This window comes from Fundulus heteroclitus, chromosome 12, assembly GCF_011125445.2.
Source record: "Fundulus heteroclitus isolate FHET01 chromosome 12, MU-UCD_Fhet_4.1, whole genome shotgun sequence".
In the NCBI taxonomy this organism is placed as follows: domain Eukaryota; kingdom Metazoa; phylum Chordata; class Actinopteri; order Cyprinodontiformes; family Fundulidae; genus Fundulus; species Fundulus heteroclitus.
In genome coordinates, this window is record NC_046372.1 from 6,198,584 (window position 1) to 6,427,475 (window position 228,892).

At 40.6% G+C, this 228,892-nt stretch overlaps 8 protein-coding genes across 16 annotated transcripts; 7 read left to right on the plus strand and 1 right to left on the minus strand.

Annotated features, from left to right (window-relative positions):
• Nucleotides 1-49,590: 49,590 nt before the first annotated feature.
• Nucleotides 49,591-54,540, plus strand: LOC118564779. 3 transcript variants are annotated; one of them, XR_004932036.1, is made up of 7 exons: nt 49,591-49,900; nt 51,141-51,350; nt 51,728-51,829; nt 51,950-52,123; nt 52,220-52,388; nt 53,420-53,671; nt 53,711-54,540. XR_004932036.1 is itself a non-coding variant. In XM_036143838.1 (7 exons), exons 1-7 carry the CDS (start codon nt 49,861-49,863, stop codon nt 53,547-53,549), a joined length of 759 nt encoding a protein of 252 aa, XP_035999731.1. In that variant the 5' UTR covers nt 49,591-49,860; the 3' UTR covers nt 53,550-54,540. The 3 variants fall into 3 exon arrangements, 2 of the variants coding, with proteins under 2 accessions (XP_035999731.1, XP_035999730.1); XM_036143838.1 differs by having other exon boundaries at nt 51,950-52,002; nt 52,069-52,123; nt 53,420-54,540; XM_036143837.1 differs by having other exon boundaries at nt 53,420-54,540.
• A 7,845-nt stretch (nt 54,541-62,385) lies between these two features.
• Nucleotides 62,386-81,484, plus strand: LOC105921341 (mothers against decapentaplegic homolog 4). 2 transcript variants are annotated; one of them, XM_036143839.1, is made up of 10 exons: nt 62,386-62,666; nt 65,572-65,838; nt 65,931-66,105; nt 71,385-71,639; nt 72,421-72,528; nt 72,640-72,690; nt 73,556-73,739; nt 77,212-77,380; nt 77,469-77,607; nt 80,581-81,484. In XM_036143839.1, exons 2-10 carry the CDS (start codon nt 65,599-65,601, stop codon nt 80,790-80,792), a joined length of 1,533 nt encoding a protein of 510 aa, XP_035999732.1. In that variant the 5' UTR covers nt 62,386-62,666; nt 65,572-65,598; the 3' UTR covers nt 80,793-81,484. The 2 variants fall into 2 exon arrangements, with proteins under 2 accessions (XP_035999732.1, XP_035999733.1); XM_036143840.1 differs by lacking the exon at nt 62,386-62,666 and adding an exon at nt 64,533-64,712.
• A 6,887-nt stretch (nt 81,485-88,371) lies between these two features.
• LOC105921447 (RNA-binding protein MEX3B) lies at nt 88,372-100,505 on the minus strand. The gene is made up of 5 exons (XM_036143841.1): nt 99,430-100,505; nt 96,544-96,782; nt 96,393-96,438; nt 92,575-93,323; nt 88,372-92,481 (listed from the first exon to the last, which is right to left on the minus strand). Exons 1-5 carry the CDS (start codon nt 100,031-100,033, stop codon nt 92,074-92,076), a joined length of 2,046 nt encoding a protein of 681 aa, XP_035999734.1. The 5' UTR covers nt 100,034-100,505; the 3' UTR covers nt 88,372-92,073.
• A 2,122-nt stretch (nt 100,506-102,627) lies between these two features.
• On the plus strand, nt 102,628-109,205 carry tmed7 (transmembrane p24 trafficking protein 7). Its single transcript, XM_012857179.3, has 4 exons — nt 102,628-102,758; nt 103,068-103,263; nt 105,990-106,235; nt 107,832-109,205. The coding sequence occupies exons 2-4, from the start codon at nt 103,105-103,107 to the stop codon at nt 108,066-108,068; spliced, it is 642 nt and encodes a 213-aa protein (XP_012712633.2). The 5' UTR covers nt 102,628-102,758; nt 103,068-103,104; the 3' UTR covers nt 108,069-109,205.
• Nucleotides 109,206-111,843: 2,638 nt separating this feature from the next.
• On the plus strand, nt 111,844-127,445 carry fem1c (fem-1 homolog c). Of its 2 annotated transcripts, XM_012857159.3 has the most exons (6): nt 111,844-113,225; nt 120,499-120,668; nt 120,762-120,950; nt 121,545-122,056; nt 122,200-122,376; nt 125,344-127,445. In XM_012857159.3, exons 1-6 carry the CDS (start codon nt 112,682-112,684, stop codon nt 125,606-125,608), a joined length of 1,857 nt encoding a protein of 618 aa, XP_012712613.2. In that variant the 5' UTR covers nt 111,844-112,681; the 3' UTR covers nt 125,609-127,445. The 2 variants fall into 2 exon arrangements, with proteins under 2 accessions (XP_012712613.2, XP_035999736.1); XM_036143843.1 differs by having other exon boundaries at nt 120,499-120,950.
• A 16,364-nt stretch (nt 127,446-143,809) lies between these two features.
• LOC105921424 (coiled-coil domain-containing protein 112) lies at nt 143,810-165,870 on the plus strand. 2 transcript variants are annotated; one of them, XM_036143845.1, is made up of 15 exons: nt 143,810-144,037; nt 144,955-145,013; nt 159,646-159,767; nt 160,344-160,465; nt 161,421-161,510; nt 161,753-161,828; nt 162,120-162,246; nt 162,352-162,468; nt 162,589-162,726; nt 163,994-164,115; nt 164,253-164,379; nt 164,514-164,681; nt 164,871-164,969; nt 165,034-165,152; nt 165,234-165,870. In XM_036143845.1, exons 2-15 carry the CDS (start codon nt 144,993-144,995, stop codon nt 165,262-165,264), a joined length of 1,479 nt encoding a protein of 492 aa, XP_035999738.1. In that variant the 5' UTR covers nt 143,810-144,037; nt 144,955-144,992; the 3' UTR covers nt 165,265-165,870. The 2 variants fall into 2 exon arrangements, with proteins under 2 accessions (XP_035999738.1, XP_035999737.1); XM_036143844.1 differs by lacking the exons at nt 143,810-144,037; nt 144,955-145,013 and adding an exon at nt 159,096-159,225.
• Nucleotides 165,871-166,245: 375 nt separating this feature from the next.
• pggt1b (protein geranylgeranyltransferase type I, beta subunit) lies at nt 166,246-189,001 on the plus strand. Its single transcript, XM_012857132.3, has 9 exons — nt 166,246-166,412; nt 166,764-166,882; nt 170,134-170,198; nt 171,126-171,277; nt 173,974-174,106; nt 175,908-175,953; nt 179,820-180,004; nt 181,486-181,594; nt 184,965-189,001. The coding sequence occupies exons 1-9, from the start codon at nt 166,285-166,287 to the stop codon at nt 185,144-185,146; spliced, it is 1,119 nt and encodes a 372-aa protein (XP_012712586.2). The 5' UTR covers nt 166,246-166,284; the 3' UTR covers nt 185,147-189,001.
• A 5,632-nt stretch (nt 189,002-194,633) lies between these two features.
• On the plus strand, nt 194,634-228,472 carry trim36 (tripartite motif containing 36). 4 transcript variants are annotated; one of them, XM_036143846.1, is made up of 14 exons: nt 194,634-194,962; nt 203,758-203,992; nt 208,651-208,716; nt 211,602-211,948; nt 213,279-213,425; nt 214,542-214,637; nt 215,373-215,510; nt 215,733-215,848; nt 217,669-217,790; nt 220,669-220,786; nt 220,873-221,069; nt 223,502-223,685; nt 223,818-223,931; nt 225,673-228,472. In XM_036143846.1, exons 1-14 carry the CDS (start codon nt 194,900-194,902, stop codon nt 226,040-226,042), a joined length of 2,313 nt encoding a protein of 770 aa, XP_035999739.1. In that variant the 5' UTR covers nt 194,634-194,899; the 3' UTR covers nt 226,043-228,472. The 4 variants fall into 4 exon arrangements, with proteins under 4 accessions (XP_035999739.1, XP_021168936.1, XP_012712567.1 ...); XM_021313261.2 differs by lacking the exon at nt 208,651-208,716 and adding an exon at nt 210,552-210,632; XM_021313265.2 differs by lacking the exons at nt 194,634-194,962; nt 208,651-208,716 and adding exons at nt 201,432-201,595; nt 210,552-210,632.
• Nucleotides 228,473-228,892: the final 420 nt, after the last annotated feature.

Sequence of the window (228,892 nt, forward strand, 5' to 3'; positions counted from 1 at the left end):
CCTTTCTCGTCTCTCTCTCTCTTGTCTGACGGCCATTGGACGGTAATAATTATCCTACTAGTTAATTTTGGGTACGAATTAACCTTTGTACAACAAAAGCAAATAACCATAAAATTAAGTTCAATAGCAAATAGATGAACTATTGACCACATGTTGTAGGCAGAAAGACAAGGTGATAAAATCCTGCAAAGTTAACTGACAATACACTGCCCATATTTTTAAATTACTTTGTAATCAAGATTGTCCATCAAGTGTTTGCCTTGACCTTATGTTTTTAAGATAAGATAAGATAAGATAAGATAAGATAAGATAAGATAAGATAAGATAAGATAGTCTTTATTGATCTCACAATGGAGAAATTCACTCGTCACATCGGCTCATACAAGAAGGTGCAGAGTAGGGAAGGTGCATTCAGTTATATACAGTGAATCTTCATATATACAATGGATCAGAAAGAATACCAAAAAATACAAAAAAGGAAATGGGCATATGATGTCTCATTTACATTCTTAGTGGTCTATATATATATATATATATATATAAACATATCTATATACTTAAATATATACATATATCTATGCGCCTACTTACCTACGCACCTACGCGTATGTACGTGCATATACATTGTATACATTTGTACATACATACATACATACATACATACATACATACATACATACATACATACATACATACATGCTGGCCTTAGTCTGCTGATCTCAGAGTCCGAGGAATTAAGTTCCAGAGTCTTTGGAGCCACAGAAGAGAAAGCTCTGTCTCTTTTACTTTTCAATTTTGTTTGTGGGACAATCAGTCGATCTTGATCACTGGACCTCAGAACCCTAACAGGGCTAATAATCTTGAAATAAACCAGGAGCCAATAAAGTTAATAAGCAGTGGAGTCACATGACAATCTTTTTTTTAGCTTGCCTCATCTTGTTAAAAAGACTTTATCAAAGTGTTTAATAAATTCTATAGGCAAGGGAGTAACCGGACCTAATATTTTCTGCTCCATGACACCCATGTTGATGCTTAATATTGCACCTATAAGGTGTTATATTCAGATAAATGGCGCTACCCAAACAGAATGATTTTGATTGGCTCTATGCTTTAGGAGGAGTGAATGCTGCTTGTCAAGACTTGATGCAATCTGCTGGGTTTCCTTTGATGGGAAACCTTTTGACTAATCTGTCTGGATGATTTGATTAAATTTGACTTTGTAAAGTGCCTTGAGACGACGATGTGTTGCGAATTGTCACTATATAAATAAAATTGAACTGAACTTAATTGATCAGAAGGTTGGAGGCAGAACTGCACCAAGTCGTTTGCCAAACTCCCCCAACAAAAACTTAAGAAGAACATTGCATTTTTAGGATTATTTGTAATTTTCCTTTTTATTTTCACTTTGTGATTAACTTTCTACTGTATACTGACAACCATACAAGGGTAATTGGTATAACAGGGTAATGCACTCATTTTCATGTCCAGTTTTGTTGTCTTACATCTGTTGCCATAATCAATTCTTGGAGCTATGCTTGGATGTTCATTTACATTCCAATAATTTACATTCCAATAATAACATGTAAAACGTTGTTCATAATATGTATCTGAAGTTTGACTTTTTGCACCAATACTTATAGGCAACCTGACATCATATTTTATGCTCCATGAAACCGTTATTGATGCTCAATATTGCACCTATAAGGACCTTTAATATTTATATTGAACTAAATGGTTCGCTTTCAGTGGGCATGCATGTGGGTGAAACAGTCAATACCATTTTTTTTATTATTAACACCATGCTATACAATTATAGTAAAGGGAGGGGGGGGGGGTATAATGTATATCCTGTATATAATGACTTAAATACCGGATAAACAAGTCGTTTTATATCAGGTTATTTCTACTTTTGCTTGAGTAAAAGGTTTGAGTTGATACTTCTACTTGTACAGAAGTAGTTTTTAAACTCTAGTATCTTTACTTATACTTGAGTAATAGCTGTGAACACTTTTGACACCTCTGACTACTGCCATCATTTTGCATTTCTGTTGTCCACAGCTGGGAGAAAAACGTCCAATAATATCTGATCCTACGACTGTTTTGTTTTAACGTCTGGTGCGATTTTCATTTCTCTCACTTTCACTAGTAATACAAAGCAGATGAATTTTCTGGGGTCTGGAACACAATGGACCCATAAGATCTATCTTGTATAAACAAATGTGAAAGACGGATTTGCAGTTTTCCAAATGTATCTTATCTGAGCCACAAACACACATATACGCTGATCGCTGCTGCATTCAAAATTATTTTTAATGTGGGAGATCTGACAAATCCTACCGGCTTCATAAATACGTGTCGGACGAACAACAGACGTGATAAAGCGACTGCGATGGGGGCTGGCTGGAACTGGATCCTGCAGGCCCAGAGTTTTCTCTGCTCCACTTATCCCATCTAAGCACCCCTCGCTTCACAGGGAAAGCACCCCCCACCCCCCCCATGAGCCCCATGCTGACCTCTGATTGGCTTAAAGAGCTCAACCCCTGACCCTGTAACCTCTGACACCTGCGACCGCTGATCCAGTCCATATGAGAGACTCCTGACTGTGACCAACCGTCAGCTTTTTCCCAGTCATGCATGACCTTGCAGGTGCTGTTGAGTGGGTTGCGTTGATGCGTGTGTGTGTGTGTGTCGGGGGGCTTTAATGTGAAATGTACATTTGTTTGTGTGTTGTGGTCACATTTTATCATGGACAAAACTTTAAACTTTACAGGGTCCTTGTCGCATACTATGACTTTACACATTTCTGCACCGGTAGCTCTCTATGGTTGCATGCAAAGCTTTTCCTTTGAATGCTCCCTGTTGGCTTATTATATTTCATTTATTGTAGTTGTGCCTCTTGTTTGTGCTCTATTTGTTAGTAAGCAGAGCGCTTTTGTGTACATGTACAGCCACATTACCACGTAACCTAAAGTACGGCATTGTGCATGCGTGCAAGAAGCAAACAAGGAGGGCCGATGAAACCCACAGACATGTATACACATTATAATGAGGTTATAGTGAATAAATGCAATCATAATTATATGTTAATTTTTACTTGTGAAAAGTAATGCCAGTAGAGCTGGTTTGTACTGTGAATCGATTGGTACGAATCCACGCAGCATCTGAATCAGGTATCGTCTACGAATCTGTGCACTATGCCGCTTCCAATATGTTGACGTGCGATTCACCGCTTGACGTGGCATCTACGTATATATATATGTCTGTGATGGAGCCGAGCAAATCAATAACACCTAACGGAGAAGTGAAAAAAAGAGGCAAAGCAACCCTAAGCCAGTAGATCAGGTTGGTGTTCAACGATACCGAGCTGTCACTTTACTGAGAGGCATTACCGGACGGTCTACTGGCTTTTACGGTAGCTGTGTCAAGTGTCACCACCTTGTTTTCTTATAGTTCTCCAGTACCGCTGGCAGATGGCACAGCAATATTGTTTTTGCTTGGTGTATATTGTTTTATTTGAGGATGAATATATCATATACCTTTACCTGATTAGGCCCCCTTAACCTCTGTTTGAGCTTAGCTGTTGGACTGGGAGAACGTACTAACTCCACGCAGATAGACCCAAGGCCGGGATTTGAACCCAGGGCCTTCTTGCTGCAAGGCAACAGCGCTACCCACTGCAAACCCAATGCAGCCCTCGAATATCATACAGTCCCTTTTATTTGGCAGATCTCTGATGTGTTTCGTTTGATAATTATTTTTGAAAACTTTGAGAACTAACAGTTGCAATGTTGTGACATCCCGCTGGTGAATCAACTTTTCTGTAACTCATTTTGAACAAGGGTCACTCCCAAAGGAATTATAAAACAGTGTAACTGCCCTATACCAATGTGCGTGCAGAAATGTGATTTCATAGCTTCACTTTGGAAAGAACTTTAACTTTCAGACCTTCAGCAACTTCAACATGGAGCACATGAAAGGCCGGCAGATGGCTGTCACTTATTATGTCTGCAAATATTTGACAATGTATGACATGGACCACTTACTGCAATCTTGAATTAATTTGATTGTTTTCTTGCCATAAGCAGTCTCTACTAGGTGGATTCAAAAGGTCCACAGACCCCTGGCGGGTTTTTGGGAAGTAAAAAAAAAAAAATGAGCCCAAGATGAATTGTTGCAGACCGTTTTGCACCTTTAATGTTAAATGTGCTAGCAGTATTGAACTGTAAAATGAACTGTAAAGTTCCAGGATTCAGTCTACTTAGGTAGAGACCCGCCATCATTTATGGACAATCTTGGCCATTCTTGATATTTGCTCTTTTGCGTCCTTCAGCCAATCATTACGTTTTCAGGGTGGTTGCAAAGGGTCAAAATAATCTGACAGTGGAAAGGTATCAGTCAGGAGGAGGAGGCATTAAACACGTATGTTCTGTCATGTCACAGCGAGCACAGTCGTCAGAAAATATGGAAACACAGTGACGTTGCTCAAACTTAATGTTTTTGGTTAAAAAGAACTGCAATTGGTCAGGAAGGCCGCCATTAGCCAAACAATAACAAAAAAGTAGCTGTGGGAATTTCAGGTGAGTGACGGTTGTGTTCTTAATGTGCCTACAGCATTCTCCGTATCCCTGGATCAGTAGGATTCAAAGACATAAGCCTCCTCGGGTCCAAATAAAATACCTTCAAACTTGAAGAACAACAAGTTACGGTGTGAATGATGAACCTAAACATGAACATTTGGCCATATTTCTAAAGTGACAGTGAAACATGGTGGAGGAAGCCTCGTGCTTTGGGGTTACTTCAGATGGAACAAGTTTTTATTAAGGCGGCTGAAGTCATAAAAACAGTTTCGGCCTGTAACAGCAGAGTGCGTTACAGAAATGTCGTCCAGGAGATTTAGTCAAACATGGTGTATGATCCACGCAGAGTAGCGTATATGTTTATAGATCCACAAAGTCAAACTTTTCCGTGTTTTTTTTTTTTTTTTTAAACTTGCTGAACAACCTCAGCCGTACTTTCTGCGCTTTGCTCCAGTGATCGGCGAGGCAGGCCACATGAGCTCACTGACCTCCTGATTTCCTTAACAAATGTCGATCCCTTTATTCACTTTACCCCCCTCCCCAAATCCCCCACCCACCCTCTCTCTCTCTCTCTGTCCTAGTCATTTGTTTAGAGTGGCCAGCCACACAATTAGCCTCTGCCAGGGATGGGGGTACAAGAACCTGCCATACGAGCCTCATTTGGTTTGCAAATGCCCAATTTCTTTCTGATTTTAGAGGCTAAAACAAATGGCGGTGCTTTGTTTATAGAGGGAGAGGGGGAGACGGGGGGGGGGAGGGAGGGGGGAGAAGAGGCTATTTTAGCTGTGACCTGGTCATCTCGTCTGTAGAGGAGAGAAGAGGCTCTTCCAGATAATGACTGAACAAGCAGCTTTGTGTGGGACGGCAAATAGAGTGATCCCACTCTCGTTCTACTTAACACAAGAAGAGCTTTTCGGCTGCTCTCTGTGTGTGTGATCCTATATGCAAACGTGCAGTTTGTTGGGTTGTGTGCTATTTGAATGTGTGTGTGTGCAGTTTGGTTAGTTTGTTTTGTATCCAATTGTGTGTGGTTGTGCTCATTGTGTGTCAGGAGACGGTGTTAAAGAGTGCGTTCATGGTCAGGAGGTGGTCTGTGTGTCAACAGCCGATGATTTGCGTGAGGGTTTTTTTTTTTTTTTTTTTTGGCAAACTTGTCCCGCGGAGCTCTTTTGTTGTTTTTTTCACATGTTCTGTTTTTAATGGACAGCCGAGGACGTTGTTTGAATACTACCGACCCTGCCCGGGGTGTCACTTTCTCAGTATTTTACCTGAAAGAGAAAGGAATCTCTCTTTTTTTTTTTAGATAAGCAATTTGAAATCTGGAAGGACCAAGATGTTTTTTTTGAGAAAATAGAAGTCGGAGGGCCAGACAAGAGGGAGCTCCACTACCACTTCAATATTTGTCCAGACCAACTGAAAGATGAAAACCACACAAGTGACAAAGTCTGTCATCTATTAACTTAACAACTTAAACTAGGGGCAAAGAAGACTTGTGAGGCAAACAGTTAGAGGTTTACTCACTTTGTTTGCTCTCTTTATTCAACTTTACTGGATTCCTTTACAGGAATAAGTAGATAAAGCACACAAATTATTTGTTTTGTCCTTTTTCGGTGTACTCAAGATTGCTCAGATATCTGTGAAACACGCCGTATTTGCCTTTTGATTCAAGGAGTGTATGCGCAAACATGGCACGTGATGTAGCAACTTGTTAGAAAAAAAGCACGAGTCTATTTTACGCATGATTGATCAGAAAACTCAAAACCACAAGCTGGTTTTCAATTAATAGTTTGATTTTATTTAAACTGCTGTTCTTCTGATAGAAGACACCTGTTTAATGTCAAAAATGAACTTTTTGCATGTTGTCATGTTACAGTGCGGAACTCCGATGTGTTTTAATGGGATTGTGCGTGATAAACCGACACAAAGAGCACAATATGGCGATAAAACAGAAATAATTCATGCCTCTTTCAGCACATTTTAGTTTGGTCAACATGTCTCTTCTGTATTGGAAGTAATGTTTTGGAGTTACCCATTCCATTCATCCTGCCATGCCTTTGCAGTGGCATGCGTTAAAGAGGATTTCTGGCGTACTTACAGCAGTGCTGATCTTCAAAGGCCAGATTTGTGGCGTGCACAACCAGTAGTTGCAATGTTGAAATATTATCCCACTAGAATATAACACATCAAACTTCTGTTCAACACATTCTAAATCTAAGAGATTTAAAGGTGCGTTGTTATTGCATTGCATGTACTATTCCAATTGTTGTTCAACTGTTACTTTGTTGAGAGTCTCTGCAGCCATTGAGGCATTGTTAGCGAGAGTCTAGAGAACACCGGGACTGTTTTAGAAGACGGACCACAAAAGACCAGCAACAAGAGCGTCTCAGACCCATCACAGACTACACACAAGCGTAAAAAAATTAAATGTCTAGCTAACAAGACCAGAGTAAATATCAGTTTTTAAGCAATGTAGGTAGGTCCGTTCTGCCCTGCTCTGACTCCTTATTGCATCGCTTTTCGCCAGCTCCATGCCAACAGCAGCTCTTGCTTTCTCGTACAAAATTAATTCAAACCCGCATAATTCTCCAACTATTCCAATTGCTCTGACGACAGGCAGGTATGAAGCTTCATAGTGGGGTTTGAAGCCAGGATGAGGCAGCCGTCTGTGAGACTGACGACAGAAGTGGAAGGGAAATTACGGCTCCCTCAAACAAATGGTTCTTTGAGGTGAAGTCGCTACTAACAGTGAAAAAGGACGAAAAGTTGCTTTTTTGAAATTGAATAAATCGGTGGAGCAGGGGTCTGAAAAGTCGCTGGTGACAGTGCTGCTGTGACAGAGAGCGTAAGCATTGTCAGAAAATGAAAGGTGGGATTGTTTCTGTCTTTTCACTCTCGCAACTGCAATATGTGGGAGTTTCAGTCTGGGAGATACCCGAGTGATCCCGGCTGCATGAATTTGCTTTTGTTATCAATAGGGACCCGAACCTAAAAGAGTAGTTATGTTTTTCCCAAAATGAACTATTGACTCAATATAAAATAATTCACATTCAAAATAAACTATTATTTCTATATAATAACAAAATTATATTTAAAACTTTCTTACCTCATAAGGACAGGCAAGTTTATTTTTAAAGCACTTTTCAGTAACAAGACGATCCAAAGTGCAGAAGACATCATGCTTCTAAAAAGAAAAAATGACCAGTGAATTCATAACAGCTAGCATTTTTTTCTCTTCTCCCATGCACGTGCATGACACTGGTGTAATTTCAACTTGTCGCCAGTGGGGGCAGACATCAGCAAAAAAATACTGGAACTTGTGCAATGCACCTTTAATGTCTGGATGATAACACTTTGAAAAACTAAACAAACGAGTAAAATGTAATTCGCAACAGTCATAGATGAAAGCATTGTTAGATAATGGTCTTATTTCTTCTGTAAATAAAACATTATATACATATTTTTTTAGAGAAATAAGTTCAATTCAATTCAATTTTATTTATATAGCGCCAAATCATGAACATGTCATCTCAAGGCACTTTACAAAGTCAAGTTCAATCATATTATACAGATTGGGTCAGATTATACAGATTGGTCAAAAATGTCCTATTTAAGGAAACCAGTTGATTGCATCAAAGTCCCGACAAGCAGCAGTCACTCCTGGGGAACCGTAGAGCCACAGGGAGAGTCATCTGCATTGTACATGGCTTTGCTGCAATCCCTCATACTGAGCAAGCATGAAGCGACAGTGGGAAGAAAAACCACCCATTAACGGGAAGGAAAAACCTCCGGCAGAACCGGGCTCAGTATGAACGGTCATCTGCCTCGACCGACTGGGGTTACAGAAGACAGAACAGAGACACAACAAGACAGACAAACAAGCACAGAAGCACACATTGATCTAGTAATCTGTTCTACATTAGATGGTAGTAGCGGGTGAGCCGTCTTCTCTGGATGATGTCACAGTTAACAGAACGCCAGACCAGGTGTACCTACTATGAAGAAAAAGAGAGAGAGTAAAAAGTTAAAAACTGAAATGACGACAGTCATTTTAATGTAATACAATGCAAAGTTCATGCATTTGATTTGTCGATTGTGACTTTCAGGACTTTTGCTTTCCAGTTGCTGAGAATCCTCCGTAGCTCAATGGTGTCCTGGATTGAAGCGATGCGAAACAGGTTTTTGGCAACATGAACCTGCTGTATGGTGTTCACCCCCAGTGTGCTGAGATCCTGTATAATTTACAACTGTGCGTTAAACAGCCCAGCACCAGGCAGCCTATCGTGTAAACAGATAGGGACTTTTACAGGCCTCTTGCCGGCTGTTTAAACAGACTAAAGGAAAAGGGGAGAAGGAGGGGAAATTAAAAACCTAAATGGAAAACATGTGAGACAGAGTGTGCAGATGTGAGTTTTTCTGCGTGTGTGTGTGGGTTCATTGGGGAGGTGAGGGGGGGGGGGGGGGGGGGGGGGGCAGGTCCTATACACACATAGAACCTGCAAACACGTGAAACGACATACAGTTTCAGATGATCATGCGTGCACGCAGACACACAGTGAAACAAAATTGCAGCAGAAACCTCCAGCTTGATTCAGCCCAGCTGTGAGAAGAGTCGAATCTCAGGCAGAGAGAAGAGGGGAGCTGCGTTGCTGCCTGGGCAGATCAAACCCAGATGGGTTTCAGTCTGTCAGACAGACCTGTTTCTCCTGTTTTATCTGGCTTTAGTACCCAATATGTTGCTGAGACTTCTAAACGGGTCTTTAATCCTCCGCTCGGGCCCTTGTTTTTATGGTTTTAATTTATTAGTGAAATTAGATAGGAACAACAGGGGAGACACAAACGTTACAACAAAAGCAATGAGCCGGTTCAAACCCAGCGTGCGATGTGTACCTTGGCTTCAGGCCACCAGGACGTCCGTCTGCGTCTCCGATCACAAGGACAACAAAGTTAGCAGAAGTAGATAGAGTCAGGGGGAAACTAAAGAGTCAACAACCGCGTGGATGCTTCTTTGAAATGTTTCTGGGGTTTCTTTGACCTGACGTGTGTAGAGCCAGTCAGAGCAGTGTTCTACATCAGGCTTTGCAAAAAAAAAAAAAAAAAATGTAGTCAAGCTCAACATGCTCAGAAGTTCAAAGAGTTACGTAGCGGTCATAAAGAAAAATATGCATTATGGTTTTTGTATAACAATGGATAAAACGTAAATATTCTCTTTAGTACAGATTGTTGAAGTAAATCATGCCGCCTCACAAGAACTACCACAAACCACATCTGTTAGTCCTTGACAAATCACTTTAAAAAAAACTGCAGAAGACACATGAAGGCTTATTAACACACAAAGCTTGTAATTATGCAGGTCATGACAACCAACTAACGCTGAACAGAATGTTCCCAATTTTTAATGATGATTTAATAATGTTCACATGTTGAGCATGTATCCCTGTTTACCTAAATCTACAGGGTTGTCCTGCCAAAAAGTGCGTCTTAAGGGTGCCACGGTGTATTACGCACCACACGTTACTAACAAACCTTGCCAAATATGCGTTTTTCTGTCTGAACAATTGACAGTACAGTGTGTATCCACAGTAGGCAGAAGATATGGTTTTAAGTCAGTTAGGATTACCAAAATTACTTACATTTGCTATATGCCAGAATAATGAGAGAGAAGTTTGTGTGAATCAACCTCAGAGCAAAAACAAAAGACTTTTTAAAGATGCTGGTTGAAGCTGGTTAATGAGTGCCATGGGAAACAAGTCATGAACAGCCCAAACCTGAGAAACACAGAGAAAGGAGCATTTACACTGAAAAGGTCCAATTACAGATTGTATATGTGCTCAGTGACAAAGCCTTCAACTCTTGGAAACATGCCCTGTGGTCTGATGAAACTAATGTTAAAGTGTTTGATCATAATTGCTAAATTTAAAGAAAAGATAGGAAAGCTTGCAAGCACGAGCGCACCATCGCCAGCAGTGACGTACAGAGATGGTAGCGTAATGTTGTGTTGATGTTTTGCTTCAGAAGGGACTAGGGCACTTACAAAATAGATGGCATCATCGGGAGGGAACATCATGTAGAAATATTGAAGCAACATCTGAAGACACCGGCCGAAAAGTTAAAGGCTTGACACGAATGGGTGTTTGAAATGCACGATTACCATAAGAGTACAGAGAGATTAGTAACAAAGTCACTTAAGGACAAAAAAGTCAGTCATTTGGAGGGGCCATCTCAAAGTCCTGACCTGAGTCCCACAGAAAATGCTTTGTTAAAGTAAGGCCACCTATAAACACCAGGACTGTCAGGATGAATGGACCAAAATTACTGAAATAATAATAATAATTGAACTTTATTGATCTCACAATGGAGAAATTCACTTCTGCATCTTAACCCATCCCCTTGGGGAGCAGTTGGCTGCCACTGTGCAGCGCCTGGGGAGCAATCGGGGGTTAAGGGTCTTGCTCAGGGACCCAGAATGGCAGCTTGTGGGAGTTGAACTCAGAACCTCTGGGGCCGAAGCTCTGTGCTCTAACCACTAGGCCACCACTTCCTTAGAAAACTATTCATGTGAGCTTCTCGTGTATATCTGTACATGAGGGGCTTGTGTAAGGACAGCAAAAAGTTTGACCCAAGTCATACAGTTTAAAAGACAAATCTGTCACATATTTAGGAAACATATGTAAACAAAGAAATTCTCTCACATTATTCTGGCATTTAGCATAATGCCTCATCACAACGGTCCTAAAACCGAAAATCAATTGTCCGGTTTTATATCAGAACATGAGGAAACAATGTTATATGTTTTCTTCCTAAACAGCGAATGTAAATATCAACCCTTTTAAATGCAAAATAATACATAGCTTTATCTTTGAATGTTTAATTCTCTGGTTATTGAGTCTCACAAGTGAAATCTGCACATTAGTTATTGTTTTAAAGGGGACGCGTCATACAAAGTCCACTTTTTATCCCTTAATACATTCTGTTGTGTACTTGAAGTTTCTAGGAGTGCATAACATTTGAATTTAGTCTCCCCAGGCACAATGTAGACATCTTTATGTTCTGTTTGGGTCATATTTTTGAAGTCGTTCAGTTTTATCTGTTCTCTATTACATTACATCACAATATTTGTTGCAGCACTGCTAAACATGGTCATGGTCTTCCAATTTACCAATTTCACAAATCTGCCATTTTTCATTTTTCATCTCGATTTTGTAGTCCAAGCTAAAGGATGCCGAAGCTACAAGTGGATAAGTCGGACCCACACAATGGGGTACCGCGCACGTGACGTCACCGTCTCAAGAGCAACGCCCCTTTTGCCGCTTAGGTAGGGCATACAGGAGAGAACGCATACAGGAGAGAACGCACGGATAACGGATATGACCGACTTTACAGCCGTTAAACTTTCCCAAGACGATGTCCCAGGCGCACGGTTTACTGGCCGCACTGTCGAAGAACACACCAACCTTCAGCTCAAACGATGGCTTGAGGTTCGAGGGCTTAAAAAGACTGGAAAACTGGCCGAGTTGATGAACGGTAAGCTTTGTTTTTTTTTTCCTGCGCGGCGATCATGGCAGCGTCGGCCGTTTTTTTTTTTTAGTTGTTTGCAATCACCGTCCAGGAATGGTTATATGTTTAATGTTTGTCTCATTTGAAATGTTTTTGAGTAAGCCTGGTAGCAGGCTATCATGTTAGCGCCTGCTACCATGATAGCCAATATGCAGGCGCTACTTTATTAACATGTCGGCCACCAAAATACTCTTACCTTGACTTGATGTCGCTGGAATTGGGTCAGGATGTTCTTCGGTTGGGCCCTTTCCTCCGACAAAATGCTTGCTACATCCATCCATCCATCCATTTTCCAAACCGCTTTATCCCTCATGGGGTCGCGGGGGTTGCTGGTGCCTATCTCCAGCGTTCACTGGGCGAGAGGCGGGGTACATCCTGGACAGGTCGCCAGTCTGTCGCATGCTTGCTACATATGTACTTGAATTTGGTAACTTTTTCCGGGTTGAACTATTGTGTAGGCCGACCGCCCCGGTCCAAGCGCACACATTTCTCCTTGGCAGTCTTGAAGAAAACATCCTTCATATGCGGCCGATCAGCGTACCTCGAGTCGCTGTTGCACGTTCCATAGCAACAATGTTTAAAAACCATGGTCTTAGATTTGGAAAAAGCAGTCGTTTTACCGAGTAAAAGCAAGGGTAACGCACGTCTCTTTTACAGCAAAACAACAGCGGCTTTCCGGAGTTTGCCCCACTGCGTACCACGTGATGTGACGTCATCGTGACGTTGTGTTTCTAAAAATAGCTCGCGCGCGGTACCCCATTCATTACACCATCCTACTACAAAAATGGCTGATCGGAGTGGAGTGCTCTGGGACCTGGAGGGGGCGGGGTGTGAAGTGCCTCATTTGCATTTAAGGAGACGGCACCAAAACAAGTTACTCTCAGACGCTCCTCAGAACAGGGGCAAAAGAGGGACTGTGTGGCAACAACAACGAGTAATTCAGACCAAAGCATTGTAGCTCCACTTTATATAGACTACAACCAAATGATTTAAAAGTGTGAAGGAAGGCATTAAAATGCATGATATGTCCCCTTTAAATGCTCATATTAAAAGCCTCCACCTGATGCTCTCCTGTGTATAAGAGTAGAGAACACTCTGTCTTCATATCTTGAAGTGCTCCGTGGCTACTTTGAATGGTTTTGCACATCTATGTTCACCTAATGATATTCCATATGATTTTACAGCATCTACAAATGTTCAAAGTCTGAAGGAGATAGTCAAACTTTACACCAGTGGGGTGTTTTTCGATCAGTCTTTTTGATCCGCGTGTTTTGATCTATCTATTCCTTTTGAACTCCTCTGCTTCAGTTTTTTTTTTTTTTTACTCCTCACTTTAACAAGGATAAAACAGAGAGCAGAATTGTAGACGCCACAAAATCTTCTTTTATGTTGAGCGCATGCATGAGAGATGAAGGCGATCCACTTCTGCAGTCTCTGACTTTGCAGACAATTTCACCAGTTTAAATGCATTCTCTTTGTTGCTGAGTGCCTGCACTGGCCTGTTCATGCACTTGTGCGTATGTTTTATTCATAACCTCCGTGGCTGTTGTCCGCAGAATTTGTTTATTTTGCTTGCTGGGCTACACTTGAGGGTGTGTGTGGCAGGAAGGAGGTGACAGGAGAGCATTCATTGTCGTCGCATGTGGGTTTTAGTTTATGGGGAGAAGCGCTAACAGCCAATAATCGCTCCATGTGAGCTTTTCATGGGATCTTTGTTTAAAAAAAAAAAGGGAACAAAGATCCATCTCTGGATGCACCAATACCCAGTTTGGTTAACAGCCATGCAAACAGGCTTGGGGAAAGCACCCCCCCACGAGTGATAATCAAAGGCTTGTTATGGTCGCGGGAATGCAAATAGCAATGTGTGTATATGTGTGTCGAAGCGTTGAATATGTGTGTGTTGAAGGAAGGTGTGTCGAGACCAATGTTTCTGTGGAATAGTTTATTGTTAAAAATGTTCCTGTTTCAATCATTTGCACACTGTTTGAATGATAATGATCTCTATGTGTGACTAAATGCAAATGTGTGTGTTTGTGTGTGTGTGTGTGTGTGTCCGATCGCCATGTGCACGCTCTCCTTGACTGTTGAGCTAATCCGAGAGGCAGGCTTAGACACTGAAACTCCTACGACCCTTTAAGCAAGCGCTAATACTGTTAAACCACAACTGAGCTCTTACACACACTGAGAGAGCAGATAAAGATAGAAGACATGTTTGAGCTCTCTAACACACACACACACACACACACACACACAAACAAACAAACAAACAAACACACACACACACACACACACATAAAACGCAAACCTTAAATCAACCGCCTGCATATTCAACAAACTGTGCCACTGAGTTGTGGCAGGAGCAATGTCGGACATGTTTGGCCCATGTCTAAGACGTCAGGGCGGGTCAGGTGGAGCACAAAATAAGGAATTAAACTTCATCACTGCAGGTCTTCTTATGTGTCCTTGAGCAAGACAGGAAATCCCTGCAAGTTACACAAGAGCAGACACAGGCCAGTTGATGAAACCAGTACACTGAGGTTTTAGAACGTTTCAAAACTGCTAAAATCTTCCGTTACACCCTTCCTACGGTTTAAACTCCTTTGAATGAGAACCCACAGATAGTTACTCGGGTTTTGTATGGAGCACAGAGTAGGTGTTGCTGCGCAGTGCCATTCAAGGGACCTTTTACATGTCGCTCTGGGTCACCAGAGTGACTGACTGGTAGAAGTACCAGGCACAAAATGCTCACAGTCATGGTGTGGAAACCAAACAAGCACCACCCATTGTTCAGGTTTTCTGCAGCAAAATGTCAAGTTAGTTAGTCAGGGGTGCTGATGTGAAGTTCTACAGTGGTGCTGTCCTGCAAGTTGAAGATACATCCCTGGTCCAGCACACCTCTGCAGAGATTAACGACATAACGAGAAGTGAATAAGGCCATTTGATTCAGGAGTAATGGAAAAGAGATGCATCTAAGAGTTGCCAGATAGTAGCTCTCCAGGACTTGACGTAGGCACCCCTGCAGTAAGTTAACGATGTAGCTATTAAACAATGCAGTTAAGTTCAGTTTATTATTCAAATTGGATAAAACGCTTACTATCTACGGAAACCCAGCAGATGGCATCGCGTCACTGCTTTGCAGCATTCACTCCTCCTGGATAGCCACAGTGGACAGTTGCTTGCATTGTGTTGTTGAATTTGACGCACTCTCTCAAACTAAGCATGCATCGAGCGACAGTGGAGAGGAACAGTCCCCTTTAAAGCCTGGTTCACACATCCACGTGGTCCGCGCGGCCATTTTACATCATTTTGGCTTTCGTGCCCCTCTGGGCGGCCAAAGGTTTCCGCAATGCACACCTGGGAAAATTTCTAAGTACACGGACTGTGAAAAACATGGTAGATGAGCAAGCACTTCTTCTGACGGAGATTAGTAAATCTAAACATCTTTATGATTGGGCCCAAAAAGATCAGTGTTACCAACAAGTTATTAATAATTAACGGACAGAAATCGCCGTCACTCTTGGAAGACAGTAGGAGGCTTAAATGTTGGAAACAACGGTATTTTCTACATCTACGTGTAGTGGGGGGAAGTACAATTGGCATAGCAGCACAACGCTGCCCTAGAGTCTAGGAGAAAAGTGCTACTTTAAATGAAGAGCCGCATGGAGCGTAAATGCTGCAGACATTGTGTCCGCACGTTTCAGAGTACATGTTTCAAGCTTAAAGCCACCTTCACAGGAATAAACTTCCATTAGAACAAGGCTCAGAGTGAATGGTCATTTGACACAACTGACTGGGGGTTTGAGAAGCACTGATCCAGGAGTATTTTCTATGTTAGAGAAAATGTAAAAGGTAATGACAGTAGTAGCCGCTTTAGTGGTTTCATCTAGAAGAGAAACGCAGCTAAGCAGATGCACTCTGGACTAGTCTAGAGGATAAAATAGAGCATATAAAGTTAGTTGCAGCGAAAACTCAGCCAATAGCTATGCCTAGGATAGAGATGGCATTTGAAATACAGGGCCACGTATATTATCTATAGAAGGAAGGAAATTGTTGGTAGCAGTAGTCCAGCCAATGCCCTCTTTCATGATGGTTACAAAACATTTTTTCTTTCCTGTTCAAATCCCACTCTTCATGGACTTTCTCCCTGTGTGTGTGTACATGCATAGTTGTTTGTCTTTTGTGACACTGTGTTACCCTGAGATAGATCAAAATACTCATCCAGGAGATTGTGCCTTGGAGCAGTACATCTTGTTTGTTAGAGGGGCAAATAAATATTGTAGAGCACAGCCTCTGATCCTGTTGCTGATTAAAAAAAAAAAAAACAGGCCAATGTTAGAGAATTGCATTTCAACACTTCAGATTGCTGATTTTGAACGACAGAGATATAAAGTAGCATTCTGAAGCCTTGAAAATTCTGCTTATTGGAAGTATTATTTATCTATTTAATACAATCATGGTCCACCATCACCCTTCCATGTAAAAGAGTCAGTATTCACATTCACACTACTCATTCAAACCCTGAGCCAGACATGGTGGCATTTTAAAATATCTTATTAATACATTTTGAGACATTCCATCTTTTAATAATCATACAACCCAAGGCAGCTGTGTGTTCCTCACCTAGGAGAGTGTGTCTTTCCCATCAGTTTCCCTCAATATGACCTGCCATAAGGCAACAGTGCACCACTTCACCATCCTTCATATTTAATGTCCTAATTGTTGGAATCCATTTTACACTTTTAAGAACTGCTTTGCACATCTTTATTTCACGCTGTAAGAGATTATGAGATTACAGAGACTGAACTGCACAGTTGGTTGCTGATATATTAAATAATTATTTTTGTTCTTTGACAATGTATTTTTGTGATGATTTGTGTATTGATGAACCCAGAGTTCAGCCAGACGCGATAGTAATTCCTTTGTGGTGTTTATTGAAGGAGATGGTGAGGGAATTGGACAGGCGAACAGACAGGTTCCAGGCCGATAACGTAATAGACGTCAAAAACTGGGCAGAGTCAAAAAACAAGAGCAGATCAGACATGGCCAAAATACTGGAGACTCTTACAGATGAGAAGAATGCGATGATAGAGAAGTCCCGGCATCAAACAGAAAACTAAGAGGGGTTTAAATAGGCGGGCAGACACAGTAGCAGGGAGGGACTAATTAACCAAGACCAGGTGGAAATAATTAAGGGAGCAAATAGGACAAGTCTAAGAATAAAAATAAACCTAAGCAGAACAAACTAAAGACAGAAGAACAGGCTAAGACTAAAAGTGATAACAACAACACGGTAAAACAAAAACATTACACCAACAAAACGAGGATCCAGACAGGACAGAAATCAAAACAGACAGAGAATCAAAAACAGGAGAGAGGAGAAAAACAAAAACATAAACCAGAACTATAATTGGAATATTACAATTTTGGGAAAAACTGCTTAGTTTTAAACTAAGAGCAACATATATGCTCGTGCCTCTTATGTTGCTCACATAAAACTAAGAACAACATGTGTTAACTTCTTTTAACTTGTGGTGGGAACCTATGACAATGTGTTGTGGGAAAGACTGATTCTGTATTCCTTATTTTGCTTATATTTGCGCTATTATCTGAGTTTGCAATATTATTTTGCTTCACACACTGCTGAGATGCTGGGAACGGTTTTTGTTTTGGAAACGGGACGAACAGCTCAGATGGGAGGGAGAAGTGGCCACTCTCGCTCCCATCTGATACTTTGTTTATTGGTACAAATAGGAGGGGACCGCCCTCAGTCATTGAAGTCAGCCGTGGGTTGTATGGACGCCAGGCAGCGTGGATTGTGCTCTAACCGGACTGACCGACTTCCCAGTCCTAACCATGGTAAGAGATGGAACAACACGCCTGTTTGAAAGCTTGTCGGCTTTAAGTGCTTGCTACTTTTCGTGTGCGAAGTGCTTGCTGTTTTGTGTTGCTGTGTTCTGTGGGGAATAATAAATGTGGGCCGTATATTCTAACAGAAACAGTGTTTGAGTCCTTATTTGTGATTGCCGATCTCTCCTGATCCTGAAATAAACATTTGATAAAACAGTTGCCATGGAAATTACAGATGAACGGACTCTGAAGGCAAAGTGTCTGACATACTCAGGCTGGACAGAATGACTGTTATGTGTCAGCAAGGACGTCTGCATTACAGCATGATCTTCTCCACCAATGTGATGAACAGAACACCGATGTAATACTGTTACACGCTCCTGAATGGGTGGACACAATGTTTCCTACTTAACGTCTGTGTGGGAGAACAAACGGGGTTCTCAGATACCGGTTGCGTTGTGTTGTTATGAGAACCCAGTACTGAATCTGTAAACATTCTTCTGTCTTTTAGATTATGGTAAAATATAGTTACGTTTTTAAGAGTCTTTTAATTACTGCAGAAGTCTACAATACAAACACCACACTATCAGATAAAAGAACCAGGGCAGGCCGAGAACAGGTTGATAAAGTTGAACAACACCAATGCTGCTTTATGTTTACAATTGCTTGCACTTCACCCATTCAGGCGGAAAGTCCCGTGATGCATTCTGGGTAGCGAAGGAAATAATTGCATCCTGTTCCATATTATGGCGACTTGGCTTGGGTTTAGCCCAACTCTCGTACACCTGTGGCTGTAGACAGGCGTAGAAAGTGGATGGATGGATGTCTAAATGAGCATAAAGACTGACTGATCATCTATTATCGCACTATTAACTAATTGGTTGTCATAATTGTGTCACTCCATAAAGATCAGAACAGCATGATGGTAAAATGGCAAAAACTGTTTCTAAAGTTATCCAAAACAAGATAAGAAAATAAACATTATAGATGGGATAATTAGTAATTTGATATTCAACATGAAACATTTTTAGCACTTTCTTTTGATTTAATACAGTTTTGGTTTATGTTTGTGTAAATACTGTAAAACGATGGCATTTTAGTCAAAGTTTTACTCCAAATTTTCATAGGATAAGAATGCAATGATGGTCCACATAATTTCTGTTGTCACATATAAACCACTAAATGTCTTCCCACAGAAAATCCCACAAAAAAATAACATCTTCTGCTCTACGAAAATGCCAATTTGAAGTGGCATGTCTTTACTTTAATATCCATTAATCCCCTTCAGTGGACTCATGCTAAGTTAAGACCAGAATCCTCTCATCCACAACATAATCTCTGGCCAGTGAGATTCAGATAATTAAAATGAATCCCTTTGTGCTACTCCAGCATGGGCTTTATTTCCCACCGATGCTGAAAAAAAAAAAAGCTCAAAATTGAGATGGTGAATAGTTGCAAGGCGTGCCGGAAAAAAGAGGCGGATGATAACGATGAGCGGATAAAGCTGTGGGAATTGAGGGATGGTGGCTGTAAGCCAGAGTGATGGGAGACTATGAAGATTTACTGTAACTGAGTTACTGTATTCAGCAGTGATGTTAAAGAGGCTTATGATGCCAGTATTTCTGTCAGACACACACACACACACACACACACACACACACACACACACATACATACATGAGAAACACTGTCTGTCATCATCTGACTTTACTCATTTTAGATGATCAAACCTTTGTGTGAGTCTCTCTCATTGCCCTAGACACATGAAATTAAGTCCAGGGGCCAGTTCTGAGTTCAGTCTGATTCGCACTGATCCTATTAAGGCTAAGCCAGGAGGTAACACACATACAAATGCACACATGTGTACACACATGCACGCACATACACACACACACACACGCCCTTCTTGACTTAAACATCTAAGTAGTTCACATTTTTCACAAACAGGCTTTTGCTTGTTTAAAGCTAGGCCACTAAGCCAGAACGGTCTGTATGCGTATTTCACAGTAAAATGAACTTTGACCAAAAATGCCACAGCTAAAAAAGCAGGCCAGAAAATCAATCAAACTCATGTAACATATAGTTCCCTCTCTTTAAAACAAAATGTCACAGTCTCTTTATCAATTTGTTTTGCTTTTTGCTGTAAATCTTGACTCTGAGACGTCCTTGCAGGAGTTAGTACATGGAGCGGAGTATTGTGGCTAATGCCCCCAAATTACGACCAGTGCTTTTCTCATTAATTCATGTATTTCTGCAGAAAGGTTTACTTGTATTTAGTGTGGCTGCAGTGGGGAAAAAAAAGCCCTTCCAGATGATTCAGAAACAAAAATGCATAAATCATAAAAGGTCTTTTTTCCCGGTGGATTTATATGTGTTCTGTATGGCCGTTGTGGTGATATGTTACATAAAAGAAGAATTGGTCATTTATGACTTTGGAATGTGTGTCAATCAATTAAATGATAAAAAGGGAAATATCACTATTTCATAACTGTTTAAGTTGTGCAGACAATCATTATCCTCGCCGTTGCTTGTTTCAACCTTAACATCCATGTTAGCATCTATCATTTGCAGCGGGATAACTCCCACTGTCTGAGTTGTACTCCTCAGGGATACATTTCCTCAGACTGGATGAAAATCCCATTGGAATCTTTAAAAATATTTTTTTTCCAACATAGTGTTTAAAACTAAAAAAAAAATCTGCTTGAAATATTCTGTGTCAGCCTCCAATTATCCGCTGTATTTTATATGTGTAGGTAAAATAAACCTCTATTCTAGACATAATGCAGCATTTTCATGTTGATTTTGTTTGAAAATCCAAGACATTGTTATATCATTATTTTTTATATAAAGCCAACTGGACCTACATTGCACTCTCTTATCGGAGAAAAAAACGTGTTCCTGAAGTTTAACCATTATAGTTCCTTTTTAATTAAATACCCCTTAATTAAGATTATTTTAATATTTCAATGGTGAATGCTTCCTGTGTCAAAATTTTTAATGTGAAGCAGCTTTTATCCTGTGGAATTATTACACCCAGTAACATCCCTTCATTGTGCAAACTGTAGCAATGCTTTAGTTTAATTTTTTTTACTAAAACAATGCTTTACTTAAAAGGAAACATTTTTCCAGAAGTGACATCAGTTGTCAAAGTGGAAAAACTCTGATTGGCTGATCTCACATACCCCTCAAAATATTGGTTAGAGATAACATGACATATTTGGTGATTGGCTGAATCCCCACATATGTCCGTTTTCACATAACAAAGCTTTCTGAGCTTCGGTTTTAAACCTCAGAGCCGAGCTTAGCACCCAACCAAGCAACGGACCCAACAGCATCGTCCACACCTGATCAGTCTTCAGAGCTATGGCTGTCATGATTTAGGTTTTTGTTTGGACAATCTGGACTGATTTCATCAACTTTATGCACCACTCGTCTCAGCCACCAGCCACCTGTCACCATCCAATCAGCTCAGTCACCTCCCTGCAATGATAATTGTTTAACATTGTATGCCAAGCTCAGTTGTTTTTTGTCAGTTTATTTATTTTATTTATAAGTAAAGCTCTTTTTTCCCCAATTCCCTCATATCAGAGATAGCTTTGGACATCAAAGTCTTTAAAATCTGGGTTCTAGTCAGTCCAATAACAGTTTGCCACAGTTACAATAATGCGATCTATTACCTTTTCCTCTCAGTTTAAATGTGTTGTTTCAAGCTTATAGCATATCGTCATTGGTGACAGCAGCAGTTAAGCAACAGAGGTTATTAAGATTGTCATATCTTCAATTATACATCCAAAAAAATGTCTGAAAGGATCCAGCAAACAGCTGGCCATGAAAGCTAACGCTTACTGACACAAAGTTGTTTTTTGAAAGATGTGTATAATTGGTTAGCATCATCAAACCTGATTGATGTTGGAGAAAGGCTGGCTGGAATTTTGTTTACTTCATTGAATGTACTTTCACATTTTCTCATGCAATTTTGATTTTTTTGCGAAAAACCTGAAGCCATTCTGTAAGGATTAACAGCGTGTGGGTCGCCGCAGTTGTTGTGGCAGCACCAGCATTTTCTGTCAATAAAGCACTACAAAATGACCACATTTGAAATAGCATTGCCAAAAAAATGCTGTGTTTTAGAATTAGCATGCCGTGGCACTGTTTGGAAAAACATACAGAGTTATATGAGCAGGGGTGACACATAAACAGATGGGAACTGAGCCTAACTGGGCTAAAAAATAAAAAAAATAAAAAGCTGAGGGGAAACACATAAAAATATTAGATCCAAAAAAAGGAAAAGAAACAAGATGTGGCTGGGGAAAAAAAAAAAAGAAGACATTTTTTACTGAAAGCGCATGTTTAAAGAAGCGTCCTTCATTCCTTACTGTGTGCTTGACCTTTTATGAACTTCCCTGACTGCTTTACAGCTTCACAGATCGATGCTTAATCTAGTAGAGGAGATTAGCATTAAGGCAATTTGTAATGGCTATCCCTGTGTCAGCGGGGGATCCCAGGTGTAAATACAGACTGCAGCTAATGCCAGTGTTGGCTTTAGCCCAACTATGACCAGAGTTGAAAGCCAGTCTTAAAGCCAGAGTAGCTCTAAGGTCAAGACACGGAGGGCGATCGTGCGGCTCGGAGAAGGTCGCGTTACAAAACCAGCGAGAGCAGATGTGAGACGACTGAAACCAGCTGGGCCGCGAACATCACATGAAGGTTAGAGGTCAAGTGCCTTTTTAATATGTTTTTGTGAAATGTATGTTTAAGCTCGGTTTCTGACTGATGACACACTAATGTGATTTGGCTCTCACAGGACAGGATATTGAGACGTCAAGCCTTTCAGACTTAAAAGCAGGAGTCGCATCTTTTTTGAATTAGCGCTCTTTAATGTGGATGATTTGGAGATGGAAGCGGATGAGAGGAACGAAGGGGAGAGCACCGAAAGAAGAGGAGACTTTGTGGGTTTAAATGAGGGGGAAAAAATGGGCCACATTTTCTTTAGCTACGTAATGGACGACACATTTGTGGCTGATAACATTTTGGGGAGGTGACATTGGATTTTTAATGAGTTTACCTGTAGTGTTTTTTTTTTTTTTTGTGGGAGTAGTTTTGCAAGCCAAATATGGGAAACTTGTCTTTCTGAGCTTTAAAGGGGAAGTCTGGTCAACAAGGAAAAATCAGTGGCTCATTACTTATAACTACAACAAATATGTTTGTGGTTATTTAATGAATTTAGCGTTCAATCAATAAGAAAATAAAAGCATAAATTGCAATAACTGATGATAACTGCTGGAAGTAGGTTAGGCGGTGCGGATCACCATTTTGAGCAGAGATTGGTTCTAACGATGAGTTTTATACTCATCGTATAACATTGCAGAACCCAACCCATAAACTGTACTTTAATGCTTATTTGTTGTCTTTTTATGTCCCTAAAATGTAAAATTAGTATTTATTCAAATTTAAATGCTTAATACCATGTCTATCTTTGTTTAAGGGGTTAAAAAAAATATTTTGGCATGAAAACGGATATTTATTTACAAGGTGGGCATTGGGACTTGCTCTACAGCCGATAACGCACAGTGACGTCACAAACTGGGAGGAGGCAGTACTGTTCTTGACCAAGATGGTGGCCCCCATAAAACGACCTTCAAATGAAAATTACTCTTAATTAAAAAAGCTTATCATTTATTGAACAGTATATAATAATTTTATATTTAAAGTACTTTCAGCAGTTTGAATTCTGATTTTGACCGGACTTCTCCTTTTAAGCGTTTCTGTCAGGTTTTGGTTTGTGACTTGTGATCCAGAGTGCAGGCAAGAGTCTTGCAGGCAAGGTGATGTAATGAAAGAATAGAAATAACCAGGCTTACAGGCAGATAGCAGAAACCAGGAACACGACACAATGGAGACCAGACCGGGGAGGAGCATAACAGAAGACGTGACAACTGAGTACGGCTAAGCTGCTGAATATATAGAGGAGTAGACAGAAGGGAAGAAAGGTGAAGCAATTAAGTGCAGGTGAAACATGTAGAGGTAATTAGGCAGAGAGAGAGAGAGAGAGCAATGAAATGGCAGAGATGGGAGGGGAACAGAACCTAAAAGAAATGCATGAAGAATGACCAGAAAAGGAGGAATAATCTACCAACTAAAATGAGAACAGGCAGGTAGGAAAACAGGAATAAAACAGAACCACGAATTAACCACTAGGATAAATAATGAACAGAAAACTTAACTAATGACAGAAACAGTATTCTAAAGATAGTAACCAATACTTAAAGTGCAAAACACAAACAGACTGCAGGATCCCCAGGGAGCTAAAACAAGTAATCAACCCCCTGGGAATCCTGACAGTACCACTTTTGTTGTCTTTGTCATTTACATTTTTTTTAATCGTCTTTCCAAAGATTTTCTAACACAATGACTTACATTCCTTTGCATTTGCCATAGAAAGAATAACCAGAATTAAAACCGCAAGCGGTGATGAGCGGCCCTCGCAGCAAAGCGCCGCTCCGGCCTTGGCCACCGCTGGGATTTGCGCACCGCCGGCCGCCCGCCACCGCAGATGCTGTCACGCATTTTGCCCGCCCGTCCACTGGGCGATTTACACGAACGTGTTCGGCAGCGCTCCCCCACGACTCACAAAAAATCTGGTGCAGATTCACCACAACGGACCGGTATAGCGCCCGCTTCACAGCAGACGCCGCACCAATCCGCCTGTCGATCTCCCGCTCCATCTTCCCCTCATTCGTGAACAAGACCCCAAGATACTTGAACTTCTCCACTAGAAGCTGGCCCTTGGGACTTTCCTTTTTTAAAAAGCTTATAGTTAGAGTGGCTCATGTTACCCTGAGCTACCTCTATAGTTATGCTGCTATAGGTTTAGGCTACTGCAGGACATCAGGGTCTATTGTTCTTCAATTTTGAATGACTGTTGTAATTTCAGCTTTTAACTTTTTGATTTTTCTTTTTTCTTCATAGTAGGCACACCTGGTCTGGCGTTCTGTTAGCTGTGGCTTCATCCAGGGAAGACAGATCACCCGCTACTACCATCTAATGTAGAACTTCTGTGCTTTTTTGTCTGTCTTGTTGTGTCTCTGCTCTGTCTTCTGTAACCCCCAGTCTGTCGAGGCAGATGACCGTTCATACTGAGCCCGGTTCTGCTGGAGGTTTTTCCTTCCCGTTAATGGGGAGTTTTTTTTCCTGCTGTCGCTTCATGCTTGCTCAGTAGGTAGGATTGCTGCAAAGCCATGGACAATGCAGACGACTCTCCCTGTGGCTCTACGCTTCTTCAAGAGAGAATGCCACTTGTCAAGACTTTGATGCAATGAACTGGTTCCCTTATATAGGAATTTTTTGACCAATGTGTATAATCTGACCCAATCTGTATAATCTGATTGATTTTGACGTTGTAAAGTGCCTTGAGATGACATATTTCATGAATTGTCGCTATATAAATAACATTGAATTGCATCATCTCTTCAGACCAAATAAACTATCACATTTTTTGAGACAGTTATCTCATTTTAAAGATATAATCATCTAACAGTATTACTCTTAGCAAGTTAAAGCTCCATAATAATTTTAGACCAGGTTTTAGTTCCACTCTTTTATTATGCACATCTAGGCTACCTATAAATATAAAGTATGGCATGCCAAAAAACATTTTCAACAAAAGGCAATTTTAGTAATGGCCTTGCGATTTTATATCTAAGCATTAAAAATGATAATATTTCACCAATTTTCACAGCAAGATGGAAATAACGACTATCCAACATTTTAAGATTTTGTAAAAACTTTTTTCCTTTTTTACCTACCTTTTGAAATTAATACTTGTTTCTACTTCTCCAAAATTAAACTTCAAGAAAACTATTGTGCTGTCCTGGGGCCATATGCAGCTAGACAGCTAGGACAAAAGTTCCCCACAAAAGCTTCCTTTTCTTGCATTCTCTGAATAACCTTTGTTCCCAAATCTGGCTTTAAACATTCTTTTTGTAAAAAGACGAATATTTTTCCAAGGCAGAAGCGTGTAGAACAAATTCAACTTCAACATTAGCAGTTTCCCTAGCTTCATCGCTGAAAAGCAGCTTTTAACCGGAGCAAAATACATCAAAGATCTTTTTTTAAGGTGAGAGCACTCACTATCTCACGTAATTCACATAGAGATCTAACAAAGTTGTGATGTCTCACTCTGATTAAATATGAACCCAAAACGTTTCTAACTGTTTTTACCATGGATTCCCTCTGACTAATAATTAATCTATATCTTATTTATGTAATGTATTCACGACATGAATTCCTTGCTGTCTTAACAAAAGGCAGAACAACTATAACGTTACTTTCTATAATTATTACAGGTTCTGCTGAGATGTCAAATTCTGGAGAGTGCTTAGACACCCTGACACACAAATATGTATTAACTTCATTTCATGTGCACTCGTGAACTTGTTTTAGTTGATTTAGTTTTCTTGATGTACTGTAGAGCGTGATGAGGTCTGTTGTGGTATTGTGTGCACTGGATTGAGGGGACAGTTGGTGTTGTCTGTCAAACCCAATCTTCTTAAGCTGCAAATTCAGTAAAGTTACAAGTTTTCTTGCAACCTCTCATATGGAACTAGTCTAAAAAATAAATAAACTGATAATTAGAAGATCAGTTTGTACATCCACACCAACTCTAGAACCAAAGCCGTATTCAGCTGGATCTTATCCTGACAAAATGTCCCAATTCAGCCAAATAAACTCCAAAAGCTTAGAGCAGATCATTCAGCAGCTAAGTTCCTCCGCATGCTGTCTTGATGCTCTACCCACAGTTTTCCTTAAGAAAGTTTTGCCTGTCATAGCGTCTGATTTGACTCAGATAATAAACACGTCCCTTCTGTGAGGTGTTTCCCCCCAGTCCCTAAAAACAGCAATTATCAAACCACTGTTAAAAAAGAACAATTTAGACAAACTACTACTCCAGAACTACAGGCCCATCTCAAACCTCCCCTTTATCAGTAAGATTATTGAAAAAGCTGTATTTCAACAATTAAACACCTTCTTAACAACGACCAGCCGCTTTGACATTTTCCAGTCTGGCTTCCGTGCTCACCACAGTACAGAGACCGCCCTTATCAAGGTGTTTAATGACATCCATATAAATACAGACTGCGGAAAAACCACCATGCTGGTTCTGTTGGACCTCAGTGCAGCATTTGATGCTGTTGATCACTCCACTGTGTTAGAGCGCCTGGAGAACTGGGTCGGCCTCTGTGGTACAGCTCTCCACTGGTTTAAATCCTACTTAAAGGACAGGGACTTTTTTGTATCAGTAGGTAACTTTACATCGAAGATTACAAAAATCACATGTCGGGTTCCCCAAGGGTCCATCCTGGGTCCCCTCCTATTCAATATCTACATGCTCCTCTAGCTCAGATCATAAGAAACAACAACATCAGCTACCATAACTATGCAGACGACACACAGCTCTACATCACCATGTCACCAGGTGACTATGAACCAGTTCAAGCACTGAGTAAATGCCTAGAAGAAATCAATACATAGATGTGCCAAAATTTTCTTCAGTTGAATAAAAACAAAACAGAAGTAATAATTTTTGGACCAATAGAGGAGAGATCAAAGGTTAGCACACAGCTCCAGCTGCTTCAGCTATGAACCACCGATCAGGCCCGAAATCTTGGAGTAGTAATGGTCTCAGACCTGAACCTCCAAAAGCATCTAAAGACAGTTACAAAGTCAGCTTTCTATCACCTGAAAAACATTTCCAGGATTAAAGGACTAATGTCTCAGCAGGATCTGGAAAAACTAATCCATGCGTTTATATTTGCAACGGTGCAACGGTGTTTTCACAGGCCTGCCTAAAAAGTGGATCAGACAGCTGCAGCTGATCCAGAACGCTCCTGCCCGCGTCCTCACTAAGACTAAGTACAGCACATCACCCCAGTTCTAAAGTCCTTCCATGGCTCCCTGTATATCAGAGAATAGACTATAAAAACTTCTGTTCGTCTATAAATCCCTGAATGGCTTAGCACCTAAATACATCAGACTTGTTATCAGTGTATTAACCATCCAGACCATTAAGGTCTTCTGGCTCTAGCCTACTCTACATACCTAGAACCAGAACTAAACAAGGAGAAGCAGCATTTAGTTCCTATGCTCCACTGATCTGGAACAAACTACCAGAAAATTGTAAAGGTGCGGAAAGCCTGAGTTCCTTTAAATCAAGATTAAAAACACATTTGTTTTGGATTGCCTTCAACTGTTCTAGTTAACTGAATCACCACTTTTTTGTTCTTTTTTCTATCTACATTTTATCCCTACTTGCTTTTATTCTGTTTTATTTTGCTATATTTTAATCGTGTAAAGCACTTTGCATTGTCTTTGTACTGAATTGTGCTATATAAATAAATTTGCCTTGCCTTGCCTTACTGAACAAGACAACTTGGTTTGTGGTTTATTTGTGGTCTCTTGCTGCCACCTGGTGGACAGGTTTGAGCAAATAATGCTGTCAAAAGATTAAAAATATATGGTTTGATGTGACTTCCCCACGCCACCACGCCGCCCTGCTCCATGGAATCCACTTGGGGCTGGAATCCACAACACACCAATATGTCTTCTGTCTCTTGACACAGTTTCATGTTGATTAGCTCAGAGGGGTAACATAGCGACCGCTTACAACAAAACATGACACTTCCTGTTGTCGGGGGGCGTGGCCTAAGCAATGTCATCATTTGACCATTGGATATTAAAGACGTCCTAGTGGTGATCAACTACTGAAAGTTTGGTGGCTCTGTGAGTTTTTGTGTATGAAATATAACAGTTTTGTGTTTCATGGCGAGTAGGTGAACTTTGACCCCTGCTAACACCCCTTCAACATGCTCAAAAACTCACCGTTTTGATAACTTTTAATTGGCCATGCCTTATGATCAGACTGACCGAGTTTCAAGCCGCTCGCTCGAAATCCCTAGGAGGAGTTTGATCAAATACCAATGCTGTAAACGTCAAAAATCGGGTCAAAATCAGACCTTCAATCTAAAATGGCCGACTTCCTGTGATATTTGCACTATGACATTAATTGTAAATTCTGAGCGTCTTGGTGAGCTCTACCACTGTACCAAATCTCATGTCTCTACGATGAAGTAAGTGAATAGAAGAGGGTCCTTTGAAAATTGCTAGGTGGCGCCGTTGAGGCATTTTTCTTTTGATTTTTGTGACGACCTTAAAATACAAAATTTTTAATTCGTCACCATGCATCTGCAAAGTTTGGTGAGTTTTTGAGTATGATAAAGCCCCCAAAAAGCCCCCTCTTTAGGGGGGCAGAATAAAAATAATAATAATAATAATAATAATAATAATAATAAGAAACAACACAGAAACAATAGGCATTGACGTTTTCTAAAAAACAAACTTCTTTTACACTCTCCTCTACATGCAAATAGGGCTTCTGGTAATAAAATTTAAACTTATCCAAACACTTGTCACAAGATATTTAAATCTTCTAATCATTTCCATGTGTGTCTATAAAAAAAATATGAAGCTGTGGAAGGAAAACGAGGATGTTGCAGCCTCTACATCTCCACCAACAACGCTTAGACATACTACAGATGGTGCAAAGTGCTGGACATTTAACAAAAAAATACAAGAAAAGAGAGAACATAATACTACAATCTCTTAACTGGCTATCACTTTATTTTAGAATTCATTATACTGATGCCTTTTTAGGCCCTGGTAAACATAATGTGCTCTGGGCCAAAAGCTCTCCTAGTCATACGACAGTGTATCCTATGGCGTATGACATTCTGGGGAATAATCTCTCCGATAATAACAGAAGGGCAAATTCACTTGTAAAAACACATTTGTAAGCAGACGGGTTTTTTTTCCTTCTCTCCTCAGAGATTTATTATTTTGAGGTATATATATATATATATATATATATATATATATATATATATATTTATTTTTTTATTTTTTTTTCGTTCAAGATGTCCTTGTGTAGTAGTTTAACATTATTATAATTTTTGCACACCTAATTTTGTGATAATCATGGGGGAGTGATAGACTAGAGGTTAGAGCAGGGCACTCCTGGAAAGACTTTGAATCCCCATTTCGAATCCCTCAGGGTGCCCCTGAGCAAGACCCCGAGCGCCAGAATGCTCCTCGGGCGCCGCACGGCGACAGCCCACTGATCCCTTAAAGGGATGAAGTTGAATGTCGAGGACAGATTTCATTGGAATATATGTTTCAAAAGCGAAAAATATAGATAGTAGTAGTTTATATTATAAAATTTTGTCTTTCATTATTTACTATTAGTATTGTCTAAAATAATGCTGTTTTTTACATTTTTCTTCTAAATCGTTTATTTTGAGAAGCGCTGCAGTTTCTATTTTGAAAGGTGCTAAATAAATGTTCATTATTAACAGCAGCAGTAAAAGTAGTATCAGTAGTTGTTGAAGCAGTAGTAACAGTAGCAGTAGTATTGTTTTGTGTAGAGGGGCATATGTTCACAACCACAGTAATTATTGCCCTTTTTGACAGTGGACCCTGATCCTGAATTCCCCCCCCCCCCCCTCCCCCCTTCATCCTTTTTGAATCACAAAATAAATTGACCAAACACTGAGGATGCTTGCTACAGCACCAATGAAGTAGCTCTCAGTTTTAAAAAAGCTGGTGGCCCGTGGTTTAGAGTGTGCTCCTTAACAACATTATAGCTCCATATCAGAGAAGGACTTAAGAAAAGTTAAAATGTTCACTATCGCTTATCTGGCAAATTTTAAACTCACGTGTATCCACGGCAATATTTTGTGAGGCCATGAGTCTGAATTAAAATTCTGAATAAACTCCAATATTTGAGAGACTCTACTTAGGAAACAAATAAAGACATCTCCAGTCTGAGTGATTTTTAAAGGTGTCCTAAGTCTGCTCTGACTCCATTTGATGTTACGGGCCTCCCTGCTATATCCATGGTCCATTGTATATCACCTTAATTGCTGTGACATTCAGCAATAACATTCATGTCTTCCTCGGGATACAGTCTAACCTTTTCAGCTCCATCATCAGGTGAAAATGACAATTTGTTCAGCACTAAATAAAATGCGAAACTAATGACATTCCCATGAGTTGGCAAATGTTAATGTGCTGTCACACTAACGACTGAGGGGGGGGGGGGGGGGGGGACTTTAGGATAAAGGTCACCTGCTCGTCGAACATCCTAATAGTGTATTTTAACATGTGACGCTGGCACAGCATCACATGTTTACACAACACAACCTACTCATATTAGTTGGATTCATGTAACGTACAATTATTTGTGTTTTTCTTCACATTTGCTCTTCAGTCATTTGACTCTGACTCAAGTCATTCCCAAAAAAACAAACAAAAAAAACGTATTGTCTTTGAAGCTGAAAACATCTGTCCCATCCTCTCTATGCCTGGAAACAGTGACAGCCATCTTGTCTCGCTGTGAAAAAGCATCCTTCTGTATTCAGTCTCAACAAAGCTACAGTACTCCTCAGGTTTTTGGTGCACACTTTTTAAATGTCGAACCACTGGTGCATCTTGAACGTGATGTTGTCATGGTTAATGGCTATTGCAAAAGATGTGCTGAGTAACCTGCACAAATCAGAGCCTTGCTCCGGATCAACCTCATCAAACACATTCTTTCCCCCCTTCATCTCTTCAGATTCCTCCAGTAATGGCAACTATTTTTCCAGGCAGGTTGTTTTTACCCTGCGTTGCAGTAAGATATTGTGAAACGGTTTCTGTTGTCCCACTGCGTGTGTTTCTAACCTCTGTGAATTTTGTTGGCACGCCGTCTTTCTCTCAGTCATAGTACTGGATTATGATTAGGAATGTATTCTCTGCTACGTGTTTATCCTGTCTGTAGTAAAAACACAGTATTTGATTTCTTTAAGAGCTTCACCAACGGGACGTCTTGGTGCGAGAACAACTAAACTTTTTTTATTGGTGTCAGAGTCTGGAAATGCCCATTTCAGCACCACACTAAGTGGAATCTATGAACCTGTAGCTTTCGTGGTGCTTCACTGTATTAAATGCCGTTGCCTCTTCTGCTGCATTTACAGCACCTTGCTTGTTTTCCTGTGTCCATGTGAGCAATAAGACCGCCGACACCTTTGCTAGACACAGAAACATGCACTGTGTGCCAGCATCACACAAGTTGCATGCCAAGCTGCACCCGTTTGTCCCAAGTGGGACGACAAGAGGGACATTTCTTTTGCTGAACACTGTTCTGTATGTGGGCGGAGAATAACCATTCACAAGGCAGCAGCCTGGGGATGGCGTCACACGCGTGAAAGGATTTTGTACTCCCCGCATCGTACCACTCAGTTTAAAGCACATGTCCACTGGTCCCATGAAAACAAGATGAAAACCGGAGAATTTCATCAATCTAATAATCCCGCCTGATGCCTCAGACACAATGTAAAAAAGTGGACATGTCCGGGCAAAAAAAAAAAGAGTTTGGTCACCCTTGTTAATGCTTATTGAAAACTGCTGCTTGCAGTTTCTAATAGTGAGGAAATAAAAGAGATTTCAAGTCCCGTCATGCCTTTGAAGTATATGTGTTGCTTTTGATGTGCTCCCGTTCTGTGCTCCTGGTGCGTTCACATTGGGATCAAGTGTGTCGAATTCACCGTTTTGCTGCATCAACATGCAGTACATCACCTTCTCGTTTCTACGGGTTTTATTGTTCATATTTAAGGATCAACTGAAATAAAATCTCAATGCTCTCTTCTGGGTCAAACAATCGTTAGCCATATTAATCAGAGATTACTTTCAAGCATCCAGCATGCTGTGTTGAGGCAAGTGTCTGGGCATGAGTTTAAGTAATATTATCAGGTAATTGCTAAAAACAATTACAATTTAATAGCATATAAGAGACGTGAGGGTGTCCAAAGAACCTGCTGCAGGCTGGCCTATCTAGTGAGGAAATAGCTTGGTGCTGTCAAATAAACCCTTTTCCCTCTATGCTTTCCTCCAGCACCGAAAGAAAAGGTAGGTGCACTGCACAATAGTTCAGACTTCAGAAGTGATTATCATCCATGTCACCATACCATACATCATGGCTTGTGAATCATCTGTGTCAGGAACCTGGGCAGGCAGGGATCCCAAAATTCAAGCCAGACACGGTGTTGCATTTCAGAAGATTTATTAAAGTAAACCTGGAGACAGAGCTCCTGTGCAGAGGCAAGCAGGAACCTGGTGATGTTGAGGGCTGGCTGGTCACAGCAGAGGTGACAGCAGGATGGCTGAGGCTTGGTCTAAGTCTGGAGAACAGGCTTGGGTCATGCATGGGTGATCAGAAAGGAGATAGGCAGACAGATCCAAGGGGCCAGGGAGGGCCAGTAGCTGTAGAAACAATCCAGACTGAGGTCCAGAAATCAGAAGCTTAGTAGATGTCCGATAAGGGCAAAGCAAGGCAGAGAAATGCAAAAAACATGAACAATGTCTGTGACCTGCTAATCAGGCATGAAATCCTGGACATCTACAAACAAATAGGGTAATAGCGATGCACCGTAACCTGACCATGGCTAAAAAGAAGTCAAACAACACTTTGCTACAAAAGCCTGTACTGCTAAGGGAAACTCTCATTAGATAATCACAGAGGATGCAGAGCTACTTCAACAAACATAAGTAAATTGCAAGTGTTGATTATTGGGAAACACTGGCATTTATAAGTCTTAAAATATGAAAGAAATTGCCATTATTTTCTTAATTCCCTCATTCAGACTACAGCTGGTAGATGTAATCAAGAGCTTGATCGTGGAAGGGGCTTGTGCTTTACTCTTTTGTATCCTACCATCAGAAAGATGGGTGTTTGAGAGACAAAGACCTTTCAGTCTTTATACTTGCTGGGAAAATGTTCACTTCTTGTTTAATTTCAGGGCTTTTCCTGGTGCTGTCTATCTGCAGCAGGCTTAAGAAGGGCAGGAAACAGGTGTGTGAGATGAGCTTGACTGCAGCAGCATGGAGAGGCAGCCTTCAAAGGTGCGGTGACCGATAGAGCAGAGCAGGAGCAAGGAGGCGGAAGGCAGACAGGCCACAATCATAACAATCCAAGCCATTTTATGGCTCAAACACATGACTCAACACAACAGGAATAGCTGTAAACAGAATACACATAACTCTGTGTGAACTTAAGTGACCGGGATGTTTTTTTTTGTTTTGTTTTTATGTACGTTTTATCAAATCCTGCAATGGAAATCCCTGCATCATAACTGCATTGATTGAAAAGGCCATTTAATTTGATGCTGATGTGCGTTCAGATTGCAGCTTACCATCTGCACTTACATGCAGCATAACCAGAGAGATAAAAACTTGCTCAAATTTAAGGGTTGAAATACTTAAATAGTCCTTCTAAATGCATCAATTAAATTTTTCATGTACTGTAAAACTCCATGAAGCATGAGGTTACCAGACCAAATTTGTAAAGCTGTGACACCAGATAGTGACTGGCTGAAGCTGTCAGCTCAGGCTTGCTATAACGCGAGTCATTGAGTGTGACCAAACTTCGCTGGATACACCAATTTGGCCGATCAGATGCGTTAAGGACTGCGGGAATCTATTTCAGGACCACGAAATTCAGAAACAGCGTTGTACACATTCACAATTCTCAAAAACAAGCTCAAAGTTCACGTCAGTGAAAACTGCATTTATTCATGTTGATGGTTAAAGACTAACAGGGTCTGAGCTAAGTTCATGTTTCCAGAATAAAGTATATTACATTTATTTGGTCAAAGTAAATTCACACTGTATTCCTTTTTTATTGTTCTTTTTCTGAAATTATGACAGACACAAGCCAGTGAGGCCATTAACACCGTTTTCTCTCTGAAATCACGCTGCAAACACTGCTCTACTTTAATGAGCTGTTGAGTTTTCTTCAGTATCATGTCAAGATCCCATGGTCTTGGTGATTATTTTTGTTTGAGTTTGGTATTCTGGGTTTTGTCCTAATTATTTCTGCATTTTCATTATAATCAGCGCTGCTTACTTAGTACGTGTTCTTTGAGGTATTCTGTTTCTGATCCACTGGGGTTATGTTTTGATTTTCATCCATGTTTTCATTTTGATAATGAAATTATTGCTTGCCTTGTTCAGTTCTGTTCTATGTTCATTGTTAAGTATGGTGTGGCCTTATCTGTTTTTTACGCTTTTAGATTATTTCTGCGTCACTCTGCCAGCTGCCCCTCATCTCCCCTGATTGCTTTGCCTTCTCTCTGCCTCAGCAGCACCTCGTTCCCGGGAAGAGTAATGCGGATCCGGAACATTTCCTAATAAGAGGGGAGGTTGTTAATGGATCCTAGATGCATCCAGTGTCGATTGCCACACAGCACATTTTTGGGATGAATGACCTGGAATGTAGTCAGCATGAAGCCGACTTTAGCCTTACTCCCCACTCCAGCGGCCATTTGTTTTTTTTTATTGTACTAACCTGGTTTCCATATCATAGCCATGCCTCCCCAGTGGTTAAGCTCACTGATTGTATTGTTTCTTGCTGGATTCTACTGTTTTCGTCCTGGTTCCTGTGTCCTACATTTCCCCTGTATGGTTTTCTCCCCAGTTATTAAACCCTTCACTTCTACACTTCATCAAGTGTCTGCGATGTCCTTTTGTGCAAAAGGGGATTTCTCATCAATAACCTCCAAACATGAGTCGTCATCTGGCAAAACCTTCAATCAGAAAAAAACTAAATCCCTTTGTTCTTAATTTGGCTCTACTATTGTCTACAAAGGTGAGAGAGAGAGATAAAAAAATAAAGTTTCTTCTAGACATTTTTATTCCAGCTGTACATGTAAATATCTGGATGGGGTCTCTGCTTTTTATCACATCTGGACTTCATCTCTGCAGAGTCAGACATAACTCAACAGGAGCTTACAGGAGCAAATTTCCTTATTTTAGATAGAAATAATAAAAAGATTGTTTTGTGAAGAACTAAAGGTATCTTTTTAGATGGATTATGGTTAAACATCACACACCATCTCCCTGTGTTGTTCTCGAATCTCTTGTTTACATCGCTGGGCCGGCCGCACGAACGCACGGGAACAGCTGCCACTCAGGGCTTAACCACTCCCTGCCCATAAAATGCCACCGCCAGGCACAAAATGACGGAGAGCGCACTTATTGCTGCTGTAAACTTAAAGGGAGAATTTACATTTTACAACATGCATATTCTGGGTCTTTACAAAGGGTGGATTTATTAAACAGTCTGATGTCATACGGTCCTTTTAAGTTTGGAAAAATATATTCATATATATAGTTTTTGGATAACCTTTGATAGCAGTGTGTCCTTATAAAACTGCAACCAAATTGTCTTGGTTAAGCCATTACAGCACAATTGCTGATGGTTTTATTTCTTCTTTTTTTGCCTATTAAGTGTTTATAATTTAGTTTCCATGGTCATAGAAGAAGAAAAGCATCAGATGCTAGTTTTTGAGTGGCAACAAATATGGTAATTTTTCTCTGAAGTTGGATGCAAAAAGCAGTTTAGTGTTTTGTTGGAGAACTATGAGGATCTCTTCCCTGAATTCAGTTTTTATCCAGAGTAACACTTCATTTGTTAACAGGCAGCTGGACATAATCCATCAGCCCATCCTCTTCACTGTGAGTGAAATGGGAAGAGGAATTTGGGGTGCTCATCCAGTCTTTTTAGTCAAAATTCCAGTTGTTTTAAAGTGCATTTATTGCTTTGACTCTACACATTTAGCCAATTAGTTAGTTTACTGTTCCCATTTTTGGACTTATAAAGATTAAAGCTTTAGTTGGTAATCCTGTTCATAAACACTTTTATGTTATACTGGGTAAAGTTGCCCTTCCATCCTGAAAGTAGGCAATACATTATGCAATCTCTGTGACAGCTGCAGGTCTGTAAAATGAGGTGCCCAGATTTCTCTGATGAAAATAGGGGATGTCTCAGATGCTGGTTGGTTGGGATGAGGTGCGGCGACGCCAAAGAGTCTCTGTCCAGGGGTTGGTTTGTTTTGCCTGATCTGCAACAGCGGGTAAATACCTCTTGTTGCGCTAAACTTTTTTACTCCATAATGATACACTGAAATCGGGGACATTTCTGGGGACAGCTTTTGCCAGGGACAGGTCATCGAAAACAGGGACTGTCCCAGGAAATCAGGGACTTTCTCTAGAAATCAGGGACTTTCCCTGGAAATTGGGGACGTGTGGTCACCTAATTTATAAAGTCTAACCAATTTTTGTCAGAGTTTTGGTCCTGCTCTCACTCCCGTCTCTCTCTCAAGTTACGGGGGTATCACCTTATTTATTGGTTGTCCCACATGCCAATCATTCTGACGCGCTCACGTAATGCCAGTGTGCATGTATGCTCCATGTTAGTCTATCTATAGATAGATAGATAGATAGATAGATAGATAGATAGATAGATAGATAGATAGATAGATAGATAGATAGATAGATAGATAGATAGATAGATAGATAGATAGATAGATAGAGATATACATCTATCTATCTCTCTCTCTCTCTATATATATATATATATATATATGTATGTATATGTGTGTCTATGTATATCTATCTATCTATAGATAGATAGATAGATAGATATACATAGACACACATATATATATAGATAGATAGATATAGATATATATAGATAGATATAGATATACATCTATCTCTCTCTCTATATATATATATATGTATGTATATGTGTGTCTATGTATATCTATCTATCTATAGATAGATAGATAGATAGATAGATAGATATACATAGACACACACATATGTGTGTGTGTGTGTGTGTGTGTGTGTGTGTGTGTGTGTGTGTGTGTGTGTGTGTGTGTGTGTGTGTGTGTGTGTGTGTGTGTGTGTGTGTGTGTGTGTGTGTTTGCAAACCGACGTATGATAATCCAGGTGTACAGCCAGTGAGCAAACATAAGCAAACTGACAAAAGAAGGACAAGAAAATTATTCATGCGATCTCATTTCTGGTGCTGCTTTTATGTATGAGTATAAATGTGTGTGTGAAATAAAATGAATGAGGAAAAAAACGCTCAAGTGGTTAATTAAAAGCAGGTTTTACATGTTGGGAAAACAAAGCAGAGCAGTAGCTCGGAGGATGGCATTAAACTTTGCTGATACACCAAAGAAACCCATAAAATCCATGGGAGTACCGTCCCAAGTCTCTGGGCTAGCTAAGCAATATGTGCTAACGGATGTTTTTTTTTTGTTTTCAAACTTTCATTGACTTATATGAGTGCAGACCCAACAGACAAGACTGGAAAGAAAGCTTCAAGACTTGTTTCACTGCAAAAACGGAACTAAAAATAACTAAAATGTTCTTAAAATTAGTGTATTTATCCTTGATTTGAGCAGGTAAATAAGATGCTTTGCCAATGGAATAAGATTTTTGCACTCCGTTGTCTTATTTCAAGTGCATTATATCTAATTATCTTATTTTAGAGGGAAAGATACTCATCCTATTGGCAGATAATTTGATTTACCTGCCAAATCAAGGACATTTTCAGTTCTGTTTTTGCAGTGTTTAAGCTAAAAGATGGAAAAAGAGGGTCAAGATTAATGATTATGCATGTGACAACAGCAGTCATTAGTGTAAACTATGCATTAGTGAAATAAAAATGTATGAGAATATGTTTTGCTACTGTACATAACTTATCATTTTGAACCTGAATTTTTAAAACACAAAAATTATAACCTGTCATATAGATTTCAAGGGTATGGTTTCTATCAAAAGTATTCAAACAATCCATAATTTTGCAATTCTTTTCCAAACAAAAATCCAAAAACACTGGCATTTATTTCTATTCTTTCACTGCAGTTATAGCTGCTAGTCATTGGGGGCATGTCCCCACCAACTGTGGACATCTAGAAGGGTTTGCCTATTTGTCTTTAAAAATAAGTCAAGCTCAGTCAACATTGATTGAGAGTGATAGCTTAATTTTCAAGCTTTGCAATTGACTTTGACTCCATCCCCACAGAGGAAAAGCCGCCCCACAGCATAATTCAGCCACCACCATGTTTGGTAGTGTGATGATATGTTAAGGGTAATGTTCATTTTCAACTTGATTTAAATGCATTTAAATACCACAGTATTCAGATTTCAATTGGTAAAATATTTTTAAAACTGTGAATCACACAGTTTGTGTTGTTCTACCTATATAAAATCCTTAGAAATTACATTAAAGCTTGTGATGGTAATATTAAATCAAGAAAGTCTAAAAAGTATGAAGACTTTTGCATGACACTGATTGTTCTTTTGTTTCTTTCTATTTCTGGTTAATCGTAATAAAGATGGGTTTCACATGGTGAAGGAGTCCATGTGTATCCAACAAAGAAGCTGCAAATGAGGAAGATTCAAACTGAGATCCAATCACTGGCATAAAACTAACAATATTAATTTTTAAAGCATATTCACATGTGTGTGTGTGTGTTATTGCCAGTCTGTCTATGTGTGTGTGTTTCCTGATTGTGGGTGGGCCCATTAGCCTACAACCTTTCATAGCTTACGGGTCAGTGGTTTGGGAAAAAAAAAAAAAAAAAAAAAAAAAGGTTCCAAATCACATCCATGTACAGACACACTAACCACAACGCACACCACCACACAACCTTAACAAACCACATACACAAAAACACACACATGAATAGAAAAACAGACCCTGAAAGTGTGACACACATCATAATAAACGTTATTCCCATAAACCAAACACCCCAAGGTGGTGAGAGTCTGCGATCATGTGAGTGTTTGTGTGCGTTGCACGAGTCTTTCCTTATTGAAGTTTTATGAGGAAACACGAAGCCTGTGCCTAATTCAGACCATATGACAACACCGGCGTTTGATCTCCGCGAGCTCTCTGAGACTCAGACGGACTCACGGTGTGTGTGGTCACACATTCACTTCCCACATGACGGGTTAACGGTCACCGATGCACAGGAGAGGGCGGAAAACAAGGGGCCAGTGTAAAGTGAAGACGCATGTTCGAGCTAAGTACTACCAGTCCAGTTACAGTTAGCCTGCAGCTTTGTTGGTCACATAAAAAACACAGATGGACTCAAATTAAAGCTCTATTTTGGTTTTTTGGCATATTTTAACTCATACCAAAATGACCAAACTGTATTTCTTCCCTCATTTTGACCAGATTAAAGGGGACATATGCAAAATTCCTTTTTTAATACATTTCTAGGGTGGCAGAAAATTTGGAATGTAGTTCTATTTGGGTCATATTTCCTAATCTGTTCAGTTTTCTCTATTTCCTATTCCGTTTTTTTTGTTTTGTTTGTTTGCTTTTAGGTTTTTTTAACAATTAAGTTGCAGTATTTGCGGCAGAGTTGCTAAACAAAGTCATGGACTAACCAATTTGCAAATCCGTAATTTTTATTTCTCGGAGCAATGTTCTAATCCGACCTTAAGGATGCTGAAGCTACAAGTGGATAAATCAAAATGATTGGGGAGTTTATTAATCCACACTATTCATTATACCATCACCCAGCATACTACAAAAATGGCCGAATGAGGTGGAGTGGAAGGCTCTGCAACATGGTAGGGGGCAGGGTGTGAAGGGCCTTATGTGCATTTAAAGAGACAGCACGAAAACGAGTTGCTCAGACACACCTGCCAACAGGGGTAAAAGAGGGACTGTGAGGCAACAATAATGAGTAATTCAGATCATAGCATTGCAGTTCCACTTTATATGGACCACAATTGAATGATTTAGATGTGAAAAAGACAGCATTAAAAAGCATGATGTGTCCCCTTTAAAGTGGAGAATTTAAGTACAAACCTATATGACAGAGTATCTTTATACAGTGTATGTTATGTTTCATAGCATGCCCTATAAATATGTAAAATGCCTTCACTTAATTTCATGCTTTTTTAACATAGCCTAGTCTCACAGTGGTATTTTTTTTGTCATCTAATCTTTATTTTAAATATCTTAGAGCTGTGGGGGGAAACTAAATTTTTACTAGATTACCTGTGTCACACTTTTTAGCACCGCTAATGATGTCTATATCAAATGTAAATGATAGCTTTTTTTATTTATACTTTACCTTTTTAAACTGATCTGAGATTAAAGGAACTTCTAACTAGTAATCCACAACTATTTTATGTTTCCCCCTCTAAATGACTTCAGTGTTTTTGATTGACTTGCACAGGTTAGAGGTCACATTAATAGTGGAATAAGTTAGGAAATAATTTTCGAGTGTCTTTTTATCACAAAAACTTGGCAGTGTACCAGGGTCTGCCGACTTTTAGAATGTACATCAACCTTTTTCTCATTTGTTTAAATCTATCCTCAGTTAATTGAATCTCCTTGTCTTCTTCTAGTTTTCCTCTCTCCTACAAGCTGCTTGGCTTGCTCCTTGTTGTTACCATTTCCTATCTGTCTCCTGAGACATTGCTCAGTCCTGGTCTCTCTTTCACCCCTTCTTGGTTCTTATGGCGCTTCTCTTGTGCTGATAGCCATTTCTCGAGGGGAATCTCCTGAAGGAGCAGCACAAAGCTGCACACCTCCCACGGCTCAGTCTGTTTCCTATCACAGGCGTCCAGTATTTACTGTACAATGAATGGACACACTAAAAAGCCGTGCAAACACGCAGTCGTTTAAATGCAACACACACTTTAATGCACATTTGTAAAGGACAAAAAAAAAAAAAAAAAAAAAAACAAGCTCAGCTCCCAATTTGCATTTATTTGAAAGTGATTCTCTTCAGGGCTGTAATGATGCTGCCATGTCCCCATGGGACAAATAAGCATAGTAATACAGACATTCACCGTATTCAGGCTTAACACAGACAAGCCAATTCATATACACAAACCAATACAAGTAGTCCCTGCTGAGTCCCTCTTTCTAGCCCCCATCCCACCTTACTAATAAGAAGGCAGAAATTAACTCTAGGGTAGGAAAAAATGCAACTGAGTTCCCCGTAAAGCACGTCTCCCTCTTCTCAACAGAAACACAAGGGGGTGCCAACTCCTCATTGACAGCAAATGGGTAACAGCAATAGAAAATTGTTCAGGGCACAACTGATGGATATTTAGTTATCTCTGGTGCTCATCCACGCCTCTTTCTGTTAGTGCCCTGGGCAACTGCCCATACATTCTTGTACACACAATTGGTTACCTTTTATGTTGCTGTTATAGCGCAATTATTGTATGGTATGACATGGCATGGTATGGTATGGCATTGTATGTATGATATGTTGTGGTACAGCATGGTATGGCATGACATCATATGACATGATATGATATATGATATTTCATTTATCATGGATTAAAAAAGATCCAATCAATCTGGCCCCATGTAAAAAAAAGGTTATTGCACCCTTGTTAGATCTTGACACCAATTTCTTTGGTTCAATAGCGCAGGCCTGGTTATTGTCAGACTATGAAATTTGTTACGCAATAACAAAACTAAATGCAACCAAAAATAACCATTAATTATCATGGATGATGTTTGTGAGAATGTGCTATTTTTTATTTTTTAGTTGTTTTTATCAGTTATTTGTTATTTATTTCTTATATTGTGTGTAAATTGAGGGACAGAGATTTATTTATTATTTATTTATTATTGTTTTTTTAAACATATGCACGGATCGATGGCACTTTTTAAATTTTGTTGTTCTTGTGACAATGACAATAAAGTTTTCATTCATTCAACTTACAGTAAATAATACGTGTTTTAAAATGCGAAGCAGGGTAAAGGTTCTCAAAAGACAACGCATTCTGCCTCAAAACAACCTAAGAAACTAAATAGTTGACATCTCTCAGTGTGGAAAGGGCATTTTGCCCAATTTTCAAAGCAAATGTTTAATGCGTTAAACAAATTTTGTCACACTGTCATGATTCAGGCTTTTGTCCGTTTTGCTTTGAAGCAATCAGCTCACTCTCCATCCAGCCACCACCCTACTCCAGATCAGCTTCACCTGTTGCCACTAATTAGTCAACTCACCTGTCTTCTTATACCTGCGTCAGCCAACTCATCCCTGCCAGAACGTTTCTTCCCTTTATTTCTCTTCTCGCCCACTTTGATGTGTCCTGCCTCTGCCAGATCCTGTGTGCTCAGCCAGCTGGACTCTTCAGATAAAGGTTTCCTGTGTCTTCATGCTGCGGTTCTGCCTGTTTCCCCGTGATTTCCAGCCGCTTGCTTTGCCCGTTCTGGCGGTTCCCCCGATCCACATCGCCTGCTTGGATCTGTCACTGCCTGCATCATCTGGTCCTCTGCTCATCTCTTAGCCATAACTCATCTGTTCAAGTCTGGTGCCGCTTGTCTGCCTCTGCTGTCACTATTCATCCCTAACAATAAACCTTTTTAAAGATGCATAACTCTGTGTCCGGCGAAATATCGGGTTCACTAGCGCCATCCATAACACACACAGCTGTATATTTCGATTCAGCTTTATCATACTAAGGGAACCCCAGGTTCCTGTATTTACTTTATGTCATCTGCTATTTGTCATTATTATTTAAATTCCATTCATTAGTTTTAGCAGCAGTTCAGGTGCACTGCAAAAACACAACTAAAAATAAGTCAAATCTTTTTGAAATTGGTGCATTTATCCTTGATTTTAGCAGGTAAATAAGATAATTTGCCAACGGAATGAGATTTTTACACTTAAAATAGGAACAACTCATCTCTATCATCTTATTTCAAATGCAGTATATCTAATTATCTTATTTTAGGGGTAAAAACTACTCACTCCATTGGCAGATCATCTTATTTACCTGCTACAATCAATGATAAATGTACTAATTTTAAGAAAATTTGACTTATTTTTAGTTCTGTTTTTGCAGTGAGCGCCATCCATAACACACACAGCTGTATATTTCGATTCAGGTTTATCATACTAAGGGAATCCCAGGCTGTGTCTGCTGGCTCCTGTATTTAATGTATGTCATCTGCTATTTTATTATTTAAATTCCATTCATTATTTTTAGCACCAGTTCAGGTGCACTGCAAAAACACAACTAAAAATAAGTCAAATCTTCTTGAAATTGGCGCATTTATCCTTGATTTTAGCAGGTAAATAAGATAATTTGCCAATGGAATGAGATGTTTAGACTTAAAATAGTAACAACTCATCTCTATCATCTTATTTCAAATGCAGTATATCTAATTATCTTATTTTAGGGGTGAAAATACTCACTCCATTGGCAGATCATCTTATTTACCTGCTACAATCAATGATAAATGTACTAATTTTAAGAAAATTTGACTTATTTTTAGTTCTGTTTTTGCAGTGAGCGCCATCCATAACACACACAGCTGTATATTTCGATTCAGGTTTATCATACTAAGGGAATCCCAGGCTGCGTCTGCTGGCTCCTGTATTTAATGTATGTCATCTGCTATTTTATTATTTAAATTCCATTCATTATTTTTAGCACCAGTTCAGGTGCACTGCAAAAACACAACTAAAAATAAGTCAAATCTTTTTGAAATTGGTGCATTCATCCTTGATTTTAGCAGGTAAATAAGATAATTTGCCAATGGAATGAGATGTTTACACTTAAAATAGGAACAACTCATCTCTATCATCTTATTTGAAATGCAGTATATCTAATTATCATATTTTAGGGGTGAAAATACTCACTCCATTGGCAGATCATCTTATTTACCTGCTACAATCAAGGATAAATGCACTAATTTCAAGAAGATTTGACTTATTTTTAGTTCTGTTTTTGCAGTGTGCTCCCCTATTCAGGGGTCACCATGGAAAGTCAGTACAACTTGCACACAGACTTGGCAAAGTTTTTACACCAGATGCCTTTCCTTCCGAAAACCGGGATTTGAACTCGAATCCCCCCTGTATATCAGTACACCACGAAGGGACTTTTAGCGCCAGTTCATCATGCAAGTGTCTAAACTATTGTAAACACGTAGATCCATCGCATTTCCTACCAGAGTTGTAAATATTGTGGGCATGGTCGAGTTTGAATGTGCGCCGTTTGTGTATGTAGCCATGGGCTGACGAGGGGAGGCATGTGGTGGTCATTTAGAAGGATTAGAGCTGTCAGAGACATCAAGCGGGACTAATCATTCTGTTAGCACACTACGCTGCAGGGATCCAGAGTGTGTGTGCGTCCGGGTTGCTGCGTTGTGTATGTCTGTGTGTTTGCACAGAGAGGGCTTGTCGAGGAAAAGACTGAGGGCGAGTAAAGCTGGAAAAGAGAGATTCTGGAGGAATGGATGGCAGATGGAAATGAAGCGAGCCAGAAAGAGTGCAGAACTAAGAGCTGCTGTTATTATCTGGAGAGAATATGTTCTCTGTGTGAAAGATGGATAGGGATGGAGGTGTAGAAGAAATAAAATCCATAGAGGTAAAAAAAGAAAAAAAACGAATAAAGAAAGGAGGAAAGATAAAGAGGAGGATTTAAGGAAGGAAAAGTTGAAAGGACGTGAAGGATGAGAGAGACGGAGCGAAAAGAGGTGACCTACCTCATGCCTTCATGGGTAACTGCGTTTGTATCCCAACATCCCAACATGCACCGCTCTGCCACTCGGGGCGAAATTGGCCTGCAGCGCCCAATCAGCCGTGGCCTTTTACCACTTTGCCGCGGGGCAGAGTGTGCTCGAGTGAGTAAGTGCGCGTGTTTCGTGTTTGCACTTGTGCGAGTTCAAGCGTGATCGCAAAACACACATCTGTTTGTACGTGCGTCCGCGAACATATACCCCCCTCAGCGCGCTTGCCTCTCTGATTTATCTCCAAACCGACAGCTCACTCATCTCCGCTCCCGCGCCGTCCTGTTTTCCATCTCTTCCCCTTGTCTGTCTCGCTCGTGTTCACCAGCAATCCATCCATCTTCTAAACACCTTCCACCTCTCAGGCCAGCCTCGCCTGCCTCCCATTTTTATCTCTCCATTTACATCAATTCATCCCTCCATCTGCATCCACTTCCCGCGGGGAGGACAATTTCCTGAATACCAGCAGGGTGGAAAGATATCAGATTTAATCCATCATCCATTTATGTGATGTGTTCAGGATTCAGAGGAAGGAGTGGGGGGAGTGTAAAGGTGGCGAGGGAATGAGGAGAAGCAGAAAGCGTGGGCACCGTTTCAGGATGAATAGGTGGGCGGATTGAAAACACGATTCAAGTCGCCAGAGTAGACCACCGCTGTTTTATATTTTTAGAAACCGCCGCACATTCATTTATCAGCGTTTCTCATCAAGCACTGCAGCAGAATTCAAAGCAGGTGCACACCCTGCAAGTGTGCAAGCGCATGCACCGTGTTAACCTGTGAAGCATTAGAAGGAGGATGTCTGGATGGTCAGCGAACTGTCATTTAAAAGATACCTGTTGCAAAACCGCCGTCTACTCCCTCTAACCAGCCTTAAAAAACGTGCAGCGCTTTGTCAGCCGGTTACAATAGTTTGGACATTCACACACGGGTCACGTTTGAATTATGTTCCACGTTACGCTGCATTGCCAAAAAAGTAGTCACACCCGTGACGTTTTTCATATTTTCACTATAACACTGTGTTTAATTTGGTTTGTAAAGCTGTATTTTAGCTTGCGTGATAAAGAGAAACTCTTTGAAGGAAACTTTAATTCACGTCAAGCTGTTTTGCAAATACTTCTTTGCAAAACAGCTCAAGCTCAGCCTGGTTGGGTGCAAAGCGTCTCTGAACATCGATTTTCATGTCTCGTTTCTCAGCTAAATTTGCGTCCAGGCCATTCTAGCATGCAAATTGAATCTAAACTGTACCACTGCTGCTCGTCCTGATGGCGGGTGAAACCTTTGCCCCGGTCTCAAGTCCTCCGCAGCCTCTAACAAGTTTTCTTCCAGCATTCCTGTCATCTGCCATCAACTCGGCACAGTTTCCCGTCCCTGCTTTAAAGAAAAACTTCCCACTTCCTGAAGTTGCCACCACCACTTTTAGTTGTGGGCATGACATGTTGGCTGTATTTCAGACCACACATAGGGCGTTTCAATTCGGCAAAAAAAAAAAAGCTTAAACTTACCAAAAGACCGTCTTATTTTTGAGAATTATTTTTATTCATCACCAACTACAGTGCTCTCTGTTAATCCGAAATGTTAATGAATCTGAAACAGGAATGTTTAAAAAAAAAAGTAAAAGTATTGGGCAACTACTATGGTGCAGAATATTACACAAAACAAATTCCCATTTCACTTTTTTCATTTGTTTAAACAAAAAAATTTAAACAACCTGAAATGTTGCAATAAACATTTCTGACATAGCCAAAAAAAAAAAAAACTCTTCAGTTTTCAGTAACAGTGATAAGCTTTCCATTCATGGAGTCTGTCAGCTTCTTGATCTGTTGACAACCAACAGCGACCGAAGCCTCCCAGACATCGCGTTCAGAGAGGAGTACTGTTAAATCTTCCATTTAAGAACTGACCACAACTTCTCAGCAGGGTTCAGGTCAGGTGAGGAGGAAGAGGGCCGTGTCATAAGGTTTTCATCCTTAACGCCTTTACTGCCTTGCTACGCAGAGCAGTGCTCGGATCCATGTGATGGAGCGTTGCCCGGCATAAACACCCTTGTCCTTTTGAAAGATGCAGACTGCTTCCTGCACTGCTGCTTGAAGAAAGTGTCTTCTAAAAACGGACAGTTTTTGAGCCCATCTTCCACCTGTAAAGGTCCAACCAGCTCATCTTTAATAATACCACAGATGCCAAGGATGTCAGAGATGTGGCATACATAAACAAATGGACAGTCACCTCCGAGCAGCATGTACATGTGAATAAACCCTGGGGCCGATGCGATGATTTCTATGAGAGTCCAGCACTGAGGCTGTACTATTCCTCTGGCTTGTTTAGATTGGCTTGTTTAGATCGACCCTTTGGAGTTCCCCAAAAGATCGATCTTGGGTCTCCTCCAATTCAGTATCTACATGGGCACCGCTATCTCAGATCATAAAAAACAACAACATCAGCTACCATAACTATGCAGACGACACACAGCTCTACATTACCATGTTACCAGGTGACTATGAACCAGTTCAAGCACTGAGTAAATGCCAAGAAGAAATCAATGCATGGATGTGCCAAAACTTTCTTCAATTGAATAAAAACAAAACTGAAGTAATAATCTTTGGACAAATAAAGGAGAGATCAAAAGTTAGCACACAGCTTCAGCTGCTTCAGCTAATAACCGCTGATCAGGCCCAAGATCTGGGAATAGTGATGGACTCAGACCTGAACCTCCAAAAGCATCTAAAGACAGTTACAAGGTCGGCTTTCTATCACCTGAAGAACATTTCCAGGGTTAAAGGACTAATGTCTCAGCAGGATCCGGAAAAATGAATCCATGCGTTTATTCTTAATCGAATTGATTACTGCAACGGTGTTTTCACAGGTCTGCCTAAAAAGTGGATCAGACAGCTGCAGCTGATCCAGAACGCTGCTGCCCGCGTTCTCACTAAGACTAAGAAAGTAGAGCACATAACCCCAGTTCTAAAGTCCTTACACTGGCTCCCTGTATCTCAGAGAATAGACTTTAAAATACTTCTGTTAGTCTATAAATCCCTGAATGGCTTAGCACCTAAATACATCACAGACTTGTTATCAGTGTATCAACCCTCCAGACCACTAAGGTCTTCTGGTTCAAGCATACACTGGAGAACCAGAACCAAACACGGAGAAGCAGCATTTAGTTCCTATGCTCCACTTATCTGGAACAAACTTTTAGAAAACTGTAAAAATGCTGAAAGCCTGAGTTCTTTTAAAGATTAAAACCTATTTGTTTAGGATTGCCTTTGACTGTTCTAGTTAAACTGTTTTACTGAAACATCATTAGTTTAAGTTTGTAGTCTGTTTTATTTTGTTTCAATTTTCCTACATTTTATTCCAGCTGTTGCTTTTACCTGCTTTTATTCTGTTTTTATTTTTCCTATGTTTTAATCACACTGTAAAAAAAAAGTGTAATATAACAGAATTTTACTGTTTATTTTACAGATTTTGTCTGTATTTTTAAAATACCATTTAATTTATAAAAAAAACCTGTGATTTTACATGTCAAATGTAAACTAACATGAAATCACTGTAACTGTGAAAACACACAATATTCCTGTTCTTTTACAATAAAACCCTATTAGAAATCCATATATTTATTGTTAAAATACGTTCACAAATATATCGTAATTTCACAAATATTTCGCTGTTATTTAAGGGAATAAACTGTAGAATTCAACTTTAAAACTTTAAAAAAAGTTAAAAATCATTTAAAGTTACTGAGAAATTAAAAGTAAAATAACTATTTAATTAGTAATTTTACTATAATTTCTTTGTTAATTGACTAATGTTTTCATTAAAAATAACTACAATTAGTGCAATTTCCTAGATGGTAACATGTATTAATATTATTTTAACATTTAGTTTCAAAGGTCTTCTAAACAGGAAAGTTAAGGAGGCCAATACCAGGATAAAACCACATAAACTAGGCCTACATGCTTTTCATCTGATGTAATTTATAGGAATAAAAAGTAATAGAAAGTATGAAACATTGCAGGGCCACACTGTAGGCTAATGTTTATTTATATATAAATCCAAACAATGTAAATCGCAAGGTCTTGAATTATGTTACAGCAAGTCTGAACAAAACACGTTTAATCAGGAGACATGCTACGTTTCCCTGCACACACACGTACACCAAAAAAAACAAAAAAAAACAACGTCTCACGGCACCTGAATGGAACAACGTGATGACAACAACGCGACAACTCATTTGTGAAAAGCGTGGGTCCCGTTTGGGTTGGTCAACAGGATCTGTTTGAGAAGAAGAAGAAGAAGAAGAAGAAGAAGAAGAAGAAGAAGAAGAAGAAGAAGAAGAAGAAGAAGAAGACATCCCAGAATCTTTGCTAACACTAAACCGGTGTCAACCCAACAACGTTGCGCGGCAGTTCCCGTTGGTCGTCTTCGAGTGAACAGCAGCTAATGCCCGATGTCAAGGCTGGAGGAAGGACGGAGGTAGAAGGCAAGTATCAAACTGAAGCTGAGTAGCATTAGATTTATTTACCATCATGCTTCTTAATTACTCAGTCGGCACAAAATCCGCTAGCATGTGGACATGTTAGCTTAACTATGACGACATTAGCATGACCGTTGGCGTCTTCACGTTGTGTAATTATATATTGTCGGCTGCCGATTAAACTGAACGTTACAACCTTGAAATGATTATAGCGGCTGCAAAGCGCGCTCCCGAGACAGGGGGAACAGATTTTCACGGGGGAACAGAATTGCGCACACCTGTTCGCGCGACTTAACTAATACATGCAGCCTTTCTTGCTATGTCCCGCGCACTCTCCCGCTCTCATTCTCTTACACGAAGTTTCATTTTTTTTAACATATGTTAAGATGCTTAATTTTGTTTCATCAACGTTGTCACGACCAGCCACTAACGATAGCTTACCACTTAACAGTGAGCCATTACGTTTGCTTTTGTGATCTAACTGACACAGGCGGAGAGAAAGACGAACATTTGTTTAGAGCTGCAACAATGAACAATAATCGATTATTAACCCTCTTGCCTCTTCTACATTTTCACTAGTTTTTTGGCCACAACTTTCACTGTATCACTTGAAATGAATGTATGCTATTTGGCTAGGATAGGAAGCTTAATTTCATGTAACTTTCAAAATTTGGTTTTGAAATTTTTCTAACATCAATAATACACTGGGTAAAAAAAAATCATACTCGACCTAATACGCTTTTTATAAATTATACTGAGATTTGGTAATGGTTTATTTCAACCAGTTACTTTCTTTCTTACTTGTCTTTCAACACTAGTCACTGGTCAACATTAAATTCAAAACAATATGGAAAAATATGTACATGATAAGTTAACAATCATCTTTATTGGGGGTAGATTGGCTAACACAGTTTAGGTCAACTATTTTACAACCAATAGCTTGGTTGTATTTCGATTTTTGGCAAATTTCATGGTTCATTTTTTTTTTTCCACCATGTGTACTTTATTGTTACACCTCATGACGTGTCCTATATGCCAGCATTTGCATTGTATGAAGTGAAACAAGCAAGGCAGAGCATGAAATGTTGGAAGCCTGAGCAGAAACTAGATTATTATCCTTTGCCTGTGTACAAGCTTTGTGGGGCAAGGGTAATTTCACTTAAACATAGCATTGTTGACTCTGAGTAAGTTAAAAGTTAAAATATGACACTAATCCTTGAAAAACTGTATTTTTCATCCCTTCTAGTCCTCCTAGGCATGGATACAGAGAGCCCACTTCTGTCTTTCATCAAATCAAGTCTTCCTAAAATGAGAGACCATGAGCCTTTGTTGCAGCGTCTGCAAGATTTAGGAGTTGAGGACCTGGAAGACCTGAGCTACCTGCAGGAGAGTGACCCCCTTTCTGTCCTGAGACCAATTGAAGTCAGAAAGCTTCTGTCACTGCTCAAAAAGACAAGTATGTATTTCAATTTGTACAATAAACTTTGACATTAGAAAATTGTGCATAGTCAAAGTATATTTGTTAGGTACACCTGTTCAAATGAATGCAGTCCAATACAGAAGTTCTACTATTAATTATACTTCAAAGAATCTTCTCCACATTTTTGTTGATGTTTTCAAAAAAAGGTGATAACTAGACTGTACCTTGTTCATCATTGATTTCATAGTGGGTGTTAGTGGTGGTGTACCGTACTGTATGATATTGAGAAGGGAACAGTTTGACATGTGTCAATTGGCTACTGACTATATAATTATGGTGGGTATTAATATACCCCGATTGAGCTATGTGATGTCTGTATGGCTAAATATTACTACTATCTGTCCTTTATTAAGGCCAACAAGATGTCTTGGGCAGTCCTCCGAGCAACCAACAGTTCAGCAGAGCCAGTACCAGTACAAGTCCAGTAACACAGTCTGACGAGATGCACCTTTCTGGTGAGTATATGCATTTGTTGCACAGAATCACTTTTATGAAGAAATTACATTTCTGAGCCTGATGCTGATAAGGAAAAGGGCTCCATGAAAACCCACCTATTATTTCTGTATTCTCATCAGGTGGTTACAGCTTAGAAACTACAAGTTCATCGCAGTCAACACGTAGTTCAAGTGTGGGTATCACACCTCGTCGAAAGTCTGATAACAGCTGGCATTTTAAATTTCAAATTCCTTGGCAGAAAATTCCATCTGAGATCATCAGAAAGCTGGAAACGGGAAACCGGCCAACAAAAAGTGAGAGACTTGAAATCATAGTTGTTGGAAGTTGCGGTCTTTTGTCTCTGTTTATCACAAAATATTCCCCTTTTCTCTTGTCTTTGTACACAACAGGAAACTCGACTTTGGCAGCGGAGAATTTCATGCTGTCTGTGGACCAGACCATTGTGAATGGCCACATCAGAATCTTCAGTGATGCTCTTATGCTGATGTTTGGTTCGTACTACTGTATGAACATATCTTACCCAGCAGCCCAGGCATCAACTTTGGAGTTCTTACAGAGGTAAGACAGCACTAGTCAATTTAATACATCAAAATAAGATAATATATATATTATCTCCCAGTGCTAGTCGCCCCCCTTTTTGTTTTTCTTCAAAATTGCACATTGCCTATTTAAAATGTCCCTGTGTCCACATACTTTGACTTGAAATCAAGTGCCTGACCTCTTCTGAAAAGCTGAGGCCCTGTAGAATGGTACCAATAGATTGATTGTGTGATAAACTGCCAGTGTGGAACAAAGGGTAGAGTATTAGTTTTCTTTGGGGGCTGTTTTGTACACCTGTGGAAATGACCACATTCTGCCCCCTTGGTCACTTATATCGTCTTGGAAACACAGCTGAGACCCACTACCAGGTCTAGGATAAAGTATGACTTCTAGGGAGTCATTTTTGTGTGGGCATACACATGCAATTTTCTCAGTGTTCTTTTGGAGACTCCAAAAAGGACCTTTGGTTGCCAAAGATAAAACATTCAGTACTAACCTGAAAAACCTGAGGAGGTTTGTGGAGGTTTAGCTGTATTACCTTCAGCGTACATTCACAGCAGGGAAGCCTGACAGCCTGCTGCGCATGAACACTCATGCTAGGAGTCACTCAAACCAGACGGGAACCAACACTGCCACTGAGGAGGCCCCACTAGGAGGTGGAGTTGGGTCGCGGAGAAAAGCAGCATGGAGCTGCTGAGATGGACCTGAAGGGACATTATTGAAGATGGCGCTGGCTCCTGCCCGGTCTAGGAGACTTGTCTTGCAGTCAGCAGGCAGATCTCCGGTCAGGCTTTTCTGCTGTGCATGTAGGCTGAAAGTAAAGCACTTGCACTTCCACAAGTCTCCAAGCATTTCCTGAATTTATCCAAATATCACATAACAAAATAATATCAAAAACTTAATTTGAATGTTCTGATTTTATTGTAAGAGGAAAAACAACCTTGTTTTCTTTTTTTCTGATTGAGTTATGAAATGGAAAAATGAAAGACCGACCCATGAAAACAATTAGAGTACAGTCCACACTGACTTTTTTTTTTCCCATTTGACAGGTGCCTCTTCAAGATAAATCCAGACAAGGGATCAAAAGTGGAGCGGAACGCCACCAAAAGAAAACTTGCAGTCAGTCCAAAGGTTCTCATACTGATCACCAGAATTGCAGACTGCGAGTGGAGGGAATAAGAAGTGCTCACAAGTTATGTATAATTTGTCCAAGTTACAGACTGTTATGGATTAATATCCAGTGAGGTTTCACATAAGCTGTTATGTAGCTTTGCTTTCAATGATGTGGATTACTTGGCCAAGTTATGGATGCCTTTTGGATGTATGATTACTTGACCCAGGTTATGGAAATGTTACTGTAAATTGGTAACAACTTTTTCTTTTCTTTTTTTTTTTTTTTTTTACCTTTTTTTTTTTTTAGAACCAGTCATTTTAATTTAATTGTTTTTATTTTTTGAATATTGCTGTAATAATGGTTACAGTTAAATAAAAATACAGAGAATGGGAAATTATGGCTATTGTTGTTCAGCTTAGTCTCATTCAAGCACAACAGTTCATTTAAGCCCCTTTTCCCACTAGCCAAAAACCGGTTTAAACCATTTAAAATTTAAATAATTCTGGTGTTATTAGGTGATTATAATTTTAGTTGAAAGTCTGTTAAATATTCAGGAAATCAATGTAAAAGAAAACAAAAAATTAAATTTACACCTAAGTTTTGAAAGATTAATAAAAATATTGTTGTATACTGTTACTTTACATCTAATATAAAGTAATATACAGCTTTTTTACATAAAACAATGCCATTAAAGCCAACTAATAGCACATTTCTGTAAATGTAAGCATTATTATTCATATTATAATGTTAGTTTACCATCTTTATGGGTAATTTCATTGTTTTAAAACATAATGTTTAAGTAAATGTTAAAAACAAATATAACTAAATATGCATTTGATGTGATCTAAAAATAATGGTAAATTATTGCAATTGTAAACCCAAGATCACGTTTTTCAACATTTTTTTAACATGTTTTGAAAGATGAATCACATTATTTTGTGTCCATATACTGTTATATTACATCAAATATAAATTATTATACAACCTTTTTCCATTAAAAAAACAGCTAGGAACAGAACATTTCTGTGAATTTAAGCAGTATTATTCGTAAGACAACATTTATTTAGGTAATTTAATTGTTTTTAAAATGTGACTGTTTCTAATTAAACATTAAAAATAGGATGAAAATACGACAAAAACTTGTTAAATTACAACTACAAACTGTATTTTAATTATGGAAAATAACCGTATTTTTATGAGAAAGTAATTATCTGTTATTTCACAGTATTTTTCTGGCACCCCAGCTGCCAGAATATTACAGTTTTTTTAAGGGTTTTTTTTTTACAGTGCATGTAAAGCACTTTGTGTTGTCCTTGTACTGAAATGTGCTTTACAAATAAACTTGCCTTGCCTTAAAATGTGTTCAAGTATGGTTTCTGCCTCGAGAGTCATTTACCACTTCAGAACTCAACAGTAAAAGAAGAGCGCTTCTCCAGGGTAAAGAACTGGGAGGACCGCAACAGGAGGCGGTTAATTCTTCACAAGTCCATACCAGTCCCCACCTCCACCTTGCTGGTGTCTGACTCGAGGCGGAGCTCTGTCCCATTACTGATCCAGCTCCGGTCCCATTCATCTGGTCCCACAAGAGTCACTCTCACTTCATCAGCCGTAAAACAGAGGTGGGGAATGCAACTTCATACATAAACCCTGGTTTTACTTCATCCTGTTCACTTAACTGTGGTCTATGCTGTGCAGCTGGACATGCAAATGGTTGGAGTTAACCTCTGGAGCGGCTTTTAACTTTCTGAACCTGTATTCTTCACCTCTGCCGTAAAACATTAGAGAAACCTGCCTTCCGATATTTCTAGGTCCGGTCTAGATGCTTCAGCTCATGTGTCTTGTTTGGTGATGGTTGGGTTTCAGCTACCTGGGACACGTCTTGTAGATACTCCAGGTAGGTTGCAGTTACGGAACATGACAGAACTGGAAGATAATGGGTTCCTGGTAGCTTTACAATTGATTCTTGTCTAATATTTGGCATTTCTTTCGACCCCATCCACGATCATGGCCCAGTATCTTAGCAATTTCAAGAGTGCTGCATCCCTCTAAGACTTTTGGTAATTACTTTTCAGTGTAGGTTCAATCACTTTTTTGGCAGACCCCCCCCCCCCCCACACACACACACACACACACACACACACACACAAACACGAAAAAAAGAAGCTGCCTTATAATAATGCACACCTTGACGTAGTGTGTTGACCTCTTTAGGCCACAACATCCTTCAGTACACAGATACACATCAAGTTTATCCAGCTTGGAATTAGAAAATATGCCTAAAAATCATATGGTCAAAGTATTTGGATAATAATTGTGCACACAGTGTATACACAACACTGATTGTGGTGAAGTGGAAACAGTACTACTTAGGGTATGGCTTCTTTTCAACAATATCTAGAGTCTACAGGAGGGACCGGATATAACTCTGACACTTTTTGCTTCAGTCGGTCTAACACGCTGATTACTAGAGCTACCCACATGTGATTATAACAAGAAATACCAATGTAAAACCCCGCAAGAATGTCACAGACCACATATGTTGATGTTAAATACTGGGGTTGTAGTAACACACCCTGGGGATGGTTGCAACAATCAGACAAAAGAAGCCTATACCATTCGCCAGAATTAGGTATTTTGCAAGAAAAGAATAAACCAGAATTACGTCCATCTGTCTTTTCTGTCAGTGTGTGAATGAGTCTACTGGCAAAGTAATTCAGAACTGATAGGACACATTAAGAACCTTTTAGTATAATCCACATCCATCTATCAAAAAGAAGAAATAAAGAAAACACTGCCAGCACTGCCAACGTACCCATGTTTGTGTGGCTGTGTCATGTTTTCAATCATAATGTTGAAAGATAAATGTTGATATGCCTTGGTGTGACCAAGGGACACGTGCATGGGGCACATTTAACCCACATTTTGTTTTATCTAACTAACCTTCCCCTCTTTGAGAGCTCACAATGTTTTATTTGATTATTTTTTTTGTTTCACCAGCAGGCACACCTCGGTGACTTTGTATCCCTCTTTCCAGTCAGGAGGTATACTTAGGAGATGGTCATAACACTCTTTAAATAAAATAGACGTTTATCAATACTGCCAGTCCTAGCTCGGTTAGTGAAGTGTACCAGCATTATGCTTCACAATTAGCAGGGGGAACAACATCATATTTTGGCCATTAAACTATAATTTGATTCAGTCTAAATGACATAATTTTATCAGCTGTCTTGTTAATGTCAAACAAAATATAACATTGGTCAAAAAGATTACCTTCCGACCTCAAAATCCGTGTTCTTCTCTAGATTATTTGCATGCATCCATTTCCAGCCTTGACATCCACCATGTGAGAACAAGGACAAAACAGGTGAATGCTGAAATAACAACAGGGGCCTCTCTCATCACTGATTAATGGAATAGCAGGAGTACAAAGTCTCACCATGTTGAAACCATACCAAGTCTCCCCTGCAACTAACAGCAGTGGTCAACACCCGAGCCGCAGATAACTGCTGCTCCTCCAGAGTAACAGTGGGTCCCCGTGTTGCTTCTCTGACTAATGACCGACCTGTCAGTTCATTCGGTGGGCCATGTCTTGGAAAATTTACGGTTGGGTTTATATTGTATCCATTTTCAGATAATAGGGTAAATGGTGCCGCGTGACATCCTCAAACCTTAGGAATCTATGATATCTTAATCTTGGGCATGGCAGAATGTAGTTGCATCAGGTCACAAGATATCAAGTTAAAAAAATATGTCTTAATTTGAAGAAAATAAAATCATTGAGATTTCTTTAATAAGAATACGTCAAAAAAAAGTAAACCATTGTTCTAACAAATTTACATTAAATACATAAACAATATTTCTAAACTGCTGCTCAGCTCTTCTAAGTCTAAGACCATGGGTCTCAGTCTGAAAAAGGGGAACTGCTTGTGCTGGTCTCCGTAGTAAGTCATTGCCTCAGGCTGGCGAGTTCAAATGTCTTGAAGGAAAAGCTCTCGATTTAACATCCCCCTTCTGATTTTCACCCATTAACACGGGATGTAGAACATGAAGAAAAAAAAGGGGATCCTGAATTGAGCTGAAGAGCCTCATCATTCGGGGGAACTCGTAGAGAGGATTCAGGCGTCTGATCAGGATGCCCCCCTGGGCAGCCATGTTTGGAGGATTTCTGAACACATCCCAATAGGAGGAACCACAGAGTGAGATCTCCCTGCTTTCTCTCCGGTCTGAGAACTTCTTGGCTGCCCCAGTTTCAACTGGAGTGTAACTTGGGAGAGGTAGGGCTGTGTTTCCCTCCTGGACGTGTTACATCCATGACTGGATAAGTAGAAAACAATCAGTGGTTAAATACTAGTTCTCTAAAATAACTGTCTGGTTTAAATAGGCCATATTTTTGTTTTAAGGATAGATATGACCATGCTCACTGTAGATGTCTTAATTTCTAAATAAATTGTTTAGCGATCTATTTAGCAGGACAAGAAAAGCAAAAATACTTTTTCACATGACTGTAACTTGACGTGTGCGTCAACAGTCAGAAGAGCTAATCGTATGTAAGGTTGCACCGTTCACGTGTATGAATAGAAAAGTGTTAAGTTCACTGACTCAATGATTCTACGCCACGCTGTTTTTTTAAAGAATGTCATTAATAAAAATGAATGTTGTACTTTGGGACAAAATTTGTGAAATTGTTTGAAAGATTTTCTGCAGAAAAGAAGCAGATCCTTCTGTTTAATTCTCTTGCTGTTTGAGCTCTTTATTTTTCAGAGTAGGTAAAATTGGTTTAAAGGGAACTAGTTTTAAAATACACCTTTTTTTGTTTGAGAACATAGGTATCCTAACACATTGGTAATGCAAAAACATTGAATGAATCCAACCCTGTTACTTCACCTGGGGCCGCATAGTTCTGCTAGTATCTTTCGGTGAGTTCTTCTCTTCCTTCAAACAGAAAATACTTTGCTGATGTCAGATTTTACACCCATCTCTCTGTATTTTGTATCATATACTGAAGTGAGAGTCAGCCGGTTCAATGCAAGCCCTTTGAGCCTAGTTGCTGCTGCTCTCTGGTGGTCAGTATGGAAAACTCTCTATTAATCTCCTTTCGCCTCATATTTTACATTTCATTAAACTGTAAATTCTTTGTATTTAAATCGTTGAAATTTGACATACTGAAATATTTTTTCTCTTTAAGATTTTCAGGTCAAGTTCTGCCTGAAACATTTTGCCAACATCTAATGGTCCAAAGCCAAAGTGAAACGAAACAAAGAGCGAAGCTTCGGAAAGGACTTCAATAGGGTTAATGAGGACAGGGGAAAGGTATGCAGTAACAATAGAATAGAATAGAATAGAATAGAATAGAATAGAATAGAATAGAATAGAAACATCCTTTATTGCCCCTCATTCTGGTGTACCTGCAGCAAGGGCAAACTGAAGTATGCAGAAACCCACAAAATGTATATTAAAAAAGTATATATATATATATATATATATATATATATATATATATATATATATATATATATATATATATATATATATATATATATATATATATATATATATATAAAACCATACATTAAAATAAGACACTGTACCGTGAGGGCATATTTACACCATAAGAACAAATACTGTACGGTTCTTAAAAATAGAACCTTCAGATTACATACAATGTGCAGCTATGTAGGGGGATTTAAAACAGTTTACAAAATGTGGATATGATTTCATGCATAAAAAACCCAAATACTATGTGAAAGAAAGATCAAAACCTTTAAAATCATTAAAAAAAAACTGCAGATATCATAGTCACCCACTGAGTCTGTCGGGAGCAGTGATGGTTTTAAAGTCTAACAGCTGTTGGGAGGAAGGATCTGCGATAACGCTCCTTTGCACACCTAGGATGCCGCCGTCTGTCACTGAACGAGCTTTTACTTTTATTTCATTTATTCATCTATATAGTCCTTTGCAACAGTCAGCCGCGGAGCTAGAGTGCTTTAAATACAAAATTATTCAAAAACAGAAAAAAAAAAACAAATAAGATAAAATATTAAAAGAATAAATAAATGTTATCAATCTGGAATAAAACAGAGTGTTGGTGCCTTTACTGAGACCGCTCAGTCACCCCAAAATTTATATTTAGTTCTTGGAACCTTCAAAGAGAACTGGCACACTGCAAAAATGGATCTAAAAATAGGTAAAATGTTTAAAGTTAGTGTTTTTATCCTTGATTTGAGCAGGTAAACAAGATTATCTGCCAATGGAATGAGTATTTTGACCCCTAATATAAGATAATTAGACATCCTGCACTTGAAATAAGATGATGGAGATGAATTGTTCCTATTTTAAGTGCACTAATCTTATTCCATTGGCAAATCATCTTATTTACCTGCTCAAATCAAGGACAAATACACTAATTTTAGGAACATTTTACTTATTTTTAGTTCCGTTTTTGCAGTGCATAATGACCTCAGGGATCTACCACACAGAAACTCAATAAATCAGAAATATAGACCATCCATCCATCCATTTTCTAACACGTCTATCCCTCATGGGGTCACGAGGGGTGCTGGTGTCTATCTCCAGCTGTCCATGGGCGAGAGGCGGGGTACATCCTGGACAGGTCGCCAGTCTAACGCAGGGCAGGGGCTCAGACCATTAAGAGCAAACGATTAAAATATATTCTAAAAGGAACGGGCAGCTTGTGAAGAGAGGACATAATGGGGGTGATGTGCTCACCACTTGTGCTGTCAGTTCAAAGAGACATGCAGCCACATTTTGGAGCTCTCCAGCTCTGCAACAGCTTTGTGCATGGGGTGGGAGACACAGAGATGTTTCTTTTTGCCGGAGTCCTGTCTCCAACCACCTGCACTGGGTCAAAGGGTGGTCCTGGAACGTCGCAGGCCTTCCTAATGAGCTTATCCATCCACTTCCTCTCAGCTGTAGATAAGCTGCTGCTCCAACAAACCACCCCGTAGGAAAATTGCACTCCATAAAACCTCCGTCTCCACAGCAGGTAGAGTCTGCTGATTCAAGTAATCTGTCTTTGGTCTCTTTTTTATATTCCTCACTGATGGGTAATTATTATAAAAAGAAGCAAGAATAGTGAGCTGAAAGAGGGGAAAGATGGGAAATAGAAACAAAGACAAAAATTACGGACAATTAAAGTCAAATTAAGGGGGCACGGCATCAATATGAGCTGCTGGAGCTGATAATAAATCATCACTCTGCGCCTTGTCAGTGGGTAATCGGCACATCTGTAATTGGTACAAATTGGCAACCAGTGGGGCATTTAAAGTTCAGTACGAGTGTGTGTGTGTGTGTGTGTGTGTGTGTGTGTGTGTGTGTGTGTGTGTGTGTGTGTGTGTGTGTGCGTGCTTCTAGTGTTCTCATTAATGTGGAGAGGATAAATTAAAGGATAAACACATGCCTCCTTTTCTTCCAAAGCAAACATTGCAGCATCTGATTTGAACTCTGTAATTAGCGCCTCATTATCCACTGAGGGGAAATAATCTGTGAAATTAGCATCCGTGCCGGAGCAGCTTTAATGAAACTGTCATGTTCCGCCACGTCGAAACCTGCGGGAGGAATTCGCGTGAAACATTTTCTCACTGGATGCGCAATTTTGGAATTTTAAACTTGATCTGAAACCTTGAAAATCTCCCCTTTTTTTACTCTGGCACCGCCAAATAAACTGAGGCCTACAAAAATGTCCTCCGAAGTCACGTAATTGACAAACAGAGTCCACCTGTGTGTGATTTAAGCATAGTATAAATACAGCAAGGAACACGGCAGAGAGGACAGGAATGGCGTTGTAGAGAAGTTCAAACCACGGTTAGGTTGTAAAACAATACCCCGACCTCTGGATGCTTCACAGAGCTCTGCTGAGTCCAGAACACGACACAACTCCAAATATACCAATTAAACTGTCTGCTGAATTAAGAGAACATTAATAATCTGTGAAATGCTGCAGAGATCAAAAGCTCGGGTGGGATAATCTGTCAACAGTGCATTTATTCATGCTCCCCACAAACCTGGCCTTTGTGGAAGAAAGGCGAGAAAGGGCTATAAGAAGTCCTCTTTACAGTCACGAGCTAATTAATAGGAGACACATGGAAGAAAGTGCACTGGTCAGATAAAACCAAGATCATTTGCGTGTTTTATTTTTTATCTCGCCTCTTTTCATATCCGCCCCTTAATGTCTGCAGCCAATTAACTATACGATGTCATATGACAATAATTACTTTTTTATTGAACTTACTGAACTGAAGGAAACCGAGATGAACCTGTCCCCAGAGGAAAGTATTCAGTGAGGAAAAAGAAAATGAATGCAACAATAGACACAGTTCCTTTGATACAATATGAACTGTTCTAAAACAGATAAAACAGAATCTGTAGCCTACACGCGCCTGTTTGGGAAGCCTTCTCCCATCTTGATATTTTGTTTGTTTTTGTTTTGTTTGATGTTTTTTTTTAGGGGGGGGGGGGGGTAATATTAGCCAGATTAATAAGCTTGATTAATTTTATTTCATTCTATTAATCAGGTGCATTGACCAACACAATGGTTGAGTCAGTAGGCTGAAGAAAGCATCAAATTACTGTATGCTATTTTATTTTTATTTTTTTACATATCAAACAAGCTGTAACATGAATGCATTAAAAAGATACAAAGTCTTGTATTATTTGTATATAGTATTGGTGTTAATTTAGGCACTTTAGTATAGTTTACATAATAATTAAATAACAAAAATACAAGGGAATAAAGGCTTTACAACAAATAAAAGTCAAATAATTATTTCTGAGCTGAAAGAGTCGGCTCTTACTGGGCAAGTCAACCAAAAGATCCGGATCCCAGAACGGGAACCCATCGCTCTCCTGAACTGCTTCACAAACCTGTGGCTCGTTTCACGCATGCGCAACGCGCCCTCTAAGGCAACGATACGAGAATTGAAGTGGGAGTTAACAACAAATCTGAGATTTGATCGTCTCTCTCTCTTTCTCTCTGAGTGTTTCGCGGGATGCTGAGATAAAACTTGGTGGAAATGGAGTCCCCCCTCCTGTTTTTGTAAGGTGTCCGAGGAATTTAGGGGGATAATCCAGGGGTGTGCGCAGGATTGGCGTAGTTTCACCGCTGGGGTGGCAACTTGGGACAGAGGCAGTTTTCACCTGCTAGCCACCGCACCAGCGAGATCCAGGTACCAGAATCTGTTTATTTGTTGTCCATTAATCAAAAGGCTTTGCCGTCAACGTGGATGATAGTTGCAGTAAAGTATTTAGGCGCTGGCTGTCGTAACAAGTAGTTAGTTTGCGAAGAAAGGGCCACACGAGCTGGACTGATTCATAAAACAACATGTCTGCTAACCCTTAGCTAGTCAGCTACCAACAATCAGATGTGCTAGCTGATGTTTTCGTAGCAGGTAGTTGCGTTGGTAAGTTGTAGTTTTGATGCGGAGCTTCTTCCTGTTAGTGCCTTTCAAAATAAAACGACATTAAAGTTAGAATGGGCTAATAATGATTATTATTATAATAATACAATGGACATTAGTAGTTCATTTTTATTCTAATTGTTTACATTGATACTTTTATCTACTTAATATTACTCTAACCGAATGACATTCTAACAAATACATCATTTTATCTTACATTTTGAAACATATTCATCTGCTTATGACTTTTATCTTTTAAATAAGCTGTACAAAATGTCACACAAAGCTTAAAAGTAATGCAAACCTTGTAAAATTAAAATTTATATTGATTTGGTGTTTTCGCTTTTGCCTTGTAAACAGACATTATGCAAATGTAACATAACCCTGCCTCATAGTGCACCTTCCACTTTAATAACAAAAAAAGATAACATGCTGATCAAGTTTGTGTAAGCTTATTTTAGTAAGGAGGTTTCACATATGCAAACCTAAAACATTTCACTTTTAATACAATATTTTGTTAGATAAAAAGTATTTTGATAGCTTGGATACAGATTGTAACTAATTTTTGATTTAAGAATTTAAAAAAAATTAAATAAATCAAGCATCCCCTATTGGACTTCCCCGTGGGTGTCCTTTAGTCCCCTAGCACCCGGGCAGAAAGCCGAATTACCCATATCAATAAGTGCCACTGCAGTCAGCCTTACAAAGAAGCTTAAATGTGATCTATTATGCAAATTTCACTTTTTGCATGTTTTTGTTCTTCCATTTGGGTCTCTATTGCTTCTAGAAATAGTCCAAGCAAGAAATAAACTGCCTTCTTTTTGTTCTGCCCTCACCTGGCGACCCCAGCTAACCCACTTCATCCTATTCAACATGAACATGATTTGTCATTTAGCACAGGCTAACACTAACAATAGGCTAATAATAGCCCTGCATCCATTTAGAAACGTACCATTAAGAAACATCTTGCTGCATCCTTGCTGGCTGCGTAAGGCTCCACTTCTCTGGACGGATTCATGCAGCGGGGCTTTGCCTACTGCAGCTGGAACGGGGCTGGTCATCAAGCTAATAACAGCTAGCGTTAGCTTTTGTTGTCTCCTTTAAGCTACATTTCTATTTAATAACAAAAAAACACCAACAACTGCATCCAAAAATGTCTTTTGGGGAATCTTCAGCCAAAGCGTATCAGTGGTCGGCATAGGTGCTGTCCAAATAGTGCAGTGAGTAGAGAAGGAGTTAGGAAAAGGAACCTGTATGCTTCCTCTCATAGCTCCTTTAGCATAGGAGCCACACGACGTCCCTTACAGGCGCTAAGGAGCTATAAGGAATTTCACAACCCTTGACATGATGTATAAGCGCAGCCCACCTCACGGAAAGCTGTAGGCCCAGAATTAATTTGAATCATCCATGTGCATTTCCATTGTGTAATCAGCACAGCAGTCTGAAGCTCCTTTTCTACCCACGATAAAGTTCTTACTGTGGTCTTCACAAAAAGTCAAGGAATTAGAATAATTTGAATATTTTGGATGCAGCCCAATTCATTTAGCTAACACTTTAAATTTAAAGGCAGAATGAAGCGGCACAAAAAAACACAAAAATCAACATGCATTTAAAAAAAATACGTAAAAAAAACACAGCACAGCGGACCTCTGAGTTTCCACTTTTATTTTGAAGGGGATATGTTCCTGCTTCCGGTCCGGAGTTTGCCGTCTGCGGTGACTTTTTGCTCCTCCCCCCTCAAACAAACGCCAGCCAGACTGGCGCCGCTAGGCAGCAGCGGACGAGCACGACAGCCTAAACTTTTGGTTTAGCGAGGTAAAAAAAAAAAAAAAAAAAAAAGGCCATTATTATGGGTTTTAAACAAGCGCCATTGCCTGCAGATTTCCCCCGCTGTCCTCGTTTTATCAAACAACGAGCCAGCGTTGCTCTAAATGTGAATGCAGTTGTTAGAGGAAAGCGCTGCACGCTTTGCTTGGACTCCGCACAAGTCTGTTATTAGTTTGTTTCATCGTTATTATATTCTGCTGTGTTCGACTATTGTGTCCATTTGATAGCACTGGCGTTGAATCTGACCTAAGACATGCTGAAATCAAGTGTTTTAAATTGAAACCTGGTTTGCTCCACAGCCTGCAAAGGCATTTTCCCCAAAATGGAAAAGCATACTTTAGGTGTGTTCCGCTTTATGAATTCGGATTTTATAAACATATAATTGGATCTAAAAAAAAGGAAAAAAAATCAGCCTGATAACATGGTAGGATAGGATGATGCAAATAAGACTTTATGTCTCCTTAGGGTGGGCAATTCAGTGTGTCAGCACAACATTCCTAAACATAACACATTAAACTTGGAAAAATAATTGCAAGAACGAAAAAAAAAAATTAAGCAATAATGTGTTTAGTGGTGCCATTAATGGAAAATGTATCCTTGATTATACAGTATATAGTACATTGTGCCTGTTTTGTTTGGACTGTATATTTACATATGGACAAACACGACTAAGTAAAAGAATACAACAACAAAAGCTGACTGAGTACAACCATGTCCTACAGATATGGGGACCTACAGCGTAAACTAAATCCATCTGAAATGACTATATTTGGTTTGAAAATCTCCTCTTCTTATAGATATTGTCTGATCTGTCAACGCAGATTTGTTTATTTTTTTTCCCCCTCAGGAAGCGCGGCAGAAACACCGGCTGAAAATGTCCATCGCCAACACGCCCACCAGCAACGATGCCTGCCTGAGCATCGTGCACAGCCTGATGTGCCACCGGCAGGGTGGCGAGAGCGAGACGTTCGCCAAGCGCGCCATCGAGAGCCTGGTGAAGAAGCTGAAGGAGAAGAAGGACGAGCTGGACTCCCTCATCACGGCCATCACCACCAACGGGGCCCACCCCAGCAAGTGCGTGACCATTCAGAGGACTCTGGACGGGCGGCTGCAGGTTAGCGGACGTTTTTTAAGGTGAAGCTGTCGGCTATGAAGCTCATCCGAACTCCTCCGACAGGCGTGTTTGTTCTGCTCTCCTGGTTCCAGGTCGCCGGGCGTAAAGGGTTCCCTCATGTGATCTACGCCCGCCTGTGGCGGTGGCCGGACCTGCACAAGAATGAGCTGAAGCACGTGAAGTACTGCCAGTTTGCCTTTGACCTGAAGTGCGACAGCGTGTGCGTCAATCCCTACCACTACGAACGAGTGGTGTCCCCCGGCATAGGTGAGCGCCTCTGCCTCAAAGCCAAAAGTCGGGGAGTGGAGAGCGTGAAAAGGGAACACCTGCCCTACAACGGTGTGGGTCTGCTCACACGGTCAATGCGTATGTAGGGCTGGCAGGGTTCCCACAGGTCCTTGAAATCCTTGAAAGTTTGTGAATCTGAAAAAATAAATTCAAGGCCCTTGAAAGTTCTTGAAAACAGCCAAAAAAAAAACACCTTGTCCGTGAAAGTCCTTGAATTTTTTTGTGGGGTTGAAAGTTCACACGGATGACGACTCATGTGTCATTATTTTACTACCACACGATCTTTTAAAATTATGTTGATTCCACAGACTTTTAATTTGCAAAAGTACGTTCGCTCTTCTTCGTCAGTTGGTAGGCTACGGTTTAGGCCTACGAGCGTCCAATAGGTTACATTCACGCAGTGTTGCCAACTCAGCGACTTTGTCACTATATTTAGCGACTTTTCAGAGTCAAAGTCAAAAACTAGCTTAATCAAAGATGAAAGCCAAAAAGCCAAAAAAACACCTGAAACAAATTGATATAATTCTGAACATCTCAATGCTGCACTTTTTTCCATAAAATTCCATGAAACGGTAGGCTAATGTACATCTTATATGTAATGTAGTATGGCATAGCCATGTACTGTGGATATAAATGTAGGCTATGAATATGATCGATATCAATGTAGGCCAGAGGTCACGGATTAGCGGACCGCGGTCCGGATCCGGACCCAGCTGCTACCTAATCCAGACCCAACCTAATTTAAAACATTTATATATTACTGCATGTTGTCCGACGACAGTGTCTAACTCAGGGGTTAAAGTTCTCCGTCGCTGCGACGGATTTCCGTCATTTGGAAATTGATCTTAAAAAGTCCCGTCTAGACTTTTTATTCAAGGTTTTGCACTGAAGCTGCTCTTAACCAATCAAACCTGGCAGAGCCGGGACATTAGCCAATCAGAATGAGAGCAGGGCGGGTCTTTCCAAAGCGGACATGGCCAGTCTGTGGTTTATCGGTGTTCATCATTTTAACCTTTGGGAGAGAATTTTAAACTGGCCACAGATGGTATGAATGAAAGTAGCTGTGGTCAAAGGTTTTCTTTGGATTTATGCAAACCAGCAGGTCAGAAAGTTCAGCAGCTGACAACAACTTCCCTCGGTAAGCGTCAATCTGCTCCGGCAGTTAATTAATGAATTATTTCCACCTGTGGCCATGTCGTCTGTCAGCGTTTATTCTCTCGCTGATAAACGCGGCGACCAACCAGGGATCTCCTCGTGATTCGCTGTTATGTTTTATTTAAACTAGGGCTGGGCAAGTTAACGCGTTAATTTCGCGTTAACTCATTAGACTATTAACGGCGATATTTTCTTTAACGCGCGTTAACGCATGTTGGTCACATGCTTTTATTTTGTGAAGGTCTGTTGCTGCGGTGTAGGGGTTTGAATCAGAACAGTAGGTGGCGATAATGCGCCAATAACCTCGCTGTCAGCCCAGCCTCAGATTGAAAGGTGCTGGCCGGAAAAAAACACAGCTGACATGCGGAAGGCAGTGTTTCCCGCAGGTACCGCGAGCGAGCTTAGGCGAGGCGAGGCGGTGAGTTGGCGGCCGGAACAAGTTTTGTGCGGAGCGGAGCGGGGGGGTCTGCATCGACGCCGTCGGTGAAGTCGCTTCTCGTTTCAAAGTATCCATGTATTTTTGCCTGTTTTCCCCCTGCCATTCACTATATGCGCGCGAGAAAGCAACAACAAAAAACCGCGTGTCAACGTCAAATAAACGCAAGCATATCGAGTTAGCAAGCATTTCAGTTTAAAGTTCTTCCAGCATGGAATATGACAGAAACAAGTTAGTTGTAACCACTGCCAAGTTAAACTTTGGTATTGAACATAAAATGGTAATGCTGCTCCCTGCTGTTACCTCAGAAATTGCCTGTTTTTGGTAGATTTTTTCCCCATAAAGAGAATTCCCTGTCAGTGGCAATAAGCTTTAATTTATTATTATTGCTATTTTTTGTTTTACATGTTTAAGTTGAGCTTTACACTAAATATGTGTTACTGATAAGTGCTACAAATGTTACAACACTTTTGTTCATATGGCAGCAGAACATTAAAATAAAAGTGCTCTTTACACATAACTTTGTATTTGTAAATACAATGCGATTAATCGCGATTAATCGCGATTAATCAGTGCGATTAATCGCGATTAAATATTTTAATCGTTGCCCAGCCCTAATTTAAACACAAAGAAGAGTAACGCACTAGCTCAGGCTAATTTAGCATGACCCTTGAAGAACAAGAGTCGGACTGTGAAACAATGTGCCTCATTTGACTGGGTCCGATTCGGAAAAAGCTGCGCTGTTCTGAAGCAAAGAAGGCAGAGCTGTATCTGCTGTCAGTCAGTGTGCAGCAGTGATCACCTGATGAGTAGCTGCGCTCCAGGACACTAAATAAAATGACAAGGATTTTGATGCTTACAGATTGTTAAGAAAACTACATCAAAAAGATAAAACAAATAAACTGCAGCTACAACATGGACTGGAGAACGGGTTCTACCTGGGTGAGGCCAGAGAAAGGAAATTCTCAGAGAGTTTTTTTTTATGAAGTTAAAGTGGAGCACGGACACAGGGTTCATCCTGGACAGGTCTCCAGTCACTGGGCTAAAATATAACCATTTTATTAAACTTCAAAAAAGTTAAATCATGCCTTTTTATAAACTGTAATTATTAATTGGTGAACAATAACGGGCAAAGCAATCTGTGTCAAATTAAAATGTATGATGTCATGATAGTGTTGGTGATGTGTCCTGCATTTCCAAGGTTGTGTTTGGCCTTGTATGATCATAAAATTGGTTTATATTGAATGTGACAGGGAGCACCTTGATATGTGCTTGAGGTTGGCTTTGTTGCCAATCAAACTAAGGTTTAAAACCCTTGCAGGGCAGCCTAAAGCTCACTTGTCTCATTAAGCCATAAAAAAGAAATTAAAAAAAGTTCAGTTGTTTTATAAAAGATGTGAAAGTCAGGAAATTGTCTATATACCAAACTGTGAAAGATTGTGGTTCTCTATTTCAAAAAGCACTTTGGATTTTAAAATAGAAAAACGTTCTATTTTTATGTTATTTTTTGTGGATGCATAAACATTTTATTTCAGTGTTAAATACTGTTTGAAGTAACGGATTGTAATTACAAATGTGTCCGGACCTTTACTGGTTGTTGATTTTCTTTATTCGGACCCTGCTGATTTTTAATTCGTGACCCCTGATGTAGGCTATAAATCAAGTCCACTTTCTTGCATTACTTCTGACCCAACAACTTCTATGCCGTTTAGTCTTTTATTGAATTTGCATTGTATTAAAATATGATAACCTATTCAGCGGTCACAGTAGGTAAATGCCGCCACGTGTGGTCCTTGAATCTGAGGAAATTGGTCCTGGAACGTCCTTGAAAGGTCCTTGAATTTGATGTTCACCAAGGTGTGGGAACCCTGGGCTGGGCAACGATTAAAATATTTAATCGCGATTAATCGCAAAATTTGCCTGATTAATCATGATTAATCGCATTGTATTTACAAACTCCAAGAATGAATTCAAAAGTAGCGTAAAGAGCACTTTTATTTTAATGTTCTGCTGCCATATGAACAAAAGTGTTGTAACATTTGTAGCACTTATCAGTAACACATATTTAGTGTAAAGCTCAACTTAAACATGTAAAACAAAAAATAGCAATAGTAATAAATTAAAGCTTATTGCCACTGACAGGGAATTCTCTTTATGGGGGAAAAAAAAAATCTACCAAAAACAGGCAATTTCTGAGGTAACAGCAGGAAGCAGCATTACCATTTTATGTTCAATACCAAAGTTTAACTTGGCAGTGGTTACAACTAACTTGTTTCTGTCATATTCCATGCTGGAAGAACTTTAAACTGAAATGCTTGCTAACTCGATAAAATAAAAAAATAAAAGCATGTGAGCAACATGCGTCAATGCGCGTTAAAGTAAATATCGCCGTTAATAGTCTAATGAATTAACGCGAAATTAACGTGTTAACTTGCCCAGCCCTATGCGTATGCCTTTCTGAAGAAAAGGTCTTGTGGTCCGATGAGACAACGATCGAACGATGTGGCCACAATGACCAGACTCAAGTTTAGGTGAGGCCTCTGGGCCCAAGACGTCTGAAGCAACCTTCAAGCATGGTGGTGGCAGCGTCATGCTGAGGGTTCTGTTTTTAGGGTGCTTCACCTCAGCTCTACAAAGCAGGGTGCTCCGACTGGACGGTTCTGCCAGAAAAATCCCACCGGTTAAATGAGCCTGACCCATTCAGAGGTTTCAGATAGTCATTCCAAGATTCAGGGAGATCTGATATTAGGTGGGCGTATGGATATATATGGGCCTAATGCAAGGTTTAGAGAAGATTTTCCATAAATTCAAACTAGTGGCACCCAGGTCTGGTTTTTAGAAGTCAATAAAAAGTTGTTTGACTCGTTATTCTACCCTGCAAAAGGAACGGTTCAAGTAAATAAAATATATAAAATAAAAAAAAAAGCTCCAAATTAATGACATTAATGCTAGCAAACTGTAAACTTCTGATTCAGGTTAAACTTGTTCTTCCTGTGTCCTGCTGATCCTGGACGTTTCGTAACATTTGCTGTAGTCTGAGGGCCAAACAGACATTTCCTATCAGGTAATTCAATTCAATTTTATTTATATAGCGCCAATTCATGAAACGTGTCATCTCGAGGCACTTTACAAAGTCAAAATCAAAAGTCAAAATTATATTATACAGATTGGGTCAGATTATACAGACTGGTCAAAAATTTCCTATATAAGGGAACCAGTTGATTGCTTCAAAGTCCCGACAAGCAGCATTCACTCCTGGGGAACCGTAGAGCCACAGGGAGAGTCGTCTGCATTGTCCATGGCTTTGCAGCAATCCCTCATACTGAGCAAGCATGAAGCGACAGTGGAAAGAAAAACTCCCCATTAACAGGAAGAAAAACCTCCAGCAGAAACAGGCTCAGTATGAACGGTCATCTGCCTCGACCGACTGGGGTTACAGAAGACAGAACAGAGACACAACAAGAGAAACAAAAAGCACAGAAGCACACATTGATCCAGTAATCTGTTCTACATTAGATGGTAGTAGCGGGTGATCTGTCTTCTCTGGATGATGTCACAGTTAACAGAACGCCAGACCAGGTGTACCTACTATGAAACATGACAACAGTCATTTCAGCAACAGGTAACCCATGTTCCCGTCTCTTATTCGCCCCCCCTCCCTCCGTAGACCTTTCGGGACTAACCCTGACCGGCTCTGGACCCAGCTCCTCGCTGATCGTAAAAGATGAGTACGATTTTGACGGGCCTCCGAACCTCCCCACCGTCGACGGCGGACACTCCCTCCAGACCATCCAGCACCCGCCGTCCGGCAGCCGCGCCCCGCAGACGGACCCCTATCCCACCCCGAGCCTCCTCCCGCCCGCCGAGGCGTCCACGTCTGCCTCAACGCAGTCCTTCCCGGCGATCCCCGCAGGATCAGGCAGTAAGTCTAGGGGTGTCAAACTCATTTTGGTTTAGGGGCCGCATACAGCTTTATCTGATCTCAGGAGGGCCACACAAGTAAACTCATTGCAAGATTAAATAGAACTAGTAAATGTGGACTTGTTGTTGATTTTTATATTAAGTTAATTTCACTTTTACACAATATATTATGAATACCCTCAGCGTTTTTAAGAAAAGTATGTGCAATTTCAACAATACTTTTACTCAGTTAAACCTTTTCTTGTGCATTATGCATAAGAACTGATCACAGTGATTATACAATGTTGAAAAACATTTATTCACGTTTTTTGGAACTTAAAAACACTGTCCTGCATGACAAAATACATCAAACAGATAAAAATTAGGAAATGATTTGAATTTTTCCACACCTGAAGCTTAATCTGCTAATTAAAACACAGTGCCCCTCGTGGACAATATAGGAACTGCATATTTTCAATTAAACGAAGAACATGTTTTTTTCAATAATTGTTTTATCATTCTCTTCTTTTTATCTTGTCCACTTGTGAAAGTCAAATCTGATGAGCTCTTTGTGGCATCTTATTGTCACATTGCCAGACAGGACACTGGAAAAAAACTATATATATTATTTTATTATTTTATTTTTTTATAATGATAATGCATTTAGCCACAGGGCTGGACTAAATTGTTCGGCGGGCCGGATCCGGCCCGCGGGCCGTATGTTTGACACCCCTGGTCTAGAGGCTACATGCTGGGTCTGGTTATAAATCTAGCTTCTTAATTGTCACGTCTTCCCCCCACAGGTGCCTCCTCCAGCTGGTCCAGGAACAGCGGTTTCCCCCCCAGCATACCTCACCACACCAACGGTCATCTGCAGCACCACCCTCCCATGCCACATCCAACACACTACTGTGAGTTTAAGCGGGGAGCTGTGCCCTGATTGGACGACGGGCGCGCTGATACACCCTTTACTGTGTAGAAGAGGGCCTGACTGGACTGTTGTTTTTGGGTTTTCCTTCCAGGGCCGGTACACAACGAGCTCGCCTTTCAGCCGCCTATATCCAATCATCCAGGTACTAATAAAAGCCCAGCGGGTCCCGTGTTGGGACAAATCTAGTAAAAACATGTAGGGCTGAACAATTAATCGCATTTTCAATATAATCGCGATTTAAAAAAAACGCGATTTCCAAATCGCAGAGTCTGCAATTTTTGGCTATGTAACAATTAGGGAATTAGACACGTCCATTAGGTGTCGGTAAAATGTTTAAAGTGGGTTTACCTCCACATGGAAGGGAAGACAGTTGCAGCAGTGAGATAATGTAATTTTATTACTTGTTTTAGAGTTTATATAATCATACATAGCATTAAGTACATGTCAATCAGTTTAATACATAGACTTGCTTGTTGGTTGCACTTTATGTTCAACAAGGATTGATGTCCAAATCAATTAAAAGCTGTTCTCTTGAATAATATTCTGATTAATAGAAACATTAAAAGTTCTTGTTTTAAATAGTCCTTGTTTACAAACATCTTTATTTAGAGGCCATTTTTGTTGCTTGTGGTTAATGCAGAGAAAAGTCAAAATTGCAATTTTGGTTGAAATATATCGTAGGAAGAACGCAATAATTTCTGCTCTGAGTTTAGATGCTGTGGGTGTTTTAGCAACTAATCTGCACAGCGAGGAAACAAAATGATTTGTTGTTTGTATATGTTTAAAAAGACATGATAAATTAAACTGGGGGGAAAAATCGCATTAAATCGCAATATTAAGAAAAAAAATCGCAATTAGATTATTTTCCAAAATCGTTTAGCCCTAAAAACATGTCCTGTCGTGTTTTTAAGTCTTTTGTCGGCCTACTTTGTTTTAGTTTGATACATTAATATTGGAGCAAAGATCATTTAAAGTCATCAAACATGCTCTGTCCGCTCTCCCCCCAGCTCCCGACTACTGGTGTTCCATTGCTTATTTCGAGATGGACGTTCAAGTCGGGGAGACGTTCAAGGTGCCGTCCTCTTGCCCCGTCGTGACGGTGGACGGCTACGTCGACCCCTCGGGTGGGGACCGGTTCTGCCTGGGCCAGCTCAGCAACGTCCACCGCACCGAGGCCATCGAGAGGGCGAGGTGCGTCACGCCGTCAGGGACGATCCGAGCGCTCGTCGGATCTCAGTCTTTTCCAGGAAGTTTAAGTGGCGTCCCTCCATCCCGGTTTTCTTCCCTCCTTTCTTTCTCGCTTCTGGATAATTCAGGAACATTAGAACGAAAACCAGCAGACTTAAAAAACTGCTTCTCCTCCAAAGCTGTGAGGGCTGTCGCCCCCTGCTGACAATCACAGCCCAGTTCATAGTCGGCTACACGTCCGATGACAATTCTTTACAGTCTGGCGCACGCTAATGTAGCGTTGCTATGCTGTGATATGCTGACACGACTGCACAGTGATCTATATATAGTGTCTAAAGCAGGGGTGTCAAACTCATTTTGGCTTAGGGGCCGCATACAGCTTAATCTGATCTCAAGAGGGCCACACGAGTAAACTCATTGCAAGATTAAATAGAACTAATAAATGTGGACTTGTTGTTGATTTTTGTATTGAGTTAATTTCACTTTTACACAATATATTATGAATAACCTCAGCGTTTTTAAGAAAAGTATGTGCAATTTCAACAATACTTTTACTCAGTTAAACATTTACTTGTGCATTATGCATAATAACTGATCACAGTGATTATACAATGTTGAAAAACATTTATTCACATTTTTTGGAACTTAAAAACACTGTCCTGCATGACAAAATACATCAAACAGATAAAAATTAAGAAATGATTTGAATTTTTCCACACCTGAAGCTTAATCTGCTAATTAAAACACAGCGTCCCTCGTGGACAATATAGGAACTGCATATTTTCAATTAAACGAAGGACATGTTTTTTTCAACAATTGTTTTATCATTCTCTTCCTTTTATCTTGTCCACTTGTGAAAGACAAATCTGATGAGCTCTTTATGGCATCTTATTGCCACATTGCCAGACAGGACACTGGGGGGAATTTTTTTTTTTTTTTTTTTTTATAATGATAATGCATTTAGCCCCAGGGCCGGACTAAATTGTTCGGCGGGCCGGATCCGGCCCGCGGGCCATATGTTTGACACCCCTGATCTAAAGGGACTGCTGTCTGTCTTTTTGACTCAGAAATGAGTTTTATTAGATGCTAAAGACTATTTGCACGCTTTACACTGCAAAAACGGATCTAAAATAAGTAAAATGTTCTTAAAGTTAGTGTATTTGTCCTTGATTTGAGCAGGTAAATAAGATTATTTGCCAATGGAATGAGTGTTTTGACCCCTAAAATAAGATAAATAGACATCCTGCACTTGAAATAAGATGCTGGAGATGAGTCGTTCCTATTTTAATAGCAAAAATCTTATTCCATTGGCAAATAATCTTATTTACCTGCTCAAATCATGGACAAATACACGCATTTTAAGAACATTTTACTTATTTTAAGTTCCATTTTTGCAGTGTAAGCTTCTCAGGAAGTTTTGCTGTTCAGTGCAATTATCTGATTTAAAAAAGAAAATTGTCGTGTTGCGTAATCTGTGCCGTTGTCTCTCATCAAAAATGTCATTATGGTAACATAATGACTAAATATTCTTGATTCCCTCCATATTTACTCCTTCGTTGTGTCCTCCTTTCCGTCTTCCCTCAGTCCCTCGTGTCTCTGTCCATCATTCCTCATGTCCTACCTTCCACTCCTTCCTTCGTTAATTGTGTCCCACGCGCCTTTGTTCCTTGCATCCATCCTTCCTCATGCCCTTTCTTCAGTGTGTCTGTCCTTCCTTCATTAATTGTGTCTTACCTTCCTTACGTCCTGCCTTCCTCGTGTCCTTCCTTTCTGTCCTTTTTAGTGTCTCCGTCCTACTTCCTTCGTGTCCTGCCTTCCTTCTTCGTGTCCATTCTTAATTTCATTCCCTCAGCAAATCTGTCCTTTTTCCTTTGATTGTGTCCTACCTTCCTTCATTCCTTGCACCCTTCCCTCCTTTCCTTCAATGTGTCAGTCCTCGCTTCTTTAATCGGGTCCTTCCTTCCATTGTTCCTTCCGTCCTTCCTTCCTCGTGTTCTTTCTTCCTTTTCTTTCCTTCAGGGCTTCTGTCGTTCCTCTTTAATTGTGTCCTACCCTCCTTGCTTCCTTGTATCCTTCCTTCGCCATGTCCCGCCTTCCTTTTATGTCCTTCAGTGTATCGTTCTGTCCTTCCTTCATTAATTGTGTCTTACCTTCCTTACGTCCTGCCTTCCTCGTGTCCTTCCTTTCTGTCCTTTTAGTGTCTCCGTCCTACTTCCTTTGTGTCCTGCCTTCCTTCTTCGTGTCCATTCTTAATTTCATTCCCTCAGCAAATCTGTCCTTTTTCCTTTGATTGTGTCCTACCCTCCTTCATTCCTTGCATCCTTCCCTCCTTTCCTTCAATGTGTCTGTCCTCGCTTCTTTAATCGGGTCCTTCCTTCGTTTGTTCCTCCCGTCCTTCCTTCCTCGTGTTCTTTCTTCCTTTTCTTTCCTTCAGTGCGTCTGTCCTTCCTCTTTAATTGTGTCCTACCCTCCTTGCTTCCTTGTATCCTTCCTTCGCCATGTCCCGCCTTCCTTTTATGTCCTTCAGTGTATCGTTCTTTCCTTCAGTGTGTCTGTCCTTCCTTCATTAATTGTGTCTTACCTTCCTTACGTCCTGCCTTCCTCGTGTCCTTCCTTTCTGTCCTTTTTAGTGTCTCTGTCCTACTTCCTTTGTGTCCTGCCTTCCTTCTTCGTGTCCATTCTTAATTTCATTCCCTCAGCAAATCTGTCCTTTTTCCTTTTGTGTCCTACCTTCCTTCATTCCTTGCATCCTTCCTTCCTCGTGTTCTTTCTTCCTTTTCTTTCCTTCAGTGTGTCTGTCCTCCCTTCTTTAATTGTGTCCTACCCTCCTTGCTTCTTCGTGTCCTTCCTTCGCCATGTCCCGCCTTCCTTTTCTTTCCTTCAGTGTGTCTGTCCTTCCTCTTTAATTGTATCCTACATTCCTTGCTTCCTTGTATCCTTCCTTCGCCATGTCCCGCCTTCCTTTTATGTCCTTCAGTGTATCGTTCTTTCCTTCAATGTGTCAGTCCTCACTTCTTTAATCGGGTCCTTCCTTCCTTTGTTCCTTCCATCCTTCCTTCCTTCCTCGTGTTCTTCCTTCCTTTTCTTTCCTTCAGTGCGTCTGTCCTTCCTCTTTAATTGTGTCCTACCCTCCTTGCTTCCTTGTATCCTTCCTTCGCCATGTCCCGCCTTCCTTTTATGTCCTTCAGTGTATCGTTCTTTCCTTCAACGTGTCTGTCCTCCCTTCTTTAATTGGGTCCTTCCTTCCTCGTGCCCTCCCTTTTCCTTCATGTCTGTAATTGTGTCTTCCCTCCTTGCTTCCTTCCTTCCCTGTATCCTACCCCCTCCTCCCTTATTCTCCACACAGGCTGCACACTGCCATTAATTAATTGATTAATTAATGAACTTTTCTGTGTGGATTTTTTTTATGAACATTGGGTAAGACGCTCCTAGAACCTGTTTAGCTTTATTTCTCCTCCGTTTTGTTTCTCTCCAGGCTTCACATCGGTAAAGGAGTCCAGCTGGAGTGTAAAGGCGAGGGAGACGTGTGGGTACGATGCCTCAGTGACCACGCCGTGTTTGTTCAGAGCTACTACCTGGACCGAGAAGCGGGCCGAGCCCCAGGAGACGCCGTCCACAAAATCTACCCCAGCGCCTACATCAAGGTGAGCTCCCGGGTCTCTCGGCTCGTCCCGTCTCCCTCTTTTGAATCTTTGAGTACTCAGAGCGTCGCCTTTCTCCCCCCCCCCCCAGGTGTTCGACCTGCGCCAGTGCCACAGACAGATGCAGCAGCAGGCCGCCACCGCGCAGGCAGCAGCGGCCGCCCAAGCTGCCGCCGTGGCGGGGAACATACCCGGTCCCGGATCAGTCGGAGGAATAGCTCCAGCAATCAGTAAGAAGATGCAGCAGCTGCAGATTTCCAAATGCATCACAGGGCTATGATTAATTCATTGATTGCAACGCTTCAGTCCAAAATGGGAGACCCGTTATGTTCTGTAGGTTCATAACACACCAAGCATACATCTAAAACTTAGTTTATCAGGACATTTTAATATAAGTGCCAATAATTTAAAACCAGTTTTTAATACAGCGGTGTGTTGAGGAAGCTCAGGTAGCTGTAATAGAGTTGGATCTGGTGGGTCTCCTCTTCTTAATGCTGCGTTCAGACCAACGCTTTCTGGGCATCAAGGGCGTTGGGTTTAGCCTCGTGAGACCATCCTGATCTCGCGAGCTTTCAAGGTTTCACTTGCAGATCAGTCTGGCTACTTTCCGTTAAAGAAAATTTGGAGCCGTTCACCAAACGAACGTCCAATCAGCGTTGGCTTTGAGGCGGGTTGAGGTGTGACGCAACGAGAAGATCGACAGTTCAGTCTAAAGAACATGGCGGCTTCAGCCGATGAAACTAGCGTTAGCGTGGCTATCGAGCAAGTTTTATCGGAATTACAGAGTATTTCTCTGCTGAGCTAACGAGCCTTTACCTGCAGCAGCAAGAGTAGCTTGGCTTGTGGTTGTGTTTTCGTCGTCGCTCTGTTAGTACGTCATATGCTTCGTTGATCTGATTGGTTTATTTGGCCCTTCTATCACCAAGATAGGCCAATCAGCTAACCAGTATTTTCGCCCCTTCCCAAAATTACTTCAACGGAAAGTTTCCAGATGGATATGCGGAGCAAATCCATCTGGCGGAGTCAGGTTACTCGGGTTTACAGGCGGGCTCTATGGTGGACGCCCCTTCGAGAGGTCCTGCTGCGCGTTTTGAAGCTTTCTGCGCGTTTCGTGCTGCAAATTTTGGTGCGTTAAGCTCCTCTAGAGCGTCCGACATAAGAGTTGGAAAATCTGAACTTTTGCAGCTGGAGCGTCAGCCAATCAGAGACACCCCACCAGGTTACGTAAGTAGGAAAAAAGTTTTAACTTCGGACGCCCACTAACCTGAGGCAGATGGGCAGATGCTCTTCAGCTGAATTGGGGCGTCGGTAATTGGCCTGGCGGGAGATGCAGGTCAGCAGCAGTGTTGTATAAAGCACTGAAATCTCGGAGTCAAGTAAAAGTGTAGGTACCTCTCCAAAATATGACTTTGGTAAAAGTCCAAGTCACTGACTGACATGTTACTTGAGTAAAAGTCTTAAAGTATCTGAAATGTCTTGTACTTAAGTATGAAAATTACTGTAAAAATAGATGTACTCAAGTAACGTAATCAAAAGTATAAGTAAAAAGTAAAACAAAGCAAATGCAGTTTGAATGACATTTTTTAGATTTTGGTAAACCTTGAAAGTCAAATTCACTTAAAATAATATAAACAACCAAGTGCAGGAGAGATTTAGACCAAGTTTAGACAGAAAAAACAACCTTTTTGTAAGCCTTCAATTTTCCTTCTTCAAGTAAGGTCAGTAACCTGACTCAAGCCAGATGCATGTCTCGCTCCGCCTAGCTCCACTCACATACATCTGGGACATCGCCATAGGAATTGCCTTTATTGAAGGCTGGGCCTTATCAAAAATTCTTGCATATGATTGGATAAGCCACTTGTCTGTCATCTTTATCGACGTGCTATTTCAACCTACCTAACCTATTTCTAGAGGCACGCATTTTATAGACAGTGAGCTGACAGGAAGAGGGGGGAAGACAGGCAGCAAAGCGCCGCGGGTCAGAGTCGATCCCGGGCCGACCGCGTCGAGGACTAAAGGCCTCCTAACATGATTCCCGCTAACCGACGCGCCCCGGAAAACAAATCTTGCCAAATGCGGTCGGGAGAAGGGCGAAAACATGGTTTCCACCAACAAAAGCCTTCAGAGGCGTTCTCTGATGTTCTTTTAATGAAACAATATTAGGTAGATTGGACAACACGGAAGAAGACCAGGGGGTGTATACTAAGAAAGTGGTTCCCTACAGGAAGTGGTAAACCTGCTAATAGATACACCTGCAGGTATCATTTAGTTAAGAAAATTAGGACTCTCTGCTATTAGATGCTTTACCTATAACACAAGGTTAATTTAACCTGCCCTACCACCGAACCAGCTTCTTATCCTGTTGGTGGTGATGAACAAGCCCAGGCAAGTCCCCACTTTGTCGCAGTCAATCGGTAGGTGGGGTCAAAACACTTGCATGCCTGATTCTCTCTCTCTTTTTGTAACGAGCAACTAAACCAAACATTGAAAATGTATCAGAGTAAAAGTATGCTATTAAGTTCAGAAATGTAGTAAAGTAAAAGTTATCAAAAACGTTATACTCGAGAAAAGTATAAGGTACTCCAAAATATACTTAAGTACAGTAGTGAAGTATTTTTACTTTGTTACTATACAACATTGGTAAGCAGTGAGACGTCAATGGCGCTGAACTCGAGCCTCGTCAGCGCACGGCTCCTGCAGCAGGTGGTGAAACTCACCAAACTCAACGCCTCAGAATTATTGTGTAATTCAGACACGGCGCAGATTATATTATTCAGTAAATAAAGCCCCTGTAGAGCGTCGAGGCCCCAGACGGCGCGTTGGACGTCTTCTTGACGCTGAAAGGGCGTTTGGTCCGGACGCAGCACAACAAAACTTGATTGGTTCTCTGTGAGGAAAAAGGTTCTGGAGGGGGGGGGGGAAACAAAACGTCAAAATGTGACAGAATGAGACGACGTACCTGTAAAAGGAAACGGTGCGTCCTCTTGTTGCCGACAGCTCTGGTTAGAGATGTCCTCAATAGATCGAGGCTGAGTTTCAGTTTTCTCTGACGTCTGATCTCTAAAGGAGTATCATACAGACATCCTAACGTGTCCGTGCTTTATTTCAACCGCACGTAACCGACCGCGGCCATAACGTCGCTGTCTGGTGCATGGGCAGATCTGCGCGCTCCATCCCTGACCCCGCCCCTCCTCTCCTCTCAGGTCTCTCTGCAGCTGCTGGCATCGGGGTGGATGACCTGCGGCGGCTGTGCATTCTCAGGATGAGCTTCGTTAAAGGCTGGGGGCCCGACTACCCGCGGCAGAGCATCAAGGAGACGCCCTGCTGGATCGAAATCCACCTGCACAGAGCTCTCCAGCTGCTGGACGAGGTCCTCCACACTATGCCCATAGCGGACCCCCAGCCGCTGGACTGAGAGCCCCCTAAAGGCACTTTTATCGCCCGAACGAACACGCGGGAAGTCTTCCTCGGTGGACTCCAGACTGTAAAAACAAACAAAAAAAAGTAAATGTTTTTCAGGTGTATTTGAGACATCTTTGTGCACTGTGGCTCCAGCTGTTGGAGGGAGCAAAAGCCATCTACTAAAAACTCTTTTTACATGTTCAGTTGCATGGCTTTAATTTTAGGACCGTGTAGAAAAAGAGGTCACAGAGAAGTAAAACCCATATATGGACGTGCACATAAAGGAGCAGATTGTTTTAAACTGGAACACCAGCTACCGACCGCCGGTAACCTCACTGAACTACGGAGGAGCTCCCCCCCCCCCCTGGTTTCCTCCTGCCGGTGTGGCTTTTACTGGGGGTGGCTTCAAAGCTGCAGGTCCCAGAAAGAGGCGGGGCCACTGGGACAGGGCGGGGTAGGCGGAGAAACAGGCAGAGTGCCGAGACGTGTCTGGACATGTCCGGGTCAGCTGCTGTTGGTAAAGATAACATTCAGGTCTGTGCTGAGAAGACAGGAGTCTTTTAATAGTCGTGGGGAATTTTCATGCATACAAAGAAAAATCAGTTTCTTGCAAAAGTATTCATACTTGGTCTTTTTTTTTTACATTTTATCTGTATTTTACGCTTAAGACAGGATACCGGGGTTTCCTACGTTGATTTATTTTTACAAAAAAAAAAAAAAAAACGTTTGTATTCAGCTCCCCTCAGCAAATGCTTTGACTAGACCAGGGGCCTGCAACCTTTACAGTCTAGAGAGCCAGTTTGCCCACAGTTCACTTGAATTAAACTCGTTCAGAGCCGCAAATGTTGCCTGGCCTTTTGAGAAAAGACAAGTTCCACTTTTTGACAAAAGATCTACTGTAGGAAATATGTTGTCATTGTTGAAGAAACGCCCTTTATGTCTATTTTGAGGTTTAAAAAAAAAAGAGGATGGGTGGGATAATGATGTAAAAAATAAATCATAGTTTCCAACATAACGAAAAAATTTTGATTTAAAATTAAGTATTACTGGCACTTTTAGTATCATTCTGTTGTGAAAATTAAAAGCAGTTATTTCAAGAAAAAAAAAACTGCTAAAAACCTACTTTTCTTATCATTATTACATTTCAATACCATAATAAAAATATAATTTGTTATTAGGAGCCACTGTGGAAGGTCCAAAGAGCCACAGGTTGCAGACCCCTGGACTAGACCATTTTAAATAATGGCTATGATTCCCGGCAACTTCCCCGCTGAAGAAAAGCCTCCCGCCCTGCGGGATGCAGCCCCCATCGTGCTTCCCCGCGGGAAGTATATGTATAAAACCATTATTCACTTCTTTGTGTTGGTCAATCAGATATAATTCCAATTCACTGCATAAACGTTTATGGTTGCAACATGAGAAAAAACACGGAGAGGTCTGGGGTGGGGATTGTAAATACTTTTGCCAGGCGCAGTAATTTTACAGCAGTCAGACTGTCTCCCTCCTGATTTAACGGTATCAAATGCCCTCACTGCAAAAACAGAACTAAAAATAAGTAAATTTTTCTTAAAATTTGTATATTTGTCCATGATTTGAGCTGGTAAATAAAATGATTTGCCAATGGAATAAGATTTTTGCATTTAAAATGGGAACAACTCATCTCCATCATCTTATTTCAAGTGCAGGATGTCTAATTATCTTATTTAAAGGGTCAACATACTCATTCCATTGGCAGATAATCTTATTTACCTGCTCAAATCCAGGATAAATACACTAACTTTAAGAACATTTTACTTATTTTTAGACCCGTTTTTGCAGTGCTCAAAAAAATTTCTGATCATGTTTTAGTCACAGATCCATAAAAAGCGCTTCGGTTAACATTAGCGTTAAAAAAAAAAACTTTTTACCAAAGTAGAGAATCTTTTTTTCCCTGTTCAGTCGAAGTGGCGCAATCAAGCAGAAAAGAGGCTGATGTTAATCGCTCAGTGCAAAGATCAAGGTTCGCCTGTGGTTTTGGTCACCAGAGGTGATGGTTTCTCAGAAAAAAAGTCCTGGGTAAACATGAAAGAGAGGAAAGTCCAGGAGGAGCTCATTTTAATTGTTCTGTTTTCTGAAGAAGAAAAAAAAAGAGCTAGCTGCACTCCACCTTTCTACGTTCTCCAGGGTTGTCCTGTAAAGTCTGATGGCAAAACGAGAAGAGAGTTTAGAGCTTGTCCCCGCTAAACAGCAACATATCTTCTTTTTATTTTATTTATTTTTTTACTTTTTTCTGATTGATTTGTTTATTTGTAGCACTTTAATTTCAACTAAAGGAGCGAGGATGTTAGGTCAGAGCAAACTGAAGATCACAAACCGAGGGGACATTGCATTCACGTCGTACAATATGTAACACTAAGACACCTTTTTTTTTTTTTTTTACCCTCTTCACCTTAAGCATTCATACTACCTTTTCAGTTTCCATAGATTTTTACAGATTTAAATTTTCTTGTCTTCCTCATAAATCCATGTAAATACCTTTTTTTTTTTTTTTTTTTTTTTTTTTTTTTTTTTTTTTTTTTTTTTTGGTTTTGAAACGCTGGCAGATGCTTGGATGAATCCGTCAGAAACCTTTTCCCATTTAAAAGTTAAAGCCGGCTGTGTGGCGCCGACGCTGTGCTCATGAGCAAGGCAGCGTAGGCGCGCGGAGCGGCATCCAGACTGTTTTTGGTTTCTCTTTGAATTAAAACTGAACATTAAAGCAGCGCTGCTTAACACCCAACCTGGGGTGGTTTCACACAAATGTTGGGGTCTAGCTTTTAATTAAGTAATTTAAAAACAAGTAGAATGTTTCTCTTTTTTTCTATGACAAATGATTTGATTTAAACACCCTTTCACCCACTTTTATTTTTTTGTACATAAGTCTACAAGTTAACACTCAAAAAATTGGTTTATTCTCCTTTATCAAGGGCCAAAAATGCTGCAATTCAATGCATAAATGATGTAAATATTTATGTGATCATCTAATGTAAAAAATAACTGCATAATAATTTAATACAAATTTAATACAAACACAAATATGGAAATAAAACTTATATATAAATACTTTTTTAAATATGTATATGTTCAAAAAATATATCGGTTTCAACATCTATTGAATTTGAGTTTTAAATGTCTGATTATAATTTGAATATTTAAGTTTGATAGAAATGATCAAACAATTGGACAGTAGCATGTTTGGTCCTCGGTGTTTTCCATCATTAGCTGTGTTCTTCTGAGGTTTTTTTTTAAATTTTTTTTTTCACTTTTTTTTTTTTTTTACAGTTGAATGGAAACGGAGCTCGCTCTGTCCGCCGTCTCAGTGCAGTTTTAAGTCCCGATCGTTTATCCGGTGGAATTGCAGGAAGCGTCCGCCTTGAATTCAAAACTGTGCTTTTTAAGGCGGAAATAAAATGTTTTCAGATTTACTTTCTATTTTTTAACGACTTGCAGTTATTGTAGCAGCCGAAAGACGGCTCGGGTGAGTAAATGTTGACTACTGTAACAGATCTAAGTTTACCTGTATTTCTCATGTGACACTCTGCGATTAAATATGGACTGCTATTCTCTAAAACGGTGTGCCCTTCGTTTTTCAGAACAAATTCTTCCACCACATGTGTTATTTATTTATTTTTTTTACAGTAAAGCTCCAGCTGAAGTGACACCTTTCTAAAATAATGTATGTCGCAGCTGAGCGAGCATCACGGGGTTCTGTGTGTTTGCTAATGTCCCTCACATAATTATATGAAAAGGAGGGGATGGGGGGGGGTGCTTTTGCTATGGCAACCGTAGGAGAAATGTCACTAAAAGCATCACGTCCAGACAAACACTCGTTGGAAAAAAGCTCGGACTGAATTCCCCTTCAACCTGTGTTCGCTCTGCAGAGTTGAGCAGTTCCCCTTTTCAAAATGTCGCTGCAGATTTTAAAAACACTAATTCCTGATATAAAGGCACTCTTGTTTAGGACGGGGGGGGGGTCGCACTTATTAATGGACTTAATGGACATCCTGAATTGTTAGGTTGAGTCGACTAAATTATCATAGCACTGAAAAGTTCGTTGTTTCACTAATTCGATCCAAAATGCAAAAAAAAAGTATCACATAAAGGCGAGTACATCCCTCACATTTTGGTACCTCACATCTATTCACGGGAAAACACTGATATGGCATTTTGATAGGATGTAAAGTAGTAGCTATACAGCTTGTATAACTGCAGGTTTGCTGTCCCCTCCAAATATCACACCCCTAAGTGAAAATGTCCAATTAGCCATTTTCCCTCCCTGGTGTCATGCTGTTGCACGGACTCAGGTGTGTTGCGTTTAGTGTCACCTCTCTCATACTGGTGACTGGAAGTTCAACATGGCACCTCGTGGCAAAAGAACTGAAAAATAAATACGACTAGTGCGCTACATGAAGATGGCCGAGGCTAGAAGAAGGTTGTGAAACGGCCTGAAACTGAGCTGTGGCGCGGCGGTTTAACAGGACAGGCCTCGCTTCCAATCCAGAGGTTGTCTTTGAGTACAGATGCACTTTTCCTTGATTTGAGTAGGTAAATAAGATTATCTGCCAATGGAAGGAGTATGCTGACCCCTAAAATAAGATAATTAGATATACTGCACTTGAAATAAGATATGATTTCTACCTATTTTAAAGGGCAGAAATCTTATTCCACCGGCAGATCATTTGAACTTGCCTGCTCAAATCAAGGACAAATGCACTAATTTCAAGAAAATCTTATATATAGTTCCCTTTTTCCAGTGAATGCAGTAGAGCATCTTACATTTCCAAGATTCAAAGACATTTTGTGACACTATGCCCAGAATCAGAGGACCGTGGTCATCTTCCTCCACTATATCAGAATCAGAGATCCTTTAATAATCCCAGAGGGAAATTACTTTCGTTACACGCTCCAGATATGCATATATACAAAGGAGATAAATATAGGAGATCAAATCAACTTCTACTCTACAGTCATGGCCAAAAGTGACCAAAAATTGAGAATGACACAAATATTATATTTTCACATGATCTGCTGCCCTCTGGTTTTCATGTCTGTATGTCAGATGTTGTCATCACATACGTACAGAAATACAATTGCAATCATATTAGGAGTAACAAAAGCTTTTAATGACAGAATGAGTTAATGCAGCAAGTCAATCTTTGCAGTGTCGACCCGTCTTCTTCAGGACCTCTGCAGTTCTCCCTGGCATGCTCTCAATCAACTTCTGGACCAAATCCTGACTGATAGCAGTCCATTCTTGCACAATCAATGCTTGCATTTTGTCAGAATTCCTAGGTTTTCGGTTTTCCACCCGTCTCTTGGTGATTAACCACAAGTTTTCAATGGGATTAAGATCAAAATCTCTGTGTTTTGTTCCCTGAGCCAGTTAGATATCACCTTTGCTTTATGGCAAGGTGCTCCATCATGCTGGAAAAGGCATTGTTCATCACCAAACTGCTCTTGGACGGTTGGGAGAAGCTGCTCTCGGAGGACATTCTGGTACCATTCTTTATTCATGGCTGTGTTTTTAGGTGAGACTGTGAGAGAGAGCTGACTCCCTTGGCTGAGAAGCAACCCCACACATGAATGGTTTCAGGATGCTTTACAGTTGGCATGAGACCAGACTGGTGGTAGCGCTCACCTCTTCTTCTCCCAATAAGCTGTTTTCTAGATGTCCCAAACAATCGGAAAGGGGATTCATCAGAGAAAATGACTTTACCCCAGTCCTCAGCAGTCCACTCCCTGTGCCTTTTGCAGAATATCAGTCTGTCCCTGATGTTTTTCCTGGAGAGAAGTGGCTTCTTTGCTGCCCTCCTTGAGACCAGGCCTTGCTCCAAGAGTCACAGTGCGTGCAGATGCTCTCACACCTGCCTGCTGCCATTCCTGAGCAAGCTCTGCACTGGTGGTAGCCCGATTCCGCAGCTGAAACACTTTTAAGAGACGGTCCTGGTGCTTGCTGGTCTTTCTTGGGCGCCCTGGAGCCTTTTTGGCAACAATGGAACGTCTCTCCTTGAAGTTCTTGATGATGTGAAAGATTGTTGACTGAGGTGCAATCTTTCTAGCTGCGATTCTCCTTCCTGTTAGGTCATTTTTGTGCAGTGCAATGATGACTGCACGTGTTTCTTTAGCGATAACCATGGTTCACAGAAGAGAAACAATGATGCCAAGCACCAGCCTCTTTTTAAAGTGTCCAGTGGTGTCATTCTTACTTAATCATGACAGATTGATCTCCAGCGCTGTCCTCATCACCACCCACACCACACCTGTTTTAATGGAGCAATCACTGAAACCATGTTAGCTGCAATGACGTTGAAATGTGTTTTGGGGGATAAAGTTCATTTTCTAGGCAAATATTGACTTTGCAATGAATTGCTGTTACGCTGATCACTCTTTATAACATTCTGGAGTATATGCAAATTGCCGTTATAACAACTGAAGCAGTAGACTTTTTAAATATTAACATTTGAATCATTCTCAATACTTTTGGCCACGACTGTAGTTATACTCTGATTTCAGCAACCCTTACTGATCAGTATTAATAATCAGTAAGGATTATTCATAATTGACGTTTATCAATAATCAGGACGCAGAAGAGAAGTCTTTTACTAGGGTCGTCAATGTCAGGATTTTTTTAAAAACATCTTTATTTTGAAATTATGTTTGTAGAACCAGTCTTTGTTAATTTCTCATTTTAGTTAATTTAATTTTTTTTTATTGGCCATAAACACGGAGGGTAGCTAGGAATTTACGTCTGATATTTATATAGAGGTTATGCTTTAAATATGAAACCTGGAAGAAAAAAGACAAAAGGTAGCGGGACAGAAATGAACTGATAGATGGATAAATGGACGGATGGAGAGGCGCACAATGGATGCAAGTTCAGATCAAACAGGAATGGACAGAACAATCGACAGATGGATGAAATAAGGATGGATGGAGGGATCGACGTTTAACGTGAAACATTAAAACTATTTGATTATCGTGGCATCGATAAATTCCAATTAATGACTGGAAAACTGCTGGTGTTGTCAGGATTTATTTTTTTTTTTTTGCAATTTCCTCCACTTTTGGTTGCACAATACGATTAAATGCAGTTCACCTCTTTATGCAACAGGTGTCCTGATCGAGCCCGATTAGATTTTATTAGAGCAGTATGCGTGTTTAAGGGGCAATAATTGCTGTGACACAGATCCCCTGCTACCTAAAAAATAAAAAAAAGACTGAAAAGAAGTGGTAATCTATCATCACCACAAAATAGCGTGATCATTTTTAACTCCTTATTGCCCAGCCGTAGACCAACAGGCAGATGGAAAAGGATAAAGGCTGATGATGACTGGATGGACGGATAACTCATAAACCTGGATTAATAGAAAGGAAAAAGGAGACCAGGATACAAAGTGCCCTGATTGGGGCTCAGATATAGAAAGTCTGTAAACATTTAGTAGATAGTTTCAGAGCCGAGGAAGCCTGCAGCGTCTATGTGGAGCCCAACTTTAGAGCTCAAAGATAACCCAACAAATAATAATAATAAATAAAAAATAAAAAAAACATAGAAAAAGAACGACAGAGATCAAAAGTGGCTTAAAATGAAACCGTCTTTATTACGTAACTTTAATATCAGAAAAATAAAACTCTTAAAATTCTCTTTACAGCAAATATATAATATCAGTGCTTTGGCCGCAATAACTTAAAAGGCCATTATAAAATATAGTCTGCTTTAAACTCCTGACTTAATTTGAAGAATTTATATGCCTTAAGACTCCTCCTACACATATACAAAACAAAAAGGTGTAGTAAAATTAGCAAATACTTTTGAACCGTTGGTACAGCTTTGAACAATATGTATTTAAGAGAGAGATAGATAATCGAAGATACATCTGAAGAGTATACCGTTCTTAATTTTGGTGGTGTACAGACATGACAGGCAGCTTGAATCCTTGGCCTTTTTACAGTTGCAGTGAAGTTCCACAATGGCGGTAAATGATGAAGACATGCTCGTGATGCACATTCCACTTTCGACTAGGTTTAACGGCGGCTATCAATACTATTAATCATCATCAATACTGTAAACTACTAACTAGACTACAAGCAGATAGCACTGAGACTCTTCTTCCTCTGCAACCATTTCTGGATTTCCAGCTCTTCATTCGCTAAGATCGCTCGAAAAAAAGAAAAAAAAAAAAAAAAGTAAAAATAGAAACAAATTTAAAATATTATTGTAAACATTTTCATATAGATATATTTATGTATATACGAAATGTAACAAAATAAAAAATAAGTTCTGTATATTTCTCAGTCATTAACAGTAATTTCTTTATAATACATACACACACAAAAAAATAATAAAAAAAATAAAGTCAATGGGTTGATGCGGATAATCCGAGGGCCGGTCGTGTATTGCATTCCCTCGTACGGAAAGAGAAAAAAAAAGATAATACCATCAATCCTTTGTAGAGATGAGAGGATGAAAATAACCGGGACGGATAGAAGAGAGGAGACGTACGCAGATGATGCGGAGGATAAATCCGGAGTTTATTCTCTCTCTCTCTTTTTTTTTTTTTGCACGTTTGGGTCTCGTTCGGTTCCGTTTTCTAAACGAAAGCTCACCGACCCGCGGAGGAGGTTGATCCGGAGGAAAGAGAGAGTTCAGGTTGAAGCGATGGGTCCGAAATACTGTCCGCAGCTGGAATGCTGGAGGGACTGCAGTGTCCACAAAAAGAGAGCGAGCAACAGGCTTGACCTTATGTAGTGAAACCCCCCCCCCCCCACATCTTCATGTCTGAGCTGATTCAGTCCTACAGGAGTCTGCAGACACTGGTGTATAAAGCTAATACTTGAGATGATTTCCACATGAGTGTACCTTTTTGAGAATGATGGACAAATAAATTGAAATAAAAAAATAAAACAATCCATGCATGGATGTTTGTCCTAACTGCTCAATAGTGTGACGTCTGTGCTTGGTGGCGCACAAAACTGTTAAGATTAGAGTTAACCTCACCTGAAATCAAGCAGAAAAAAAACACTTAGTGCCTTGCAAAAGGTATTAATAACGGTTAAAAGCTTTTTTTGAAATTTGGTCGCATTAAACCCACAACCTGTTTTCATTGGGATTTCCAGGATGAGACCAACAGGAAGTCGGGGTGGAAGTGTGAAATGGAAGGATCTTTTCTGAAACATTAAGGTAGCGAGTGGTCTGTGGCAACTCTGGAGGAGCTGCAGAGAAAACTGCTCGCTGCATGAATCTGGCCTTCTAGCAAGACAATGAGCCCAAACAATCCGCTAGAGCTCCATTTAAAAAGGCAGAGATCATGTGATCTTTAAGTTAGAATGGCCAAGTCCTAAATCCAGCTAAGAATCTGTAGTAACAGCTGATAAGTGACTGGGCTTGAGCTATTTATGCAAAGAACAAAAGAGCTGATGTGTGAAGACTGGCAGCTGGATTTGCTATGACGCGATAATAAAACGCTACACCTGGTAAAAAAACGATCATCTTCCTGTTGGTCAATCAAAGAAATCCCAATGAGCTAAACAGAAATTGTGGCTGTTATGAATGCTTTTGCTTGGCAACCGTATTCCTGCACTTAAACTGTTCTCTATAGAGTTTTATCTTTATTTCTTCGCAGACTGGCTGAAATACTGAGATGATCTGAGAATAGGCCGAGGAGACGAGGTGCTGAAATAAAAAAAAAAAATAGAATACAATAAGCAATGGATGGCCTTCATCTCCGTTTCACATCAGTATGGAATAAACTGGAGCGCCGCGGGATGGAGCCGTCAAACATCCACATTCAAGTTAAAGAGACGATTTTCAAGATGGCTTAAAAAAAAAAAAAAAAAAAAAGTTCAACAAAAGCAGCCAGCTTTTATTTCACCGAGATTTGTTCAAGATCACAGCTGGAAACATCTGCCAGTTTTGCTCCCGAGTTATAAAGAATGACGAGCCTCGCTTACATGTAAAAAAAAAAAAAAAACTGGAAAAAATAAGTGACGACGATACCGAGGAGGAGGAATGTTGAAAAAGACGTGCCTAGCCTTCTGAGGGGGGGCACCAGCGTGTGGTTTCCCCCGTACGAAGATGTAAACAAACTATACCAAGAAAAAAAATAAAAAGTATAAAACAAGTGACTTAACTTTTGCTTCGTCGAGATGCAGCCAGGAAACCCGAAACAAGCAGGTTCCTGCTTCCGCCTGTCAGCTTGTGTTCGCTCGAGCCCGAGATTCAGGGTTTGTTTGTCGGTAGTGTTGTGACGGTTATTAGAGGCTTTTTTCCCCCCCAAAGAAAAACAAAAAGGCCACAAAGTTCGCTTGAAAACAAAGCTAAGACCGCGTCAGCTAAGACCGCTCGACTTCGTCCTTTACGCTCGGGGAATTAGGCACGAGTTTACCGTAAACGGGTTGAAGTATAGTCGGCCGTGCTGGAGAAGCCTAACATCCTGGTGGTCTGAGAAAAAAAAAAAAAAAAAAAAAACAATAAAAAGATCGCTCATGGAGTGTTAAAACTTTCCAGTTACAGGTTCGACCCACTTGGACTTAGAAACCCTCCTTGGGAGTGTTTTCATACCAACTTTAAAAGAAAAAAAAAAAATCTGATTCTTAATGTGGACGACGTAAAAACCGTATCTCCTTTTAAAGGAGCAGAAAACCAGAGAAACTTGCCAGGGTGCCTCCCTTCATCCACGCCGTTATGAAGTCTAACCGCGGGGGAAAAAAACGACCCTCAGGAGCTCCGTGTGGGAGAAAACTGAGATGTTTAACATGAAATAAAACATTTTAACGTGTTGACCCTAAAGCCTAATATATTTCTAATATACTCTAATGTAAAAAAATAAAATTATAGAAAGAAAATTATTTTTAAGATAAAAAAAAAAACAAGATTTAGGATGAGAAACGAAAGAATAATAATTAAAAAAAAAAAAAAGTCCCAACCCTCCCAATGCTACATAGAGGGCTTCCAACCCTCCCGTTATTCAATCAAGAAGACTTCACAATAGCAGGCACAGGACTGGGCTCTGCACCCTCAACCATGCCCTAAATAAAAAAAAAAATAAAAAAAAAAAAACAGGAAAGGATAAACACCGTAACCCATCCCGCTTCCTCTTCTCTCTGCACCTTTGTCAAATTAAAACCAGCCGGGAAAAGACTGGGACGCTGATCTGGGGTCTTGTTTTGTAAGTCCCACACATGACGCTGTGAGCCACAGGTGTCGGGGGGGAAGGAGAGGAGGAGGGGGCGGACCCCTGAATCAGCCATCAAAGGGGAGAAAACGGATTGAAAACAAATCAGATATTGCGCAGCTGAATGGCCTGCGTGGCCGGGGACAGGCACACGGGGCACGCGGCCTCCGGGCCCTGGCAGATCTGCGTGGCACAATCGAGACAGAACAGGTTATGGCCGCAGGGAACCAAGGCAGCGATCACCTGGTTGTCCATACACTGGATGCATATCTCCTGCCCCCTGCCGGACGACCCCACGCCCGGCCGGTAGGAGAAGGAGGACTCGGGCGGCGAGGAGGAGGTGGTGCTGTCGCCGGAGGAGGAGAAGGCCGAGCTGTAGGAGGGGATCCTGTGGACGTCGAGGGCTCCGGCCGACCCGAAAGGCCGTCGGTGAACACGCTGGGCCTGAGGGTGCTCCAGGGCGTCGGTCCCGGGGAAAGTCGGGGAGAGGCGGGGGGTGCCGGGTTGGCTGGTCTGCAGAAATCAACAGCAGCGGTCTGTAGACAACCACAACTACGACGCTAACTGGGGTGGAGGTCTCGATCGAGCGTCTGCAGAGGCACTTACCTGGGACTGCAGAGAGTCAAAGGCCTGAAGTGACTGCTGGTCCACAAAGGGGCTCCAGATGTGCGGTGGGGCAGCGGGCTGCGAGGTATGGGCAGTGGAAATGGTTAACGGCTCCAACCCCGAGGAGGAGGAGCCCCCGCCTCCCAGGCTGAGGAGCTCTTCGGAGCCCACGCCCAGGAGGCTGTCGCCGAACCAGAAACTTGTGCTGCTGCTGCTCGTGCTGTTGTTGTTGTTGTTAGCGTTGGCGTTGAAGGGGAACGTCGGGCTGAAGTCGGCCATGCGGTTCCCGTTCCCGCCGCCGTAGAAGGAGTCGGCCGAGCTGGAGCCGCTGCCCAGAGAGCTGGAGCTGTCGTTGCGGTAGGTGGAAGACATGCGGGCGGCGCTGCTGATGTTGCTGTTGGCCCGCTGCGTACCGTTGATGCTGACCGGCAACAAGCTTCCTCCCCCCCCGCCGCCGCCCGGCGACGACGCGCCGCCGTGGAGCCACCCGGCCTCTCCCAGGCCGACGGGGTTCGCCGAGGACTCGAAGCTGACGTCCGTGCCGTTGAACTGGAAGTCGCTGTTGTCCACGCCCGGCGCCTCCACGCCCCCGCAGCTGCCGGTGCGCAGGGCGATGTGCGCCTCGATCTCCTCCCTCGCCCGGTCCACGTTCTCCGGCATCCCCGTCACCTCAAACACCGGCTCCTTGTCCCGACTCGGAGTCACGATGTAGGTGTGGGTCTGCTGCTGGATGCGCTTGATGGTGGCTCCTGCAGGGCGAGATCAGAAAAAAAAGTCACTTTGGGTTTAGAAATGTCTTACTTCAGTGAAAAGTTACTTAAAATTAGGGAAATGTTAATCATTTTGTCTGACAGATGCAGATTTATATCAAAGTCATGCATTTATTCCCCTACTTCTAAATCGTACCTGCCTCTTTATCGGCCACACCTAGCTACTGGTCTGCAGAAAGGTGCTTTTAATGTTCTTCTTTGTTTCTACATTCTATCCCTACTTGCTTTTATTCTATTTTCTATCTACATTTTATTTCTACTTGCTTTTATTTTGCTACATTTTAATCATGTAAAGCACTTTGCATTGTCTTTGTACTGAATTGTGCTATATAAATAAATTTGACTTGCCTTGCCTTACTGCCGGGTTGGGCCTCATTTAGCCCGAAGCAGCAGCCCTGAGCCTTAATTCACATTTCCTTCATTCTTTATGGAATAGATTCAACGGGGCATTGAAACACTCTTGGCAGATTATGGTTCAGTGGCATGACAGCATCTCCCAGCTCAACATCCATGCTGTGAATCTCCTGTTTCACCACACTTCTAAAGGTTTTCTACCACGATCAGATCAGCCGACGGCAGAGGGCCACTGGAGTACTCAGTCTGTGTCGTTTAAACTACGCTCATTTGGTATTCAGGGGCCCCAACTGAGCCAAGAAAATATTAATTACATTAATAATGTTCCTTTCCATCACCTTTCTGCTCTGCTCTCTAATGCTGCAGCTATCAGATACTTTACAAATCAGCTAATCTATCAATTGTGCTTTCAATTAATCTAAAAAGAGATACTCTTGGTAAACTAACATAGCTCAATAAAGCGTTTATTACTGATTTTAAATGCATTATAAATGGCAAAACCCTAAAAAAAACTCAATTCAACGCTCACAACATGGCAATTATAAAGACATATTCCTGTTTGGCAAAACAGTAGAAACTATAGCTAAAGTTGCAACAAAACAATTTAGCTAATTGATTAATCTGTTGAATATTTTTGTGATTAATCGTTTAACGATCTGATAGAAAACGGTGCTAATAGAATTTTTCTTTTCACGGAATTTGAACCAGGTGAAACTAAAACTTTGCCACTGCGGGTGTTCTCGACAGAAAATATTTAAAAACCAAAAGGCAAAAACACACCAAACCGTCCGAACATTCGGATCCGTACAGATTTTATTCCTCGCCTACTGGCTGCGTAGTGGCTTCCTCTACGCACCCCTGAACTCGTTGGGTCTGGTATTCGGGCGAGAGAACGTACCACAAATTCCCTCAACACAAACAAGCCGGGCAGTAAAAGGTAAAGCTGCAGTTTCTGCTCCAACAAGCTCAAAGAAGATCGCCGTTTCGTTTTCTCATCCGTTTGCTGTACTTCTGAGCTCCTACCATAAGTACGTACGCAGTTCATTGAAATGTTTTAATGATTGACGTTATTGAGCTTCAGGTTTTCTGGGACAAACCTTCAGGTTACCTTGCGGTTTGGAGATTTTAGTTTGTATTTTCCTCAAAGCGGACATCTTTTACTTTGCCAAAGTGTTTCTCTTCCTGTCAGACTCATGGATCTCCCGTCAAAATGCAGCGCAGCTCGGACCATGAACGTGATTTTCCGTCTAATCAAACAGATCAGAGGGTTTGGTGTGTTTCGGCCTTTAGAAGGTATTTCACCGTGAATGCAAAATGTAAGTGTGTTTTTTGTACAGTTTTGACTTAATTACTGCTCTTTGTGGGTTGTTCTTTCAGCCAATGGCACCGATAACCATACTGTGCTCCAAATCATTTACATCCTTGTTTTTGAACATCAGCACTCCTAATTGAACCTAGTGAATGTCGTGCTATTGGAAGGTTTGCCATTTGTATTAACAAGTAATTAAAACGGGTAAAAGCAACAAGGTAGCTGATGAGTCTATATTCCAAGTTAGAAAACATGTTTTTCAAGGAGCAGAATGGAAGTTTGGTTTATCTATTTACCAATGAAGGTACCATTAACAAAATTAAGATTACCGTATTTTTCGCTCCAGAATATAAATTGCATCTGTCAAAAAATGTGCCATTAAAAGGGAACAAAAAAAATGCGCACCTGTCTACAAGTCACATGATCAGCCAAATTATGAAAAAAAATGCAACTTATAGTACGAAAATACGCTACATAAAATACAAAGGGGGAAAAGTGTTTTAAAACAAAAAGGTAAAATGAGTTACATTTCTTTATTTCCAATAGAATTTAAATAAAAAATTAAAAAAAAATAGCACAAAAAGGAACAAAAGGTCTAAAGTACTAATGACGAAGGGAAGTCTGGATGAAAAACAGACCTGTCACCAACTGCAGCTGGAGAAGCTGACAAAACCACAAGCAAAACTCCACACAAGGCCCTATACATCAATAATTACCCTCCTTCAGATGGTGGTGACGATTATAATAAACCTTGGCTTTAAAGAAACTCAGCAGGGCAATAATTACAGCTTTTAACTGCAGGCTGCTCTGATGACTCACCTGGATATAGCGTGAAACACTAAAATCCAGTCTGAGGACAGAAACCTTTAAAAAGGCCAACACTAAGAAGAAGAAAATGAATGGATGTCTAGAAATAGAGCCAGAATCCCTATGTGTATTTACCAAATTAAAATATCCTAAAAAAAAAAAAAGCAACATTTTTGATTTTTTACTGCCCTCATCTCATGAATGTAGTTTCCTGAGAGTTGTTTATAAATGATTTTTACCGATGAGCTGCAGAGCTTTTGAGCAGACCAAGACGAGTGAAGAGCTTTTACAGCTATGGGAACAGGTCACTGCTTTTGTTAACCCTTGGAAACATTAATGTGAAAAAAATAAATCACAAGACTGCTCGTCTCATGCTGTTCCACAGCACGAATAAAGGGTTATTTTCAGGAAAAAGGGAAGTGAGACAAGCTGTTAAAAAAAAACATTTAAAGTGGTTATTCTTAAAGTCTCCAGCAAAACGAACACAGCTGATTATGCTTTTATTTCTTTTACAACGTGAGCTCAAGTAAACTGAGCACACAAACATTCACAGGAGCAACTATCAACTAAGCGCTCACCTTTGGGGCCCACGACCAATCCGACGACGCGATACGGGACCCGCACCTGATGGGACAAACAAACATTACCACCTCTTCAACGCCACAACACTAACGTCTAAAGAGATGGTGGCGGACGACGCCGCCGTCAACAGGTGGCGTGGATGATGACCTGGATGGTGGTCTGCCCAGGTAGAGTGGGGGCCCCTAAACCGGTCACAGCAGACAGAGGGCCCGCCTTGTTCCGAGAGGCTCTGATCAGGGAGAAGTGCTCGGCCGCGGACAGGATCTCCCTCTTGGCCATGGCCACGTCTTCTTTGCGGCCCGTCACGACGAAGACGGGCTGCTCTCCCCTCACCGGCGTCTTTATGTAGGTGTTTGTCTTGGCTCGAAGCGCCTTGATCTTACAGCCTGGGGGGAACATCAGGAGAGCAAAAAAAGGATACAAGCTAAAAGAAAAAAATCTCATTTGGTCTGAAAACAAAGCACAACAGCGAAGCAAAATAATGTTTATTCTCCCGTAGGAAGTTGCACTTAAACGATTCTCTGAACAATGTATCTTTAAACAAAAACAGCAATGTTTTTAATTAATGCTGGAACAACTTAATGCAGCTATGGACAAGTAAAGCGTCAAACCACCCAAAGGGTTAATCCTGGGCGCCTCTTTTATACATCTTTTCCAGCAAAGACGTAGACCTCTGCAGTTTATACCATCGAGAACAGTAATGCAGCTGGTTTATATTTGACATTTCTAATCAAAACCTGTCAATGTTTCTAAACTAAAACTAAAATCTGATCAACTCTCACCTAAAAAAGACAATCAGGTTGGAAATGTTTAAAAGGGATGAAAGAGAAGAACTGTAAATTGATGTGTGGCATGGATAGTTACCACGAAACGGGATGGATGGATAACAAAAGACAAGACACAAGGAACAGAGGAGAAAAGTAAAGAAACAATGACAGAAAGTCATGGGGAAGGGAAAAAATAAAGGACACATGGAAGGAAAGAAGCCAGGACACAAGAAATAAGACAAAGAATAAAGAATGAGGGGAAAGAAATTACAGGAGGAACAGGGAATGGACAAGTGGAGGTCGCCAAATAAGAGGACAAAAGTTGGGAAAGACAAGAAGAAGGAAAAAATTGGGACATATCAAAGGAAGAAAAGAGGAAGGAAGGATAAAGAATAAGGGGAATAAGAAAAGCAATAAGGTATTCATATTTATAGAGACCTGGAAAACAGATTAAAATCCATAGTTTCTCAGGCTGTGTAGGAGTTTCGGGGCCACAAAGAAAAGTATTTGTGAAAGGTAAACCGTCTCGGGCTGATCTCTGTTCCAGCACGGTGTCCTTTCCAGCCATTATCTCTACTTCCAAGTAGCCGGGCTTATGAATTAAATATTCCTTTTAGCAGCAGTGGTTTGAGAGTCCAGCATTATCACCAGAGCCATTTCCTGTTGTTGTCAACAAGCATGCACCCTCCCCCCACCTGGTCTGAAACACTACATAACAACACTGACCCAGCCAGCTCAATCTATGCCAGGCTTATGTAAAGTCCTACGTAAAAGGAGGAGGCAGTTTTTACATTAAAAATATATATATATGTTTTTTTTTTATTATCTTGAAATAGACGTAAATCGTCAACGGCATCCAAGGAGCAAGCTAAATCTACCACAGCTGATGTGGCACAGCAATGGTGACCAGCTCTCTTTTCTTTTCTTCGAGACAAAGCAAAGCCGGTTGGAGCACGACAAGATTCGGCTAAGGCTCGTTTTTTATCGTCCATAAAATACACAAAAGCATTCACTATATGACACAATTCAGGAGAGGGTTTTAGCAACCTGGCGTGAGCACGAAGTTAATATGTAAACTTTTTTTAGGGTGTTGGGCGAGGGTGGTGTTGACCCAGTTAGCAGGGACAGCTAGCTAAGCTAGCATAAGCTAACCCTAAGCGCTGTAGCTGAGCAACACTGAAGTTGGCGTGTGGTTTGTAACTTCCGGTTTGACTCTTGACTAAAGGGCCATTCCGCTTTATTCAAGTCATAATCCACTCTAGTTCCAGTACATAACTAAATAAATAAAATACTTGTTTAAAACAAAACAAAAAAACACTCATCCATTTATATTACACACAGTTTTCAAATGAGCTGATAAAAAAGTGTTACTTTTAATGGGGTTTTATGGCTTGTAAGGAACCAAACGTGTCCGACTTTAAAAAAAAGAAGAAAATACACTTAATAAGTTGGTTACATCTAGACTCAATACTAGACTATATAAAAAAACAGTTCATGAATTTTTTGTCCCATCTCACAAAAACTCTATAAAATGCGTATGTTTAGCTGCATAACGCAACCTTAAAAGTAACAGTATATTTTTTTTATTTTACAAACTTAACAGAAATGTTTTTACAAATAAGAAACAAGATTTTCACAATACTTATATTCATATTGGACCATTTTAAAAGCTGTATATGTCCCATCAAGAACACTTGTGAAGGTCGTAAAGCAGGTATGCTGGTGAAGATTCTCAGTCATCCAGGTCATGGTCATTCCAAAAAAAGGTTAAAAAAACAAAGCAACTGGAAAACAAGTCCAGTTGCTTTGTTTTTTACCCTTTTTTTGGAATGTAAAGCAGGTATGGTAACAACAAAAGCCTAAAAACTGCGCTATTGTGAGTTTTTACACATTAAATAAAAGGCTCCCTAATCTCCAAATCCCGCCTAAGATAATGCATTTTTTTAAATAGTAAAACCAAATTTAATATGTACAGTTTTATTTTATTTTTCTAGAGTGGATAAAAAGGAGGATCTGGAGTCTCCATGATTAGATGCAGTCAAATGGCCCTTTATCCAAGCGGAGTCTCGGGGGTGAAGGCACCGAATCAGAGGCTAACTTCAGCGTCGTTTTAGCTCAGAGTGCTAAACAATACGTCATTCTATTAACTTATTTTAAACCTCCAAATCTTTTATCTCACCTAAAAAAAATTATAATTTTGAAGAAACCCCACTATGAGTCTAATGTCGGCCCATAAACAAACCAAACACTGCGGGAGAGACCTTACCCTGTCTGCCCACAATCTCGGCGACATGCTCGGAGCTCGGCACCGCCACACACTCGGTCGTGTTGACGCTCTTTCTCCGGCTCAGCAGCGAGTGCTCGGTCTCGTAGCCCGAGTCGCCGAACACGCCGGGCGGCAGCATCACCATGCTGCCGCCCGGAGGCAGAGAGCCGCTGCCCAGCCCGCCATCGTCCCGCTCGTCTCCGTTGTACAGCAACACCGTTTCGACATGCGGCGGCGGCTCCATCGCGGTGCCGCTCTGCCCCGGTGGGAGGTGTTGGTGGCGGTGGGCCTTCGCTAGCAACGAGCCCGAAGAACCGGCCGCTATGGCTTCTAGCTCTTCGTCCTCTGCCGTTTTGTTCGCTTCATCCCCCGAGGGCGGCCGATGCAGCGGGAGAGGCTTCAAGTCGAGGACCGTACCGAGGATACTGAAATGGGACACTGCCGGGAGCTGATGGTTAAAGGAAACCTCATCTGATGGTTCGGGAGCCCGGCTCTGACTGCCGTGGTGCTCGAGGCCCATACCGGCGAAAGCGTGCACCAGCGGCGGCGGGACCTCGGACTCTCCCTCGTCGGCCTCCAACAACAAAGACGTGCTGCTTGGCATCCTGCAAAACCTACCGGATAGTGCCGCTAAGTTGAAGAGGGTACGAGACGCGAATGAAATCGGCTTCTTCTTTTTTTTTTTTTTTTTGGTTGATAAAAAAATAAAATTAAATTAAAAAAGCGACCAGCGCCTGTTAGCTGAAATGTGGGGCTTTTGTTTTGTCTTTTCAGCTTTCCATGCAGCCCTCCCTTCGCGATATCTCGTACTAGCTATCGCGAGACTTCGTTCTAAGCGTCAACTTTGTCAGTGTTGGCAGCGAGACTGGTGTATGAAACATGGAGGGGTGGTGTGTTGTTATTATTAGGTTATATCACTTTATAATTTACATGTAGCCTACATTACTGCGATAGTTACGTAATTCAACTATCTACTACGACACGTCCTGTAAATGCACCGCCATCATTCTGTTTTTAAATATCAATGTTTTTACAATAGTAATAGTTATATCATCTTTATTATCATTGAAACATACATTGAAACATACATTACAATGAAATTTGTTCTCTGCTTTTAACCCAACACCCTTGGGGAGCAATAAGTTACATATACGTTATAAGCTGTCTGTAAAAGTATTCAAACCTCTCCAAGTTTTTCATAGTTACATTAATTACCAACTCAAACTTCAATGCGCTAACAACATAATGTAAAGTGCCAACACAGAGTAACATTGTTGGGAAGTAATACATTTTTTTTTTGTATGTTTAATTTTATTTATTTTGTTTGATTATATTGGAGTGTACATGAACATCAACTTTCAAGTCTTACCATGGATCTGTCTATTGGTTTATCCTTCTAAAAATGAATAAATAAAGGTTATTTTTTTTAATTATTTCATAATATCAGGTCAGTTAAACTAAGTTAAAATAATATTGATCTGGTCAGTTCAGTAGTACAGGGGGTTGTTAATTAGTGTCCGGTTTGGTGTTAATGCAATTAACAACAATGGAAAAAGACAATGACGGGTTGACCCAAAAAACAGAAATGGTTTTGCAGACTGAGGCCCTCCTTAATTTTTTTATTTTCTTTGTTATTTTTTTACTGCTTTTCTTTATTTATCCATGTGACCAGCATCTGTGTCATGCAGTTACTCTGTAGAGATATAGACTGTAGGAGAGCTGGACAGGGCCGTCGGAGGGCCTTGACCCGTCAGCAGAACCGGTATCTCAATCTTTGTGCAAGGAGGAACAAAATGAGGACTGCCAGAGCTATAAAGTGATTACCAGTGAGCGACTGTTCTGAATATCTCTGACCAAACTATTAGAAGCAGAATTCATGAGGGTGGCCTGAGGGCCTGACATCCTCTAGTAAGCCCTGAGCTCACTGCCCTGCACCATGGAGCTCGACTGGGATTTGGTATTCAGGATAAACAATGGAACCCTGACTGCCATTAGGTATCAGGATAAAATCCTCTAACCCATTGTTAGATCCTTCTCTAGAGAAGTGAGCACTGGGTTCCTTTTGGTGCATGATAATGCGTGGCCTCATGTGGCTATGGTATGAAGGAAGCTCATAGGAGCTCAGTGATGCCCTGATCAGGATCTTGGAGGGGATATACCAAGACACCACCCGTCATCTCAAAAGAAGCATGCTCGAATTCGTCTGGGCATGCATAAAAGCACATGGGGGCCATACATGCTACTGAGGACCATTTTAAGTTGCTGCAATGACATTTCAACTAAATGGTGTATCCTGCAGCATCACTTTTTCAGTTTCATTTTCTGTATTCAGATTCAACCTTAGGTGGGTATTTTTTTTTATCAAACGATGTGACATCCTCTTGTGCCTAATTCATTACCCATTTTACATCATTTTGGATATCCTGGACAATCTTTTTTTTTGCATCTCTATCTTGGGTGTTTTGTTAGGTTTAAGAGAATACAATGTCTGTTCTGCTACAAATTAGCATCAGTTTTATCATAGTAGAGAAAAAAAAACATCAAAACAAGGTGTAATCCCTTTGAAATTAACATTTTAATAATGAAAAATCTGTTGAAATAATACATTTACATACCAGGATATTTTTAGTATGTAGGGAAATTGTTGCTGCACAGCAAACATATTGATGCTGTTATAGTTTGTGGTCACAAATCATTAAAAGCATTTAATAGCTTATGCTATAGTCTGATAGTACACAAGAAGTATTTATTTACCCTTTTGATTTCCTGGACAATTTTAAATAAAAAAATATATATACATTTCCTTTGAGAACATACATATCTAATTACAGCATATAGTAAAGACTTGTCCATAGTGTACGCCACCTCTCGCCCAATGACCGCTGGATCAGCCCCCACCTCCCCCAGCACGGATAAGACTGTATAAATGGACAATGGTTTTAATGTAATTAAAACAAAACTAAAGCAAACAAAAAAAGCAAGATCAAATTTCAATAAAACAACACCGTTGAGATTACAGTATGTACACAACTAATTTAAAAGTTGTTTTCTTTTTTTTAACTATCCAAACTTTTTTTAACACAACGTGAGGAAATGGAGTAACAACTGTCAACTCAGTTATAGCCACGTTGAAGTGTGTCGAGAAAGAAGACGCTTTCCGCTCGCCCGTCAGTGGATGTGGCCCTCGTGACGTCCCCAACACGCCCTTTCTTCTCATTTTGACCAATGAGAGCGATGCAGAGGCGGACATTTTCTGACGGACAGCCAATCTCGTCTCACGTTTGTAATACGTTTTCGTCGCATTAGTTACATCCGGGTGAAGACTTTAGGTGAGTCGGTAATTCAGGCTGAGATAAAACACTGATTGATTTAATGTGGCTACGAAGTTTAACTCTACTCAATGTATACGTATGTGTGTGAAAATACGAATTTAGCAGCCAGAGAACGGCCTTGAAAACGGCAAACTTCCCCCGTGCCTCTAAAATACCTAGCCCAGATAGTTGGCTAGTTAGCTTGAAGCTAACCGCTTACCGCTAATATCAACGTCCCGGACTGTTTTAATCGCTGTTAACGTACATTATCGACTGCCGCTTCCACGTGTTTTGGTTTCATGTTTGCGACTGGTTGTTTTTTTCTAGGTGTTTACGTGGTAGCTGCTGGCCGTCGGTGTTCAGGATGTTCAGGTCGCTTCGGGTGCTGCTGCAGGTGCTATGGGCCCAGCTGCTCTGTGGGTGGGTTCTGGGCTCCGAGCTAACCTTCGAGCTGCCTGACAATGCCAAACAGTGTTTCTACGAGGACATCATCATCGGCACCAAGTGTACGCTGGAGTTTCAGGTATTCTTTCAGATTTTATACTGTTGATTATTGAGTAGCTTTATAATGCATTTCATCTGAAAGTTGTTGTTTTTTGTCGTTTACTAGCATGTAGACGTAATGTTTAACCGAATGTGTAGAAAATTATCATCATTGTGTGGTGGTGTTTTGATTTTCTTCTATGATTTATTTCATTGTATGCAATTCAAAACAAATTTCTTTGCCATGTGTTTCCTATTAGTGCATTTTCTATCTATAGAAGCATGGAGACTTTGGCTTTGCAGTGATCTTTCAAACTGAGCATGAATTTGGTGACGGTGGAAAGGAATGCTTTTTTTTTTATCTCTTATCTGGAAGATACTCGAACGACCGGTTGTTCGAGAAGACAGAGCAGATGAACTAAAAACACAGATGCATTGGTCCAGGAATGCTTTTTGCTACAGGAAAGGCAAAAAAGTTAATTTAATGACAGCAATAGCTATTGTTGTTGTCTCATCTAGGATGAAAATACTGTGGCTGAAATGTAGAAGTGAGCCTGTAAAAAGATAAGATGAGAAATTATTTTACTTTCCCACAATGGGGAAATTCAGGTGTGACGGTGAGTTACACACAATAGTAATGAAAAAAGAACAAGCTAGTCTTATCTAAAGTTAGTTCAGAAAAGAAAAGCGACGGAAAAAAAGTACATACCATAGTAAATATTGCACAATTATTGCCAATAGTGCAATGTAATACGGTATATGGGATAGAAAACAGAGTACATATAAATAGTGGCAGCAGTTTCTCCTTCAATGGCTTTGCCCTGGAGGGAGATGAGGTGACAGACATGACAAAGTGTATGATCTATAGAGAAGAAGCTATTTGCTCCAGTTACTCAGCCAATGGCCTCATCCAGGAAGGTGGAAGCTAAATATTATGTGATATTTTTAATTTTTTTATTCCAAAGGGACAATGTCCAAAGTTTTCTAAAAAATAGTACATTGTTTAGTTAATATAAACATAATAAGAATTGACAAGAAATAATGATTAAGACAAAAATCCCACAAACAAAATTAAAGCAAATGATAAAATTGTGAATTTCTAAACTTGAAAAGACATACTGCTTCCTCAGTTGGGGGTCAGTCTTTTTCTCAAGTGTAAACTATTAAATCATGTAAAATCAACTTTTTTGAGCTTGTTCCATGTTATGATGCTGTTTCTTCATCAAAATCAGGCCCATAGTGGTATTCTGCTCAATTCATAAATTGTCTGTGTAATCCTTGTGAACTCTGCTCTCTGAGCAGCAGCCCCTCCCTGTCCTGGATAACGAGTGGTTCACTTCTGGTGTACGAAGAACGTTGATTACCCGCTGCCTCCAGGAAGTACATACCTTGACCGCACTGCACCTGTCCAGTAAACATGTCCAGTAGTGGTGACGTGAGGCAGAGCGCTGTCATTTCTGCTCATAGGTGCGATGAAATGGCTCTTTTAGCACCTATTCTGCACAGTGACAGCAGCTGGTCTTTTTGATACCATGCTGCAGCGGCTCTAAGGTGACCCCCATGTGGGGAGAGGCGTATCGAAGGCAAGCGCCTTTCTTTCGTGTTTAGTATTTCTGACAGTGGTCTGATCTGGCATGGTAAACTAATAGCTGCATCAAAAAAATAGTTTTTGATCCACTGGTTTGTCTCTTGTAACTCTCTTCTATGGTCATGTTATATGGATCATGATCATATGAGTGAGATCCCAGATCAAGGTGGCTGAAATGCAGAGGTGGGTCAAGTAGCCAAATATTGTATTCAAGTAAAAGTAGCAGTACTTGCATGTGCAAATATAAAGAAATTACTTAAGAGTAAAAAGTATTATGTATAGGATGGCTGCTCAGATACTGGGTTACTAATCATAGCATCTGCTTTAATGTATAAACTGTATGTCAGAACAATGTAAAGCACTTAGAATGATAATATCTACTATCAATGAGCTCAACGGATAGAAACTATCATTAAAAAACAAAGCTTTTGTAAAAACAAGAAGTCTCACTTAAACATAAATGTAGGTGTGTCTTTCTGGTGCATTTTTGGTTCAAACAAGTCTGATCTTTATTTAATGAAGTTAGTAATGGTGGGTGGGGTAGCCAGAAGGTTTTTTTCTCAACTAAGAGCACTGATACTTCTCAATATTACTACTCAAGTAAAAGTAAAAAGTACAGTGCAGTAAAACTCAAGTAAACGCTACCGAGCAAATACTTTAGTCACTAATCGCCTCTGCTGAGATGAGCTTCCTCTGTAGGGTTGCTGGGCTCAGCTTTAGAGCGAGGGTGTCTTCTGGGGGTAATTCAGTAAACAGACTGCTTCTCCACATTAAGTAGTGGGAGTTGCAGTGGTTCTGGTATCTGGCCGTCTCATGGAAGCTTTTCCAGGCAGGTCCCTCTGGGAGGAGACCCCACAGCACACCCAGAATATGTCAGAGGAATGAGTGTTGCTGGGGAAAACAACTTCTAAGTCTCCTTTCTGGACCTGTAGCAGAAGGCAGCGGATAGATGAAAATACATTTTGCTTTCTCAGCAGTTCATATAGATTGCGGTAAAAACCTTAACGCTTCTATAAATCTAAGATATTTGTGTCAGACCATTATCAGCTAGTCCGTGGTGTTAATCTGTTTACTTCGGCTGTAAAGTACCTAATGAGATGACCAATCAAATCACTGGAATGTTGTCTACGCATAAATGAGGTAATGGCCCTCCTTCTTCCCTTTTTTGTTTCTCCAAGGTCGTAACGGGCGGCCACTACGATGTGGACTGCCGCCTGGAGGACCCAGACGGCACTACGCTCTACAAGGAGATGAAAAAGCAATATGACAGTTTTACCTTCACGGCAGGCAAGAACGGCACCTACAAGTTCTGCTTCAGCAACGAGTTCTCCACCTTCACACACAAGACCGTTTACTTCGATTTCCAAGTTGGCGATGACCCTCCCCTCTTCCCCAATGAGAACAGAGTCACCGCTCTCACTCAGGTTAGTGTCTGCTTTCAATAAAGAAGCTTTATGGTCAGTATGTGATACTATAATGAAATTTTTGGTGAGGCAGACACCGGCTCAGAATGCACATAGTTACACGTAACATGCAGACACAACAAGACATGAGCTATACTTATTTTATTTTTTTTAAAACAAGCAGATTGCACTGGCCAACCACAAACCTCTTCCTGGGGGGCTTTTATACACCATCCTAGGCTAATTCTAACCTTGGTCCTCATAACAATGATACCAACGTTTAAATGTGTTTGGATAAGCAGGTAGAGCTGAATGGAGCAGATTGTTTGTTAGCCACTATTGTTTTCTAGTAGTTTATATTTTATGATTTGTTAATGTTTATAAGTGGTATCTATTATTTTATTATTGCAGATTTACATTGTCAGTTGTTAATGGTGTAATAAACGTGGATGGTCCTGGTCCAAATGGTCATTTCTGTTCTAGTCGTACTGACAAATGCTTTGCTCTCTGTTAAAGAGGGAATAACTCCTCGTCTACCACCTGGTCATCACTTCTCACAGGACCGCTGAGGAATGAGCCCTTTTTAACACGCAGACTTCTGTCTAAACACACAAATTCGCTTGATTAAGCCACACAGAGGCTGTGTGTACTGCTCTAAAAATGAACTGCTTTATTTCTTGCAAAGATTCCAACACGTCTTGTAAGCGAGACTAACCTTTTTTATTTCAGAACAGGTTTTTATATATATATATATATATATATATATATATATATATATATATATATATATATATATATATATATATATATATATATATACACACACACACAAATTAAATAGTACTGTATTTTTTGTGATGTAGTTCGGCTGGTAGTACTGTTGCCTTGCAGCAAGAAGGTCCTGGGTTCAAATCCCAGCCTGCGGTCGGTCTTCATGGAGTTTCAAGTTCTCCCTGTGCATGTATGGGTTCCCTCAGGGTGCTCCGGCTTCCTCCAACAGTCTGAAAACAGGACTATAATTGGTCTCTCTAAATTGCCTTTAGCTGTATGTGTCTCTGTGTGCATATTGGGGAAAAAAAAGAAAATATTTTTTTATTATAATGATATATTTGAAAAATATATTAAAAATTTGTCATTTTTGTGTTATTTTTTGGTTGCTTGGGGGTTGTTTGGAACCCCAGCTCAAACTTGGGAGTTGGTGAAGTTGTGCCAGAAACTTTTGGATCTCTGTTGCTGTGCCTAGGCCAAATGAAAATGATCAACTACTAGGTGCAAATCTAAAAAAATCTGCCCCTTTACATTATTTAATTGAACTGGGTTTGATTTATTTATTCCTTTGTCTGAATTGTCCTACTATACTCCTGTTTGTTGAAACAGTTTTGCTTTGTAATTTAATCCGTGAGTGATATAAAAAGATAAAAAGCTGAAAATGGTGGACCTGTGACCTCATTGACAGTTTTTGCTAGAATAGTGGCTGGAATAACCCTGACAAGCAGCTGTGCCAGACTTTAAGTAGTTTTCTGTTTTATTCTTAGTTTATTTTGAATATTGCAAAGCATTTCTGTCCAAATGTAAGCTCATATATCCATCCGTCTTCTACTTGCCCACTCATTCCAGATGGAATCAGCCTGCGTGTCAATCCACGAGGCCCTGAAGTCCGTCATAGACTACCAGACGCACTTCCGCCTCCGCGAGGCGCAGGGACGCAGTCGGGCGGAGGACCTGAACACCCGCGTTGCCTTCTGGTCTATCGGAGAGGCGCTCATCCTGCTTGTGGTCAGCATCAGCCAGGTGGTCCTGCTTCGAAGTTTCTTCTCCGACAAGAAGACCACCATGACACGAGTCGGATCGTAACGGCCTTTGAGCTGCAGGCTCTGGTTGGGTTCATCACTTTTCGTTTGTACCTGGGCGGGTGTGCGTAGCATAGAGCGAGTAAGAACGGCAGTGGCGAGGTGAAGGTTTGATCATATCAATAAGAAATTTCCTCCTCGGTTCGCTCTGTTGTTCTTACAAATTTTATGCGGCTATGTCTTTTGGGGGGTTGGGGGGGGGGGGTCAAGGGAAGGACATGAGGGCTTGATGGTCTGGTTATTTAAAACAGGTCAAGGTGGTCCTGTGGTTTAAAACAAACCTTAAGTTGTTATGTTCTTGTTGTATTTGTGTGGTTTTTTTTGGATAGTCCTCCATCTTTTACCCTTCCCTATCTGCTGCATTTTCAGAGTGCAATTTGTAGAAAACCAAATGATGGACGTTGGGACAAAATGTACTCATAATGTTAGGATTTTATGGATATTTCTGCATCTCTGAAATCACACTCAATCCAAAGGGTTCTTTTCCACAAAAGTTTAATATGGTCAAAGAAAAATCTCTTGGAATTCGACAAACATTTGTTGTATTAAATGAGATTTGGTTGTTGGTTTAAGTTATTTGAGTAGACTGTGCCATAGAGAGACCATCGTTTCATACTAATTTGACACTATTGTACAAAACTGTGGTTTGGATATTTGTCACGCCTAACTAACCAAATATCTCTTAAAGGAGTCATTGGTACATCTGTTTAATTTTCATTTCAATTTACTCCATATTCCATCAGGAAACTAACTGCTTGATTTATCACCAAGGTAAAATTAAAGAGTTGTTTTATTTGAATTGTGCTTTTTGTGTGTAGAGGTGGTGAAGTAAACTATTTTAAGTCCACAAGCTTCTGCTATATTTCTTTCCTTTTTTTTTTCTTTTTTCTTTAGTGGTTTATGTTGTACTGCCTTTCCTGTTTTAAAGCTTAACAGCATATTTATCCTGTAGCCCGGTGGTGTCTTTTTTTTTTTTTTTAGTTTTATCCAACGCTGTTGTAAATTTATGTTTAAAAGGTATAATTTCAACAACAATATTTTCATTATTACTGGGTTAAAATTGTATTTTGACTCTTTGTTGTGCTGGCTAATTGGATTGTTTACAAAATAAACAGTAAAAAATGGACACAATCATTAAAAATTTCCAGTTTCCTTTTTGATTTTGACTCCAAAGTAATTGAAGATGTCGCTCCAGGTTAAAATGCCTGTTTGGTTTTCTAATAACCTATATATTCACACTAATGAGACTTAAAATTCAGCTGAATCAGTGTTCCCCTGCAGAATACAATATATAACATGCATGAATGTATGTGAGGTCAGCTATAAGATCTGTTAAAAGTGGATTGTCATACATTTGTTTGATACTTTACCAACAGAGTTTTCCTATTTTTATTTTGCAGCGTATTTGTGTTGATTGGCTAGAACAAATGATCAACATCTGATTTGATATATATATATATATATATAGAGAGACAGACGAACAGACAGACGCATGTTTTACAGTTTGTAGTGCAATGTTGGTATTCCTCTAAACTTTGTGCACTGATGGGTCACTATCTTTGGGGCTTTTTTGATGTTAAGTTGTCCAGATGCTCAAATAAATTTCTGATTTAAAATGCTTGTTTTATATTTATATATATATATATATATATATATATATATATATATATATATATATATATATATATATATAATCATCAATCACGTGAAAACGTTACATTTCTGTGCGCATCTCCTGGTTATGTCCCTTTCGGCCTGCAGGGGGCGGAACTACCAAGGCCGTAGAAAAAGCCAGTTTGGCAGTTTTAGAATGTTGTCCAAACTTTGAGCAATATTGCTAGACAATAGAAGAAGATGAAAACGTTTACATTTTACACTGGTTAGATTGTCTTCTAAGTAAATAAAACTACATGACAAACAGTGAGGCAAGAAGTATTTAGGGAAAAAAAAAACTACAATATATCTGACTGTGTTAAACCTTTAGTTGGTTGACTTAGTCTTCCTTTCAAAAATAAAAAAAAATAATATTCTAAACTGAGTATTTACAACTATTCTTTAAAATAGTGGTGTCAAAACTTTTTGTCACGTGGGCCAAATTTGTCAAGTCAACAGCACTTTTGGGCAAATATATATATATATAGATATATATATATATATATATATATATATATATGATATATATATATGGATATATATAGAGGGATGGATATATATATATATATATATGGATAGATGGGTTCCTAATTACTGTGAAATTAAGGTATGAGGGGGAAAAAAAGGTAGCTATTTTGTCCAAAATACGTTGTGTTCTACCTAATAATTTCCATTGGAAGATTTTATTGGTTGGTGGTAATGGTGCCCTTTGCGGGTTAACAGACTTGACCTCCAAATAATTCTTGACCTCCAGTCAGAGGCTGCAAAATAATAAAATAAATAAATCACTCCAGGGGCCCCGTTTTGGACATCCTAATCAGTCAAATGGAACTGGGATTGCTCAACTATTCCATAAGATAGCAACTTTTAGTGCCCCCATTGTAAAAATAATTCACACAGTATGTAAACTGTAAACACAGTAAGGTATGCTGAGTCCCACACTCCATATATTAGGACAATAGACTTTTTTTTTTTATGTCCATCACCACCTACACTTTACACTTGTCACTATGCACATGCATGCACTTGGTCTCATTTACATTTTACATTTCTAACAAATGATGTCCTTTTGCTTCCTCTTTTTAGGTTGCATTATATTTCGTCATGTTTATTTCTGCCGCTGCACTGATTGCGCTGAAGTGTGATTATGAACTTCTCTGTATATTAACTTCAGAGTGTTTTGTGCAAAGGTGAAGAAAGAGGATGGCATTACCATCCAAATAAACTTTAGTCAGTATTTTACAGACTAAACAGCAATATTAGCATAATTATGAACAGCATAATTATGAAGTGGAAAGAATAAAATAACGTTTTTGATTTTTATGTTTTTGCAAAGTATGGTATGCATATTTTTATGTTTTTGCAAAGTATGGTATGCATACAAGTCACTTGTATTTCTATCCAGCCTCCCTGGATAGATTGGGTTGTCTTCTGTAGCCTTTAACAGGTTGCCCTCTATATTTGTCCTGTGTTTTGCTCATTACATCCTCTAATGAACCCTGACCAGCAGCTTCCTTGTCCCTGCAAGAAGAAGAGCATCTCCACAGCATGGTGCCATCAGCGTGTTCCACCATGGGGATGGTGTGTTCAGGAAAACGTGCGCTGTAGGTTTTCCATCAGCAATGCAATATCCATGTTGGCCAATTATTATTTTTTTGTACCATCTGTGATCAGAAAAACGAATAAAATAAAAAAAGGTGTAATTTTTCTTTCACTCTTTTGTGTCGGGCTAAATGATCCCAGTGTCATACATTGCAGTCCGTGGTTGTAACGTGACAAGTTGGGAAATTCAATTAGTGTTTTCGCAAGGCACCAAAAATCAACAGGACTTTCCTTTTGTGTCGTAGAAGGAGAACCCAGAATTTATTAAATATTTTCTAATCCATCCCATTTAATAAATTTAAGATGACATTGCATCTTTCTACTCCTTTTTTTTGGGTCCCTTTAATACCCATGTCTGTTCTAGAGCCTCTGTTTTCCCAAACGAGTTCGATAAGTCTACTTTTGGTCCTGCCCAGGAATCCTCCCAACTTTGGTTTCCTACTATTGGCTACGTAACACGCTCCCCGGTCTGTGATTGGCCAGCGAGCCGTCAATCATTCGCCCTCGAGGAGAGAAAAGACTGCGCTGAGCTTGTGATTTGATAGAAACCGAGTCGTGATCATCCGGTGTTGCTCGTGGGCGGTTAGGCGCCCTGATTTACCTTTTACCTCTTTGGGAAATACACACCACCGTGTCAGTTCGCGGAGTGGCTGGCTTCACCGGACGATAATTACCCCCTACGTTTTTCGGGGGTAGAAGTCGTTTTCTTTGGACCTTTTTTTATCTTCCGTCGAGGCGTGTGAGAGGAAACACTCCGCTCTGACACGGGGGGATATCCCCAGCCCGTTCGCTCCGACGTCGTTTTTCCCAGGCTAGGCTAACGAGCCGCAGCGGTAGCTCGGCTTTACGGGTGTGTGTGTGGGGGGGTTGGATTTCTTCCCGTCGGCGCTGGCAAAAGGGGGAACATAAACGCCGTGAAATGCCGTGGGACTATGACGAGCGAAGGGAACAGAGCTGACGAAGGAGAGGGAGATATTCTCAGACGGTCAGTGAAGAGGTGAAAAAGTAGAGCAGTTTTCAGCAGCCCCCTCATCGATCAAGGAAGTTGTTTAGCTAGCTCGCTATAGCGCGGCGTCAAATGCCTCGCCTGATCGTCAAGGGTCGTTTGAAACGACTCGGTTATTAATAGACGTTAAGTTTCACATAACGGACCATACCGATGCCAACGCGTTAGCGACGATCTGCTAGACCTGGGCGCCTTTATAAACAAAACGGAAGCTAACTAGCCTAGCGTTAGCTGCGGGGTGGAGGGTTGTAAACAAAGGGTTCCCGGCTTCGAGTGACCGCTGTCCCCCCTCCTCCCTCTTTGTTTTACCGACACCTTTACCATTTGAATCCGAACACCGAGGCTCGCCGTCAGACATGGATCTAAAGACGGCGGTGTACAACGCGGCCAGGGACGGCAAGCTGCGTTTGCTTCAGAAACTGCTGGAGAACAAAGATGGACACGAAGTGACAAAGCTGATGGGCGAGAAGACGAACGGGGCCACCCCGCTGCTGATGGCCGCCCGGTACGGCCACCTGGACCTGGTGGAGTACCTGCTGGAGTGCTGCTGCGCTCCGGTCGAGGTCGGGGGCTCGGTGAACTTCGACGGGGAGACGATAGAAGGGGCGCCCCCGCTGTGGGCTGCCTCGGCGGCGGGCCACCTGAAGGTGGTCCAGTCCCTGCTGGGGCACGGGGCTTCCGTCAACAGCACGACCCTCACCAACTCTACGCCCCTGAGGGCGGCCTGCTTCGACGGGCACCTGGAGATCGTGAAGTACCTGGTGGAGCACAAAGCCGACCTGGAGGTGGCCAACAGACACGGCCACACGTGTCTCATGATTTCTTGTTACAAGGGCCACAAGGAGATAGCCCAGTACCTGCTGCAGAAAGGCGCGGACGTCAACAGGAAGAGCGTAAAAGGTTAGTCCACCAAAAGGTTTTTTTTTTTTGGTCGACTTTTAATTTGGCTTACTTTCAAAAAAATTGCTCGTTTTCATTAATATAGCACCAGTTCCAACACATAATAAATCGCTTTATAAGAGGAGCAGTTTAATTACATATAGAGAATGTATATCATCAGTGCGAACCGATTAAATCTATTAGGATACTAAGTGTACTTGGTGTACTTTTCTAATTTGATCCACCTTCTAGCAACTCAGCCAAGTTCAGCTTATGATAGCAATTAGTACAAAGTTATGTCAAGTAAGGGGACAAGGTGCACAATTTTCACAGTCTCGTGAAAACTTGTGAGGAGGACCATTTTACGGGTGAACGAAAATCCCGATGGATGGCAGCGGTGCATCAATTGGTTATTTGTCAACTGCTGATAAAGCCAGGAGGAGGAAGTAAACTCTACATAGACGGTGTCCTGCGTCCTTTGAAGGATGCAAGCCCTGGAATTTGGACTGAGCAAACATACTTCCCATGTGACGTCACGTACCTTGGTGCTCTGTCAGGAACCGCCATGTTGGTAGGTAGACTCACTTTAGACATGGCAGAGTGAGTTTGACTACTGAGGAGTTTTTATGTTTTTTTTTTTTTTTTTTAAAGCTTTTAGTGGTTATTGGCCTATCGGGTGAAATGAAGTTCAAATCGGGCAGACGGTTGGGCAAAAATGGCTGTTTTCGCTACATACCAAAAAAAAAAAATCAGAAATGGAGAAGCTGAATGCAGGCAGTCACTTTTATTCCAGTAACTATTCTGTTCATAATTTAGTACGTAGTTACCGTGGCTACGCTATGCTAAACCTCTACATGGTAAACACTCGCTCTTCCTGCGTTGTTGTCCCCTACGGTATATTGCACAATAAAATTTTATAGTGCCAATTCGCAGTACATGTCATCTCAAGGCACTTTACAAAGTCAAATTCAGTCAAATCATACAGACAGATTGGTCAAAAAGTTTCCTATCTAAGCAGCAGATTGCTTTGAGTCTTGCATTCACTCCCTCTGAAAGAGCGTAGAGCCACAGTGGACAGTCGTCTGCATTGTCCATGGCTTTGCAGCAATCCCTCATACTTCGTGCATGCACGAAGCAACAGTGGAGAGGAAAACTCTCCTTTAACAGGGAGGAAAACCTCCAGCAGAACCAGGCTAAGTGTGAACGGTCATCTGCCTCGACCGACTGGGGGTTAGAGGCGTAGACGCAAAAAAAGCAGAGACACAGAAGCACCCAGGGACACTTTCTGTGTTATGGTAATGACAGATGATCTGCCCCCCTGGATGGTGTCAATGCCAGACCAGGTATACCTACTGTAAAGAAAAAAAAAGAAGAGAGAATATAAAGTAAAACATTTATATAACAAACAATGCAAGTTGGAGAATAGTAGGGTAGCTCGGCTGAGAGAGAGAAATAGATCTGATGTCCTCCACCAGCATAAGCCTATAGCAGCATAACTATAGAGATAGCTCAGGGTATCCCAAGCCACTCTAACTATAAGCTTTGTCAAAAAGGAAAGTTTTAAGATTACTCTTAAAAGTAGACAGGGTGTCTGCTTCACAGACCAAAACTGGGAGTTTGTCCCACAGGAGAGGAGCCTGATAGCTAAAGGATCTGCCTCCCATTCTACTTTTAGAGACTCTAGGAACCACCAGCAGACCTGCAGTCTGAGAGTGAAGTGCTCTGTTAGGAACATACGGGGTAATCAGAGCTCTGATATATGATGGAGCTTGATTATTAAGGGCTTTATATGTGAGAAGGCCAGTATTGGCTTAATTTGAGTTATATGAAACGATTGCTCAGGTCAAAAGCTCTATTAGGGCTCCATATTGGGCTGCCCTCTTCACAAACTCCCACACGTAATCGGTCTGATCCGTCGCTGAATGGGACATGGCCGTGGTTATTATTACAAAATGCAGTAGAACTCGCGAGTCTGCATGTCGGTTCTAACCCTCTGATTGTGAAAGGTGGCAGGAACGTCAAAGGATTGGGTTTATTGTCTGCTCTATTCCATGACTCCTGGAGCTCGTCCTCTCCCTCTTTCACTGGGAGACTTCTGAGGATGATCTTGGGGGGGGGGGGTGAATGTGGTCTTGTCTTTACAAGTAACTCCATGACTGCTGTGGTCTGCTATCAGATTCCAAAACACGAAGCCTGTCTGATTTTTGCAACAGTGCAGTGTCGCCAGCTGCCTTCATTGGCACTAAACCCGGAAGTTACAAGTCTAGCGCCCCTAGTGGCTAAAAGTTAGTGTTGCTTTAAAACAGCTATTGTATGCGTCCATTGGATCTCAGGCCGCAAAGCCCCTCCATTGTGTTAGACATTTCTCCCTTTCCTACCTCATGCAGGTTTATTCCGATGGCAGTGACTATTGTGGTTGTATCGTTCTGTTGCGCATTGGTCAAGAATATCAATATACTTTATTTTTGTTTGTCTGGAAGCCATGATGATGGTGGTTGCCTAGTGTTGCCTGGCTTCACTTCCCTTTCAGACGTGTGGCAACTATGCATCAATTTTCCCTCAGTCAGCTCTGAGCATTTACCAGCAAGTTTATTTTTCTTAATCACCAACTGCATCACAAGCCAAGTACTCGTCATTTTTTTTTTTTTTTTTGGTCTAAAAGCACACCAATCAGAAGTTTTTTTTTTTGTTTTTGAATTTCATAAAATCCAAAAAGTTTATAGTTGTGCCGTAATGCTTAAATTGGGTTAATCTTGTCATTCACGTTCTGCTGGATTCAAAATGGCTACCTCTATTAAAAGTCCAGCAGCACATCTGTTCCCTTTTTTTTTTATATGAGTTGTGACTCAGCAGCAGGAAATACCCCAACCAAAACCAGGAATTTGTGTCAGCCACAACAGAAACAAAGGCTAAATGAGTGCATCCAAATTAACCTATTATCACCAGGTCACTATTGATTAAAACGCGTTGCCAAACAAAACATCATGCGACACAGCGGGGTGTGTGTATTCCTGGCTGACATGACTCAGCATACCAACACGATCTTCTGGTTTCACGGTGGAAAGCGGCTGGCTGGCTACGTCAGCTCCCGTCTGAGTCTGGGTGTGTCCTATATAAAAAAAACAAAACAATAATAATAATAATAATAATAATAATAAATCAAACCTAGATTCCCCCTTTTTCTTAGACGGAGCTTCAGAGACACCGGCAAACAAGAGCCCCTTTGTTAGTAGATTCTGTCCTACTTTTTGATGACAAACTACACCATGACACAAACATACCACATTTTCTATGAGCTACAGCTTCAAATGGGTTTGTGCACCAAAAGACGGGCCAGTGTGGCTCGGTGAAGAGCCGACGGCGTGAGCTCTGATCTTAAAATGCTTTCACAGAGCGCAATCGTCATGGAACTCCTGCATAACACTGACTTGCAAGCAGCCACATGTATTCTGTTGGCATGCATTAGCTCCCACCTCCTGCAGTTCATAGTTTTTTTTTTTTTTTTTTTTTTTTTAAACGCACTTCTTCTACATCTTACCTATTGACTCGCAGTGTCTGGATAATGAGACATTCATGCTGTTAAGTTATTACCAGAAGCTGTACGCTCCTGAAAAAGATAGATGTTTAATACACTATTTTTTTTTTTTAACCCATCCTACATATGAATACATTTGAGACAGCTCAGCAATGGTTAATGCAAGCTGGCTAATCACAAAAATAAAAAGGATCTACTTGCAAGCAAACATCTGATTTGATGTCATCTAAATGGCCGCCATCTTTCATGTGATTCAGTTTTTCCACAAGCTGTTAGCGATTTAGCTCAACTTCTGCTTGGAAGCGTTTCGTAATAATCCAGCAGCGTTAAAAGGGTTCTGAAGTTTTGATTGTGAAATTTGGAGAATTGCATCTCATCTATAGATTCTGTGTAGACCGTGGCGGCTGCATGCTTGGAGAGGGAAGAAGAGGGGCAAAAACGTTTCTTTTTGTTCCTTTTGGAATGCACGATCCCTAATGCACAAAATGTGTTAAAACATTAGTTTTGCAATCAATTTATGAAACGCGTCTGTAAAACACGCTTCCCTACTATAGCCTGGTCAGTTTTAAGCTGCTTTCAAAGTTTCTGTCAGGAGCTTGTTTTTGTTTCTTAGGATAAAATGGAGAATCTTAGGTTTAAGTTAGCCATAATGTAATTGGGCAAAATAATGGTTGGACCTCTGAACCACGCGTATTTGTTATTGTTTGCACGGAAATGGAATAATGGATGTATAAAAAAATACGATGTAAAAAAAAAATCTGGGTTCTTAAGGTTTATTTAAAATGGAAGGAAGTGAAGTTGAACACAACCTATTATGTAAACAATTTGTGGCCTGGTGGACAGCGCCGCCTCGACTCACGGGCTTAATTCTGGTAATTCAGATTCCTCGTATGTCGAGGCAGCTTCCCTCACTGAAATGTATTTAAACGCTGTTAATTCATTCTGGACATCCCCAAAAAAACAGCAATTTTTTTGTTGTTGCATTGTTTTGAATAACGAAAATGAGCTTATAAATTACAAAGATGGCATTGATAAAAAAAAAATTTAAAATCTTATAAACTATAATTAAATATACAGCATAAGCCTTGGAGATCAGACGGCGTGAAGATGCCGACAGGGTGGAGAACGGCTGAAGCGAAAAACTAAATCTTGTAGATTTTGGTATTTTTACGCCACTCAACTTTTTATCTAAAGGCATTTTTAATAACCCGTCCAGTGAAATCTGTTTCACTCCTCCTTTCAGGAAGTGTCTGACAGAAGCTGGCCAGTTGTCGTTATCCAGCGCCGTTGCAGACTCAGTTGAAACTGTTTCTATTGAATAACGTCTAAAAGTTTCTCCTCCATCTCTCTAGTAGGAATAACCTCCACCTCCGCGTCACCTTTTTCGGGCAAAGCCCCCGGTGTGCTGCTGCGTCCGTAGCTGCTTCGTTGCAGTATCTGCCGTGGCGCCCACTAGTGGCGGGATGTCTAAAGCTGGCTCATAAGCCAAATTTTTGCTCCCAAGTTGCAGTGGAAAAATCGACTCGTATGTCAAAAGCCACGTCAGTCGGGACACTTGTAAGTCGAGGTCCAGCTGTGTAAGGTTGTTTCGCTGCTTCCGTCTGAATTCACACAGAGGAGCGTTGCGTACTGCGGCTGGAAGGGGGAGCCCAGACAGAACCCTGTCGCTGTGCTGTTCCTAATGGCAGCTGGCGGTAGCTTATACTGTCTGGGAGTTTGACACCTAAGAGCTTCACTGGCCTTTCTGTATTGGTCTCAAACATCTGTGTCATACTGTTAGCTTAGCGCTAGCAGCGCAGCGGTCTAATTTCAGAGCCGGCCAGAAACCTGGTTCATACTGTAAACTGCAGGATCTGTGGGACATCTGCCCTTTGCAGGGGGAGAATTTCTTTACCTTAAAGCCTCACAATAGGCTTGCAGGTCCCAGTTGGACAGGAATGTGTCGGGTAGCTCCTAAAGGTTATTGTCATTGAACTGGTGGAGAATGGGAGAATCAGCAGAGCTGATGAGATCTTTGTCAACAACTTTTCTGTTTGTACTTAGTTTCATGTGGATTTGTATCATAAAAGTTTTTTAGCTTTTTTGACATAACGGTGGTCTATTCGTACAGGTTTATGGGTTGTTTTTTTTTAATTGCGCTTGAATAATTTGCTGGTCAGTGGGTTAGTAAATGAAACGCATTGGTCTGATCTTCAAGAGAAGGAGCTGAACCACATGGGCCGTCACAACAAAACAATGTTCTTCAGATGATTTGAAAACTAAAAATGTCTTGAAGTATTCATACCCTTTAAATGTTTTTTTTTCTTTTCTCATTTTTAATTGCGTTTGAAGTAAAATGGGTGTTGTAGGGATTTTTTTTTTTTTTTTTTTTTTTTTTTATGTGACATGCAATTAGTTTCCAATGACTGACCTTTTTGTTTTTATTTATTTATTTATTTTTCATAGAGGCTTTCATCCACATGTTCTTCCACTAAAGGGGACATGTGCACTTTAATGCCGCATTTTCACATTGAAATCATTCTGTTGTGGTGTGTATAGCCAATGCTTTGGTCTGAATTGCCCCTGCTCTGAGGTTTGTCTGTGATTAACTGGTTTTGTTGCAACCTCTTTAAATGGAAACGAGACGCGTCATAGCAAAATGTGTTTAAAGGGCTAAAAAAAAAGTAGGATTTGCATGATGTGTCCCCCTTAAGGCTGCTGCTTTTGGTTCTCTGCAGCTCCTCCAGAGTCACCCTGGCTGCTTCTCATCAAAGCTCTCATTGTTTAGACCCTAAATTTGCAGTTGTGTCATCCTCTTCCTAAATTGAGGATAAATGTTGAACATCTCACAGATTACTTTTATTAATGTACAATATTTTAAAACCTAAACCTTCTAGAAACCTCTCCAAAGCTTTCTCCCCTTTTCTGACTGTTCCTTGGTCTTGATGAAGCCTCTACGGTACAGGTGTCAAACTCAAGGCCTGCGGGCCGAATTCGGCCCGTCAAGGTAAATTATTCGGCCCTCAAAAGCCAAAAAAAAGGCATATCATGTCATAAAGTAGAGGTGTATATATCCTTTTAAAGTGTATAAAGTGGCTAAAACTGTGCCTCCTGTAAGTGTAACTCACCCCAATATCAACTTTTCTTGCAGATAAACTGTATAAACTGGGCCTATTGTTGCTATTTTTGTGTTACTGTGCATTTTTATACTTCTATGTGAACTGGAATGAAATTATGAAATGAAAAGTATCGTCTATACACGTACTACCGGCCCTTTTAATAACTTCATGATGCCAAAGTGGCCCCATATGAGTTTGACACCCCTGCTATACTGCTTTCACAGACGGGCTGGATTGATATTCCGATTAAATTCCACATGGTTGGCTTCTGGTTACTAATTGGGGGACTTCTGACAGGATTGGATCGCGCTGTGCTTTATTAGAGCCGCACAAATTATCAAATCACAGTCATCATCCCATTATCTACTTTTTGTTGGTGAATTATCTAAAATCCTGATAAATAAGTTTGTTTCCTGACAGATTGCGCAGTTTAGGGTGAAGTTGTAAGTAAATACAGCTTACAGATTGGAGACTAGGGATTTTGTTATTTTTTTTTTCCAATTCCTAAACAATGAAAATTTAAAAAGATGTCCACAGATCAGGCCCGATAACGTCGCCCCGCTTTCCTGCCCGGCTACAGTGACGCAGCGTCGGCCGTTATTTGTGCTCGGCTATAAATACCGCGCCGTGGCTTTAAGGCACGTGTCGTCTCTCCTCTCAGGCAACACGGCGCTCCACGACTGCGCCGAGTCGGGCAGCCTGGAGATCATGCGGATGCTGCTGCAGTACGGCGCCACCATGGAGCGCGACGGCTACGGCATGACCCCGCTCCTCTCCGCCAGCGTCACCGGCCACACCAACATCGTGGACTACCTGACCACGCACCAGCAGGTGGGTCTGACGCTCCAACGGAGGAGGGCTCGGCCGTTTTGTGTTGGGAGTCCGTCGCTGAAGTGTTTTTTTTTTTTTTTCCTCCCCCCGCAGACGAGTCACACGGAGCGCATCGACGCCCTGGAGCTTTTGGGAGCAACTTTCGTCGACAAGAAGCGAGATCTGCTCGGTGCTTTGAAGTATTGGAAGAGAGCCATGGACCTCAGGTACACGGACGGCAACAACGTCGTCCACAAGCCGGAGCCCAAGCAGCTGATCATGGCTTACGACTACGCTAAAGAGGTGAGCGTTTACCTCTTAAAGTGTTTTTTTTTTTTTTTTTACTGTCGCTGACAGCCAGGCCCTGAAGGGGGAGCTGAATAAAAGCTTCCCCCTTCCACAATAATTGTATCAAGTTTCTAAATTATGGCTTAAGAGCTTCAGGCCCCGTCACTTACAAGCAGCAGGGGAAATGGGGGGGGTGGGGGGTGCACTGCAAAAAGAGAACTAAAAATAAGTAAAATGTTCTTGAAATGAATGTATTTGCCTTTGATTTGAGCAGGTACATATTATTTGCCAATGGAATGAGTAAGTTTACCCCTAAAATAAGATAATTAGACATCCTGCACTTGAAATAAGATGATGGAGATGAATTGTTCCTATTTTAAGTGCAAAATTCTTATTCCATTGGTAAATGGTCTTATTTACCTGCTCAAATCAAGGGCAAATACATTCATTTCAAGAAAATTTTACTTATTTTTAGTTCTATTTTTGCAGTGTGCAGGACTGGTGTTGGTTAGTTTGTCAATGTGACGGCTGAGGACAGGGAGATGCAGACGTGGCCCCGTGCCGTAGGTCTAGGCGACGTTCCAATGCTTTAAATCTTCTTCCCCTCAGGTCACCAACGGGGAGGAGCTGGACGGGTTGATATCCGACCCGGACGAGATGCGCATGCAGGCGCTGCTCATCCGCGAGAGGATCCTCGGGCCGCAGCACCCGGACACCTCCTACTACATCCGCTACCGGGGCGCCGTCTACGCCGACTCGGGGAACTTCGAGCGCTGCATCAACCTGTGGAAGTACGCGCTGGAAATGCAGCAGAGCAACCTGGACCCGCTGAGCCCCATGACCACCTCCAGCCTGCTGTCCTTCGCCGAGCTCTTCTCCTTCATGCTGCAGGACCGGGCCAAGGGGCTGCTGGGGACGTCGGTGTCCTTCGACGACCTGATGGGGATCCTGTCCAAGAGCGTGCTGGAGATCGAGCGGGCGGTGAAGCAGACGGGGCCGGTGCAGCCCGACCCGGCTCAGCTCAGCAAAGCGCTGTCTATTATCCTCCACCTCATATGCCTTCTGGAGAAGGTGCCGTGTGCTGCTGAGCAGGACCATTCCAAGAAGGAAACCATCTATAGGTACGTAGCAAAAGACGGCAGACCTTTCTTTTTTTTTTTTTGAGTGACGATCTTTAGCCTCCAGATCGCCTCCATACAACCGGCTCGTGGCCATTTTTACCTTTCTTGACCCCTTGTTTCCCTTTTTTTTCCCGCCCTCCTAGGTTCCTGAAGCTCCAGCCATGCGGGAAGAAAGGTTTCAGCCCCTTACACCTGGCAGTGGACCGCAACACCACCTGTGTGGGCCGCTACCCGGTGTGCAAGTTCCCCTCCCTGACGGTGGCCTCCATCCTCCTGGAGTGCGGGGCAGACGTCAACAGCCGGGACGAGGACGACAACAGGTCAGATTTTTTATTTTATTTTATTTTTTTTCTTCCTCCAACTGCACAGGTCTTCCGGTTTAAAAAGGTCCCGACGCAGATGATGTTCTCCGTTACAGCACAGCCACAGTTTCTGTTTGTGTTGCTGGAGCTATAAGTGCTAGACAACAAGCTAAGGAGTGCATAATTGTAAAGTGGAAGGGAAGTGATACTTGGGTTTTCAAGCCTTTTGCATTTTTAGCTCCATTTTTTTTTTTTTTTTTTTTTTTTTTTTTTTTTTTTTTTTTTTTTTTTTTTTTTTTTTTAAACTCTTCTGAGTATTAACCAGAGAAGCAACAAGGTGCGTATAGCGTCTCTAAAGGAGCTGTAGAGATCCGCAGCTCAAGCGAATCGGTCGCTGGGTGCTGCTCTCTGATAACGTCGTTCTTTATACGAGAGGGCATCCGGTGTGGAGAGAAAGGATTATGCGACACGCATGGGGAACCACGTGAGAGAAGATGCTGTGGTCCGATGAGAACATAATCTGAGTTTGTCCAAAAATTAGAGACGCTGTGTGTGTGGTGAGAAACTGACGGCGTCCCTTCTGGGGAAACCTAGAGGTGGAAGCATCGCGTCGCAGGGAGCCAGTTCTGCCGCCATGGTGGGAGCGGCTGAACAGGGCGGACGTGAGGATGCTAAGTAGGGCTGAACGATTTTGGAAAATAATCTAATTGTGGTTTTTTTTCTTAATATTGCGATTATTTATTTATTTTTTTCCCAGTTTAATTTATCATGTCTTTTTAAATATATACAAACAACAAATCAATTTGTTTCCTCGCTGTGCAGATTAGTTGCTAAAAGACCCGCAGCATCTAAACTCGGTGCAGTAATGATTGCGTTCTGCCTATGATATATTTCAACCAAAATTGCAATTTTGACTTTTCTCTGCGTTAACCACAAGCAACAAAAATGGCCTCTAAATAAAGATGTTTGTAAACAAGGACTATTAAAACAAGAACTTTTAATGTTTCTATTAATCAGAATATTCTTCAAGAGAACAGCTTTTAGTTGAATTGGACATCAATCCTTGTTGAACATAAAGTGCAACCAACAAGCAAGTCTATGTATTAAACTGATTGACCTGTACTTAATGCTATGTATGATTATACAAACTCTAAAACAAGTAATAAAATTAGATTATCTCACTGCTGCAACTGTCTTCCCTTCCATGTGGAGGCAAACCCACTTTAAACATTTTACCGATACCAAATGGACGTGGCTAATTCCCTAATTGTTACATAGCCAAAAATTGCAGACTCTGCGATTTGGAAATTGCGTTTTTTTTTTTTTTTTTAATCGCGATTATATTGAAAATGCGATTAATTGTTCAGCCCTAATGCTAAGAGCTGTTGGCAGCTATTTAAAATGCCTGCAAATTGGGGGTAAAAAAGCAAAAACCTTCTGATTGTGCAAAGCTGGTAGAGAAACGGGCTAAAAATAGACTTTTCACATTTTATTTAGAAGAAAAAAATGTTGAGTCGTGTATATTTTACCCGTAACCCAACAGTTGTGCACTACTTCACATGAAATGCTTTGACGTTTGACGTATTAAGGTCCCTTCATACCCTACGTTTGGCCTACACGTCCGTATTTCTGTCCAAACGTCCTATCCGTTGACTCCTTCATAGCTCCGTCCGTCGAGGTGCGCAATAACCAATATTTCCTCTAGGTGGCAGTGCTGGGTGCCAATAATTCGTCAAACACGGCGACGGTCCAAGACGTGATTTTGTTGTATTTGCTCCGTAACTAAACTTTTTGTTTGTCCCTGTGCCCCGGACACGACACATGATATATGTGTGGGTCAGTGTTCCCACGGGTCCTTGAAATCCTTGAAAGTTTGTGAATCTGAAAAAATAAATTCAAGGCCCTTGAAAGTTCTTGAAAACAGCCAAAAAAACACCTTGTCCGTGAAAGTCCTTGAATTTTTTTGTGGGGTTGAAAGTTCACACGGATTACGACTCATGTGTCATTATTTTACTACCAACAATTATGTTGATTCCGCAGACTTTTAATTTGCAAAAGTACGTCCGCTCTTCTTCGTTAGTTGGTAGGCTACGGTTTAGGCCTACGTGCGTCCAATAGGTTACATTCACGCAGTGTTGCCAACTCAGCGACTTTGTCGCTATATTTAGCGACTTTTCAGAGTAAAAGTCAAAAACTAGCTTAATCAAAGATGAAAGACAAATTGATATAATTCTGAACATCTCAATGCTGCACTTTTTTCCATAAAATTCCATGAAACGGTAGGCTAATGTACATCTTATATGTAATGTAGTATGGCATAGCCATGTACTGTGGATATAAATGTAGGCTATGAATATGATCAATATCAATGTAGGCTATAAATTAAGTCCACTTTCTTGCATTGCTTCTGACCCAACAACTTCTATGCCGTTTAGTCTTTTATTGAATTTGCATTGTATTAAAATATGATAACCTATTCAGCGGTCACAGTAGGTAAATGCCGCCACGTGTGTTCCTTGAATTTGAGGAAATTGGTCCTGGAACGTCCTTGAAAGGTCCTTGAATTTGATGTTCACCAAGGTGTGGGAACCCTGGTGGGTAGTTGCGGACAAGCTCCGCAAGTCGTTCCTCGAATACCGTCATTGTTTAAAGCCCAGAATTATAACCTTCTTTGTGATTTTGTTGACATTTTGTACCACAAACTCAATAGCGCCCCCCCACCTTTTCCGGTAGTATTGATCCGTTTCATCCGTAATCGTAAGCTCCCAATATTCGTATCAAAATACGGACGAAATCGACGGTCAGAACGTATGAAACACTCCACACGTATCCGTATCCGTCTTTTACGTGAGGTATGAATGGGCCTTTAGGCGACAGAAAGCGAAACTTTTAAGCGGTTGAAATACTTCTCCGGGGCACTTTGAGTCCACGGCGACGCATTTAAGGCAGAGCCTAACCGTCTTTTTTTTGTCTCTTTCCCTCCAGCCCCCTCCACATAGCTGCGTCCAACGGTCACCCGGACATCATGAACCTGCTGATCTCCTGCGGCACTCACTTCGACAGCACCAACGCCTTCCAGCAAACCGCCTGCGACCTCCTGGACGAGAAGGAGCTGGCCAGGAACGTCATCCAGCCCATCAACCACACCACGCTGCAGTGCCTCGCTGCCAGGTCCATCATCAAGCACAGCCTCGACTACCGGGGAAACATCCCCGAGAAGCTGGAGGCCTTCGTCTTGCTCCACAGATAATGACCGCACAGGGAGTGGGCTCCGACGGACAGAGAGGAGGGGATAAAAAAAAAAAAAAAAAAGGGAGCGCGATCGCCATCGAGTCGACCCGGAACACAACAACGGGGAGATTTGCAGACGCTTTCACCCACAGGGTGGTTTACACAACACAAGACTGTTATCTGGCTTTGGTCGCAAGACGAAACTCGCACTAAACGCCCAATTAATGCAGGACGGACTGAATTTACCGACAGAGCGGCGACTCCGGCCGCCGTTGGGGATGTATTAGAAACACGTTGCAACATGGATTATAAACCTTTTTTGTTTCTTTTAATGAACCAAACAGATGAATTTGCATATTTTTTTTTTTTTTTGCTTGATGAGTTTTTTTTCTTTTTTTTTTTTTTTTTTGGTTTTTAATGTTCCACAATACTATTTATTGAATGAAACTTGAGAGATTTTTCTCCATGCTCGGCTCTAACCCAGTCTCGCCATCACCCGCTTCTCTGCTCTCCAGTCTCAAGGCCTCTCTGCAAAAAAAAAAAAAAACGCCGGGATTTCAGGTTACTATTACCATTTTTTGTTCTTCCTTTTAGGTTTTTTTGCTTTTCCCCCCCTTTCCGTTGCCAACTGACCTGAACTCTTCCTCATCCGCCGTTGTTTTTTTTTTTTTTTTTTTTTTTTTTGTACTTTGAACGCCTCACGCAGAGCTTTTGTCCTCCTTTCTCTTATAGATCGGGACGCTTTTGCGGTCGTTTTTTGTCTTTTCCCGCTTCTACGTGTTAACAAAGCTTTACGAGGGGCAGGCGGACGGAGGGGGTTCAGAGTGTGCAAACACCGTAAGTGCTTTATTTTTTTCCCCTATGCACAGGCTGGGCTGTTGGAACGAGACTGTTCTATTCTGCGCCGGCACACGTCTGTGCAATATCCCCATGAGTTTTGTTTTCCGTTTACGTCGTCGCTTCCCGTCGTCGCCGGCTCCGGGTGGAGGTGAAACCCCTCGATGCTGACTTTTGTGAGGAGAGCGAGCGACTGGTGCACAAAGTGTGTGTTTTTTTTTTTTTTTGTTTTTTTTGCGCGTTGTGTTTCTTGTACGCAGTGTTTCGATGAGCTCACACAAACTGAGAACGGGAGAGTGGGCGTGGAAGGCGACTCCACGTTGCACGCGACCGCAGAGGCCGAACTACGCGATTCGTACACAAAAGTGTATGTCAAGCCGTAAAAAACGCGCGCTCGTGTAAAATACGGGTTGGAACCGCGCGTTATTGTACGGCCGATTATTGGCCTTTACGGCTTGCCATAAAAGTGACCTCACGACGTTCGAGCGTGGCGGGCCTTTAAAGCGCCGCCATTTTTCTTTACTTTTTTTTTTTTTTTTATTGAACCCAATCACAAAGGCAGAAAAGCACGGGTAGCTCGCTACCGTTCACCCCCCCCCCCCCCCCCCCCCCCCTGCCGTGCATGTGCAGCAGCGTTCTCGGCTCGTCGCTGCAGGAGACCTCGCATGACGACTCCCAGCAGACTTCAGGCTGCAGCTGGATCATCTTGTGCAAGCACTAGAAAAGCAAGGGAGCGAAGCAGAAGAAGAAGAAGCCTCGATACGTGGAATTGTAAAGCTTTGATCATCATGTTTGCACATTTAGCTCTAGATGTGTGGGTTGAGGAAGGAAAAAAAGGGCTTTTCATAATTTGTAGGATTTCATATTGCAGTTCAAAACACGAAAGAAAATGTACTAGGGCACCCAGGGCAACTTGATTTGATCTGCACTTTACTACAGCGGAGATTAAGATTTGATATGGCATTAATCAAGTTCATGTCTTAATTACCAGTTTGACAATAAAGTCATGTTGCATTTGTCTTCTTGACCCAATCTCTTTATTTCCTGGTATCCCGAAGGAATTTCAGAAAAGGTGGAGAAAAGATGATTTTTTTTTTTTTTTTATATATATAGTTTCTTTTTCTAATATTAATTGATCCTCACCATGCAGAATTTGCATTCAGAAAACTGAGAAGTGTCACTTCACAGGGATTCAAACATTCAAACGCTCATTGTTTGGCTAAAAGCTGGCCAGGAGACATACATACATACTTCTACAGGGCGTCTGTGGTTCGCTTGGTTCACGTTGCTGCTGCTTTTGCTCCAGTCAAAGAGAGATGAGTTCATTGTCAAAAAAAAAAAAAGCACGTCTAATTATTGGCCCGAGGGGGAAAAAGTCAAACAATCTGTTCTTTAAGGCAGTACAAAGCTGCTTTTGCTTTGTGGAGAGAGCTCATAAGCAAATATCTGAAAACACCCAAATCTGTTTAAAAAAAGAAAAAAAAAAATCTGATTGTTGGTTGAAAACCCTGGTTGAGTCAGCAAAAAGGAGCCCACAGCTTTTGATACAGTTTAGAAATCTATTCACATGAAGATATGTTTTTTAACATATCTCTACTGGCTGCCACTATGAGTTTGGCTCACACAGAACCACAAACATCAGGCAGGGACCCGACTACTGCCTGCTCTTCATCAGGACCCTGATCCAATATTTGGGATCGGTTTGAGACATTCATTGCTCTTTTTTTTTCTGGTTTTAAGTAGTTTTTCATTTCAAATTACCTGAACAGAGTTCCTGTACATTCTCACTCAAGCTTTTATTTGTCTCAAATCTTTATTATTAGATTATTACCAAGCACCGCTTGATTTATACATGCAAGTAGCTTTATTATAATTTATGCAGGGGATATTTCTTATGGACGCTAAAACAAGAAGGTAGAAGAGAAAAAAAAAAAGGAGAAATGGTGAAAGGGGGCTAAAAAGGGAGAGAACAACCTCCTCAGTCTTCTTCACCTGCAAAGAGAGATGTAAAAAAGAACAGCACCACGACAAGTGGTTCAACTCAGGAACCACAAAACCATCTTCAGAACCATCAGAACACAAATACAGTATTAAAAACAACATAAGGAAAGTGCTAAACTCACAAACACATTAAGTGGATTATTCAACTTATTTGTATTTTTCTTGACCTGGTAAAAAAAAAATAGTTACCGGTATATATTAATGTAAAAACACAGGAAAACAGGCTGTATATTTATTAAAATATCTTTTCAACCTCAACTCTCTTCTTTTTTTCTGGTTAGCCAGTATGGATTTACATTAGTTTTATTTATTTGTAATTGATAAAAGCTAATTATTTATAAATGCATAATTTTAACCATTTTTCTTCTGTGTAAGGCCCAAGCTGCAGTCATTTCTTTATAGCAGACACCTCCATCTACCCTTGTGCTTCCCAAAGAGCAGCAGTCCTTCGCTTTCTCGTGATATTTAACAGTGCTTATAATGTTAAAATAAAAAATAATAGTTATACATTAAAACAAATATATAGCGTTGGTATGCTTGGTGCCCATAGATGGTGGAAACGAGAGTTCAGGCGATGGGAAAGTCTTTGTGTCACGATGTCACCATGGCAGCCTGTGTGTGTGTCGGTGTGTGTGTATGCTGCTGAGCCAGAGCTGGTTTGGGCAGATATTTCAGATGCTGCACGCCTTTTGTTTTCTTTCATCTGGTTTTTGCACTTCTTTAAGAGGCCTTTTGACTCCTCGGTTTTAAACGTGGACCATTTTGGTTTCCCTGATGAAATCAGACAGCTGGAGGGGGAGAAAGGTAAAAGCTTTAAACGGGACGCTTTGGCTGCATGTTAGAATGTTAGAAGTGCAAGTCATTTACTGGGGGGGGGGGCTGCTCCACAGTCACATTATGGCGCTAAACCAGTGACTAGGCTGTGGGCCAGAATCTGTACGGTGAATTTTCGTATGAACTATCAGGGGGCAACTTTCTTTCACTTGGATAAGTTGCTACACATAGCAGTGATCTCAAAACACCAATGTTCCCACGTTTTCACTTGCACATTAAGAAGTTATAGCCGATAAAAAAAAAAAATCGAAACTTTTGCGCTCAGGTCCAGGAAGTCACGTGATTCTAGTTTTGCTGCTCAGCCAATGAGATCGCTGTATTGTCAGCCGTGCAAGTTCAACCAGTTCATCATGGCTGCGCCCGTAAGATGTTTGTATGCATCTGTCTCCAGACGAAGAAAGCCCAATAATAACATTTTCTGCTGCCAGGAGGCAGAAATCTTGATGGCGAGGAAAAAGAAATAGCCCAGACCATCCATCCATCCATCTATCCATTTTCTAACATGCTTTATCCCTGCTGCTGGGATCGTGAGGGGTGCCGGTGCCGATCTCCAGCCTTCATTGGGCGAGAGGCCTCCAGCTTGAGCCGAGGCTGCAGCCTGCCGACCCACATCTCTCCCAGCAGGAATGCGCCGTAAATATCCCTCTTTTGATGGTAATTGCGAAGTACGCGGCGTGCGTGTCTGCCGGGAACAAGTCGAGCCTTGTCGCAGGGACGTGTGCGAGTGTTCCTGCGGCCCTGCCCCACTTTCTATATAGGTGGAGATTTATAGCGCCGTCACCGCCGCGTCCCTCAAGATGTAAAAACAACCGTAGGAGGGGACAGCGTGGGGGGCTGCAGAGGAAGTAGGGAGCACAGCTGAAATGAGCAAGGCAGAAGAGGCAGATTTTCTAGAAAATCACTTGTCAGCTCAGCAGAGAGTGGGCGTAGTGAGTCACAGGGTTGCCCATGAAGTCCCGGGAATGAGGCAGATGGGAAACTTCCATCCTGCGAGGCGCTTTTAGGAGGGCACAGCAGCAAACACTGAGGGTATTCTTCTTTGCAGGGTTCCTATTCAGTCAAGCTTCTTTTTTTTATCATACCACAGCAATATTTCTATGATCAGCACGTTAAGTCAAACATGCATCTTTAAAAGTGAACATCTGCCGTATAATGAGGGGCGTTAAGCATTGTGAAAAGAAAGTTGCTCTCAAAATATTTAATGTTATGAATCTGCATTGATTATGTAACCGAATAATATTTATAGGTAAAAAAAAAACTGTAGCACTTAACCTAATGTTGATTATATGTAAATTGAGTTATTGCAGAAAAATTTAACTTATATAAAGCTGAGAGTAACAGGAGGAAAAGGATAGCTTCAGAATTGTTTTTTTTTTCCCACAATCACAAATCTGAAAATGGTTGTTGCATCCATACACATTCAGTCCCATTCACTGTCAAACCTCTGCAGAGTTCACCTGATTAGTGCGTGGGTTTTCTCCTGTTTACTTTAATCTAGGCGTAAATGAGCTGGGTTTGTCATCAACGAACACACGTTGTAACGAAGATCCCATCGTGAAGAACAAGGGACACACCATAAGGCGTCAGGGCTAACGCTTTTGGAGATTTCTAATTCAGGGTAAGATTATCAAACTATTTTTTTTCCAAGATCTCGCGCAGCTGTGTCGAATCCATCGTACAGCACGACATGTAACCCACCAAGACACAGCCGTGCAGAGAGAGCATTACTCAAAGAAGCAATGCACTCCACAAATCTGACAGTTATTTTATCAATGACATTGAAAAAATTCTCTATTTGTTATAAACCATGCAGGGGGGAGCTGTTGTGCACAAAGGTGCTCTGGTTAAATGGGACTAGCAATAAAATCGTTGGCCATGATGAAGACCTGCATGGTATAAAACACTATATTACCCTGAATGCAGCATGCCTGTGATGAAAGGTGCCGGTTGCAACAACATGCTTTGGGAATGTTGTTCTTCAGCGGGGACAAGACAGCTCAGAGATGATGGGAAGATGGATGAAGCTAAATACAAGGCATGGGGGAAAAAAACGTCTGTCAGAGGCTGCAAAAATCCTGACACTGAGTCGCTGGTTTAGGAACCGTAAATGTAGCCAGAGCTAAAATAGCTGAATATAGCATGTCGATGTGTCAGAATGGCCTAGTCAAAGTCCAGTACTAAATCCAGTTTAGAATCTGTGGAGACGTGATCCTCACAGACACTTTCCAGCGAAACTGACTGAGCTTTAGTCTTTCAGGAAAGAATGGCCAGCGATTTCTGTCTTTAGACGTCCAAAGCTCGTAAAGACAACCCCCCCAGAAGATGTGCAGCTTTAGTTGCCGCAAGGGGAGGCTCTACAAAGTTCAAGTAAAAATAACCTCATCTAAATGAATGTGAAAATATTGCATCCCTTTCCTTCTATTTCACAGTTCTACATTATGCCCTGCTGGTCCGCCACATAAAATAGCAATATAATTCATTCAAGTCTGTTGCTGTAGCATGAAAAAATGTGAAGTACTTCACAGATAAAAAATACATTTGCAGGGCTGTAAAAGTGATATTTGAAAAAAAAAAAAAACCTTTAGAAATTAAGAGTATGATGTTATAAAATTACATCTTTTCTCTTTGTGACCTCTCGTGTTTTTTTCATTGCCAAACCTTTGAAGTGGTCTTTCTTTAAGGCAGGGAATGCCTTTCATTGACTGTTTCAGCAGTAAAATGATTAATCTCATCCCATCCAAAGCATGAAATAGATGATTTCAAAGTGTTCTATTTTATAAAAGGCCAAAAACAGACCTGAATATTTGAATGAGCGTAAAGAACTGAGCATGCCGTGTTGTCAAAACATAGAATAAGTATGTCAAACCCGACTCCCTGCTCCACGTGTGAAAGACCTCGATTCACAGCTTCTTTTTGAGGCCTTTTGGCAAAACTATCAGCTTAGCCTACTTCTGTCCTGCCGTCTATATTTATGTCTGAATAAAGCCCAGTTGGAAAGCTGTCCTACATAAAGTCTCCCTCCGTTCCTGCAGGTGAACGTGCCTCAAACACCAGACACACTCTTTGATTTCCCCGTGTCGCAGTCTGTCCTCACGTGTCGCCTGGTCGGCCTCAGCCGCTGAGCGCGCTTCACTGACAGAGACAGAGCAAAACATGACGAAAGGCGGCAGAGGTGTGAGTGTGATCTGATCGGACCTGCGGTTATTCGAGTGAGAACTTTTTCCATTTCTGCCTCTCCAACCGTGATTGTCGAGGGCAACATATGTCACTGACCCTCTGACGTTTTCCACTGGATTCATTTACACCCCATGACTTAAAAGGATCTCTAACGTCTTTGTTGACGTTAGAGATCCAGCGCTGGCTCTAAGTGACGTGGGGGTGGGGGTCCTTCTGTATCCTGAAAATATAGATCTGTTTTCAACTTTGAGCTGAAAGGAATATAAAATATAATTTGAAACTGAGTTGTCTATATAGCCCCATTTACACTACCCTTGTTAAACCGATCCATGCCGAGACCAGTCCGAGCTTGGATCAGTTAACCAAGCTGAGCCTCGTTCTGACAACCGTTTACACACCACACTGGTTCCTTGGTTGCTCCTAGCCTCCTAGTGACGATCTGCGGTACTGCTGCTCTCTGGGATTGAAGGCGGGACAAAGCAAATAAAATTGGCGGCACCCGTAACATTCAGGATGTTATGGTTAGACATAGAGTCGGCTTTTGGGATGTGGATAAGACAAACGAACGTCTAATAAGGATTTACAGACTCAGGAAACAACGACAGATGCTGAGGTTCATCACGCTGCTAAGCAGAATCATCTCTGGAAACCGTGTGGCACGGTAAGGAAGCTAGTATTATTATGAACGTCTGAAATTTGTCTGAATGGAGGTGAATCGGGACGTGCAGCCAGACACGCCGAAAAAAACGCGGACAGTCAGCTGACTGTAAGGGGATGACGCGGTCTGCTCATGCGCTCTTCGTTATCAGATAACCGGGATAAAAAAAAAACAGTCTGAGACCTACTGAGGAACTGGTCTGCAGTTAGCGCAGTCTGGTTATGTCTAGCTTGGTTCAGTTTAGTCTGCTGACCATTTACACTCAAGAGTTATCTCGGTTAATGACTACGGACTGGTCTCGGCTCGGTTAAAAAAGGGTAATGTAAACGGGGTATATGATATCCAGACTCCGAAGAAAACACAACAGCTTAGCATCTTGACTGTAATAAGCCGGATGCAGTGAACGGCCATTTTAGCCCACAGTTCTTACAGAAAGTTCGCTGTCTACAGCATGGGGGAAAAGTAAAAAGGCAAAAGTCTTTTGGGACAAAACTGGCAGATAGCTTTAAATTTTTATTCTGGGTGAGTGGTTGTGCCTCCCCCCTAGGCCATGCCGCCCTGGGTGGGGAGCCGTATTAATCATATGAAAACAGGCACCCCTCAGAACAGATGTGTATATAACGTAAACCTTTTGCAGAAATGTTTGTCATGTAATGTCAGATAGCGCAGCTATAGGCTCCTTTAGGTTGCTGCTCAGCTGTCTAAAATAACTACCCAATCAAAGAGCAGGGGAAGTCCATATGACGATAATACACATAATTTCACATTAACCTTCTACAGTTAATGATGTAAGAAGAGACTCCAGACCGCCAGAACACGTATTGAGAGAACTGCTTTAAGTGTTTTAAATCAAGCTCTCTAAAAGGATTCTGCAGGTTTCTGGAGTGGTACTTCATCGTAAACTCCCCTCCACAAGGTCTATGCAAGAAAATAAGCGATCCTGTTAAACGAAGCTCTGTTTCGTGCATTAGCAACGGAACTGCAAAGTAAGCGTGATGCCTTGAGCAAACAAAGCTTGTAGATTCATAAAGTCATAATAGCAAGTAGTGGAGCGAATTTTGTATGGGGGACCCGGCTGCGCCAGGAAGGGCATCGGGCGTAAAAGCCCCGCTGCATCTGTAAGCAAGTTATTTTTGGGTAAAAGAAAAAAATGATTACTTCTCCTTTTTGGGGGATTTTCAATATGAAGACAATTGACACAAAATTGAGAAAAATGACACCAAAGTAAAAATCATTTTTAACCTCATACCTTCTAGAAATCATGTCATCTTTTACTGCATTTTTCTATCAGAAGTATAAATATCAATAAGCACATCAGGAGCTTTGAGATGTAGGACACAGAGAGTTGTGACTGTAACAAATGATTTTTTTTGTGTGTGGATTTTGTGTGCAAAGTGACTCAGTTGTTCTGCAGAAGTGTGATGAACTATTTCACACAGTCCTTTCAGTTCGTTGATAAACCAAAATGTCCCCAGCAAGAAAATATTTCCCAGCACTTACATTCAGTAGGGCTCAGTTTTCTGCTGCTACAGTAGCACTTCTGCATTCCTACGCCGTAAGAGACTTTTTTACATAACACATCTGTAATTTTATAGTATCAAACCATTAACAAGTAAGCTAAAATATATGTATTATCATGGTGGTTATTGTAATTCTTAATGTAATGAAACACAAGTTTGTTTTTATCTATTGAAATGGACTTTTCTCATAAAAAAAAAAAAAATCCAAGGTAAAAACATTTCATTCAGTTTTATGGTGCAACACTATATGATACAAATGTAGCCAATCGTGCTGAACAAAGTAAGAAACATAAGTAAAAAGTACACAAAATGTTTCACTGTAGAGATGCGCTCTGGTTAAAACAAAACTTTCAGATGAGTAAAAACAAATTAACATTCTGCCAATGTGTGACACCATGGAACAAGGGTTAAACCGATGCTGCTTAAAGAGATGGATCAAATCAAATGTTAAGCTCTACTATTATTTTACATGTTCAAACCCAACCGCTGCCAATTTAAATTAGCTGTAAGTTCAAACTGGAGTTTTGAATTCATGCATTAAAACTGAGTCGAAAATTTGCCAAAAAGTAAATAAATCTGGAATTTCTGGAAAAGTGTTGAACTTTTAAATAAAATGTGCAGAACACCCCATATAGTGAAATATCCTATCTTCTATTACTGAAATTGGGTCCTTTTTATAATTCTGACTGTACAACGTTCATCTTTTAAAGGTGGAAGCTCGTCTGTTCGAACGCGTCGCAGAACGTGAGCTCAGTGCGAACAGACGCTGAACGCTCCCTGCCTCTCTGTGAGCTTTGGGGCCTAGAGACGCTGCACGTCTTTCACCGCTGCCCCTTTGACACCAAGTGTAACGAAGACAGATTACGTCCTGAGCGCTGCTGCACTTTGCGTTCTTATTTACTTTGATGCCCTGACAACACTTCACTTTGGACTTGATGACAAAACAAAAAAAAAGGTGGTGACAGTAAAAGTGGTCCTGAGAAAGAAAGAAAAAAGCCTCTCTGATTACATAAGACTCCCCTGCAGCTAAAAGAGAAAGCCTGGGTATTAACACAGGGATCACTGGTCTGAACCTGATGCGGGTCTGCTGCGCCGGACACACTCCTCTCTCCGCCTCAGTGTGTCTATCTCAGTCTCTCACACACACCGACTGGACCCAGAGGCTGTGGTAATTGTGTCTGCCCAGGACAGCAGAAGATTATCCAGCGTGTGCGATGTGTGGTCTCCGCTCTCCAAGCACAAGACTTTCCACCTCCAGTCAGCTGTTTAAGCAACTCTCATATAAATAGAGGGAGCATTAGCTGCCATCGCAGTGACTATAACAACAAATACACAAATTCAGCACGCATGGGGAGCAACGCGCGCGCGCTCAGATCCACTGTTGACAGAGGCTTCAGCGGCAGCTGGAGCTAATTACTGCGCAGCGATGAGCCTGAGAAGATATTATTATACCCTTGAGGAATCGTCTTAAGAAGTCGCTCGCATACAAACAGTCGACAAAACACAAACAGATCTGCGTTGAAGTCCTCCTGGCAACCTTTCATTTACGACGCAGACAGAAAAAAAGAGAGATGCAAACCAGTCAAAGACTTCAGCTTCCAGCAACCCCACTTTGAGGGTCATATTTTTTACAGTTGTTCTTTAGTGGGGGTGTCATTAATCCAAGAGAAGATGAAAAAGTTGCCATCCGAAGCGTGGTATCTGATGATAGGACAGTTACCGTTATGAAGGTCAGCGAGGGTTTTAGGAGCCGTCTACAATTTTCTTACTGGTACCGGTATGCAGGCGTGGCGGTTCTCATGTAAAGGGGGCCCTGCAAAAGCCACTTCATTCCAGACCCCACAGGATTAGTAAATTATTTTTTTAAAAAGTCACTCTATCTTTTACCAGCCTACATATTGAAGTTTTGATTGCTCAGCTAGACTGCCTTAAAACATTGAAAATTAAATTGATAAAAGGTTTCATGAACGTGAAACAGAGTTTTAACGAAACTATTTTCGGTGTAGGATGGCTTAACCATTCTAGATAGCCCAGATGTTTAACTAGAGATAGTCAAAAGAGTCCAGATTTTTGTAAAACATGGGACACTCCTTTTGTACCGCAACTAGCTATGAAATAAAGCTATATTTCCTGTATGCCCCCCCCCCCCCCCTCATGATATGCCACCCTGGGTTGTGTGCCATACTGCTCACACCAAAAATAAGACGTATATAGAGCAACACAGCACAGTGTTGAGCTGGTTTGCCAACTGAAAGTCCCAAACAAGGACAACTTTGGAAATATCATGGTCAAGAAAAGCAGGAAACGTCAGCAGGCAGCAGCACTCCAATTAAAGTATTTCTCCCACCTATTGGTTAACTGATACATTTTTTACCAGGACACAAATAGAAAGCAACAGGATCAAATAAAATTACGACAGATCAAAATTTATATTAGTTTGCACATAGATATGCATATTGCATTTTAAACCAAATGGTGAAAAAAGCTCATCCCTGCGATAAATGTCTTGATTTTTTTATTTATTTATTTTGTATGTGTGAAAAGGATCCAAACGCAGAGAGGCAACAGTGTATGTTCAGGCAGTTTTGAGTAATAAGTGGATATTTAACCTACAAGGCTTCTAAATACTGGTAGGGTGGTCCGTGGCATGGAGACCAGGTGAGACTACTCCACGGGATGCAGCTGAGTAGAGATCTGAACTCAGGAACCAATGCTCCTGGACTTTAAAGTCTTAGACTTAGAGTCTTAGACAACTTTATTTGTCATTTTGTATGCACAGAGTGCGTACAGAACAAAATTTCGTTGCATACAGCTTGTAAATTGCAGTAAAATTAAATTACAGTATAAGGTGGAGCAGTGATTTAAAGTAAACAATTGAAATGTAAACAATGCAGGAGGTTTGTTTGCTCTTGATCATGGCTTCTAAACTCCAGTTCTTGGGGGCCTGTAAGCTTTAGCCATTTATCCCTTTCACAAACAGGCTTAAATCAGAGGCAACTGGACTTTCGCTCAGGTTTTGATCTCTGTCAATTCACACGGCTTGTGTTTGAGCAACCTGTGGTTGGAGCGCTGCTGCTCTTAAGCACATGGAGGCCCATCCTCCTAAATGTACCTACACAGCACCTTTCCAGTCATACTGACCACTCAAGGCACTGTACACTAGAGCCACATTCACCCAATCGCACTCTCTAACACGCACACATTTATACACCGATACGCAGCTCAGTAGGCAACTTGGGGTTAAGTGCCTTGCCTAAGGGCACATCAACATGTGACAAGGTGAAGCTGAAATCGGACCCACAACTTTCCAATTGCAAGGCGATTGTTCAACCCATCAAGCCACAGTCGGCCATTTTTCTCGGCACAGTCGCCAGTTTCCCGTTTTTCTCCAGGGCGCGTTCCAAGTCGGATGCAAATCAACGACCCACCCGTCACTCTCCTGGGTCGATGGAGCGAAAAGGATTTACAGACATAGTCTCCTCGTGATTAAAGCTAACCAAGTACGCAACCAACACCAAACAATAGACTCCAACAACCCAAGAGAGTGATGGGTGGGTGGGTTGCTTTGAAAGGCAAAGGGACAGTCCTGGATCGACCTGGACTCTGCCAGATCCTGCACCAGGACATCAGCTCTGCCTTCAATACCATCATCCCAGCTTTTCTACAGGCAAACTCTCTCTGACACTCGAGGTGTGGGTCATTGACCTCAGGGGACCTTACTGTATTAGGATTATTAGTATGATGCATCGACCAACTCCATGTGAACCTGGAACTCATAAACCACGATCAGACCTGCAGAAACGCCTTCAAAAACCAAGAGGTTCTCGCTAAGCAGCATTTAGGATGACTGGATACATCTGCAGCGACAAACAAGTACACTGAGTCAGACTTCTAACATGTCTGTTCACCACCCAACTAAAAACACCCCTTTGGTGATGATCGCTCATTCGAACCGCTTTAGACCTAATCCTGCACCGCCTGAGCTGCCGGCACACATTTCCTAACGGCTTATAGTTAGCTGAAGATGAAATGCAAAGGGCCTCACAGCAGAGAGCTTCAGGAAGCATGAGCTGCGGTGTTCCCTCGTTATTTAATAGTCACTTTAACATGCTGTTTGTTTGCTGTTTATGGGCTGGATAACAGCTCAGAATCAAGACACGACACATTCTGCTGGACTAAAAGCTCTTTACTTTTGCTTTTATCTCTTGCAAGTTGAAACCATTTGTGTGGGAGTCATTTTTTCTTTTCTTTTTTTTTTTATCATCGTCTCTCTTTGTTTATCATGTTTTTTAAATCTCAAAACACGAAGTTGTTCTAGTTCCACTTAAGCTTTGAAGTCGCACCGCAGAGGCCCGTTTTATTCACTTTCATTCTTCGAGTGTAAAACGCAGCTTTGTGTGGCAACAATTCCTCTTTGATTGGCCTAAATGCTCGGCTGTGCCCACATTTGTTGCCAAACCATCTGCCACAAAGCCGCGGTGACTCATCGGGCCGGCCTACGCTCCTTTGGAGGATCCATCATTTCCACAAGGTGCCTCCTTCTCTGTCTAATCGCCGTGTACTGTACCTTCTCCAGTGTTTTCAGCGTGGCCCTCCGCGCGCTGAATCAATCACAGACCTGGGTGTGTGGGCGCCATGTGCTCCAGATAAAAGAGCTGCCATTATCACAACCTCAGCTGTGAATACACAGGTTTCACTCTGTGTGTGTGTGTGTGTTTGTGTGTGTATGTTTTTCGTTAGTTTTTTGTTGTTCTTGTCTATTCTTGTCGGGACACACACTACTTGCATGTGTGAAAAGGCAGCGAGACACAGACACACTCTCTGTGTCCTGGCACCTATCAGAAGGTGATAACGGACACAAAGAGTGACAACAGTGTTTGTTCTGCAGCAGGCAGGGACAGATCCAGTGTCCGAGACGGTCAACTGGACTCTCCAGTCTCCTGGTGTCATGCGATCACGTGTCACACTGCACCTTTACGTCTGATGTCGTATTATCGCTTTGCCCTTAATGTCTGCTTCATTTTAACAACAACTACTGTGCAAGTAGAGAGCAATAAGTTGGTCTTAATTCATATTTCTTCCGTTTTTCTGGCAGATGTTGGGTTTTTTTGTTTGTTTTTGGACTACTTTCTAACAGTTTCTGTTTTTGTTATAAGACTCTTACCTTTGATCTGTGAAACATTTAGGGACGAACCAGTTTTGTGCCACGCAAAATAGATAACTTAGATAAGATGTCTGAGCTTTTCCTATTGCTGCCTGTCAAAGACAAAAAAAAAAACAAAAAAAAACTCCCCAGCTGTCAGTTCTTTGCTAGATTTCTTTCACTTTTGCAAAAACGGGATTTTTCAGATAATGTAGATCTTATATAGATAGATTTTCAGCGCTGACAATTTTTTTCTTTTGCCCATTCTGGTTCTTGCCGTGTGTTTGAAAACGATGTACACCTCTTGAGTTTCTTCACATTTTGTCATGTCACAACGTCAATGTGTTTTGTTGGGATTTTATTTCATATGCCAACATAGGCCACCTCATAAAGGATTTGAGTCAACTAGTAGAGTTAAGACTTGAACAAGGCCATTCTAACGCAGGGATGTGCTTCATGGTAAATGATTTTATTACAACTTTTTATTACAACTATGGCGAATATTTAGGAGAGGCTAGCAAGTTAATTTGTAAAGCACGTTTCGGTAACAAGACGATTCAAAGTGCTGTACATGACAAAATAAATAAATAAAACATTACAGAGGAAATAAAAAAACATTACAGGGACAGAGGGGAAAAGTTGCACTCCGGGTGCCGTACAGTGGCAGCCCACTGCTCCCTAAGTTGAATACAAAAGAGTTGGTAAGATGAAAACTTCAGCAACACTTAAAGTATTAGGAGCAAACTTTTTTTTTTTTATCAGACCAATTTGGCTTGTGGCCTTCTGCAGGGTCATTACAAATCACCACACCAATTATATTCAGAATACAAAAGACATTTCATTGGAAACTACAAAGCTGCAACGCTAAATAACGATGATGATGATGATTTTTATGTCATCTCACACAACGTTTCAAGAAGTCAGTTCTATTTAATCACACAGTCTGGTACATTCCAGTCAATCCTAGTTATTAAAGCATCATTAAAAACAAAGCAAGCTCGTTCCACAGCTGAGCGGCAAAACTCTGAAAAAGAAATCACTGTAAGTTTTTTTTTTTTTGTCCCGACGCTTTCTATTGAACTGGACTGGTATGGATGCATTTGAAAAGCAGGAATAGACAAATGTTTCAGTCGATGGATCCGTGAAGCTGGTAGAGATAATACCCACGTAAGAATGTGCAGGTGTAACAGCAGCAAAACGTGGTTCTACAAAGTTTTGATTTAGGGAAAATGAGCTGGTTAGACACACACTCCGCACTTTTCAGATTTTTATTTGTAACAACAAAAAAAACTTGGCAACCATGTATCCTTTTCGTTCCGCTTCACAACCATGCACCACATTAAAGTATGCTGCAGCAATGTGACGAGATAAAAATAAAAACACCTTCAAGAGAAACCCAGGGCTGTGAATAAAGCTTTCTGTTCCACCTCTCACCAGCTCCACGTCACGGTTTCTGTGTCATCCTGTCAAGCCTTTTGGCATGGCAGCCAGGGCGTGTCTGAGAAGTTATCCTGCGAGCCTTCGCGGTGATTAAGGCCGGGGCTGAACTGAGCTGCACCTCCGACGAGCGCTTCTCAGCATGCACGACAACTCTGGTTGTGTTTGTTTTCCGCCGTGTCCTCGTTAGGCGTGGACGAGAGAGTCTGAAAGTCAGTGCGTGGCAAAAGGGGGGGAAAGGACGAACAAGCTTTGGCAATTTAAAATGCAATAATCAGTTCAACTGCGTTACTGTGCAGTAAAGTCCTTGTTCAATCTGTGTTGTGTGAAAACTTTATATTTCTAAAGGACCTTTGTGTCTTCTGGGGGAAAAAATTATAATAATCAAGAAACAAAAGAATCAAGAATCCTTTGTTGTCACCATGTGTTACCATAGTGAAATTGCTATTGAGGAAGACACCAGCTTAGGATGTACAGCAGTGGCGGTTCTAGAACAAATTTACCAGGGGGGCCAAGGTGGGGGGCAGTGTTTTTTCACTGGGGCACAGAACAAAAAAATATAAAAACAATAAAATGGCAATATTTAAATGTGTAATAATATTAAGTAAACCACTTGTGGCTCTGGAACTGCAGGTTTCAGACCCCTGATCTAGCAGTTGAAAACTTTGCCCCCAGCACAATACGGCTAAAGCTAAACGTGAAATATCTTTAGTTTTAAATTCTTTTTAGAGTAAAACTGCATAGGTAAAAAATAATATTGGTCAAATGGACCAGTCAGTTATGGTTTCTTTACCATTGGAAATAATTATGAGAAGTGTATTTATTATCATGTCTTCAGTACAGGGGTCATAACAGGGGCCAGAACCATTTCTACAGGGGCATGGGCCCCTGTTGGCCCCTGTCTAGAACCGCCCCTGATGTACAGAAAAAAAAAACAAGTAACATGACACGCACGCACAACAGTTTTCTCCCCATGTATTAGAGCATGCAGAAGATAAAAAAAAGGGTTAAAGATTAACATCAAAACTTGAAAAATGATGTTTTGTTCCTTCATGTGATTGATTGCTCTTTAGGTAGTGATCTCTTTCTTCTAAGAAAAGCCCTTGACCTGACTGAACCTTCGGAGGGGGGGAGGGAATGGCACCAACAGCCTTGGACTTTAAAACACTGCTCATTAACACACACACACACACACACACACACACACACACACACACACACACACACACACACACACACACACACACACACACAAACAGCACAGGTTTAACTGCATTGTGAAACAGCCTCCAGGCTCCACGTGAACTTTCGTTCGCTTTCTTCCGGTTAACTTGTGGGAAACCCACAGACGACAGCGAGGCGGACCGGCTACTGCTAGTTGTTCAACAGCTGCCTGTTCTGCACCATGACTGGCTGTACTCATCAGTGAGGACAACGTTGATCACATGCCGCTGCTTTGCTCTCTGATTTTTGTTCTGTCTGATAGGGGGCCGCCAGGGAAAGGGGGATGAATATGCTTCGACAGAGCTTAGATAAGTGAAATTCATGATATATGAAAGAAATAGTATTCCGCCTTTCACTGCAGCCCGATATGGGTTAATTATGAGGCTGCAGAGGTGTCGGACGAGATATTTCCTTACCTTGGTACGCGGTCGGGCTGGTTTTCATCCCATGTTGGTGCTCATCATGCTCAGCTCAGTCAACATGTCCATCTACAGGACTGTCTCAGAAAATTAGAATATTGTGATAAAGTTCTTTATTTTCTGTAATGCAATTAAAAAACATGAAATGTCATACATTCTGGATTCATTACAAATCAACTGAAATATCGCAAGCCTTTTATTGTTTTAATATCGCTGATTATGGCTTACAGCTTAAGAAACCCAAATATCCTATATCAAAATATTAGAATATCGTGAAAAAGTATACTAGTAGGCTATTCAACTAATCACTTGAATCGTCTAATTAACTCGAAACGCTGCAGGGTTTCCTGAGCCTTGAAAAACACTCAGCTTGGTTCAGTAAACTAAATCACAAGTATGGTAGTGGTTAAGAGACGACATAAGACTCTCACAGTAACTGGTGTACTGACCATGGCATTACTGTCCTTGATTGGCCTGCCAATTCCCCTGACCTGAACCCCATAGAGAATTTGTGGGGTATTGTGAAGAAGAAGCTGAAAGACACCAGACCCAACAATGCAAATGAGCTAAAGGCCGCTATTGAAGCATCCTGGGCATCCATAACACCTCAGCAATGCCACAGGCTGATTGCCTCCATGCCACGCCGCATTGATGCAGTAATCTGTGCAAAAGGATTCCCAACCAAGTACTGAGTGCATTAATGGACATTTTCAAATGTTTGATTTGGTTTTGCTGTTATATATTTTTTTTTTACTTGGTCTGAGGAAATATTCTAATATTTTGAGATAGGATTTTTGGGTTTCTTAAGCTGTACGCCATAATCAGCGATATTAAAACAATAAAAAGGCTTGCGATATTTCAGTTGATTTGTAATGAATCCAGAATGTATGACATTTCATGTTTTTTAATTGCATTACAGAAAATAAAGAACTTTATCACAATATTCTAATTTTCTGAGACAGTCCTGTATATCTAAAAGCAAAGGGCCGTCTTATCACAGTGCAGAGGTAGTCAGGCTGAATTTGTTTGTTTTTCCACCCATTATCTGCATGGGACAGTAGATCCAAACAGCAGGATTACTGAGAACATGTGAGCTGAAAGTGTAACTAGCAGCGTTTGGTCCCCTCGTCACCTGCTAGTTTTTATGGGGTCAACAGGTTTTTGAATGTCTGCGCATGAAGCTGCTGGTAATGCAACGGTGCGTATCCCATGACTGCAGTTAAACATTTTAGAGACTTATCTTCTTATTCAGAGCTGAAGCAGAAACAGTCTTCCGATGGGAGGGCAGGCCCACTTATTTATTTTTCCATGCTTTTTTTTTGTTTTTGTTTTTACATTTATGGGACGCTGTCAAATTCAAGTCATGTTTTTTTTTATTAAACACAAAAAGTTAAGATAGATTTTAGAGGCATGCTATTTTAAAAAAGACACCTCAGATTTAGTGTACTAATGTGCTATCCCCATAAAAGTCTTCACCCTCTCATCCTTTTTAAGGCTTTTGTAAGTAGAACCATGGTCAATACAGTTTAATTTGTTTTTACGAGAATTAAAAAAAAATACTTAAATGTCAAACTTGAAGCATTTTTTTAATAAAGTTACAATTAATTAGCATTTTTTGTGATTATTAATCACAAAATAATTGCATTATTTTGTGATTTTAATTTTTTATTTATTTTTTGTCTATAAGGCTTTAGAGTCGATTAATGGGAAACTTCAAATTTCTATATTCGTGAAGTGATGTTGGACAAGTGGGTCTGACTCAAAGTCACCACTCTAATTCATCCTAGAAATGTTTCATGATTTGAAGCCATGTTGGAGCAGGAAGTGGCCATGTCCAAACTGTTCCCACAAAGTTGGGAGCATGAAGTTAACCAAAGTGTCTTTATTCAATCACAGGATTAAGAGTTAGTTTCATCTAAACCAAGAGACCGAATCCAGCACTTGAAAAACACCCCTATACCACTTTACACTGTTACATCTAACGCTTGGCATCGTACCCTGTGAATAAAGCTCAGAATTAGCTGCTAACCATGGATACGTTTTTGCTTTCTGCACTGGTCTCGAGCTAATCAGGGCGCCACATAAAATTTGGAAATCTGTCTGTTGGCTTTGCAGAAAGTTGGTGACCTGTGCCCGGTGATTGCACTGATTTCATGAGATCTACTCCTTCATCTGTGAGTTAATGTCATTCCCAATCCTTTCCACTTTGGTATAACACCACAAAGAGTTGAGAGGTCTGGGTGCAGGATTTTACACACCTGTGGCAATGGGAGGGAGTGGAGATATGGAACTCAAGGATTTGCCTGGGTGAATCATTACTTTTACTGAGATAGTGTGTGAGGTAAAGTAAATGATTGCATGGATATTCTCTCGCTTTGGAGTGACTTCATTTGACAGTGGTCCAGCTAAAAGACGGCAGCAGCGTCAAAGTTGGTGAAGTAGAAATTACCTGAGCAAATGTGAGATCCAGCCTCTGTTTCACCAGTGTTCCTGCCACATTTACAACATGAAGACAAACAGAGCTTTCAGAGAAGAAACATCACTAAAAAAGTAACCACCACTGCACAGAGACATAATTTCCACCAGGAAGCACGGTGGTGGCAGCGTCATGCAGAATGCAGAAAAATAAAGTCAAATCCTGCAGGATAACGAGAGCAAAAGCTGCACAGAAATGGCTTAAAGACAACAAGGTTGTTTAAATCAAAGCCCAGATGTGAGTCATGTGGAGTATTTGTGGCTGGACTTAAATTGAGATTTTCACACTGGAGCAGAGGCAGAGTCACAGAGCTTGAGCTGTTTCATAAGGAAGAAGTGACGAGTCCAGATATGGCAGCCAGACTGAAACAAACCCACCCTGACTCATTACTCTGGTAACAAGCCAAAAGTATATCTATTAAATACCGACTGTAACGGGGCAAATATTTATGCAATTAAATAATTGTGTAAATATTTCACGATTATTTGATATTCATAATTTAATTAACTGACATTATTTTGTAAAAATCCATCATTACATTGATCTTAAAAAACATTCTGGTCAATTTTTTATGTGAATGTTTGTTCCAAATGAAAAATTATTGACGATGATTTTTATTCTATATTTCTGTACGTTTTTATAGTCAGAAATCCATGATATTCATTCTGTTCTAGAAAAACCCATCTTAAAAAAACATCAACTCTTATATCCATAACTTAATTAAGGATATAAGTAAAAGTACTATTTATAAATGCATATAAAATGTATTTACCTTCCTGCATGAAAGTAAAATCCATTTTTGTAACTGCAGAGAGTTTTTGAAGTGATTTCTGGCTACAATTAACTGATTTGTGCTTTCAATAAAAGTATATATAAAAAAAAATATCGGACTCTTCTAGTTCAAAGGTCAGTACTGGCAGCCCTTTGTATGACACAGTACTAATGTAGTAGCTCTCAGTTTCAAACAGGTTGGTGATCCCTGCTCTAAATAAATGAGCAGAACAAAAACACAGTCCTCACATGGTGTATGAGGACAACAAATTGCATCATAGGCAGCCAGATAAGAACTTGTGTCATAGTCTTTACATAGGAATCTGTTTTACGAGCGTAATTCTAACAGCGATTGGTACAAACAGGGAAATGTTCAAGGTAAAAATCAGCTCAGTAAACATCACATGACTGGAAGTGTGATCAGCTTTCTGCGGAGTGACTTTCAGGACCCCTGACGGTGGGTTCTTTAAGTTCTTGGAAGTTGTAATATCTCTGCTCTGGTATGGAAAAATCAGCTGTTGCTGTTGTTTTGATCCTCAGGTGTTCGGTTATGGCTTTCGTTCGTTTTGGTTTTCTCACCATTTCCTTGTTGTTATTTATGTCTTTCTGTTCACGCTCATATTCAGGGTTTGTTATTTTTTTAGATGTTTTTTTTTTTAGCTCCTTCCTTTGTGCTTAGGTTTCATATGTATTTCCTTGTGACTTTGCTCCCATCAACTTATCTGCCTTTCTCTCCGCCTCAGCTGCAACTCATTTGCTCTGATTGGCTCATCTGGTGCCTTTGTGGTCTTCCTTCCTCGCCTCAGTAGCCCTTGACTTCAGTCTGTTCACTGCTGCATCCTTCTGTTAGCTTGTCCATTACATGCCATGTCCTCCAGTTCCCAATTACTCTGCCTGTGATCCATGTCTCGATCTCCTGGTGCCACACTCTCGGTACGTTTCGTCTTTTGTTGATTAAAATCCTTCTACTCAAAATGGTGCTTCTGAACCCCTGTCCACACTTTGGTCCATCAAACAACCAACATAACCTGACAGAAATACCTCCCAAGGTTTAAATTGTGATTTGGAAATCCAAGTTATGTCCAATCAGAGTTTGACTGCATGCAAGTGAGGTACCGATTGCTTCAGGCGTGCAGGGCGAGGGACACATCTAAAAGTTGCAGGACACTGGCTCTCGAGGATTTAAATTTGAGACCACTGCTCTAGAGGATTGGCATCATGATGCTATCATGGCAATTTGGACAACATTTTCTGAGAATTTTTTCCAACAACTCTTTGCACAAAGAATGAAGGCGGTTTTGAAGGTAAGAGCAGGTCCAATCCTGTTCTAGCAAGGATATTTCAATAAGCAGCAATAAAGCCATAATCTCTCTTCAAGTATAAAACTTATATATAAAAATGTAGACAAATCCCAGACTTCTGAATTAACGGCCTTTGGATGGGTGAACACCAAGGACTTGCTGACAAGTGGAAAAGTAGTTTGCCAAAAAAAAAAAAAACAGTTCTTAATCTCACCAAGATGCTGTGGAGTGACTTGAAATGGGCTTCCCATGTTACTATTGGGGTTAGGATCTCCTAACTTTTCCTTTCATAATACACAGTTTGTTTAATAAGGAAAAATCATTAACTTTACTTTATTTATCCATCCATTGTCTTCAGCTTGTCTGAGATTTGGTCTCAGGGGCAACAGTCCAAAGAGGGAATCCCAGACATTTCTCCCCAGGGACATCCTCCAGCTCCCCCCAAGTGTTCCCAGGCCAGATGGGATATATGGTTCCTCCAGCAATTCTGGGCCTTCCTCGGGGTCTCAATCCCTGTGGGGGGTACCTGGAAACTCCCCAAAGGGAGTTGCCCAGGGGGCATCCTGCTCAATGGCCCAAACCACCTCAGCTGCTCCTTTCGATACAGAGAAGCAGGGGCTCTGCTTTGAGCTCCCCCAGGTTAACATAACTCCTCAGCCTATCTGTAAGGCTGAGCTCGGCCTCCTACCAGAGGAAGCTTATTTTGACTGATTTTATCTGGATCTCGTTCTTTCAGTCATGATCGGACTGGTAAAAAGAGAGCTTTGTTCTTTAGCTCAGCCCTTTCTTCACCACAACAGAATGGGGCAGCGCCAACGTTTGTGCAGGAGAAGCCCCGGTCTGTCCGTCCATCTCTCATTCCATCCTACCATCACTCGAGAATAAGACATAATATACTTAAAGTAGCAATAAGCAAATTTTCATTATTTTAGATAGAAAGAAGTCAAAAATAGTTTTGTGAAGAACTAAAGGTATCTTTTCAGATGGACTTTGGTTAAACATCACACACCATCTCTGTACTGTTCTCCAGTCTCTTGCTTACATAGCTGGGCCACCCGTATGTGAACAGCTGCCACTCAGGGCTCCCCCCCCCCATAAAATAAAAGGCATTTTATGGGGGGGGATGCATTGTAAGGTTATGACTTACTTCTTCACTAGACATGTTCCTCCAAAAGGTGATGCTGTTTTGCTGTTTTTATCCTTTGCAAATATGCACATATGAGCCGATGGGTGAGAAGGGGGAAAGGGGTGCCAAACGCTGGCAGTGAGGTAAAGACAGGCATGACTTGATACACATCTTGTTTTGGTCTACAGACGGTGCTCAAGCTCCACCTAGTGGTGGAAAAATCGCCTATTGCTCCTTTAAACTCCTCCACTTGAGGCAGAGACTGACCACCAACCCACTGTGGAACCCACCATTTTCTGGTCAAGGACTGTGGCTTCAGACCTTACAGGTGCTGACTCTCATCACAGCTACTTCACACTCAGCAGCGAACCTGTACACACTGGAGGTCATGACCCAAAGAAGCCAACAGAACAACATCATCTAGAAAAAGCAAAGTTGTGATCCTGAGATTCCCAAACCAGACACGCCGCTTTTCCATCACCGTGCCTTAAGATCCTGTGCATGAAGACCACAAGCAGGACTGGTGACAAAGGGCATCCCTGACAGACTTGACTTTGTGCAGAGAACACAGCCACAGCTCTTGCTTTGGGCATACAAGAACTGTACCCTTAATAGCCGCCCAGTTACGCCACAGTTCCATAGCACCATCCAGGGGTCCAAGGGGACCCGGTCGTAAGTCTCCTCCAGATCCACTAAACACATGTAGACCAGAGAAGCACGGTCCCATGACCTCCTCAGCAGTTCCACAAGGGTAAAGATCTGGTCCACCGTTCCTTGGCCAGGACGAAAGACGCATTGTTCTCCTTGGATCCAAAGTTCAGCATACAGTCGGAGCCTGGGACACACTTTGGCCCCCTTCCTTAAATATTGGTAGCACCGTCCCGGTCTGCCACTCCAGCGGTGTTGTCCTGGTCCTCCATGCTACACTGAAGAGGCTTGTGAACCGTCAATAACATTTCCAGAACCTTCAGTAAATCAGACTGAATCCAATCCAAGTTTGTGCCCCGCCACCAGGGAGCTTTTTATCTACTTCAGCGACCTCCGTCACACTGATTGAATCACATCCTCCCAATTCTTAAGGCTCTGCCTCCTCCACGGAGGACACGGTGACCGGATTGAGGAGATGCAAACAATGCCCTCTGTCCGGGTCTGCAGTTCCCCTCCCCTCCTGGAGGTGTGAACTGAAGATCAGATTTCTGTTTACGATGTGCAATTATTTGACTTTCTGATTTTTCCAGAAATAAAAACACATCAGTGTATGAAAATATATTTAGAAATCGCTGAATCATTTAATGGGCGTTCATAATTTTTTTTCTGTCATTACAGTATAATAGCGAGTCAGTTTTATAGCTCGTTACAGGCAGTGCTCACTGAGCTGAGGGTGCTGGCCAAGTGGAAACTCATGGAGACATGGAGTTATGGCGTCGAGTGAAAGGGAAGAGGAAAATGTCAATGAGGTCTGAAGTCTGACTATATTATCCGCTAAAGCGTGATAAGTCAAGTTTTAAGTCGCTTAAAATTAGAACACTCTAGTATTTCACAAGGGAATAAATTCCTGGTTGCGTCCTGTCTGCTCAGGTGTCCCGACTGATCCCTAAAAGGGGAGCCAGACATCGTGTTAGCAACCTCAACCTCTGCCCCAGTCTGAACCGCCTTCCATGCCACTTCTCACATGCGAGTAAGAGCTCCCACAAATCCCAGCTGTGATCAGGCCACCTGCAGGCCTGCAAAATAGGCAACCGGATGTCATGCAGCATACTCATAAGTTAAGACATTACTGAAAGCCCACGCATTAATGAGGCAGCTCATGAGTCACAAAACATGACGCTCCAATGAAGTGAAAGGTGCATTAGCAGTTTTGCTCATACGTTCGTCGAGGAGAGGCTGAAGCTCGGCAGGAAAAGCAATTAACCTGATCACTTTCCCCGTTTTCAAAACCAAGCTGCTCATCATCCAAATCATTTACACACACACACACACACACACACACACACACACACACACACACACACACACACACACACACACACACACACACACACACACACACACACACACACACACACCACATAAAATGCACAAGTCCCCCCTGGCTAGCAGTCTCTCTGGGTCTAACATGCTCAACATGTTGCGCAGGATGCGGTCAGATCATGTTGCGTTATAGTACCATATACGATTGCAGCAGGTGTCAGAGCGACGTGTGTGTGTGTGTGTGTGTGTGTGTGTGTGTGTGTGTGTGTGTGTGTGTGTGTGTGCATGGCCTCATTAACCTATTAAGGAGTCCCAGGGCAAAATATTTGTTCTTCACCAGCTGACCCAGTCAATCTTCTGGGCTGAACTAAACTTTGCATGCTTTGGATTAAAGTAACTGAATGGAAAGGCTCCACATCACAGCATTTATTTTTTTTTTTTTTTTTGCAAAGTAATGATGCACTTGAGAGGCTCAAATATCGAATCAAATTCTCACTTCATTGGTGATTAATCATGTTGCAGCCACTTTTGCACGTAGTATCTTTAGGAGCCTGCAAAGCCTCATGTGTGTCACTCACACTCTTGTTTTTGATCCCTCTTTAGGTAACGTCAGCTTTAGGTAACGTCAGCTTTTGGTAACGTCAGCGACGAGAGAACAGAAGTTTTCAAGGGGCTCAAAGGCCGGTTCCACATCTAGATAGGAATTTGGTTTAAGATGATAATCAGGCATTAGCTTGAAACACTTTCTTCACAAATCCAGATTTGTGAAGTATAATATTAATTTGAAAATGCACAAGGGAACACTAATGAACACGTTGCTAAGCAAGCTGAGTATAAATGTACTGTACATAATTTTAATTAGAGCTCCTTTTCCAGTGATAATTATTCATGTAAACAAACATGTAAAAAAAACTGTCTACAGTAGATATCTAAAAGTATTTTTTTTATGTCTGTGCAAATTCTCAGTTATCCGGGTCATCAACAGCAAACAGGCTTAAATTGGTGGCAACCAGACTTTCATTTAATTCTTTCTGAACAAAAGAACTGAACAAAATATTTTTTTAGCTAGAGTCATACTTTGCAGAGAAATTACAATGAGCGACAGTGGTGACATTGCTAAAATGCCTTTAGAGAAAAATGTTTTCTCTGGCGACATAATTTAAAAATGGGTTCCAGAGTTAAGGATTTGAAAATGGCCTGGTCACCGTTGTAATGTAAAGAGGAAATTTGTTATAGGGAGGGCCTGGCTCATGCACAGTAGAAATGAATGCACATGGGTCTAACATAATGTCTGGCTACAATTAAAAAAACCACAGAAGAACAAAATGTCAACATTAGAGTACTGTTTGTGCTACTCAATGTCAGTGTAAATTCAAAGTTTAATTCAAAGTCATGTTAAGCAACTGTTGTACCTCGTTGTGTGTCCATAGGAATTAAATTTTTTTTCCCATCTCGAGCATTCATTATTTTTGGCAGCTTTTAGGCACAAAGTCTTTGTACACATTGACATGTTGAGTTTTACAGACTATACATAGCACCTACTAGTGCCATGGAGAGGGAACTACATCATTTTCTTGTCTGCCGTTGCCGCATAAACAGAAATTTTAATTAGACCTTTGTTGTGTAAATAGGGCTGGGCGATAAATCAATTTAATCGATTAAGTAAAAATTTACAATTTTTTAAGATTTCCATTCATCCATCCATCCATCCATCTATTTTCCAACACGCTTATCCCTATTGGGCTTCCATGAAGTGAATAGCCTGCAATTATGAATATATGTTTAGGGAAATATATTGTCAAACTATTGTAGAGAGGAAACTTTGTGTACCATAATACAAGGCACCATAATTCACTCATGTACTTATTTTTTTTAAGCTAGAGATTTTATTTTTAAGCCAGAGATTGATGTTTTTCTTTAGATGGAAAGGGAAGTTTTGTCAAAACCTTCGAAAATCTTGAACTGTTCTAAAAGGTTTTGACCAATAGCCTTTTTGCATCTGTCTGCCGGGAAGCTGAAGATGGAGAACATTTCCCGCATCACTTTGAGACAAAGCATGGCGAGTCCATGACCGAGTTTGACGGAAAATTTTAGGGTCACCTGAAGGCAAGATACATCTTCACAGTCTAACAGATTTGGAAGACCTTTAGTGAGGTATGGGTAATCAAATATTGTCTAGATTTAGCGTGCTGACACTTGAGTTTTGTCAAGCGGAACAGGTATAGTATTCAACGCAAGGCTCTAATAAAGATTTGTTAGCCAAGTCTGTGTGTGTTTCCCCATGCGAAATATGTTTGGCATCGCATGGTGTCTTCTTCTTTGTAGATGTTGAAAAAACATGTTGATTCAAAAATATTCCTATTTAGGGATCAGCAAGCAGCAACTGAAGAAGAAGAAGACTCACACATGTAAACACACCTGACTTTTGTTGAAGATCAGGAAAACTCACAAGTTTGCACAAAAAATAAACATGATGGCAGATGGCATAAATAACCACGTACCGACTCCAGCTCCCACCACCCGTGCATGGAAAACGGACCTCTCAGTTTACAGAGATTGTATCTCATAACATATCCAAATAACCCATTAGCTGCTGAGAGGAGATCAAAGGTCACGTCTTCCGTATATCTTACTTTTTTCCCCTCCTTTATAATTAGCCACGGGCACTTTCCACTGCGGCCTATTCAGAACAAAGACGTTTTTCAGGTTTCAGCGTGTGACTGAGAACCTTTTAAACTGAAAAATGAGGTATGAGACAAGTTGTGAAATTAGCTTCTTTGTCTTGGAAGGAGGAGGTTCTGGAGGAGTCCTAATATGAAACACGCACTGAAAGAAAGCATCAACTTTGTTCAGCTAAAGTTGTCTCACTGCTTGCCATAGAAACATTTTAATCATATGAGGTAACAAGAAAGCAAATGCTTTAGACTAAAAACCTCCTATATATATATATATATATATATATATATATATATATATATATATATATATATATATATATATAATTAACTACAGACTTTTTGGGAATGGACTTTGTTTGAGCTATTGATTTAGATGACTAAAAAGGGTTTAAAATTTTGAAAATAGGCGTTGTTCTCATGATGGAAGGTGAACATCTAACCGGATCTAAAGTCTTTTGCAGGCTCTGAATGTCAAGGTTGTGGTGTGACTGGAACAGATAACAGCTCAGGAGGTGATGATAAGTTTTATTAAGGTTTACAGGATGTCAGGGAACCAGGAATAAAACAAAAGGACCAGAACAGGGTAGCTTGATAGATGAAGACGGAGGACTTGACAATGTGAATGAACTTTTATGGAACGGACGATAGACGGAGGAATGAGACACAGGTGAACTGAGTGGCAATTAGGCTGCAGGAGAAAAGGGGACAATGAACTAGCAGGGAACAGGTAAATGGCCAGAATTAAGGGGGGGGGGGGGGGGATCCCAACTCAGCTAAGAAAGAGTGGATATAACAGAAAAATGAATAAGATGTCAACAAACCAGACAGAAACCAAATACGACAGATACCAGAATATATATTGACAAATACTGAAACGAAGCCAAACCAGTAACTGAATTAAGGATCTCAGGTAAGTAAGTAAGTAAAATTTATTTATATAGCACTTTTCTCAGATAAAAATCACAAAGTGCTTCACAGTAAAATACAAATACAAAAAAACAGTATAAAGCAATACTTAAACAGCATTATAAAACAAAATGGAAAACATACAAACGAAACCATAAAAACCACATGTCTAATTAAAAGCCTGCTTGAATAGCGGCGCCTTTAGTTGCTTTTTAAAAGAAGCAACAGAGTTCAAACAAACGTAAAGAAAGAGGCAAAACATTCCACAGCCTCGGAGCCACTGCCTGGAATGAGCGATCCCCTCTAGTTTTAAAATAAGTGCGTGGGACCACTAACAATGATTGGCCCGATGACCTCAAACTATGGAGCTGTATCAGCTCAGAAATGTAGGGAGGAGCTAGACCATGCAGGGCTCTAAAAGTAAGGACAAGAATTTTGAACTGGATTCTATACTGGACCGGTAACCACTGCAAAGCTGCCAATACTGGGGTAATGTGATCTCTTTTGTTTATTTGACTCAAAGGCCTTGCAGCAACGTTTAGACGGTTTAGCTCCTTCTTGCTCAAACATGTAAAAAGACTATTGCAATAGTCCAACCGTGAGGAGATAAAAGCATGAATAATCATTTCCAACTCACCCTTTGACACCAATGGTCTTAATTTGGAGATATTTCTTGGTTGGAAATAGCAGTTTCTAACTAATTGTTTGGAGTGGTTCTCCAAGGACATCGCTGTATCAAACACAACACCAAAGCTCCGGAGGCTCGGCTGAACAGACGAGCCTAAATCAGCGATATATTGCTTTATGTGAGGGATTTTTCATTCAGATGCGATAATTAGTGTCAAACAACACTCAAAGTGAAAACACAAACACACTACAGGAGCCAGCATAAATAATCAACCCCCTAGGGATCCTGACGTTAAAATGTTCCCCTGCCATGATTACCTAAGATTAAACTTTATTCATCACCCCATTAACTCTGACCAGTTCCCTTGTCCCTGCTGAAGAGAAGCATTTCCCACAACATGAGACTGCCACCGCCCTGTTTCACCATGGTGATGCTCCGTTCATGGTGATGTGTAATGTTTTAGGCCATAAGCTTTAATTATGGTCTTGGTCACCCCTGGATGCCCTTTTCAGAAACTTTAAATGGAAAAACCTGTGTGTTTGTTTTATTTCGCCAACAACTGCTCTTTTGCTGCCACTCTTCTATACAAACCAGACGGGTGGAGTCTACAGCTACACTGTAAAAGGACTTATAGAACTTATATAACGCTTTTACAGTCACCCTGACCACTTAAACTAGTGGCTATCCTGTCAGTAGACTCTCGTATCTGATCTCTGCACCTTGTCCGGTTTTACAGTAGCTGTCTTAGCTGCTTACATGATTGATCATCTCCTTGCTTTGCCTGCCAGCTTACATGGAAGACCATTTCTTGATAGGTCTGTAGATGTGTCATAGATTTGGCCATTTTCATTTGATGAGTTGGATAAAAAACATGACTGTCAGGTACACTGGTCTCACTAAATTGCCCGCAGACACCAGTGTGCCTAAACAGTTGTCTTTATGAGTCTTGGTGGCCAGTCCTTTTCCAGTACCCGGTTGTACCTCTTGGTCATTAACTCCTGGAGATATGCACCAGCCCTCCTGTGACCCTGCAAGTATAAGCAGGTCTAGGCAATGGATGGATGAAACAGTGCTCTTTTTGATCTTCAAAGCTTAGGATATTGTTTTTGAAATCTATTTCTGCTTTAAACATCTGGACAACGTTCCCGCTGACCTATCCGCTGTGTTCCTCGGTCTTCCTGGTGCTGTTTTTCACTGATGCTTTCTAACAAAACTATGAGGGCTTCACAGAACAGCTGCATATTTCCTAAGGCTTCACAACCAGAGGAAGATTCGACACCTCATTATTTTACTTGATTATTGCAGTAACGACACTCATAGCTATTAACAGACTCGTTGTCTTTTCCATCATCTCACTTTCTGATCTTCATGGCTCACATTTTTATCACTTGTGGGTATAAAAGATAGTTAAAGTCCCTCCAAAGTGCCAAATATATTACAGGAACACATGGGATACTACAGCCTACCATATGTTGTGTTCTATCAGTAATTTTAAGAATGCAATATTGCAGACACTGAAAATGCAAATAGCCTTATCCCCAAAAAGGACATTTATACGTGCGTATGTAGCATAACACACGCAAAAGGTCAACAGAGGCGTGAAGATTTTAGTACAACTTGTATGTGACAAAACTCTTGCAGCCACCTGTCCATTTTGTCTCAAGCGTTAACTCCGCAAACTGACAAGTGAGCCACGAAGGTTCTGTAATAGCTGGACTTTTGCCACTGCACTAGAAGTCTAAAAACAACATTCCTGCTCAGGAGGAATAATCATGTTTTCCTTTGGAGCTGCTTTTTGACATTTTCATTCTCCAGCCATACCCGTCTGATTTGGAATCTCCCCGCTTTGTACCGTTTGTTATAGCGACCAGCAGAAAGCTCATCAGATTGTCTTTCATCAAATTGAGCGAGTCTCTTGGAGGATGAGACATAAAATAGCGACGCTCTTCATTAAGGAGAGCAGTTACTATCTGTGTGACGGCGACGACTCTGCCTCTGCACCCATGGGAGAGACCATCCCCGATATCTGCGCTCAATAATGGATTTAGGTTGCTATTTATACAGCAGTCCCTCCACACACTTCTATTTTCTCTCTGACTGTCACTTTGCCAGCTCTCATAATAATTATAGCTGTTGGCCATTATGAAGAAGCTGTTACAGGAAAAAGTCAAGGACTGTGCAGAATGCATAGGCTGTTATCGAGGAGAGTGAGGCGTGTAGGTGGTTCTTGCCATGGAGCGGTGTCAAGATGCACACTGAATTTTCTGAGTTAGAGACAGCGAGCGATAAAAGTCTGCGACTTCAGAAGAGAAGGCAGTTAAACTGTGCAGGAAAGATTCCAAAAGATGGATTTCATTCATTGATTTCAGAACTTTTTGGTTCAAGCTCAGAGTGGCTGTTGCAAGAAACGTACAACTAATTAAATATAACACGTTTTATGAATGCTTATTCACTCAGTTAACAACGAACTTGTGTTCCACACTGATGTGAGCAAATCAAACTATTTTGTGAGCCAAAGAGACCCCATTTCTTTCATTTCCAGAGAAAATCTTTACAGGAGATGAGTTGGAGAGATGCTTTATCTGTAGCTTTACCTCAATGGGACGTTTATGCCCAGGTTCAGTCAGCTCTTTTATACAACTACTTTTTTTTGTTTAATCCATCACAAAAAGGCAGCAGAATTATAAAGTTTTCCTTTTAGGTAAATGAAAGATCATGAGACGAAAGGGCATCATGTGAAAACCTGTGTGTTTCCCAACACAATGTATTTGGCCAGATCAATATTTAATGTTAATTTTGAAAATAGTTAAAAATGAAAACGTAAATGAGCTGAAAAAAACACCTTTTTAATTTTTTTCTATAAATTGTAATAAAAATGAAGTTTATGGTGAGGAATAAATAAGGGAACATTTACATTTCTTTCCACTTAAAATGTCTAAAAAATGGCTGCGTTACTTCAGCATTTTGAAGCTGCTTTTCCTGGTTTATAACTCAAAAAAGGGACTTAAAGAGATTTAAATTAGCCTTTCCGTTGTCCACATGTGGCGGACGTTCAAAACATTGATCAACACATCCAGCCTTCCAAGCAAGTTCACCCTGAAAGAAGAGAGCAAGAGGATAGAACAAGTATCCAAACACCTCACAAAGTCAACACGGGACCTACAGGAGGAATTTGTCGTTGTTGTTTTGAAAAAGTGCATGCCTGCAAAATCAGAAAGAGCCTGCACAAGCTTAACTCTGATGGGAGGCTCTTAAAGGAAAACCTTTGGTCTTTGAAAAAAAAAAAACCATGAAGGCCAGACTATAGTTTGTCAGAACCAATGTGGACAAAGACAAGGACTTCTGAAATAATGTTCTTTATACATCATTGTCATAACTTTAACAGCCAAACAAACAAATGAATACGGAAAAGAAAATAAAATCAATTAAAACAACCACAAATGTGCAAAAAGACTAAAACGCCAGTGGTTCCACATCCTGGACTTATACTTGACTGAACTTGGTGCAGTACTCGGCAACGCTAAGATGATGTCATTTGTAGAAGTAGCTAATCTACACATGCAGCTGTACATAAGGTTATGTAATACAGCATAAAAAGTGGAAATACCCACACTAACAAATAGCTGACTTGCACTACTGCATCTTGGTGGCCTAAGCAGCATCCTCAATGCACCATATGCCACTTCCATTATATTTCCACTAGGAAGTTTCTGCATACTGCTTTGCTTAAAACATCTCCACACGTGTGCAGTATACAAAGGGGTACGATACGCTTTAAAAAGCGCCACTGTCACTGAGACAGAACACATCCTAAACTTGAGTATAAGGATATCAACTTGGGCATGCATCAAACGACATTAAGTCTAAGATGAGTCTAAAACTGAATTATTTGGACACTGGAACAGAGGCATTTTTGCCACAAACCTACAGCAGGTTCTGATACAGCATTCTGGGGAAACAACCTCACACTGATGAAGGGTAGAGGCAGAGGTGTCATGGTTTGGGGTCACTATGCTGAAGCGGGGCCTGTCCAGGTCACCATCGAATTAAACACAATGAATTCTGCCATGTCTCAGAGGGTCCTTGAGGAAAATGAGGGACCTATCTCTAAAAAAATCAAAACTGTAGCACAACTGGAACCTATATATAACATGACATTCTGACCCAAAACTTAGTGGTAGATCCACCGGGGACTGACTGAAAACTAAGAAATTGAACGTTTGGGCTGAGGCAAGCCCTGCTCTTTATCCTTTTGATATGTTGTGGGCGGAATCTGCATGAAATAAACCCCTAAAAACATATCCCAACTGAAAACGAGGAGTGATATTTGTGTCAACGACGTCTTCAACGTGCTGCTGTGCAAGGTGAACGTTGACGGCACGCAGCGCCCTCTGCTGGTGGGAAGTAGAAACTACAGGAGCGTGCTGCCTGACATCCGGCTCTTTTTTCAATAAAGTTTGCTTTGTTTACTTTCTGGTTCAAACATGGCCGCCTTAGCAACCGCTCGACGCGATGATAAGCCGTCTACGGTACATTTTAAAGAGCTATTTGTCTTGTTTTATTTAAAAAAAAATTGACTCTATTGGTTAATAGACAACGGCAAACAGGCTAACCCGAATAGATAGCGCTTGTTAGAGCTAAAAAAAATCTTTAGGGAAGACGGGGACAGTACCGATATGTTAAGGCAGTCTTTAAAAAAATAATTTGAGCCATTGTCATTATTTTAATAAAATATTTTGGCTTAGTTGCACAGCTTTTCGGATACTGACTTAAAAGCAACCTGTGAGAATAAGTTCATATCTGTCCGACAATGGATGCGATGGCCTGTGTCGGTCATGTCGTTTTGTTTGTGAGCCACAGTGCGAAGAAGAGCGATGCTCCATTTCTCAGACACTTCGTTGAGCCGCTTTCTACGTTCCTGTTTATAGTGCTGTGGGTTTGTGTTTCAGGGGGGAGAAGAGTCCTGTGTCCACCAGGCTGCTACGGTCATAAATGGAAGAAGAGAGGAGGACAGGCTGGACAGGCGGAAAGTTGTCCACTTCCTGCGGGAAGCAGAGAAGAACAAGAGGCAGTGAGCGAAGACTTATTATTATTATTATTATTATTATTATTATTATTATTATTATTATTATTATTATTATTATTATTATTCAAATAAATCAAGCTGTAGCCCACCAGGCAAGCGAATCAGTCTTTTAAAAAGCAACTAAGTAGTTAATTGTCCCATCAGGCTTTTGATTTGTTGTGGCTGAATTTTATAATCGAATTTAATGTTCTGTATGACTGTCTTTAAATGTTTTTAAATGTTTTTTATTATTATTATTGTTATTATTATTATTATTATTATTATTATTATTATTATTATTATTATTATTATTATATTATCTGGGTAAATACAATAAAAAGCTGACCTTGTTTCAAACACTTACTGGTAACAGAATGGTCTGTGCAAAGGAAGCCTACAGATTTAGGTTAACATTTTGTAGAATAAAAAAATACTTCTTATGCTTCACCGCAGGGCAATGGCAGATACCTGAGAATTGGACCATAATTTTACATTGAATTTAACAAGAAAATTCTTAATCTCTGCCTTTATAATTTAAAGCAGTGACTTAAAAAGGAGCTATTTTCCTTTTGCATGACACAGGATTGAAAAACTGGAGAAAGAGAGGACCCTGATCGCTCTGTGCAGAAAGAACAACTGGACAGATGTGACTGAGGAACTAGAGGAATGTGAAAAAGTACACAGGAAAGAAAGAACTGCTCAAAGTAAGTCACATATAGCTGCTTTTTTTTTTACGTTAATAAGCCTCTGTTTTTCAGTAGGATGTCCAGTCAAGGTAAAAAAAACAAAAATTTGCTGTAGTTTTTTTTGTTTTTTGTTTAGGTTTAAGATTTCAGGAAAAAATAATTGTCTTCTTGTAATAGAAAGGACTTGAAACGACCGATGCAACCTATTTTTTTCTTTTCTTTCAAAAACAAAGTTAAAATTAAAAAAAATCCTTGTGTGTAAAACTACAGTTATTGAATATAAACTTAAGCAGCACTGTTATAAAATTACTGTTTTCTGAAGGACCTTATTTTCTCACAGTAGACAAACCTGGGCCTTTAATCCTTGTTTTGTGAACGACTCTCTTCGTGTCCAACCATAACGTTTCCATCTGGTTGCTGTCTGAACTTTAACCAAGCTTTTGCAACACACAACTGTGTTTTAGTCAAGCCTCAACCAGGGCTTCAAATCTGTCAATGTTTTACTCTTGCTAACAGGTGATTTTTAACAAATAATTTTTTTTGATTGCATTCTGCTTCTAAAACATGTTTTGTGTTGAAGGTTTTAAAATCATAACTTTATGGTTACTTTATCCACAGTCCGCTCTTTCATCATGGTAAAGTGTATATGTTTGGAAGTAGATGGCTAAAAGCGGTCATCAATGATGTTACGAGGTAACCTGTGCATAAAAGCAATGAACTCACAGGCTACAGTCAAAACACACCAACTTAAAATAAAGTTATATTTAACTTGCTTAATTTATTATGTTGCATAAAAAAAGGTATTACCTAAATTAGAAATAGAAGTTATAATTTTCTGTTATTTGTGTAGGGCTGTAATTTTAATCCTGATGGTGTTGAATTTTCTCAAACTTGCAGAAACCCGGTAAAGAGGCCGCACTGTTTCAACAGGTTGTAGCATGAACTCAAACATAACGTTCTGCCTTTTGTTCAGAGGTGAACCTTCAGAAGCAGCTGGCGAAGATCCGTAACGGTGTGAGGACATTTCAGAGACATCTAACTGATGTAAAGCCGACTCCTGAATGTAATTTATTTTTATTTGTTTATGTTTAAAAAAACTACAGCTAGGTCGGTGTTGTCACTAGTTTGAGAAACTCTAAGCAAAGGAAGTATTTGTCATTATTAAAACCAATCTTTGTACTGCTTTCTGAGTTATAAAATATTATATCAATGAAATAAGAAGTATGACTAAGTTGACAACTAGAGTCCCCTGGGACAGAGTTCTTTTTTAAAATCATGTTTCTGCAATTCTGCTTGTATTTCTAGTGATTGAAAGACTCAAAGAAATAATGTCAGAGGTGGAAGTGTCAATAAATGCTCTAAAGGAGGAGCAGCGTTTACGGTAAAAAGCTCTACTAAAAATGGATCTTTTGACTAATTTAGCCTGGAAAACGGGTGGACAAACTTTTATTGGTGCTCTTATGTAACTGCATACTTTACACTTTTAGGTAAAATAGTGTAAAAGCCAGAATATTCAGAAGCGTGTTTAAGTACATGGAAGAATGTTTGGAATTAGAGGATAAATAAAAACTTAGAAACACGGAATAGTGTGTACGTTTTATTGGGAAGATTCCCTGTAGGGAATTAAAGACAGTATAAAGAATCAACCTTTGTGTTTCTTTGTTCCTCTCAGCTTTGAGGAATATTTAAAGGAGGAGTGGACGTGCAGGCAGGAGGTTATTGCTTATGAGAAGAAGATTGAAAACTGGAGTCTTCATGTTAAATCAAACCCCAAATTACCCGCAGCATCTACGCTCAAGGTTTGGTGACCTTCATTTTACACCATTCAAGATTTTTCTTTGATGTGTATCACTCACTTTTATAAGGAAAGGAGGATGAAGGTCTGTTTTTCTGGTTTCTTTAAGGCCAAGCCCCCCAACAGAGACCTCCCTGCAGAGGTCAAAGCTTTGGAGGATTTCCTGCAGAAGACAGGCGGTCCTCATGGAGGCTGGGACCAGTTTGATCATCAAACGTTCTTAAAAGTAAGGAATGCAAAGTTGTTGTTTTGTTAATCGCTGATTTATTCTACCTTCTTGAGCTGGTACATTGTTCGCTTTTCTTTTAGACAACTGTAGTTGCAGCAGTTTTTTCTGAAATAACAGGTCTGGGTGAAGCACGGTGGGCGCTCATCGTACGGGAAAGAGGCCAAGCTGTACCTGCCGGGTAAAACACAGGAGGAGATCCAGCAACACGAGGACTGGCACCAGGAGCTGCTTCACCTGCAGGACAAGAAGAGAGAGGTAGAGAGCCGTGGCGACGCATTCATGACTTTAGAGGAAGGAAAAGCTGACAAAAAGCCGTTCATACTTCAGGTTCATCCTCCAAATGGGCAGTGCCTTGGAAAAGAATTCAGGAAGAATGTCAGAAAATCTGAAAAGTGTGAAGTGCATTTATGTTCAGGCCTCTCTGAATCAGCACTGTGTGGAACCGCCCCTTTTTTTTCTGCAATAACAGCTACAAGCCTTTTCGGCTCTGACTGAAGTTTTTGTCCATTCACCTTTCCAAAATACGTCAAGCCCATTCAGATTGGATGGACAAGGTCCATTCTAACACATGAATATGCTTTGATCTAAACTATGACATTATGGCTGTGGCTGTAAGGGTTTAGGGTTGTCTTGGTGGAAAGTGAACTACTGTCCCAGTCTTATTCCTAACCCTTAACCTTATGAACTCTTTAAAAATGCAGTTAAAAACATTCCAGTTTAAACAGGCTCTTTTAAACTGTGTATTTATTGTGATCTATTTTATCCTTTATCTGCACTTAATTTTAAAGGAGCAATAAGTAAGATAGTTACTGTAAATTCAACCTAAATCATTCTCATCTGTCACCTGGGATGGAATTAACATTCCCTATAAACAATCGCGCCTCTCCATCAACAACGTCTTAGTCACGTTTTTCTCCTTTCAGACCTATTGTTATGGTCCAGAACTACTTCGGTTCAGAGTGTAGCCCGTGTTTACTTCCTGGTTCCTGAGCCAATCATATGAGAGTTCCTATAGGGTTCCCGAATCAGAGCGCAGCATCTGGTATTTTATTTTGGCAAAAGAGCAGCAGCCTGCAAACATGGAAGCCAGTAAGAGAAGCGGACCAGAAATGGAGCAGAGTACAGCAGCACATGCCTGTCCTTTAGGAGTAAAAATAAAATGCAACAACGGACCATTGAGTTGAATAGCGAGTCTCCGTGAAAGGCATTGTGTATGTGTTGTTCAGATTTTAACCACTAAGTGTCATTATTACTTATTGTTCCTTTAATAGTTGTGTTCTTGGTTTTCTGTACAGCACTTTATAATGGTTCTGTCTGTGAAAGGTGCGTAACAAATAAACTGCACTTACTGTAAACTGGCGTAGAGTGAATCCATTTTTAATAGACGTGTGTGAAGTGTTGGATTTGATTTCAACAGTCCTCTGTTTTTCAGGGCATATGTATTGTCCATGAACCATCGCCTTACAGTAATTTGGTTCATCTGTGCTGCGCAGTTTAACTAGCTTTCCTCCATCGCATCCAGGCTATTCGACGTTGGAAAACCAGTAAAGATCAAGAACGGCAGACGAGGATCCAAAGTCAGGAGGAAATGGAAGAGGCACAAAACAGAGGGAGGAAGGTCAGGAGCCTGGCTGAGCAGCAGCAGTGAGTTAAAAAAAAAAAAGCTGAATCAGAAACGTTTAAAACTCATGTTTGAATGAAGATATTTAATTCCAGGCCTCTGTTATTTCCATCTACACACTGCATTTTCTTCAGCGTGTTGCACCCTGTTTACCTTTTAGGACTGAGGAGGAGAGAATGGAGGTGGCACGGCGCCTGGAGGAGTGGAAGAAAGAGAAGAAAAGAAGAGAGGAAGAAGAAGAAGAGCAGAAAGTGGCTGAGGAGATTCAGAGGAGGAGACAGGAAAAGGTGCTTCGTGTACACATTTTGCCATAGCTCTGAATAGTTTTCCTCACTGCAGCACCGCTGGTCATAATCAATATCACATAACATGAAGATCTCAGCAGATTCCTATCTTTAATGAAGCGATCTCTGTTGATCAGGAGGAGCGCCGCCGACAGCTGGAGGTAAAGATGGCCCTTGAGGAGCATCTGCGATTGAGGCGAGAGAAAGAGGAGGAGCAGGAGAGGAGAAAAAGAGAGAAGGAACAGAGAGAAAGGGAGGAGAAGCAAAGGGAGGCAACTAAAGTCATCAAAAGCTTCAGTGAAAGGGTAACAAGTTCTAAAATGGTGGAAATGCATGAAAACCAAAAAATAACGTGTAAGTTTGAGCTCTCAGGTGCATTAAATTACATGTGACGATCAGCTTTTAGACATTAAACAGCTGTGTTCTCTGAGTTCAGTGAGAAGACGGTATGATATATTTACTTTATCGGTCATGCTTTGACTGCACCTTTGCAGGATCTTCACAAGGTGGAGGCAAAGCTTCACGAGAGACAGCTGAGGGAAAGAGAGGAAGAGGAAAGGCAGAAGAGAATCACCGCTAAACTAAAGGAGAAGGTATGACCAGCCTGAGAGATTTCAGTCACTGGTCCCGCAGAAATAATTTGGTTTTCTTTTTCAGATAGATGGTCAGGTAAACCGAGACCCCTCCAGGTTGATTCGCCCCACTAAGGGATGGGAAGAAAGGATGAAACACGTTGGACCTTCAGGGGAAGGACCCATGCTGCAGATGTTTCACAGGTCTGACCCTGTAGCTGTGTTTTCTGTAAGTTCTGGTAAATAATATTTATGTAATCATATATTTGCCTTGCTTTGTTCCAGAGCCATCCCCACTTGGAGACAAGGGCTGTGATGTCGCCATATTGCCGAGTCCTGCAGTTCAGAGTCCAGAGCCTCAAAGGATTGAAACTTTTATGTTGTGTCATTGCGTTTTACATTATTACAGCAATAAATTTCTAAATAAGCCTTGATATACTGCACTGAGATTAGGAGCAAATAGAAATAAAAGAGCACCACAGCTTAACCAGTTTTTGAACAGTAGGAAATCTACAAAAGATTGACAGAGATGCAAAGGAAAGGTTCTACAATGAGGCAGACAAAGCTTTCTTGGGGGCTTATATCTGCTAACAATTCAATGGTAAAAAAAATAAATGGTCAAAGTTCAAACCTAAGTCTAATCAGAAATCTGTGGCAAGACTTGACAACTGAACTGATTGCAAGAAATGCTCACCTTTCAACATATTAGTTTTGGTTAATAATAATGGACAATCCTTTTAAAGTCTCTAGGCGCAAAGTTGGTGGAGAGACACCCCAGACTTTATTATTTAGTCATTTATGTTAAAGCATAATTGGATTTGTACCATAAACAATAATTTTTCTATTAACTGAACTGACATTAACATTGGTCTGATGTTGTATCTTAACATTAAATAACAAAAATAAAGGCTTGGAAACACCAGTCTGTGTGTAATCAATCTATATAATGTGTATATATTTATATTGTGTGTGTCTATATAATGTGTATATATTTATATTGTGTGTGTCTATATATATATATATATATATATATATATATATATATATATATATATATATATATATATATATATATATATATATATATATATATATATATATATATATGTATATGTATGTATTATTTTGTGTATGTATGTAATATAGAATTTTGTGTATGTATATAATATATAATTTGTAATCAATCTATATAATTTGTTTCACTTGTTTAAATGTTTAAATAATGTATTAAATGTGTTTTCTAGATATACACAACTTCACTTCGACCGCTGGCAGTGGCTTTTATTTTGAAAAATAAACGCACCGGAAAAGATTCCCCATAGGTGCGGAAACAAAGATGGCGGAGGAGGAGAACCAGTTAGAAGACTTTGAGCAGATAGACTTTTTGAAGGACCGACATGTCCGGTTCTTCCAGAGGACCCTGCAGGTGTTGCCTGAGCGGTACGCCTCGCTGGAAACCACCCGGTGGGTCCACCGCAGGGCCGGCGGGAGGGCCGAGCTTTCTGGGCTTTTTTTGTTGAGGAAGTGGACAGCAGAGGAGCTAGCTGTGATTCATTAGCAGTTGTTTAATTAAAGCCAACTTATCCTGTTATTTATTGAACCTTCAGCCAGGGGTTTTCTGGCTATAATTCGCTTATTTAGCAGCCTTCTGTGGGTGACGTAATGGCTGCTTTCTTTCTAAACTGTGTGTAAAATCAAGGTTTATCACCCATTGATCAGCAGTAGCTTGGTTTACACCCGCTTTGTTAGAAGTAGGATAAAGGCTTCCTGCATCAGATAGGAGTTTATAAATGAGATGAACTGTTTTCTTTCCAGGTTAACTATCATGTTTTTTGCTCTGTCTGGTCTGGATGTGCTGGATGCCCTGGATGTGGTTGACAGGAACCTGATGATTGAGTGGATCTACTCACAACAAGTCTTACCCACACAGGACAGTAAGTCTCACATACTTTCACTTTATTCTACACACACTTGCCTTGAAATTAAATGAGGTACAAAGTCTGCTTCTGAAATGAAATGGATGAAGTGTATTTTTCATTTTTTTTGCCATCGTATCTATGTAATAGAGTTGATAATGTGGAGAATGATGCGTTGCCATTCCTGATAGTCATAAAAGTTCTTGATTTGCTGGTGACTAGGGCTGGGCGATATGGACCAATAATAATAATATCACGATATTTGTTAGGCTGAATGCCGATATCCGATATTTATCTCAATATGTTTTTCTTTTCATAAAGTAATTATAAGTAATCTCTGAATCAGAGCTTTGTCCTACAGGGTTCTCGCCAGCGAACGGGCCGTTACGCTTAAAGTCGTCAAAACTGCGCTGAATTAACGCTAGTTTTTAAGGAGTGTGACTAATGTCGGACGATAATTCCCTAGCAATATATATCGATCGATAAGATGTGTGGTGCGATGGGGGAAAAAAGTATCAATAAAAACTTCAATTGAAGAACAGTTTTCCTTCCTTTTGCATTCTAAGCCTATAATGTTGGTTTAAACTACAATCATTACTTCCTCCCGACCAATCACAAACGCAGACCCAGGAATGCCCCGCCCCCTTTGAACAGGTCAAAGAGGACACTTTTTTTTTCTTCTTAAAACACCTGTGGTTTTGGTATACAGTTGGTTGAATTATGGTTTGAGTATGAATTCAGCGTTTTTTTTGCGTTGTTTATCTAAAAGCATCTCATCAGGCAAAAGCATGAAACGGCCAGGGCCGCTGTCGTATCGATATCGATCAATATAATTTCTGTTTTATTGATATGCTTTTACCCATATCGTCCAGCCCTAAGTGTAACGGTCGGTACTACACAGAAACGGTACAACACGGATATCTGAGAGCGACATAGAAAGGTCAGTAAAACTCTTGATCGTGCATCAGCGCCACCATAAGCCTCCCGGACAACTAAGCTAGCGCTAGCTGTTGTTAGCCCGACGAACAGCCGTCTTCAAGCTGCACTACGCAACGCTCACAACACATGCGGATACCCCTAGTCGTGTTTCCTTGTGGATGAGGCCCTAGAGGTAGTTTGGACTACAGCCTCTGCTCCTCCACACCGACAGGAGTCAGATAAGTTGCTTCTGGCGGTTCATGCCTTCATGGCGCCTCCCATTTGGAGGTTTTTGCGACCATGTCTCCCGTTGGAGGGAGACTCCAGAGCCAGGACCAGCTGGAGGGAGTGTGTCAGACTATAGCCTGGCCTCAAAACTCTTACACATCGCTGTGTCCTTTATGTTGGTGTTGGCCGGCCCTCTTTGGCATCCCGCAGGCTTCGGCATCTGTACTTACTCATTTATAAACGTTTACTTGGTCATCTTCCTTGCTACTTACAAACGTGTGGTTTTTTTTTTAGAAATGTACTGGTTCCCATTGTCTTCGTTCCACCGACCTATTTTTTTTTTGTTGTCAGTTCCAAAGGCGCGATCTGAGCTGGGAAAGAAAGTTTTTCAGTTCGCTGCTCCTTCTACACGGACCCTTCTACAGAAATGACTTAAAACCGAGGGAGCTGGTCTCCTTGGAATCCTTTAAAAGACTTTTAAATGACAGAGATGCTGTCACATTAACATGTGGTTGTTTTAACTGGTTATTTTGAATTAAATTCTAATATCTGTTGCTTCTGACGTTTGATATTTGCACTGGTTTGTAATTATTTATTTTGTGTGTGTGTGTGTGGATGAATTTTTTTCTTACTGACATGTAACCCTGCTGCCTGTTTATGCCAGGACGCTCTTATAAAAGGGACTTTATTTAATCTGAACAAGACTTTTCCTGGTTAAATAACATAAATAAATCAAATAAATGCACCGATCGCTCTTCCATTCTCTCTGCCGATTTTAGATTTCGATCGGTTGTGTTTTTTTTCTTTTTTTTACTATAAAATATAAAAGAAGGAAACAACGTGACGCTCTGATCGACTTGGTAGCGTCGAATCAATTAGAAAATGAACTAATTACAAAGTTACGACGTATTTCTGCACCAAAACAAATGTCTCCAACTGTTATCCGATCCCTAATAAACAAAAAAAAAAGTGCATTTACATAGATGCTGTTTGGTTGATGCGTTTACTGTCAGAAAATAGTCTTACTTCTTCATTTTTGATGCTTTTAAAAATAAAGTGAGATTAGATTAGTCGATTAGAGCTGATCGCTGTAGATTCCACCGCGAGTCGTCGTCGTCGGCTCGTTTCCAACCGTTTCCCGCGGTGATGTCATCCAAACTTTAAAAGCCCGTCATGCGTTTCTTTCCCCACTTTGTGGATTTCAAACCAGCGATTGGCCTCCAGTTGTCTGCGCATCACCCAGTCCATCCCTGCAGCTGTTCATCAAAGAAAAGTTAGACTCGCAGGCTTTTAATGACTTGTTTTGGGATTGATGTGTTATTTATTTATATATCTTCGTGTCTAACAAGCTACTCGGTGCCATCTGTTAAGATGCACATTTCATTAATTATTGGGGAGATCAACGGAGATGATGGAGGGATAGTCGTGCTTGATGGGACTCGGTGTTTTGCTGCGGCCATATGTTGGGAGTCTGGCAGCTTTCTTGTCATTAGTTTTGAAAGAGGGGGGGGAGAGAAAGACAAGTTGGGGGACAATAGCTGTGTCCTAATGAGTCATTAGTGTGATAATACCGTCTTTACCACGCTGTTGAGACTTTCCGAGGTCGCTGTGGTCCAGAGGGGAGTTGATCTCCCGTAAGGTGCAGGTTTGACTCATCTTCACATTCACAGTTGATCAACAAATCAGTTTATCCGTAATTTGTCAGAAGGTAAAATGTTTAATTTTGGTGGCGGTACAGTTTTTGGAGAGCTCTTTTTTTTTTTTTACTTGATGTCATATAATGTCGAGTAATGTCAGCTATTGTAAGGCTGATGATTGACTCAAGGAAGTATCAGTCCTTACTCCTTTAGGTCTTCAAACAGAACATGTAAAGGCTGCTGTCATGTTGGGCGGTCGTCCTTTGGACGCAGCTTGGTGTTCCTGTCATGGCCAGGAGGGGGCAGCAGACCTCTTTTTATTTTATTAATGAGAACATTTTTTGGACCTTACAAAAGCTCGGTGTAAACAGAAAATTGTTTAAAATGTAAATCAGGGGAGTGATTTCTAACCCTCGTTTCCTCTTGAAGTGTATTTGAACATTATGCTAAAAATGTCCATTTATTCCGTTTAAATATCCCCTGCAGAATCCAACCTGAGCCGTTGTGGGTTTCGAGGATCATCGCATCTTGGAATTCCTTACAGTACTAAGGTATTGCTTTTATTGCTCTTAATTGTTTCTAAATTTGTCTTTGAAACATTGTGGCTTTTTGCTTTTAAATTAAGCAATATGGTAATTCGTAATTTTGTGTGTATATATATATATATATATATATATATATATATATATATATATATATATATATATATATATATATATATATATATATATATATATATATATATATATATCTCAGGAAATCCATTTCCAGTAGATCCTTCATTGGCTACATTGTTCAGTAGAAACAACACGACAGAGCGTCGGCCATATTGAGAGTGGCAAGCCAACACAAGTATCCACTGAAAGAGGGGTTTAATATAAAAGAAGTTCTAAAAATTTTATTTTATTCATATAATAAAATGAAAATAAAAAAATCACTTTATATGGATACTTTAGTTCTCAGATTTGTTATCACTTTGATGCTAATAACCTATATCTGCTAATTAAGGTAAGATGACATCCAATAAAAGCCAATTCACTCAAACTTACCAAAATTTACTCAGGCAAATATATTAACGACCACAATATTTTAATATAACTAAGCATTTGTTGAAGACATTTTTATATCAACATCTTTAGAAATAGTTTAAATTATAAGGAATGAATGTGATATTTTTATTGTTATTATTATTGTTGTCCACAGTTTCTCCACCTTTTTAATTACTGTATAGTTTTTGCATGAACAAATCAGTTCCAGGACCTTCAGGTTTAGTTTCTCACTGAGAAGCTGTCCAGGTCCCATACCGGCTATTGTCAAAAATTAAAAAGTAGGAGCTTTTTGCTTCTTTCTCCCTCAAAGATTATTCTTAACAATTCGGTCCTCTACGCCTACGGTGAATGCTGTGGCCAGAATCCGTTGTTTGCCTCTGCAGCCATTAGCTGCAGCTTTGATTTCCCTTCCTGCTGTTTTCCCCTCAGGGCCCAGGCGTGCTGCATCCGTACGACAGCGGCCACGTGGCCATGACCTACACGGGCCTGTGCTCGCTCCTGATCCTTGGAGATGACCTGAGCCGGGTCAACAAAGAGGCCGTTCTGGCCGGTCTCAAAGTGCTGCAGCTCCACGACGGCAGGTGAGCGCTCGTGCTCGCACACAATCTTGCGCCTGCACTCTTATTCAGGCCGGCACTTTCACTCTGACTCAAAGGGACCTGCGGCTGTGGGAGCCCAGATTTAACGCGGTCCGACTGCAGCGTTCATCTGAGCCGTCTCTGGGTCAAAAGCAACTAAATATGGGAATCTGGGACACAATATAGTGTTCTGGAACAACGTTCTGGAGCAGCTGCATGTTTAACCATCGTGCTGAGAGTTCCTTCCCAGCCACGGAGTGAGAAAGTGGAAGATCAGCTGGTGATGAGATGTGCCCTCCTGAGCAGCTGAGGATGCGTGTAGGCATCAGGACTTCTCATAACCCGTGGCTTGCTTTCTCCTCACTTTATGATGTTGTCAGGTTCACACACAGCTGGGTGTCCCTGTCTGGGCAACACAGAGACACACAAGTTTATACCAAAGCGTAATCTAGATTAACTAAGTAACCTAACTATTAATCTGTCATATCCACCAATAAATGGAGCAAGACTGCAGACAGTCCGTCTCTCCTTTTCTCTCCCAAGCAGAATCACACTGCAAAAAGGGAACAAAAAGTAAGTAAAGTTTTCTTGAAATTAAGGTATTTTTCCTTGATTTAAGCAGGTAAATCAGACTATTTGCCAATGGAGTGAGTATTTTTACCCCTAAAATAAGATAATTAGATATCCTGCACTAGAAATAAGATGATAGAGACGAAATGTTCCTATTTTAGGTGGAAGAATCTTATTCCATTTGCAAATAGTCTAATTTAGTTGCTTAAATCAAGGGAAAATACATTAATTTCAAGAAAATTCGACTTACTTCTTGCAGTGCACTAAACAGGAAGCTCTGAAATTAACCGATTTTTTTTCCCCCCAATCCTCACATTTTTCCCATCGGTCTCCTTATTGATCCAAACGTTCCACATTGTGAGTGGCACACTCGTAAAATGGCAAATCTAGATTCGGTTCCGAGTTCTCGACATGTCGCCGTCCATTACGGCTCCTCTCACCGCGGTTAGCTGGAATACAAGATTGCTCGTCATTAATTGGACCAAATTTAATGTTTAGTTGTTTGCATTAAACATAGCCTGGGAAGATGTGCAGCATTAACACTGGGGAAGTGGTTGCTCTCTGCTACGTGTCCTGCTGCAGCAAGCTCGTAATATTTTAAAGCAAAATCTGATTTTTGGTAAATTATATGTTCGCTGGAAGAAAAAAACGTAATTTGAGAATTAGGGATTAAAAACGTGCTACTTTCTAGTCAAATCCTGCTAAATGTGACAACAGCACCTGCTGTTTGGTCTGCTATACCTCCAGTCAGTGGCAGGATCAGCAAGGAGGGCTGGGCGATATGGCTTAAAAATAAAATCTCTGATTTTATTACACCAAATCTGATTAATCAATTCTTTTTCCCTCCTTTTCATTTCATAAAAGGAAATTAAAGAGATGAGTTATTAAAACTTTTAGTTCAAGCCTTTCGTCTGGGAGTTGACCTGAATTCAAAGTGCAACCAAATACAAGCTGTGAAACAAGATGGCGGCCCTGTCGTTGTAAACACTGAAACTATAACAAAATGTTTGCTGCTAGTGATTTTACACATTGAGCTTCAACAGGCTTCACGTCACATTTAAGCAGAATAAGTAAATGAGTAAATTCCATTGCCTGGTATTATAGTAAAAAAAAAAGTTTCCTCTTTACAACATTTTGAAAATACGTTTTCCTAAAGTTATAGTCAGCTTTACATGGAAGCCCAGTGAGTTCATTGACAAAATATAATCCAGATTTTGCAAAAATTAAATCTTAAAAAATTGTAAATTCAAATGAATCAATTAAATAGATTTATGGCCCAGCCCTAGTAGCAAGGGATTCTGGGTAATCATCAGAGCAACAGCTTCACTGCATTGAGGTAACGTAGCTATAAACGTCTGTTGACGATTAATCAATTCCTGAAAAAAATAAAAATAAAACTTGTCTTTGATATTATTGGCTTGATAATTATTTTCACCATATTTTCAGCTCGTCTATTTTGGGTCTCTGAATTGTACTGATGATGAGGTTCATGTCTACTTAAAAGTAATATGTGCCGTCTTCCCAGAGAGGGAACGCGCTGTTTGGTTTTGTCTTTTGTGCTCTTTTGTTTTTTAGGGATGTGTCGGTCTAAAACAATTTTGTATTGTCGTCATTATCTAGTTAATCAAATGTGGCGTTGCTGAAAAATTCTAGTTGATAGAAAGCGTTGTCATAAAATGTTAACTGTTATGAGATACAAAAGGGATTCTGGGTAATCTTCAGCGTGACTTCTGCAATGCATTAAGAGAGAAAACAGTGAAAGTTGCATTTAGAACCCATTTTGTCGGGATGATTAGACTATTTTCTGTAGGTTAAAATAAGATTAAAACATTTAGATGACAGGTTAGGACAGAATGATTTGATGATTAGATATTAGGAAATAAAAATAGAGCTTTAATGTGTTTAACCTTGGCGTAAGTGATGGAGGAAGCCAACAAAGACCTGGACACCTCAGAAAGATCCAGAGCATCAATCTGAAGGCATAAAACTAACCTGAGTTAACTTTTTTTATTTTAGTTTCTTTATTTTGAATGTTTTTTTGATGTGGGTCCTGCACCCAGACAGCTATTTTTGGAGTTCTGCTTTTGTTTGATTTTTTTTTTTTTTTATTTGGTGTGCCTGGCTTTCAGTTTCTATGCCGTCCCAGAGGGAAGTGAGAACGACATCCGGTTTATCTACTGCGCCGCTAGTATCTGTTACATGCTGGATGACTGGTCGGGCATGGACATCCAGAGAGCCATCGACTACATCCGGGGAAGTCTGGTGAGTGTGTGTGTGTGTGTGTGTGTGTGTGTGTGTACAGGGTAAATAAGGTGGGAAGGACCTCTGATCCTCCTCATGTAAGCAAATATCACAAGACAAACCTGATGGGCTTGCTCCCTCAGCGGAAAACCACCAGTCAGACTCTTTCTGCAACATTTGAAATGAAGATAAAAGAAAATAAACAGTCCATTTTTATAATAAATGGAGAGGACTGAGCAATGCATCATGGTCTTGAAGCTTTGCGTTTTTTTTTTTTTTTACTGCATCACTTAAAAAGCAGTAAAAGCAAAGTCCTAACTTTTAAAACTTTATCCTCTGTTCATCTTTGCGTCTCTGGGCTTTAAACACATCAAAGCTCGGGTTTCGTCTTTCTTCTGAGCTGAGCAGGTCCCCTGAGAAACTTCAGCATATTTGGAGTTTAATATTTCAGACTGTGTATTGTTTCTTGGGTGTGTTCTCCCTTTCACACAAAGACGTACGCCAAAGGTCGGTAAATAAGTTTCGGCTTGGTTTATAAAGAATCATTTCAGTTGTGAACCAGACCCTTGTTGCGGTGGAGCCAAACAGCAGTGTGTGCTGCATTAGATGTAGAGACAAATAAATCTAGCAGCTCTTTTTTTTTTTTTTTTTTTGCTTTAGTCGAATCAGAACAGGAAGAGGCTAGAAATGGTCTGTTTTTTTCTCAGGTGACTTCCACTTTATTGTTCAGCTTGTGTGTTTCATTTGAAACCGAACTGTGACCAAATGTTTCAGGGTGGCCAGGGTTCCTCTAAAGCTGCCGAGAGGCTGGTCCAGGTTTGTGACGTAGAAATAAACTCACCGAGGCTGTTGGTGCTTCACCGCTGGTCGTTGTTCATCCTCTGATTGATCAAAAGGCTGGTTTAAACTGATAATGGGTACTGGCACCGCAGTAATTTAATAAAAGACGGATAAACATATCCCAGATTATATGTTGATTGTGTGAAATGAAAACATGTGGAGATAAATCTAAAAATAAACTATTTCTTAAAGATTGTGTAATTTTTATTAAGCAACAATAAACTCTAGGATGAGGAAGTGGCAGTCTGTGATGCATCTTCTGAAAAGCTGCACTTTGTTTTGTTTTTGTTTTTTTCTGAAACTATGCTAAGTTTCCGGGGGGGGGGGGGGGGGTCTGGCCGTAAACTAGGAGAAACCGGAGGAATGCTGTGGATTACAGGCCCACGTGTCTGAAGTCTGTAGCGCTCTGTAATGATTGATTTCTGTCAGGGATGTACCAATCAGTCGGCCAGGAATCAAGATTTACGATCAGATCTTCTCTGATCTGAAGCTCAAATACAGAAACATCTGAATGCTTCTCCTGTTTTTTTTTTTTTAAATGCATCAAAGCTAAGAGCTTCTATCGTTATCAGCTCATGGACTGGCAGTATGCCAGACTGATCATCTTTTTTAGAGTTTAATAAAAATCAGCTAGAGCCCAGGGACCTGTGCTTAGACGCATAAATGGGAAAAATTTATTCATTTTTTCTGTTGAATTTAAAACTAATATCTCAACGCTCTTGTCCAAGTCGTCCTGAAATCATCTTAAAGATGACCTGGAAACCGGTTCCAGCTGGTCTTTTTCTTTAAAAACAGTACCTCACAGTTTTAGCCACATTGTCTCTTTTAACGGTGTTGTGGTGCGGATCCCAACACGTATGCCGTGTTCTTCCTCTTCAGAAGCTCCGATTTGTGTGCACATCAGCATTTTTTTTTTCAACTGTGTTAATGAAAATATTGTTGATAAAATAACATGACTAAACGTGTCTCCCTTTCTCCGCAGTCGTACGACAATGCATTTGGCCAAGGAGCCGGGAGAGAGTCTCACGGTGAGTGCGGCTGTGTTACAGACATTAGAAATGTCGAGTCATGTTTGGCTTAAAGAAGTCAAAGGAGGAACTCACTCTGTGGCTATAAATGTGAATTCAGAACAGATCTGATCATTTTAATGGAAATAAATGTTTGGATTTATTTCAGATGTTTTTTTTTTTTGGGATAATTCAAATGAATCCGTACAGATGAAAACAAACGGTCGTTGGGGTTCTGCTCGTAGAAGGCAGGAAAGAGGCTGATGGGAGGAACGGCTTTTAAAGGATTAACTCCAGATCGGTCACCGGGGATGCAGCACGTCGTTACCTCCTCAAACTCACAGCCTCCCTTTCTTCTACTGAAGCTTTCGCGCCGCACAACAAAAGCAGCAGTTAGACAGAAAAATCAACATGTCCTTGTTTGTGTAGAGAAGATGAATTCCCCGCCAACCCTGCGATGCGCTCTTAAAACAGACATTTATCAAATTACAGCTGCTCCATGGGGCAGGTTTAGTCGGCTCGTAGGGATTTCCTTTGTGCTGCAACATCAACTCTCCGCGATCCAAAGACCGCAGCGAGACGCCGCTCCGTCAGCCGAGCCCGCCGCCTCTTTCAGGACCGGTCTATAAATCGGCAGAGATGCTTAGTCGAGGCCCATTAACTCGTCTACCCCTGAGGTGTGCGTGCTTGTTCCGCGCCAAGACCTCCCACCGCCGCTTTGAATGCGCACGTTTTTGTTGTTTTTAATTGTGCAGTGATGTAGGTGAAAACCTGGAATTACAGAGAGAGCCTCATGGGCCTGGGCATGAGACTGGATTTTTTTTTTTTTCTGTCTATGTTTTGTCTGTACTGTATATTTAGGACTCCCGTGATTGATGTTTCATGCAGCCTAAAGGAAACGGCCTCCAGAAAAAAAAACGTTTGAACGAGCTATCCAGAGCCAAAGCCGCGTGTAGTCAGTCCTACACTGCAAAAACGGAACTTAAAATAAGTAAAGTGTCCTTAAAATGAGTGTATTTTTCCTTGATTTGAGCAGGTAAATAAGATGATCTGCCCATAGAATAAGATTTTTGCACTTATAATAAAAACAATTAATTTCCATCATCTTATTTTAAGTGCAGGATGTCTAATTATCTTATTTTAGGGGTCAAAATACTCGTTCCATTGGCAGATAATCTTATTTATCTGCTCAAATCAAGGACAAAAACACTAATTTTAAGAACATTTTACTTATTTTTAGATCCGTTTTTGCAGTGTAGCGTTTAGCTTCTAGCTGCAACAGTGTATTGCAATGACAAACCTCCGCATCTTTTTTACCATCAAATAGAATACGTTGTTGTAACCTCCTATATAAATAAATAATTAATAAATATTTCCCTTTATGGTCCCACTGAGGGGAAATTTGTCTCTGGGTTTAACCCCATTCCTCAGGGAGCAGTGTGCTGCTGACAATGAGTGGCGCCCGGGGAGCCATCTGTGGTCAAGGGTCTTGCTCAGAGAGCCAGAGTGACGGACTGGGTTTTAAACTACCAACCTTTGGGGCCTCTCCAAGACGCAAACACGCAAACACACCATTTCCACAACCAATATAAGGGGGAAGCTTAGCTGCTGGTTTCCAAGAGCACAAGTTACTCCGATGTCAGGTCACCTTTGCTAACGCCTAGAAGTAGGGCTGGGCGATATGGATTAAAAAATAAATCTACGATTTTATCATACCAAATCCGATTAATTGATTTTTTTCCTCATTTTTGTTTCATAAAAAGAAATTAAAGAAATTATTTTAAAACCTTGCTTTTTATGTCAAGTATTTCGTCAGGGAGTTGACCTGAATTCAAGGTGCAACTAAAAACAAGCTGTGAAACATGCAAAACAAGATGGCAGCCATGCCATTATAAACAATGAAAATATAACAAAACATTTGCTGCTAGTGGTATTACACATTGAGCTAAGAACAGGCTTCACTGCACTTGTGAACATCAAACTAAGTTAAAAAAAAAAAAAGTAAATGAAGTACCTCGTATTATGGTAAAAAAAAGTTTCCACTTAACAATATTTTGACAATACATTTGCCTAAACATATATTCAGCATCACATGCTGTTCTCTTCATGGAAACCCAATGAGTGTATTGGCAAAATAAAATCCAGAAATCTTAAGGAATTGTAAATTCGAATTAATCGATTAAATCGATTTATCGCCCAGCCCTACCTAGAAGAGGGTCCATATCGTCTTCGTTACAGATATTTAGGACCAACTCAAAGCTCAAGCTTTCCATGAGATTGAAACTGCTAGAATGCCAATATCAACATGAATCCTTAATCAGCCCCGGCTTCCCTAAATCAACCAGTTTTTAAATGAGTTCTGCCCAAACGATTAATCCCACATCCAAAATCACACTAGAACCTTGTTGACGGCTACAGAAGCTGTGCAGTTGAGGTGCCGTTTGCTCCGTTTAGTCGTATGGATATGAAAGCCTGTGTGGAGAGTTTTGACCCCATTTAAAGCCCCCTGTGTGTTAGATTTACCTTCATCTAGTGGTGCGCTAAATTAATTAGAAACTACCGAGAAGAGCACTGTGGTGCCTCGCCATTAAGGGTGTAATAAGTACTACAGAAGCCGCGGAGGGTCATAAATGTGACGATGTCAACGTCCTGCTCGAGTTCAAGTGTCAGCAATAAATGAGGAAACGGGTGGAAAATATCTGAGAAAATACGGCTGACAGAAGCGTCCGGTTGCCTGGTGTGACTAAGAGCAACTGATGACTGTTGCAACGGAGATCGTCCTGCGTTAGCAAACAAACAAAATGGCCGTCTGTGCCGGGAGGACAGAGTAGCTGCTGGGCTACACCGCTCTGTTTCTAACATTACACCAAAATGTTATATTGAATTAACTAACCTCTCCAGCAGAAAGCCGGCAACCTCTGCATCCGTTTTGAAGCCCTGCTCCCTCGTGAATTAGCTCCACCCGGTAATACCTACAGTGATGTGGACTCTAGTTTTCTCCCGGTTGTTACTTCTTTTTCTTTTCTTGGTTACTTTCTCTTCCCTCTCGCTGGACAAAGCGTATGGATGGTCCTGCATTTTAACAGAAAACGGCAAATATAATGATCTACTGTTGTCTTTGCTTGTTTAATGCTCCTCCACCGACAGCACGTCTTCATATAGAGTTAAAACGTTTAATGCTAACAAGTTTGTCCCCTTTCAGCTACCGTCATCAAGTATAGCGACGCAACATGACGTCTCTCAGTGGGTTTATATGTTTTTATAAACGACTCATTCTAAGCTGTGAGAACGGTTTTGTTTTGATGCAAATATGTTTAGGCTTTGGCAGAATATGTGTTTTTGAAAGCAATACTTGATTTTTGCCAAATCAGTTAAATACTGTCCCTTTAAATGAAAGTTATTTTTCCCCCTTTTAGCATTTTGTTTCATCTTTTTCTCTTCCTCTCTTTCTCTTCTACTTTTCTGTTTATGTGTCCATGAAACTTAAAATAATCCCCAGATAATATCTAATGACCTGCTGTGGCAGTTCCTAGACTCTGGAATAGCGTGCCTCCTAACATTTATTCTAAACAAACTTTGATTTTAAATCACTTTTAAAGAAGCATTTCTATGATCTGCTTTAAGTACAAGACGACCCAACTGTTTTGTTTATATAGTTGTTCATATAATTATATAATTTTCTTTTTATTCCATGTTTCACCCTGACACATAAAATCCACACTAAATCTAAACCTTTTTACCCAGATCTTGCTGTTAGGACACAATTAAAGTTGTGTTTTGTCTAATTATTCCCAACTGGAAACAGACTGAAGCCTTACTACCCATAATGCATAGCCGTACACCCCAGACTGCAGCTCCGTGTTAACTCGGACGACCTGTGTGCCCAGGTGGCTGGACTTTCTGTGCCATAGCCTCGCTGTGCCTGATGGGTCGGCTAGAGGAGGCTCTGACCCAACGGGAGCTGAACCGCATCCGCCGCTGGTGCATCATGAGGCAGCAGAGCGGTTTCCACGGACGTCCCAACAAACCCGTGGATACGTGCTACTCCTTCTGGGTGGGAGCCACACTGGAGGTAACACTGGAAGGTCTTCATGCTCCCCTTCTCGTGCATGCACCAACAAGTTGGGCCCAGTTGAAGTGTTTTTTCTTTTTTATTCATTTAAATACTTGAGTAACCCCTCGCGGCCCCATGAGGGATAAAGCGAGTAAGAAAATGGATGGAGGGATGGATAAATACTTGAGTATAGTTTATTATATATATATATATATATATATATATATATATATATATATATATATATATATATATATATATATATATATATATATATATATATATATATATATATATATTAGGGCTGGGCGATATGGATTAAAAAATAAATCTCAGATTTTATCATACCAAATCCGATTAATCAATTTTTTTCCTCCTTTTTGTTTCATAAAAAGAAATTAAAGAAATTATTTTAAAACCTTGCTTTTATGTCAAGCATTTCGTCAGGGAGTTGACCTGAATTCAAAGTGCAACTAAAAACAAGCTGTGAAACATGTAAAACAAGATGGTAGCCGCGCCATTGTAAACAATGAAAATATAACAAAACATTTTCTGCTAGTGGTATTACACATTGAGCTAAGAACAGGCTTCTCTGCACTTGTGAACTTCAAACTAAGTTAAAAAAAAAAGTAAATAAGTAAATGAAGGACCTCATTATGGTAAAAAAAAGTTTCTACTTGACAATATTTTGACAATACATTTGCCTAAACATATATTCAGCATCACATGCTGTTCTCTTCATGGAAACCCAATGAGTGTATTGGCAAAACAAAATCCAGATTTTTCAAAAATGAAATCTTAAAGAATTGTAAATTCGAATTAATCGATTAAATCGATTTATCGCCCAACCCTAATATATATATATATATATATATATATATATATATATATATATATATATATATATATATATATATATATATATATATATATATATATATATATATATATATATATAAAAATCTGCTTATATTATCTAGAGCAGCCAAAGATGCACTCAAACTTACCCTTAAACATCTATTTAAATGTCCTTTTTTTTCTACTACACCGGTACACCGCTGTTATAACATTAATCAAAGTCAGCTTTATTTTATTCTCTTAAAACAATTATTTCTGGAACTAAACTTATAGAAACAACCAGTTTGAGGTTCCTTTGGAGCAGGAAAATCGTGTTTTTCCCCCTCCTTTTTTGTTGAACACAAAACTAAAAACATCCTGTCAGCAAGTATTTGATGCCACTCTATGAGTTTATAAAAAAAATATATAACAAAAATAAGGGTGTGTGTGCTTTGATGCTTAAACGGAGATAATATTTTAATCCTTTTTTTTTCTGTTGGATTCAAGATAAAAGAACCAGTGGAACATTTTCCATCGTCCTGAAGATTTTTTTTTTATTTTGTGCCCAAAAAAAGACTGGCTATCAGTACCAACCAGAAAAAAAAACCCAGACTGGTGCATTTGTAGCTTTAAGAGCTTTTAGCATTTTTCTCCCATTCCAGCTCCTGGAGGTGTTCCAGTACACAAACTTCGAGAAGAACAGGAGCTTCATTCTGTCCACGCAGGATCGTTTGGTGGGCGGCTTCGCCAAGTGGCCCGACAGCCACCCAGGTAAACTTTTACCGCCACCAATAGACTCTTGTGACTTCATTACTCTGTTGCTGTGGGTGTTTTTGTTTTTTTTTTTTTTATTGGTTGCATCCCTGGTGTTTTACAGGGCAGTAACAGCCACAGGAGGGGAAAAGACAACAGGGGCTGAATGGCATGTTTAAAGTTTAATGACTGTGCTTCCTATTCTTTCTTCTTTAGCTTTTAAAGATCTCACGTTAGGGACAAAAAAGGCTTGTGGATCTAAGCAGTTTCAGTTCATTTGTCTTCCTCCCTTTCAGCAGGACAGCTTGTGCCTCTTCCTCAGCAGGTGCAGTGAAACAGGGTGGAGCTGCGGTGGCCGCTTTGACTTTTGATCCGTGGGCGGGAAAAGGAAAATCTCCTGTAACCCTAAACGCCAGTAGTCTGTGTGCGCGTGTTCTCGCCGGCCCCTCGTACCGGGTATTTGATGAGGCGATTGTTTATAGGTAGCCTGAGGATACAGGAGACGGTGCTCCTCGTGTTACCGGAAAAAGACAGACAGGACAGGGTTCAGAAAGGACCGACGTGACAAAGGAGGACTGATGTGGGACAAAACAAGTCGCTTTGGATCAATATGATTCCAGCTTGTTTTTTTTCCTGGTGGGGTTTTCTGCTGTTAGATGGAGAGTCTGAGCCTAAATAAAAAAAAAAAACATGGGATTAGACGGCCAAAGATCACTAAACATTTGGTTCAAAGCTCTTAAAATAACGCGTACAGAGGCTGGTGTCGACTCTCAGCCGTCCAGACATCCGTGTTTTCTTGAAGACGATTCGTCTCTTATCTAAAACACCAACTTGTAGAGATTCATCTGAAAAGACGAACGCGTGTGAAGAAAGCAAATCAAGTAAATGTTTGAGTTTCCAGATTTTTATTCCTTACTCCAAAATCCAGAAGCTACAAATCTTAATTTTGCAAAACAAAGAGTCTTTTTACAATCGTTTCTTTTTAATTGAGATTGGTTGTGTTCGTTTTTGCCTCTTTTTAAAACTTCATTTGACAAAGAATCCAAAGATAAACGCACAAACTGAAGACATGTCACATTGTCACAGGTTTTCTGCCTCTGGTTTTAAACTGGATCCGGGGGTAGATGACAAACTGAGCATCGGCCGTATGTGGATGCTGTTACAGATTAGACTGTAATGTGAGGAAAGCCGTACCAAGTCCAATCGAAAGCTGCATTCAACTTTTTGTTTCATGATTTCTGTGAAACACACAGATAATAAAACCCTGCGTACATGTGAGAATTTGCACAGGCATAATAAAAGCTGTATGTCCAAAGTGTCTTTTTACAGTAAAATTTGAAAAGTTTAAAACCTCTGGAACCGATTATTTGACTTTGAACAAAAGGACATAAAACAATCTAAACAAAAACTAAAGACATTGCCATTGAGCCTAAAGTGAGTCAAACTGTGGTGAAAACTTTTTACCCGGCAGGTTAAAGTCCCTTTTGGTCTAAAATTTCTTTTGTCTTTAGAGCTCTTATTTTTCTCAAGAGTTGACCCGACGCGCTCACCATCTGGTGCTGGACATTACTATTGTGTTGTATAAGTTGTATAATTGTGCTGTTGTTCCTGTTGACCTCTCTGAGTCAGACCATCAGACTGATCTGAACCAGAAGTAAAGGAGAGAAAAAGGTCAAAACTCTGGTCCAAACCTGGGAAATAATTCAGTGTTCTGCTTTCACACATTGGTTGCAGCCTGTTTTTTTTTTTTATCGTCTTACTTCTATCCTGTCAAATAAACTCTAAGGCAAACCCCGTTCACTGCAGCGCCGGAGGCCGGATCTAGCAAAGGTTAATAAAGAAGACAAATATAGTTTTAGGAGTGTACACTAGAGTTTGTTGTTTAAATAAAATGAGGACGAGTCGACGGCAGGTAAACGTTGAGCTTGGCTCTGCTCTGGTGCTGAAACGTCATTATGACAGCTAGGGCTGACTATAAAGACGTCAAGGAGGAGAGATGCACAGATACAGACTAGACGTCCTTTTAATGTTTTCATTTCTAATATGATATGACAACACTCAGGAATATCCACTACACTGCTTCTGTTGTTAGGTCTCTGAGCTGCCCCCAGGGTGGTGTGGCCTCCAGTGAGACCATGGAGGTGTAACACAAGCTGCCCTTCGTTACATTCAGAGGCTCTGCTCCCTCCTGCGGGTTTCCCAGCACTCGCCTCTCTTGTGTCCGAGCCGATCATTGCGGGACGCGGCCGGCTCTCTCTGATCGTCTCTGAAAGGCTCAACGCTGCTAGACGTAGAACACGGTCCGCCAACGTCCCTGTTAATCAAACACGGCCGCTAGGGCTGAACGATTTTGGAAAATAATCTAATTGCGATTTTTTATTTTCTTAAAATTGCAATTTAATGCGATTTTTTATTTTATTTTTTTCCCCAGTTTGATTTATCATGTCTTTTTAAATATATACAAACAACAAATCAATTTGTCTCCTCGCCATGTGGATTAGTTGCTAAAAGACCCGCAGCATCTAAACTTGGAGCAGAAATGATTGCGTTCTGCCTACAATATATTTCAACCAAAATTGCAATTTTGACTTTTCTCCGCATTAACCACAAGCAACAAAAATGCCCTCTAAATAAAGATGTTTGTAAACAAGGACTATTTAAAACAAGAACTTTTAATGTTTCTATTAATCAGAATATTATTCAAGAGAACAGCTTTTAATTGATTTGGACATCAATCCTTGTTGAACATAAAGTGCAACCAACAAACGTCTATGTATTAAACTGATTGACCAGTACTTAATGCTATGTATGATTATATAAACTCTAAAACAGGTAATAAAATTAGATTATCTCACTGCTGCAACTGTCTTCCCTTCCATGTGGAGGCAAACCCACTTTAAGCATTTTACCGACACCTAAAGGACGTGTCTAATTCCCTAATTGTTACATAGCCAAAAATTGCAGACTCTGCGATTTGGAAATTGCATTTTTTTAAATCGCGATTATATTGAAAATGCGATTAATTGTTCAGCCCTAACGGCCGCGTTTCTCATCTGCTCAGCCACGACTTTTCAGTCCAGATGGGTGAAGCTAATGGCGCTGGGCTCGGTGCAATCGTCAGTCCTTTCTTTATAATTCAATTAGCGCTCCGTTCACCGGCCTGTAGAGCTTTTATCGTCGTCCCGGGGGAGAGAGGCGGCGACGGGAGGGGGGCAGGCAGTGGTGCATTATTTACGTGTACTTAAAGACGCATTACAACAAACTGGAAAGCTGAATGTTTTAAATTAGGTTACGGATCGAGTCATTCAGTGAACTACCCTCTCTGCTGGGACTCTGAATCACGTTCCCTTCCCTCTGACCTCGTTTTTCTGTGGTTTCGCCTCCCCAGACCCTCTCCATGCCTACTTGGGGCTGTGCGGCCTGTCTCTGATCGGGGAGCCTGATCTGAGGAAGGTCCACCCAGCTCTTAACATCACCCAGAGAGCCTTTCAGCACCTCCAGCAGCTGCAGCGGACGTGGAGGGACGACGACGCCGCCGGCGGCAGCAGCAGCTGCGGCGGGCAGCTCTGAAAGGAACGGGACGACTCCCGCCACTGACTCTGAAACGGACACCGGTCTGCGGCGGCTGCTGGGGCGTTCTGCCGCGCCTTTAGAGATACGGTCGGCTGCTCCTCCGCAAGTTTGAGCCGGTCGGAAATGCGAAGATGAAACGCTGAGGACCTCTTTTTAAAGTCCATCTAAAGCTACTACACCTGTCGAGCAATACATGCCACGCCTCTTTGCTGCCTTTTTATTTTTATTTTAAAAAATACGAGTAGTTGTCAATAAAGTAATGCGGTGCGGTTTGTGAAAAATTAACGATGTGATGATGTGCCAGAAAGTTTAATTCACCGGAGACTTGAACAGACATGCGATGCCTCCATCTTTAGTTTATGGCCTTTTAAAAAGAACTTTTAAAAAGATGCAGTGCTTTTCTTGCTTTTCTTCCTGCTTTGCTGACCCGCCTGAACGTTTCTGTACGCTTGTAACATTTTTGACCCGACGGACACAGACAGCATGGGGGAACTGGAGTCCTCCCATGATGCATCAGGTCTTAGTGGGTCAAGACCTCTAGCTCCTCCGTTTGAAAGCTGAGACCATCTCCGCAGGTTCAGTCCCTTCAGCTTCTCATCGCAGCGTTCTCATTTATTAAAATGAGACTAGATCTACCTCACTAGACGGATCGGCTGCTGATTATTTAGACTTGTTTAAAGAAAGGCTTTAGAAGAGGTTGACTTTAAAGCCTCTTTATTGGTGTTGTGTCTGACAGAGCAGTATTAAGTGGCCCATAGTTCTTCACTAGAAGGGAAACTGTGAGAGGTTTTCAGTATTTTATTTTTGAAATAAAAATCCAAAACGTTGGGTGTACGTTTGTATTCGGCGCCTCCTGAGTCAGTACATCACCGCTATTCACCGCTGCAGCTCTTGTGTGGTACGTCTCCAGCAGCGTTGCACACCCAAAACCTTTTTTTTTTTTTTTTTTTAACTATCCGTCTTTGGAAATTTTCTTGAATTTTTCAACTCTGAGAGCAGGTTCCCTGTTGGATCTTGGTCCAGACTTTGACTGGGCCATTCTGCTGTATCAAGAAATTTTGGTCTAACACGTTTAACTGCGCCTCCAGATGTACGCTTCATCCTAGAAAGTGGAAACCTCTGCCCCGGTCTGAGTTTTGCAGCCACTAATAGTTTTTTTTTTTTTCATCCATGATTGCTCTGCTTTTAGCTCCATCCATCTTCCCATCAACCCCAACTAGCTTCTGCATCCCTGATGAAGATGAGGCTTCCCACACAATGATGACTTTTTGAATTGAGAAAACTTCCTGGAGAGGAAGCGAAACGTCTTCAACTACGGAAAACAAGTCCAGTTGCTTTGTTTTTTTTTAACTTTTTTTGGGAAACACACAATGATGCTACCGCCACCGTGTTTCAAGGTGGGGAAGCTGTATTTCGGGACGACGTGCTTTGTTGGTTTTCCACCACAGTAGAACTTAAATTTTTACGTTTTCTTCCATGTTTCCCCTGTCGCCTTCATGGCTTGTGGCAAAATCCAAACCTGACTTCGTCCGCCTTGCTTCTCTAAGAGCCACGTATGAGGCGTGCTCAGCGAACACCTATCATCTCAACAGATCCCCCCCTCCCTGAGCAGTGGATCTCTGCAGCTCCTCCAGAGTAACAATGGACCTCTTGGTTGCTTCTCTGATTAATGCTGGCCTGTCTGTTTAGGTTGACTCCCTTTTTAAATCGGCTTACTTGTGAAGGCAATCGGTAGCACTGTGTTTTATTGACCGGTCTCATAGTTCCGATTTTTCTTTGCAAAACCAGTTTGAGAACGATGTAATTTATCTTCCACTTCACTAAAGTTTGTAGTCACACTGCAACAAAAAAAGGAGTGATATTGCTGTAAATCTGCCCCCTTGAAGACGTGAAAAGCATGAAACCCCTTCCCGTGAATAGCAGGTTAAGCGCGCTCCCAGTGACTCCTTCACCTGCTTCCTCAATCCCCGCGAGGTCGGAACCAGCTGGAAATCGATAGAAAGGTTAGACAATGGCATCATAACCAGAGGAAACGTGTTCCTTTGAACTGCGCTGTTTATTCCCAGTCCAGAGAGGATGCCGGATAAAATGAACAATGACTATGACTGTACCTCCTCATGTCAGGAAGCAGAAAACTGTTTTTCATTCTTTATCCAACACGATCCAGTCTTAACATTTGATCACCATCAGGACTCACCTCATTTACATCTGTCTGCATGAATGTCTGCAGACCTTTCTTTTTTTTAGTTTAGTCAAACCTCTGTGCAGGTGACGTGCGTTTGAGCTCAGCTCCCAAAACTGAAACCATAACCTGGCCTTTTCCACATCTTGCCTGTGCATCAGTTGTTCATCTTGCAACAAGAGAAACATTTCCAGCTTACAAATGTCGCTGCCTGATGTGAAACCTTTTATTTTTTTATTTTTTATTTTTAATGAGGCCACAGTCTGAGCCTAACACCTGCTCCCCGGGTCGACACGTGAGGAGGAGATGCCTTCAAAGCGTGTCGGCGACCCAGCTGCCCGTCTGCTGCCAGGACGCGGCGGTACGCCTGTGACTGCACATGGAGGTCATATAAAAGCTAGCTTTGCTTCGAAGCTGTCGGGGGAGAGGAGAAAAGTGGGAGATGATGCGAGGAGAAGTCAATGAATAAATAATGCAAGCCATCTATTATTAAAAGTAAGCTGTCGGAGGCTGGGTTCGGCTCTTTGAATCCGGACCAAATACTCGGCTTTGGTGTGAAAACAATAGTTTTTCTAACTGTTGTCTTATCATTTTATTTTGTTGCGCATCGATCCTAAAACAATTTCTCAAATACTGTAACCGTTTTCTTGATATATATACGATTTATAGAAGTTGAGTTTGTGTTACCAGAAAACAGTTTTCACTTTTTTTTTTTTTTTCTTTGTACACGTCGCAGATGCTGGACTGAGTCTCGGACTGAAAAATGCGTGTTTTTATATTGTAAAGTGATCTTGAATATTTCTTTCTGTACCTTTTTTGTGCTATAAATCTGTTCTCTTTAGTCAAACATCCACAGGAAGCCGACTGATGCACTGTAAGCAATCAGCCTTCCTCTGGCTTCCCTACCAACATAGTTCAGTTCTGCTTTTATTTGTCTGTGTACATAGATGAAGCCACTTTGTCCTGCTCGCCTCTTTGCCGTGCCTAATGGATGGTTTTCAGTCGCCGCTCTCCGAATGCTTTGCTTTCTTTTGTTTCTCTTCTTGCCTAATTGAGGTCTTGCTTGGATCCCTCTGATTAAGAAAAAAGGCAGTCCATTTCAAGTTAACCTTAAAACGAAGAGCAAAGTTTAACCTGGAGTCAGATTCAGATCTGCAGAAAGATCTATTTTGTTTACATCTATCATGTCTAGATCAGCTATAAGTTGGATTGTTTCCAGTTACCAGTGCTGATGAATTCTTATTTTAGCTCATATTACGCTGCAGACGAGGCCCTCGGTTCAACAGCAGTCCAAAGGTGCTTCGTGCTTCGGAAAGCAGTAAATATTGAGCGAAGAGACGCAGCCAAAACGCCACATGCCGTTTCCCACGAAGCACTGCTATACATATTGTAATGATAAATCATGTAAACAAAAAAAAAAAAATAATGTAATGGAGTTTATTTTTTCTATGCTTGGTAGAAATGTCGGTGTAGATAGATGTAAATGTCTATAAATATGTGACTTGTGCTGGGGCAACCGAGCTGAAGGTTTTTTTTTGCATCGGACGAACTGGACCTGCAGGTGCTGGTATGTGTATTCTTATAGTGCAGCTTATGAGTTTGGGCACACACTGATCCTCGCTTGGCACGAAAGTTGTATTTATGATAAATAAAAGGTGTACTAACTTCAACGAGTGTGTACGTTGCTGTCGTGTTGTCAAAAGGTGCCTAGCAAATTTCACCCGTCCCGCTGCAAACGTCAAACTTCAGGGTGTTTTGATGGGGTTTTATGAGACGGGACCAAAGTGGAAGAATACTTTACCCAACCTTCTTGATAAAGTTTCAAAAACCATAAAGTTGATATGTGCAAGGATTGAGTCAATCTGCCCAATTTTACGACTCGTCTCACCTTTCTACACGACCAGAACCAGATCTGATTGGACCTTATCTCCTAATTTTGTCTTCATGTTTTCTTTACTTGATAACAACAAAAGCCATTCTATGTGAATTCTTATTTATTAGCTTTTATTTCGTTTTTTTATCTCGTCGTTTGGGGGAGAAACAACGAGAGTGAAAAAACATTTAGCTGACAAAATTATCGCTGGTCCTCCCACCTGAGCTGTGGATCTCCACAGCTCCTCCAGAGCTGCAATGGCCGCTTCTCTGATTAACGCTCTGCCAGTCAGGCCTGTGAGTGTAGGGCAGACTTGACTGTGCTTTCATTTTACAACATGAAACTAGACATGGCTACCACCTGAAATTTAATTATTCTGGTAATCTGTCATTATTAATACTTAGACCTTTTTAGCAAAGCGTTGACCAAACACCTGAACTAGGCATGTTTTGCGTTTTCCTAACCTCTGCTTCTGACAACCCTCTAAGGTTCACTTGAAAAACAGCTTTTTGGCCTGATAGTGTTGAATTAGAAAATGAGTGACTCTTATTTGAACATCTAAATTGATCAATAAAATGTTGATATAGAGAAAGTATCACTACTGGGTTAAAATCAAAATAAATTGAAAGCGTTTCATGCTTTTGCGACTTTGGTACTTTGGTACCCGACTTTCAGTTCTGGAGGTCCCATACCAACCTTGTCTTAACTCATGCATTCATAAGAGACTCTTTATATGCCCATTTATATGATTTCCCAAACAACGACTGAACATATTTTTCTATAATCTACTCATGGTTTACCGTAAATATGTAAAAAATGGCTATGACCACATTAAATATCTGGCATCAGGAGTTTGCTCATGCATATCGGGGTACCTGAACGGTAGAATTTCCCAAGACCTGATCTGCTTAAATCAGGAATCACAACATCCATCAGTGGAAATAGCTTCTAAAATAAAATACAAAAACATGCAATTAAGCAACATTTTTATGATTTTTGTTATCTCCTTAACTTAAAATACTACATGTAGAAATAAACCGAAGCACAATGGTTAAAAACCATGAAATGGCAACATGATGGTGATTGCAACAAACGAAGCGCACGTGTAAAATGCGCAACCTTTATATTTTTCATCAGCCGACACAGCTCTGTTGATACACACAAAGGTAATACATTTTTTTTAAAAATAGGGACGGAGCGTGATGACATTTATGGAAAGGAAACAAGTCAAAACAGGAGGAGAGGGAAAAAACCTATTCGTTTGGAGACTGTAAAGGAAATCGGATATTTTCTACATACAGCTTCTCAAAAAAGTAACATTAAACCTGCTGTGTTGAATCAAGACCTCGGTGTCTAAATCTGACAATACCCAAAGGCATAAACAGAACAAACCTCGACTTCTCTGCATTTAAAAATGTCTACCCGCAGCAGCTGAATGACAGGCACAGCTAAATGCGGCCTAGTGACTCCTCTGTTTTTTTCTATTTTTAAACCCTGAGATGACAACTGGTTTGCATTTTTTCCCTGTTTGGTTCAGTTGCCTCTCATTTTTCTGCCAAATGGAGCGTTGTGGTTTTTCCTCTTTAGTAGGTCAGTGAGTAAGACCCAATTAAAATCAGCTTCTTATGCTATGTTTTTTTTTTTTGGTGGCGGTAGTGTGTGTGTGTGTGTGTGTGTGTGTGGGGGGGGGTGTTACTGAATCTCACATGGAACCACACACTCTGAGCCTCATCCCACCTGGGAGCTGCACTGAACAGACTGACACAGTAATGCGAGACAATCGTGGCTCTGATACCCAATCCAGACTCTCAGGTCATGAAACAACAATCTGTCAGTGTGACCAGAGCCGTTTCCCCTCCAGAAGGATTCAAACGCAGCACATTTACAGCTTTAATCAATCTGACGTGAGTGCGTACATGATTATCATCCGTAGGTGTAGCTAACGTTCCCTCTGGTTATGTAACCTGAGTCGTTCTGCACTGTAAAACATGTCAATCAGTGCATGGCATTAATTATTCAGCGGGGCAGAGAGCACGCGGGTTTATGTGGGTTTTTATGAGGCCGTTAAGCGTCATCTCCACTTGTCCTACGTGCTGGAACCAGTATGTTAAAGCGCATCATGGACTGCCATAAAATTTGTAACAAGAATAATGAATTACAGACATTTAACCATGAGTGATGACTTTTACTCGGCGTGAAGCTCACCTCTGCGCTGGTCATAGTTTTCCTGAATGAATGAACCAGATATAAATGCTGATGCACCTGGATTTTTCAGGACATTTTATTTTCTTCTTTTTTGCCATTTTGTGTAGCTAAAGGTCACATACCCACTTTCTCTGTTCCACTGCATATTAATTAAAATATATCAACTAATGTTTGGCCACGATAAAGGAAAATGTTTAGTGTGTTTAAGGGAGAGAATACACTGCAAATATAGACCTAAATATAAGAATTTTTTTCCTTTAAATTAAAGTATTTTTCCTTGATTTGAGTAGATAAATAGGACTATTTGCCAATGGAATAGGATTTTTGAACTTAAAACAGGAACATTTCATCTCCATCATCTTATTACAAGTGCAGTATTTATAATGATCTTATTTTAGGGGTAAAAATGCTCATTCCATTGGCAAATAATTTTATTTACCTGCTCAAATCAAGGGCAAATACATTCATTTTAAGAAAAATGTACTTATTATTAGTTCTCTTTTTGCAGTGTACGGAGCTGATCGTTGAATCAATGCATGTTTTCCAGCTCGACTGCAGAGACATTTTCATAGATGCCCATTTCTGCATCGTCTCTCGTTCAGCAGATGATTGATGAATGGCAGCTCGCATTGGGGTTGCAACCAAAAACATTAAATTTCGATTTTCTTTTGTTGTTATTCTTTTACAGCGTTTAACACTCTATAACCAGATGGAAATCCCTCCAAATTGAGAGAAAACTTCTGTTAGCGGCGTTTAATAAATTTGCAAACAGCGGAGTTTCTGTTTTCTTTAAACCTTAACAATCTCTAGATTGTCTTTTCCCCCCAATATTCATCTTTAAGCCCTTTGCTGGCAAGCCGTGCTGTGAGGTGTTGGTTGGATGTAATGGTGTATTATCCTCCAAAAAGCTAAGAGCCTTAATAAATCTCATGGGCAGGGACCTCCAGAATGACCCCAATAATAACCCATCCTGGCACCCAGAAATGATTCCTGAAGCCCAAACTCGCCTTATGGTCTTATGGAACCAGAATGAAGGATAGCTGATTGGACGGATACTCCAAAAACAAAACTACTATAAGTGAATTTGCTCCAACATATTTTACCGGCGAATCTCAAAACTTCAGTAAGGCCTCGGCCTTTTACTGAACGATGCACAGTTACACACAACCAGTGCCTCACAGTCTGGCTTCCAGGCAAAAGTCCTCGAAGATGAAAAGCCAAATAATGAGTTGGCCCCCTTCCACCTAACGAGGAGCTGTTGAACAAGCCAAGATTCACACAGAAAGAAGAGACTGCTTTTGAACAGGTGTACGGAAAACCGATGGTGAAGTACAGAAATTGAAAGTGCTAACTATTTCTCAAACCTCTTATGCAGAAGTATATATTTTTTCTATTGTCTGGTTTTCCTTTACAATAATTTATTGTAACCGATAACATGCTTGCGACTTACTTCAGCCTCACAGGGTTTCTGCGTCAATGTCATTTAATAACGCTCACAGCTTTTGAGTTACTTATGTAGTCAGGCTCCTGCTGCTCTGTGTCAGGGGCAATCTCTGCCTGCACCCCCCACCCCCCCCTCCTCATGCTCACCAGGGTGGACGCCGGGTGGCTATGTCTGCGTGAAGCCATGAAGCCATCTGGTGACGCGAAACAAGTGGCATTGCCAGAAAAATGAAAAACACAAACTTAATCCCGGCTTCTCGCTGTCGCCCCACATTCTGGGCTGTGGACATGAAGCATTGTTAAGCTGCATGACTGGCTGTCCCACATTAAAATGCGTCTTCATGCAAAAGTCAAAGGTGGAGGTTAGCGGTTTACCCGTCATGGGGACCGATGTCATGTTCATTTTGGTCATGTTTTGTTGGTTTAGAGTTGAACCAAAATGCAGACGTGAACTTGGAATGAGCATATTAAGGATTTTATTGAACAAAAACTGAACCGATTAGAGGGCTTTAATGGAGGGAACAGGACATGGAGCATGGGCAGAGGAATGAATGAAGGAGCAATGAAAACCAGTGAGTTTATATGCTGAGGGGAGAGTGGAGAATGACATTGAATCCAGGCGAGCTAATCGGGGGACTCTGGAACAGCTGGGAGAGGAGAGTGCTGAGCAGAGGACTAAACTAGACAAAAAGGAAACTTCAAACCAAAGGGAAACGACTAACTTTGTTCATACCCCTCGCAGATTTAGGTTTAAAGTCATCTTTTAATTTAATTCTAACAACATGTTTCTACTGACTGGAGTCATATGTTACGGGGCCCATGCCAGAGTCTTGACTTATATCTGATAGCGAAACTGTGAAGGGAGCTAAAGATTAGGGTGATGGTGGGGAGGCCGTCCAACTTCAAAGGTTTTCCCACAGATTATTGAGAATTGTACAATTATTTTCAACATAAAATAAAAAAAAATATTAAATTGAATCTTTAAATTCTTGAAATAAGTCCTTCCTATTTTATATGAGAAGCAAACTTCTTGGTCCAATAGAAGACATCTATCTATCTATCTATCTATCTATCTATCTATCTATCTATCTATCTATCTATCTATCTATCTATCTATCTATCTATCTATCTATCTATCTATCTATCTATCTATCTATCTATCTATCTATCTATCTATCTATCTATCTATCTATCTATCTATCTATCTATAGTATGTGATATTCACTGTGTCATTTCAAACCTCTGTGGATAAGAGATAACTGACAATAAATTAACAGTCTGCACTGAGTTGTTGATTTTAGGGTTGATTCAAGTAGTTTGTTGTGAATGGGAAGTGGGAATTGCTCGAATCTATCAGCAAATACCGACAATGCGCCTCCTCCGCACAGAGGAACATATTTTGATATAAAACTACAAAGAAAGCTCATGTTTCAGTCATTTTGTGGCCATATGCGAGGACTCTGCCAGCCGTGTGTAAAACTTGACTTGATATCACCAACAGATTTTCAGACCTCTTTCTCATCTTCTGATCTGATCTCCTGCTGTGGATATTTACAGCGAGTAGTGGATAAAACAAGAGTCACTGATAAATAGATGTTGGATGGGGCGGATACAGCGAGCTCTGTGGTTCGAGACATCCCCGCGGAGGGATGATGATGATGATGAAGGAGGATGAGGAGGAGGGGGGGAGATGGTACAGTAGAGACGAGGGCGGGGCTCTTCTCCTCCAAGACGAAGCCAACTACCACCAAACAGCTGCGGCGCATGTCTTGTAGACTCTCCTGATAAAACGTGAGCTCCTAGGAGGGAGGGAGGGAGGAGAGAGGAAGGTGATCAGGGGGAGCCTCGTCTGTCTCTTGTTGCCATCTCACCTTCATCCGTGCAGCCTGTCGATCCTCCGCCTTTAAGACTCCGCAGCGTTTTTTCACCCCCCATCTTTTATTTTATTTATTTATTTTATTTATTCTACCAACATTTCATCATTCCCGCGCTTCACTGAGCGCTCCGCAGCTTCTGGCTCACCGTGGATCCATCTCCATCTGCAGCCATGTCAGACTCCGAGGACATGACGGAGTTCGCCAGCATCGTGGAGCGCATCGAGCGGGGAGAGGTGAGTCTCTCCGTCCGCATGATTTACGCTCCGTGTGACGGCAGCGGCGTGGCTGTCAGCCCCGGGGCCGGAGCCGGAGCCGGGGCCGGGGCCCGGCTGCAGGCTGTCAGAGGCGGAGAGCCATGCCCACTGACACCCCTTCTATTCTATTCTATTCTATTCTATTCTATTCTATTCTATTCTATTCTATTCTATTCTATTCTATTCTATTCTATACTATCTGATATGGACATTTCCTGTCTGATATGAGCTGTTATTAGCTATTTTTAAACAAGTGAATACATTTAACTCCTATCGTTTCCTTTGACACACAATATCTGCATCTGCTTTTCTGTTACCTCTTTACAAGTGCATGTAAGTAGCATTGATTGTTAGATTCCCAATTTATAACCAGAGCTGTAACCCAGCTAGATTTATAGACTGTAGTATTAATTTGTGTTAAGGGAAGCATTCAGGCTTTTATCTGCACCTTTGTTGGGTGGGCTTGCCTTGCGGTCTGCAGTGCAAGGGAGATGGATCACTGACTCCTGCCAATCTGTGGGAGCAGACATGTTTTCAGACCGGGCTCTGGGTTTACATATGTGTCTTCTGCATGGAGCCCTTTGCTCGCACCTCAGACTGACAGAATGCGTGTATTTCTAGTCAGCTTTGAGGCTTGTTCATGCGTGCATGTAGCCATGGCAGGAAAAAAAAAAAAAAAAAGGGAGCAGACTGGATCACCACCACAGTTGCTGCGTATGTGCGCAGACACCAGACACGTTCGTTGGCAGCCCTGGGATAAAAATGAGAGTATTTAACTGTGGTGAACTAAACTCACTGAAAATATATGCAAGAAAGTCCAACCTTTTCATCTGACAAACTTTATATAGAGGGAGAAATACATGTTTGTTTGTTTGTTTTTTTTACATACCCAGATTTACCATTCTTAGTAACCCTTCTAACAATATTTTTACAACCCAGACAGAGGGAGAGAGGGATCTTATGTCTCTCTGGAGCAGGGGTCTTAATCTCCAGTCCTCGATGGCAGATGTCCTCCAACATTTAAATGTGTTTCTGCTTTAACAGACCAGATATTTTGATTGCAATCAGGCCGTTTGGAGAACTTGGCTGCACACTGTGGAGGTCATTCTGGCATTTAATTAAGGTGTATTGGAGCATAGACAGGTCTAAATGCTGCAGGACACCAGTGCTTGTCAAATAAAGTTTGGACAGATTGTCCGCAGTCTTCTGATTTACTGCAAACACATCAACAAAAACCGCACTAAAGCACAAATGAGGATTTTTTTTTGACTGCATATACAATACAGTTGTTAAAAATTTATATATTTAGTACATTAAGTGTTTTTTTTCTTCCAAGTTTTTCTTCTTTTAATACAGAAGAGGATTAGGGCCACTCAAAAAAAAAAAAAAAAAGTCTACTCAATTCTGACTTTTTTCTCAGAATTCTGAGAAAAAAGTCCGAATTTAATTTTCTTTTTTGAGTATTTTAATTATATAGTTTGAAAGAAGAAATACTAAACATTTTGCTCTATATTTTTGCTTGTTGAGAAAACCTAAAATCAAATTAAAACAAAAGCACTGGCAGGCAACAAACTGCCCATTGTCATAGTTGTTGTTTTCAGGGTAACACATTTTAATAAAAAATAATTTATCTTTGCTATTTCTGATAAATATTACCACTGATTAACAGCAACACTCATAAAATATCTGTAAACCTCTAACTAGGCGTCAAAGTCTTCATTTTCCATTTAAATCGATCGTGATTGTAAAAATATGAACATTTTGTGAGTGTATTTGCATGTTTCTCACCTCTTCTTTTCCAAGTGTGCCTCTGAAAAGTTTCTGTTTTTCAAGCGCTTCTGAGGGATTGCTTCCCCATCTTCCTCACCCTGCTTCACATAAACAGTCTAGTACCACGGCCCCAGAGAAAGACTGAAGCAAGGACTGGCTGTAAGGAGTAAGGGATGAAAAAGGGATTCAGGCGTAATTGCGTACAAATGCACGCAATTACGTTTGGGATGGTAGGACTGAAAAGGCCCTTCCTGGCATGCTACCTCAGCAAACAGAGGGTTTGTAGACATCATCTAATGGTCGTTATGGAGACCTGGTGACCCCTCCTCCTCCTCCGTGATACCACTCTTTGCTGCAGCGGTGAGCCTTACTCTCACGGCCCTCTATGTGCACAGTGGAAAGATATATAGCCTAGTGGGCTGAAAATAAAATAAATAGGCCTCTGTCTCATGCCATATTTATTAGATATCTTGTTGCGTTTCTTTTGCTGGTCTATGTGAAACCTTTAAATATTCTCAGAGGTTTTTGTCACAAATTAATTGATTGTGGAGCGTCAGACTTTTGCAGTTTGGGAAACATTTCTTCCTCGGAATTGAAATAGTTCGTCTGTAAGGGTGAATCCAATCCCAGGAAGTAAAAATTAGACCCTGGCTGATCTCTTCAAACGCCCTGTCATTCATGCTCATCCAGTCCCCTCCAAAGACAAAAGCCCTGTCAATGTCTTTATGTTTGCTGTGAATAGAGAATATTTATGTTTTTGCCCTTGAAAACGTAATAAAAAACACACAAAACACCCTTTTTTTTGTGACGAGGAGAAAGGCGATACCGGCCACAGAATGGAAAGACCTACTGACCTACTAACACATTTTGCTCGCTAACGACAAAGAAACCTGTTCCACTAATCCTAGAGATACTTTCAATGCCTTTTGTGGCTTCATAATCATTTTGCACTTCCCTGGCTCAACTTTCTTTAACATTTTTTTTTAAACCAAAACAGAGCTGGTTATACTTTTAAAAGTTTCATTTATGGGTGTGCTTCGGTGCCGCAGTGGTTAGTGTGCATGACCCATGTACAGAGGCCTTAGTCCTCAACTCGGCCTCTGACCTGTGGTCCTTTGCCACATGCCTCGTCTCCTCTCTCCTACCCACTTTCCTGTCAGCCTACTGTACAAAAAACGAGCCCCTAGTTCTGTAAAGGTTTAATTTATAAACAGCAGAGTGAGTCCTATTAGGCAGCTAACAGTTACCTGATATATCATGTTAGTTTTTAGAAATAATAATTTTAGAAAAGCCTAAAAATGCTGAGTGCCACACAAAAAAAAACCCAGTCAGGCTATTTTGTTCAATGATAAAATATCCTGGATCTGAACAATTAAATATCCTATTTACATTTTGTCCTCAGATTAATCTTTAAAAGCCACCCAGCAGTAGAGTCCGATTTAATTAGTTGCTTTTTTAAAAATTGCAACATCTCTGATGTGGACTTGTTGATCAGTTCTGGGTTTTAAAAAAAGATAATTTTAATCATCTTACACCCATTTTTTCTAGCATTTTCATCGTATTCATATGTTGGTGAAGATTCTCAGTCATCCAAGTCAAGCGAAACGTCTTCAGCTTCAGAATAGAAGTCCAGCTGTTTTCTTTTTTTTAACCTTTTTTTGGATTCACCGTATTCATAACATACCTGTCCAAACTTTGTGTCTTTTAAAGCTTTTTATTAACTGGCCTGTATGACTTTATTCACATATTTCATGGGAATGAAAAGCACACATTTCATTTGTCCATGGACCAAATCGCACACCCATGTTGTACGCATTACTGTTACCTGCTTGCGTTTTCGTATCGGTAAACAAGCCATTTCTTACCAATGTTCTTTAACCATGTCATATCTGTTTATTTTTCTTTGGCAGTAGTCCAAAAAATCTTAAATCTCATGTAAAATCAACTTTTATTGTATGTCCTTTTCTTAAAACTTTGTGTTACATGTTTAAATTTACAATTTTGACCCATTTGAGCCTGTGAGTGAGTGAGTCCTTTCAGCTGCTCCCTTATTCCAGTGTCGCCACTGCAAGTCGTGACAAGTACCACCAAAATGGAGCAATTTTAAAACAACAGTCGAACCTAGATTTTTTTTTTGTTTATTGTTTTTTTTTTTTCCAATTTAAACAAATCTTTGATCATAATTATTTGATTGAAGGATGAGCACACCATGCCTTGCACAGTTGTCATAACTCTTAAAGTAGCTTTATTGAGATGTTTTTTTCACCGTTTTGCACTTTGTGATGCTAACAGGTCTGGTGCTGCACAAGAAACCATAGGTATTTGTTCCTGGTTCATAATTCTCCACTTTAGTTTCCACGTGGGTTTTTCAAAAATAATCATTGGTACACGTATCTTTATGTTGTTTCCATTTGAAGCCACAATCAGACTGTGGTTGAACCACTCATCTGTTAAGCTGATCTTTACATCATGGTTCTGATTATTATGGTTGATTGGCTCAGTAATGTCTTGTTGATACAACAATAACTTGAGTACCACTGGCCAAGCACCACGATTGATACATGCACCACAGTTTGATACCAACGAATCTAGCTGAATGATGCTTGATGGACCCCAAACTCTTCCCCTTAAGGCTTCAGAGCTGTATGTTCATTACAACCAACTTTGCTCTATGCAGAATGCACACTTACTGTAACATATTTTATTGCCTTATTTCAGTGTTTTTCTTTCTGATGTAAGCTAAATACATCTGCATAACCCATAGCCGAGGATATGCACTGGTATGGTTGTGTGTGACACTAATTTAGCTGACAAAGGAAACAAAACTAGACAAAGACGTAAAAAAATGAAGGCAAAAATATCATCTGGGACAATATTCATGAAAAATTTTTTTTGATAGTTTAGAGATTGGCTTGTTATTTTTTTTTTTTTTTTTTTTTATTCGAGCAAAATGTACCTATCAGAAAAAAATGATGATATTCTATTTAAACCTGTTACCACAATGATCTGTTTTTGGTTAGAAGAAAGCAATGGACCCGAGGATTTCGGAGGGTATCCTAATCCACCAATAACTCTCCTAACTGGACAATTTTGCTCTTCTCATACAGCGGGGTTAAGTCAGGTTATGTGAGCCTTAGTCCCTTTTTTGTTGGAACTTTAAACAATAAAGTCTTTTGATACTACGTTAAAATTTTTGCATTATATTACCTAAACAAAGGAACTGGGTTTCCATGGAAGATGACACGGCCTGATTTACATAGCAGGAGTTCATACCAGCACATCACACATTGTCTAAACGGTACAGGTAGCAGGAAATAGACTAATCAGCACAACAGAGTCACAGTCTAGAGTCTGTCTGAAATAGCATCATGTTTGTTTTGTGTCTTACTCATTATTCTTAAAATGATGCAACATGGCAAAACCTGGTTCTAAAAAATCTGAATGGGAATATTGATGCCGGTCAGTTAAATTGCACACAGAATTAAAAATTTTATTTTTATTGCTGAGTCCCAGCATTGGGACCAATTTCTTTAGAGAAACATTAAATCCCCAACAGTTTAGATCTGAAGGCTTTGCTAGTCCCTCTGTCCTTTCAGCATTTCATATCTTTGCAGCTTTGGTCGCAATGCACCTGACTTTTCTTTTATATAAAATGTCAGTTCCTACCCTCCATGAGAACATTTCATACCTGTTTTAATCATTTTAGTCATAGACCACAATGAGGCAAGTGGTTTTATGATTCCAATAAGGATTACCTACCAGCAGGAGATAGCCTCATGGTTCATCACAAATATTTAACTACAAAGACAGTATTTACTCTGGATAAAGTATGGACACAACATTATTTTCCTATGGTTACATGTAAGCAGGAAAGGACAGAAATTGCAAAAAAGGTACAAATTAAAAGTACCCTTTTGACCAGGAGTTGACCAAGAGCCAGAGCAGGAATGGCCCACATTTTAATTATTGAGGTTCATGGTGACATAACGAAAGTTTTTTCTGTGTCAAAAGACTAATATAAGTACATTTTATCAGTGTAATAACATAAATGTATATTGTTCACTGTACAGATTTCATCAGGTCAGTGGAGGCATAGGCAAGGTCAAAGCTACTGCTCCAACCACTGAACCCTGCAAAACTCCACAAACAAACAAGAGAATGTCAGGAAACTCCATCACTGGCATGGACACACATTTTTTCAGTGTTACTTCAGTACAAAAGAACATCATTAGTGCTGACTGGGCAGGTTTTGGTTTCGCTCGTTTTTTTCCCCCAGTTTTATTTTATTTTACTTTATTCGGGACTTTCAAAATAACCAGTTGCAATTTGAATGGCATAAAGAAATCCACTAGAGGAGAGCTGGAAAAAAAACTGCAAAGACTTTTCCGTGTGGAAACATATCAGGAAATGAAACAAGCGAGGATACCTGATTAAAAAAAAAAAAAAAAAGACGCGTCAGAGAGGGATGCATTATACATATTCATGAAAGCAGTCAGGAGGGCGTTAAATGATCAGAGTTTCGGCATGGGCAGTCAGTAGTCTGGGTTCCCAGACCCACCCCCCTCCTCTCCTCTCCTCCCCCCGGGCTGCGCTCTGCCGCAGCGGACTGGCTGCTGATTCACCAGCGCAGCGTGGCGCACCGTCACTCCTTAAATTCACGCTGCCCTGGCTGCTCGGCATCCTCCTCCCCCCCACCCACCTACAGCGTCAGAAAAGTTTGCTGCTGCTCGGCTCGGACTCACACACGTCGGGTTTTTTTATTTTTTAACTCTGAAAAACTAATCGCGCATTTTCTGCCTCATCATGACTGCGGAGATGCGGCGAAGCAGCGGCTCGTTTTCGGTGAGATCCTGTTGTGTGTGTGTGTTTTTCCCCCCACGCCTTGCTGCAGGACTTGTCCATTCATTGTTGATTCGAGTCTTTGTTTCGTTTTTATGAGGGCTGCATGTATGTATATATATATATATTTTTTTTTTCGCTTGTGTGTAGCTCTGTTTTGCCTTTCTGTCTTTAAACTTCCTTTATCCTGCTGGGTTTTGTTTCTCTTAAAACGCGCCGCTTGTTTCAGTCGCACCAGCTGAAATAAATTAACAATCCTCGGCTGGTTGTTGGAGGCTGGAAGCTGGAGTGCAGCTTTTTGAAGTACTTTCTTCTCTTTTATTTTTATTTTTTTAAATGAGTTAAAACGTGATCCACTGGAAGCTGGTCTTTCACCGTTTTCTCTATATTTAGCCGGGGTTAATCCTGTCTTATGTAAGGCAATCAGAAGCATTGGATGGACATGGTGGGTGGCTGCTGTGGTGGCTTTATTTGGGACTTTTTCTTTGTGTGAAAACGGAGAAGTGTGAGGGTGACTTTGTCACTTATGCATCATATTTAAGAGGCTTGTTTTCCCCATGTTGCTGAGAGACGGCAATAAAACAAAAAGTTTCTCCTACTGTTTTCCATTGGCAGAAAATATCAGCACTTTATTGTTGTGGGCTTCAAGGCTTCTTTCATATAACATATTGGTTTTGTTAATTGCTTTTGATAATTTCTTCTCTAAACCTGCATCGCAGAAGCAGGGGTGCCTCCGGGACTTTTGGGCCCCAATGACAAAAGATCTGGATCATCCCAAAAGCTCATAACATTTACATTTTTGGCAGTCAGTGGCATATCAAAGTGAATTGATATGAAAGCATTCATATCCATTTACTTGTTTTTAGTTTTACGTCATAATCCAAAACTTAAAGTTGCATTTGTTTTTTTTTTTTTTGTTTTTTTTAAGAATGGACCAATTAAAAAGGTAGCAGTGTGGTGTGTAGGTATGCATTTGTATTCAGCCCTGCTGAGTTGAATCTGGCCTTTCTTACATTTACAGCTGAAACTCTTTAGCCGTACGTCTCTACCGGCTTTGCACCTTAATACTGAAATGTTTGATTATTCGTCTTTTGTGAAATAGTTAAAACTGTACTAGGTTAGATCCGTCAGCAGCAATTTTCAAGCATTGCCAGTTGCCACACATTCCCAATTGGATTTAGCTGTGGACTTTGACTGGGTCAATCCAACAGTGCGTTCCGTTTGTCCCCGGTAGTCGGCATTCTCAAAATTTAACTGGAACGATCCCTAAAGTTGTCTTGCGCGTCGGTAAGTCCATGCAACAGGTTGGTACCTGACTTCGGCATTCACGATGGCTGCTACTCGAAGTAACATTGAGTAAAACCCTCATACTTTGACTGTTTTCAGCTCTCATTTATTTCTGTAACATTTAATCAGTCGTACGGGTGCTACCTTTCAGTGTTCATCAGACGGGACGTTTCAGCTCCGTTTATCCGCACAAAATACCACCTAGAACAGTACTACTGTTATTAACAGTGCGAGCATCCATGTTTTTTCCTACTGTCTGAGAAGGACACTGGAACTCAAAAAGGTGGAGATGACTTAATCTGCGACTCGTTACTTCCGACCTCTGAGGCAAAAGGAACGCACCATCAATCCTTCCACTGTAGCTCTGGCTGGATGGTTGTTGTTGTTGTTCTGCTGCTGGGAGGTGAACTTCTGTCCCAGTTTCGCGTCTTTAGGCCGCTAACAGGCTTTATATCATCATCGGCCATTATTTAGCATGATCCATATTTCTATCAACTAACCATCTACTATTTTATGGCATAGTCCTCCCCACAGCATAACGCTGCCACAAAAAAATGACATCTGGGTGTTTATTGACAATCAGGGTACCATCTTCTGCACGTCTGCTGTGTCCCCTACATGGTTTGCTGCAAATAGAACTCTGTTGGGGTTTCTTTTAGCGACTCTAACAACAATACCAGTTCACAGTGCTAACTTCCTTGTGTTGGTCAGTCGCTAAAATCCCAACGAGATAATGAGGTTTGTGGTTGTAACGTAACAAAACGTGGAATATTCAAGACTCTACATGTTTGTGACAAGACGACATTCTCAGTGTGCGAAAGTTGGAAGTTTTGTACACGTTGGGAAACACTGGTAGTAATCGAATCCTCCGCCACCAGGTCCCGATCAAGAACATCGAGCGGGAGCTGATCTGCCCCATCTGCAAGGAGCTCTTCACCCACCCGCTCATCCTGCCCTGCCAGCACAGCGTCTGCCACAAGTGCGTGAAGGAGCTGCTGATGCTGAACCACGACGACTCGTTCGACGCCGGCTCCGAGAGCTCGATGCCGGGCAGCCCCAGGTCCAGGGTGCCCTCCCCCTCCATGGAGAGGCTGGACAGGCTTGTCAGATCAGGTGGGTCGGGGTGGTAAACCAGGGAAAGATTTCTGCTGCAGGAATGAGATTTACCGTCTAGGTGATTAGTGTTGGGCTCATGTGCGTTTAGGCATTAGCGGGAGCTGCTGTCGAGAAACGGTGCTCCGGCCTGATTAGGAGTTATTTGAGCTTATGGAAATTAATATTCAGGCTTTGGGGGGGAAAGCTAAAATCAGAAAGATCTTAGCTCGTGTCTGATGGTTTCCACTGCAGCCAAAATGACTTTTGCACAATAGGGCCAACTTCCTGTTAATGTCTTCCTCTTATAATTCCCTTTTAACTTCAGCTTTTAGTTCTGCTGCTGCTTCAAGCGAGTTCAAATTGACCTTTTTTTTTTTTTTTATATAGACATGGAGTTATAATCCCAGTATTTGTTTTTTATTTGCTAATGAGTAGAAAAAGACTCTGAGTATTTCATGAGCCAGTAAGCAAATTTTTAGCTGATGCAAATGACTGGCTCGGAGTGAATAGGCTTAGAGTTGGAGCAGTAGGAAGTAGGACAAGTATTGTGTGTTTGTGGCTTTAAATGTGGCGCAGACACTGCCCTCCCTCCTGTTCTTGTCCCACTTAAACTGGAACAAACATTAGTAGAAAATGTTAATAATTTCAATCGGCACCTAGTCTAATCTCATGTTCTTTAAAAGCACAATGAAACACAGTTGAGGAATTTGATAAGTTGCAGCTTCAAGGGTTAAAGTGTCGTTGACAAGATCTCTCTGCCTCCTGATTGCCTCTGCTGGCTGCTTTTAAGGGCCCTGGGGGGCCGGATGAATGTCTCCTTTCAGCAATGTTTTAATTTAGGAGTGCTTTTGGGAATTAAAGAGTAGCTGTAATTTTCAGTTCACATCTGATCCCTTTTTTACAGCTGTGCAATACACGCACAGAAAAGAACCCAGCTCACATATATGCTCATTTAAGTCTTTTTGTTTTTACCTCCTAAATCCAGGGAGTTTCAGGCTGGTGAAGCTCTGTTTGAGGAGGAGATAGGTTGATTAACTTATCCGAGTGTTGTTTAACTTCTCAGCTCATGGCGATGCCAGAGTGGACAGGTCCATGTTTATGTCCTGGAAACGGCTTGCTAAGGACAAAAGGCTGCCTTTCTGCCTGCTGAGACACCTTGGCTCCTGGCCGTTTCCAAACGCGTCTAGTCTCATCTGCAGTCTGAAGCACCGTTCTGGACGAGACCAGGGCTGCTTATGACCTCCTCAAATACTTAATGTTTTTTTTTTTCTTTCTTTTGCATAGAAAATATGATCAGGATTCTTTCTTTTTTTTTTTTTTACTTTATTATTAAATCTGTTTTTTCTTTCCTGAAATTGATACTGTTTTTTGCATCGTTTTATCTTAAAAGATTAATAGCTTATTTCCTGCCAGAAACAAAGTTCTTGATTGAATGAAAATGGTTACAAATCTGAATCAGCAGGGGCTATGAGGGTCTTGTTGGTTTATTTTCTTTTTCTGCCTCAAATGAATGTAAAATGAAGTCTCTGCATAATTCATTATGCATGCAATCTGGTTCCTTTTTTATTTTTATTTTAGAAATTCAGAGAAATTGTATTTTTAAATAGATTCAACAGATTAGTTGCCTGACTGGCCCTGACCTGACCGATCTAGGTTCAACCCGTGGACCTTTGCTGCATGTCTTCCTCCTCTCTCTCAGCCCCCTTCCTGTCAGCCTACTTTCAATAAAAAGGCTACTTGTGCCACACAAAAAAGTACAAAAAAAAAAAAAAAAAAAAAAAAAAAAGTTATTTCCAATCAGTGAATGCAGCACATTTAAGTCCTAACAGGTTGTCTAATGACACTCTTTGCTGTTTAGGAAAAAATGTTAGTTTGGAATCAAAGATGGATACTTCAGGTGCATGAAGGGTAGAATAATTGGAATAATGTAACCTCTGTCAGGTCAAAGGTTTAATTAAAAATGTTCAGAAGCCGACCTCAAAATTCAGATCGCTGCGTCTCCTTGTATCATACCAAAAAATACCCGACTACCATTTCAGATTTGATTTTCTGTAGTTATTAACCTGAGGTGCCACGTTGCCACAGCATACTGTGAGAAACCTGAAGCCTCGGGTCAGGGAAATGGAAATCCCTGGAGTACAGTGAGGCGAACAGCTTTCAGTAAGTCATTCAGCCTTGGTTGAAAAACCTCTGTGTCCTTTGACTCGTTCAGAGCTGCTTCATGGGCCTGAATGAGCTCATTCTTCACCGACTGCGTCTGTTGATGCAGCGAGTGATCAAATCCTTATTTAAGTAAACAAATGTCACCACTTATGGCGCAGAAAATAGCGTTGTTTAATATTTGTTGTCGATTTTCCCCCCCCCCCGCAAACACACTTTGATTATTTATGAATCTTGTGGAATTCGCTGAGATAGTTCGTGATTTTTTTTTAAATGCATCTAATCTGCAGATTTCTGCAAGTCTTTAAGCACATTATTGGGCCAAACTCACAAATGGAGAAACTTTTTTTGTTGTTGTTGTTCTGCCTCTGCTCTTTGGAGATCAGATAACCTGTTGCCACAGTGATGCGCCCTGCCTGTGAGGAATGAATGAGGGATTAGATGAAGGGAGGGGAATAGAAAGACTTAAGCTTATGTTTGTCAGCCGGCAGCTTGGACAAGATGTTCTGGGAAATTAGGTGGTGGTCACAAAAACCTAATCGGAATTGGTTCTTAGTTTTGTTTTTTGTTATTAGCTCTTAAGGGTATAAAACTAGCTCCTGATGAATGCGCTCTAGCTAACTTTAATTGTGCTTTTGTTTCATGTAGGAAAGTTATTTTCTGATATCCTGGTATACTAAGCATATTGATGCAAGTTTGAAGCTTCTAACAACTTAGTGATGGATCAGCGAGAGACATCCCCCATCAGGATTTCTTTTTGAAGAAATCAGGGTAGCTTAAGTTGAGGAATTTGCCAAAACTAAGTCCCAGTCCGATACTTTAAAACGTCTGAGTTTTTATATTTGGCATGTTCATTAGCATTCTGCTCTGTCACAGGTCAACTTTGCTAAGAAGGCTACTGCAGCGGCTAAGTTGTGCCAAGCTTCATGTCTTGTTTCTAAAGATGTAGCTGCTGCAGCAAACAGTCCTTTTTCAGCGTGAATATTCTTGTTAATAGTTTAAGTAAATCTAGGTTTCCCCTTAAGAAAACTAATCAGCAGCATATACATGTCCTAAAATGATACCTTGATTTATTATTTTTATACTAATTGTGGCTTTTGATTGATTTATTTGCTGTGCACGGCTTGCTGGTATGGCTGACAAAGCTGGATAGGACGACAACAGATATGAGGAGATGAAGATCATCTGAATACTTTGAACAGGAACAAATCTAGAACCGACCAGTCAGTCAGTAATTGGGTTTGTTGCCTTAATCTGGCCTGTAATATTTCTTAATGTTAAATGCCCCAGATTTTCCAATAACAGTAAAATTGTTTGCTCTTTTTGGATTTTGGTTGGATTGTAAAATATTCTAATTGTAAGACGGCAAACTTAAAGACCTTTTTTAAAAAAAAAAACAGAATGACCCAAAACTGAAATTGGCAGTTCAACACTTAAAAGAACAATGGAATAAAATAAAAACTGAACTTTGGTGTCTGTAACTAGTAATTAGACTGAAAGCTTTTCAAAGCAAAGGGCTAGTTCAAAAAGCTGACATAAGGTGTGCTAAACCAAGCTGAGGTGGGGGTTTCAGGAGAAAAAATGTTTCCTTCAAGAATCTCTTGATACTATGATTTGTTCTGTAGAGAATTGCAATGCAGTAACAGGGAATTGTACAGCAAAGAGTATTTGCTGCTATCCTTGTAGAAGGAAACATTCAGATCAGCTGTATCTTTCAGGTTTTGTCCCTAAACTTTTTTTTATTTGTTTTGACTTTTGAGCAACCAGATTGAGTAAATTAACATGGAAATGAGCATTTTAACTGTCCATTGGGCTCCAAAGACTTGCCCCTTTTTTCTCTTAAAGCGTTTTTCTAAACTGGCTCAGTAAATCTGTGCCCTGACAGTGCAAAAAAGGAGCTTCAGTGACATAAATTGAACTGGAAATTTGGAGAGACCACTTAACCATTAAAGCTAAAGTACCCTAAAGGATCACATGCATGCCAGAGAGAACATGCAAACTGCATGCAGAAAGATCCCAGGTTGAGATTTAAATTGAGATTTGTTTGCTTCACTAGAACCAGTTTATTTTAAAACCCAGAAAGTCCTGTGGCAGGTTAACAGAGTAGGTTGGTATACTGTGTCTGAAATGTTAAATGAGGTTTTGAGGACGGGTACTGATAAAGGGGGAAACAAGAAAAGGTATGTCAAGTTTATTTTAAGTAGATGGATGAATTTAGTTGGTGATGCACCAGTTTTTCATCAGTCTTTCCTCCCCACCCGATTTAGAACATAAACATTTTAACATTTCATGTGTTCATTTTTCTGAAAGCTCTTAAGGAATCAAAAGCTTTTTAAAAAGATATCTTCTGTTATTTACCACCTGTCTAAATATCATGTTTTCTTCCGTTTTATAGTTTTTGCTTTCTCATCCACAGTAATGCTTTTTACCAGCTGGGTTCACTCCTCACTTTCACATCATGTGTGGTCTCATTTTTCTTGTTGATCTCATCTCACCTCTCTGTTCATTGCTTGCAGCCACAGTGCGAAGGTCGTTTGGAAGTCGAGGTAGACGCGGGCCCCGTGTTTTCAGTAGCTATAGTAGTGAGTACGGTGTTACCATAGAAACCCCTGTGAAACCCTAGTTTGGTTGAACCTCTTCCTCTACGTTTCCCACTTTTTAACTCCCCCCAGCACAACCATACAAACCCCACTCTACCAGACGTGGAATATAAAGGAATCCAATAGTTTTCCACACAGAGACCAGCTTTGGAAATGGTGCTTCTCATGCTGACAAGGGTATTAAATTGTTTTAAAGGAGATGAAGGGGGGGCTCTGCCAAAAACAAAAAAAAAATAAAACCCCACAAAGGACCAAAATTGGTTTCCTGGGAGTTGATCTGAAACAGGAATGTGTGTTCATTGGCCGGGCTTCATAAATCCTGCTGGCAAGTAAAGCATTTTAGTGAGAAGGATTACTGTCGCTCTCGATGCAGACAGATAATCACTCAGAAGATAAAAGCCTTAAATGTAGTTTAGCTTACTGTGATTCTCAAGTATTTTATAGGGAAAATATTTCCCTTCAAACTCTTTTTATTATTTAAAACCTAACATGTTATACTACAGCTAGTATTTCTCTCTGCTGTTAAATTTTCTACATTATAATGCATTTTAAGATTGACCAAGAAAAGACAGATTTAATATTTGCTCAGGGGATCTTGTTAAGCTGAACAATGGGCTATAAAAATATTGGATGACATTTAACCCATCTTTGATGATCAAACAAGATGCATCAGAACCGGACTTTTTTTGTTGTCACACCTAATTATTCACTTATATATTAATTGCCTAAAAGTATTTGCTTGCGCCGGTGTGCAAAGGTCCATAAAAACATGCATGTACAAGCTTTAATTGGAATAACCCATCTGGCCTGTACCATAGCCCTGGCTTTAAACCAATATAGCATATTTGGGATGAATTGGAGCGGACCTGTGAGTCAGGCCTACATGAGCAAAATCAGTCTCTGACCTCTCAGAATGGTTAAAAAATAGACTGGTTAAAAAAAATTCCCAATAACGCATTCCTATAGTCGTGGAGAGGCTTCCCTGTAGAGATGTAGCTGCGAAGGGTGTGCCGACATCTTCATAATGAACCATATTAATTAAGAATGGGGTGTCACAAGTTGTAATGAGCCAGTAACGTATCTGGCTTTAGAGACTGTACTAATGCAGAGATGTCAGTACGAACCTTTGGGATTGTGAAGGTGCATCTGTCAATACTATGCAACAAAAAACACATTTATCTATAGAAGACAAATCATTACATAGCCATTTATTCTCTTTAAAACACACCCCAGATTTTCCTTGGTCCAGTTTTAGACCTGCAATGTTTTTCTAGCTTTTTCTTCATATCCAGAATGTGATGCATACATGCTCATTCTGCCATAGGCATAGCCCCTCTGCAGTTTGTTTACTCACACTTTCTGTCCTGAGTCGTCATGCTATCTATTTATTGATCGCCTTTCCAGGCCAGAAAACAACCCTGGGCTTTATTAGTTGCTTCAAATAAGGCTTTCATCATCCAATAACTCGTCTAAGACTTTATGTCTTCATTGCTTTCATCCAGACCATTTTATTGTGAAATCGTCACGGCTCAAGCTGGTGATTAAATTCATTCACGTGGGTAGGGTAGATTTGCTTGCAGTAGGATTTTGGGGTAATGTTCGGCCCATATTCAGGAGTTCACCACCCTCTAGTAAACGGTCACCATCTTCATTTCACTTGGCATGCACATGGCTACACAAATCAGTTTGTTTGCTGCTGTAGCACAGCTTTTTTATTTTCCTTCAGCTGTACCTTTTTTATTCCTGCAGAAGTGCTGCTTGAAGTGGGCCTCCTTGTGTGTATCGCTTACCTGAGGAGTGTTTGATTTAATTTCCAGGTCCCCGGAAACGAAGCGGAAATACTGGCTTACAAACTGAGATAAATCCAGCACTCCTCTCTTCCCCTGTCCCCCAAAAACGTGAAGCAATATTTTGATTTTTGTGTGTGTGTTTTTTACTGACTTAAGTTTGCTGGCTTTCAGTGTGGTCATTCTGCTCGTCTCTGTGATGTGATCTTGTGAACGGTTGGTTTGGTTTCCGTCTGTGTTGCCCCTTTGTTTCGATGCTGCAGCATCAGTAACAAGATGGCTATTGTGCAAATCTCTTGAAAGCAGTGGCGCTTTAAGAGATTTTTTTTTCTAAGTGTTACATTAAACTGGAAATTTGCTATAAATGTCATTTGCTTGACATTCATATTTAAAACAACTGACATTTTTTTGATCTCACCCTTATTTTAATTACCTCAGATTTTGTTTTTAACTCCAATATTTTTAGTTCCTGTCTTCTTTTTTTGTTCTAGTAAAACTATATGTCCAAGTCACTGTTTGCACCGACAATTAGCATCACTTTCATTGCAGTTGTTGAATGACTTTTAAAAACAAATTTACAATCAGCTCCAAGGTTGCAGTATTCATCCATATCCAGCATCTGATGAATTCTCGCTAATCTTCCATTCTTCCCAGACGGTTTCCCTTTCTGTACTTTTTGCCTCTGGATGACATCTGCTCCTTGCATTGCCTGTGCTGGTGTTTTGCTCCATATACCCATGTCTCTATTGAGCAGTTGTCATTATGGGGTGGGGAAAAAAGCACAATGGGAAACATGCAGAGGCCCTATTTGTGAAGTCTGCTCGCAAAGGCGTTTTGGCCATAAGATCATAGCTGGCAAGTCGCTGACGATGATGTAACTCTATCCAGAATCTGGCACAAATGGAGGGGCTCAGATTTATCAAAGCCCCCCATTTGACTCTCTTGGAAACTATTCACTTCTTGTACATTGTTGCTCACATGTCCAAATAGGGCCTCCTAACAAGACTGGAACTATTATGGCCTCAGGGGATGAATCCAGATTACACATGGCCTAACAATATCCCCTTTGCTGTCCTTCAGGTTCGATCTCATCCCCGGGCTGGCGCCGAGGGTCTGTGACCCCCCGGGTCACTGCCATCCCGTGCCCGGGCTGCCAGCACGACATCGACCTTGGCGAACGCGGCATCAGCATGTTGTTTCGCAATTTCACCCTGGAGAGCATCGTTGAGCGCTATAGACAGGCCGCCCGTGCGGCTGTAGCGATCATGTGCAACATCTGTAAACCTCCAAACCAGCAGGAGGCGACAAAGAGCTGCATGGACTGCAAGGCTAGCTACTGCAACGAGTGCTTCAAACTGCACCATCCCTGGGGCACGCCCAAAGCCCAGCACGAGTATGTTGGTCCCACCACAAATTTTAGGCCAAAGGTAAAAGGCAACACTACACGAGAGATGAGATTTTTATTTTCTTTTTCTATTTTTTTAATTTATGTATTTATTGTTTATTTATTTATTATTGTTTATGTCTGAAGAGTGCTGATATTCTTGGTTTGGGAAACTAAAAAAAATACTCACCCAAGTCTGGAAAGAAAACACCACTGTTCTCTTCATGCCTTGTGATTATATATATATATATATATATATATATATATATATATATATATATATATATATATATATATATATATATATATATATATATATATATATATATATATATATATATATATATATATATATATATATATATATATATAATTTTTTTTTTTTTTTTTTTTTTTTTTCTAAAAGTTGTTAAAGTCAGATTTTCAACTTGGAAAGTCTGAGGTCCACAAGCAGCCTCCACTTGAAATTTGTCATGGCTGTCAAGCATGGCAAAACAAAAGTGGCAGCAGCAAACTGTGTGTTTGGACATTTGACAATTTGTAGCACGCCACATACGTGGCAGACAAAATAATGGACAAGTCCTGACCTGTGAACATGATTGTTATTGTTCCACCGCAGTATGGCAAGTCTGGAATTTGCTTTTGTCTTCCAAGCCTGGATAAGAGGGGTGGGCGGGGGGAGAAAAGCGAAACTGTTTGAATTCCTGTAATTCATATACTTTAAAATGTAGCTTTTACTTTACATATAATTTACATCCTAAACAGTTGCTTAGAAAGAAATGTCTACAAATTGTAAGAAAAAAGAGACAAATGTAGGTGGGAGGGGAAAACCGCAGAATTAATATGGGTAAAATTGTTAGGCCTCGATTCTTATAAGTGTGCAAGAAGGGTTACAATTGATGAGTAATTAGTAAATCCTGCTGATTCAGACAAAATGGAAATGAACTGCAAAGAAGCACCCTGCGAGTAGAGTGAAAATCTTTGAAAGAAGCTCTGTGTTGATCAAGTAGCTCAGCTTGAAAATGTTGGACCTCTAAAAGGGGATCCTGGCATTTAAAATTCACATTTTAAGACCTTCTCAGAACTTCAGAAATCTGCTTCTTGTTTCACTTCATCACATTTTTGATCTCTGTTCCTTTTAACCCTGCATGGAGTAATCTGCTCTGCAGACGAAGGTTTCATACATTCTTTAGGTCTAATTTTAACTCCTTGTTTTAAATGGGTGATGTAACTCTATAGTATGCAGCTGCGTGCAGCACTTGTGGCCAAGACGGCTTCCTCAGACAATAACGGTGCTTTTTTAAAAAAAAATTTTTTTTATTTTTTTTATATTTTTAATTAAATATTTTTTTTTTAAATGTCGACTTTCTCAGGTGCTCATGTGTCCAGAGCACGAGATGGAGAAGGTGAACATGTACTGTGAAGTCTGCAGACGACCGGTGTGCCACTTGTGTAAACTGGGAGGCTCCCACGCCAACCACAAAGTGACGTCGATGAGCAGCGCTTATAAGATCCTCAAGGTAAAAGACGCTTTGCTTTCCGGAAGAAAGATGAATTGGAATACACTCCAATTAGTTTTATCTGCGCTGGATCTGGGGTCAGAACGAAAACACTGGCTCAAGATAACAAAGATTAGTCTGAGCTTGCATACAGTTGCGATTCATCAGAGCACTGAAGTTGTCATGGGCTGAAAAACACTTGAAACTTTGGACTATTGATATTTTTTTCACAAAAATCACTAAAGGTTTGTTTACAAGGGAAATGCATGCAAAGCAGACTGTCACAAATGAAGCCAAACTTGACGGAGAAACTATGTTAAACCAGAGTTTTGATTAAGTGTGGGAGACTAAAGCTCATTTAGAGCTTGTATTTTAATACTTGGTACCATGCGTCATCTGGTTCCTCTTTCTCCTGTTGTAATATTAATGCCTGACCTGTACCTTCTGTGTGCACCAGACCATTAATGATCTCTTTTTAATCTGATTTATTCCCCTAGAAGAAATCATTCTTGTTGATTACGATGTTTTTCAAGATGTATAGATTCCCCCAAAATGTCCAGAATGTTAGATTTAGGACAGTTTTGCTACCATAACAAAGAAGCAAATAAAAAATAAATAAATAAATCTTAAATGGAGAAAATTTGGTGCAAATAAAGAATATCTACCAGCTAGTTCTTGAAAGGTTTCAAGCATGTGAGTTCTGTAATTCAAAAACCCAATACCTGTAACGCTGTATGCTTGTCTGTATGGCTGCAAACAATGCGTTGTTAAATATTTGATGAGACCATTTGTTTCTCATCATTCTGCACACATTGTAGCTGATCATCAGATTAAACGGTGGATCAGATGAGTTGAGTGGTCCTGGAAACCCTTCTCAGGGAGTTGTTTTGGGTTTCAGCTGCTTTGAAAACTAATGCACCACGACACACTTAGGAACTACTTATAGCCGCTGCTGTAATGTACAGGAAGTAAATATCCGACCCAAGTCGAGAGAGATGAGTGCTGCTGCATAAATAAATGTGATGGCATAAATGTTATATCAGTCAAGCTTGAATGAGAAATCTATTTAAATATGGAGAGTTTTGTATGTTGTCAGAAGTATTGTGAAACTGATTCTGATCTTTTGTTTTCCCCCAGGAGAAGCTAGCCAAGAGTATCCATTACCTCATCAGTAAAGAAGACCAGGTCAGGACTCAGATTACCGAGCTCGACCGGCTCATCAATCAGACCGAGGTGAGCGAGGGAGAGCTGACTCATGATGCTGCAGCTCCCACACGCTCCGCTCCTCTCAGGGCTTTTCTGCAACCCAAAATGCTCTGTTGGCTACGTTTATCGTCCAGTGATGAATTTACCAGCGCAGAGTCTGGATTGGCTCGCTCTTAACAATCATTTATACTTCTCATTCTTAATGTGTTTTTTATTTTAAGTTGAGTCTTAAGGTTTTCCCTACTTCCTGCTCTGAAATAATTTCCTAACATTATTTTGTAAAAATTTCTGTCTCTTTATATGGTAAATAGATACTGTAATGGGTCATTTTTCTAAAAACCCAGAAAGGGCATTTTATTTATTTTAATAAATACATCAGTATGTGAACATCCTACTTTAAAAACCTGTGTAAATGGCCCCGTATTGTTTGTAGGAAGATGAAACAGATGTAGAGGCATTCAAAGCCAGGTTTGAACACCGTTTAATGACCTTCCTTTATTTAAAGTGTTCACTTTGATGTTGGACTTCAATACACATGCTCTTCAATAATTCAGGGCAGGATAGGAGCCTTTCAGAATGCTCTTGGTATTTTTTTTTTATGAACAATAGCTGTTCTGTGCTGTAGACTTTAATGCTATAGTCTTCTGAAGCTTTGCTTACAAAAAGGGGTTGCATTGATCCTCAACCCCTTTCATTCACTGTCTGCATTTAAACGAGGTTTATTTTTTTTTAAACTGATTACAATAAATTGTCCTTCTGAAGGAAAATGGCCAGCTCGCTGAGCGTCAAGCCAACGAACACTTTGAACGTCTGTTTGAGACCCTTCAAGAAAGAAAATCCGAGATGCTGAGGTCCATTGAACAGTCCCGTAACAGACGCATAGACCACCTGAAAGGCCAGGTATAAAAACGTCACACCTTCCATCTCTGCATGCTCTTATAAATCTTTGGGTCTTTACTCAACTTACCAATTAAATGCTAGGTATTAAATGATGACCAAGCATGTTTTACTTTCCTATACCTTTTGTGGACATGGGGAATAAAAAGGGGACAGCATTAACCCAATGTCTTTTACATGATGCAGGTTTTTTTTTTAAGGTCTTGCTTCCGTAATCTTTCGTAGGTGGAGGAGTACCGGGGCATGTTGGAGAACAGCGGTCTGGTTGGCTACGCCCAGGAGGTGCTGAAGGAGACCGATCAGTCCTGCTTTGTCCAGACTGCAAAGCAGCTACACGTCAGGTACGCAGAGGGACAATTACCCATCATTGAGTATTGATTACTTTTCTCAATCTATACAGTTGGCAATAATCTGACGATCGCCTGTACATGCAATTTAATTAGTTGTCTAAGTAGATATTGATGTAAAGTCCTGGAACGTGTCTACTGTATCTGCTAAACCAAGTCACTTTTAAATAGTCTCATGCGGATGCTACAATATTCAGACTAGTTTTGGTCATTGGTCCTTTTATTTATATATAAGGAAATTACCATCTTATTTTGCTGCTTATCATTTTACATGGCTTCCTGGTGTCACCTTTTTTAGGAAGTCTTCACTGTAGGACATATCAGGAAAAGAAAACTGTGATACTGTTGCCGAATATTGCGATTATGAGCTCGACTGGCTTGAAGCTTTCCTTAATCACAATGCCCCCCCCACTATCCTGTGTGAGCTGTAGCCTCTCAGTCATTAAAACATGCATATCAAGCATGGGCATTACGGGGATATGGTCTATTAACTCCCATTACATGACCCTTTATTAAAGCGATATATGATGCTCTTCAGTTCTTCCGTTTCCCATTGAAATCATTCAGTTATGGTCTGTATAAAGTGGAACTGCAATGCTTATGTCTGAACATAAGCATTGCACCATACAATCCCTCTTTTTACCCCTGTTCTGGGATGCTGGGAAGTCTTCTTGCCTTCTTGCTGCATGGCAACAGCGCTACCCATAGTTCCACTGTGCAGCCCGCCCTGCTTTCAAAGATAAATTAGGATAAAGGTGTGGTTCAGCATTTTTAAAACAAAGTTAACATTCAGGTACGAATATTAAACTAAGGTGGTTGTAAAAAGTTGGGGTTTTGAAACCACAAAGATTTTCCAGTATCCCATTCCTACATTCTAAAGACCAGCAGAGAAGACGTTGAAGTAGACTGAAGGTTTTCCAGAAGTATGGAGTAACAAAACCCTGCCTCTCCCTTAGTTGTTGCTGCACACTGCTAGTCAGCTGGTAGACAGCAGGCTTCTGTGACAGACTTATAAGGCTGTTGGAAAGTATTTATGGTCGCAAAATAAAAATAGAGCTAAAGTATGGTGGTTTTAAACTATAGTTGGCAAGCTACCAGCTGCCTGAGCTGTTTTCAGATTAAAAACAATTACGTAATTTTACTTTTAGAACTGTTAATACCTTAAGGCTGGTGTATTTTACTTCATCATACAATTCAAAGGTACTGGTGCAGTTTTCAGTATATTTTGTAACGGTAAATTGCCATCTGAGCTTGTTTTTAGTATTTAAGATTTTGTTTTAACAGAGGAACAGTTTGTGGAAAACTAAAGATCTGAAATTAAAGGGTTGTATATTAATAGGACTTAATTGGATTTTATTTATTTTCTTGTTTCCTTGTAGTGGTTCTTGGCTGGATCGGGTCTGTTTTTATTTTAGTGTTCAGCCCATTAAACTGCTTACGTGTGTGAGACAGCGGTGTCGGGAACACGTGCACAGAGGTTAAAAACTGAAGGGCAGTTAAGAAAAGCCTTTTGCCACAGTGTCCCGTCAGCGCTGAGTGTTGCCGTATCTTCTGCACTAAGCTGCCTAATTGATCTGCTTTAGCAGCTTTGGTTAATCTGGGAAAGTTTTCACTCTGGAGAATTACGGTGGCGGGTTTAGTTTTCTCGTTAAAGCTTAATTTTTTTTTAAGTTGCTTATAGCTGGTTGTTTTGATCGCTACAATCAAAACATGTGATGGACTATGCCCTACGCTAGACAGCTTATTCAATAAGTGTTATTTTGTTCATTTTATTGTTTTTGTTTTTTTTCTCCTCCTCCTCTCTATCTCTTCAGGATTCAGAAAGCCACAGAATCACTGAAGACCTTCCACCCCTCAGCTGACCCTTGCTTTGATGAGTTTGTGCTGGACACGTCCAAAGAGGAAACTCTGCTGAAAGAGATGTGCTTTGGAGGAGGTACTGGCGCCTCTTCTAATGCTCTGTGCTTTAATCTTTGGTTTTTCATCCATTGAACTTTGACACAAAAAAAACATTTATAGAATTTTATATCAAGAAATTTGATTTGTACTCAGATTCATTTCCGCCAGGGTTGAAGGACAAGCTCTGTGTTCAAAAAGTCAAGATAATATGGTGCGCTCATTGTTTTGTTCTCACTTCATTATGTGAACACGCTCTCCGTGCCGAGCCTTTTAGTTTTAATAGTGTTATATGGCCAGAATAATCAGCTGCATTGCACATGCTCAGCTCTGTGAATAGAACTGGACTAAGAGGTCAAAGGTCGTCCAGGGTAAGCAAGTTGAGTCACAGACACAATGATGCTAGACCTTTCTGCACTGGGGAGCAGTTTCCTGTACTAGATTTGCGCATTAATGTGAAGAGAGGGCGTTGGTATCAAGATACAGTAATAATCACACAAACTGGAAGCCAAAATCATATTATAATTAATGCAGATGAGTGCAGTTAGAAAAGTATTACATAGGTTTTTTTAGGTTACAGAAGTCGGTTCTTTTGCTTTTAAAAAAATATTTAGATTTCCTAAGCCCTCTGGAAAAGTGAAAAAAGTATGGCATTGATTTTTTTTTTTTTTTTTTTTTTTTTTTTTTTTTCTCCGTTGTTCAATTTATCTACATATTTAAAGATTGGCTTTAAGTGTTGGTCTGGGAAACTAGGAAATGTGAGCCTTGGATGTATGTAATTTTAGCATGAGAAATGTGTGGAAACCCTGAAATGTACACTTCCAGCCTTATTGATTGAATAAAGTGAAGCTATGTTGGCGATTGAGACAGCCTTGTTGTGATTGACTGATCCTTTGTGACATTTGGCAGCGGTTGTCCAAAGCTCATATTTCAGATATAGTTGTGTGGCAGCTGTGTCTCAGGAGGAGAAAAGTTGCTCATACTGCAGGAAAAGCTCATTTCTTATTTCTAAAGTGCAGCTATAGCGACACAAGACTCTCTGCAAACCCATTAAAATTAGTGTCAAGCTAATCTTGCAAAAAACCTTGCAAAAGAGATTTTTAATCTCAATGGGTATTACCTGGTTAAATAAAGGACAAATAAATAAAAATAAAATCTGAGTGGGTTTTTAAATGTTTTTCAGGAATGCCTTGTGAGTCCAATTTTTAGAGATTGACTAAATCTGGAGTTTATGCTCAAATCAGGAGTGAGTTACTTTATTTAAATAAAAAAAATCTGGTACATGACTGAAGATTTAGAGCTTTGTTGTTCCTGCTGAAATTATTACGTTTTTTTGCCTTTTTCTACTATTTTATTCAGAAATGTAGCATATCTGTTGTTGGAACAGTCCTTTAGGAAAGTGCTTTATTGAGAAGTTGGGTGGCAGCTGTATTGATGATGCTGCTTTAATCTATACAGCCTGCAGGCGTTTACTGCAGTGACTCACTCCCTGTTCAGAGGAAACATGCTGCAGAAGCTCTCCTGTGCTGCAGTAAATGAGTTCAAGTCTTTCTAGATGATAAATCAGTAAAACACATGAAACAGAATCTGTGCTTCATAGTAGAGATTGTGTTCTTTTTCCAGACTTTTTGTTTTTTTTATAATATAAATAATTTCAATCAATAATTGCCATACTGATGTTTCTTTGATTCATATTTTGCATCTGTGTCTTCTGGTTGCATGTTCTCTGCTGGAGAAGGACAAATGTATCCTCTGAGAGCTCTTTCAAACTGTTTATCGAAGTGTCCTGACCAAATTTTTTTTGAAAACATCCTTCTGAAAAGAAGTTCTGTACAATCTGCGTTTAATATTACATTTGTGACAAACTCATTGCCTGATTTGTTACTCATCTGCACGAAGAACAAATGCTCTCTGTGACTTAAGATTTGTTTTTCAGGAATTGTACTGAATGTGTTGGAGGAAAAAAGATCCCTGTCTTGTGCAGCTTTAATTGATTCTTGAATGGAAAATGTGAAATAACAGTGTATTAGGATAAAAGTACATAGTTGAATATCAACAAATTATGTGCATTGCATTATGCTTTTCCCAAGTTAACTCTTCTGCTCAAAGATCATTATTTTGTTGCTGTTGTGCATTAAAAAATAAAACACTTGTGCAAAAAGGGCTAGCTATAAAGAATTGTGCTGCAGACCGATTAGTGAATCTGAGTTAGCATCTTCCGCTGGAATGGGTAGAACTTTTTAAAAATGTAATTATATTGGGTTATGAAACCCAAACTGACATTTATTGATTGTAGTCATTGTTGTTTAAGTTTTGTACTTAAACATTGCAGTATTACAAAAACAGGAAAATACTTTTTTTATTTTATTTCTTTTATATTATTTTTTTTAATAACATATAGAATACTTTCTAACAGTGTAAAGTACCCATAGTAAGATAAGTGTTACATGTTTTGAGAGCTCCTGCTTCTCATGAGAGCTCTACTTCCTGTAAACGGATACATGTTTCCAAATATGGCGACAGTGTGATGGAGGAAAGGTTAACTGGGAGGGAGGAAGAGAGAAGTACTGTCAGTGCCGAGGTTGTTGCTTATTTCTCTTCCAGGAAGAGAGTCTGTGAAAACCTTTTAGGCTCCATTATGCAAAGTCCTCTAAACCCTCCCACTGGGTGGGAAATGATGATCCAAACCAATTTGATGTTTCTAATACTCTCACTGCTTCATTTTCATAAATCTAAGTTGATGCTTCAGGGCGACACTTGCCATGATATGGGACAACTTGCTTATTTTGAGTTTGTAGTATCTGCCTCGTCTGAAAACAATTTTAAAAAATGTATTTGCCCATCATTGTTTCTTTTAACAATCTCGACATTCTTAGTTTAAATCCAATTTCTTCTTCTTTTTCTCTAATCTCAACCAGTCCCGGATCCCCCGCTGATTGACTTGTCCCACAGCAGAGTATATAATGAGGCATCAATCTGCTGGAGGCTGTCTGATGACCATCTACCAACAGATCACCATGTTCTCGAGTACCGCAAGTACGTTCAGTTATGCCTGTGGGAGGGTTGGTCGCCCCACGCGCTATTATGAGAAGACATCTTCTAACCATAGTCTTGTCTTCCAGACTAGGGGGACCCAGCCAGTCTCCATCCCTCGTGGACGATGGAGTCTGGAAGGCTACAGACCGGGTGTTTGGATCCAGTGCTGTGGTAGATGGCCTGCAACCTGACAGTTGTTACGCCTTCAGAGTTCGAAGCTGCAGGAACTCCATCTTTAGCCCTTACAGCCCAGAGGTCTCCTTCCACACTCCACCTGCTCCTGGTAACCTATTTTCCACTTACTTTCTTTTTGTTTTGTTTGTACTTTTTTGACTTCTGATCAAATGTCTGCATTTTGATAAATGAAATTCTTCTTACAATTTATTTTATTCAAATGTCTAAAGAGAAACACTGCGATAAACCTCAAATTTATTTAGGTAAAGTTAGATTTTGGCTCGCTGCAAATGAAAATCCAAAATTGTCTCTCAGAACAGGACTACTGGAAAGTATGTCCAATCAACTGTACAGTTTAGGCACTCAGCTCTTTGTTGGGCCTCCTTGCAAAAGGTACTTGCAACTAAAAAGATTTGGTAGCACTGAGAAACAGTCTAGATTATTATTTTTTGCCCAGGGTAGATGCTTCTAACATCCAACCTTGTGATTGACTTAGGAAGGATTGGTGCCCATGTCCTGGATATGTCGGGGTGGTTGCTCTTGAACACCTTGTGAATCTCTAGCAAACTCTTGAATGGGCCTTGTTCCAGTCCTCAAGACTACAGCTATCCCTTGAACATCGTTAAAGTTTTCATAATAATCCTCAAATTGACAGAAATAAACACCTGAAATATCAGTGATTTCCCCTATTTCATTTTTGGAATTTAATTACAAAAATAAATCAAACTTTATTAATATGACACGTCTAATACGGGCCTGTAGAACATAGCTCTTTGCAATATTAAAAAACAAATTTAAAACTTTACCAATAAAGCAAAAGCTTGTCAAATGATGAGAGATGAGATCTTGCATCCAATTCTAATTTAAGTTGAATTAACTTTTCAATAATATTCTAACTTCAGATGTGCCCATGCTTTCCTAAAGGAAATAAATTGTGTTGGAGATGAACCAGAATGCAAAAATGTATTTGGAAGTTTTTACTAAATTCCCCCAACGTCAGCCTCTTGGACGGATTGTTTCTTTTGGTGTCAAACACATTAATTAACAAGCAAACAGACTACTGGAGCCACAATCCCTCCCTATTTGGCCCCATTTGGCCCACGCAGCAGCAAGGCTCCCATTGTCTGTAGTTTCTGGGACCAACTTGGAGCATTATGACAATTCATTTTTCCTACAAAGACAAATGGTTGACAGATGGTTCTGCTGCAAAATATTTGTTTTTGAAGCTCACATAGTGGAGGTAATTAAGCACAGTGGCATTTTTTTCATTGTTACCATGGTAATTTCTTATCCCCCCCCAGCTTAAAGCAGTGCAGGCTTTGTCTGTGTGGAAGTGAACGTTGAACTGTCTGAAAGCCTGGAAAAGCAAGCTGCTGGCACAGCTTACTTGGCATCGCTTGTAATTGGAAGATGAACGGGAATTTATCCAAAATCTGCCACAACTGTGTGTGGGACTCGATTTTAAATTCAACATTGATTGGAATCTTTCCAGTAAATTCACTCCGTTTGCTCATTGCTGTTTTCTAAATATTTAAAGATAAATGGTTTGGGTGTCTTGCATTTTAAATTTGCATTAAAACGGGTAGAATAATTGTGGGCCTCTTCAGTCATGACTTCATCTCTTAACACATTACAGTAACTTGAATGTATATAAAAAAAAATCTCATTTTAGATTGAATAGGAATCACTATCAATAGATAATAGGCTGAAAATTAGTTTTTTTTTTTGATTGAGGAGCTGCAAAGAAACAATCTATATAAATGTCTACATGTAATGCCTTTTGAATAAACGTTTGTTTTGATAATTTGCAAACTGTCACCTTGAAAAAAAAATCATGTTTTTTAACAAACAGTAACAGCCTTTTAAAAACCTTTTACGTTGCGTTGGCTTTCAAATGGAGATCCCTGGATAAGGTACACCGACTGAAAAGGATGCGTTGCTTTGCCACATAATATCCTGGAACATACTGGACAACAAAAAAAAAATGATATAGATAGAAAAATTTGCTTTTTTTTCCCCCCTTTTTTATTTTAGGCATTTATTGCTTGGATGTTGGGATTATAGCAGTCCTGCTATTTATACTGATCTTAATACTGTGGCATAGTTGCTGTTCACCCCTCAGGTAGATTTATTCTGTTATTTTCATGCCCTAGTTGGTATTCCCAGATATATCATATTTTTGCCTAAAGATGACTTCAGATTGCGGCGGGATGGCTGAGTGAACACGTCGGCCCATGTGTCCTGGATTGCTGTAATCATGGCCTTTGGCCCATTAGCTATTTTTATACCACATTTTATTGTAACCAGCCGATGTTTGTAAATGGGAGCAGGAGATGAGGGAGCAGGAGATTCTCTTCTAGACCTTTTTTTTTTTTTAAATGTTTTAACATTGTGTCATAGCGCCCCCCTGTGTCCAAACTTGCCCGCTATCAAGTCCATCCATTTCAATCCTAAAGGTTTCTCCTGAAATTTAAGAAATGTTTGACTTATGTGATCTTTATTTCTGATTTACCTGGTGTCTTTCTGTCTTTCCATCTGCAGTTTTTAGCTTCCTGTTCAGTGACGAGTGTGGATTCAGCACGGAGCGCCTCATTCTGAACAACCGACGGGACGCTGTGGAGAGCGTGGCGGGCATGGCTTTCCTCCTCGCAGCAGAACGAGTGCAGACGGGCAGCTACGTCGGTCTGGATTACATCATTGGGGACACGGGCATCTCTCAGGGGAGGTATGCAAAGACTTTGTCTAAAACCAAATGTTTTGTTTGCAGCATCAGCACGTTCATTAAGGATTATGGGAATATGCTGTTGTCTACAAAATGTAGGGAAAGAAAAACTCAAAGGCTTTTTGTCTGTTGCAGACACTACTGGGCCTTTAAGGTGGAGCCGTACTCCTACATGGTTAAAGTGGGCGTGGCCTCTGACACCAAGCTGATCGAATGGTTCCACAATCCAAGAGACACCAGCAGCCCAAGGTAAGCGCTGCACCTTGCTGATGACTTGTCCTTCATCCAGCTACCTGAATCTATTCTGCAGATGGTTGAAAAATCTGGGTAACAAACACAAGGGGTGTTGTTAAACGACTAAATCTGCGTGCATAATCCTGTTGTTGCGCAAGAGAACCTGTGTGAACTCATAAAGAGCTTACTCACAGACAAAACCTACTTTTCTCGCTGGATCAAGTCACGTTAAACCATGTAAAGAAACACCTTGTTTTGACAATTAAAATGAAAATCTGTGTTAATTGCATAAGTATTATTCTGTAACTAATTAGAGTAAAAGTACTTTTTTTTCCTCCCTCATCAACAGAATGGCCTTAAAAATCAGTATTGTGAAGAATGAGAGAAATGTTTGGCTTAAAAACCTTACAGCCTTACTTATCTTATCTTGTCAGCTTCAACACGTGTAAAAGACACATAAACTTGGCCTCTACTAAACTGAGCTGGGCTCCCTGGAGATTTTTTTTTTTTTTTTTTTTTTTTTTTTTTTTTAAATCAACGTATTTTACTATTAATTTCTTAGTTATTTTAGATTTTTGTGGAAGAGGCATGCGGCAAAGGACCGCGGGTCTGAGTCGAACCCGGGGCGACGCGTCGAGGACTGAGGCCTCCGTATATGGGTCGCGCTACCTTCTGCGCCACAAGCGCGCCCTAGATTATTTTCTGTAAAAAATAAACTATCCATTTATTGCATAACATAAGCATAGATTTTCACTTTAAGGTATGAAATATATGCATAATTTATCTTTTAAATCGTAGCTCTTATTTGTGTATTTATAATTAAAAAGACCATAGTGTTCTGTATGATGTCAATCATGAGACTGAACTGGGGGAAAGAAAATGGGTCCCAGTCCTGCCATTGGCACAGCTCCAAAGACACTTTATTTAAAATGTAATACAGACTGTAACAGTCACTTAAACTATAATTATTAAGTATGTATTATAAGCTTGTTTGGACTGCGAATGATCCATTCAGATCTACACAATTAAATTTGATTAAAATGGGATTAACTGAAAGTGATGTTGTTGAGCTATACTGTTGTCTGCACATTAACATGTGCAGGCGTGGTGTTAATCAAACATGCGCCTAAATGTTTCCCTAAACTGTGATTTATTCAAGGAGAACGTAACGGACAAGGATTTCTTACTTCAGAGCGAGTCGTGTGCTTTGAAAATTAAAAACGATTACGGTTGCTTATTCTGTTCTGATGGCTTATCTGTTTCCCGCGCATGTCGTCTCTTTAAATATTCATCCTGTATGGCTTCTGTGGTTCACAAAAAAAACCTTACTGAACATTAAAACCCTTTTTGATCACCTAACTTGATTAACACCCAAATTTTGACCACTTTTGGGTTTGAGAACCTCATGATTTCTGGCCATGCTCCTCTGATTGCATCCTCTGGTTTTGTCTGCTTCTGGCTATGGTTTCAAAACAGACAAAGATTAAAGCCCGGCTCTTCAATTTGCACACACTGGTCTGCAGAAAACTGGTTAATTTTTCGGTGGGAAGTTTAAGGAATGTAAAAACTAAAATTGTTGATGGAATATTTATACATCACGTGTTAGTTTGTCACATGCTTGGTTATACATGTACGATTTTCAGTGAAATGCCATCCTGAGACGCACCAACGTCTCAATTAAGCCTAAAGGAAATGCAGTCTGTGCTGATCAACTAGACGAGTTGTACCTCCTAAAACTTGTTTTCCCTTTCTCCAGGTATGACCATGACAGCGGCCATGACAGCGGCAGCGAGGACGCGTGCTATGAGCTCTCCCAGCCCTTCACACTTATCACCCTGGGCATGGGCAAGCTCTTCATCCCAAAGGCCTCTTCTTCCTCCTCTGTTTCCAACGCAAACGTGTCGTCCGGCGACCCCGGCAATCGGGTGCTTCCAATGCCGCAACGCTTGGGCATATGCTTGGACTACGACGCACATCGGGTGTATTTTTACGACGCAGACTCCATGAGGTGCCTTTTCGAGAGGCAGGTTGACTGTTCGGGAACGATGTTTCCAGCCTTTGGTCTCATGGGCAGCGGGAAGGTCCAGCTGGAGGAGTTCATCGCCGCTAAGAAACTGACCTTCTGAGTAAAGGATGAAGGATGTTGACGCATTAGGACTTGAATCTATTGAGGTTTTTTTTTTTTTTTTTTTTGTTTTTTTTTGTGCAAATCTAGAGGGCAATTTGTCCTATGAGGGTAAAATTTAACCATTTTTCTTTGAGCCAGTTATCCACAGGGCTTCCCCCCCCCTCCTGCTCTATAAATGAGATAACTGGACCAAACTAATGCGTCCACATTCAGAGGTCTTTTGGAGATTGATATGAAAGGTCGTCTTTGCAAACCAAAGTCTCTGCGTTCGTGAATTGTTAACGACCCGTTTTTATTTGCCAGCTGGGATCAGCTGCTTTTGAACTGGCTACAGACTTGGTAGTCACTTTAAATCATCGTTTTTATTTTTACATAAAACACCTTACACTGGGACACTGCTTTAATATTCTAGATGATTTCTTGTTCATTTTTATATAGCGTTAGTTGGGATTGGTGGTTCTGTGTGTGACGGTAGCAGCACAGGTTTAGACGTAATGGAGGATCTGAGGGGAAGGTTGTTGCTAGTTCTTGAAACTAGCACCATTGTGCCTTTTTTTTTTTTAACCCTTTCTGGAAATCAATGGTGTAATTACATGATGACTTTGTCGACCAGTTTACCCTAGTTTTATCTCTGAAAACACTACTTTATCTAAGTTTCAATGTTACATTTAGCTGTTTTGCACAATGAGTAAAATAATGCACATAATCTCTCACTTTTCCTCATTGCTTGGTGTGATTTATTTTTTATTTTTCATCTTTAAACTGCACCGAGGTGAAATTGGATGTTTCTCATTCACACACAGTTTCCTCCTATTGTTTAATGATGTGAATGTCACTTTTTTTGAATAGCACAGAACACTAACATAACATCAGTGGTGTTATCCAGTTACCACAATCTACTACTTCACAACCGCGCCACCGTTAACAGCCTAACATTTTCGGCTCTGGTGCTGATTTAAGTGCAACACGCACAGCTTTGTCACCTCACAGCCTTTTTCACAGTTTTAAAGGAAGCATTTATTCAGGTTCATCCAAGAAGTGCTATCACAAAATGGTACCTTAAGTCTGGTGCACAGCCGCACGGTGTAGCATGTTAACCTCTTTACTCTTCAAGTTTGGCTGTCTTGGGGTAGACCTGGTGGATTTTCAGTTTTAGGTGCACGGCAAAAGGGTTTTGGACACCGCATTTGTTTTTTTTTTTGGTTAAATATTGTTTACGTGCCTGCACATGGGTTGGTTTGTACATCTGTATATATATGGTGTGATTTCTGGAAGGTTAGGGTAACAAGTTTGTGTGCGTTTTCTCAGGTTTTAGCCCAGATTGGGGCTTGATGCTACCTACCTCTGTCACTCTGCCCTGGAAAACCTTAACTGCTGTCCCTTTCCTGATAGAAAACACATGGGTTGATTTACAGCTCCCTTTTTTATTTTTTATCTAAATCCTTTTCTTTAAGACTTTAAGCTGACATTTTGATCTTTTTTTTTTTTTTTCTTTTTAAAAACTGTTTATAAATTGGGTTTGTTTTTCAGTGAAATGAAGTAAATCATACATGTTTATTAGGTGTTACTGTATGGAGGTGTTTGCCTGTTAAGCTGCCTTTGGTCAAGGGAATTTTTCCAATGGATTAAACTTCTTCTCTTCCTGTTCATGGTGTTCATTGGTGTAAGAAATGTTACATTTGCTTTTAATTATTAACAGATATTGTCTCCAATTTCAAAATGGAATAGTTGATTACTGTGATGGTTTGCATATTTTGTCCCACGTGTTCGCATCTGTTTTAACTCCAGTCCTCACAGACCTAAAAATCATAGAAAAAATGTATACTCTCACCAAAATCTATGCATTTATTAATTGGCAGTAAGGGTTCAGTTTTATTCCTGCACAGAATGTACCGATTACAGAACTAATGGCTGAATGTTCTTTTATATGCAAGATTGGTTAGGAGTTGCAGCACATATGTCATGAGGCTTAACAGTGTATCAAACCTTAAACAATGCATCCTAAATATTACATTTATCATAGATTTGGTACTAAGTGCACAGATTGGCTCCATATATAATTACAAGAGTGCACTTTAGTGATCTGTAGCATGTCTGCAAATGTTCTGCTCTGCAGGTGTTTTAATACTAGTGTTTCTGTGTGCAATATTATCAAGGGGGGTGCAAGACGGAAGAGTGGACACCTGAGCCTTTAGTCACAATTTGCACTGTTTATAGATTGCTTTGTAGTAGTAAATGGGCTGCTCCTAGAGGAAAGTAAATTTTAAATGCTTCATAACCAATCTTAAATGAATTCTAATTGTTCTGAGGATTGGATGTGGTGGTGGTGAATTTCTGTATATATTGTACGTAAAGATATGGAAAGGGTATATATTTTTTTCTTTTGCTGTGTGATGAAGCTTTTGGTGAATAAACATTTTAAATCAAATTCTGCGCATCTAGTGTGTCTGTGGTGCTATTTCCTTAATTTAAATGCAGAGCTGAAGTAGCAGATATACTGTAAACTGTTGTGGAAACCAGAGTCATGCTTAACCTTAGCATTTAACTGCTGTTTTGTATCATACCTACAGGTAAAATCATATTTTTTTCTTTTCATCAGAACTCTCTTGCTGCATGTTAGATCAGCTGAAGGCTTTCAACTGCATTTTGTGGACTTCCTGATTGTAAAGAATTTAAATGGTCCAGCCTTGAAGTATCAAATGTATAGACTAGAATATTTTTAATTTTGGCAATATTCTGGAGGTGAAAAAGGAAACCCTGGAAATCTGTTTTTAATATGGAATTTAAATGTCAAGATGAGCTCTGAGGCCTGACTGAAACTCTTCAAATAGGTCATTACTTTGTAAAT

What these genes read in the sequence shown, in the direction of transcription:
- fem1c (XM_036143843.1), top strand. Translation starts at nt 112,682, where the DNA reads ATGGATCTAAAGACGGCGGTGTACAACGCGGCCAGGGACGGCAAGCTG. An exon ending in CAACAGGAAGAGCGTAAAAG is followed by an intron (nt 113,226 to 120,498) that starts GTTAGTCCACCA and finishes CTCTCCTCTCAG; the next exon opens with GCAACACGGCGCTCCACGAC. An exon ending in CTTACGACTACGCTAAAGAG is followed by an intron (nt 120,951 to 121,544) that starts GTGAGCGTTTAC and finishes TCTTCCCCTCAG; the next exon opens with GTCACCAACGGGGAGGAGCT.
- pggt1b (XM_012857132.3), top strand. Translation starts at nt 166,285, where the DNA reads ATGGCGGAGGAGGAGAACCAGTTAGAAGACTTTGAGCAGATAGACTTT. An exon ending in CTGCAGCTCCACGACGGCAG is followed by an intron (nt 171,278 to 173,973) that starts GTGAGCGCTCGT and finishes CCTGGCTTTCAG; the next exon opens with TTTCTATGCCGTCCCAGAGG. An exon ending in GTGGCCCGACAGCCACCCAG is followed by an intron (nt 181,595 to 184,964) that starts GTAAACTTTTAC and finishes TCGCCTCCCCAG; the next exon opens with ACCCTCTCCATGCCTACTTG.
- LOC105921424 (XM_036143844.1), top strand. Translation starts at nt 159,181, where the DNA reads ATGGCCGCCTTAGCAACCGCTCGACGCGATGATAAGCCGTCTACG. An exon ending in AGCCTGGCTGAGCAGCAGCA is followed by an intron (nt 164,116 to 164,252) that starts GTGAGTTAAAAA and finishes TTTACCTTTTAG; the next exon opens with GACTGAGGAGGAGAGAATGG. An exon ending in TCAAAAGCTTCAGTGAAAGG is followed by an intron (nt 164,682 to 164,870) that starts GTAACAAGTTCT and finishes GCACCTTTGCAG; the next exon opens with GATCTTCACAAGGTGGAGGC.
- trim36 (XM_021313261.2), top strand. Translation starts at nt 194,900, where the DNA reads ATGTCAGACTCCGAGGACATGACGGAGTTCGCCAGCATCGTGGAGCGC. An exon ending in GCAAAGCAGCTACACGTCAG is followed by an intron (nt 215,849 to 217,668) that starts GTACGCAGAGGG and finishes CTATCTCTTCAG; the next exon opens with GATTCAGAAAGCCACAGAAT. An exon ending in ACGGGCATCTCTCAGGGGAG is followed by an intron (nt 223,686 to 223,817) that starts GTATGCAAAGAC and finishes TGTCTGTTGCAG; the next exon opens with ACACTACTGGGCCTTTAAGG.
- LOC105921447 (XM_036143841.1), bottom strand. Translation starts at nt 100,033, where the DNA reads ATGCCAAGCAGCACGTCTTTGTTGTTGGAGGCCGACGAGGGAGAGTCC. An exon ending in CGAGATTGTGGGCAGACAGG is followed by an intron (nt 96,783 to 99,429) that starts GTAAGGTCTCTC and finishes TGTTCCCCCCAG; the next exon opens with GCTGTAAGATCAAGGCGCTT. An exon ending in ATTGGTCGTGGGCCCCAAAG is followed by an intron (nt 93,324 to 96,392) that starts GTGAGCGCTTAG and finishes CTCGCCCTGCAG; the next exon opens with GAGCCACCATCAAGCGCATC.
- tmed7 (XM_012857179.3), top strand. Translation starts at nt 103,105, where the DNA reads ATGTTCAGGTCGCTTCGGGTGCTGCTGCAGGTGCTATGGGCCCAGCTG. An exon ending in AGTGTACGCTGGAGTTTCAG is followed by an intron (nt 103,264 to 105,989) that starts GTATTCTTTCAG and finishes TGTTTCTCCAAG; the next exon opens with GTCGTAACGGGCGGCCACTA. An exon ending in GAGTCACCGCTCTCACTCAG is followed by an intron (nt 106,236 to 107,831) that starts GTTAGTGTCTGC and finishes CACTCATTCCAG; the next exon opens with ATGGAATCAGCCTGCGTGTC.
- LOC118564779 (XM_036143837.1), top strand. Translation starts at nt 49,861, where the DNA reads ATGCCCGATGTCAAGGCTGGAGGAAGGACGGAGGTAGAAG. An exon ending in GTCACTGCTCAAAAAGACAA is followed by an intron (nt 51,351 to 51,727) that starts GTATGTATTTCA and finishes TCCTTTATTAAG; the next exon opens with GCCAACAAGATGTCTTGGGC. An exon ending in ACTTTGGAGTTCTTACAGAG is followed by an intron (nt 52,389 to 53,419) that starts GTAAGACAGCAC and finishes CCCATTTGACAG; the next exon opens with GTGCCTCTTCAAGATAAATC.
- LOC105921341 (XM_036143839.1), top strand. Translation starts at nt 65,599, where the DNA reads ATGTCCATCGCCAACACGCCCACCAGCAACGATGCCTGCCTGAGCATC. An exon ending in GATCCCCGCAGGATCAGGCA is followed by an intron (nt 71,640 to 72,420) that starts GTAAGTCTAGGG and finishes TTCCCCCCACAG; the next exon opens with GTGCCTCCTCCAGCTGGTCC. An exon ending in GCCACATCCAACACACTACT is followed by an intron (nt 72,529 to 72,639) that starts GTGAGTTTAAGC and finishes TTTTCCTTCCAG; the next exon opens with GGCCGGTACACAACGAGCTC.